Consider the following 276994-nt stretch of genomic DNA (forward strand, 5'->3'; position numbering starts at 1 on the left):
AAGGATACTTGATCTGAATTGCCCATTGGAGAAAGCATATCCTCAAACAAAGCAGAGTGGTGAGTAATGTTTGCCTGTGTGATCCGGTAGTCCTTCACTGGCTAAACTAGTGTAATCATCTTGCTAAAAGAAAAGTTGTATAGCGGTTAATCATGTTGACTAGAAATAGCACTTCACACAACAAAGTTGAAGTGTACATATTTCCTTCTTCCAGTAGATGGTGACATTTTATAGAGTATAGATATATTGTCCAGATGGACCGGCAAGCTAAGTGACTAAAATAGAATTGTCTGTATTTCATTTCTCCTTTATCCACAGCTTGAATTCATTTACAAAAAAGCAGTCATCAAGAAGTTACATTTATATAAAAGGAGACTAAGAATAAAAAATCATTACTAACACAGACAGTACAAATTTTCAACTTCTTCAACGCCTAGTTACATAGTGTTTTTACCAGATATTTTCTCATTTGGCATCAGGTCACATCAGGCTGCCTATATACAAAAATAGAACACCAAGGACAAAATGCTAAAGTGGGCAAATTTGTCTTTAAATAATGTCTGCCTCTGATTTCTCATCTCTTTCTTCCATGCAGGACTCTAATTCCCCTGTTTCCCAAATTTGTTCTTTAGAATTACTTCTCCCTTCCTTTAAGCTCAACACATTACTGTTTGCTTCCCTAGTTTCTAACCTAGAATAGAGCATCTAATTAAAATTCATCCTTAGATGTATGTAATTAGTAGTCTCAACTTAATGTGCTAGCTATACTAGGGGTATTAAATTCACCAGTTCAAACCAAATATAAATTGAACATTTATTATATTTCAAGTTTTCTTGCAGAGCTCAGACTCCATCTAGTAAGGGAAACAAATTCAAACAGTATGTAAGAGGTATTTTAATGCAGGTGTGCACAAGATTCCATGGGAACCTAGAAAATGAATCATTAACTCTGGTGAAGGAGCTTTATATGTCAGCTTCCAATCTGAGTGGGACAGCATAGACTGAGATGTGGGCAAAGGGCATTTCAGGCAGAGGGAACAACTTCAGCTCAGATTAGAAGCATCAAACTATTCAGTATTTTTGCCAAACCCAGAACAGTCTGGCTAGAACACACAACATAAAACACACAGTGTGCCAACAGAGCTGGAATGGAGGGTGGAAGAGGAAGAGGAAGGAAGTAGTAAGAAGTGAGACTGTAGAGGCAGATTGGGGCCAGACTGTGGAACTCCTAGAAGATGTGCCAAGGAGTAAGGAAAGCACTATGAAAAACCTTATGAGGTGTGCTAAGCAGTGTGGACTTGATCTTATGAGCCTCAGACAGCTGTCTTATAAAGGTGTGGAGGCAGTGAAGGATGGAAGCAGAGGGACCAATTAAGAGATGATTGATCACACAAAGCTAGAGAGGAAAAACACAGTATGGATTGATAAAGGGTGACACCTCACAGGGAAAAGAGTTCATGAAGGAGACATATTTAAGAGACATTCACATGGTGGGCTTAGGTGAATGGCTGAGCGTGGTGCCTGAGAAAAGGGGAGGTGTGCACAAAGACGACTGTGAGGTTTCTGATTCTGGCATCTTGGTGTGTAATGATAGCATTATTCAAAACAGGAAATTCATGAGGAATAGCAGATTTGTAGAGGATTGTATTTTGTTTGAGATGAAATAAATTTGAGGTGCCTGGGGGGCATCCGTGTGGAGGCGCTGAGACAGAAGTGGAAATATGAGACTAACTGGAGTTCAAGAGAGAAATCTGGAAACGGTATTTGAGTGAACAATGTAAACTTGCTAGCAGAGGCCACGGTAATTGAGTCTTAGGTGGTTGTGTACAATGGGAAGAGGGGCCCAAGGATGGAGCTTTGGGATTCCCAACATTTTGGGTTAGGTAGAGACTATGAAGGAGATTAAGAAGGAGCAGTTGGGGCCAGCCTAATGGCGCAGCAGTTAAGTGCACACGTTCCGCTTCTCAGCCGCCCGGGCTTCACCGGTTCAGATCCCAGGTGCAGACATGGCACCGCTTGGCAAAAGCCATGCTGTGGTAGGCGTCCTACATATAAAGTAGAGGAAGATGGGCATGGATATTAGCTCAGGATGAGTCTTCCTGAGCAAGAAGAGGAGGATTGGCAGCAGTTAGTTCAGGGCTAATCTTCCTCAAAAATAAAAAAAAGAAGGAGCAGCTTGAGAGGTGGCAAGGGAACCACAGGAAATGGAGTCATGTCTGAAGAGGAAAAATGATTAGAAACCCTCCTCTCATAGTGTAACCTTGATATTTGTGGGAGGTGGAGTGGTATACAGTGATATCCTACCAATCTTTCTAGAATAATTCCTGCTTCACTTTGGCCAGAGCTTGAAAGTCTATCCAGTCCTTACTATGCTAAAACATCAACATCTCAAGGATGTGAAGAAGTGAGAGTATTATGAAAGGTGCCCTGACCTACACCATGTAATTAGTTAATTTTTTCCTTTCAGATGAGAAAAAAAGTTGAAATTAACAAGCTTAACTAAGTTCCATTAAGATGTATGTTTGACTTCTCACAAGATAAATTATACATATTACAACAAGAAAGGAAAATGTGTAAAATTGGAAAAACTCCTGTGAGAAGACACTTTTTGCCCAGAAAATATGTATGTTTGCTGATTTATGTTTCTGTTAGAAAATACAAGGGGATCTGGTGAATTGTAATTGGATTTCAACAGGAAACCATCATTTCTGCCCTTCAGGAGGTAGTAAAGAGGATTGAAATACCTCCTCCTTTCAAGATGTCAGAGAGTATGGTGGATGCTGTCCAGATTCTCCTTCAGGAATAAAGAAAATGTTCCCCAGCTGCTGAGAGTGGTGCCCACAGAAAGCCCTCAGCTGTCAGTGTCATCAGGGATTGCCTTGGCTGAAGAGAGCTGCCTTACCCAAAGTCACATCCTTCTGTGGGTCAGCCTGTGTCTAATAACTGAATGACATGGGGCCCGTCCCCTCAACTTGGGACAACTCTGAATTGCCATTCCATCTTCAAAGGTCATCGTGTGGTACACCAAAAGAGTTGTTGGGCTATTGCAACCCAGCTTCTCCCTCTGCCCAATCCTGCATTCTTCCTTCCCTTCAACGGGTGTTGATCCCAAGGGCCGTCTGTGTGCTAATCTCCATCTCAGAGTTTGCTTCCACAGAGAACTCAACTTATAACAGAGGTTAACTCACAGAGCTTAGAAATGGGTTGCAGGCAAACCCTATGTCCACCTTTTCATCCATTTGAGCTCAGGAGCTCAAGACAGTGACCATTGGAAGAAAGTAGGGCCAGGAATATCAGGATTTTTACATTTTATTTATTAATTAACCTACAGTAAATTTCACTCTTTTTGCTGTACAGTTCTATGAGTTTTGACAAATGCATCAAGTCATGTAACTACCACCATAGTCGAGATACAGAATAGTTATAATTACCTACCCTCCAAAAAAAAATCTCTCATTCTGTCCCTTTATAGTCAGTTCCTATGCTCTATCTTTAACCCCTGGCAACCATTCATCTGTTCTTTGTCAATATACATATGCACATCCCCAGATGTCATATAAATGAAATCATACAGAATGTGGACTTTTGAGCCTGGTTTCTTTCACACAGAATAATGCGTTTGAGATTCATCCACATTGTGTGTACCAATGGTGTATTTCTTTTTATTGCTGAGTAGTATTTCATTGTATAGATCACCACAGTTTGTTTCTCCATACACCCGTTGACTGACATCTAGGTTGTTTCCAATTTTTAGCAATTATAAAAAAGCTGCCACAAACATTCACATATAGGATTTTGTTTGAACATCAGTTTTCATTTCTTTCAGGTAAATATGTAGGCATGGAATTGATGGGTCATGTGGTAAATGTACTTTTAACTTTATAGGAAACTGCCAAACTGTTTTTCCAAAGTGGCTGAACCATTTTTACATTCCCACCAGCAATGTATTAGTGTTCCATTTGTGCTACAACCTTGCCAGCAGTTGGTATTGTCAGGTTTCTTTCTAATTGAGGTCATATTGGCTTTTAACATTGTGTAAATTTCAGGTGTACATTATGATATTTCAGTTTCTGTATAGACTGCGTGTTCACCACCAATAGTCTAGTATTTATCTATCACATACACATGTGACCCTTTACCCCTTTCACCCATTCCCCACTCCCCTTCCCCCTGGTAACCACTAATCTGTTCTCTTTGTCCATGTGCTTGTTTATCTTCCACATATGAGTGAAATCATACAGTGTTTGTCTTTCTCTGTCTGGCTTATTTCGCTTAACATAATACCATCAAGGTCCATCCATGTTGTTGCATATGGGATGATTCTTAGTAGTATTCCATTGTGTATATATATATATATATATATATATATATACCATGTCTTCTTTAGCCATTCATCTATTGATGGGCACTTGAGTTGCTTCCACATCTTGGCTATTGTGAATAATGCTGTGATGAACATAGGGATGCATAAATCTTTTTAAATTATTGATTTTAATTTGACAAGGGAGCCAAGAGCATACAATGGAGAAAGGAGAGTCTCTTCAATAAATGGTGTTGGGAAAACTGGACAGCCACATGCAAAAGAATGAAAGTAGACCATTATCTTACACCGTGCACAAAAATCAACTCAAAATGGATTAAAGACTTGAATATAAAATACTAAACTTCTAGAAGAAAACATAGGCAGCACGCTCTTTGACATCGGTCTTAGCAGCTTATTTTCAAGTCCCATGTCTGACCGGGCAAGGGAAACAAAAGAAAAAATGAACAAATGGGACTGCATCAAACTAAAAAGCTTCTGCACAGCAGAGGAAACCATCAACAAAATGAAAAGACAACCTAACAATTGGGGGAAGATATTTGCAAACCATATATCAGATAAGGGGTTAATATCCAAAATATACAAAGAACTCATACGTCTCAACAACAAAAAAACCAACAACCCAATTAAAAAATGGGCAAAAGATCTGAACAGAGATTTCTCCAAAGAAGATATACAGATGGCCAACAGGCACATGAAAAGATGTTCAACCTCATTAGCTATCAGGGAAATACAAATCAAAACTACAATGAGATATCACCTCACTCCCATCAGAATGGCTATAATTAACAAGACAGGAAATAACAAGTGTTGGAGAGGATGTGGAGAGAAGGGAACTCTCGTATACTACTGGTAGGAGTGCAAACTGGTGCAGCCACTATAGAAAGCAGTATGGAGTATCTTCAGAAAATTAAGAATAGATCTACCATATGATCCAGATATTCCACTGCTGGGTATTTATCCAAAGAACTTGAAAACACAAATGCATAAAGATACATGCACCCCTATGTTCATTGCAGCATTATTCACAATAGCCAAAACTTGGAAGCAACCTAGATGCCCATCAAGGGACAAATGGATAAAGAAGATGTGGCATATATACACAATGGAATACTACTCAGCCATAAGAAATGATGAAATCTGGCCATTTGTGACAACATGGATGGATCTTGAGGGTATTATGCTAAGTGAAATAAGTCAGAGGGAGAAAGTCAAATACCATATGATTTCACTCATAAGTAGAAGATAAAAACGACATACACATACACAACAAACAAACACATAGCAACAGAGATTGGATTGGTGGCTACCATAGGGAATGAGAGGAGAGGGGAGAGCGAAAGGGGTGATTAGGCATGTGTGTGATGATGGATTATAATTAGTTTTTGGGTGGTGAACATGATGTAATCTACACAGAATTTGACATATATTAGGATGTACACCTGAAAGTTATATAATGTTATAATCCAACGTTACTGCAATGAAAAAAATTTTTTAATTGTTGATTTCATATTCTTTGGGTAAATATCCAGTAGCAATAGCTGGATCATATAGTATTTCTATTTTTAGTTTTTTGGGAAATCGCCAAACTGTTTTCCATAGTGGCTGCACCAGTTTGTATTCCCACCAGCAGTGTATGAGGGATCCCTTTTCTCCACATCCTCTCCAATACTTGTTACTTCTTGTCTTGTTAATTATAGCCATTCTGACAGGTACAAAGTGATATCCCATTGTGGTTTTGATTTGCGTTTCCCTAATAATTAGTGATGTTGAACATCTTTTCATGTGCCTGTTGGCCGTCTGTATGTCTTCTTTGGAAAAATGTCTGTTCATATCCTCTGCAGATTTTTTGATTGGGTTGTTCATTCTTTTGTTGTTGGGTTCTTTATATATTTTAGAAATTAACCCCCTGTCAGACATATAATTTGCAAATATTTTCTCCCAGCTGGTGGGTTGTCTTTTCATTTTGTTGATGTCGTCAGGTTTTTTTAAGCCATTTTAATAGGTGTCCAGTGGCATCTCATTGTGGTTTTAATTTGCATTTTACTATTGATATTGATCATCTTTTCTTATAGGGAGTGCAGTGACATATCTTCTTTGGTGCAGTATCTGTTCAAATCTTTTGCCCATTTTCATATTAGGTTGCTTGTTTCCTTATTATTGAGTTTTGAGAGTTTTTGGATATTTTAGATACAAGTCGTTTGTCAGATGTTATTTATATTTTCTCCCAGTACATAGCCTGTATTTTTATCCTCTTAGCAGCATCTTTTGCTAAGCAAAGATTTTTACTCTTCATGAGCTCCAACTTACCATTTTTTTTCTTTTCTAGTCAGTGCTTTTGGTGTCATATCTAAGAATTTTTTGCCTAACCCTAGGGCACAAAGATTTCTTCTGTTTTCCTGTAAAAGTTTTATGTCTTACATTTATGTCTATGATTGATTTTGAGTGAATTTTTCTACAAAGTGTGAGGTATGTGTCGAGGTCCATTTTTTACATATGGGTGTCCAATTGTTTCAGTACCATTTGTCGAGGAGATGATCTTTTCTTCATTAAATTACCTTTGTAACTTTGTCAAAAATCTGTTGATCATATTTGTGTGGGTCAATTTCTGGACTCTATTCTATTACAGTGATCTTTGTGTTTATCCTTTCATCAATATACCACACTGTCTTGACCACTGTAGCATTATAGTAAGTCTCAAAATCAAGTAATGTAAATCTTCCAATTTTGTTCTTTTAAAAAATTGTTTTGAATATTCTAATTATGTTGCCTTTCCAAATAAATTTTAAAATCACCTTGCCGATACCTACAAAGAATCCTGCTGGGACTTGGATTGGAATTAGGCTGCATCTACAGATAAATTTGTGGAGTATTAACATCTTAACAACATTGAGTCTTCCAATCCATGCACACAGTATACCTTTTCATTCATTCAGATCTCTTTGATTTTTTTCATTGTTTTGTAATTTTCAGCACACAGATCCAGTACATATTTGTTAAATTTACACCTAAATATTTAATTTTTTGGTGTTATTATAGATAGTACTTGTGGTAGGCCACTAAAGATATCCGTATCCTGATCCCCGGAACCAGTGAATGTTAGTTTATATGATAAAGTGTTTGCAGGTGTAATTAAGGAGCTTGAGACGAGAAGATTATCCTGGATTATTTGGGTGGGACCTAAATGACATCCTTACAGAAAGAAAGAGGGAGATTAGACGTACACACATACAGGAAGGCAATGTGAAGACAGAGCAGAGAAAGATGCAGCCACAAGACAAGGAAGCTCAACAGCCACGGGAAGCCAGAAGAGACAAACAACAGATTCCCCCTAGATCCTCTCGAGGGAATGTGTCTGGCCTTCTGTAGGCGGTGGATTCACTATCAGTTCAGTTTTCAAAGGCTTTGCCGTGCTTTTTTGGTCTGTTCCATGTGTGTGCAGCTTGGTGGTGAGCCTAGGACTTACGGGGTTTATAAACAGAATTAGGAGATTCCTTTCTCCAGCTCTCTTCTTTTTGGGATTTCTCCCACACTCTCTGGCTCTCATGGGCTCCCCAAAAGATGGAGTTCTCTCAGAGTTTTAGCTTCCTGTATTGTCCAGCAATCCCACATGGTTGGGGTTGCCTTCTCTCTTTGGTGTAAGAAAAGAGAGAGAAAAAAAATGGGGATTCCCTCGGCATCTTCAGATAACAGGGGCACTGGACTCGCGATATGTATGAGGGAAAATCTTCCCTAGACCTAGGCAAGACACAGTGCAAATAGCCACTCTCGGCTATGGTCTTTGGTAAGTAACAATTTTCCCAGGACAACTGCTCTAAGGGCTGAGCATTGGCTTGAGCGTTTACTTTCTAAAAGTAGTAACGTGGGGCCAGTGCTGTGATAATCCTATGCATTAATAGTCCTTTGGACTCTATTGCAGATGGTCATCTGGCAGACTCTGAAATGGCTATTATCCTGCAGGAATTTTATTTTTTTTATTTTTATTTTTTTAAAGATTTTATTTTTTTCCTTTTTCTCCCCAATGCCCCCCGGTACATAGTTGTGTATTCTTCGTTGTGGGTTCTTCTAGTTGTGGCATGTGGGACGCTGCCTCAGCGTGGTCTGATGAGCAGTGCCATGTCCGCGCCCAGGATTTGAACCAACGAAACACTGGGCCGCCTGCAGCGGAGTGCGCGAACTTAACCACTCGGCCACGGGGCCAGCCCCTCCTGCAGGAATTTTATAAAGGAACACTCTTAGGATCCACACCTGTGGAAGGAAAGGGACAGGAAGGAAGCAGGATTGGGCCAAGAGACAGGTGGAGCTATGATGCAGACTCGACAGATGCCTCAGCTGATCCTACTGGGAGCTCTGAAGACGGCATGGCCATTTAGATCCGTCTAAAGCTGGAGTGAGAGGGCTAGGGTCTTATAATCCAGCATTAATCAGTCTTTGGATGTGGGCTACCCTAGCGGAGGCATGACCTTAGGCAAAGCAGGTCTCTTCAGTTTAGGCAATCTCAAAGAGAGCTGATAGCTGAGGGCTGTTTGCCCAAGGAACTCCTAGCAGCTGAAGTAAAAAGTGGCCTGAAGGGAGATCTGAGTGGTTCCTTATTACATCCACCACACTCTTTAAAAAGTGAGTAACTACAGAAATCCCTTTTATAAAGCAAAAATTGCAGGAGGCGCAAGGAGAAATTGATATAAACTCACTAAGGATAGAAAGCTTTTGACATACCACATTCAATACAAGACAGATCAAATGGCCAGAAAGTAAATAAGAATATAGAAAACCTAAATGACAAATTAATAAGGTATATATTATTGATATATCATGCTTTACACCATGATAACTGAGAATACACCTTCTTCTCAATGCACATGAACCAGTCATAAACATTGATCATATGCTAAGTCAGAAAGGGATTATCAGTAAGTTCCATGAAATAGAACTATTATAAACATCATTCTCTGATCACAATGCAACAAAACCAGAAATTCTACCTGGAAATTTAAAAATCTTCTATTAAATAATTCTTGGGAGGAAGGGAAATTTAAAAAATGGACTTTTTAAAAATAATGCTAATGAAAATACTACATATCAGACATTATTAGATATAATTAAAGAAGTGAACAGGGGAAACTCCATACCTTTAAACAATATCAATAAATATCAACAAATACATAATATCAATATCAATAAAAATGTATAAATTAAACTCCCAACTCAAAACACTAAAAAAAGAACAACAAAGTAAACAAAAGCACAGGGAGGAAAGAATAAAGATAAAAGCAGAAATTAATGAGATGAAAACTAGAAAAACAGTACATTTTTTACATCTATTTTACTTCAGTTTAAGATTGGCACCTGCACTAACATCTGTTGCTGATTTTTTTTCCTTCTTCTACTCAAAGGCCCCCGGTACATAGCTGTATATTCTAGTTGTGAGCACCTCTGGTTGTGCTATATGGCACGCTGCCTCAACATGACCTGATGAGCGGTGCCATGTCCCCGCCCAGGATCCGAACCAGCAAACCCCCAGGCCACTGAAGCGGAGTGCACGAACTTAACCACTCGGTCACAGGGCCGGCCCCTACATCTAATTAGTAAATCAAAATCCTATTTTCTAGAAAAAATTAATAAAATAGACAAACCACTAATTGACTAATACCTCCAGTTTAATGTTAAATAGTTGTGGAGATGGATATCCTTACCTTGTTCCCGATCTTAGCAGAAATCCCTCTAATGTTTCAAGAAAGAAAAAGAGTGAGAGACATATACAAAATTAAAAATGACATGAGGGAAATAACCATTGAAATAGAAGAAATTTTTTAAAATCATGAGACCTTTTGTAGGACTCTATGCAAATAAATTCAAAAACATAGATGCAATGGATAATTTCCTAGGAAAACATATTTGCTAAAATTGACCACATTAGATAGACAAAGCTGAAACAAAGCAATGTCATTAAAGTTATAAATGAACTATCCCACAAAAAAGCAGTTGGCCCAGATGGTTTTACAGGAGAATTTTGCCAAACATTCACAGACAAGACTGTCCAAATACTACATAAATTATTTCATAGCACGGAAACTGAAAGAAAACCTTTACTTTCTTTTTATGAAGCAAGTACAGTCTTGATTATTAACCTTATAAAGACAGCACTTTAATACTTGTATTCTTTAATACTTTTGTATTAAAGAATACAAACTAAATCACATGTGAGAATTGGTGCAAAATACTAAATAAAAAATAAGCAAACAGAATCCAACATGCCATCAAGTAAGTAATACTCCAAGTTTAATTGGGATTTACTCCTGAAATGGAAGGTCGGTTCAATATTATGAAATTGATTAATACAATATACCATGTTAATACATCAGGAAAAAAATCATATGATTATCTCCATTGATGCCTTAAAAAGCCTTAAGCAAAATTGAGCTTTCTTCCCTAATTTCAAAAACACTCAAGACAATAGAATTGATAGACACTTCCTTTACATGATGATATATGTGTGGCTACATGTGTGAGTGTATACACCTTAATCCGACACCCAGCATCTTACTTAATGGGAAACACTAGAGGAATTCCTGCTAAGATCAGGAACAAGGTAAGGATACTCACTATCTCCACAACCGTTTAACATTAAACTGAAGATACTGACCAATAGAATTAGACAGGAGAAATTAATCAGAGGCCTAAGAGTTTGAAAATGAGAAGTAAAACTACTTCTTTTGCAGATGACATGATAGTAAACCTAGAGATCCCTACAGAGTCAATAATAAAAACTAACTCAAACAATGCAAGAATTCAGTTAGGATATAAAATTAACATATAGGAATCGACTGCTTCATGTACACGATAACCAGGAAGCAGATGTAACCTTAGAGAAAAATCCATTTACAATAGCAACAAGAAGATAAAATACTTCAGAATGAGTTTCACAAGAAATATGCTAATCTATACAATGAAAATTGTAAAACACTCCTGAAAGACTGAGACGTAGTCTTGACCACATGGAAAGACAATTCCTTTATCTTGGATAGGACGAGTCAATATCATAAAGATAATTCTCCTCCCAAGTTATTTAAAAAATTTACCACACTCTCAATAAAAAGACCAATAAGCTTTTATTCTGGACCTAGATAAGTTAATACTAAAGTTTATATAGAAAAATAAGTTTGCGATAGCTAAATGGTCTCTCTCAGTTTCTTGAACTGGCCGTGTTCTCTTCTGCTACTCCATTCCCACCTCATTTAATTGAGCCCTTCTCCACCTTCAGATCTCGCTCGAGTGTCCCTTCTGGGAAGCCTTTACTATACACACACACACACACACACACACACACACACACACACAGAGTCTAAGGCAGGCCTTTTGGTTTCACAGTCTCACTGAACTGTGTGCCTCTCCTCCACAGCACCTGGCTCAGTTTGGGGTTATTCGCACGCTGGGAGATTTGGTTCAAGCTGGTCTCCTCTCTGAGGCTGGAAAGGTCATGAGAACAGGGACAGGACTGTTTCTTACCATGTGTCTCCTCAGCCTAGCACAACCCAAGGCACCTGATTGCATTTGATAAACATTTTTGAATAAATATCAAAATATGAAAAAAAAAATACAAAGGGCAGTTCTAGTCATTTTTGAGGAAATTTGGTCTCCAGACCCAGGGTTTTGAAAGTACGAGAGATGCGATTTTAGCATCCCTGTTTATAATGTTAGAAACCTCATGAAAAAGAGAAAAGGTGCCAGAAGAAATGAATCAAAAGGAATAATCTTTTTCTTTTTCCCAGCCCAAACTCCTGGTCTCATTTTGTCTTCAGCCAAGCCTGCAGACTTTGCCCTCCCAGCCTCTCTCCATCCCTTCCTTTCCTCCTGCCATCTACTTCACATTCTCCTCTCCTTCTGTCCCAAAAGGTCTTCCTGCCTCCATCTCAATCCACTGGACTCCAGCAAGACTATTTTTAGAAAGTCACTTCTGCTAATATTACTTACGCCCTCAGTAAAAATAGCCAGTCGTTTGCTTTCACAGACTAAATGTAAAAGTACTTCCTGCCAGCAGTCGATCAGACAGCAGATACTTACTGACCATCTACCATGTGCTTGACACCATGATAAGCTCTGGCATTCAAGACCCCTAACAACACAATTTACAAGCCTTAAGGATTTGAGTCTTTATCCAAAAACCAATTGGAAGCCATGACAGATTCCACGCAGAGGAGTGACATGACTGGAATAAATCACTGATTCAAAATCAGAGGAGGGCAGAGTGGAAACAGAGACCAGCTAATCAGTTTTTACAGTGTTCCAGGGGACAGAGAGTGACCTGGGCTAGGGTGGCAGCTGTGGCAACGAGGAGAAGTGAATGGAATAAAGGGATATGATGAGGTAAAACTCACCCAGCTTGGCAATGGATCAGATTGAGGAAGGAGGGCTGAGGAAGAGGGAAGCGCCGAGACCAACTCCTAAATTTCTGATTGCATCATAGAACAGGTGGTTTTCCCATTCACATACTAACACTGAGACGACCTTGAGACAACCAAGAGGGCATGTCAAGTAGGCAACTGGATTTCTAGGTCTGGAGAGGTCTGGGCTGGAAATGTTGATCTGGGACTATTGAAGAGACCATAGAGTGAGAAGGAAGAGGGCCTATGGCTGAGCCTGAAGGAATGCGAACATTCTAACACGGAATGACCAGGCGGAGGAGGATGAGCTTCACACAACAGCAACAATGACTCTAACTCCTAATACTCGAAGCTTACTCCATGTCATGCACTGTTGTTGTATCTATCTATTTATCTATCTATATTATAAAATTTACTTCTTACAATAACCCTGCAGGGAGGTATTTTTAGGATCACTGTTTTACAGAGCCCAGTCTCCCGGACGCTGTGCTTTGAAGGTGCAGCTATGAAATGGGAGGAGAACCGGGCAGGTGTGATGTCACAGAAGTTGAAAGAAGAGAGAGTTCGAAGGTGGGAACTGTCATCAGCGTTAAATGCTATTGAAAGATCAAATAAAGTGAGACATGAAAATGTCCTCTGGATTCAATGACGTGGAAGCCATTGATAAGCTTAGAAAGAGCTGTTTATGTAGCAGCATGGGGGTGGGATCCAGACTGGAGCATGCTGATGAATGAGCAGATGAGAGCTGGGAGAGAACAAGTATGGACAACTCCACCCAGGAGCCGGGCTGAGAGGAACGGGTGGAGAAACCAGTGGCAGCAGGACATGGGTGTGGCGGGGGCGCCTGGCAGAAGGATGCAAGCACAGGCTGGAACCGAGCCAGGCTCCGCATTCCAGCTGTACACTTTGGCCTGGGGCTGTGGCCTGAAGGAAGGAGTACTCTTTTCAATGTAGTCAACCCCCTTTTTGCAACTCATCTGTCTGGAAGCGGGAACCTTCTGATTCCCATAAAGGTGCTGTGTCAGCAGCAGCTGTGCTAGAGGAGGATGTGAATCAATGGGACTTAAAAAAAACAAGAGAGAGAGAGAGATTTAACTATGTTTAATTCTCACATTGGTGAGAATAATCTGGTTGAGAGGGTGTGGTTGAATTAACAGGAGGGAGGAGTGGTGATTGACTGGGGCACTGAGGCCTGCTCTACTGTACCAGAAAGAAAAAAGGGGGTAGCAGTTTCACTAACTTAGATGTGATGGAAATCACCTTACAGAAAACAACTTTATTTCTGGACAAGCTCTCTTTCTGTGGGGGTGACGATTTACCCAGGCAATTCCTAGGGTTCCTCTACTCTCAGGGCTGTACTGTTGATCTGGGGTCTTAGGATCATTGGGTTTTGTCCACATAGTTGCCCCTGAGATGTCACCATCATTGTCTCTGTGACCTTTCTGCTGCCTCCAAGCTGTGCCTGGGGCCCAGGAAGGTTTGGGACAGTGCCTCTGATCATCTCTATAAAGATGAACCATACGGCCACTCCTCCTTGAGTCCTGCTCTTCCCTGACACACTGCCAGGAAGAAGAAATAAGGTGCTCTTTACTGTGGGGCCCATAGACTTTCTCTCTCCCTTCACCCACCCCCAGCCTAGTGGAGGGGCCAATGGAGCACTGTTCCTTTCCCTGCTTCTCCAAGACAGTTCGCCTAAGCCCTCACTCCTTCTCTGTATCAGCTAGCTTTTACTGCATAACAACCCCCCAAACAGATGTTAGCTCAGGGCCAATCTTCCTCACCAAAAAAAAAACCCCAAACAAAAACACCCCAAAACCCCGGTATCTTACAACACACATCTGTTATTTCTCACAATTCTGTGGGTCAGGTAGGTGGTTCTTTGATTTAGGCTGGAGCATGTAGCATCTTTCTATTCAAAAGTGTGGTCCTCAGATCAGCAACACCCAGGAGCTTATTAGAAATGTAGACTCTCTCGCCCCACCCTAGGCCTAACGAATCAGTTTCCGCATTTTGACAAGATCCCCGGGGGTTTATGTATACATGAAAGTTTGAGAAGCACTGGTCTGGGATAGCCTCTCTTACCTGTGTGGCGGTAGGTGGGCTGGTCGGTCTCAGGGGCCTCAGCTGGGCCGGCTTACGCTCTGATCCATGTGGCTAGCCCAGGCTTCTTCACATGACAACCTCAGGCTTCCCAATGGCATCAACATCACAGTCCCCACAGTGGAAAAATTTTTCAAGCCTCTGTGTCATGTTTGCTACTGTCCCATTGACCAGTGCAAGTCACAAGGCCACCCCAGAGTCAGTGTGGGTAGGCAATGCCAAAGGGCGTGGAGAGACAGGGCAAAACTTTGTGGTTATTTTAAAAACCTACCACACTCTCTACTACTGAAGTTTAGGCTTTTGGAAAGAAAAACCAGTGACCTTTTGCATTCTGCCCAGCCATATCCCTCCCCTCAGGTGAGTGCAGAGCCACTCATTTGCTTAAAAGAGGAAAGGAGGGGGGCTGGCCCCGGGCCGAGTGGTTAAGTTCGCGCGCAGGCGGCCCACTGTTTCGTCAGTTCGAATCCTGGGCGCGGACATGGCACTGCTCATCAAACCACACTGAGGTGGCGTCCCACATGCCACAACTAGAAGGACCCAGAACGAAGAATATACAACTATGTACCGGGGGGCTTTGGGGAGAAAAAGGAAAAAAAGAAAATCTTAAAAAAAAAAAAAAAAAGAGGAAAGGAGGGAAAAGTAAAACCAGAGGGAAGGAAAAAGTCATAGATTAATATTGGAAAATAATGTCCTTGCCACAAAGGAGAAGATGGGTACAGAGGTAAGTGGGTATATGGGTCTGGTAGAGGAAAAGCGAAAGACTGGCTAACATAGTTTCATTTTCTCTATGAAGTGGGAGGTAAGGTCATCTGTTGAGAATAGGGGGGATGGAGTGCAAATAGGGGTATCAGAGATCTGAGAGGAGATCCCTCCTCAGAGAAGGTTTGAAATAGTCATAATTGAACTTGAGACTGGAAATTGACATGAAAAGGGTAGGATTTGGGGGACCATTTGAGGCTGAGGATTATGACTTTATCTTGATGCCAATCTGTCCTGTGGGGAAACTTTTGCAACAGTGTTTTGGCACAGAGAAAGCCAAAAGCAGGGTTGGGGGTTTTGCTAAATGAGTAGCGAAAAGACAGAGGGCCAGGGAGTTCAGGTTATTGGCAGAAGTGTTATTCAAATAACGGTCTGAGGTCTCTTAGCTGAATATGAAAAATTGAGAAGAAAGTGGGGGTGGTGGTCAAGGGGCTGGAGAACAGAGGATTTGAACACGTGGCTGAAGGGCAAGGGAGCTGTGGACAGAGAGCAGGACGCTGGAGCTGATGATTGCAGAGGTGGAGTAGTTTCTGTGATGAAAAAGACCAGAGGAGAAGATCTTTGGAGATGTTCTCACTTCTCCATTTTGAACACCTTCCCCTGGTGGAGATGAGTAGATTTGTTTTTATCTTCCATGAACCCTACAACACCTTCCCCAAGGGGGTGAGAGGAAGCTCTCCTTCTCTCGTTCATTACCCTGCTGAAATAGAGCAAAAATTGTCCTTTCGAGTTCTCTTAGATTTCAGGAACTCCAAGTTGAATCTGCCTCTTGGACTTCCTGTCACTTTTTCATCCATCCTTGAGTACATCTCCCTCCTTGTGGGTTCCTCTAAACACTGAGCTCCTGAGAAACTGCACCTTCCCACCACTCTGATTCTGTAAACGTCTTTGGCTTACGTGTCAGAACAGGCAAGGTTATGCTTTGGCAACAAATGACCCCCAAATCTTACAACGCCAGGAGGTACGGAGGCAGTAGACATTATCCGCATTTTACAGATGAGTAAACTGATCTTCAAGGTGTCTGTAAAATGTGCACAGCCATCAGCGGGCGAAGCCCTAAGGAACACAACACTCAAAATTTCACGAAGGCTACACATTAACAGTTAAATGCGCTGCGTGAATGCAGTGAATGCCGCCTCCAATGCCCCTGGACCACCATGCGATGCGCACCCGAGTGTCTTCATCTTAGTGGAGAAGTTCTCCATCCAGAACTCATAACACCCATCCCGAGGCTGATGGGGTTGCTGGATGCAGATGGTGACCAGGGGCCCCGCTCTAAATACTGTGGACGCAAGTCTGCCTACGACAGAGATGGCCAGGCAGGGGACATAAAACAGAAGAGGCAGAGGAGTTCTCCGGGTGGGGTCCACGTCCCGTCACTGGGTACACTCTGTACACACGAGCCCCTCCCTTGCCTGAAGCCAATTCAGGAAGACTTGACTTCATAACGGAGGGGTTGGGGAAAGGTGGGGTCGGGCTCCGGGAGCCCCAGCAGGCGTTCCCACCCCGCGGCAACCCCGCCCAGATCTGGCCGAGCCGTGGGCGAACCCGGGCGGGTAGAGAGGCGGGGAGAAGCTGCGGGGTTGAAGGCGGGGCGGGCGGCTGCCAAGCCCGCCAATAGGCGGCTCTCCAGCGGCTGAGCCGAGAGAGGGCAGGGGCGCCGCCACTAGCACCGCCGCCTCCCAAGTTTCCCCTTGTGGATGCACAGCCCCGGTGGCTCCGCTCCTCCTGGCGCAGCGGGGCCCGAAGAGGCCGGAGGAGCGGACTCGGGACGGGACTTGTGAGGAAGGGGAGAGGACGGGCGCCCCACCCCACCCCAGCTCTGGGGGGTCGGTGAACGATGAAGGGCCGGCGGCGGCGGCGCCGGGAGTACTGCAAGTTCGCGCTGCTGTTGGTGCTGTACACGCTGGTGCTGCTGCTCGTCCCCTCCGTACTGGACGGCGGCCGCGACGGGGACAAGGACGCCGGGCACTGCCGGGGCCTGCAGCGCAGCCTGGGAGTGTGGAGCCTGGAGGCAGCGGCGGCGGGGGAGCGCGAGCAGGGCGCGGAGGCGCGGGCCGCCGCTGAGGGGGGCGCGGGCCAGTCCCCCAGGTCCCCGGGCAACCTCAGCGGCGCCGTCGGGGAGGCGGTGTCTCGCGAGAAGCAGCACATCTATGTGCATGCCACCTGGCGCACTGGCTCGTCGTTCCTGGGCGAGCTCTTTAATCAGCACCCGGACGTTTTCTACTTGTACGAACCCATGTGGCATCTATGGCAGGCGCTGTATCCGGGCGACGCCGAGAGCCTGCAGGGCGCGCTGCGCGACATGCTGCGCTCGCTCTTCCGCTGCGACTTCTCGGTGCTGCGGCTGTACGCGCCGCCGGGGGACCCCGCCGCGCGCGCCTCGGATGCAGCCAATCTCACCACGGCCGCCCTCTTTCGCTGGCGGACCAACAAGGTCATCTGCTCGCCACCGCTGTGCCCTGGCGCGCCCCGTGCCCGCGCCGAGGTAGGCCTCGTCGAGGACGCCGCCTGCGAGCGCAGCTGCCCACCAGTGGCTCTGCGCGCCCTGGAGGCTGAGTGCCGCAAGTACCCGGTGGTGGTCATCAAGGACGTGCGCCTCCTCGACCTGGGCGTGCTGGTGCCCCTGCTGCGTGACCCCGGCCTCAACCTGAAGGTGGTGCAGCTTTTCCGCGACCCGCGGGCTGTGCACAACTCGCGCCTCAAGTCTAGGCAGGGGCTGCTGCGCGAGAGCATCCAGGTGCTGCGCACCCGCCAGAGGGGCGACCGCTTCCACCGGGTGCTGCTGGCGCACGGCGTGGGCGCCCGCCCCGGGGGCCCGTCCCGCGCGCTGCCCGCCGCGCCGCGCGCCGACTTCTTCCTGACCGGTGCGCTCGAGGTGATCTGCGAAGCCTGGCTGCGCGACCTGCTCTTCGCGCGCGGCGCGCCCGCCTGGCTGCGGCGCCGCTACCTGAGGCTGCGCTACGAGGACCTGGTGCGGCAGCCGCGCACCCAGCTGCGCCGCCTGCTGCGTTTCGCCGGGCTGCGCGCGCTCGCCGCGCTCGACGCCTTCGCGCTCAACATGACGCGCGGCGCGGCCTACGGCGCCGACCGGCCCTTCCACTTGTCGGCGCGGGACGCCCGCGAGGCCGTGCACGCCTGGCGCGAGCGCCTGAGCCGAGAGCAGGTGCGCCAGGTGGAAGCCGCCTGTGCGCCAGCCATGCGTCTGCTGTCCTATCCTCGCAGCGGAGAGGAGGGCGACGCCGAGCCGCCAGTGGACGAGGAGACGCCACTGGAGATGGAGGCCGACGGCGCCACGTAGCCCCGACCCGCGCGCGACCCCGGGGCGGATCCGGGTAAGGTGGCTCCGGGCAAAGTGGAGACAGGGAAGGGTCTTCGGGGAGCTTGGACCAGCCTGCAGGGGCATGGGGGGGATGCTGTCCTAGAACTCACCCTGTCCAGAATAGATCTGAGCAGGTGGGAAAGCGCTGCTGGTAGAATTTGGGAGAGTCATCAGGATCTCCAGCTTAGCCACCTGCCTGGTCAGAGGAGGACCTGGAGACGAGAGAGGTTAAGTATGGCTGAGGCGGAACCCAGATCTTCGCGCTCCCAGGCCCCTCTATGGAGTAGGAGGTAGGGTCATCTGTTGAGAACGATGCGGGCGGGAGAGGCAAGAGGGATGTCAGAAGTCTGGGGAGAGTAGAGAAGGTTTGAAAATCATAATGAAACTTGAATTTGGGAATTGACATGAAAGGTATAGGATTTCGGGGACCATTTGAGGTTGATGATGGTGCCTTTATCTTGACTCCAATCTGTTTTGTGGGGAAACTTTCTGCAGCCGTGGTTGCGGGCATGGAGAAAGCCAAAAGCAGGGCTTGGTGGAAAGTTATTGACCCTTATCCTACCTACCTCTAATCTGTTTCGTATTTCTTCTCTGCCTCTCTGACGCGCAGACTCTGGGGCTTTCCTTCTGAGTTACCAAACATACAATGCATAGCCAGGCCTCTCTCGCAACAGTTTTTACACGTCTGTGTCTCAGGCTCTGGTCTAGTGGTGTAGAATGAACTTTGCTTTCCCCTGGCTCACGTGGCGTCTCCCCCCACCCCACAAAAAGGCTGGCGTTTGCAGGATATATGACCATATCCCGTTCACATCAGGTCACAAAAGCTGCCTGGTCAGCTTCCTCTAGTGCCGACAAGACCTTGGGGCTTCCCCCACTCCGCCCCATCCGTTTGAGAGCTGGAACCCTAGATTGGCAGTGGCAACTTTGGCTGTGGTGAAAAGACATCCCCCCCAATTTTTTTTGTTCTTTCTCTGTGAAGCATATATCCTAAGACGCCAAAATGGGGCTTAAATGATCTCAAAATGCATTCAGTGTCTGGGCCCGTGTCTGGCTTGTACGCTGGGCTGAGGGAATTGTTTGTTTTGCATGATACTGACCTTAGGAGTCTAGTTAGTGGCATGGGAATGCATTTCCCCAAACTGTGTGGGTTGGAAGGGCGCAGCCTTCTGCACTGTGCAGTCCAGAGGAGGAGGAAAAGCAGAGCCGGGAGGGCGGAAGTGACTAAAGTTTCTATTCATTATTTTATACTGTAATTCAGTGTTCCCCTGGGCCGAAGCTCTGAGGACAAAGTCGAAGATGTTAATGAAGATGGATTTTGTTGTTGTTAGTAGAGCCAGGGTTTCAGAGTGATTTCGGAAGCTGACTGATTTTTCTCCCAGTGATCAAGTGGTTTTCTTGGTCAGTTTCTGTAATTGCTAGGAAGTCTGTGTTCTTTCCTGCTTTCCAGCGTGAAGGAAGGTAAGGCGCGGGGTGACTTGTCACATCTTAACAAAAACATCCTTTCATCTGCTAATCCTGTATTTACAGATGTAAGTAACATAATGGTCCCTAACCCCCTTCAAAGGCCTGAGGGAACGCCTCTTCGGGACAAATGCTGCAGCATTTTATGACTTGAAGAACTGACAATCTCCCAGAAACTTTTCCCTTTTCCCCCTTCACTTGTACTGGCATCTACTGAGCACTGACTGAGGTGAGGCAAGAAAGAGAATAGAGAGGAGGGTTAGAGGACATGGTCGTCATCCTCCAGGAAGTTAGTCTGTGTGGGTGACCGTGGCTATGGGGCAAGACACCGGTGCTGCTGTTTGGAAGGCAATGGGGCTTCCTTTGCAGGGCTGCAGGGACGTCTGGGAGCAGACTTTAGACTCTTCCATGCTTTGGTGACTGAGCCCTTCCTCCCAAATTTCTGCTGGAATTGTTGGGCACTTACCATGTCACCACCAACCAGCGGGTTTATTAAAGTGCTTGTATTGCTGGTTCCTAGAAAGACACCATTACTGACCCGCTGATGAGTTTCCAAAAGTCTGTCGCACTCTAGGCAGGGGCAAGGGGTGGATCCTCGTGTGTCGTGCATGGCATTAGGCTTTGTACATATATCATTATTTTGACATATTATCAATTTTACAGATGAGGAATCTGAGACTCAGAGAAGTCAAGTAATTTGCCCAAAGTCACACGTGGGCTGGTGAGGGTGGAGCAGCATTGGTGTTAGACCCTGAAGCTCAGAATTTCTCCGTTATAACACGCCCTTACCTGGCCCCCCTTAGCACCCTCTGGCAGTACCTTTGGCACCCCAGCCAGGCTTAGAGGCTAGTCTGGGGTGGGAAACACACTTAGCTTTATTACTAATATGTTCCAACCACTGAACAAATCAATAAGATATCCCTGAGCTGCAGACAGCGCCTACACAGGGAAGCCGAGGACCCTACAGCTGTCCTCCTCACGGCTGTTCTTTGCATGGGGCACCTGAGCACGCTCTTGGCTCAGGGGCTACACGTGAACTAACTTGAGTAACTTCTGGATGGTCCGTACCTGACAGCCAGGATTTGGCGGGAGGGGGTCAGTGCACTTCTTTCAGGGCTAGGTGGGGACTGCAACACCCTGAACCAAGTCAGCAAGGACCCAGGTCTTTTCCATCTTTTTGGCTTTCATTCACCAACTTATCTTCCCACTGTCACAAGAGGGTAGCCTCAGGGACAAGCCTCCTCGAACAACTACACCGGGTTGTCAAAACACACAAAGGAAGGAAGCTGGTTAGTGAGCAAGGGGTGGAGGAGTTTCCACTCATATGTCTGGCCTTCAATCTGGTTATAAAACCTTTCCCAGAACCTCTACCCCAGCCCACCTCCCTCCGTGTCTCATTGGCTAGAACTGGGTCACGTGGCCTGCGCTAGCCCGGTAATTGGCAAAAAGGAATGGGATCGTCATGCTGGGCTTTGACCAGTGATTCCCAGCCCTGGCTGAACATTGCATGCACCTGAGGAGCTTTTTTTTAAATGTCTGTACATGAGTTCCACCCCCAGAGAGTGTGATTTAATTGGTCTGGGGTGGGGTCGCAGCGTTGGGATGTTTGCAAAGCTCCCCAGGTGACTGTATTGTACGGCCAACGTTGAGAACCACCGACTTGGACCAGTCATGATTCATCCCCGGGCCGGCCGTTGCCACTGGAACAAGATCAGGAGGGGGACTAACAGGCTGTTGATGAGCAGCGAACTGTGATTTACGTGAGAGAACTTGGAGCTGTGAAGTTCCAAGCAGATGCAGGGCGTGAATACGGAAAGGGAAAACGTCTTAATGATTCACGGCTCCATTTATCACTCTCTCGCATTCCTTCCAATGCTTTGCTGTCGAAGCTCCTTATCTAATAATCTGTCAATGCACACCGTCCCCCACTGTTCCGACGCGCTGTCTTATCCTTTTCGGCGTGGCTCCCTTTGCCCTCTGCCCTTGGTAGGAGCCAAGATATCATTCCTATAGGCGTTTAAGACACCTTGGTTTTTGTTCTTGACAAGATAGATGGACGCTTTGAATGAAATTAGGAAAGGAGGTAAGCGCACTGTAACCTTAGCCCCAACCATCGGAAAGCTTTCTTTTGAAGAAAATCATCCAAACAGAAAAAGAAATGACCAGCCATCACCAAATCCCCCTAACAAAGCATTTTGAAAGTCCTTCCATTTTAACCAGGATACTGTGCCCCAAATGGCTTATGTATAAATATCACTGAAAGGAGAACCTCTGGCTTAAGCACAGACTGCTAAAGAGGGGGCATTTGTTAAACATTGTTCCTACATAGAGTTTCTCATTCAACAAAATTTGTTTAAACTCCCAATCGTAAGTGAATGTGGGTGCTGTGTTCAGACCAGAGGGCTGGAAGTTGGGATGGTGTATGTGTGTGGGGGGTGTGTGTTTACACATAGATAGGTACCTGAGTGCCAAGGCTGCAGTAAGGTGCAAGCGATTTTTTAAAACGCATCCACACATCCATCTTTATTGCCCCCTTGTGAGGTTAGTGCTGCCTCTGATCCAGACGTTCTTGGAGCTCCCCCTTGGGGCTGCCTTCCCAGGCAAGACCCCCCAGTTGATGGTGGATTTGGCATTTAGGAAAAATCAAGACTCATCAAGTCTGGTGAGTGAGGCAGTGGAGGAGGAGGCCGGTCCTGCAAAGTGAGGTGTGGCCATAAGGTAGTAACAGAATCATTCCTTGGCTAGTATGAAATCAGACTTTTTTTTTTTTTTTTTTGCTGAGGAAGATTCGCCCTAAGCTAACATCTGTTGCCAGTCTCCCTCTTTTTTTCTTTTTATGTGAGCTGCTGCCACAGCATGGCCACTAACAGATAAGTGGTGTAGGTCTGCACCCAGGAACCAAACCTGAGCCGCTGAAGTGGAGCATGCCAAACTTAATCACTAGGCCACCAAGGCTGGCCCTGAAATCAGTTTTCATGTAAGGGCACAGGAACCCAGGCATCGGGGCCTGGCTCCCCTAGTTAGTACAAGCTTGACCTTGGGCAAGTCACTAAACCTTTTTGGCCTTAGTCTTCTTACCAATAAGAAAAGGAGGTTGAATTAAGAGGATTCCCAAGGTTTCTTGGCGAGAAGGGGAGATGGCATTTGTTGGGTGGCTATTTTGTGCACTGTGTTACTTGCTTAATGCATGTTGTCTGAGTTAGTCCTCATCTTAGCTTTATGAGGTACATAATATCCCCCATTTTATGATGGTGAGACAAGCTCAGAGAGGTTGAGTAATTGTCAAGGATAACACAGCCAGAGGACTAAAATCAGATGCTTTCTATTTTGAAACTAGTGTTTTTTAAATTTTTAGAAATAATATAAGCACGTGGTGAAAAGAGTTCAACAGTATAAAAGGATATAAAATACCTGCCAATGTTGCTTCCTAGAAGCAACTAGTACATTTCTCGTGATATATGTCTAGAAATGTGTTATGCAGATTCAAATAGAAATACATAGGCTTTTTTGTGGCTAAATATTTTTTTTAATTTCTTAAAATTTTTTACATTGAGATATAATTGACATAACATTATATTAATTTCAGGCGTACAACATAAAATCCGACGTTTATGTGTATTGCAAAATGATCACCACGGTAAGTCTAGTTAACATCCATTACCACATGTAGTTACAATTTTTTTTTCTTGTGATGAGAACTTTTAGGATCTACTCTCTTAGCAACTTTCAAATATGCACTACAGTATTATTAACCGTAGTCACCATGCTGTACGTTACATCCCCATGACTTATGTATTTTATAACTGGAAGTTGGTACCTTTTGACCCCCTTCACCCATTTTGCCCACCTCCCATCCCCCACCTCTGGCAACCACCAATCCATTCTCTGTATGTCTGAGTTTGGGGTTTTTTGGTTTGTTTGTTTAGATTCCACATATAAGTGAGGTCATACGGTATTTGTCTTTGTTGACTTATTTCACTTAGCATAATGCCCTCAAGGTCCATCCGTATTGTTGCAAATGTCAAGATTCTGTTCCTTTTTATGGCTGAATAATATTCTCTTATATATATACCACATCTCCTTTATCCATTCATCCGTTGATGGACACTTAGGTTGCTTCCATGTCTTGGCTGTTGTAAATAATGCTGCAGTGAACATGGGGGTACAGATAGCTTTTTGAATTAGTGTTTTCATTTCCTTCAGATAAATACCCAGGCATGGAATAGCTGGATCATGTGGTAGTTCTACGTTTCATTTTTGGAGGAACCTCCAAAACTATTTTCCATAGTGGCTGCACCAATTTACATTCCCACCATTCTTGGGCACCAGCAGCGCTTTGCTGTACTGGATTTCTGCTACCAGGAAACCTGATGGCAAAGATGAGATTATCAAAAATGTGCCTTTGAAGATGGTGGAGAGAATTCACAAGTTCCCGATCCTACATGATGAGAGAACCACTATCTTGGACAAACACTTGAAGTTGGGCGATGGCGAGAACATGCCTGTGGAGCATGTCCACCACTTGCAGCCTCCTCTCCACCCATCCTGGCCCACAACTATTTAGTGAGATTTTTAGGGACTATTTTTCAGTATCTCTGTGCCTGTTAATAAAGCGGGGTGCCTTTCAATCCTAAAGCTTGATTTTATAAAATTGGCTTGTTTTTCAAAATTAAAATTGTATATGCTTTTGGTAATTAGAAAGTCTGAGAATATTGGCCGCTGATTGTTACCATCGTGACAAAATATTTTCTGTTTTTTCTATGGAATGTTCCAACAGCCTGCTAGGTCCTAAAGGGCTGCTGACTTCATCCATTTATCCCTTAGCAAAGGAAAATTTAGGGAAAGATTTATGGACTTAAGCAAGACATTTAATAGCACCTCCTAATTGTAACAAAATCCTTTACCCATTAGAACTAAACTGAATGATTATTTAGTTTTTGTTTAGAGAGTTTTCTGGTGGTCTTCTGTGAATCATCTTTTCTAAGTAATTGTCCCCTTCCCTTTTGTTGTCAGTGTTTCAGAAAATAGTGAACTTGATTCCTCTGCTTCCACTAAATCCACTTGTGACAAAATCTAATTTGTGAGGTATGATTTAAAGGTTACAGAAGTAAAACTAATGAAACCTAAAAAAAAAAACAACTTGCCATATCTTCTTCTTTTTAACGGCTGTATAGTATTTCATTGTAGGCATGCATTGTAACATATTTAGCTAGTCCCCACATTTCATCACTACATTTTTAATAGTGTCCTTTGCATACATGTAGGTATATCTGTGAGAAGAATTTCTCTAGTATGGCGACCTTAGGTAGCAAAGGTATATGCTTTCACAGTTTGAGAGGTAAAGTTCTTCAAAGTTGCACCAACTTTCACTCCCACCAGCTGTTGCATGGAGTGTCTGTTTCCTAGACTTTCTACAACGTGGATTTTATCTAATTTTTTCATCTTGGTTAGTCTGATGATCGGGAAAATCCATTCTCCCAGGACCCTGGCTCCCTCTGGCCGTACAGCCATCTCACGCAGTGATGACTGCCTCACGCTTCAGGTGGTGGTAATCAGGATGCTTCTTAGCCCTCCTGCAGCCTACGTGTATTTGGAAAGTGTCGTTTCTGTGATTCGTTTCAAGGACTGGATACGTTTTGAAGTAAAAATTATCATCCCTTTATAAAACCACACTTACACATGCCGTCAGGTTTGACCAAGCATCTTTTTAAGGTGGCCTTCTTCCGGTACTGTGGTAGTGGATCGTATCTGTTGACTTGAACCTCACCTATTTCGGGACGCTAGCACTGGGGAAATGAGGCTGCTTTGAAATAAGGTTTAACCCTTCACACCTTCTCTCTCTGCTCCTGAGAGCCCTCTTTGTAGTCCGGGCAGGCGGAGGGCAGAAGTGCCCATTTGCAGTGGTTGAGGCAGGATTCAGAGGGTTTTCAAAGAGGTTTTTTTAGTCTGGGCAGAGATTTTCTTCCCATGAATACAAATGTAATATAAATAGTTGGGAGTGCTGCTTTTAAAAAACATTTATAAGCAGCTGGCTTAAAATTCCTCAGTATGCTGCTTCTCAGCCTGCGCTCAGCATGAGCAGCATGGAGAAGAATGGCACTAACAAAGCTAAACTGGCCTTGCTTTTTTGTGTCTAACGTTCCAGTTGAAGCAAGGTGACCAAAAATGACCCTCTCTGTCGGGGAGGTCTCCTGGCTCCTCGTCCTCTTGCTTCGTAGCGGAACTGAAGGAGCTTGCTCTATTGAAAGAAATATTTCTGCCTAGGTGCAGTGCAGAATAAGAACAGTAGGGACTAAGAAACAGCTCTGGCCCGAGTTCAAGTACACAAGGAAGTGGAGGACTGTTTGGGAGCCGAACAGGAAGCAGTTTCAATTGGGGAGAAGTTGCAGAGCTCAGTGATGTCTTCATGAGAATTGGAATCCTTCAGCTGTGCTCCCTGCCCCCTCGGCCCACAGGCACCAAGCCAGCGGCAGGGCTGACATTTTCTGCAGCTGGCCCTGTTCACGTTAAAGACCGTCGTGCTGGATGCTGAGAAGAAATTGGAGCATCAGCTGATAGTGAATATTTTTAAATTAGGGGGTCAAGAGGCTGTGAGAGCCCAGCACCAGGTTTGACTTCAATGATGCTCGTGTCCGGAGCGAGCAGATTCCCTTGTCCTGAAATGGACGTGAGCAGCCAGGAGCTTGCAGTGGGGTCCCACTCTGAAAATAGCCCCTGAGGTAGACATGTTCTCATTCATGAATTGGAAGCCCTTTCTGTTGTTACCCTCAGGCAGGAGTGTTAAAAGGAGCCCCAGAAGGCGCCGGGGGAGAGTCGTGAGGATATAGGGCAGTCTCTGAGCCCTGCCAGCAAGAAGCCTCAATCTGGCCTGAAATCCGAATGCCCAGAGGGACGGCTGGGAGAGATGATTCAGATCATTCGGACATGGTAGCCAGCAGGCTGGAAGCAGAGAAACCAGCCTAACTGAAAGTCTGAAGGGGAACATTACAGAAACATTTGTAGGGTATAGGGCGGGGGCAGGGGCTCGAGACTGTGAGTTCCTTTGTCAAGGGAGTGAACTGAGGAAGGTCATGAGCAGCCCCAGCGTGGACCGGGAGGCGGAGAGAAGCAGTCCGTGTGTACATACAGATAGGGTGAACAGCAGGGGCCAATGTCCCAGAGCTTGGAGGTCACTTTCCCCACGTCTGAGACCAGACTTTATCAAAAAGGACTCATTACTGCCTCAGAGAGGTTATGGGAACAGCAAGCAAAAAATACTACAGTCAAAATAATGTTTTAAAAATAGGACTTCCTTTCACACAGCCTGGAGCTGACAATGTTAAATATACACATTTCAGAAGCAATAAAAGCAGATACTGTCTCTTGCTCTAATAAAGGCTATCACCAACACGGAGGTAATAAAGGAAAACAACACATTTTTCAGGTTCTGCAAACAACAAAAACGTTACACTCTGTTGCCTGTCTGTGCACTCCCCGCCTCGCCCACAGCTGGGAATCTAAAAGGAGACTATTTCACAAAAAGGAGATGGTTGGCTGAAAATAAACACACACCCCCCCTCCCAAAGAGTAACAAAACTCCCAGCATCATTGAATGCCTTTTAAATTTAGATTATTTTATTTTTATTTCTTAACGGTCAAAGAGGAAGAGAAATAGTTTTGGCAATCCTGTGGGCCCGGGGCGGGGGTGGGGGGAGAACTGGTACACGTTCCAATGTCCTGTGCCGACAGGAACCTGCTCTCGGCCATGGGGCCGTGTTATTCCCACCGGACTGTGGACAGGCCTAGGATAGGGCGGGCCAGACACAGTGCCTCGCTCTGCAGGGAGAGAATCTTGAAGTGACGGGCTAGTTGGGCTGCTGCGCAGACTCTGTACTGTGAACCCTAGAGCTAATCAGGGGCAGCCCCAGTGCCCCCGCCTTCAGCCACTCCATTGACTGATAGCCCCTGCGGGGGCCAAAGGACAACCTGAATGGCAGGTCCAAGCTCAGGTCACTTCCCAGCCTGGTGCCCTCCCCAACCCCCACAACCCCCACTTGGTGGATGACAAACACCTGCAGGTGGGCGGTCAAATATATATTATAGAACACTGACTCAGTTCCTTTATTTGAGCTGGGAACGACTTTACTGACAAAAGCAATTATGTATGCCAATTAAAATTACATCTCGGAGGAGCTCAATGAGAGGAAAAAACAAAAGTCAACCATGCAAACTCAGCTGTTCCCAAGTTTTATGAATACCGGTTTGGAGCGCGTTCATTTTGTTGTAAAGTGAGCTCAAAACCTGGAGACACTTTTTATTTTTTTATTTTTTTGAAGAAGATTAGCCCTGAGTTAACTACTGCCAGTCCTCCTCTTTTTGCTGAGGAAGCCTGGCCCTGAGCTAACATCGTGCCCATCTTCCTCTACTTTATATGTGGGACGCCTACCACAGCATGGCTTTGCCAAGTGGTGCCATGTCCACACCCGGGATCCAAACCCGCGAACCCCGGGCCGCCCAGAAGCAGAACGTGTGACCCTAACCGTTGCGCCACCGGGCTGGCCCCGGTGGGGACATTTTTAGCTGAGGGGTGGGTATGATCAAACTGGAAATGTGTTATTTTATTCTATTCTATTGGGGAACTATAAGTGCCATTTAACTCTCACACGGGCTGACTCTGGGGCTTGACTAATGACTCACATGGCCTGAGGCGCTGCTCTGAGTTCCAGAGCAGAGAGGTGGGTCCTCTTCCCCGCTGTGGGCAGGGAGCAGGGAGGAGGGCTGCCCGGGTCCAGGCAAGTGGCTCCTCCCCTGGCTTCTCCCGCTCCTCCCCAGGCAAGAATTTTGTTTGTGGTGTTTTTTCTTACTCAGTTGCTGCTTTCACCTGAATCAAGAGTTGTTTCAGGTGTTAAATCAGACTGAAACGATTATTGACTAGTACAAGTATGCTCGCACCCCCTGCCACTGTCACTTCATTTTTCCGATTGAAAGTCTGGAAATGATTTATAACATATATGCTGTTTTAAAGTATATTTCTAGGCTCTTTGGGGGAGGTGCGGTTATATTAGCAAACGAAATGTTTTCTATTACATTGTGCTTTGGAGTCCCAGTGAGGGAGTGCTCGCACGTTGACATTGCTGGTATTTCAAGTATTATGTTAACATTATCTTTAAGCAGCTCCCTTAAAAAAAAAACTTAATGGCTCTGTTGTCCTGTTGTCATAAACACTGTCAGTCATTTCCGTTTTCCTTGGCACTGCATTTCGCTGATTTGAGATGAAAACAGGAAGGTTAAGAAAGCTTAACCCAGGTTAGCAGATCAGCTTAAATGGCAACATCATCCACAGAAGGTGGTGACAGGTCGCATATTGGGAGAAGACCCCACAAGAACACGTCGCCACTGAGCAGGAGGCTGACCCGGTCCTCAGCCCATTTGTTCTGGAGTGGGTCCAGGAGGAAGGCCGTTACAATAGGCTGGAAAGCAATTCACCCGTGCTAACGGGAGCCGCTGAATACCCGGAAATCTCAGCTCCCTCAGCCTGGGTACTGAGTCCCGGCACCAACTTTTAGCATCTGGGGAGCAGCTTTGGGTGGTGAATCCAGGGCACCTCACCTGGCACAAGTGAGTGGGCAGGGACAGGCGCGTCCCTCCGGAGGTGAAAGCAAGAAAAACTTGAAGGAAAGAGAAGGGCAGGGGAAAATCTACAAGTGCAATTCAAGGAGAGAAGCGAGGTGCCCAGGCAAGTTCCCAGATCCACTTGGGGGGCCCAGGCCTCGTACCTGCCTTGAATGGGACAGGAAGGCCACTGAGAGGCAGAGCACGTTCATCTGGTTGAATCTTCTGTTCTCAAATTTTAAAGCCAGCAGGAAGTTGCTTCTTCCTCCTGCCGCATCCTAGCTTCGAAGGTTGAAAAAAGTATGGTTCAAATGCTCAGAGTGTCTTCCTGAGTTGTTCCCTCGCGGCTGAGGAGCCTCAGCCAAGCGGACTGCAGGCTGCACAGTGCAGGCTCCGTAAGTGGAACGGAGCTGCCCTTCGGTGGGGTGAGGCTGTTAGTAGGTCTGCCAGCTGCATCTAGGGCCTGGCTGGTTATTTGAATACCCAGGGGGACTGTGGCAAAGGAGATGAAATACACTCGTTGGACTATGACCTTGAAACTTTCAGTAAACAATTCGTTTTTAAAAAGTGCAAACAAATTTGTGAATTATTTGAGTACTAAGGAATGACTTCCCACTTCAATGCCACATAGTAAAAAACCTTTTATACATGCTTCACAAAACAAGGATATACAAAAATGTCTATAATTCTGGAAATTAATTACACTAAAACAGTTTTTTATTATCTATTTTCTGTTATCATATAGGACAGGTCTTTAAATAGTTTCGACTTAGGAAGGACCAGGAGGGCCTACACTCGTTTCAGGTGGTCTGGGCCGTGGCAAACGTGCTCATTCTCCCCGGACTCTGGGTAAGCGGAAATAGTTTTAACCAAGAAGTTTAGTAGCTTAAAATCAATTCTTCATTGTCAAACATCTAGCAGCTAGAAAAAAATGGCAAAGCTAGCTACTTTGCACTGGAGCTGGCTGATAAACTGAGTGTTCAGTTTTAAATATGCACATGAAGTCGAATACAAAGGAATAGGGCCCCACAGTATTAAGAGTGGGGTCTAGAGTGAATTAAATTCTTAATCCTCTATCTAACATCCTGGGCTTAAGAATTTGGGAGAACATCACACTAAGAATTCATGGACGTGTTTATGTTTTAAACGACCAAAAATAATGAAAAATGATAGGAAATTACCTTATAGTCTGTAAGGGTCTACTTGGGGGCTACAGGCCCCAAGGAGGCCTAAGTCAGAACTGGAAGGTATATGAGCATCCGGGCTCTGGTTCAGCGACATTCAGGAACTAGAGACCATAATGGGAGGATGAGAAGCCATTTCTAGTGCGAAGAAAGAAAGGGCCTGCGAGGTTGCTGCCCGTCACTGCGGGCTGCCCAGCCTGGATGAGCAGGACTTTGGAACGGTTCTTCAGACACCCCAGAGGCAGGAATGGATCTTTCCTGTCTCTCCTCTCCTCCCTCCTTGTACTGCCAGTGATTTGATAAATAATTTGACGTGAATGACAAGCAGCTTTTCAGGTAGATTAAAAAAAAATTTAAAGATTTTTAATAAAAGGATTTAAAGAGTGCTTATGGGTCCAGAGGTTGGGCTTGTAGATCTCCATAAAGATTTGTCGGGACATGGGATGTGACCAGGCATCATGTAGCACTTGGTTAGTCATTGACAGAAAACCACCCTGAGTTACTGCCAGGTTGTTTCTGGATCTTTAGAACAACGCAGATGGAGAGCTGAACACATTGCACAAAGATATAGTGACAGAGGAAAACTTTTTATTTTGAAATAATTATATAGACTCATAAGATGTTGCAAAAACAGTACAGAGAGGACCCTTCATCCAGCTTTTCCCAGTCACATCTTAGATGTAGATCAATATCAACACCAGGAAATTGACATTGGCACAATTTACAGACCTTACGCAGTTTTCAACTTTTTACATGCACTCATTTTGTGTGTTTGTGTGTGTGTATAGATCTGTGTAATTTTATTACATATAGATATGTGTAAAAATCACCACAATCAAGATACAGAACTGTTCCATCAGCACAGAGAGACTCTCTCGTGCTACCCCTCTATAGTCACATACCCCACCCCTTCCCACTCTTTTCCCTGGTGAACACTAACTCCATCTCTATAATTGTTTTATTTTGTGTAACCTTTTGAGATTGTCTGTTTTCATTTATAATTCTCTGGAGATTCATCCAGGTTGTCACGTGTATCAAGAGTTCATTCCTTTTTATTGCTGAGTAGTATTCCATGGTATAGATGTACCACACTTTGTTTAACCATTCACCCATCAAAGGACGTTCGGATTGTTTCCGGTTTTTGACTATTACAAATAAAGCTGCTATGAATATTTGTGTGTAGGTTTTTGTATGGACATAAAATTTCATTTCTCTAGGATGAATGCCCAGGAGTGCAATTGCTGGATTGTGTGGTAAATATATATTTACTTTTATAGGAAACTACCAAACTGTTTTTCAGAGTGGCTGTACCATTTTACATTCCCACCAGCAATGTCTGAGAGATCAAATTTCTGTGCAGCCTCACCAGCATTTGGTATTGTCACTATGTTGTATTCTAGCTGTTCTAATAGGTCTGTATTGGTATGTCATCGTAGTTTTTGTTTGCATTGTCCTAATGGCTAGTGATGTTGAACATCTTTTCATGAGCTTATTTGCCATCCATATCTCCTCTTTGATGAAATGTCAGTTCAGGTGTCTTGCACATTTCCTAAGTGGATTGTTTTTCACTGTTGAATTTTGAGAGTTATTTATTTATTCTAGATAAGAACCCTTTGTCAGATATGTGGTTGCAAATCATTTCTCCCACTCTATAGCTTGTCTTTTCATCCTCTTAACAAGATCTCTGGCAAAAGTTTTAAAATTCTGATGAAGTCCAATTTATCAGTTTTTTCTTTTGTGGACTGTGCATTTGATGTCATGTTTAAGAACTCTGCCTAGCCCTAGGATCCTGAAGATTTTCTCCTATATTTTCTTATAAAGTTTTATATTTTTTTATTTTGCTTTTCCTTATAAATTTTAGGATAAATTTGTCTGTTATCTACATTTAATTCTATGATTCATCCTGAGTTAATTTTTCTATGAAGTGTGAGGTTTGGGTCATGGTTTATTTTTTGGTCTGTTGATGTCTAACTGCCCTAGCACCATTCGCTGAAAATATTATCCTTCCTTCAATGAATTGCTTTTACACTTTTGTCAAAAATCAGTTAGCCATACACATGTGTATCTCTGTTTATTGGCTTTTTCTGCTCCATAGGTCTATAACTCTGTTCCTCCACCAATACCACACTGTTTTGATTAATATAGTTAGATGTAGCTTAATATTTAATGGAATGATTATTTCTACTTTATTCCTTTCCAAAGAAGTTTTAGCTATTCTAGTTTCTTTGCCTTTCCATGTAAATTTTTGAATAAGCTTGTCTATATCTACAAAAGGCATCGATGGAATTTGATAGTAATTTTGTTAAACCTATAGATCCATTTCGGGAAAATTGACATCTTTACTATGTTGAGTCTTCCGATCCGTGAACAAAATTATGTCTGTTGATTTAGATCGTTTGATTTCTTTGATTGGTGTTTTGTAGTTTTTAGCATACAAGTCCTTTACTTGTTTTGTTAGATGTATACCTAAGTATTTAATTTGAGTGATTGTAAATAGTACACGTTTTAAAATTTGGTTTCAAGATGTTCATTTCTAGTGTATGTAAATAAAATTGATTTTTTAATATTGATCTTGTATCCTGCAAACTTGCTGAATTCACTTATCAGTTCTAGGAGTGTTTTTGTACATTCCTTGGGATTTTTTATGTATATAATATCATGTACAAATAGGGACAGTTTTATTTCATCCTTTCCAATTAGTATGGCTTTTATTTCCTTTTCTTGCCTTATTTCATTGGCTAGGACTTCTAGTACTATGTTGACTAAGAATGATGAGTGCAGACAGTTTTGCCTTCTTCCCAATCTTAGGGAGAAAGAATTCAGTCTTTCACCATAAAAAATGCAGTTAGATGTAGGTTTATGTAGATTTTTTAAATCAAGTTAAGAAGGCTTCTATTACTAGTTTGCTGAGAATTTTTATCTTGAATGGGTGTTAAATTTTGACAAACGCCTTTTCTGCATCAACTGATACGATCATGTGGTTTTTTTCTTCCTTAGCTTGTTAATATGGTGGATTACCTGGATTGATTATTGAATATTGAGCCAGCCTTGTATCCTGGAATAAATCTCACTTAGTCGTGATATATAGAAATCTTTTCATATATTGTTGAATTTGATTTTCTAATACTTTGTTGAGGATTTTTTAGAAGTTTGGTTTAATCGCTTATTTTTCATTTTTGTTAGTAATTACTTTGTTTTTTGTTTTGTTTCGTTTTTTTGTTTTTTGCTGGGAAAGATTCACCCTGAGCTAACATCTGTTGCCAATCTTCTCTTTTTTTCCCTCCGCAAAGCCCCAGTACATAGTTGTACATTCTAGTTGTAGGTCCTTCTAGTTCTTCTATGTGAGCTGCTGCCACAGGATGGCTACTGACAGACAAGTAGTATGGTTACACGCCCAGGAACCAAAGCCGAGCTGCCAAAGCGTAGTGTGCCCGACTTTAACCACTAGGTCATCAGGGCTAGCTCGAGGATTTTTGCAGCTAAACTCATGAGAGATATTGATCAGTAGTTTTCTTTTTTTGTACTTTGTCTGGCTTTAGTATCAGAGTAATAGTGGCCTTATAATTTTATGGAAGAGATTGTGTAGAATTGGTGTTAATTCTACTTTAAATGTTTGGGAGAATTCTCCATTGAAAGTAACTGGGCCTGGAGATTTTTTCAGGAGTCTTTGAATGATTAATTCAATTTTTTAGTAGTTGTATGACTTTTTAAATTATCTATTTCAGGGGCCGGCCCTGTGGCTGAGTGGCTAAGTTCGCGCGCTTCGCTGCAGCGGCCCAGGGTTTCGCTGGTTTGGATCCTGGGCACAGACATGGCACCGCTCATTGGGCCACTTTGAGGTGGCATCCTGCATGCCACAGCTAGAAGGACCTGCAACGAAGATATACAACTATGTACCGGGGGAATTTGGGGAGATAAAGCAGGAAAAAAAATTATTTCATATTGGGTAAATTATAGTAGTTTGTGTTTTTTTAGGAATTGGTCCATTTCATCTAAATGGTCAAATTTATGCATATAGAACTGTTCTTAGCATTTTTTTATCCTTTTAATGTCTGTAGGGGTCTGTAGTGAGATCCCCTATTTCATTGCTGATATTACTAATTTGTATCTTCTCTTTTTTATTGTTAGTCTTGATAGAAGTTTATCAAATTTTTAATCTTTTCAAAGAATCAGCTGTTTGTTTCATTGATTTTCTCTGTTGTTTTCCTGTTTCCAATTTTACTGATTTCTGCTCTTAATTATTCCTTTCTGCTTGATTTGTGTTTATTTTGATCTTCCTCTAGTTTCTTGAGGTGGGTGCTTAGATTATTGATTTGAGACTTTTCCTCTTTTCTAATGTAAGCATCTAATACTATAAATTTCTCTCTCAGCACTGCATTAGCTGTGTCTCACAAATTTTGATATGTTGCATTTTCATTTTCATTCAATATATTTTATTAAATTTCCAATAGATTAATTAGAAGTGTGTTTTTTAATTTCTAAGAGTGTGGGGAATTTCCTGCTATCTTTCTATTATTGATTTCTAGTTTGATTCCATCATGGTTAGAGAATACACTCTATATTATTTCAATTCTTTTAAATTTGTTTGGGTTTTTTTTTATGAACTGAGATATGGTCTATGCTGTGAATGTTCCATGTATACTTAAAAAGAATGTGTTTCTATGTTATTAGGTGGAGTGGTCTATAAATCTCAGTTCAGTCTTATTTGGTTGATGCTGCTTTTCAGTTCTTCTATATCATTGTTGATTTTCTGTCTAGTAATTCTATCAGTTGTTGAGAGAAGTATTGAAGTTTCCAACTATAAATGTAGACGTGTATTTCTCCTTTCTATTCTTTCAGTTTTTGCTTCAAGAAATTTAAAGTTCTGTTGCTTGATGCATACATACACATTTAGGATTGCTATGTTTTGTTGGTGGGTTGGACTTTTACCATTATGTAATGTCTTTCTCTGTCCCTGGCAATTTTCTTTGCTCCAAAGTCTATTTTATCTGATATGAATACAACCACTCTTCCTTTTTTGTTTGTATGTACATATAATGTTTGTATGTATGTATCTTTTTTATCCTTTTACTTTCAACCTCTCTATATCATATTTGAAATGAATTTCTTGTAGACAGCATAGAGTTGGGTCATGCTTTTAAATCCATTCTGCTGGTCTCTTTTTGTGCATTTGTGTATTTAGACCATTTATATTTAATGTAATTATTGATATCATAGGGCTTACATTTACTAGTTTTAAAACTCTCTGTTTGTTCCTTCTGCTTTTTGTTCCCCTCTTTGCGTTTTCTTGCCTTCCTATGGGTTACTTGAACATTTTTTAGAATTTCGTTTTGATTTATTGGAGTATTTTTAAGTGTATATCTTTGTATGCTTATTTTAGTGATTTCTTTAGATTATACATATGTAACTAATCACAACCTACTGGTCTCCACATTTTACAACCTTAAGTGCCGTATAGAAACCTTATCTCCATTTAGGTTCCTTTATCCTGTCCCTTTTATAATTTAATTCTCATACAATATTTTCTCATATACATTGAGAACCACATCATACATTGTTATAATTTTTGCCTCAACTATCAAACATAATTTTTCAAACTCAAGAGAATAGTCTATTAAATTTACTCCCATTTTATTCTCTCTGTTCTTTCTTTATTCGTGATGCTTCAAGTTTCCTTCTTTTGTCATTTCCTTTCTGTTGGAAGAACTTCCTTTAGCAGAGTTCTTTTACAGCAGTTCTGCTGGCAACAAATTCCCTTGCTGTTTTGTCTTCCTGAAGTTTGATTATGCTTTATCTGGTGTAGATTTCTTTGGATTTTTGTGTGGGGTTTGCTCAGCTTCTTGAGCCTGTAGGTTTATATCTTTTGCCAAATTTGGGAAATATTCAGCCATAGTTATCCAAGTACTTTTTCAGCCTCAATCCTTTTTCCCTCTCTTTCCAGAACTCTGATGAAATGAACAGTAGACCATTTCTTGTAGTACCACAGGTCCCTGAGGTTTGTTCATCTTTTTTCATTCCATTTTCTCTCTGTTCAGACTGGGTAATTTCTGTAGTTCTGTTTTCAGATTCACTAATTCTCTTTATTTTGTCATCTTTATTCTGCTATTGAGCCCATCCAGTGAGGTTTTTTTTTTAAGATTGGCCCTGAGCTAACATCTATTGCCAATCTTTTTTCTTTTTTCCCTTCTTCTCCCCAGAGCCCCCGAGTACATGTTGTATATTCTAGTTGTAGGTCCTTCTAGTTCTGCTATGTGGGATGCCACTTCAGCATAGCTTGATGAGCAGTGCTGGGTCTGCACCCAGTATCCAAACCAGTGAAACCCTGGGCCACCAAAGCAGAGCATGCAAACTTAACCACTCGGCCACGGGGCTGGCCCCAATCCAGTGAGCTTTTTAAATTTAAATTCCTAAAATTTCCATTTGTTATTTTATATTTCTTTGCCAAGAATTTCTATTTTTCTTTTGTTTCGAGTGTGTTCATAATTGCTAATTGAAGCATTTTTATGACAGCTGCTTGAAATCCTTTTCAGATAATTTCAGTATCTGTGTTGTTTCAGTGTTGGTATCTGTCAGCTTTTTTTTCTCATTCAAGTTGAAATTTCCCTGGTTTTTGGTTTGATAAGTAATTTTCATTGTATCCTGCACATTTGGGATACAGTTGATCATATGTTATGAATCTCTGATTTTTATTGAATCTTCTATCTTAGCAGGCCTCCACTGACACTGCACTAGTGGAGAAAGGGGCGCATCACCTGGTTATCCTGCCAGGTGGGGATGGTAGTCCAGAAGTCCTGGCTTCCCACTAGGCCTCTGCTAATGAGGAAGGAGTTTTTTTTTTTTCTGTGGTGCATTGTTTCTGTCTTTCTAGGCTGACCCTTTACCTGCCCTTTGGCTAGAGATAACAGGCTTTTCTTGGGGCTTTTTGGTCTGTGACCATTGGCACTTCTGGCCTGCTGGCTTCTTCAGTGGCCATTCCAGGATATAGAGGAAGCAAAAAGAAAGCCCAGGGAACTCACAGCTATGTTTTTCCTCAATTCCCAAGATCCCTAGTCAGTCTGCCTTCTTTTCCCCACCCTTTAAGTTTTTGTCTTTGTTTTATATATCACGTTTGGAGATTTTATTTATACTTTTTTGGGGGAATAAGGAGAAGTGCGTAGACTCCATCTTATCTGGAACCAGAGTTAGCCCATGTGGAAATTGGTTTTTATTAAACTATACTGAAATTTGACACAGTGACTCTTTCTTTATGTAAATAACTTCTACTAACAGAATACTGAAGCTTCATAGAAAGGCCTCAAGACATTTATGAAGTTAGCTTTTCCTTAATGCTTAATGTGAATCTTTATTGCAGAGTTTCAGTCATCTAGAAAGTGCTTCTTTCCCAAACTCTGCACCAGTAGCTCTATTAAGCTGATGGGCAGTTTCACCACATTAGAAAATAATGGCAAATTGGCACACATCCAGGATCAGAGGAAGGCTCACAAGAAAGCAAGAAACTGGTGGCAGAACTGGTACAAACATACCCAGAGTCAGCCCATCCTGTGCGTCTCCCATACAGTGATGCGGTGAGTTTTAATGAAAGAAGAAAAAAGTTCAGATGCCACAAAGGTAGGAAGCTGGATTCACTGCTTATATACAGCCTCAGTTTTACAGAACAGCCAATTGTTGTTGGTATGATATATTTTGCACGTTGACCAGTACCCATGTGAAGCATGGATGGTTACATGGTTGATGCCTAAAGGTATAGCCTCAATCCCAGCTCTTCTCCCTGCTTTACCCAGCAGGTCTCCAAAGGTTCTGATCTCCTCAACAGGCGCCCCACAGCAGCAGCTGTAGAAAGCACAGACCTACTGACAGAGGTGCCCCCACCTTTTTCTTGTCTTTATCCTCACCAAACGTCTCTTGGGTCACATTTTCTCCTGGCCTGTCTTCACAAAATAGAAATGATAGACACTGATTCAGTATGGACTTCCAGCATTGGATAATGCAGCTTAGATAAGGCAGATTATGGGTTTCAAATTTAAGAGGCCTTACATCAGCGGGGTCCAACAGGCTTTCTGTCTGTGGATTTCTGTGTTCTGTAGTTCAAACATCCTTTGTTCCTTCCCTTTCAGGTGAGTCAGCATGAACTGGGGCACTCAGCATGTCGCCCCAGCACTGGAGAAGCCACGCTGTGGATGCAGTCTGTCACACTGTCAGAGACTGGGACTTGATTTGGTACCACCTATTGTGCAGTTCTGTGGGACAGGAATATCGTGAGTTGTTAAAGAATGACCAACACATTGGTTGAAATGAAGTCTCCAGTAAGGAAGTGACAGTGCAACGTGGATCATTATGGCCATAAAGTAGGAAGAGCTTTAGTTCCCAGCCTGAACCTGCCTCTGCTGGAGCCATTTCAACAAGGCATCCTCAGAACAGAAACGTGATTTGGTACCATTTCCCATCAGCGGGTGTCTGGACAAAACATCAATGTGAATAAGGGCCAAGTGTGGTCCTGTGTATCTTGATTAAATTACTTAATATTAAATAAAAGGTCTGGGTGGTATTGTTTTAAACCTGACTCATCCAGCTCTTCTTCAAATAGCTCTCTCCCACCCTCCATTCCTGAGCTGATTTTTTTTTGGGGGGTGAGGAAGATTGGCCCTGAGCTAACATCTGTTGCCACTCTTCCTCTCTTTTATACGTGGGACACTGCCATAGCATGGCCTGATGAATGGTGTGTAGGTCTGTGCCCAGGATCCAAACCCACGAACCCTGGGCCTCTGAAGTGGAGTGTGCAAACTTAACCACCACACTGCCAGGCTAGCCCCACTGAACTGAGAAATTGAAAGCAATTTCTCTCCCTGGGGTGGGAGAATCCTAATGAGCTGAAACAAATTTTTGCTTTTAAATTGTTCTATCTGGTGTTTTTGTAATTATACTATTAAATAACACTGGAGTCATGTTAATGACAGGATTTGTGCCAGGAAGCAAATTTTATGATGTAGTTTAACTGTGTGGTTCAGAGAAAAACTAGTCTACATACAAACGAATACAAAGACTATGAAGGAAACTGTATATTGGGTTCAAGGATCTTAGCAATTATCCAACACTCAAAGCCTATTAAAGACTGTTGCAGGCCAGAAGTCACAGGCAAGAGACCAGGTTTAAAGTGTTTCTTTTAACCTTAACAGGCACTTTCTTTTTTGAGGAAGATTAGCCCTGAGCTAACATCTGCTGCCAGTCCTCCTCTTTTTGCTGAGGAAGACTGGCCCTGAGGTCACCTCCGTGCCCATCCTCCTCTACTTTATACGCGGGAATGCTTACCACAGCATGGTGTGCCAAGCAATGCCATGTCCGCACCCGGGATCTGAACTGGCGAACCCCGGGCTGCTGAAGTGGAATGTGTGCACTTAACCGCTGTGCCACCAGGCCGGCCCCAACAGGCACATTTTTAAAATCTCAAAAATCTGTTGCTGTGATTTTTAGACCCTATTTTAAAACTAAATTTCTTCAAGCATCTAAATCAGGGGTCAGCAAAAACCTTTCTGTAAAGAGTCAAACAGTAATAGTTCAGGCTTTACAAGCAAATAGTTGCTTGCTTCTGTTGCAACTCCTCAGCTCTGCATGAAAGCAGTCACGGACAATATGCAAATGAGTGAAGTGTATGCCAATAAGACTTTATTTACAAAAGCAGGCGGTGGGCCGGATTTGGTCAACCCCCGGTCTAAAGGAAGTTGGAGAGGAAGAGCTTCCACCCAGAGAAGAACCTCTCAGTGAGGGGAAGAAACAGACTAAGAGTAGGCTCATACCGCACTCTTCTACAACTGACAATACTTTTAAAATACAAAACAAGATTAGCTCAGCCAGTTAATCTTTTTATTTTGAGTTTTGTAAAAAAAAAAAAAAAAAATCCTTGAGAAAAAATGTGTTAAATATCAGTAAAGAGCAGGAAAACATGTGGCTAGCTTTACACTATCAAGCTAAACATATACACAAAGGCGAACATTAAGTAAAATACTAGGGAAAGGTAGCACGTTGGGGCCTAACTGCAGTTTTCCTTATTGCACATAAAGATTGCTGATAACTCCAAGTCTTCACTTTTTCACAGTTGAACATACTTTACTATTATTTTATCTAACATGATTTATATAACATAACGTTAATTGTATAAAACCACCAGTTTGCTACTGTCGAATGCAAGTAGAAGACAACGTTCTTCCCAATTGCAGTATGTAAGCTCTCTATAAAAAGTTCCCCAGATCACATCATCCCCTGTTAAATTCATCCTATTCTATTTAAAAAATTGCTTTTCAGCTATTAAATGAATCTTGGTGGCCTTCTCACTTAATCATTTTAATGGACATAGTAAAACTTCCTAAGTAAGAAGTACCAGATGTATTTTATGTAAAAAATAAAAAGACAACCTAGGAGGAGGTGAGGCTGCCATGAAGTCACACTTTGAGTGATTTCAGTGATAAATCCCAAATCCACAGACTTAAGACCCACACAACTGAAAAGCATTCCTCTGCTTCTCGAAAGCCCACAACTGGAATAAATAATCACAGCGAGGCTCAGCCCCCAGATGCCCATCAGCTGGATAGCGCCCCAGTAACGCTGGCATCTGAACTTTTTTTAAGTGCTTTAGACAGCAGATGTAGAGTTCTTCACGCTGTTTACAAGTCCTTTTCTGAGTTCCTCCACCATACACAGGCCCAGATAATTTTCCACCGGCCAAGAGTCAAACTGACTGTGACATTGGGCAATTCTGTTAACCCTTTTTAAAAGGTGGCCATCAGAAATGAGAAGTGACCTCAGACCTTTTCAAAAGGTAGAACAAGCAGGCCTGCTTTCTCATCTTCTCCAAGGCATGTGGAGCTGAAAACTGGCGGCCTGTACATTCCATGTGGGCCGTGGTTACAGTATACCCTGCTTACCAAAATAAAACTGATATCGAGAACTTTGGTTTTGCTCTTTAAAGTTTCTGCTAGCACTGGGTGACAAGATGTGTTTGTTAACTAAAAAAAACTACTTATAAAAATTGAAACTGGAAAATAATGGTTTATTTCTAGGTCTTGCTTTGAAAGGATTGTCAAAGAGCCTCCTTGCTTCTCCTATTAGACACTAGCATTGGTTTCTAGAGCATTTCTCTGCACACTGTGGTCATTCGGGTTTAGAAAGCGGGGGGAAGTCTTTTCAGGTGTGAAAGCCGTGAAAGCAGCATTCACATGGGTTTGTTTCTAAACTCTAACTCTTGGCCACCAGATTCCTTCAATCTCCTGTGTCAGCACACAGCAGCTGACGCTGGCAGGCCAGGTTCTCACTTAAAAAACAAGATAAGAGATCAGAATTCAATGATAGCAGCCTTATGCATTTGACAGACTAGCTCCCCCACTAACTCATCTACAGAATCAACAGCAAACAGCAGGCACGAAACTTGTCAAGTTCCCCATTTCTCAAGTGGAAAAAGTCATGCTTATGAAATCAGCAAGCTGACTTTCCAGCAGCCCTCATTCCAGATAGCATTTTACAGCAGATGGTAAAATCAGCTTCTGACACACCTCTTAGAGCTCACAGTGGGTAGGAAGGTGGGTTTCCCCGTGGGTGATTTTCCCCTCTGATGAGTTGCTCAGTGGCCCGCCACTGATCTCCCCTCAGTACATCAGTGGGGTTTCTACATTTAGAAATCACGTTGTTCGTGTTAAATATTTGACGTGATTACATTAACTCCACTGCGGACAAAGAAAGGGAGAGAGACGGGGGGTGGGATGTGAACCAGACCTCTCTTTTGGAAGGAGCTGTTACTTCTTTGCTTTAGACTGAAATGTTCGTGGATAGCTGAGATATCATTTTTCATGTTTTCCAAAGAGATTTCATTTGTCAACGAAACCACAGAGGACATTTTCAAGTCTAGAGAACACAGCCTAAAGAGCTCCCTGCTGTTTGCTTGATGAAACATCTGATGTCACAGTGTGATTCTGGCTTCCAGGCTTCCATGCTCATTTGTCCGGTCACTGAGTAAGAACCCTGGATGGGCAGAGTCCATTTAATCACATCTTCCCTTCCTATACTTGTTTCCCAGGAAGAAATCCAGCCTTATTTAAATTCCAAATTTCCTTTTCTAGGAGAGAAAGTTCACGTCTTCTTGTAGCCCCCAAAAACGGTATTAAAAGGTATGGCAGGAGACTTTATTTTCCCTCTGTCTGTGCAATACCAAAATTTGCATCTCCTGAATGACCCGCTACCGACTTCATCACCACAGGGCCTCTGCTCGGGCAGGAAAGGGCCCCCCCTTATTCTGAGGGGTCCAGCATGGATTCAGGCATGGGGACAAGCAAAGTGTGAAGAGGAAGAAAGGTCACCTGACTGCGAAGAGGATGACTAACTCAACCCCAGGTTAAACTGGAAAGGCAGCTTCTTAGAAACCTTCACATTTGATTACTCAGCAGCTCAGTTAAGACAAAACCCGCTTTTTTCCACAAACGGGGGCAAAGTTGACAGGTTTCTAATCCCCTGCCCCAGAAATACCCTTATGTCTCCCTTTCGCGCTCCGAGGTTTTTAAGCGTGACCTTTGCAGCTGTCCTTACGGAGCACGTTCTCGAGGTCAGCGAAGATGAACATGAAGCGTGTCCCCGGCTGCCCGGCTGTATCGTCGGCCACTGCTCAGTTTGGTCCACGTGACTAACAATTTTTTAAAAACTTAATTTGCTAGGCCATTCTTTAAGGGTCCAAAAATGGTCCACTGGGAGTTCTACACTCAAGGCTCTCAACCCTGGCTGCACATCAGAATCCCTGAGGGTCCAAAACAAAGCCCGGAAGCGAGGCCCCCTCCAAACCTACTGAACCTCAGTCTCCGAGGGGCAGAGCTCTGACACTGGTATTTTTTTAAAAAACTGGCCAGGTAACCCTAATGTGCAGCCTGGGTTGAGAACCTCTGCTCTAGAACATTCGACTGCTGAACTGCCATCCCCCCAACCCAGAACAAATATGCTTGTAAGATGACTTGGGATTACCCTCTCAGAGGAACTCCGTTCAGTTGGATATACCATTACTCAGCAGTTTTGGTGTGATTTATGCCAGACTAGCAGCCAACAGTTGGCCTTGAGTTAGATCATTTCTGGGCTTCGTGGCACCCCACTCTTCTCCACTCAGCACAGGCATAAGCTTCTAGAGGTGGAAGCATTTCAATGAATGGACTCCCTTCCTGGGACCCCTGGTAAGGTGAGGATTATTCTTCACATCTTGCAAACAAAAATCAGGACCATGGGTCAGTGACTTACTCTGATCCACTGAATAAAAAAACCCAATCAAATAACTACAACCCTAGCTAAAGTTTGGTCTGGTCTCGGCAAACCTCCACTTACTCATATTTAAGTAGGTCAGAATAAAATGTTTGCAGCGAAGACTATGAGACCCTTTGGGGGAAAACACAATAATCTACAGATTGACCTAAGACTAGGATGAGAACCTCAGTGGTTATTAGCCCTCCCTATGAGGGTAATTTCTTATAATTTGCTGCAAGCTTCCTGTAAAACCAAAATGACAACAAAGCCTTGAGGTTAATGAAGACAGAGTATGTCCTACTTGGTTGGCTCTTTTCAAGAACCATTGTCAGGCTTTTTCTGTTAGCTTCTTCCCTCCAAAATTAAGTAAATAAGCAACATAAGAGACAAGCAAGGCTTTTTTATAGACCCAACCAGCCTATCTCTCCATCTCTGCAAAAAACACACACAAAAGCCTCGCCTTTTAAGTTTATATGGCATGACTGGCCATGACTGAGATAACGCTACTGAATAAAAACCCCTGTGCTGGTTCGGGGCACGGGCACAGACACATCGCCAGCCCTCTGCCAAGCCTGGCAGCTGCCCTCTGCAGTCTGACCCCACACCATAATGCCCCCCATCCAGGGCTCTCTAAGAAAGCTGCTTCTCTGGTTGTGGGTCATAGGTTTTCTCCAGTCCCTCACTAGCCGAGGTAACCCAGAGTGTCTCAGGGGTTAGGTCCGTTGGTTAGCTTTTTATCAAACTCACAGAGCCCAGGGATAGCCATAAAATCAAAATGGACTTTAGTGTAGAGAGAAAGGAAGGAGGGGAATAAAAATCATTCAATTATATTATATTGAAGCATAAGAAATTGCCATTTCTGTATTTTAAAAATGGTTAAATATCAGCAATTTCATATGACTCAACCTAATAAATTTTTCCTGGTTTGCACAAATCTAACTCAAAAACAAAGTGTGAAGCAATGTCTTATTTAAAACTGTGAGTTAAGAAGATTAAATGGCTGATTTCATTATGGGTGGACTAGACTGGGCCGCTACTTTGTCTGCCATAATTAAGAAAAATGTCTACATTTTATGAAAGCATTTTTTAGAAACTTGGTTTTCAAATATACTAGCACTGAAGCATAGAGACGTGGGGAGAATCTCAAACTTGGTTTCTAAGAATTCTCTCAGTATTTCACCTACTACAGGTGTGGGCAGGTAGAACAGCTCACTCACCAAGAACCCAAACTAAAAACCTAAATTTCAAACTACATTCACACATCAAGCTGGTACAAGCCTCCCTAGGTACCAAGAAGATGACCTTTCTCTACACGGCACTCAGTGTGAAGACATCAGATCATTAATCTTATAGCAGATGGGACCTTCCACTGGGGTGAATAACGCTTAAGCTTCCATTCACTCACTTCTGCTTCCTCACGTGGCCACTGAAACCTCATGCATTTATTAGCTCAATGTTTAGAATTGCACTCAGTCTTTAGAATACTATCTTGTGTTTTCTTTGCAGTTAGTTTTTTCACAGTGAGATTTCTTCCCTCTGAATAATAGCCTATTGCCTCTTAGGCTTCTTGCTGCCTTCTCTTCCCCAGAAAAAAGTATCCCACAAATTTTGGTGTTATCTCCAAACCCACAGTAGATATCTCAGTCCTATTAATCAGTTCCCAGGCAGTCAGCTCATATGGTAGCCCTCAAGAATTGACTGGTTTTTGCAGTGATATCATCATCAGTGTCTAAACAGTTTCTCCTGACCTCAGGTTAATTAAAAAACAACAATATAACACTATTTTGCCTTTGGTTTAAAACATTTCAGTCACTTGTTCTTTATGGAGATTTCCAGAAGGAATTATAATTCTTGCCTCCACGTTGAAATGTTCATGGATATATTTTCCAGTCTTCAGTCTAGAGCAGACACAGGGAGCAACGGAAGTCAGGAATCCTGACCTGAGGCTGCGGTCACGCAGCCCTCGGGCCCGGAGCCTCCACTCAAATTGCTTGTTCGTGTTTTCTGTCCCATGAAAGACCGGCTTCCCATAATCCTTGGAGGGCCAATCTCAATTGCCTTCCTTCACCATCTTTCCTCTAGCCTGTTCTCCCCGAACTTGCCATTTCCACAGCCAGCTAGGCTTGCACTGCTGCGTATGGATAGGAAGCCTCTCCTGGGAGCAGGTCCCAGCGCCTGCCACACCTTGTTCAGATGCTGCAGGCGACTGAAGGGAGAGACCGGTAAAGCATGCTATCGTTGTGGTGTTTAACTCTGAACAGTGCACTACTATGTGGAAAAGTAGGAATAGGTCTGCATTTGTCTTGACTTAGGGACACTTCAGCCCCACCAGCTGCATCTTGGGTTAAGTTTTAAATGTTAAGATATCTTCAGACCTCAATAAAACAGGAGCGTTAGTTCCACTCAGTCAATGCCCCGCCTCACACAACACTGGGGCTAGCAACCCTCCTCACCCCACCTGGGTGGGCCGACCCCTTCGCCTCAGGGTTTGGGGGGCGTCATGCATTATCATCCAGGGGGAACACCAGGCGGGTGCCCCGGCTGGAAACCTTCTGGTCTCCCATTCCCAGGTCTCGTTCCAGCACCTCCTCGGAGCTGCTCTTTGTTCTCCGACCACCCTCGAGGCTTGTGGAGGCTGTGTGGGAGCCTGAGGAGCCATTCGCAGTCACTGTGCTGTCCCCGTAGGTCAAGGTGAGGTCACCCTCAGTCAGGATGAAATCGGAGTCTTCCTCTCTCAGTGGCTCTTGGTTCTGAAAAGTGCAAGGAAGAGAAACAACAAATGGGGGATTGCTATCTTCCAGGGCTGGAGCCAACCCCAACCTCGACTCCTCATCTGAAAACTAAGGATCGTGAGACTTGCCTGCCTTGAGCCTCCAGGGTGGTCACCAGATGTAAACTGCAGAGTGCTATTCAGTGTAAGGCACTGTTGCCTGAACCAGAACTTCGAACGCCAGAAAGCAGTTCTGATTTTAAATGCCTGACAGCTCAGGGTTGGTGACAAAAGGGAAGAAAGGGAGACCAGCCTGGATTTGCAGCTTCCCAACCCACGAAGAAAGGAAGGGGTGAGGTCACTCGGAAAACCTGCAAATAGGTTTTGGGTCCTCTCTTCTCTGGGGAGATCTTCCGGGTGGGCCTCCTGCCCCACACAAACCATCCTAAATCCACCTGCTCTACAGCTGAGCTACAGCAATTGAGGGAAGAGGACAAACCGGAATGGGGATTTCCTTCCTCTCTCCCCAGAAAAACCCTGATGGGAAGCCCTCAGGTAGATGAAGGGAGTGATAGAGAGGGAGGGCGCATTTTCTTGGGCATCTATACATGCCTGTCAGGAACATCACATAAGCTCTCATTTGATCCTCCTCCCCCCGCCCCCACCCCAGCCCCATGCAGGATGCACTCAGGTTAATTAAAGAGAAGATCTGAGCTAAAGAGAGCCTATGAAATTTGCTGGAGGTTGTCCAGCTGGTAGGAATGAGAGTTAGGATTTACGGTGCCTCCAGACTGGTTTTACCCACATAAAGGATGTGAGAAATCACTCTGGCAGGAAGAGGACTGGCATGGCATCGCATGCTAAGCAGCAGGTGTAGCAAAACAGACAAGGCTGAGCAAGGCAGGTGTTAGCCAAGCTGCAGCCACTGGAAACTCCAAGAAGGCAGGCAGGGAGAGGCTCAGGAAGCAGCTGAGGTCAGACACAACCTTTCACCCTCCGGCAGGTTTAACAAGCAAAACAAGGGGCGGTGTGCTCCCCTGCTCCCCACCGCACATCTGTCAAACACTGTGAACTTCTGTCTTGAATGGCAAACACATGGTTTCAAAACACTCCAGGGAAACTGCTCTTTCTCATCTACCCTTCAAAGTGCACCTGAAGCCCGGCGTCCTCTACACAACAGAGTCTCCTCAGTCCAGGACACCGAACCAGCCTCCCTGACAGCCTCGTGGTCCCCGTCCAGCCACGCTGCCCGAGGCCACAGGCGGATTCTCCTGTACCTGTGTCTGGACTCTCCGTCTAGATGAGCAACCACCAAAGGGTAGTGACCTTCTTCTGCTCTTCTTGGCACCCTTCCTTAAGGTGCTTAACTTATAGTAGGTGCTAGATGGAGGCCAGTTAAGTGCACTGACCTACAGAGGACCCGTGGGTTCTGTCTACCTCCCTTCTGTCCCAGCCCATCTCTGTGCATTCACTGGTGACAAGCACATGCTTGTTTTCTGCATTGTTTCTCAGTGACGTTGACTGCTCCACAGTCCACACTGTGACTCCACTTAACCAATGCTCCAGCCTTTCTCCAGGCAAGCACGCAACTCCTCTTGCTTGCTGCCTCAAATCCTCACTGGAATGAGGCAGGGTGCAAGTGTACAATTCAATAAAAATCCTCTACTCAGGCAGAGGGTAATCGTGAAACTCCCAAATTTCCTCCTCTCCATTAGTGTTTAGAAAGTCCTGAAACTCAATCTGCTCTGTGACAGTTTTAACAACAAATGACATCATGTATCCCGTTTTAGCCCGTTCCATTTCTCCCTTCACACATGTGCTAAGAAATGTTTTGTTCCTCTCCATCAAAATACTTCTCCCAGGGCTCTTAGCTCCCAGTTTTCAGGGGGAGACTCTCCTGGCACAGATTTTACTCTTTTAAAGGTTTGGAGCCTCAGAGGGACAGAGAGGAATGTGAAACAAGAGCATGTGAGGGAATTGTGCAAATGTAGCCAAGCGCCCCCCACAGCAGCACAGGGGGACCCAGACACGAGCCCCGGCGTGGCCTGCTCTGACCCCTCGCAGTGGAAAGCAGGGCCAAAATTCCCCGCCAGGAGAAAACAAGAGTGGACGTTGACCCATTCCATTACAAAACACAAGCCCAGACAAATAGCACCCAAGGAAAGCTCATTCCTTTCCAGAAACGAGGACACAGTAAAACGCAGTGCAGAGGGATTTCCAAGTCAGAGCTTAATGAATGCTATACGCAGGCGAGGAAACCGATCCACTCCCTCGAGCTCTAGATGACGGGACCGACAATAGTTCTGTTAAGCTAAAGGTTTCCTTAATTATACAACTAGCTGGCCACTGAAGGCTGCTATGAAAAAGCAGTGAAATCACCTTGCAAACACCTGCAAACAAGTGTGCTGTGGGAACGTGCACATTTGAAATAACCAGGGGTCATTGTCATAAGTGGAAGAATACTGTTTTCTAGGTAGATATCAAACCTCAGTGGTTTAGAGGTAGTGGAAACAGTGAATAATGAACACCTTAGATATCTCCCAAATAAACTTGGTGAAGTACAAAACGCCCTATAGGTGATGGGCGAGGACCACACAACCATGAGTCCAACAGCCACGAGAGCCGCCAGCCTGAGACCCTCAGCCGGCACTAGACTCCGCAGGGACCCCCTCCGCTCCCTCACCTTTGGGGTCCTCAGTTAATTTTTCAGACTCTTTGCTCGCGCTCTCTCAGCAGCAGGCACCCCATGTCTGGAGCTGACCGGGAGCCCGGGCGGGACCTCAGCCCAGAGCAGCAGCGGCAGTATGGAGGGTGATCTTGCCTGTAGCCCGTCACCCCATCTTGGGTTGGCTGTGGGGAGTCCACAGCCAAACGTTACCTCTCGGAGCAAAGCCTGAGCAGTCTCTCGAACTGGTGAGGGAAGTGCTTTCAGTGTCAGTGCCTGGCAGTTTACTGAGTTTATGCTGAGTTCAAACTAGTCCAGATACCCTAATCGATGAGCAGGGCAAGAGTCGGTACGCTTCGGATTAGATAAGGTTTTTATAAAGCGTTGGGAGTGGGCTAGTCATTTTACTATTACATAGACATGAAAAGTGACTCTTATAAAACCCAATTAAGATGGGAGGCTTTAGAAATTGTTTAAAAGAGACTAGAGCTAGAAAGCAAAGAAACACATAAACCTGATGTAATCAGCTGGAGCTTCATTAGTGGGACAAGTGGTGATGCCGGGTCAGCACCCTTTGTCTCCGATGATAAAACACATCCAAATGGCCCACACTGTCACCTTAGACAGAGGTCCCAACTGAGCAAACTACTCAGCATTCAGAAAAAGACAGCTTTTATTAAATAGGCTGTCAACAGGACGGGAAATTATAAAGCTTTTTAATCTATTGGTCTGTGTCCTTCCAACATAAAAGGCACTCAGCATTATTATCCAGGCTCAGAGATGTTACATTAAACACTCACCACAAGCGCTAAAATCACTTTACACACTGGGAGTAGTTCCGGGGAAATGCTGCTCTCACCATCCTACTCATGTTTTGTAATTTAAAGACAGTTTATCAGAGGTGATACAGGAATTTCATTTTTATGTGAGGAGGAGCAGGGAGGCTGGAAGGCTCAACTGTCCCCTTAAAGGGAAGGAGACACTGACGCTGCTCTGTCACGGCTGGCGGAGACTCGAAGCAGAGGCCCTGCAGAAGTGCAGTTCTACGAGGCCCAACGCGCTCTCCCAGGGAGGTCGACGCCGCCCACCAGCTAGGTTTGCAGGTGTAGCTCTGTGCCTGCCCCAGGCCTTTTCAACTGCTGCCTTCCTCCTGAGGGAGCCAAGGAGGAGCCCTGAGGACCACACAGAGCTCACTCTCTGCGCAGCAGCAGCAGGGGCAGGACACAGGGCGACCTGGCAGTTGTAACCTGTTCTTGAAGGAAGAGCCGGCCATTTAAGGAGCTGCACCCTCGGATCCCGGGGGCTCTGATCGGGCTGCCCGTCAGCACTCCAGACTGCCGATCCCTCTCTGCCCCAGCGCCCGCTGCCCAGCTACGGTGTCCAGGTGTCAACATCCGTTTCCCCTCTGTACACCTGAATGCACACAACTGCTCCCAAGCCAGCTGCCCCGCCCCGTTAGAACTTAGCGGGTTAGGGCCCTTCTCTTTCAGATCTGGGCTTTGCGTTCTGCTTTTCATCTAATTACTAATTAGATGTATTACTAATTTACTAATTACTAATTTACTAATCAAGTAAACTGTACGTTACTTACTAATTATTGGAAAGCGGCATTAGGGTCTTAGCTCTGCCAGTTACTAACTGTGGGACCTTGGCACGTCCCTTATCTGTAACTGCAGGACCTGCTTAGTCACTGTACAGCCAGGAGAATAAACTTCGCCTTTGGGAACTGTAAGTCTCTTCACGAATTTGAGGACTTCTTTTCTCCTGGGCTGTAATGGTTGTGCCAGTGACAAGATGATTAGGATGGTGGAGGAGAGATGAGGAAGAAGGAAGGTCTTTCCCTCTCCTCCAGTCCCTCCAGGTGGCAGCTGCTTGCTACCCACCTCTCTCTCCATCTCTGCCCGGCAACCTACGTGAGGAGCTCAAGAGTCAGTCCTAAATCTAAGACGTCCACTGGTGTGGATATCCTTTTCATACTGTGCTGAGTCTCTTTCTAGAATCTGAAAATGGAAAGGACCTGCCCATGTCAACATAAATAAACAACTTATAAAAAGAATCCTTACATTTGTGAAATGCTTTGTAGTTCACAGCGAACCTTATCCTTTAATTCTCACAGCACGCCTGTGCTACTAGGCCCGTTTTACACATAAGAAAACTGAGGCACAGAGCACTTAAATGGCCTCAGGGCTTGGATTTGAATCCAGTTGTTCCGATTCCAAGTCCAGTGTTCTTTCAACTATGCCACAGCTGCTGATGTTGTGGAGCCCCACAACCCTGGTAAGAAGTTTCTCTGTTACTGTGCAAAATATATAAACATACGTAAGTTGGCCGTTTCTAATCATCTTATTAGAGAAGCAAGATCTGAATTTGGAGGCTTGAGTGCAATAGGTTCCCTCTTCCTGGGTAAGAGACCATGCCAGCATGGTTAGCAGGAACGCAGCCCCAACGCGCGGCACTTACGTCGTACACCTGGGGACTGGTCAGACATCGAGCGAGCAAGCCACACCAGGCCGGGAGAGTGGTCGTTAACGGGGGGCCACTGTGTGTGAGGATGGGCTTCAAGTAACTTTAAAAAGAGAATTAAGGAAAAACGTCTGCAAAGAAATCACACACCTAACAAAAATGTGTTTACAAATCCCAAAGAGTAAATCATCCGACATTCTACCCACAAAAAGCCTCTTTCCTCCATTTTACCAGTACAATACAGAAAACACTTGTAGTCTGCAACAGTCTGAATCAAAGATTAAACTATGCCCCATCAGCCTTCAGTGTTAACTGTTAACTCTTAGGTTGGTGCTTCCCAATTTTCAGTTTAAAAGAATATTTGATTAACTAGAACACTTTGCTATGTTGAGTGAGAATTCTGGTTTCAATCAGCATTCCAGCTTTTGACACACAACCAGCTCATGTCTTGGAGACAGGAGGTAATGGACCTGGAGCGGAGATGTTGCGGCCACTGGGTGTCTGTAAGTATTCTTGTTAAACCACTCTACCCAGAGGGCACGTGGTGGCAATGTTTGAGGGGGACAGAGGCTTAGAGGTAACCTAGGGCTATGACAAAGGAGGAAATTGAGACCTGGCGAGGTGAAGTGACTCCACCAAAGTCACTCAGGCCGCAGATCTCCCCGCCTCCCGTACAGGGCTGTTCTTCACTCTGCCTGCTGCCTCTCTCCCAGACTCTCCGACACGGCATTTCTCAACCTGGTTACTACTGACATTTTGGGCCAGATCATTCTTTGTTGTGGGGGGCTGTCCTGCATTGTAGGGTGTCTAGCAGCATCTCTGGTCTCCACCCACTAGATGCCAGTAGTACCCCCAACCCCTCCCCTTGGTGTGACAACAGAAATGTCTCCAGACATTGCCAAATGTCCCCTGAGAAGCAAACTCGCCCTCGGTTAAGACCACTGGTCTAACACGAAGGTCAGCTGTTACATGGAGAGCTCAGGGTTTGTCATCCTGTGGATATCTGTGCTGCCAAATGGACAGCCCTGTGTTGGACGCACCATGAAGCACGTGTCACATTATGATAGAGTCGGACCATTTCTGATACCCATAGCCTAACCTGCAATGGAAAAGGGGGAGACTCACATGGGTACCCCAAATGCAGGAATGGCCAAGAGACTTTAAAAGAAGGTCACACGGTGTCGCAGCCATCTGTACTCAAGAGGATGGCTGCTCTCTCCAAGCCCCACCACTTCCTGTCTTCACTTACAGCAGCACGAGAAAGAAGCCTCTCTACAGGAGGAGGAGGAGATGGCACGGGGAGACCGGGCAGACTTCTAGTTGGGAATTACCCAACAAAGGAGGGTGTGCGGACTCTGCTGGAGCTCTTTACCAACAGAATGAGCCTCCTTTGACCGCTGTCCTCTAACGGCCTTCCTGGGAACAGCCCCTACAGGCCTATCAGCTATGTTGTGTCTTTAGCTCACAAGCTGACAGGGGCTGGATGTGTGGAATGATTAATACAAAAAAGTCACCAGGGGACCAGAGGCTACCTTTCAGTTCCCTGCCTCAGGCAGTTCAAAGAAAGCTCCCTCTTCCCCAAATACAGAAGGCCCTCTAACAACTTCTCTAAAAGAGAAAAAAAATATATATGCATACACATAGATTTTAAAATATTCAAATTGTCGGAAAGGCAAAAATGAAATATCAAGTCTCTCTTCTCCACCCAGTTTTGCAGGTAACTACCATTATAACTTTATACAACATTTTCTTCTTCCATTTCTTCATTGATAAACTTTAGTCAAAGGCTTCTAACTCCCTCCTATGAAGGATGGTAAATTTAATTCCCTTATGCTCCTGCCTCCTCTTTCCAATCTTTTTCCTTTCCAATTTTTATTATAATTTATTTTACACTGTAGATATATAACATTTGCATTCTATTTTATAATAAACCTTCTATACTTCTAGACTATAGATTGAGTCTGTTAAAAAGCAATAAGCAGCATTTGTAATAATGTTATTATACGAATATTATTCACCGTAACCAAGCAGTGGTTGGAACACTATTAAAAAGACATGTAATACAATGTCATTTAAACTCTGTTAGTCAGAAGAGAGCACGTGAGTGTCTTGCTAAATAAAGGATCTTTTTAAATTTTTTTTTAATCTTGTTCACTTCTGGGTTATAACAAATCACTGCTTCTTCAACGTTGTCCCCTTAGTTGGATTTTGTTTTGTTTGATCCTTACGGTTTTTACTCCTTCTCATAGAGTCTGCACGGTGCCAAACTTTCTGAATTCTTGCATATCTAAAAGCCACCCTCCTTTTTTTCGCTCATTTTTGATGAAAAGTTCAGGTGTAGAATTCTAGGCTCAGACTTTTCCTTTTCATCCTGGAACTCAGATAGTGCTCGACAGTACTCTAACATTCAATTTTGGTGATTTCACGTCTGATTCTTGCCCCTTTGGAGGCTGCCAGTTTTTCTCTTTGGAACCTTGAAGAGTCCTGTTTTACCTCCTATACTTGTGGAATGCTATAACGAGTACATCCATCCTAGTCACGCTAGGTGGGCCCTTGCACTCTGGAGACAAGTCACTTCCCTTAGCTAAGGGATTCTTTCTTCCATCACTTCTTTGGTATTACTTTTTTTTTTTAAAGATTGGCACCTGGGCTAACAACTGTTGCCAATCTTTTTTTTTTTTTCCTGCATTAATTTCTCAAACCCGCCCCCGCCCCCCACGGTGCATAGTTGTATATCTTAGTTGCAGGTCCCTCTAGTTGTGGGATGTGGGACGCCACCTCAACGTGGCCTGACGAGCGGTGCCATGTCCGCACCCAGGATCCGAACCCTAGGCTGCCGCAGCGCAGCGCACAAACTTAACCACTCGGCCCTGGTACTTCTTTTCCTCCACAGTCTCTATCCTCTCCTTTCAGGTCCTGTTAAATGACTGTGGACCATCTGGGTCTAACCTCCACATCTTGAACTCTTACATAGCTCTGATTTTTTGCTTGAATTCTTAGAGATTTTTTCCTCAACTTTATCTTTCAGATCCACAATTTGGTCTTCACCATGTAATGAAACTATCCATTCCATTTTTGGGTTAATTTCAAAAACTTTAATTTCCAAGAGTTTCTTCTTATTTGATTGCTCCTTTTTCTTTAATTTTTTTTATTAAGGTAACACTGGTTTATAACATTGTGTAAATTTCAGGTGTACATCACTATATTTTGACTTCTGTATAGATTACATCATGTTCACCACCAAAAGTCTAGTTGCCATCTGGATTGCTCCTTTTTCTAATAACCTGTTCTTACATCACGACCGGAAAAATCTCTCAACTCTAAGGATTTTATTAGAAAAATTTAAAAATACATATTTGGAACTGTTTAATTACTTCGGCTCCCTCCACCCTCATGTCTTTACTCAGTTTCTCAGTTCATCAGACAGGTGGGGACTCCTACCACACTAAAGTGGAGGGGGGTAACTCTGGGGAGAAAAATCTTTGGTGGCCTCAAGATCTGCTTCTCTACCAAACCCTCCCCAGGCGGTGTCTCTACTTTCTTTAGAGAACTATGGCCTGAAGAGAAAATTAACAGCTGCTAGTTGACCTGTTGACACAGGAGATACTTGTTGCAGCTGCTCTTAACAACATTCTTTAATAAATCACCTGGCTGAAGACTCACTTTTGTCTTGGGCTACAGTTTTCTCTGCTACAATTCCCTCTACCTTTGGTCCTCCAAGTAGTCAAAAATCTCTCTCCTGTGATTACAGTGAGCCCTGGAAAGAGAAGGGAGGTATATGTGTGCGTTGAGCCTCTCATCTTAAGGTGGAATCCCATCCATGCCATTTTCAGTCTTGTTCAAAGAAGGAGGTACCACACTCCATTCTTGCTGGCCTGTGGGAGTCATTCATACCCAGCTGAACTCTCCTCTGATGCAGCCAAAGCCCACTTTGTCTTGCCTGATTATCTATGGAGCTATAGAATGAATCACGGGCACCTTCCTCATCTAATTCTCCAGACACTTGTGTCTGCTGATGATCTTAGCTTCTCTCCTCCAAACCAAAAAAGTGGAAATCTCAAAGTCACTAAAATTTACATTCAGGTGAGACTTTAGAGATTACTCCTGTTATTCATTAAAGAATCAACCTCTTCTCCCCCCAGCTTTATTGAAGTATGATTGACAAATAAAAATTGTATATATTTAAGGTATACAATGAGATGTTCTCATATACATACACATTGTGAGATGATTACCACATTCAAGCTAATTAACATATCCATCACCTCACATAGTTACCATTTTTTGTGTATGTGGTGAGAACACTTAAAATCTACTCTCTCACTTATGCACTGCTATGTTCATCGCAGCATTATTCATGATAGCCAAGATGTGGAAGCAACCCAAGAATCCAAGTGCCCTGCTACAGACGGATGGATAAAGAAAATGTGGTATGTGTGTGTGTATACATACAAACACACACACACACACAATGGAATACTACACAGCCATAAAAAAGACACAATTGTCTCATTTACAACAGCATAGATGGAATTTGAGGGTATTATGTTAAGCAAGATAAGCCAGACAGAGAAAGACAAACACCATATGATTTCACTCATATGTGGAAGATAAACAAATACATGGACAAAGAGATCAGACTAGTGGTTACCGAGGGGAAGAGGGTTGGGGGGTGGGCATGAGGGGTAAAGGGTCACATATATATGGTGATGGACAAATAACAATGTACAACTGAAATTTCACAATGTTATAAACTATTATGACCTCAATAAAACAAATCTACTCTCCTAGAAAATTTCCAGTATACAATACAGTATTATTAACTATAGTCACCATGTTGTACATTAGGTCTCTAGAACTTACTTATCTAATAACTAAAAGTTTGTACCCTCTGACCAACAACTCTCCATTTCCCTCACCCTCCAGTCCTTGGCAACCACCATTCTACTCTCTGTTACCAAGAGTTCAACTTTTATAGATTCTAAATATAAGTGAGATCATGCAGTATTTGTCTTTCTGTGCTTGGCTTATCTCACAGCATAATGTCCTCCAGGTTCATCCATGTTGTCTCAAACGGCAGAATTTTCTTTGCTTTTAAGACTGAATAATATTCCATTGTATACATACCCATTTTCTTTATCCATTCATGCATTGACTGACACTTAGCTTTTTTCCATGTCTTGACTACTGTGAATAATGCTGCTATAAACATGGGAGTGCAAATATCTCATCGAGATACTGATACTATTTCCTCTGGATATATACCCAGAAGTGGAACTGCTGGATCATATGGTAATTCTATTTTTAATTTTCTGAGGAACTCTCCATACCGCTTTCCACAGTGGTTGTACCAGATTACATTCCCACCAACAGTGCACAGCGTTCCCTTTTTTCTACATCCTCCCAAGACTTGTAACCTTTTGGCTTTTTGACAACAGCCATCCTAATAGGTGTGAGGTGATATCTTATTGTGGTTTTGACTTGCATTTCCCTGATGATTAGTGATGTTGAGCATCTTTCCATACCTGTTGGCCACGTGCATGTCTTCTTTGGAAAAAATGTCTATTCAGGTCTTTTGCTCATTTTTAATGAGGTTATTTGGATTTTTGCTATTAAATTCTGAGTTCTTTATATATTTTGGATATTAGCCCCTTATCAGAGATGCGGTTTCCAAATATTTTCTCCCATTCCACAGGCTGCCTTTTCATTTTGTTGATGGTTTCCTCTGCTGTGCAGAAATTTTTTAGTTTGATGTAGTTCCACTTGTTTACTTTTGCTTTTGTTGCCTGTGCATTTGGTGTCAAGTCCAAAAAATCACTGCCAAGACCAATGTCAAGGACCTTTCCCCTATGTTTTCTTCTAGGGGTTTTATGGTTTCAGGTCTTACATTTTAGGCTTTAATCCATTTTGAGTTGATTTCTGTGAGTGATGTAAGGTAGGTGTCTGGTTTCATTCTTTTGTGTGCGGATATCTAGTTTTCTCAACACTATTTATTAAAGAGACTGTCTGTTACCCATTGTATATTCTTAGCACTTTGGTCGAAGATTAGCTGACCCTATATGTGAGGGTTTATTTCTGGGCTCCTTATCCTGTTGCATTGGTCTGTGTGTCTGTTTTTATGCCAATACCATACCATTTGTATGGAATACAATATACCTTTGTAATATAATTTGAAATCAGGAAATGTGATGTCTCCAGCTTTGTTCTTTTTCCTCAAGATTGCTTTAGCTATTCAGGATCTTTGGTGGTTCCATATGAATTTTAAGATTGTTTTTTCTTTTCATGTGAAAAATGTAATTAGAATTTTTATGGAGATTGCATTGAATCTGTAGATTGCTTTGGGTGGTATGGACATTTTAACCATATTAATTCTTTCAATCCATGAACCAGATATCTTTCCATTTATTTCAATTCTTTCATCAATGTTTTTTAGTTTTCAGTGTACAGATATTTGTTGTACAGATATCTATTCCTAAGTATTTTTATTGTTTTTGATACTATCGTAATGGGATTGTTTTCTTAATTTCTTTTTTGGATAGTTCATTGTTAATGTATAGAAATGTAACTAATTTTCATATGTTGATTTTATATCCTGCAACTTTACTGAATTCATTTACTAGTTTTAAACAGTTTTTTTGGTGACGTCTTTAAGGTTTTCTATATGTAAGATCATATCATCTGAAGAGACAATTTTAACTTCTTCCTTTCTGATTTGGATGCCTTTTACTTTTTCTTGCCTAACTGCTCTGGCTAGGACTTCCAGTATTGTGTTAAATAGAAGTGGCAAGAGTGGGCATCCTTACCTTGTTCTAGATCTGAGAGGAAAAGCTTTCAGCTTTTCACCACTGAGTATGATGTTAGCTTTGGGCTTGTCATATATGGCCTTTACTATGTTGAGGTACATTCCATCTATACCTAATTTGTTGAGAGTTTTTATCATGAAAGGATGTTGAATTTTGTCAAATGCTTCTTCTGCATCTATTGAGATGATCATATGATTTTTATTTTTCATTTTGTTAATGTGGTGAATCACATTTATTGATTTGCTTATGTTGGACCATCCTTGCATCCCAGGGATAAATCCCACTTGATAATGGTGTACAATTCTTTTAATGTGCTGTTGAATTCACTTTGTTAGTATTTTGTTGAGGATTTTGACAGCTATGTTCATTAGGGATACTGGCCTGTAATTTTCTTGTAGTGTCCTTTTGGGCTTTGATATCAGAGCAATACTGGCCTTGTAAAATTAGTTTGGGAGTGTTTCCTCCTCTACAATTTTTGGAAGAGTTTGAGGACGTATTAATTCTTCTTTAAATGTTTGGTAGAATTCACCAGTGAAGCCGTCTGGTCCCAGGCTTTTCTTTGTTGGGAGGTTTTTGATTATTGATTCAATCTCCTTACTTGTTACTGGTCTGTTCAGATTTTCTGTGTCTTCATGATTCAGTCTTCGTAAGTTGTATGTTTCTAGGATTTATCCATTTCTTCTAGGTTATCCAATTTTTGGTTTATAATTCTTCATAGCAGTCTCTTATGACCGCTTGTATTTCCACAGTATCAGTTGTAATGTCTCCTCTTTTATTTCTGATTTTGAGTCTTTTCTCTTTTTTCTTAGTCCAACTTAAGGTTTGTCAATTTTGTTTATCTTTTCAAAACACCAACTCTTAGTTTTTTTGGTCTTTTCTATTGTTTTTCTAGTTTCTATTTTATTTATTTCTGCTCTGACCTTTGTTATTTCCCTTCTTCTGCTAACTTTGGGCTTAGTTTTTTCTTCTTTTTCTAGTTTCTTGAGGTGTAAAGTTAGGTTGTATATTTGAGATCTTTCTTTTTTCTTAACGTAGGCATTTATCACTATAAACTTCCCTCTTAGAACTGCTTTTGCTATATCCCAGAAGTTTTGTTATGTTGTGTTTCCATTTTCCTTTTTCTCAAGATATTTTTTGATTTCCCTTCTCATTTCTTCGTTGACCCACTGGTTGTTCAGGAGTGTGTTGTTTAAGGTACACATATTTGTGACCTTTCCAGTTTTCCTCCTGTTATTGATTTCTAGTTTCACACCACTGTGGTCAGAAAAGATACTTGATATGATTTCAATCTTCTTAAATTTGCTAACACTTGTTTTGTGACCTAACATATGACCTATCCCAGAGAATGTTCCATCCGCACTTGAGAAGAATGTATATTCTGCTGCTGTTGGATGGAATGTTCTGTATATGTCTGTTGAGTCCATTTGGTCTAAAATGTAGGTCAAGTCCAATGTTTCCTCATTGATTTTCTGTCTAGATGATCTATCCATTGTTGAAAGTGGAGTGCTGAATGCTGATAAGAATCCATTTCTTATTGCTTTAGCATTTTGTCACTCTCCTGTGAACTCTGTCCAATTTTCTCTGCATCCTTTCCAAGCCCAATGAGTCACCTGCATTTTGAATTACAATGCAGACAAAGTTCTTATGGCTTAAAAAAATCCCTGGGGGTTCTATTTCAGTTAATAGCAAATAAGGTAATTTGAACCATCCTTTCCACTGAGAAGAATTAGAAGAACTGGGCAAAATAAAACAAGATAAAACACAACAGAATCTTCTGCTTAATAGCATCAGAAAGCTACCATAGCAGTGAAGAGGGCCAGAATCTGGAGGAGGAAACCCAAGAGGTGAGCCTGGCGCTTGGTGAAACCATGTTTTCCCTAAAGGCACCTGAGAAGCTGAGCAGAGCAACTAGCAGACTCACAAAGATAGAGTGAATGTGACAAAATCTGGAGCCAAGGGACTTCTGAGGAAGACTATGCAAACACCCTAGGCTCTAGGTTGGAATTCTAGAAAAAAGGGCAGATAGAAAACAGACTAACCCTCAAAGGAACTGAAGCCCAGCTTCAAATCACCTTTATTCCTGATTGGATTTAAGTGACCTGGAATTGCTAATGCCCCTAGCATATCAACTGACCAGATGTAAGGTAAATCAACTTTGAAGGATCGTAACCTCATCTAGAACATTTCAAATTATCTCTTTTTCATTGTCCATGTCTGTCACTCAGTAAAAAAAAAAAAAAAAGATGCACAGAAAATAAACAATAAAGCTTCTAGAAGATAACATAGGAAATTGCCTTCATGACTTTGGGGTAGACAAAGATTTCCATAACAGGACACAAAAAATACTAACGAGAACAGAAAAGATCAATATATTGCATTAAGTCCTTTTGTTCATCAAAAGATTCTATTTAAAAGTGAAAAAGCATGTCACAATAGAGAAGATATTTTTATCACATATAACTAGCAAAATATTCATATCTAGATTACATAAGGAATGCTTATAAACTGGTAAGAAAAGGCAGACAACCCAATAGAAATATAAGCAAGAGACTTGAACAGGCGCATCATAAAGGAACATACCAAACGGCCAGTAAATACATGGAAAAAGAGTTCAATCTTACTAGTCAGATAAATTCAAATGAAAACCACAATGAAATGCCACTACCAACCCACTAAAATTGCTAAAATTACCAAGACTGACAACACCAACAGTCAGTGAGGATGTGGAGCAACTGGAACTCTCATACACTAGAGATGAGTGTGTAAAGTGGTACTACCATTTTGTAAAGGTGTTTGGCACTATCTCTAAAGTTGAACCTACGCATGTCCTATGACCCAGCAATTTCACTCCTGGGTATATTCCCAAGAAAAAAATATATAAACATGCACCAAAAGATATGTACAAGAATGTTCATTAGCAGTATCTTTCATAGTAGCTCCAAATTAGAAACAATCTATGTGTTCATAAACAACAGAATGATAAATAAATTATGGTATATTCATACAATGAAACACTACACAGCAATGAAAATAGATGAACTAGAGCTACATGTGACAACACGGATGACTCACACAAATGATGTCAAGCCAGATAAACCAGACACTGAAATATATATACTCTACAATCCCATTTATACAAAGTTCAAAAACAGGTAAAACTATTAAGTGTTGCTAGAAGTCAGGAGAACGGTTACATTTGGGGAGGAGAAAGGAGTAGTAATTGGGTTGTGGCACAAGGGGAACTGGTAATTTTGTGTTTCTTGATCTGTTTGGTGTTATATAAGTGTATTTATTTTGTGGTAATTCACTGAGCACTTACCATTTGTGTATTTTTCTATACATACCTTATACTTCAATAGAAAATTTTAAAAACATTTTCAAAGTCTCCAAAGACCCTATATAAGCTACCTGCCCACTTCATCACTATGTCCACTTAAGAAACCATGAAAATTTAACTTTTTGGTTTTTAATTTTCACCTGGAACCAAATGAATCTACTAGAACAGAGTCCACGCTGCATGTGGCCTGGTTAAGGCCTGGATGAGACTTGGCTAGATTTGGTTCAGCCACTAGGAATTATCTTCCCCACATGAGTTAACTGCCCAAGCCCCACTTTCCTTCCTGACCACAGCATGGTTCATCGTGTAATTTTAACTAATTCACCTACACAGGCATATTTCCCTTGGATACAAAGCTCTGAAGAGCCACATGAGTCTACCAGGCTGTGGGCTGGCTACCATAATGATGTGCAAACACTCATCTTAGCCAGAGAGATGCTCACCAGGACTACCTGTGTGTGAATGATCATTGCATGTGTCCCAAGAGACGACTGAATACATCTGTAGCAAGCACACATCTTTCCTTACTCATTAGAAGTCATTCACTGACAGCTCAACATCATCATCAATGTTTCACGAACACAGGGAAGCCACTTTAAAAGGATACTTGTGGTCAAAGCTGTACCACAGCCTGAACAGCCACGCACTCTCCTGCTTTGTCCGGTTTCCTGTGGCAGAATCTGGACCATCCTAGGAACAAACAAGAGGAGAGATGCTTAGTTGCAGAAAAGGGATTGAAATAAGGGGGGCGGGACTTTTTTAACCATAACTTTTGGAAATTTTGCTCAGAGACAAACATCCTGTACCACTAGTTTCAAAGACATATTCGGAGGTAATATTTTAAAAGAAATTGAAGAAATCCAAAAGGTAGACAAATCAATCCTCAAAGTAAAAAGGCTTGGTCATGTCTGTGGGTAGATCAACTCAATATAGCACAAAATTTCCTTTGGCACTCTTATTTCCTCAAAGTGCCTTTCAGCAGATTAATTACTCTAAAGTAGTTTAGATTCCAACAGGCAAAAATTGATTTATAGAGAATAGTAAAGAAAGTTTCTGTAAAACCAACTTTCCAGGCCCCCCAAAGCTGGCCTGGGGAAATCCTGCTTGGTTGAGCTTCCTGACAAACCAGCCGAGGGCTCTTGGTGGTCTTTACCCAGGCACCCGCACTGTGCTCTAGGCAGGGCAGTAACTTGTTGTCGTACCAGCTTCAGGAAGGTGGGGGCGGTAGGCAGGGGAAATACAGCCAGAACTAGCATTTCTGTTATTTTATCTACCCTTGAGTAGTAAATTCCTTTACTACTTCTCTAATGCCTTTCCAACGCAAACATCTCCATCATTTAAGTTTCAAAATAACTTGCAAAATCAAATGTTCATTTGAGGTTTAGGAAATCTGTTCTGTGCAAGCATTATAAGCAGCATAGTTAATGTTAAAAAGTGGGCTGACTGCTGCAATTTGGGGGCACTACTGGGGCTCTATGCTGCTGGATGACAAGCCCTGAAAATACAGACTGCATGTGAAGCACAGCCATTTTCTCACCACCCTCCTGAATGTGATAAAGAAAGAGAGAAGAACAAGGGCAGAGCTGACATGACGGTTACCATGACCACCTCAAGGCCTAGCTATGGGCAGAAATAAAAAAGTACATTTTAACCTTGACTGTCACGAGATGGCCAGAGAACAACACAGTAGTCTTCCCCTGCAGTTAGGACATTTAGAAAGCCCTGGGCCCAAGAGAAAGTGTGGCTGGAAGGGGCGACCAATCAGAACTGGACTCAGCCTTAACCTTGCAAACTCTGCACCTTCTGCCTTTAAAAGACCGGCCACCCCAAGACCGGAGGGGGTGGTCACCTATCAACTTGTGGGTTAGGGTGTAATTCCCAGGGTTTGCAACCCTTTTTAATAAGGCCTCTTTTGTCTTTAAAATCCCATTTTTGCCTTGTAAAGCTGTTCATTTCGGTTAACATCTCTGGTTGACGAGGATGGGACGTGAAGCAGCTGTCTGATCTCCTCCTGGGGGACAAGTGGACACTGCATGCCGGCACAACCCAGAGCCCCTTGACTGCTCCTCTGCATCTCCAATGGCCTCAGAGGGACGATCAAGGTAGGCCCTTTCGCATCCTCGACCTCCCATGCTTTGGTAGAGGGCTAGAGACTCCTTAAGGAGGGGAAGCCCTCACAAGGTTCAGCTGCAGCTGCTTTACAGGGACGTTTCTCCAATACAGGGGGTTTCTACCTTCAGGATGGGTGCCTTTTATTCTAAAGATTGTTCTAAGGAAGCAGCGAATGGCCAGCTGCCTGCCACCACTCCTGTGGCTTTTATGTACAAAAATTATGGACCAAATACTTGCACGTTCCTTATTATCTGGGTCCAATCAGTAGAGATGATCTAAGATTACATTGGCCACAATGGGGCTCCTTTGATATTTCCAAATTGGTTTATTCGTGAGCTCAATTGGAAAAAAGAGGATATCGCTCCTCTCAAAAGCAATGGGAAGCCTTTTTTAATTGGTACCTACAAGCTTCCAAAAGGGGAAATGGATCTGTTATTGCTTCCCTAAAAGAAAAGCATTCTAAAGTAGAAGAAAGACTTAAATCTAGTAGAAGCTTCAAATTCCAGCGACTGGACAGAATCAGAGAATCTAAAAGCCCTCCCATTTCTTCTCCTCCCCCCACTTCTTCTCCTACCTCTTCTCCCACCACCACCTCTTGCCCCCCACCACTTTACCCTGTCAGAACTTCCTTTTTTCTCCTCCCCCGAAATTCTGCCGCCGTTCTCCCTGACTAAGCCTTCCACGCTTTCTGCACCCGCTTCTCTGATAACTCCCTTCAGAGTAGAAATTCATGGACTGGCTCCTGAAAACTGGGTTCTAAACTTTAACCCCTGGTCAAAAATGGAACTTTTGAGTTCATGTAAGGAGTTCCCAAACCCGAAGGAAAACTCCCAAGAATTTCAGAGGCACCTTACTCCGACCGTTGGTGTCTACAGCCCTGACTCCAAACCCTTACCACTTGATCCGCATGCTGGTAGGACCCATTCAGGCCCAGGAATGGACAACGAAGGCCACTGGGAGGATCCTCCACAGAGCCTGGGCTTCCTTATAATGAGGCTTTTGAAAAGGCAAATAAAATTGCTGCCTATTTAATAACAACTGTGGCCTCCTCAGACAAATTGGAAACCAATTCAAAGATACACACAGAAAAGGGATGAATCAGTCCTTAAATTTTATGATCACTTTGAGAAAATCTTCTCTCAGAAGTCAGGCATACAAAAATTGTGTGCAGAAATTAGTAAATTACTTAATTCCATGTTTTTGGATGGACTAGCCAATCCAGTTTCAAGCCTAGTCAAACGGCATGACCCTGATTGGGCAGCCAGGAACTCCAATACCCTGGCAGCCACGGCAAATCGTCCAGCCAAAACTTTAGAGAAGGACAAAGAACATCGAGCCACCAGGCTCTTGGCATGCCAGGAAAAAGTGGCCAAATTGATGGCCTTGCAATCGTCTCAGCTGAACCAGGTCTCTAGGCCCCCCTTCAGATAAGACTTGGTACTTTTGTAAGAAGCCAGGACACTTCAAAAAGGGTTGTTTTGAATACAAAAAAATGGCTTCAGAATATATCTATAAAAATGGCTTCAGAATAATCCACAGTCCCAAAGGCCACCCACCCAAAAGACCCATTGTCTCCACCTAGAGTAGTGCTGCTCTGGGAAACAACAAGGGGTCGATCCCCTCCTAAGAGCAGGACAGCCATTTGACTATAGAAGGACAGCCATTGATGGCTCTAATTGAGACTGGAGCCACTTACTCTGTCCTCAACCCCAACCAGTTTTCTAGGCCCCTTCCCCAGAGTACAGACATTTAACATGGGTGGGGTATCAAATCAGGTGCTCACAGTGCCTATGTCTCAACCCCTCTGTTTCCAGTTAGGCCCTCTTCAAGGGTGCCACCCTTTCTTGTCAGTCCCTTCTTCCCCGGCTCAGCTCCTAGGGTGTGACTTCCTTCAGGCCACTCAAGCCCATATCTCTTTTAAGTGTAAATGGGAACTACTCTTGGACATCCCATCCTCCCCACTCTCAGACAAACCTTCTATGTCCTCGCGGCTCATCCCTGTTTGTTCCCTGACTGCACCTTCTACCAATAGTCTCACTGATTTGTCCAGCCTTCCCAGTCAACTTTGGGCTTCCTCTTCCACTGATGTAGGCCGTATAATCTCTGCTGCTCCTATAACCATAAGCGCAGATCCCTCCAAGCCTCTCCCAAACATCAAGCAATATTCCTTTAAGTCCCGCTGCCAGCTGAGGAATGAGGCCTATTGTTCAGGATTTCACAGAAAGAGGGCTCATTGTACCCACTGCTAGTCCCTGTAATGCACCAATCCTACCTGTTAAAAAACCAAATGGTAGAGGATGGTGTTTTGCCCAAGACCTATGTGCTATTAACAACACTGTAACACCACGTCCAGTAGCCCCTGATCCCCACACCTTGCCCCCTCCTATTTCCTCTGATACCCTGTTCTTTTAGGCTATTGATCTCGGCAGTGCATTTTTCAGCATTCCAGTAGCTAAAGAAAGCCAATATCTGTTTGCCTTTACATGGGACAAGTGCTAATATACCTGGACTGTCCTTCCTCAGGGGTATACAAAGAGCCCCACTTATTTTTCTCAGGTCTTACATTTGGGTCTCCAATCCCTGTCTTCGCCGGAAGCTCTACTGTCCTTCAATATATAGATGATCTTGTACTTTGCTTTAACTCAATCCTCTTTGTTTCTGACACCCTATACCTCTTACATCAGCTGGCAGAAAAGGGACATAAAGTCTCCAAAGACAAGCTACAACTTTGTTCCCCCACGGTCAAACTCTTGAGGCACAAGCTAACCCCAGATGGACTTCAGATAGACCCAGCCCGTATCCAAGGGATATCTCATTTTCCCGTCCCCACCACCAAACGCCAGCTATGCAGCTTCTTAGGTCTAATAGGCTATTGCAGGACTTGGATCCCTAATTTCTCATTGATCACTCAACCCCTTTACTCACTCTTAACAAAGGAAACTGCTGAACCTTTGCCTTGGACCCCAGAGGCACAGCACGCCTCTGACAGTCTCAAACAACAGGTGATCTCACCCTCAACTCTTGGTCATCCCAATTATCATCTTCCCTTTTTCTTTTTTGTCCATGAGACACAAGGAAATGCCTTGGGGGTGCTAGTCTAACAACATGGAGGACAGAAATGATCTATCAGTTATTACAGCTCTCAGCTTGACTCAGTTGCAAGAGGTCTACTGTCCTGTCTTCGAGCACTAGCTGCCTCTTCAGCCTTTCTCTCTGCAACTGAAAAAGCGTTCTTGACTCCTCCTTAACAGTCTTCATCCCACGTGTGGTCAAAACACTTCTGGATTCTCATCACACCCACCATCTCTCTGCTAGCCAGCCAGCCACCTTTGAACGGGGAGGTCCTTTCTTCCTGTCACATTTCATTAGCTCGAGGTGGCCCTCTGAATCCGGCCACTCTTATGCCCCTTCCAGAGGGGGAAACAGAAAACCATGACCACATTGTTGTCACTGCCTTACTCCTAACTGCCTGACCAGACTTACAGGAGACCCCTCTCAAAAACCCTGACTACCTCTGGTTCATGGACAGCTCTTACCTCTGAGGACCAGACAGGACACTCCACAGAGGCTATGCTGTGGTCTTCCTGGAGGAAATTATCAAGTCCGGACCGTTACCCCAGGTCCACTCGGCTCAACAGGCAGAACTGCATGGCCTCACTCAGGCTTGCATCCCAGCCTTGGGTAAAACCCTAACTGTGTATACAGATAGCAGGTATGCCTGTGGGGTAGCCCACGACTTTGGTATGCTTTGGAAACAACGTGGTTTCCTAACCTCTATTTGGCCAACCCACCAAAAACAAGCATATATATTCTTGACCTTATTGACTCTACCCTCTTGCCTAAGGCTTTAGCAATTGTTAAAACCCCAACCTACCAAACCACCTCTACCTTAGAAGGCAAAGTCAATTACCTTGCCGACATGGCAGCCAAACTGGTGGCATCCTCACAGTCCTCCCCAGTTCTTTATGCTCACCTAACAGAAAAAGGAGAACTTACTTCTTTGGACGCTATACGTGAAGCACAACGGGCCATGTCATCTAAAGAAAGGGGGAAATGGATCAGGCAAGGCTACCAGATGGACCCTAGGGGTAAATCTATTTTGGTGGGCCCTAATTCTAAACCAGTGCTCCTGCAAAGCATGCAGAGACCACTCTGCACTATATGCACAGTCTAACACATCAGAATACTGGCAAAATGGTCTCTTGGGCCAGACATTATTTTTGGAAACCTCCCCTACAACAGACCATAAGATACATCAGAAGTGCACTGTATGTCCGCAGTATAATCCAGGAAAATGCCTACACACAGCAACAGGCCATTTTCCCTTACCTTAACGCTCTTTTGAAATCTGGCAACTGGACTTCGTCTAACTCCTCCCTTTTATGGGGTACAAACATATACTCGCTATGATTTGCATGTTCTCACATTGGACCGAGGCATTTCCTTGCTGTCAGGCAACAGCAGAGGTGGGAGCAAAAATTTTATTGGAAAAAATTATTCCCAGGCGGGGGCTCCTCAAAGAATTACATAGTGATCGGGGAACCTATTTCACGGGACTCATTGTTAAAGAAATATGTACGATCTGGCCCATCTACCAACATTTCCATTGTGCCGATCATCCCCAGTCTTCCGGGTTAGTTGAAAGGACCAACAGCATCATCAAAGCCCAAATGGCTAAACTCATGACCACCTTTGGTCTCGCCTGGCCTCAGGCCTCGCCTCTGGTTCTTCTTAACCTCAGATTACTCCCAAAGGAAAATATCATTTGTCCCCTTTTGAAATTATCACAGGAGGACCTATGAGACTGATTGAGAGCCTGTATTCACCCTCCCTCCTGAAAGGGGAGATACAACATTATTGCAAGAACCTAATACAAAATATTACTGAAAGAGCTAGATTAGTCAAAGATTCTCTTTATGGTGAGCTCCCAGGAGATGAAGATCTAGAAAACCCAAATGAACCAGGAGACTTGATCTACTGGAAAAGACATCAGCTTAAGGACTCATTACAGCCCCAATGGAAGGGGCCCTACCAGGTACTGCTGACTAATCCATGTGCTCCCAAATTAGAAGGTAGTGACCCATGGATCCACGTTTCTCATTTTAAAAAGGTGCCAGGACCCCCACTCCAGTGAGAATCAACCCCCTTATCCGACACCTGGCTCTGACTCTCCCATGCCAAGACCCCTGCCACAGACCTGCCATTGGAGCAGAAGCAGACGACATCTGAAGGAGACAGCTTACCCAAGATTCTGGACCAGGCCTATAACCCCCAATCCTCATGACCCCATACAAAAAAACAGCTTCATCTGTTCATACCGCTCTTCCTATTGCTTTTCATTCCAGCTGTTGTTCTCATCTTCTTGTGCCCTCCTGGTACTACCTTTCTTCACTGTTTTCCAAGGTCGGCTTGATGATGCTATTTGTCTTACTGTTGCTCTTAGTCATTCAAGATTACTTTAGAAACAATCCTGATACTGTAGACAGGCTACAGCAGGATCTGTCTTTACTAGAACAAGAGCTCCCCAAGATCGTTCAGGACCTCTGGTATCTTCCTTGGTTCGAATTCCTTAATGATGGCCTCCCTTAAAGTGGCATTCTTGATTACCCTTTTCACCTGCATTTGCTCTAGACTTCTGACTCCCTCTCTAACCCCCATCTCTCCCCCACCACACTTGTCTTTCATCCATCCTTACCTTCCTACTATATAGAACATTGCTTTCAAGATTAATCTCTCCTCCTGCTGGATCTGTATACATCGAAATCATTCCCTAGAAGACCCCAAAATGGTACCCTTGTTGCTCTCCACCTTGCTTAAGGTCTCTGGCAAATATACTGGGTTTGATTATGCAGCTTATACAATCACACATGACAGTGGTTAGGGACCAAGGCCACGAATGGAAGACAGATATGCCAATTGGAATCTGGCTGACCCTGCTGCTTCCCACCCTGAGGTTTTAGGCCAAGAACATACTTTACCTTATAAAGCTTCATTATGCCTTTGCAATGTATATGGCTGTGGGCTACTCCTGGGTTTTCTCAACCATACCTTGCTTTGTAATAACACCATTGAACACAACGCCACAGAACGTATCTTTATTCCTGTAAACAATCAGACCAACTATGAAGTCACTGAATTGGATTCAATTGTTACCCTTCTTTGGAGAAACGTTAATGAATGCTCCTGGATGCCTGAGCTATTAACCTTTACAGCTGCAAATAATAATGGAAGCTGGGGACTATACCAACACTCAGGAATCCCCTGGCTGATGGTCAATTCAACCAAAGTCTCCTATATATTACAACTCCACCACCATGTTACATTCCCCAAACCTTCTCACCCTTCTATATATGCCCACCTAAAAACCTTTCTGGATAATTGACCCATGGCAACCTTAGGACCCCACTATTCTTCTTGCTTCTGTCCAAATTAATACTACTCACACAAAGGTTTGGGCCCAAGGATTGACCACAGCCATATCTCTACGGGGATCAGGTTCGTTCTTTCTATGTGGCACTAACATTTACACAGTTCTTCCAAAGAGATGGAGGGGGAACTGTCATCTCACTGCTCCCCAAAGCATACAACTTCACCTCCCTTGGACCCTCAGCCTGCATCCCTAATTTGGGATCTTTTCTCTCCACGGCCCTAACTAAATAGCGACGTAACAAGAGAAAGAAAGACCTTAAATTTGGAAATCTTGTCCACATCTAACCCAATCATAGATAGAAGCAGCCTAGGATACACCCTCTGCAAGGTACTCTTTTGGTTCAAAGGCATCCCAGAATGGGAAAAATCAACAAGAAATATTTCTATTTTGGTTCAGCAATCTTGGAAGGCCACCAGCTCTGCTATAGCCCATCGACAAGCAATGACGGACTCTCTAGCTGAGGCAGCCCTCCAGAACCGCAGAGCCCTTGACACACGCATAGCTGAAGCAGGTAGGATTTGTGCCCTGTTAGGAGAAGACTGCTGTCACTTTTACGTAAAAGCCTCAGGCCAAGTTACCCAGGATCTAGAAACACTTAGAAGGAACATTAAAATACTGGAAACAGCTGAACCAGACCCCTGGAACGGATGGGAATGTTAGGAGATCTTTACAGTTGGCTTCCCGAGGGAATAGGCTTGTCTTACGATCAGGCCTCCAAGTTGTTATGATTCTTATGATCCTAGGACTCAGCATTTGGCTCCTCTTTAAATTTATTTTTGCTCGTTTTAAGCAGTGTCTGGATGCTACCCTGCCTCTGGCAACTCCCATGATGCTGGCTGGGGTCGCCACCTGCGTTCAGCCCATGGAACCCAAGCAGCCGAGGGGGCACTTGGGTATCGAGGGACCTGAATACTCCCCGAATTGATCAAACGTGTCACCCTGGCAAACCTATGATCAAGAGGAGGAAAATGACAAAGAGATAAAAACAAGGCCAGAGCTGACATGACGGTTACCATGACCACCTCAAGGCCTAGCTATGGGCAGAAATAAAAAAGTACATTTTAACCTTGACTGTCACGAGATGGCCAGAGAACAACACAGTAGTCTTCCCCTGCAGTTAGGACATTTAGAAAGCCCTGGGCCCAAGAGAAAGTGTGGCTGGAAGGGGCGACCAATCAGAATTGGACTCAGCCTTACCCTTGCAAACTCTGCACCTTCTGCCTTTAAAAAACCAGCCACCCCAAGACCCAAGTGGGGGGTCACCTATCAACTTGTGGGTCAGGGTGTACTTCCTCAGTTTGCAACCCTTTTAATAAAGCCTCTTTTGTTTTTAAAATTTCATTTTTGCCTCGTAAAGCTCTTCATTTCAGTTAACAAACGTTATATAGAGAGACAACTCTACAAGTGAGAGACAATCAACGATAAGCAAATAAAAGTTGAGCCACAATTACAAGTAGTTCTAAATTGCAGTGCGTGTCAATTCCCCCTGTAATAGACACACCAAGGATTAGTCAGAGATCTCTCAGAAGGTAAGCACACAGACAAGGAGAGGGAGAGAAATTAGCAAGCACGATTTAAATTCCTAACATTTCCAATGGCAAAGACTATTTTTAAAAACGGAGTCCCCATGGTACTGGAGGAATGTTTAGTGACAGATATGGAAATGGCTTAGTTAAATGGGCTCTTCTGTGGATGAGAAAATAAAAACGAGAGATCCCAGAGAGCAACTTTATTTCACATTTTTATAAATCATGTGGAAGAAGAGGGCACAGAAATGTCTCCATTTGCAGCTAACAATCATTCCTTCAGGTAATTAATTGCTAGCCTGATGACAACTCTAGGGAGATTTCAAAATGCCACATGACGGAGTGGAAAAGTGGTAGATGACTGTTCTGAGAGGCAAATATCTTTACGGAAAAATTAAATGATTCTTTATAAAGTGATCGGCTCTAAGCTCTCAATGCTAAGTGGCTGTGGAATCCTATTACAGAAAAAACCAACAAGATGATAAACATCACCAGGAAGGATACTATGAACCATCAAGCACAAGACAAGTCCCCCCATGTAAATTTCATCCGCTCCACCCCTAAAACAACAATAAAAATCACAGCACCCTACTCTGTCATCCTAACCTCTGCAAACCCACGATGCATCATCATCAGCCGGAACACCTAAGCTCTGGCCATCTCATCTCAAGGAAGCTACTAAAGGGACAACTAAAATGAGTGAAGCAAGGGAAAGACTTCTTTTAGAAGGCAAACTAACAAAACATCTTCTCAGGCTGCAAAGACATATACCTGTAGTCCACAAGTAAGATAAAGTGACCTCAGAAATGTAAGAAACAACCCTGAAAGGTTATAAGGGGTAAATTCAGAACCCAAAAAAGTGCAACTTTGTAACAGGGGAGTTAAAAACCTTCTTGTTCCAAGTAATGGTGCCAGGAACACGATTAGGTACAGGAAGAATTTAGATAAATCCACATACAGTGGCTTTGGGGAAATTAGGGTGGGTGTGTGGAACAGGACTAGTTTTTTCAGCTGACCCGGAGGACAACCAAGCACTACTCCACGACATGATCTGGGCTGCTATCCCAGACAAGCCCGTGGAGCCCTTCCTGTGGGCTCCGAGCAGAACAGGGCAGAGTGGGGCTCAGTGCGGGCGCAGGCTGATCCAATAACAGGCAGGTTCCTGCCCGGGCTGCGCGGACAGACCCGTGGTCTTCCATTCAAGTGCTGCCCACAGAAAAAGTGGGAGGACTTGCTCTCTCACCATGCCCCTCCTCAAAACCTGCATTCCCAGCAGGAGGGCTCACACCCTCTCTTGTCTTTAGCTCAGGCTGCTTCGAGAACCTGGAACACCCTTTCATACCCTCACCTTCTCCCACCCACAACACCCACCCGGCCAATCCCTATTCATTAGCTAACACCTCGAACAAGTCACACAATTATCATTGCTTCTTTGTGGTGAGAACAATTAAGATCTAGTGTCTAAGCAACTTTGTAGTTTATAATACAGTATTGTTGACTATATTCACTATGCTGTGCATTAGATCTCCAGGACTTACTCATCTACTAGTTGAAAATTGGTACCTTTAAACAACATCTCCCCAATTCTCTCACCACACCCCCCCGCCCCTGGTAACCACCATTCTACTCTCTGTTCTTATGAGTTACATGAGGGATTTCAAAACCTTTTACTAACCTTACTAACAGAGAAACCCCTTCAAGAAAATAAATACTACCAACTCTGCTTATCACCATTTTTTGAGCATATAACAATGAGTGGCTATTTCTTCTGGATTTATTAAATACCTACTGTGTGCCAGGCACCAGGCTGGGTGCTGGAAATACAAAGAATGAGATTCAGCACCTGCCCTCTGAGAAGCACATTTCCAGAGGAGGAGACAGACAGACTGACACATATATGGTGACACGTGTGATGAAGAAAAGGAAATCAGATTAAAGAACTGAGTAGCAAAATGTCCTATTTTTGAAATAATTGTTCTAGAAGTAATGAATAAGGATTTCTGGGTAGAGATGTATTTCATTCCATTCTTACTGTTAAAAGACATATTTTTTTTCAGTTAAGGTCATTACAATCATGAGAACAGCTTATTTTTTGTTCAGATGGAACCTGGCCTCCCAAAGCTTTCTATGTCTTACTCCCTGGAGCCTGGGAGTATGTGACGTTACACAGCAAAGGGGCTTTGTCGATGGACCGAAGGGTTTCCAGGTGGGCCCGACGTCATCACACGGGCCCTTAAACGTGGATGAGGAGGGCAAAAGAGCCAGAGATGTGGTGGAAGAAGAGGCAGGAGAGATTCAAAGCATGACAGGGACTGCTGTCATTGGCTTTGAAGATGGAGGGGGCTACGAGACAGGAAATGCGGGTGCTCCCAGGAGCTGAGCTTGGCCCCGGGCCAAGGGCCAGCAAGGAAACAGGACCTCAGTCCCACGACCACATGGAACTGAATTCTACCAACAACCTGAATGAGCCTGGAAGTGACTTCTCCCCCAGAGCCCAACCCTGCCAACACACTGATTTCAGACTTGAGAGACCTGAAACAGAGAAACCAGCGGAGCCCACCAGACTTCTGACCTACAGGACTGTAAGACTGTGTTGTTTTAAGCTGCTAAGTTTGTGGACCTGTCACCAACTAATTGCCCCAAGGAAAATAAGTGTGGGTTTGGAAGCATTTAACTGTTTTTCCAAATTGTTTTTTTTCGTTATGTTAAGGAGATGCAGTCACCAACCTCCCTGAACCAGACCAAGCCTCGTCAGGGAGCTCCGCCTGTGACCTTTGCCATAGCCTGCAGTGTATGTGGAAGCTTGTTTTCCATCTGAGCCTGCGCAAGCCAATACCCTCTCCTCCCTTTTGAATATTCATCCCCATCCGAAAAACGTCCCTGCTTCCTGTTGTTCGGGGACGCCATGACTCTGGAAATGATTCTGCGTGGTCTCCTATTTGCCGCAAATGTACTTTCCTTTGTGAGACAACTGCTTCTGGTGGAAAGTCTGATGTAACTCACCAGGAGGGAACCCACTTTGGTTTTGGTAACAGTGATTTGTTACAGCAGCCATAGAAAACTAATGCAGAGCAAAAGAGTAAATAGATGATGCAGCCCAATTTGGGCCTTTTTCATGTCCCTGGGATAATGGGACCAAGATTTCTCAGAAGAGGGTAATAACAGGGTTTAAAAACAAGGAATCAAGAGCTCCACATTGCCTACTCCAGGGCTTCTCAAATTGTAAAGGCCACACAACCCTCCTGGGAATGCTGTGAAAATGAAGGTTCTGATTCAGTGGGTCTAGATGGGGGCTGAGAGTCCGCAACTCTAACAAGCTCTCCAGTGATGCCCGGGCTGCTGGTCCACAAGGACACTCAGAGCAGCAGGGACAGGTGCACGGTCCCTAACGGAAAAGCAAACAAGGCCCTCCACGATCTCACCTCAGCCACCCTCCATCCTTCCCTCCATCTCACTGTCACCAAGCCCTGAAGGACGGAGATTCATCTGCCTCGTTTGCAGATGTGTTCCCAGAGTCTGAAAGAATATCTGAAATGTAACAGGTGCTCTAAATATTTGTCGAATGAATAAGTTAATGTTAATTTTGAACTTCTAAGGAAAAAAAGAATCGCAGAAGGGGAAATCAGGGGCCAAGGGAGGCAATGAGAAGAACAAAAAAAAAGTGTGGCGGGGAGGGGGGTCAGAGAGCAGTAATTCGAGGAAAGGCACTTCAGCAACTGTTTGAAGTTAAAAATTGAAGTGACTGGGTATCAGATTTCAGCCTGGAGGAAAACTGGGGGCGGCCCCAGAAACAAATCCAACTTGCCCAGAAAGGTATATGTCAGCGCAACTATAAACAGCTGATTTTCTGCACTTTGCACGTGCGTGCACATGCAAGCACAGTGGTTTCCTTTCCTCCACATTCCACTAATATCCTGCTTGTGACCTTGTCCTGCTGAGACGATAAAGCCAGGATAAATTCAGATTTGTGCTACTCCAAAGCAGCCTCATCAATGAGTGCTCTTCCGTAAACTTGGGGCAGGAAGTGAATGATGTGTCTGCCTGTCGGGCCAACATAAATCTCAGCTGTGTCTGGCATGAAACGTCTCCCCTTGAATGGGGTGGGAGGCCACCCCCAGGCCTGGGCGGCTTGCCTCCAGCTGGGCTTGTTTTTGTTTTGGTTGCAAAGTCACCAAGACCTCGGGAGAAACAAAGCAACTGAGGTTTTTGTTTTGTTCTAAAGAGTCAAATTTGCCAGGGACATGAAGCTGAAGTCTGCCCACAATATTCTTATGCTTCCCTCACATACAGCCAAAAGTCCTAGCCAACAGCTCCTCTCCTTCGCTCACATGAGCTAATATTCTGTAGCTCTGTAGCCATGACTCTGTTTATAACCTTGGACTTCTAAAACCAGTGAAGAAAATCATGCTTGTTCTCAGAAATGCTTTTCCATCAAATACCACTTTTTTGTTTGTTTTTAGGAAGATAATTTAGAAAATGAGGTAAAGAGAACTGCCCTTTCTTTTCTAATGGGGAACAAACATCTGGACTTTCCCCACCTCTGATTTCAGTTTCATGACAACATTGAGCGTGTGACCTGGATCCATTTCAGGGGAAACTGCAAGAACACAGGGTTTCACCCAAAAATGAGAAGCCCATTTATTTCTCTGTTTTACTGTTTCTCGTGACCACTGAGTGCTCCCAGTCCTGCTGTTAGTGGCTCACTGGACCGAGAAGGTCAGGCCAGGAGGATTTAGAAAAATAAGGCCCTTTCTGCACGAGGGCATGAGTCATTTTTAAGAAGGTGTCCTGGGGAACCAAGCCTTAAGTTTGTTTTTTTTTTTCCAGTCTGACAGCAATCTTGAAAGACTTTCAAAGTGCCAAGAGAACTGACTTTGAGGGCCCTCTGCATGACTGCGAGGCCTGGAAGGAGGGAGGTTAAAAGGAAGCTGTGACACAGCTCCTGGCCAGGGCCAGCCAACTGAGTGCCATTGGGAGTGCAAGGGAAGTCACTGCAATCTGCTAGTCACAATTGGCTCAAAGGGCCCCCCCAGGGAGCTGTCAGGAACACTGGGTTGACCCCTCCAGGCCCATACAGCTAGGTTTCCGAGGCTCACTCCGCCTGGGGCAGGGGGCTCTCTTTTAGCTGTCACTGCCTAGGTTAAACGCACTGCCAGAACCCTTAGCACTTAGGACCCACTGCTTCCTCAAACATTTCCATGGAAAAGTGACAGCAGGTTCGTTACTTAGTTACAAGCCCAGTGTCTCCAATGTGCAGGTCTTCTAACATGTATGGTAAGTTCAGCTACATGAAACCAACCAAACCATTTCACATATTTCCTTTCACAGATGCTTGAGTCCAGAGGCAGGAGCAATGGAAAACAGCAGAAGGGCTGGGAGTGTTTTGGCCGGTCTGGAACTGTCAAGATAAAATCTCTCTAAACCCCGACTATCCAACTGGTAGTAGCTTGTTTTTCTTACAAAATTAGTCTTGCCTGGCAGCAGGTCAGTGGAGGATACTCTGGAATAGGGCAGTCAGACCCTACTAGTCATTATTTTCCTTTCAGTGAAATCAAGACATCCATCATGCTTTTCACCCAGGTTTTTCTCAGGGTGAGTTTCAAGATCTCCCAAACTATTATACTCTAAGTTAGCTTCCAGGTGTACAACTCCTGAACCCCTGTTTTCTAAGGTCCTTAATCAAAGCTAGAGTCAAATAGCAACTTTTCAAAAAGAACTCATTGAAACCACAAGTTCCCAACTGGCCCAATGGCCAATGCTAATGTAGTCTAAAGGTCTTCTGGAGCACCATTGAAGTGGGCAGCAAATCCCCAATGAAGCTCATTGAAAGCTCTGCCCAAAATCTCCAGGACTTTCAGAGGTCATGACTTTGTGTCCTTTAAGGGGCATCAACACCAAGAAGGCCTGATAAGGCTGCGGCCACCTTCAAAGAGAGAGAAATGAGAATAAGCCGTCGCAGCACCACATTTTGTGAGACTTGATAAATCTGATTCGGTAGATGGAATTATTTAGAAGATCCTATGGAATCTGAAATATGTAGACTGGATTTAGGATTAAGTGCAATGCTGAGTGCAATTCAAAGCTGACTGGAAGGAAAACTAATACCTGACAGTTTCATGGACACACACGCAGGTGGTCGGTAAAGCTTCCTATCTCACTGTTGCATCTCTCACTCCCCCACCTACCCATCAAATGCCTATCGAGCCCCCGTGGGCCAGGCACTGTGCTCAGCACTGGGTACTCAATGCTCAACAAAATAGTTCTTGACTCCCAAGGCCAGATAATCACATTCTGGAAACAAATTTCTGCTTCTTTCATAACTATCCTGCCCAGAAAATGTCAGCCTGGGGAAGGAGAAAAGCCTAGAGACAAAATCATCCCATCAACCCCAGAACAGCTTTAAAACATGTCTGCCATCTTGTCAAAACATGTTGACACTCTTCTCACCCAGAGCTTATGGTCTCTATCCCCTCCTGTTGAATCTGGGCTGGCCCAAGCAACTCACTGCAACCAATAGAAAGCCAGAGAAGTGATGCTGTGAGACTTCCAAGGTTAGGTCAGAAAGGCGACGTAGCTTCCACCTTGCTTGCTGGGACACTGGCTTTTGGAACCGTGAGCCATCACGTAAGAAGTCCAGCACCCCGAGGCCATGTGGAGAAGCCCTGTGTAGGCATTCCAGCCGTAAGTTCTAGTCTTTGAGCCCTCCCAGCCCAGGTGCCAGACCCATGAGCGAACGAGCCTTTGGATGATTTCAGCCCCCAACCTCCAGTTACCCCCAGCCTTCTTCATGGAGCACAGGCAAGCCATCCCTACTATGCCCTTTCCAAATTCCTGACCTAGAGAACCCATGAGTACAAGAAATCGTTGCTTACTTTCCCATGTTTGGGGAGCTTGTTATCCAGCATAGTAACTGGAGCAGGTGGCAAAACCAAAGGCCAGCACATTCCTCTCCCCAACACAGTCTCCATCAGGATTCTCTGCAGCAGCAGGAACTTTTCACTGCTGTCACACTAGATGCTGCCATAGGGATCTTCCACTTGCTGCCTCTAACAGCGTCCCTCCCCGGCACTCTGCTCCAGGAGGTCACTGTCCACACCACCCTGCCTGAGCCTTAACTGTCAGCCTTGCTGTGATCTTCAGCCCCTCACTGGCTGAGGGCTGCTGCTCTGCCATTGCTGGGCTAGAGGGGAACTCAGAGAGCTGTAGAGGGTCCCAGGCCCTGGGGGAACAGGAAGGCCTGCAATCACCCCATGTCCCTCCTCTCTTCCTCAGATTCCCTGGGTTAGAGAGTTGGCTCACATCCCTCTCTTTCTGCTGCCTGGACACCACAGAGAGACTCAGAACCAGTTACAATGAGCCAATCACCAATGTACCCAATATATCCACTCCTGGAAGGTAGGGAGCCAGGGACCTAGCTTAAATACTCTTTCTGGCTGGCCCACCCCCTTAACATGTCGTTTAAGAACAGAGACTCTGAGGTCAAATCCTGGCTCCACCACTTTCTAATTCTCGGACCTTAGATGACTAACTTAAACTCTCACTCCAGCTTCCAGTCTGTAAAATGGGGATAACAGTACCTACCTCATAAGGTTGTTGTCAAGATCACAATGAGGGAATCCATGTAAAGTGCCTGGCATGTAGTAATTGCTCGATAAATTTCAGCTATTTTTGACAATGTCTTCCCTAGGAAGAAGCATCTCTTGTGACTTACCCCTTGTAAGACTTGAAAGCTGTCGTTGTTGGGTGGTGGATCTTGATCTGGGTCAACACCAACTCTATAAGTCACCAGGAGAAAGACAAGGAGAAAAATGGAGAGTATTAGCTTGGACCATGGCAGCCATGCTGACTGAAAGGAGCCAAGAGGCTGACCGTCTTCCCGAGGTGGAAGGAGTAGTTAGCTAAAAGAAGAGGAAGGCTGTCATGCAAAAGTCGTGAGAAAGAGGTCGCGTACCACATCAGACCCCAGGGGGCAGGAAGGGCAATAAATCCTGCGTGCTGACACCCTAAGCAAGGCCTCTTGGAAATGGTACCGCCTGGCAACTGTCCATCTGCCTTCCTGCACCAGACAGTCCGAGCTCTCAAAAGGCGGGTCCCACTGCACCAGGCCTTTTCCTCTCTGTGGCTCCCTCACTTCCGCCCCGACCTGCTTTTACTTCCTGAACTTTTTGTTATGAAATTTTTCATATATCCCGGGAAATGATGAGAGAATTTATAGTGAACACCTATATACCCACCACCTAGATTCTACCATTAACATTTTGCTGTATTTTCTTTATTACATATCTATCCATCTCTCTATCATCCATCTTAATTTTTGGATGAATTCAAATAAAGCTGCAGACATCAGTATACTTTCCCTAAACACTCCAGCGTGCATATCATTAACTTTTGATCCTGGTGTCCCACATCCTCCCGCAGCAGAGATGACCTGAGAACTCACACATTTAAGATCAACAACAGAAGGCAGAAAGAAAAAGCAAAGTAGCAAAATCCACTTATACAAAATTCCATAAAAGTACTAGGGTAGTTGTCCTGGCTTAGTAACATAACAACTGTTGCTCTATGCATCTGTTCATTCTTTATCCATGTACCTTCCTCATTCCAAGGCAGAGAGCTGGGACATCAATGACGTGGATAACATGGGGCAATGGGGGAAAAACAAAGATGATAGGAAAATTCTCTATCTTCCCTCACTCCCTCCAGTGTTGTAAAGAATGGATGGTATCATAAAGGGGAAACTGAGGGGCCAGCCTGGTGGCGTAGTGGTTAAGTGTGTGCAGTCCACTTCGGTGACCCATGGTTCACGGGTTTAGATCCTGGGCACAGACCTACACACCGCTCATCAAGCCATGCTGTGGCAGTGTCCCACATACAAGATAGAGGAAGACTGGCACAGATGTTAGCTCAGTGACAATCTTCCTCAAGCAAAAAGAGGAAGATTGGCAACAGATGTTAGCTCAGGGCTGATCTTCCTCACCAAAAAAAAAAAGAAGAAGAAGAAGGTAAACTAAGAACACAGCTTTCAGCAGCTCTGAATTGAGCTTGAAAAGAGGTGCTGAATGGTCTTGACCATGGGTGTGATTTTCAGTGTGGTACCAGGGTGCTGACTCCAAGGAATAGACAGTGGACACAGAAAGTCCCCTGTGTGTATGGCTTCCTTTCCTCTTCTCCTTCCCTCTTTCCCCCCGTGATGCCCAGGATATTTCTTGAGAAAAGAGACTAATGGACAAGGGAAATAGAAGACAACAGAGATGTACCCCCTCTCTTAAAGCCAACTTCTACTCTGTCTTATTCCAGGCTTGCTGAGCACTAACCAGAGGAGCGCGCCCTAGAAAGGGGGGATACAGAAGGAAAGGGAACAGTTTCCCCATATTTTGTAGAAGCCAAAGTTTAAAACCACAAGATGAATTCATGTATTCAGCAAATATTTATTGAGTGCCTACTATGCCAAGCACTGTGCTGAGCACTTAGTTAAAACCTATAGTGTACCTGGCGCCCAGTTTCCTCCCCACGGGCCTGAGGTCTGATGGGATCTTTGTAGGGAATTCGATGGACTTTGCTATGTGCCTAGAGGCTGCTTCCAGGCAGGGGTTTCTGAGAGCTGGAGGCCTGTCCTCACAACTGGACATTACTGGGGACCTCCAAGCAACAAATCTCAAAGGGATTTGTTGACATGAAATCCATCCAATTCAGGGGTCTCAGGGCTGCCCACAAAGTCACACCAGAGCCTCAGTGCACGCAACGTGTCTAACGTACCAAAGTGTCGAGGACAGGTCACATGGGGAATTCTAGCTGTTGATCTTGAACCCTCAGCTGTTTTGAGAGTCTCTTAGTGTATATTACATAGAGAAAAGTCCTCTGTATGTGGTTTTGTCAGCGTTTGTAAGATCGACAGCTAGGAATACAATATTAGGCCTGGTTCTGTAGACTCTATAGCAGCACAAACCACCTCATGCCAGACCCATTTACTTAGATGGGCTCCCCAGTGCAGACACAGAGGGGCAGAGCACCTGTTACCCCAGCGTTTCCCAGACAGCCTACCAGAATGCCAGGTGACATGCAGCCCTCAGCCCCAACCACACAAAAGCTATTGTGGAAGCGGCAGCAGCAAGATTATATGATCTGAAGGGCATGAAGTGCAGCGTGACAAGAACGTGGCAGTTCAGATCCGCCACTAATCATCCCTCCTTTCTGGACTGTGAATTCTGAAATGGGTATATTAGCCTTTGCAAGTGGCTTCCATGTCAGTAAAGATAAAACAAATTAACTTCATCAGTCTAATGAAACAGGAAGCCTATGGGTAGGAGAAAAGGCTTAAGTGTGCCCTGTAGTACAACGAAGAAAATAAATTCAAATATAATAAAAGCCATCAAATGAAATTTAGCCCCCTCTATCCTTTTAACTAATCTCTACCAGGAGAAAAAGAATTATCAAACAAGAATTAAAATAAATTCTGATTAACAAGAACTGCTTAGAAACACTAGGTTTGGACTATTTTCATTCAAGCCCTGGCAATGTCAGTGGAACTCATCTATTTACCCCAGGCCCACATGGCCGGGCCAGAATTCAAACCAATAAAGCACAAAACATTGCAACAACTTGATAAACTCATGAAATTTGGGCCACTCTAACCTCATTCCAAACTCGTGATGTTTGACATTTTGTTTGGGGGAACTTGCGAGTCATTCTAGATCCACACTGTCCCACAGAACTTTCTGCAATGATGGCAGCGTCCTAGATCTGTGCTGTCCAACGTGGTAGCCACAAGCCACATGTGGCCACTGAGCACTTGAAATGCGGCTAGGACGACCGAGGAACTGCATTTTAAATTTTATTTCATTTTAATGCATTAAAATTTAAATTTAAATAGCCACACCTGACTAGTGGCTATTGAATTGGACAGCGAAGATTCTAGAAAGTACTAATTCCAGCCATGTCTCTCTAGCATCACTTTTTTCTCAACTAAAAAAGTAACAACTGTCTGCTACCTCTTGCCTTCTCAATGATAACACCCAACACTCCTGCTGGGGTCCTGAGAGATGCAACCCCAAGTTCCGTAAATATTAGGTAAAATTTTGCTTGAACTGACTACTTAGACAATGGAGAGATTCCTCACTTCATCAGTATATAAAATAAGTTATAAAACCCTCTCAAAGCTCCTTACAGATAAATGTCATCTTTTAAACGTGAAAGGAATGACAGAATTAGAAAATCACCATTTTCCACTCCCAGTGTAACAACTGCTTCAAGCAAGGGCCATCAGTGGATTATTTTACTAGTGGGTAAAAGGTTGTTGGGAATCTGACTATTCATATGATGTCATAGGATCACTCTACAAATTAGTTTTTAGTTACAAAGGGAAAATGATACCTTTACAGTGGAGAGACCTGGGGTCTACAGTGACCAAATTTAACATCACTAATAAAGGGACTGTTAGTTGTCATACTGTGGTGGCTGCTTGTTGCTGAAAGCTATGTCACCAGTATTTCAAATACTAGCAGGGTCACCCGTGGTGGACAGGTTTCAGTGGAGCGTCCAGACTAAGACAGACTAGGACGAAGGACCTGACCACCCACTTCTGAAAAAACTGGCCATGAAAACTCTATGAACAGCAGCAAAACACTGCCTGATAGAGCGCGGGAAGGTGAGAGGATGGCGCAAAAGGCCAAGCAGGGTTCCACTCTGCTGGACACAAGGTCGCTAGGAGTTAGAATCGACTTGCCAGCACTAACAACAAAAAAGGGACAGCCTGACAATATGCACCACCTGATAAAAAATGTATACTGTCACTTTTACAGTATTTTTGGCAAAAATGATTCTCTCTCTCTAGTCATGAGGAAAACAACTCAGAAAAACCCAGACTGTGGGACAGTCTGCAACCTAACTATCCTGAATACCTAAAGAAAAAAAACCTCAATGTAATAAAAGACAAAAAGTACAGGAGGAGGATTGTTCTAGATTAAAAGAGACTAAAGAGACATGAAAACCAAAGTAAACTCTGATTAGATCCTGGATCCAGTGTGTGTATGTGTGTATATCTGTATGTGTGTGTGTGTGTGTAAAAGTCATGTCCCTTTTCTCAGGTGTGATAAAGGTACTGTGATCGTGTAGGAGACTAGACTCCTGGGAGATACATGCTGAAGTATTTATGGATAGAAAGTCACGATGTCTGCAATGTACTCTGAAGTACTCTGAAATGGTTGAGAGAGAGAGAGAGTAAAAAGGAGTAAAAACAAAACCATGATAAAATGTTAACAATTGGTGTATCCAGGTTAGAACTTGGCTATTCATTGCTCCATTCTTTCAATTTTTTTGCAGATTTAAAAATTTTCACAATTTAAAAAGAATAATTCTATCCTTGATGAAAATGTTTTGAAAACACATCAGTATATTTTACTGTCTCTAATTTAACCTAATCTACTGATATTGATGATTCAGGATCTTGTATTATTTCAGGGTCTGAAAACCACAAATTGTAAAGAGTCGTGAACATAGCGTGCTCTAATAGGTAAATATAGGTAACAGGTAAATGGAGAGAGACAGATTCTAGTAATTACGTGGTTTTCTTTTCCAGATAAATTCTGGAATATTTTGTTCACATTCTCCTTCTCCTAAAAGTGAAGGGCAAAGAGAAAAACACTAGTTAATTGAAACATGTGGTTAATCAAATTCCAACCAACGCAGCCATCTTCAGATCTGGCTGTGCACGTGCCCTGGAAGTCTGCGGTTCTGACGACAGTCCTACCCAGCTCCTCCTTCCCTTGCTTTGACCCCCCTCTGCCATGGAAGTTCTGATCCTTGCTGTAACTACTTGCTATCAACCACCTGCCCAAGAGGCAGCCCAAACTCCTGACAGTACCGAACCTGAAAGGATCCCCTGGGCCCTCCCACAGACAGAGGACCGTGGGAGGACCCCTTGGGGTGTCTTGGAGGTCCCTGCTACTGGTCGAAGTGCTGAACGGGAGATTCCTGAGAAAGGAGAAATAAACCAAGACGAGCTTCCCAGATTGCTACTGCTTTCTAAATGCCAAAAGAAAACAGACCAGGGGCCGCGAGACTCAGATGGTGTTCCTATGCGATTTCTTTCTCCGTTCAAGGCTGTCTACTTTAGGACGAGTTAATAATTACTTTTCTGGCAGGGTTGAGGGCCCCTTGGACCACTCCCCAAGGATGACACTGGACCCCTACAAAGCGCCTCACCCTTGGGGCAGAGCCCAGAACCAACCTGGTCTCTGGGGAGAGGAGGCTGAACAATGGGCCAGGGGGTTTGGTGGCATGCTGGGCAGCGAGACCAGGTACTGTGATGCCTCAGAAGATTTGGGGGACTTTCTGAAGTTCCTAGTTTTAGGCAACTGTCCATAATATCTATTTCTCTCCTGACCTGCTGTAATGCTTTTGATCGAGGATACTTTATAAATCTGGAACTTTTTGTGCTGTTTTATGTTATCATATTTTAGCATTCCCCTGATACATCAGGGTGGAGCTCATCAGAGCGCATATAACAGTCGTTTCTTCCAGAATGAACTGAATTATTTCATTAAGAATGAAAGAAACGTGGAAATCTTAGACCAAATGAGAAAATAAAGCAATCAAGGTGATGTGCTCATTCTGGAATGAATAAATACAGAAAATGAATAATTTTCTTTCTGGTATAACATATACATTCTGATTATCTGCCATATAAAATGCCATGAAACCTCAGAAATTTTAGAAGTGTTCTACTTTAGTCAATAGGTTTTTTTTAATTTGAAGGGCTAAGGTCCTAAATAATTTGAGGAATCTGAGACACACACCTTTCTATCAAACCTTGAACACCAGGTCATAATCTGAATTCTCTCGTGTCCCAAGTGTAATAACTTGCACTTTGCCTGACGGACCTTCCCTCCGGAAGGTGGGATATTTCGAAGGAAAGGGTTTCCTCTGTGACTTAACTTATATTTAAAGTCCGGTCTTCAAAAACGAACTTGTGTGTGTGCATGTGTGTGTGTGAGTATTTAAAACAGCAGAAAAAAGTGTAAACTCAGGGAACTTAATGCTTCAATTAGTTGTATGCATGGCATTACACTACGCACCTGGGGCCCCATGACACCCCAAGATCTATGCCCAGTGACAGGTAACGCTGCCTTCACCACTGCCCTCAGAGAGTGAAACACTCTCACGATGCCAAGAACAGAATTCAAGCCTATTTTTCATTTGATTTATCTACCAGCACTGAGAATCAGATCAGGAAGAAAGCATGCTGATCAAAGATACAGAAAGGAAAGAAGAAACGTTAAAGTCTTTACTCGGATTGCCCAATATCACCACTCTTAGGCATAATCAAATCATAAACCTGGATGGACACTGAGAAATAAATCGCATTAGAAGAGTCTTTAATTATCTTCTGGTTAAAAAAAATCTAGTTTTGTCTCTTCTGATTCACTATGATAAGGTACAAGTACACAAAAAATACTTAAAAAACTAAAACAGCATTGGTGCTTAATTAAGACGGTATAAGCCATACTCCACTCACGGCTGAAATATAAAATTCTAGTTCTCTTTATAAGTAAAAAAAGCCTTGTTTATGAGATCATTTGTGGCTCTGAAAATGGGCTGCTCTCAACACAAGTTCAGTTGTACAAGGAGACACTCGTCAACTCCAGCTTTGGTGTTGACGCCCACTGTCCAAAACACAGGGAAAAGGGACAGAATCTCAGGAACACCGACACATCAGTCAACCCAGAGAAAGGGTGGAAAGATGATTAGACTTGACCTGACCTTTTGCCCCTTTCTTAAAAGGGGCAGAGGGTTGGCACACGCAGGAAGGAGGAAAGAGACAAACAGCATAAAGAGGAACATCTCAGGTTAGAAAAAGAAGAAAAGCTAGGCCCGGTTAATTTGTTTCTGAGGATGCCCTTGTGTCACCTGAAGTACTGCCAGCGGTGTTCGTTCTGGTCCTCTTCGGTGGGCTCCTCGACGCCAACTCTGGGCAGCAGAAGAAGGGAACGTGAGTGTGACGGGGACAACAGGGGAGCCAGGAGCTCTGGGCACATGTCCTGGACCACGTCCAGCAAAGAATTAGCTGTCTCACTTTGAATATAAATCTGTACTCTCTCTTAAACTGGCCCCATTCTCTAAAACCCAGAGAGGCAGGAAGGCTGCTAAATTCACATTTAAAGCAACAAATCGGATCTGTTAGGAGCCAGATCAAATAAGGATTGATTAGGAATGAAGATAAGCCTCTCAAAATACAAGGTAATGAAATCAGAGGACTAAATGCAACTCACAGAAAATGACTTTATACAATTTTTCAGGAATTCATCTGTTTCATAAAGCAAGACACATCCATACAAAAAACAGAAAACAGAAAGTTTTTACTAAACACATATTTGAAGTGTTTACACATATTTTTACACATATATGACAGAAAGAGCAAAGAACATTATATTATTGAAAACAGCAACAATACTTAAGAAAACAAAGATGGCCTTTTTTTCTAGACAAGTAAACCATATTGTCCACAGGTTCAACCTGAAGGTCAGGAACCCAACTTCTGCTGTTGGCTTTACCTTGTGACCTTAGAGTTGACATGGTCCATTTTCACCTTCCTTAATAACTGCGGGTTATTCAGAGTGTGTTTGAACTTCACCATCATACTAAGAGCAGGGTTTCACAACCTTGGCACTACTGACATTTTGGGCCCTGGCCTCTACCTACAAGATACCAGTAGCAGCCCCACTTCCAGTTGAGGGAACCAAAAATGTCTCCAGACATTGCCAAATGTCCCCTGGCGGGGGTGGGGTGGGGGGCAAAACTGCCCTTGGCTGAGAACTGCTGCACTAAATCATGTTTTCTCAATGGGGGGTGACACTGCCCCCAGGGGTGTGAAAATTGGTTCTTACAGGACAAAATTTTATAGATATTACAATGCTTTGTAGTCCTCTAAAGCACTATAGTACCTAAACAGATATATAATAGATCTGTGGTATTAAAATTTCAAGGGGAGAGGTCATTGGAAAAAACATTTTTAAAGGCTCCTTAGGGGGACAATAATGAAAAGAAGGTGGAGAGACACATTGCTAGACAATGCCCGAATTCTTATGCTGCTAACATCCCCTGAAATATGCAAGTGAGAACATGATGCTTCCTAAGGTGGTACTTTTAATTAGTCACATGTTCAGGATGTGACTCAAACCAGACTCGAGACATTACTCTAGTATTAAAAAATTATAACAAATTCCAGAAAAGCAAGCTGGATTCCATTACTGTAAGATTCACTAGTAATAATAATAGTAACAGTAGCAGTACTAATGCTATAATTAGTAATGATAACATAATAGCCAAAATATACTAAATGCTTACCATGTGCCAGATCGTACATTTAATGAGAGAATTCTTCATCATATTTATTTATTATTGCATTTTATCCTCACACTATTGTCACCTCCATTTAATTGGTGATGAAACTGAGAGTTAGGTTAAATAAGTTGCCCAAGGTCACAAAGGTAGAAAATGGTGGAACCAAGATTGCAACGGAGGCCGTTAGACCCAGAGCCCCAGCTCTTCACAAGGTAGCATCTCTAAACTCTTTTAAAATACCCACTTACAAATACTATTACATAAAGAGCTCAGGGTTTCTCCCTGCCTTTATTCCTTAAGTTATCTTACAAAGAGCTTTATCGTGAATTCTTAGTCTAACAGGATTATACTGAGCAGAATGTCCTTATTTGTCCTTGAGTGATTGTATTGCTGTACTCTGCAGTATGAAGGCTACCTGTTCATTTGGCTGCCTCGGTGTGTGCCATTCCAATCCCCACCATCACCATCACTTCATATGTATGTCACTTGAAGCTGGAGGCTCCAAGAGGACAGCCACCGGTGCCACCAAAATGGGCTCAGGGTCCATACAAGGCTCACCTGCTGATCCTGCGATCATTTTTTTAAGTTGCCAAAATTATGTCCTTTGTGAATAACAACACTTGCTCAAGAGACTAAGAAAAATATTATGTAGTTTGTTTCAGAAAACAATTTAAACATTTTGCCATTATGTTTTAAAAGATCAATCACAAAATACCAATTTAAAAAGAAAAGTTGGACTTTGGAAGGCAGTGACCTGGCTTTGGATTTGTGGTTATATTCATTCTTATTTTATACACAGACTAGAAATTAGCCATGGTTAGAAATCACAGCTAACTCCTAATTATTCATGGTGGAACGCCAAGTCCCACCCTGGGCTTCTGCCTTCTGAGCAGCCACTTAACAGCTCATCAGAGCCTCCTGTCAGCAGCCTGGAGAAGCTAGGTATTGATCTTACTGAGGTCACAGGGCTCAAAACACCACACAGAACTTCAGGGGGTTTCTGAATCAATTTTGAATAAGAACCTGGTTCGCATAAATGATTCGTGGCTGTTAAATACCACCACAAGCCACAACCCAGAAAAACCAATCAGTCTCATTACCTTATTTCTGAGGGAATTTCTTTTGCTGTAATCTCTGTAAACGTCAGTTTCTACACTTACATAATCACTATTTATACACATCTGAAAAAATGTGATGAACTAACACCGTAAGTATTTTTCACCAATGGCACACTTCACTTCATTATGCTGTCTGGGTAGAGTTGAACAGAAAGAAGGAAATAATAAAGATAGGAGCAGAAATCAGTGAAATTGAAAACAGAAAAACAATATAGAAAATCAAAGAAATAAAAAGGTAGTTCCTTGAAAAGATCAATAAAATTGACAAACCTCTAGCAAGACGGAAAGAAAAAAAAAGGGAGAAAATACAAATTACCGATATCAGGAATGAAACAGGGGATATCACTGTAGATCTCACAGACAGCAAAAGAATAATAAGGCAATGCTACAAACAACATAAATGTGACAACTTAGATGAAATGGACCAATTTCACAAACTATCATAACTCACCCAATACGAAATAGATAATCTTAATAGCCCTATAACTATTAAAGAAATTGGCTTCATAATTTAAAAATTCCTGAGAAAGTCTCCAGAACCAGATGGTTTCACTGGAGAATTCCATAAAATTTGATCAGACATTACCCTGATACCAAATCAGACAAAGTCAGTATGAAAAAAGAAAACATAGACACAAAAATCCTTAACAAAATATGAGCTAATAGAACTCAGCAATACGTAAAAAATTTATACACCACAACTAAGTGGGGTTTATTTTAGAGAAGCAAGGCTGGTTCGACATTTGAAAATTAATCAATGTAGTCCACCATCTTAGTAGGCTAAATAAGAAGAATCATATGATCATATCAATTGATACAGAAAAAGCATTTGATAAAATTCAACATCTGTTGATGATAAAAACTCTCAGAAAACTAGCAATAGATAGGAACTTCCTCCACTTGATGAGGAATATCTACAAAAACCCTCCAGCTAACATCATACTTACTGGTGAAAGACTGAATGCTTTCCCCTTAAGATCGAGAACAAGGCAAGGATGTCCACTCATATCACTCTTAATCAACATAGTACTGAAAGTCCTAGCCAGAGCAACAAGTCAAAAAAAGGAAATACAAGTCACACTGGTTGGAAAGGAAAAAGTAAATCTGTCTCTACTTGCAAATGATATGATGGTCTATGTAGAAAATCCCAAAGAGTCTACAAAAAACAAAACCAAACCCTCCTAGAACTAATAAGTGAGTTCAGCAAGGTCGCAGTATACAAGATCAACATACAAAATCTGATTGTACTTCTATATCCTAGCAATGAACACACGGAAACTGAGATTGAAGACGGAATAACATTTAAAATTGCTCAAAAAAGAAGAAATACTTAGATGTAAATCTAACAAAACATGTAGAGACGTATGCTGAAAACTATAAAATACTAATAAAAGAAATCAAAGAAGATCTAAATAAATGGAGAAATACGCCATGTCTATGAATTTGAAGACTCAACAGAGTAAAGATGCCAATTCTCCCCAAATTGACATACAGGTGTAACACAATTCCTATGAAAATCCCAGGAGGATTTTTTTTTAAGATATGGACAAGCTTATTCTAAAATGTATATGGAAAGGACTAGAACAGCTACGACAATTTTGAAAAAGAAGAATAAAGTGGGAGGACCGCTCTACCTCATGCTAAGGCTTTCTATATGACTCTAGTTATCAGGACACTGTGGTACTGGTGGAGGGATAGACACATAAATTAATTGAGCAGAACAAAAACAGAACCACATGCGTACAGCTAACTGATTTTTGGCAAAGGAGCAAAGTAATTCAACAGAGTAAGGACAGTCTTTTTAACAAATTGTGCTGGAACAACTGGATAGCCATAGGCAAATAAAATGAAACCTTGACCTAAACCTCACATCTTATATAAAAATTAACTCAAAATGGATCACAGACATAAATGTAAAGTGTAAAACTAAAAAACTTTTAGAAGATAACACAGAAAAAATCTTTGGCTTGATGAAGAGTCCTTAGACATGACATCAAAGTACAATCCATAAAAGAAAAAACGACAAATTGTACTTCATCAAAATTAAAACTTCTGCTCTATGACACTCTGTTAAAAGGATTGGCTACAGAAGAGAAGCAAATATTTGCGAACCATATATCTGACAAAAGACTAGTATCTAGAATAAAGAACTCTCAAAACGCAATAAAAAATCCAATTAGAAAATGGACAAAAGATAAGAACAGATATTCACTGAAGAAGATAGACCAATGGCAAATAAGCAAATGAAGAGATGTTCAACATCATTAGCCATGAGAGAAACGCAAATTAAGACCACAGTGAGCTATCCCACACACTAATTAGAAGAGCTGAAATGAAAATAGTGACCCCACCAAATGCTGGCAAGGACGTAGAGAAACTGGATCTTTTATATACACAATCATCTTACTAGCTGCTATGTTCGAAGTGCTATCTAGGCATTACATTAATACTTTCACAACAATCCCATTATTATATTTGTACATATACGGCTTGTTCACCTCGGAGAGAGCTGCCCACGCTCTCGGCTCAGGGTAGGACTGCTTTAATAACGGCCTACTTGAGGAAAAAAGTTATGAGAAGGGCAAAATGTCACAAGTCAACTTTCTACTCTCAGTGGAAAATTATTTGGTCTTGTATATGTTGGGGGGTGTTACAGAAAAGGATTTATAAAATAAGATGAAAGACAAACATGATTTAACCAGGCTCTGAGCATCCAGGGCACCTACTGGGTGACCCGACAAACAGGAGCAGGCAGTAAGCTCAGAGGTCACCGAAGGCAAAGACTCTCACCTCTGCTCAGGGCAAACCTCCTTTCTTGCTCTTATTCTGTTACACAGAACAAAGATGGTACCATCTTATGCCTTGAGTTTAAAGCCAAAAATCTGTAATTTTTCTTCTTCAGGATTCTATTCCCACAGAGGAATTATTTTCCTTACTACAACTCTTGAGATTCATGCCAGGAAACCGAAATTCTAATCATCCCAAACTTTACAACATAAAAACAGTCCCTAATACAGCAAGCCTTACAGGTGGTACAGCACAGTACAGAGTGTAGACTCTGTGGCAAGACTGCTTGGGTTCAAATCCCAGTTCGTTCACTTAAAGCTTTGTGACCTTGGGCAAGTTATTGCTCTGTGCCTCAGTTTCTCCAGCTCCAAAACAAAGATGAATAGTAGTAGCTGCTCTATAGGAATGTTAGGAGGATTATCTTAACATACGCATGGCATCTCGAACAACGCCTGCAGCACAAGTGTTAGCTATTATATGACTGTCACTGACAAGCCCCACCTAGGTTCTGCAGACACCCCCGGATCTAAGGCTGAGACACACTAGCCCAGAAATGGTGCAGCTGGCAGTGGCCAAGCCCAGGAATCCCTGCCTGCCACCAGTCTAAGAAGTCCCTGATGGAGGAGACCATTCTCAAATTCCAGTCTTCTCCCTGACTCCAAGGATGACTGTGAGATCCTTGTTCCTCTTCTCTCCTCCAAGATAGGCATGCTCTGCACTGTCAGTCCCATGCATTCGATCTTCTAGAGAAGGGAATAAACTAAAAGCCAGCAAAAAAAAACATTGCCACCTTGTGGCTTTTCAGAGAATTCTTCTTCACATCTATGCACTACCCAAGCGTCTTCTTGTTCTCGGTCAACATTCACCCTCTGCAGATCTGAAACTGAGGCAGGCGGCGAGAGCACTTCGCACCAATGATGCAGAGCGCACACTTCGAGCTGAAGGGACCTAGAGGAAATCTGACAGTGTCCTTTCATTTAACACTGAGGGAAACCGAGGCCCAAAGACATGAGTGGCTTGCTTTAAACCAGAGCCAGAGTTGGCCTGTGGGTCTCTTGACCCCTGTCCCAGTGTCCTCTTTACTGTAAGGTACTAGAGCTCACAAGCACAGTTTGGAATTCAAATGTTCTTAAAAACTCAAACTCAGGTCACTGCCCCTGCATCCTGACACAGCTACAAAACCACAGGCAGGGGACGCCCACGAGGCTGCAACAAATGAGGGTTATGCAGGAAATGTCGCCTCTTTTGTGCACTCAAGCAACAAGAGACACAGCATACAGTTTCCTCTTAAAACAAAACTCTAATTGCCTCTTTTTATTTCTGGTTAATGAGATTATTTTTAAGGCCTTAGGTTTGATTTCGAAGGAATATGAACTATCAGACATCGCCAGCAGCTGTGTCTACTCTCCCTCCTGCAGCTTTAAGACTTTCTGAAATCTTGCCCTAATGTCGCTGCTCTAGCAAGGTCCAGGTGTTTCTAATTCCTTGTTTTTATACAAAAATTTTAATGACAACATTTTTTTCTCCTGGAAAATTCAATACTCTGAATTTTTACTTATCGTTTTTTATTTTTAATCTCTGCCCAAAGCAAAATGAAAACCTTCCATGCACTAAGCTGTATCACACCCTGCATGGGCATCGTGACATAGTTAGACACAAAACTGGCCTTGGTTTCAAACCAACCTTATATTAAGCCATGACAACATGGGCGTTGTGCCTCCACCAATGATCCAGACGGTGAAGAAGACAATGAGGAGAGTGGTCGTGAACATCATCTGGCGAGCGTAGGATGCCGTGTCTCGGATGGCCAGAGCAAATGCCATCGCTCCCCTGAGGCCTACAGGGACCAAAGAGCAAGATCTCCTGGTTATAAGGACAACGACAGTGTGTCCTCAAATCCACTGCTGCCACCCGAGCTAAGAAACTGTATCCACTTGTGCTTTGGGAGTCAAGTTGAATTTTATTCAGAAAGAAGAACCTCAAAGGAATATGATTTTCTCCTATTTGAAGTTTTCTTTTCCAAAATGCCCAAATGCAATGAGAAAAACTGCACTACTTTGTACAGCACACTTTAGAATAACAACACTCTTTTATTACTGAAATAATTCTCCTGCTAGTCACATGAAGTACAAAGATAAATAAGAAATAATAATCTAAGCTCTCTAAGTCTGTGATCCAAGCACCACCCAAGCATGGCTTAGTCATTATTAACTTCAGAAACAAGCTAGGGATCAGTATGTCAAATGCAGATCTGTGGCCGCGTACCATGAACCACAAAACAGTTCATCATTTCCTTAGCAAAGCCACGCAGAGAAGTAACGTTATAACCTGATCTATGTCAGTGGTTGACAATTTTTTCGGTAAAGGCCCAGATATTAAATATTTTAGGCTTTGTGGGCCAAGAGGAAGAATCAAGGATATTATGTAGGTACTTATATAAAAGAGAGAAAACAAATTTCCACAAAATCGTATTAACAAAAACCGAGAATATAATAATAACTGGGTATAATTTGTTGTAATACAGGTCTACCAAAGAAAAGAATGGAATTCTTTTGGGGGGCATATTTCACTTAACTGGGTTTCAAAGTTAGTGTCCATGATCGTGAAACGGATTGTAAATATTCATCTGTAAAAGCCATTCTTAACCCTCGAGGTACATGAAAACAGGCAGCAGCCAGATTTGGCCCCGGGGCCATGGTTTGCTGACCCTGATCTACATTAATGGGTATTAAGATTAAGTACCATCATTTGAATGTTTTAGAGTTTATCGTTCTAAGTCCTTTTGTTCCTCCCTCATACTCATAATTTATTCTATAGTAAAGACTGAATCCATGGTCTTTAATAGATATCTAGCATAAATTCCTATTCATCAAGGACATGACTGTATGTATATTATATGAGAGAATGAAGTTATACCCACTATATCTGTTTGCACATTTTCTCACCACTCTCAATAATTTCAAAATCTCATTAATCTGAGAATTTTACTATAATTCACTAAAGAGTGACTCAATAAGTTATACAAAAAGCAAAGTTAATATTTCCTATTAACTTGTCCTAGTGAAATATTTATATATATCTAGATCACCCTACAGCTAACTATGTCATCGACCAATATTTAAACCTTTAAAGGGATGTTGTCTCAAAGAAGAAAACTTGGGGGTCAGAGAGAGACAACGTGTGCTACATTTTTCTTTATTAGGTAAACATTGCAAGCAATATGAGAGCGAAACCTCTGGTATTTCATAGCCTTGAAGTGTGAGTTCCTTTTCATAGCTGGATTTCTCCCAGCAAGAAATAATTTTTCTAGAAGACATCTTTAAACAGCACTGTGTGCTTTTCAGTCTTTTAGTACAGAAGATAACAAACATATTTTAAGTTTATCTAGGTGACCGAGTTATCTCCAATTCATCTTTCTCTTTTCCACCAGCATTTTCCTAATATTAAGGGGGATCTTGACACTGCCCTCCCTCAGAAACCTCCAATGTTCCCCAGCTGCTCCTGAGTAAAGCCCAAACTCTTTGGCACAGCACTGGAGCTTCTCCATGGCCTAGACTCCAGCGGTGGTTCTCAAACCAGCAGCAGCAGAGAACACATTAGAAGCGTAAATTCACAGGGCCCACCCCATACCCTCAGAATCACACTCTGGCCATGGGGCCCAGCAACCTGCTTTGACCAGCCCAACAGGTGATTCCTATGCAACCTAAAGGTTCACACCAGTTTGCATGTGATCTTCCTTTCCAGGCACACCCTCTTTTTGCATTCCTCCATGTTCCTTACATTTGAACTAGACTCTACCCTTTCCTAACAAGCCACACATGGCAATGCTTCCTTAGCTTTCCAACCTGCTGCCTCCTAAACTCCATTTCTTCCAAGCCCAGTTCGAAGGTTACCCGCTTTGTGAAGATGGCCCTGGGCCCTCCTCTTCTCCACATTTATTCCATACTCTTTTGTGCAATTCACCACTCTCTCTTTGGAAAAAGTTAGCTCTTTGTACACCTGTCTCCCTCCAGTGGACTGTGAGCTCCTTGAAGGAAGCTGGGCTCTGTATCCTGCACAACCTAGAACTGTGGCTTCTAACAAGAGGATGCTCAACAAACGCTTGTCAGAGTGAAAGCAGATCATTATGGCAGGCTGTATATTTACGTGCAGATGCGAGTGGGTACTAGACCAAGTGACTGCTCTGCTGAGCCGTGCCTGTTGGTGTGATTTCAGTGTGACTCTCTGAGGCCCCCAAGAATGACTGCATGACAGTCAAGAGCTGCTCCTCTGCCTCTTGTACAGTCCCTCCTCCCCCACACAGGACAGAGGGAACTTTAAGGGTCCCAGTGGCCTTTTGTCTCAACATATCCTCCTCTGCTCTGCAGAGAGGCTGGAACTTGGGTCTCATCTGACGCTTACCACTCTCACTGCACCATCTACTCATGCCAATTGCTTTTTCGTTTCTTTACCTCCACATATTTATTTGTTGTCCTTTGTCCCCTCAGTGGCTTCTCCACACTTCTCAGCTTTATAGTGGAGAAGGGGGCATCTGGGAGACAGTGTAAATCAAGAAAACGATCACAGCTGTAGTCTTCTCGTGGGCGGTTTATTCTGCTTATATGAGTATATTTATTTCTTTTGCTCCATCAAAGTTAGAGCTAGGAGGGACCTCAACTAATTAGCTCAATTTCATTATTTTACAAGAGAGGACACTGCAGCTAAGAGGTGTTGAGTGACTTGGCCCATATTTTTTCTCATTAAAGACCTATTTTTCCTTCTAATTTTAGGCCTGGAGCCCTTCTGAAAGATTAACAGTTATGAACATCTACTAGGAAACAATCAAGCACTTTAAATACGTATATATCTCCAGGTCCCTTGGCTGGTAGAGAGAAAATAAAGATGCAAATACTTTAGGGGAGAATGTTCACATTTGGTAGCATGGTTTGCAAAATCAATACTAACCCGATTTAACATGTACATCTGTCTATTCAGCACTGCAGGGGATACAAAAGAACCAGAAACTTGAATTTGTCTTTTTATGAGCCTTACTGATTATATTTTAATCATACTAACACTGCCTGGTGAATAAAGCCAGCCCTGGTGGTCCAGTGGTTAAGATTCAGCACTCTCACCACCGCAGCCCAGGTTCATTTCCCGGTCAGGGAACCTCACCACCCATGTGTCGGCTGTCATACTGTGGTGGCTGCGTGTTGCTGCGACGCTGAAAGCTGTGCCACCAGTATTTCAAATGCCAGCAGGGTCACCTGTGGTGGACAGGTTTCAGTGGAGCTTCCAGACTAAGACAGACTAGGAAGAAGGGCCTGGCCACGCACTTCTGAAAAACTGGCCATGAAAACCCTATGAACAGCAGCGGACCATTGTCTGATGATAGAGCACTAAAAGGTGAGAGGATGGCACAAAAAGGCCTGGCATCTGGTGTACGCAGGGTCACTAGGAATCAGAATCAACTCAAAGGCACTAAAAACAACTGCTGAATAAAACTGTTTTCTTTACATTAATTTTTTTTTACCTGAAAACATCATCATGTGTTGAAAATTCCAGCCAATCTTATGCCTTCTGCCCAAGTTGAGGAAGAAGGAGAGCGGGTAGATATGTGCAGCTCTGCCCAGGAAGATGGCAACCTGACCACCAGGTGGAGGTTAAGGGCCGAACAGTTTCCAGAATGGCACTTTCACACAACCTCTGATTGAGCAGAGGATTTCAGGAATGCCGTAACGCCTCGTTATGATTAGGAGAGTTGCGCAAAGAAGCCAGGCTGTCTAGTTCCCTTCTGAACAAGTCTCAACAACAAGTGGGATTCAACTGGCCAACTTTCCCAACCTTCTGGCTCATAGAGATACTTTCTTGCCTGTTAAACACCCTCTTGTAACTTCTTGACTTAATTAAACTGGTATGGACCAAGTCTCCGATCTATCTAAAAACGAGTCCAGAAACAAGTGAAGGGCAGGGGTGGGGAGTTGAGAGAAGCAAACAGTGTGTTGGGCTCTATTGGGAGAAAAATCACAAGCAGAAAAAATTACTAACCCCTGAGTCAAACTATAAAGAGAAAGTTTGCCGGGTAAGAGCTCGCACACAAGCTTCAGGGTGAAGTAAACATGAGGGGCTCCAATGACCAGAAGATCCTACAAATAAGATGTGGGGAAACTGAAAGTATTCCTAACACATTCATAGTCCTTGCAAGAATTGACCTGGGGCGATTTCTCTACCTAAGTGGCTGGAGTGTCTTTTGGAGATGTAAGAAATGGAAAAGGAGGAGTGTGGAAGAGGAACTCCACTGTGGAAACCAAAGAATTCAGGGAAGCCGGTCATTCATCATTTGCTGAGTTTAGAACAGAGCCCAGCAGAGAGATGCACACTGCACTGGTCACAGAAGGAAACCACTGTGCAAGCCAGAGGAACAGGGAGTTTCCGTTTCGGCAAAGCACCAGCTGCCAGAGCTGCAGCTGTTTCAGACAGAAGCGAGGGCGGAACTATCTTCTGCCTTATCCGGGGTTAAGAACTGACTCTCCTTCTTCTTTTATCTTTTTCTTTGGTTTGATTTTGCTTTGTTTTTAACAGAAGGAAACAGGTAGTGCTTATAAAGCACATTCTATCCCAGAAGCCATGCAAAAGTCCTCAAGTGGTCACCGGCCTTCAGGATTCAGAGGACCCAGCCCGCCCTCCATGAGGCCTCAACTGTAAACAAGGTCTGCGCTTTCACTCTCTCTCACAGGATGCTGTGCTGGGAATACAAATCGAACGACGTGCAAGGTCTTTCTTAATCAAGAACAAAAACACTGACTCCTCTGATTTTTAGCTGTCCGTCCATTGAGCATGCAAATCCAAGAAATGAGCCCCAGCTGAAGCACATAACACCCTGAGTGGAAGGCTTCTGGCATGGCATTAGGCCACTATTGCTATATAGCTGCTTAGTGAGTATCAGTTATTCCTGCACAATAAATGAAAAGCCCAGAAGACAAAAACGCTCCTTTTTTGCCAGCATCCCAAGATCTAAGGATACCCATGAGGCCTTAGAAAAGGCAAAAGTGAATGCCCAGCCATAGGGGAGGCCTGCTCAATATTCTGAAATCCAGGCTGAGCTGGACTGCTACTGTTCCAAGCCCCAGAAAAGTTCACTTTAAACAAAAACAATAGGATCTGAGGCCAAGCGAGCAAAACCCTCAGCTGTTGATCCATGGCTGGGCATTCATAACCCTCCTCACCTGACAGACGCCAACCCCCAAAACTCTCTTTCCCAAACTCTGTGCTCACAACAGGACTACATCAAAGAACCAAGTACTTTTCCATTTTATCTTTTCTTCCTCTCTCTCTTTTTTTTTTTTTTTTTTTTGGAAAAACAAGAGTCTCTTCCACGGTGATCTGTAACAGCAGGAGAGCTCGGGCCAGGCGCGCTCATGGCCTGCAGGCTCCCCTGGGCAGCAGAAGGAAGGGCTGCCTGCACCGGGTGTGCAGTCACAAGCAGGAGGAACAGAATCTTCAGGTCTTCCAGACGGGGAACCTCCTGGATTGCAATTCACACGGCAATGAAATAAAAATAATCTGGGGGACTGACACGGTTGCTGACTTTTAGATCTGCTAAGAAGGGCGCTTTACAAAACAAACTACCACCTGCCAAGCACCAGCACAACGGAAAGGCCACCTTGCAGAGAAAATGCAGAAAGGACAATCTCAGAATCACCATCTTTAAATCAAATACATTTCGCTTTATGAACCACTTAATCCTTCTTTTTCTCATCATAAAAATACCATGAACTAGCGCTGGCTCAGTCACCCTCCCAGACAGAAATTATTATAGCTTCCCCAGCAGTGGTCGCCTCTCCACGTAGAAAATGGTGGAACCAAAAAAGGATACAAAAGCTCCAATGATGAAAACGGGGCTGAAAACGTGCTTCTGGAAGGTAAACAGCGCCAGGCCCATGTAGGAGAAGATGAAGTTCTCTGCCAGGAAGTGTAACACCTCAAAGAGCTGCACAGAAAGGGAAAAGGAAGCCTCTGTAAACCCTGCGGGTCCCCTCCCTTGCGTTCGCAGGTAACTCCTGAGGACCCAGGGCTCACTCTCACCTGCTTTGTTCGACTTCTTGATTCCACCGACAGATTGTTGTACGTGTAATGAGCTTGTGTGATTCCACAGAAAAGCACAGCTACAACGCCTGGTGAGAGAGTTAAAAAAAAAAAATCAATGGAAAAAAAGAAGTAGGAAAAATCCTTGCTGAAACAAAAAGTTAAGGTAGGCAAGCCCGGCATATGTAACTTCCTGAATATTTCTGAAAGTTTCCTATTACAGCAATCCCCCCTTTATCCGCCGGGGATGCGTTCCAAGAGCCCAGTGGATGCCTGAAACCATGGATAGTACCAAACCCTGTAGATACTATGCTTTTTCCTATATAGCACAGCATGGATATGCTGGACAAAGGGATGATTCACGTCCCGGGCGGGATGGAACAGACGGTGTGAGATTTCATCACGCTACTCAGAATGGCGTGCAATTTAAAACTTGTGAATTATTCCTGGAATTTTCCATTTAATATTTTCAGACCATATTTCACTTGACTGCAGGTAACTGAAGCCGTGGAAAGTAAAACCACAAATAAGGGGGGACTACTGTATTGAAAGCTCCCCCTGCCCTCACCACTCATATCAACCTTTCTTTCTCCCAATCCTGCCTTCCTTCAGAGCCAAGGCCCCTGACTTTCGCCGTGCTCCAGCTTTAAGGGCATTCTCTCCCTTCCTCTAAATTCCTACTGAATTTATCATGTATTTGGCATTTAGCATTCATTCCCTCAAAGAGACCGTGAGCGCCTATCAGACACTTTTGTCATATTCCTCTCCGATCTTAGAATGAATGAATTTAACTGCAGACCAATGCTTTGTATTTTTGCATGGTCTAGGGCTTCAGACAAAATGGATCAGAGTACTATATCATTTATGCAAGCCCTGATGATCCAGACTTCTGGTTGATGGTAACCATTTTGTTGTGCAAAACAATTGACACACCTGGGACTCTGCCTACACATTTACAGATAATTGCCAAGTTTTAAGGAAGTGAGACATTTTATAACGATGCATATAAAGATGTTGCAGTATTTTGAAAACATGATAAAAAGACTTCCTAGCTACCTGGATTTATGTATAGCAATTGTACTTGAGTTTTCTAATGGAAAAATTCAGTGATTTTTTTTTCTAATCAGAGAATGTGAGGAACTAAAACCACATGATCACTCACATTAATATATAAAACTGGCACCATAAAAACAAAGTATTGAAAAACAATGATTAAACAGACCAGAGACAAAACAAGGAAAAACTGTGTTCACACTCATCTGAGTAGATGCAAAATTATCCTTAAAAGGACACACATTTTGCTTGTTATTGCTACTATTTGTAAAATTACAAAGCAATCTAGAGAAGCCTACAAATAATGTTAATATATTCAGTAAGCTTTGCAGCTAAACATCTACTTCTAGTTAGAATAAGTACTCAAAGACATAACTGAGTTTGAAACAATAAATTTTATCCTTTAAAAATACGTAGCTTTGGGAGATTAAATTATCCATAAGGCAGAACACCAGCCTTGCTCAGCAATCCTCCATATGGACACTCAGTGAGCAGTTAATCAACTCCATGCAGCTGCTATTTAAGAATTCTTCCCTCCCCTCCAGCTCCCACAGACCCCGCTACTGTGGGGAGAAGGGAGGCCCAAGGGTAGAGAAAACCCACCTGTAAACCCACAGGCCTCTGCCAAAAGGAACGTGCTCCAGGACATCAAGAAGAAGAGTGCCGTCTCCAGCAGGGGGAAGCAATGCAGCTTGGTAAACTTGGTCACGTCGGCCCCTGTCAAGGAACTCGTCTCCAGGAGCAAGTAGCAGGGTCACCAAGAACCACACTCTACTGGCCCAGGACCCCCTCCCTAGGGGCTAGCCTCTCCCTTCAACTCTTCTTCTGGGGCCCCAAAGCTTCTGCTTGGATTTAAAGTAACAAAAATTAAGCTTTCTAGTAGAACAGAGGTTACCAAGGGCTGGGAGAAGGAGGAAAGAGGCGATATTGTTTAATGGGTACACAGTTTCTGTTTAGGATGATGAAAAAGTTCTGGAAACAGATAGTGGGGATGGTTAGACAACACTGTGGTTGTACTTAATGCCACTGAATTGTATACTTAAAAATGGCTAAAACGGCAAATTTCATGTTATATATATTTTACCGCAATTTAAAAAAATTAGTAATGTAATACACCAAAAACCACTGAATCGTACACTTCAAATGGGTGAATTGTCTAGTACGTGAGTTTTATTTCAATAAAGCTGTTTAAAAAAATTTAAGTTTTCTAAAGAAACTGGAAATGGGTTTTCTGTGCTCCTTACAATGTCCACAGTTCTGAGGGGCACAGTGTTGGCCTGAGGTGTGACTGGCAGGGTAATTTTGGAAGCGCCGGGAGTGCCTCAGGCAGGCCTGGGAAGACAAGGTGGTGACACTCGGACATCTATGGGTCATTAGAGCCTGAGTCCACAGCAGGTGCCTAATGAATGCATGAGAAAGAAAGAAAGAAATGCACAACTCTTGGGGCAACTACCAGGTGCTGGTGTCACCTTTTGGGACCAGAGATTCCCCTCCTAACACTGCCATTCCATGGTGGGCCAGCCTGGAACCATCTCAGGAGTGGTTTCACTGAGCAATATGAGTCCCCAGGGCATCAAAAGGGCTTCTGTGAAGAAAGCCATCTAAATCTGCGCTGTCCAGTATGATAGCCACCAGTCACGGGTGGCTACTGAACACTTAAAGTGTGGATAGTCTGAATTGAGATGTACTCTAAGAGCAAAATACACATGATATCTCAAAGATTTAGTACACAAATTGAACGCACAAAATCTCAGTAATAATTTGTATAAGTTTTGTTAACAATTTGTGTACTGACTGCAGGCTGAAATGATGTGACTCACATTTGTGGCTCCCACTACATTTGTATTGGACAGGAGTGATCCAAATGCCCACGAAGAGAGGATGAACGGCTCAGCACACCTGTGGAGGGGTTGCCTGCTCATTCCACACTTCGCTTTTATGTTTGTTGGTTGCTTGGTTGGTTTTTGACTAAATATTGTGCGCAGTCCTTTGCTTAAGGAAGACCACCTTACAGTATTCCCACTGACAGCCCCCGGCTAGGTAGGGCCACGTTAGCCCAGTAGACAGTAGCCGCGAGGTTGAGGCTAAAGTACTTCTCAGCCTGCTTCCTCCCGGCCTCCCGTGAGGTGGTCCCTGATTCCCAGCCTCCTCCTGGCTTTTCAGCTCTTTTCACTCCCCTAAAACTGATGCTTTCCCAGAGCTCCTGTCTCCAACTGGTTCATAGGAGGAGAAAACACAAAGGTGAGACAGGGCTAAGCCTAGAGTTACACTCCCAAACATTTTCTCAGACCCTTAGCTAGGTACTCGACTGCCATCTTTCACCAAAGGGACACACTTCAGGAGCCCCCAGACCCCAGTGGAACAACCTCTTCAAGATTCTGACCTGAAAGGAAGAACTGAGAACTTTCTCTTTATAAGTGTCATGCCACATAATTATACCCAGGCAGGGGCAGAAACTGCAAAAAGGATATTAGAGCAGTTACAACACCAGTCACAGCTCCCATGGTAAAAGAGCCACTAAATATACCTAGAAAGATGCCAACGGACTTGAAAAAGGCCGCAGCATCAAAGGCGTGAGTGTTCAGCCCCGCTGGCTGGTAGGCAACAATAGACCTGGAGTTTAAAAAGAAGAGAGAGTTAAAAAGGACTGTGCTGTTTTACACCATGGTACCTAAAAATATCGACAACCACAGGTATCTACAGTCTGCCGAGCACTCTCCATGGTGTATTCATGCAATTTACTCTGAATCTGATATCAGCATTCAGATTGCCGCCAACTGGACAAAGCAGCATAACTTTACCAACAAAGTTGATAAACATCATTTAGAAAAACACCCGATTCAATACTTAACACTTTTAAGACAGGCCTCTGAATCTAGCCCAGAGCATTCAGGAAGCCAGAGTCTCTCTTCCCGGGGAGAAATATTGTTACTTACGAGGAGAGGACAATGGCAACAGCATCATTCAGGACGCTTTCTCCAAACAGAAGTGCATAAAGGTCCACATCTGCATGCAATTCATTAAATATCGCCAGTACAGTCACTAAAAAGTGGGCCAAAAACATATCAAATTAGTTTCAGTTTCTAACTTTAAGCCACTGATGACAAATTTATAGAGGCCAATCCTATCTTTGGCGGGATAGGGTGGTTTGGGAGACAGTAAGGGAGTCAAAGACGGGTTGTCTGTGTACGGCAGAAAGGAAAGTGGCAATCTTCCCAATGGGAATGAGGTGTGATATGATGCTTGATCCAATAACGCTGCCCCGAAACACTGCGCTTCCCACTGTAATCCCAACACACTTTGAAAATATCTCTACTACAGAACTTAAAAAAATAACCACATTCATGTGATTTGGCTCCATCGGTGAGTTGAAATCTCTTTGAAGGCAGACACCCTATTTTGTTGACCAGTGTGCTCCCAGAACCCAGCATAGGGTCTAGGCACAGAGAAGGCTTTAATAAAGGCTTGAGCAAAAAGGAAGGTCTTCGTTTATGACAGACTACATAATTATACTTCTTGTAGTCTTCACATTTCCTAGGCATTCGAAAATCAGCCATTCTCTAGATCAGCAGTTCTTAAACTTTTGGTCTCAGGACTCCTCTACACTCTTAAAAATTACTGAGGCCCCCAAAGAACTTTAGTTTTGTGGGCTATAGCTATCAATATTTACTGTATTAAATAAAACAGAAAAAAATTAAATATTTATTCATTTATAATTACTAATATACCCATTATACATTAACATATTTTTCATGAAAAATGACTACATTTTCCAGAACAAAAAAAATTAGTGAGAGGAGAGCCATTGGTTTCACATTTTTTCAAATCTTTTTAACATCTGGATTACTGGAAGACAGATGGTTCTCATATTTGTTTCTGCATTCAATCAACAGTCAATATCACAGGTTATGCAGCCTCTGGAAAACTCCACTCCACTGTACACTTGTGAAAGAATGAAAGTGAAAGAGACAAATAATGTATTACTATCATTATTAAATCAGTTTTGACCTTATGGACCCACTGAAAGGGTTTTGGAGTTTCTCAATTTCAGTTCTACTGACATTTTGGGCCAGATCATTCTTTATTGTGGTGGGCTGTCCTGCACACTTTAGGGCTATAGCAGCATCCCTGGCCTCTACCCACAAGATACCAGTAGCACTGCACACTGGCCCCCAAGACAAGAAAAATGTCTACAGACGTTGCCAAATGTCTCCTGGGGGGCAAAATCACACCTAGTTAAGAACTGCTGCTCTCGATACACACATGCAGGCAGGGTTCTCTCTCAACACTCACACCGAATCGCCTTCTACTCTGTTAATTTCCACCATAAGGACTTTAAAAACTAAAAACCCACTTCCCCAGCTTCCCTTGCAGTGAGTGCCAGCTCTTCTTGCTTGGAAGAGGCGGAGAGGCTGGACACAGTGCAGTCATCTTGCCTCCATGGGGCAACTAACGCGCGTCTGAAACCCCAGGGTTGTGCACTAGAAAAACCGAGTGCCTGGACACCTGCTCAGGACCATTAGTCAAGATAAACAGCTATTTGGTTAACCTAGTATTAGGCATTACTAACTGATACAAATAGAAAACCAAACCAAACAAATACTTAGCTTAGTGAGTTATTATAAGCCAACCACTCTTGTAACCATCATCCAGTTCAAGAAATGGAACTTTGCCAGCCCCCCTGGAAGTCCCTTCATATGTTCCATCCCAATCTTAAACCCCTTCCTTCACTCAAAAGTAACCACTAACGTCATTTTATAGTAATCATTTCTTTGCAGTTCCTTATAGTTTGATCATCCAATGCATATTCTCTGACACTATCATTTGGTTTTGCCCATTTTTAAAATTTATTTTAAAAAATATTTTATACCTCTCTTACTCCATGGGTTCCCCCTCCATTCCTTTCTGTTGGCTCTCTTCTCATAATGCCTATTGTTTGGTCCTCTCATTTCTGAATTTTCCAATCCTGATTATACAGTTCTTTCATAACTTCTATCATTTTCTTAATTTCCTTTAGCTTCTGCTGGAACAGTAATAAAGTTTCATTGGGACCCTATTTTTCTGATATGACTTTACTATTTGTAACTTTACTATTCATAGGGGTTACCCTCATTTTTCCTTACAATATGTTTGCATGAAGCTCAACTTCAATCCATTTCTGCTGCTCACATTAAGTGAGGTGGGTAGTGGGGAGAAGGCCCAGAACAGCTATCCCAGTTTCGTGGGTCTAGGGCTCCCCCTTCTGGTTTTACATTGAAGTATTAAAAATACGGCCTCTGGGTATAGCCACCTCCCCAATACTCTCTGAGATCCACTTCCTTTGGTCTCCTCCTCCATGTGTATCTGAGTTATCTTTCTCCTTTAATGCCCCATCACTCAGGGTCTGTGGTCCTAGCAGTTCATTTTTAGAGAGCGGCTCTGTCCTTCTAGAGAGATCTTTGCTGAGTATTTTCTGAGAGCCCTGAGGGCCCCGCTCACTCCAGCAGCCTCACACCCCCTCCAGTCTCCTGGCCCTCACCCATAAATTGAAGCCCATAAAGCCCCCGCTCCCAAGTTTTAACTGTTGTTATCTGAGGTGCCAACAAAGTTCTTTACTGCCAGTGGGGACCCCTCCTTTTGAGTGTGAACACTTGTGGGAAGTTTCTGGGCTCCCTGACAGTCAAAGTGATGAGCAGCCGCCTCTTCCCCGCTCCGCTTCCTCCCGCCCGGCTGCTGTTCCTCTCCAAAGTCGCAGTGCTGCCGGTTCGACTCCGCCAGTCGATATGTGGGCATTCACGGGGCTGCTCTATCGGCTAGTTGTGTCTCTGTGTCTTTTTCTTTTGCTGTCCTGCTTTCTCTGTTTCTGTTAGCGATTAAGGGAGATTGCAAAACTACACTGCTCTCATTATGCCTTCCTTTTCAAAAAGTTTAATTCATTTATTGAGAATAAGCAAAGAATAATTTGGATTTGAAAAATGTCAACTATATCATGAGGCTGCTCCAGATAATCACAAATTTAGGCCCTAAAATTACTACTCTGTGCATTCAGACACTAACCAGACATCAACGGGGGCAGTGCCAGCAGCTATGGTTCCTAAAGGACATGTCATCTTCATGACACAAAATCAACCGCTTTCCTCCACCCTTAAATACAGTTCATCAGGTCACACAACAGGAAAAATCTTCAGGATTAGGTTAAAAAAAAGTTCTTATTTTCTGGATTATTACATGAACAAGATTTGGGGCTCCTTAAAAGAACCTGTGATGTTTTTATGTGTCAACTTCACTGGGCCATGGGGTGCCCAGATATTTCATTAGACATTATTCTGGACGTAACTGTGAGGTTCTGGATGAGATTAGCACTTGAATCAGACTGAGTAAAGCAGACTGCTCTCCCTAACGTGGGTGGGTTCATCCAACCCACTGGAGGCCTGACCAGAACAAAAGGGCAGAGGAAGGCAGAATTCCCTCTCGGCCTGCCTGTCTTCGAGCTGGCAGTCAGTCTCCTCCCGCCTTTCGACCTGAACTGGAGCTACGCCACTGGCTTTCCTGGTTCTCAAGCCTTTGGACTACAGAGTTGGGGACTGCTCAGTGCTATGATCTCAGGCGCCAATTCCTTATAATCAATCAATCAATCTCTCTCTCTCTCTCCACACACACACACACACACCCCTCCTATTTGTTCTGTTTCTCTGAAGAACCCTAAATAATACATAACCTTTACTCTAGTAGTTTATCATTATATGACAAAAGAATTGTCTTGTTTTTAACCCAATGTTGAAGAAAAACTAACAACAATAATAAAAACAACAATAATTATAAGGACTCAACATGAAGCAGGCATTGCTAATCATTTTACAATCTCATTTAGTCCTCATAAAACTCTAGATGGGTAGCACTGTCATTCCCCCAATTTAGAGATGAGAAAACAGGCCCTGTATGATGGGCTGCTTTCTGCTGCAGTATCAAAATTCCTAAAATCTCAGAAGTTGAACCCAAGAGAAGTTTTATCTGTTACTCATGCAACACGTCCACTGCGGGTTGGCACAGGAGGCCTCTGTTCACTTCAGTCACTCAGGGACTCAAGACTAGTGGGGGCTAATCTCAACGAACAGAGCACAGGGCTGGCAGCCCAGGAGACCTGGGCACCAGGACTTTATCAGTCAGGGTCCTGGCAGGAAACAGATGGCACCCTCAAATTGAGCAATCTGAGGAGTGTTTAATAAAGGGTTATTTATAGAAGTGTGGGCAGAGCACAGGAAAACCACAAAGGAGAGGGCAGTACTTGCACTGGAAACAGGGAGCTTTTATACCATGCCAAGGCTCAGAGGGCCCACGGAAGGCGTGACAACCAGAACCAGGAGCTGTGTGCAGAGGGTTGCCTAACAGGAGCCGCGACCTTCAATCAAGGGACACAGTCAGCCCACAGGGACCCTCCATCTCCACCCTCCTTACAGTCTCCCGCTGGTGCTCCCCTGTGGACAAATCCAATGGGAAACCAGAGGCAATGGAATCTTTGAAATCTTCCATACAAGTCAGCCTCCTGGCACTGAGAGGAGGGTAGAGAAGAGTGACGAGTAAATCTGGAGGGACAAACAGAAGCCATCCAACTGGCTATGAGAACTTGGCACACAGCAAAGTCCGAAGATTTAGCGAAGTGAAGGTTTGAGCCACATGATTTTTGAAAGCCCTTCTGACTTTTAAACACTGTTTTCCTAAAATACTACAGCTATATAGTAAAAAAATAATGTACTGTTAATTCATTTATCCATGACAATAAAAGCTAGCTTGCATAATTAATATTAATAACAATTAACACAGCCTGAATTTGGCTGCTCTGAATTTCAGTTTCTCATTCTCCCTGCCTATCACCTTATAAAGCAGGGCAGGAACCCTGCCATGCCCCTCCTGAGCAGGCTTGTGCCTGACCAAGATGAGGAATACTGGTCCTGACAACCGGAAGATGATGAGGGGCTGGTGACAGGCTGGGTGAGTGGCTTCTAAAGGTGGGGAGTAAATAGACTGCTCCTTCCACAGCAGGACCCTTGAAATCAGAGAGCAGGGTCACAACAGCTGTTTCCGAATGGACATGAACTGAGAAATGACAATGAACTGACTGAAGACCACTGGCACAGGTATCTAAAAGTGGCAGGAAAAATAAAAGAATAGCAGATATAGGAAGAAGGAAAAGTCAAGAACCTGAATTTGCTCATTCAACTAACTATTCTCGAACACTGCATCTGTGTACTAAAGAGCACTTAGCCCTTGCAAACACTCAATACAAAGCGGCCAGTATTAGTATGTATGAATAGACTTGACTCGAGAGCTGTGGGAGCAAGTAGCTGAAGGAGTAAGGAAAGAATAACTAGGCAGGTGGCTGATTTGAACTGAGTTTCAAAGGGTAAGCAAAAGACTGACCAGCCTGGGTGACGCAACTAGAGAATTACTGTCTGACAACACACGTCACAGATTTTGAAACCTGTGAGTAGGTCTGATTGACTCAAGGGGTACAAAAGTGACAGAATTAACACGAGAAGAATCACTTCATGATGGTTCACAGGAAGGAACAGCACTCATTTTCTCCTGTAGCTGCCTAACAGCGCACCACAGGCTGCAAACTTACATGTTCTTCCCTGCTCCATCTAAAGTAACAGTCCACAAAGATGGCATATGGCACCCATGACACATAACCACAGAATGGAGAGGGCTCCTGGTCACAGAGCAGCCTACCCCACCTCCCACATATGGTGTCCCCTTCAACGGGAAGACCAAAGACTGGTGTCTTGAGCTAAGCATAGTATCATCAGGGACAAGGACACTTATTCTTCCCTATCAGTCAGCACCACTACATATCCCAATACCAGAACTCCTGTTTGATGCACCAGGCACAAGAAGTCTACTTGGTCTTACTCTGCACTTAAGTTTTTATCACTTTTATGGTCCAAGTTTTCAAACAGATTTTTAGGAAGTTGGTAAAACACTTTTAATTTACAAAGACATTCTACACTTCAGAAAGATTTCCATTAAAAAGCAGTGAAAGTTAATGTCCTGATATTTAATAAGTCTAAACTTTCAATTTTCTAGAACTTTCATTTATATAAAACCTTTACTGTGCCAATATTCACAGTTCAAATAAAAACGGTATACCATGGTAATGCCTTCCATTATTTTCTGCCACAGCACAGACACATTAAAGTGAAGTAAACAATTACGAAGATAATCTGGAAAAATAAGCCTTTCTATCCAACTAAATGATATAGCACTAACAGCTCAGAAAACAATATCAGTAATCTTTCTGTTACACTAACCTCCCCTAATGCTTGTTGGTGGTACTAGTAAGAAATTAGTAATAAAGTTATAGGCAAGTATAGTTACTAATATATTTTTGGAGAGACTAAACACCTTTCTTAGACTTATGAAGGATCTATTTCTCAAACAGACACACATTTGGAGACAGTCACAGACATCATAGTATTAAAACAATAAAGTTACTTTTCTGAGTGTTCTTTAGAAACATGCTTGAGTTAAGTGATGACTTGGTATTTATTTTTTAAAAACATGGGGAAAACAGAGAACTCTCTGCCTGAGTCAGATGTGCATAGAGACCAACATAACTAGCAGATGCTATGCTCAATGCTTAACATGCCTTATTTCATTTAATCTTCACAATAGCCCTAGGAAATAGGTACCATTGTTCCTGCTTCATAAATGAGGAAACTGACGAGGAGGAGACAAAGTGTGCCCAGGCCGCCTGGTCAGTGACTAACAAAGCTAGAACTCAAACCTCTGTCTGCAACTCCACATCCCACATTCTTTTCCCAAACCAGGCTCCTTCAAACAGTCAAGTCTTCAATATCAATTTACTTAGTGTTTGTAATAAAATATGGGGGTAAGAGAGGTCAATCATTTTTGGGACATCGAGATTTTTCAGAACCGCACAACTGTCTAGAGCTGTGCTACCCAATGTAGTAGCCACTAGCCACAGGTGGCTATTTAAATTTAAATAACTTAACATAAAATAAAATTTAAAATTCAGTTCCTCGGTCGCACTACCCCACATTTCAAGTGCTCAACAGCTATATGTGGCTAGTGGCTACCATGATGGACTGGGGAGATTATAGAACATTTCTATCATCACAGAAAGGTCTATGGGATAGCTCTGATCTAGAGGACCCCCAAGAGTCATGGTGAAGTTGGGGGGAATCTTAGTATCTTTAAGATCATTACTGCCCAGAATGTTGGAGGGCATCAGAGACCTTGAGAAGACCTTTCCATCTCCGCTATTAGGACGGGATCAGCTCTTTCCCCATGAATTCTTTCCCTAAGATGTACTCTTAATAGTTGACATTAGAGGAAGGAACAGCTGTAACTAGTTTATGTGAATTGATTTAATTATAGGTCTCAACTTGGAGAGAAGAGCTTTTTTGTTTGTTTTTGAGCTGCAGGGGAGGAGGGGCATATAATAATTCCACTTTTAAGAACTGGTTCAACTAACACTTGAAAAATACAAGGTAAGAGATTCATGAATAGGAACCATGTCACAGTGCGCAGTTATACAGGAACATTGCACAAAAGGAGATTACAAATTAAATTACATTCACTACAGGTACCAGTGTGCATTTCCACTAAGAAAAGGTATTATTTTAAACCAAATGATATGTTTCCTACAAGAAGTCAAAAGAACAACACTGAGTAAGAAGACAGTCTAAGTATAAAAATTATAACCAAATTAGACATTCCAAAATGAAAGACAAAGGGAAATACAAGTGGAAGCAACCCAAGTATCCACAGGTAGATGGATGGAGAAACAAAATGTGGCATATTCATAGAATGGAATACTATTCAGACTTAAAAATGAAGGAAATTCTGACACATGCTACAACATGGATGGACCTTGAGGACATTAGGCTACGTGAAATAAGTCAGTCACAAAAAGACAAATACTGTATGATTCCACTTATGAGGTATCCACGGTAGTGAAATTCAAGAAACAGAAAGTAGAATGGTGGTTTCCAGAGACCGAGGGGAGGGAAAAATGGGGAGTTACTGTCTAATGGGTATAGAGTTTCAGCTTTGAGCGATGAAAAAGTTCTGAAGGTCGGTTGCACAACAATGTGAATGTACTTAACACTGCTGAAGTGTACACTTAAAAATGGTTAAGATGGTAAATTTTATGTTATGCGTTTTTACCACAATAAACAATAATAATTGTAAAAGGGAAACGTATGCCCTTTTGAGAAAGGTTCTCTAAGTTTGTTAGGCCACTTACTGGTCTCTTCCTCCACGATCCCATCTTAACACTACAGTCTCCCTATCGCAACAAAAGTTAGTGATGGCTCTGAACTTTGTAAGACTTGAATAATGGAATGTCATGATGGTAAAGTCAGATATGCAAATACCTGGGTCAGTAGCAGAGATAATTGCTCCAAAAAAGAGACAATCTGTGTAGTAAAATTTATCTGAGAGCTGCCCCACAATCTTCATGAGCTTCACCACACCATACATGAGATTTCTGCAAGAAGGCAAGGCAAACTATGTGAGAAGGAGGAAGGAAAAGAACCCTCTTAATCAAGCAACAGAGCACACGTGCAGGCAGAGCGGTACTGGAACACTGTAGTGCAGGGGAGTTTTGTGCAAACACCAGGCAGCTGCTGTGGGTAGACACTTACCAGGAACATGTGCAAATACGTCTTTGGCACCAAGTGATAGTTTGCAGTTAATGTCATCTTGTTGAAACATCTAAGCATTCCATTTTTAAAAGTTCTGCTTACTTACAACTATTAAGTATGGTCTTCAATTGGCAACAATTAGTTAAGGCATCTTAAATGACTGGGTAATAGAGAAGAAAAGAAGAGAAAGAACCCTGCATCACGTGTCATAAATTGTGACAAAAGTCACAGGATTCTAAGATAGTACTTTAAAGTCATGGAAATGAGCGGACTGGATGAAGCTGAAGAGAAAAAAAAATGAGTTGGTCACAAAGATCCGAGGGATCGACCTTCTCTGCCAAGAATTATTTCAAAGAAGGTAAAAGAGGCAAAACTCTCTACACATCCTATTATAATATCAGTGTACCCGTCACCGTATCTTGCCTCACACGCTGCATGGGTCAGGCAGGCCATCATAGCCCTCTTTCTGCTGTGCAGAATGTGACATGGCCCAAGAGGGACCACCAAGCTAAATATTTCAACTGGGCCAGGGCACATTTCCTACAGGACAGCTTACATATTGGGTGAGGAGTGTTAAAAGGCCTAGTACCTGTTACTAAGGGGGTGTGTGTGTGTGTGTGAGTGTGAGAGTGTGTGTGTGTGTGTGTGTGTGTGTGTGGTGGCGGCAGCAGCTGTAGGCGTTAGAGGAGCAAAAATAACCACAGAATAGAGAAATTAAGAAAACAATCCCATTTACAATTGCATCAAAAGAATAAAATACTTAGGAATAAATTTAACAAAAAAATAATAATCACAGAATAAACTCACTGTACGCTACAACCAAGACTCTAATAATATAATAATAAGATTCTTGATGGTAAGGACCATGTCACTGTTCACCTTTGTATCCTGGGCGCCTAGAACAGTAGATTGACTATGTTAGTAACTCAAGAACTATGTGCAGAATTGAACCCTTTCGAGAATAAAGAGCTATAACTTAATGCTTGCCTACTGTGCACCAGGCACTGTTCCAGACTCTTCAACAGTTCTATTTCAATTCACAGTAGCACTATGCTACCAATTTGATTTGCCCTTTGCTGCTTATCAAAGGCTTCTTTCATCTTTGATATATTTCCTGAAACGAGACCTTCCTCTCCACTTCCTTCTACCACAAGCTGAGACCCGGGCAGTCGACTTCTCCCTGGCAGCCTTTTCCCCAGCTTGCCTCCCATCGTCACCAGTGCCAGTTATCTAACTTGTCACTCTTCAATGGCTTGTCTCTTAAAGGACAAAGTCTAAGCTCCTCCTTTTTTGGTGGCATAAAAGGCCCCTGCCTTTATCTCTAGCTTTCCAGCTAATTTTTTTAACTGAAGTCCATACTTCACTCAGATTTCCTTAATTTTTTATCTAATGCCCGTTTTCCTGTTCCAGGGTCTCATCCAGGGTAAAATTACATTTAGCTGTCATGTCTCTTTAGTCTCCTCTTGGCTATGACAGTTTCTCAGACTGCTTGTTTTTGATGTCCTTGGCAGTTTTGAGGAGTACTGGTCAGGTATTTTGTGGAATGTCCCTCAACTGGAACTTGCCTGATTTTTTTCTCATGATTAACCTGAGGCAACATGTTTTTGGGAGGAAGACATAAAGGTAAAGTGCCATTCGCATCACAAATATCACAGGTTCGGAGTATCAACACGATTTACCACTAGTGGTGTTAATCTGGATCACGTGGCTGAGGCAGCGTTTGTCAGGTTTCTCCACTGTAAGGCTACTCTGTTTTCCCCCTGTGCACGCCGTACTCTTTGGAAGGAAGTCACTATGCACAGCCCACAATCAAAGTGCTAAGCTCCATCTCCTTGAGGGGGAGTATATCTATACAAATTATTTGGAAATCTGCACAGGAGATGTGTCACTTTTCTCCCCATTTATTTATGCATACAATCAATTTAAATAGCCACCTAGCTAATAGCTACCATACTGGACAATGTAGCTCTAGATTTTAACTGCCATCATCACAAATATCAAAATACTGGACTCTGGTGGCTGCCAGGAGTTGGGGGGTGGGGGAAAGGGGAAGATAGTGCTCAAAGGGCGCAAACTTCCAGTTGTAAGATGAACAAGTTCTAGAGATCTAAGGTACAGCACAGTGATTCTAGCCAATGATACTGGATCATATACTTGACTGTTGCCTAGAGAGAAGACCCTAAATGTTCTCACCACAACAAACACGTGGTCATTATGTGACGGGATGGAGGCGGCAGCTGATACTATGGTGGTGATCATTTTGCAATTTATAAATGTATCAAATCAACACATTGTGCACCCTAAACTTACACAATGGTATATGTCAATTATCTCTAAATAAAGCTGAGGAAAAAATACTGGACCCTGTGAACCCATGTGGATCTCATTTCTTTGGAAAGTGTGTTAATTTGGTTATATGACAAAGAGTCACTTACCCGATAATGAAGCAAGAAACAGCAGTCCCCAAGAAGGCATAGGCCAGAATAGACCCAAGATTTCTGAAAAAGTGTCTCTGAATAAAACAAAAAAGCAGGAATCACATTGTGATCTTTGCCAGTGAGCATTAGAAACACGTTAAAATTCTCTACAAAGTGAGACTTACTGCTCCCATTACGTCAAGTAATAGCTGAAATTCCTCCTGAATAATACTATTTAGCCTTGAACATCATGGTTTTAAAATTCCTTAGTCCCGCCAATCACTGAGCGAGCAAGCAGGGGCTTAGCAAATTTCAGAGAAAACTACTCCAGCTGATTATATTAAATTACGTTAAGAGTGTGTGTGTGTGCACACACATGGGCAAGTAGACCAATCATTTTCATAGATTTATTTATTTCACTCTAGTGATTCAGCTAGTCACTTCCAGATCTGGTGGTGCTTGAGAAGATCACTAAAGATATAAGTTTGCAACTAATAAAGTATGAAAGTGTTATCTAAGGAGCTTTCCGCTTAATTCAGTATCAGAAAACAGAGTGTCCTAAGTATCTGCTCATGGGATCTGACGTGTCTCCTGACATTCACCTCGATTAATCTTTGGAGCCTGGGAGGGACAATAGAGATAGATGTGGGGAAACAAGAAACAGGTGGTTCTACTTAAGATGGGCACGTTTATAAGTTTATATGTATGTTTATAAGTTTATGTATATGTATATAAGTTGATACATTTATACCAATATAAGAGCTAACAACTATTCAGAAAGAGGTGGCAAAACCGCAGCCCTCTCACTGTTTCTGTATATTCACTGGTTACCTTAAAAAACACACACACACAAGGATTTACCTCTCCTAAGTCGTTAGGTCTGTGGGTATTCTGATGGGGAAAATTCCTATTCTTGGGACCCTGAGCCATGGTTCTTATACTCCTCAAGGCATAAACTGTTCTCATTGGACAATCAGAACTACTTAACAAAAATAGACAAGTAAAATCCCCAAAACACCCTAATTAAACAGGGGCCAGAAACATCTTATCTAAAAAATTAAAAAGGCAGGAGAGCCCAGTGTGCCAGCTGAGCAACATCAGGGAAAGACAGGGCACAGGAAAAAGAACTCTGCCCGGATCAAGCAGCCATCATGAAGTGTAACCAGACAAAGGGCTGCGGGCGTCCTCTGGCCTGCATTCCAGACAGAGGATCAGAGGCCTAGGCTTCGGCCTTCCCCAGTGCTTGCCCCTCTCTGAGGCTGTGAAGAAGGTGTCAAGGAATGCCTAGTGACCCAAAGCCACGTGCTCAGAAGAGAATCTTTCAAGGGCTTGTCACACCGTCAGTCACCAAATCCGGGTGCTGCTACCTGTACACACTACGGACACATTATGTTTACCTCTTAAATCAGTCATTGTTCTCAGCCTTTTTTTAAAGCTAATGCATTTATACACCAATGTTTTGAAAAAATAGATTAAAAAAAATCAACAACTGTGGGCCTACCTGCCTTTAAAAGCTCCATCAAGGGCTTAAAACCTGGAGGGCTAGGAGTGCATCAAGGACGAGACATGAGCCCAGTGAACCTCATGGGAAGTAGCCAGGAACAAATTTTAATCCCAGATGAGCTTTCCCTTTCTGCTCAGCTTTCTTTTGGGTGACCATCCCTCTGGTTAGTTTGAATACATTGAATATGAAGTAAATTCACATTCATGACATTAGCCAAAGCAAAAGAATTGGAATGTAAATCTTCCACTAAAAGCACACTCACAATATATTCTAAAATGACACAGACACACACACACACAATTACCCATCCCCATTCATATCTGCTGATATGAACTGCAATTTTACAGCACCTTGAAAAGGTATAACATGCCACTTATTTGTGTATTACACTTCATATACTTAACCGTATATTTCGTAGTTTACAAAGTATTTTCACATATATTAGCCCATCCAATTCTCACAACAACCCCATCATGAAGGTGTTATTTGGACCACTTCACACGAGAGAGATCTAAAGCTCAAAGGTGTGATGCGAGCTGCCCAAAATCACATGCCCACCAAAGCGCAGCTCCAGAGCTGGAAAGCAGGTCTTCTGACCCCAGGGCATTGCCCTCCCACTGCACAAGCTGCCCTTCTTGACTCCCATCACATTCTTTTAGGGAAGAAAGTACAGGACCCTCTAGTCCTAGTACTAGATTCTGGTGGAATTCTATATCTTTTGTCCTCTTCCTACTCGGCCATGACGGTTCACAGTCATGTTTGGTTCACGTGGCCATGTCTGGTTCAGAGTCTCCCTTACTTTTCCCTCTCTATTACAGAATGGCAAAAAGAGACAAAAGAAGATGACGTGCCCTGGTAAAAGCTTCAAGAATATAATCCTAAAACAGATTAGGATGAGAAGGTTCGCTTTGAATGAAAATCCACCCGACATTCCAATTCCTAGCTGGACCACTTTAAGTCTGACATTCCCACTCCTTCTCCCATTCCCCACTGACAAATGTTAACATGTTAGAGTGCGTATGTGTGGTGTCTGTGTGTGTTTGGTGGAGGAAGTTCACCAAAAATGAAGGTTTCTGTAAGTCAATTCTTCCCCTATTAACGCCCTGTAAGCAAACTGTGAGTGGCAGCACAAAATCAAAGCTAATTCCAATATTTTTTCCAAGTTAGAAAAAACAGGCCCATGTATGCATGACAACTATATGTGCACAGGTCAAAGGGTCTGAATATACATATATCTATATCTGTTTACATACCTGCAATTAAATGGGGAAACATTTAGTACACATTTAATTGACAACAGATTTAATCAATGACGACAACCATTTAACAACCAACTACTTAAGTGCCTTTATAAGGACTAATTAAATAGGAGAGAGACTAAATTAATAGCTGATAACCTGAAAGACTAGCATTTCTAAAACAACTTAAATTGGTAACTGGTAAAGCCAGTTATTTGTTTTTCTTCTGACAAAATGAGGCTGAAAAGAGAAGTCTCTACAAAAACTAAAGTGTTTTTCAGCCATTAGAGTGGCTTTCACAACCAATAATTTGGTTCATTTTAAAACAACTATGACCTTGATTATATATTAAAATTTGTTATTTAAAAAATCAAACTATTCATCACTCATTTGATCTGAAGAGGAGTTCCCAAGTCCTCCATTTAGGTAAAGAATAACATTACATACCCATAAAACCATCTCCTGTTTTGTGTCAACTAACATACAGATTCAGGTGACTTTGGCAACCCCACACATTAGTCAGAAGAAGGATACATTTTTGTATGGAAAACCAAAATCCAGAGGGAGCGTAGCACAGAGGACACTCTGCACGTCTGTGAGTGCGTAAATGCGTGTGCAGAAACACAGCCTCCTGCTTTCAAGCATCCATCCTGAAGAGGGAACCTATGTTCCACCCCTCTTCCCCCAACGGTGAGGCAGTAAGGAGGGGTCATTTGATCTCTGAAGGGGGAGATTGGCTTGACGCTGACTTGTAGTCTTAACTCTCCTGTGCAATGTGGGGGATTACTCTTGCTCCTCTAGCTTCAAGGCTGTGAGCAAAAGAGGCAGCCTTTGGCAGGCCCAGCAATTTCTAGGATCTCTCCCTTTCAGCCTCCCTACTGTGGCTGTGAGCGACCTGGTAGCTAAAGGGCATCTGTCTTCAATTCATGAGGCAGGTAGTAAGGAGTCTCACTGCTAAAGGCTAAGCTACATCATCCAACATGCATTACCATGGCCTTCGCGTGATAAATCACTCACTCAATTGCCAGTTAGCTCTGTGTATGTTTATCAGTGAGTTGGAACTCTGGGGGAGAAGGGATTTGAGCTAATCTCCTTCCACTCTCGCATTCTTACATTATTTCTAATCATCACAGAAACTGTATGTAAAAACAGAAATAAAGAATTGGAAGGGCCAGCCCCATGGCTGAGTGGTTAGGTTCACACGCTCTGCTTCAGCAGCCCAGGGTTTCCCCAGTTCAGATCCTGGGTGCAGACATGGCACTGCTCATCAAGCCATGCTGAGGTGGCGTCCCACATGCCACAACTAGAAGGACCCAGAACTAAAACACACAACTATGTACTGGGGAGCTTTGGGGAGAAGAAGGAAAAATTTAAAAATAAATAAATAAATAAATAATTTTTTAAAAAAAGAATTGGGGCTGGCTCAGTGGTGTAGTGGTTAAGTTCATACACTCTACTTCAGCAGCCGAGGATTTGCAGGTTCGGATCCCGGGTGCAGACCTATGCGCTGCTTGTCAAGCCATGCTGTGGCGACATCCCACATACAAAAATTAGAGCAAGATGGGCACAGATGTTAGCTCAGGGTTAATCTTCCTCACCAAGAAAAAAAAAGAATATATGTGAAGTTCCTAATACATATCAGATGCTCCATAAACTATATTTAGGTTAGCTGGAAACAGTTTAAGAACCATCTGAAAACTGCAGAGTTGCTTTGACAGAAGAACCAGTCTGATGAGCAGGCATGCCTCTCATAAAATGAGTTTGGAAGTGTTCCCTCCTCTGTGTTCTCAAAGAGTTTGTGTAGGACTTGTATTATTTCTTAAATGCTAGATAGAATTCACTAGTGAAGCAATATGGGCTTGTGGGGTTTTTAATTATGAACTAAATTTCTTTAATTAATATAGGGCTGTTCAAGTTTTCTACCTCTTCTCAGGTCAGTTTTTGTAATTTGTATCTTTCAAGGAATTTGTCCATTTTTCCTGAGTTGTCAAATTTATTGACACAAAGTTGTTCATAATATCCCCTTCTTGTCCTTTTAATGTCTGAAGGGTCAATAGTCATGTCCCCTCTTTCGTTCCTGATACAGGTAATTTATTTCCTTCCTCTTTTTTTTCTTGATTGATCTATCTAGAGGTCTATCAGTTTGGAAACGTCCTCTAGTTCCTAAGAATGTTGTTGAGTTTTATTGGCAGCCAAGATCTCTCTTCTCTAGGCTCAATGAAAAGGTCTCTTCTAGGCCCCGTTCAGAAAGAGAGCTGAAACAAGCTCCTTGGCTGTTAGCTAAGGGAAGCCTTTTTGGAGGCTAAATTTCCACAGAATATTCCTACAGTGGGAAAGGGAGGGAGCTACTTGCACTGTTTGTAAAAGTATTTGGAATTTTAAATAAACTAGGGGCTTGGGCCCACCCTGGCTGCCAAGCATAATGACTCTCAATAATAAGAATAGATTTTTTTAAACTTTTTATTTTAGAGTAATTATAGATTCACAGAAGTTGCAAACATAGTACAGAGAGGTCTTTTGTATCTTCATTCATTTTCCTCCACTGGTTACATCTTATGTAACTGTAGCATAATATCAAAACCAGGAAACTGACATTGGCACAAAGTGTTTGTGTAGTTCTATGTCATTTTACATGTGTAGTTTCATGTAACCACAACCACCACCACCATCATCAAAATACAGAATCGTTCCATCGCCACGAAGACTTCCCTCATGCTATCCCTTTATAGTCACACTCACTTCCCTCCCACTCACCATCCCTAACCCCTGGCAACCACTAATCTGTTCTCCATCTCTATAATTTTGTCATTTCTAGAATGCTATATAAATGAAATCACACAGTTGGTGACCTTTTGAGATTGGGTTTTTTCACTCAGCATAATGTCTTTGAGATCCATCCAGGTCGCTGTGTGTATCAATAGTTTGTCCCATTTTATTGCTGAGTAGTATTCCACGGTATGGACGTTTGTTTAACCATTCACCTACCGTAGGGCATTTTGGTTGTTTCCAATTTGGGGCTATTACAAATAAAGTTGCTATGAACGATCACGTACAGGTTTTTACGGGAACATAAGTTTTGATTTCTCTGGAATAAATCTTCAGGAATATAACTGCTGGGTCATATGGTAATTGCAACTTTAGTTTTATAAGAAACTGCAAAACTGTTCTCCAGAGTGGCTGTACCATTTTACATTCCCACTAGCAATGTATGAGAGCTGCAGATTTTAAAACAGAAATGAATCACTGATGATGAGTCAACTATAATCTCTGAGTGGGTGAAGATCACAGTAATAAGCAATCTGCCAAAAGGAAAAAACTAGAAAATTATGTACGTAAATTAACATAGAGATTCCCATGCTTTAAGAAATACCAGCAAAAACCTCTTACCTTCTTTAAACTGTATCCAGCATGGAAAATAATTGGAGGCAGCAGAATGTTGAAAAAGACCTCTGGATCAAATGTTACCTAAAAGTTTAAAAAGAAAAAAGCCAATTATTATTTTAATACCAATTGTGCCATAGTATTTGCTTAATATCTTAAGCCATTGTCTAAAGTTTGAATATTTAAAGCAAGTAACATAAATGTGAAAAATCATGGACTCAACACAGGAGAGAAACCGCAGTTCCCCAGTGGACTGGCATCTTCTCCACACAGCACTTCTGACTTCTGCTCTTGGTACGTTCTTTAATTCATATGAAGACCACAGAAATCTTCTGGTCAATGTTTTTAAACAAGAAATAAAAACATCCTGATTTTTATCAAACCTTTATAAAGGCTTAACTGCAATAAAAGATGCAGTCATGATTCTTTATTAATTTTCTGGGTCCTCCCACAGAATCATTTATAGACATAATTCTATCGAATTCAAGTCTCTTTTGAGGGACCAGCCTTATATGGCCCGTGATGCAGCCTAGATCAAAGTCTGCATGCAGCTAGCGGCTTCCTGAACATCAGCTTAAATTCATCAGCTCAAGAGGACTGAAATTACCTGTAGGTTTTACAGAGAAATCACTCTGAAACTATCAGACAGCAAAGTCTTATCACATCCAGAAAAGAATTAAGCATTCTATAAACCTCCTAAACTTTGTAAAGGATCTGTTCACGATGATAGACTAATTGCCTTTTATTTCAAATTAATTATTTTCAATCTTCATCCTAATTATTAAAAGTAAAGTTAGCATTTCTCTTTAGAAACTGTAAATGTTAATCGGTCTAATTAAAAGTAGAATGGTTCTCTCAAATTATGTTTTATTCTATCTTCTTGCTGAAGATAAGAGTAGTCTGAAAAGCAGGGAATGTCAGAATGAGAAGGGGCCTTGGGCAATATCTACCCAGTATGAGGACACTGGGGTCAAAGAAGGTGGGACCTGCTGGAAGTCACCAAACCCAGTAATGTAGGAACCAGCACAAGAGTTTCCTGACACCCATTCCAATACTCTTTGCATCAACCAAGCTGCCTCAACATGCCTCTTCTCCCCTCAGCTAACAATAATCATCTCAACCTTGTTTGTTCTCCCACCTTTGCTTTGTGTGGCAAAAGCTTAAACAGAGGGGATTTGAATAAACATTTTTCCAAAGATAACAGAGCAAAAGTCAGCTTTATCTTCTATTATGATCTAAAAGATGGAAATGGGTTGGAATTTTTTCCCTTTTTCCTCTATCCTATCTAGTATGAAGGACTCAAGCTGCCATTTCAAAACAGCCATTAGTGTGGTATTTACATTGGGCATCTTTCTCAGTTACATTTAATTTCACACAAGTTTATGGAAATCTCATGCATTGTTATGAAGGGTTGAGAGCAAAGAGCTCACTAGGACTGCCACTAGGGACACAGAGAAGATGGGCATGTTTAAGGCTCTGGGTGGAGAATAGTTTTCTTTAAGGATTAGGGTAGATCCTAAGAACAATTATAATTTGATTTTTGGAGCACAGGCTACATTCTGCCTTTGACTGTAAGCCTTCACACACATTAGCCTTAGTCTATGTTAAAGAGAGCTCCCCGCAACCTGGATCCCCCTGACCTTAGACAGACGGCTTCCTGCTGATAAGCTGAGTCTTTAAGATAACAGAACGTATGAGGATAATTGCAGATCTCTTGCTTATCCTGGAAATCGCCTTAGTGAGGAGATTACATAATCTCTTTTCCTGTGGAACATTTTACAATCCCCAACATCAAATAAAAAACAATGTTTGGACTCAAATTCTAAGACAACAAGACATTCTTCCTCCAAAGATTCATTAAGCCTTTGGCGTCAATCACCAGTGAGAGTGGGCACTCAATAAGTATTTGTAGAATATGGCAAAAGAACCATGAAGAACTAAGAATTATACTTTTGAACACTGAATAAATAAACTAAAAGGGAAACCAATCTTAAGAAAGAAACAACCTCATTGCTAAACCCTAGCAAGAGACATAGTAAAGAAGAGATGGGTGCTGGAGACACGAGCTGAGCGAGGATGTACAACCCACTGCACAATCAATGGCCCACGTCAGCTACTGATCCTAACAAAGCTAAAAGGCTCAAGTCCAAATCCGGTTCCTCCTTCTCCTCATCATAGCCCAAAAGCTTCCTAGCAATAGAGAGCCAGGAATGCTACCGATGCTCCAGGAGTTTGAAAGGATTTCTCTCCACAAGGTCAAGATGAAGTCAGAAAACCAAACACTGTGTCAGGACAACAATGGCTGAGCGTCCCCAGCTCACCTTCCTCAGCATGTCATTCTGCTCTACACTGTTGATCTTGCCAGGGCTGATTTCTCCTTTCAGGGTGTATTCGAAGAACTTCCCACTGACATTCACTAATAAGGTGCTGAAGGCCCTGTCTTCCTGAGTGCAGCTGAGTGACTTGTCATGGCCGCTGGTGGCAGGGGTGCCGTACCTCAGGATCACCCCGACGATGAGCCCTGAAACAAAGTAGAAGAAAACATCAGTCCTGCGGAATGACAGAGAGAGCATGGAAAATAATGGCACGGTCGATTTGCAACAACTAAGAAACTCAGAAGTCATCTTAGAGACCAGGAATAGGGTGGAGCACCTGCACAGTCCTTCAGAAGGGTCAAGCATCTGTCTATTCAGCCATCGGTAGGACACTACCTTTCGTGGTTATTCCAGTACTCTGACTACTTCTAACAACTCATCGTGTCTCATTCCTCAGGCTTTTGGTGGAGGAAGATGAGGTGGTAGACAGCAAAGTTTTTTCTGCCAAGGACAGCACAGCACAAAGCAGAACCACTGAACTCTGATTTGCACCAGCAGTAGCCTTCAGGCCACTTCTGCTGCCACCTGCCAGCAAGGACCAGGCCACAGGAATTTCTAGTTGCTACAAATACAACTTGATTTGCCACACATCAGAGGAGGGGGGCGGGAGAAATGCTTTTACTTAGGTCATTTCAAGTACTTGGTATCATGGAGAAAATAATTACACCCCTTGGGGAGCTAACACCACAGTGCAAAATGATTCAGGGACTATAGGCTGGCTTCTCGGGGCTGTGGCTATGACACAGCTAAGATAATTAGCAGCAAGTCGTTAAGTCTCATTCCATTCTTAGTAGGGTTTTCCTATTAGGAAAAAACCCAGCAAAATCGTGTATAAGCATTGAACAAGACGTGTTGCTCCCCTGGACCTGACCATGAGTCACACATGCCCAAGTAAAAGCGAGGGAAGTGTGGAAAAAAACACCATAACTACCAGACACTTTCTACAAAGCTCTCATAGGAGGAAAACTTCAGACTTTTCTCTATATTCAGTTCTTTGCTGGCAATATTAAAACAGAGAATGGTAAAATGCTCCTCCATCTTATTTTGCCATTAATGGAGAAAGTTACGTGAGAAAAACAATGTTTACTATATTCTATGTACAATGTTCTTCAAAGTCTCTTATCATTAAGACATATGAGAACTCACAAGATATTGCTGAACAAATAATATATAAAATCTAGAAAACATAGTTAAGTCAAACTCTGTGTCTATTGCTTTATTATTATTATTAAAGACTTGTATTAACAGAACCTTGCAGTTCATTAACTTTTGTGAAAAAAATCAAGTTACAAATTTTACTAAAAATTAAAAATGAGGTTCTTAATAATCTCAAATTGATCAGATATGAAACAACTTTAAAACTTTTAGAGGTATATGATAAAAAACAGACATTTTAAAAGAAAAACATGGGGGCCGGCCCGGTGGTGCAGTGGTTAAGTTCGCATGTTCCGCTTCGGCTGCCCAGGGTTCGCCAGTTCGGATCCCGGGTGCAGACATGGTACTGCTTGGCAAACCATGCTGTGGTAGGCGTCCCACATAGAAAGTAGAGGAAGATGGGCAAGGATGTTAGCTCAGGGCCAGTCTTCCTCAGCAAAAAGAGGAGGATTGGCAGCAGTTAGCTCAGGACTAATCTTCCTCAAAAATAAATGAATGAATGAATGAATGAAAACCATGTTGGTCATTACCAAAAGAAGATGATGTCTGTAGGGAAAAATAATAAAAATCCCATAACGCAGATAGTTCTAGTTATCTGGGCAATGGGCAAAAAGCAAACACTTAAGGTCTTTAGCACCAATCCTCTGTTCAGGTCTGACTTCTGAAATTTCATGCTCATTTCTTCTTGGTGGGTGACTAACCTGGATGATGGTAGAGATGGTAAGCCAGCACTTAGCCTCTCTCTGCTCAGCCTTGGAGCAGACTTCCCAGCTGTGGTCTCTCTACCATGTTAGGGTTGTGTCACCAACTAACTGCCCCAAGGAACTCAAGGGTGGGTTCGGAAGTATTTAACTATTTAAGAGATGCAATCACCAAACACTCTGAACCAGACCAAGCCCCACCACAAGAGCAAAGCCTATGACCTTTGCCTCATTTTTAATGCTATCATCTCCTCTCTGGGAGGAGCTGAGGCCTTATTAGCATAACCTACAGTGTAAGTGGAAGCATGTTTTTCAACTGAGCCTGAGTAAATACCCTCCTCTCTCTTTCGAATATTCATTCCCAGTCCAAAATAAAAGGCCCCTGCTTTCTCATGTTTGGGGACAGCTACAACTTTGGAAATGATTCCGTGTGGCCTCCTGTCCACTACAAATTAGTTCTACTTTGTGTGACAACTACTTCTGGTCAAGAGTCTGATTTTAACTCTGCCAGGAGGTGAACCCACTTGGTTCGGTAACAGTTGAGGGTTTTCTGGATGTGTTGGTAAGTAAAGTTGTAGGGGTACCCACATTGAGGTGGATGCTGACCTTGGGTCTCTTCTCCTTGACTTTCCTGCTCCTCTTCATTGCCACCCTAGGTGAGGAGGGGGCCTAGAGAATTGTGGTCTATAATCCCAAGAGATAATCTGTCTCCCTGGTCTACCTTGTTTTCCTTCACCCTGGTTGTCAGCACTCGCATGACTTGTCGCTGCACATGAAGGTCACTCACAGGGTCTCCTCATGGAGTAAGGTGTGCGCTGTTGGGCCGGTGGGCTGTCGGGCCTGGAGTTTGGGGGCACTCTATGAACCCTCCTTCTTTTTCCCATTCTCATTCTTCTGGTAATATTGCTGGTGAGCACATGGAGGACATCCATAACGTCTATGATGGTTTCACTCTGCTGCACAGTTACTGCCTGGCACTGGAAATCCACCAGGGCTTGCAACATTTGCTGCCTTCGTACCCTCTTCTCCTTCAACCACATCGAACTCCACAGTTTCTCTACTCCCAGTACTGCAAAGGTGGTTCCTGGGGGTCATTCTTCTTTACGGCAGTCTAGCGTACAAATATATATTGCTTGATGTCATTCCTTTGGATGAAACCATATCTGTTTCTTACATAGAACCATTTTACTAACCCCCAAACTTGCGTTGCTCTGACCTTCTCCCTGCTGGTGGGCTACTACTGAGGAGGGGTGGCAGGAGGCTGCCGGCTCTCAGCCCTGATGCTCATGGTTGCAGCAATGGGCATGGTGACTGGGGCCAGCTGGTCCGAGTGATGGAAATGAGGCCGCTGGAGGCAGGGGCCTGCTCAGGGTTCTCTGGGGCTGCTGTCTGCTCCAGATGGAACTCAGTATTTTTTTTAATTCTTCTTTCACTCCCTGGTTAGGCAGTTATTTTCTGATGAAGTTTTACATGACATAGATGATTCTGTGGTCCCTCAATACTCATCCTAATACAGGATAATCTGTAGTCTGGTGGAAGCTACCTGTCATGATTTAACTTAAATGTCCTCATCAGGAAACCAAAATAAGTCATTTACAGAAAACTATCCTTCTCCCCAGTCGATAGCTGCTTCACACAACTCAATGTCTCTTTACAGTTCTCACCTCATTATCAGCAGAGCTACCTACAAAATTAAACCATACTAGCACAGGGTCCTCACAATGAATACTACTTTAACAAAAGAGGGTGTGATATTGTGATTTATAATAAGAAATATATTTGGTCTTCGTCCCAGTTCCCTGGCTCCTAAAACCCTTGGCGTCTTCAAAGTACTAAGTGTCTTTTTGTATGCTAATGAGAAGAGTGGCGGCTGGGGGCTCCTGGATTAGCCTCAGGATGGGGGCTGGTTGCCAGGGGAACCAACCTTGTGATTAGAGAGTTGCAACTTTCAACTCCATCCCACCCCCAGCCTCCAGGGAGGGGTGAGGGGTTAGAGATTGAGTTAATCACTAATGGCCAATGACTCAATGAACCATTCCTATGTAATGGAGCCTCCATAAAAAACCCCGAAGTATGGGGGTGCAGAGAGCTTCTGGGTGGTAAACACTGGAGGTACGGGGAGGGTGGCACACCCAGAGAGGGCATCGAACCTCCACATCCCCTCCTACATACCTTGCCCTATGCATCTCTTCCATCTGGCTGTTCCTGAGTTATATCCTTTTATAAGAAACCAGTAATATAATAAGTAAACTGTTTTCCTGAGCTCTTTGAGCCATTCTAGCAAATGATTGAACCCCAGGAGAGAGCCATGAGAACCTCTGATGTATGTTCAGTCAGAAGCACAGGTGACAACCTGGGCCTTGTGATTGGCATTTGAAGTGGGGTGGTAGCATTCTTGTGGGACTGAGCCCTTAACCTGTGGGATCTGAGGCTATCTCCAGGTAGAGACCATCAGAATTGAGTTGAACTGTAGGACACCCAGGCAGTATCCACCAGAGAGCTGGAGAATTGTTTGGTGTGGGAAAAACTCCCACATACCTGGTCACAGAGGTGTTCAGTATGAATATTGAGTAAAGGGGAAACAGAGGAATTTTTTCCTTACAGGAGGTTTATATTGCAAATATAAATTCTTCAATTACAAGAAATGCCCTTACACTCTCTCCCAGTAATCATCATCAAATTTGAAGTGTTATTAGATGATCAACATTGTTTTTATATACTTCTAAAACTTTTCCCTCCCTCCCTGGGCCCCATGAACCCATATTCCAGATGGAAGGGAGACAGTGAAGGTGATAATGCTGCCCCCTCGTGGAAAACGTGGCAACATCAAACACCACAGCAGAAATCCAAGGTCAACACAGTCCTGATAGTTTTGATGAAAAATATACCAAGCAACAGGATACACTGCTAACGCAAGGTAAAGTTTGAGCAACTCCTCAAACATTTCAGATTCATACTTACTCCCACTGCAGTCCACAGTGCAAAAGGACAGAGTCATTGCTATGATATTAAGTTCACATTTAACATCTTTCACTTCAAGAAAGAATAAGATATTAGGACTACCGAGGGGTATTCTGGTGAGAAAATGATAAAGACTTGGAAAAAATTGAATGGCCTATTTTCATCTACCAGATCTGAAAGACATTCTTTGACAAGAAACTGTAAAGAGGTCATAACTACAAGGAATTAAAACACAACATTAGATTTTTTTTGAAAGTTCAGTATTCACAAAAAAACAATGGAGAGCGACAGAGGCATTGAAGATTTTACTGTATCAACATCATAGTGTTCCAGATTACAAAGAGAAACAATCTACAACGTATGTGGGCCAGAAAAAATAGCACATAAGATGTCAGCTGATGAAGAAAGAATCACTGATTTCATAGGTAGATAACTAATATCAGGAAAAAATTTAGTTCTGAACTTTTACAGAAAGCTAATATGGATGAAATTACTTTGACATTTTATGTGGCTTAAAACAAGGTGGTGAACTCCAAAAGCGCAAAAATTCAAGACTTTTTCAATTTAAAAAATTCAAGACTATTTCAACTTGTGGGTATGAAAAAAAACCTCGCTTCATGACTGTATTTACATATTGTGCTCATGGTATACAACTGCCAACTGTTCTAATTTTTAAAAGAAAGACATAACCCCCCAAAATCCTATAGACAGTTTATGTATGTGCCCATCCAAAAATTGGTCATATGAAGAAGGAATTTATTTATGGACAAAGTGTGGTTCAACAATCTCATGAGGTCATTAAAGAAACCCGCCTCTATTGGTCTAGTGCCAGTCCCCACTTTTGTGACTGAGGATGTTGGGAGGATAGTTGAACAAGTGGGCACAGTTAGCTGTAATTCTATACAGCCATCCACCAGCTGCAACATTTAGATATCTCTGTTACTGAGCCTTTGTTAAGGAGTTGCGGAACAGGTGCGTGGATGCACGGTTCTCCTCTAATGAGACCTCACCTGCCCTTATATGAGTAATGATCACCAGTTCGGTTTGACCACCACTGTGGGGTTGTTTACAGCACTGTAGGGGTTGATCTAAGTTCTAAAGCTCACCTGAAATCCTGAGAAAAGAAAGCATTCCATTGCACACCTATTTACAGTGTCTGAAGATAGTGAAAACTAGTTCCAATTCAGAGAATAAAGAGAATGAATGGATCCCAGCAGCGACGATGACTTTTCAGGTCTGGGGGTCATATAAGTGACTCCGGTTGAGAATGACTGTTACAGTCTTTTCCAATAGCTTTTTCTACTTGTTCTGCTACTTACTATGCATCTGTGTTATTCATCTGATACTTTAGTTTCAAGGAGAATTCATTCAAAACACTTTTGTTAGCTGTTTTGAACACGTAGTGAAATACTTTTTTAAAAAAGTTTTATTGAAGTACAATTTACATACCAGAAAATTCACCTGTTTAAAGTGTACAGTTGAATGACTTTTAGTATATTCACAGGGTTGTGCAACCATCAGCCCAATCTAATTTGGGAACATTTCCATTTGCAGTCACTCTCTGTTTCCCATTCCCAGCCCCAGGCAACTACTGATCTACTTTCTGTCTCCATAGATTTACCTTTTCTGGACACTTCATATAAATGGACTCGTACAATATGTAGTCTTTTGTGTCTGGCATCTTTCACTCAGCATAATGTTTACAAGGTTCATCAAGGTGGAAGGAAGGTATCAGTACTTCACTACTTTTTATTGCCAGATAGTATTCCATTGTATGGATATACTATATTTTGTTTATCCATTCACCAGTTGATGAGCATTTGGTTTGTTTCCACTTTTTTGCTATTATGAATAATGCTGCTATGAACATTCTCATACAAGTCTGTGTGGACATATGTTTTCATTTCTCTAGGGTAGATACCTAGGAGTGGAACTGCTGTGTCATATGGTAAATCTATGTCTACTCTTTTAAGAAACTGCTGAACTGTTTTCCATCTGGGAAACTGTGTACCACTTTATATCCCCACCCTCAATGCATGAGAGTTATATTTGTTTACATGCTCAACAACACTTGTTATTGTCTTCTGATTGCATCTATTTTAGAGAACATTAAGTGGTCTCATTGTGGTTTTACTTTTCACTTCCCTAATGCCTAATGATATCGAGTATCTTTTTACGTGCTTATTGGCCCTTCATATATCTTCTTTGGTGAAATGTCCATTAATTCCAATCTTTTACCATGTTTAAATCAGGTTGTCATTGAATTGGAAGAGATATTTACATATTCTGACACAAGTTTCTTATTGAATATATGATTTGAAAATATTTTCTCCCAGTTTGTGGCTTGTTTTCTCTTTTCTTTCTTTTTTAAACTTTCTTGATCCTGTCTTTTCTTAAATTTTTAAAATTGTCTTAATAATAAAATTGATTTTTTTTCCTCTTGGTGAACAGTTCTAAGAACTTTAACTACGCATCAATTCTGTGAGCACCACCACGATGAGGATACCAAACAGTTCTATCACTCCCAAGAAAACTCCCTTCTCCTGTCCCTTGCCAGTTACACCCTCACCCTAGATAACCTCACCAACCACTGATTTGTTTCCCATTACTAGAGTTTTGTCTTTTCAAGGTTAACTAAAGGGAAGGATATAGTATGTGACCTTTTGAGACTGGCTTCTCTCACTCAGCACACTGCCTTTGATATTCACCCAAGCAGTGTGTGAAATAACACTTTATTCCTTTTTACTGGTGAGTAGTACTCCATTGTATGAATATACCAGAGTTGGTATACCCATTCACCTGTTGAGGGACATTTGGCTGGTTTTCCACTTTTGGCTATCACAAATAAAGATGCTACAAACATCCATGAACAGGGTTTCATGTGAACGTGTTTTCATTTCTCTAGGGTAAACACCCAGAGTGGGCCTGCTCAGCCATAAGGCAATGTGTGCTTAATTTTATAAGAATCTGCCAAACATTTCACAGAGTTACTATACCATTTTGCAACAATCCCCCCTTCTCCCCCCAGCAATGTAGGAGAGTTCTAATTGTTCTGATTCTGACAACTCTTGACAATACCACAGGAAACTTGTGACTCCAAACGACCAGCCTGGGAGTAATGCTGCTCTGATAGAGGTTGACTTTAAAGAAACAAAGTGAGTCTTTAGCTCTTCAAGACAAAAGTTCTGTCTTACTTCCATTAGCATATGAGACAGTAAAATAGTAAAAATCAAGCCCGTCAGCTTAGAGTTCAACCTCCAATCCAACGCCCCTCTTCTTCAATACCTGAAATTTCAAAGATTTTATTAAAACCAAGAGGGAATAAGTTTATGTGATTCAAAAACACTATCAACTCTAAGTAGTTTCCTCAAATATGGAATGTAATATTTAGGAACAAGAGGGAAAAATTATTTTAGGTCTTAGATATCTACTTTGGAAAACTAGACATGGACAAATCATTACTGTCCATGAAGCTCTTGGGTGAGACACCGGAAAAACTTCCCATCATTGCTGGGCAGCACAGCATTTCTCTATGGGTGACCACATACCACATACCTTCTGACAGTCTTTACAAAATGAAGATGCCCACTCTAGTGTAGAATGGAAGAGCAGAAGAGTCTTTCATTGAAAACTAGGGCCAAGGAGGCAGACTTGGGCTCAATGACTCCACTTTTACCTAGAAGAGTCCAAGATGGTACCCAAGTGTAGGTTGACTGCACTTGCCTCATTCTAGGTGGGGTCTATGCTGGCTCAACACCTCCAGGGCCTGGAGGGATTATTTCTGCCTAACTCTGGGCTAGTCTCAGGAAGCCCACTGTTGCCACCTGCCTAAACCCCATTCTCTAAGCTCTGCTGCTAATAAACGAGACATTTTTATTTCTATCCACCTGGCTCCGTTATCTCCCAATTGGTTCCAAATTTTGATAGGGAACAAAGTATCACTAATTTAATCTCCTGAACCCAAACAATATAGACGACCAATCATATTCTTAAATACATTTTCTTTAAAATACTTTAAAATAAAATTCACAGATATGTTTGAGCAGAAGATAATGGGAGGCCAGCAGATTACTGGATTAGGTCTAAGGACTTTTCAAATTATAGCATTAGTTTTCTTTTAGATCAGATATGTGGATATTTCTTTGTTTCTGCCTCATACTCTGATATTTCCCAAAATCAAGGACAGTGTACCTGTGGCTGAGTCATCATTCAACATATTTTAATTGCTGTTTTGTGTATTTCCCATTTAGTTAAGCACATTAATCAAATTCAAGTCAACTGCCAAAGGACTGGACTACAATGGTTACTACAGCAGATTATGACTCACTTTCCTGACCTGTTTGCCACTCCTTAAAGCCCCAGGCCAAGACTTTCAGCTAAACACCAGCTACCCTTTGAAATAAAGTAGTCTTTCCTCTGAGCCTCTACCTGGAACCCTCTTCCCACTCTCTCCTTCCTAACCATCTTCACTGGGCTAACTAACTCCTACTCATCCTTCAAGTCACAGTATAGATATCACTTCTTCCAGGCAGTGGAAGGGCTTCCAGGAAGCCCTTCCTGATAATACCTCACGACTGGATTGGATTCCTCACAATCAGGGCTGCCGTCAGAGGATTCAACATGAAAGATGCTCCCTGGAATTGTTTAGGGCACAACCTACGCAACCTTATGTGGCAGCTCTGCTCATGGTGCACCTCTGGAACAGTCTCTGATAGTGATTGCACTGCACTGTGACTGCCGTTTAATTGCCCGCCCCTCACCCCCAGAGCTGATTTTCCTGCTGGCAATGCTCAATGAGTACTGGCCAGCTATCCCTGCATCTGAGCCACCTTAGCCACTCAATAAATGACAGCAGACCATGGGGACGTTAGCCAGTAGCCATCTGTTAACAAAGAATTACCTCTTATGAGTTATAGGAAAAGAGCCTTAGTTCTGACCCCTAAGGAAGCAACTACATATTTTCAACCTCTTATCTGCCATAAAAATCCCAGGATACTCACATTTATCAGCCTTTGGAATTTAGCCCAAATTAATGAATACAATTCAAGTACTCTCACAGGTTAAAAACTTTCCAATGGTTTTAGGAGGCATATTACAGAATCTACTTTCCTAGAAACTCTGAGGTTATGTAACATTGCAAAGAAACAAAAACACATCACCATTATCTCAGAGAGCGTGAAACTGGAACACACAACAGCAACGACACGCAATGCTCTTGTCGCTCAAATCACTAAGGGATGGCTGAGTCTTAAACTGAAATAAATGCAAATATAGAGTACACACAAGTGAAAAGGGAGGGTTTTGAGAACACATGGTAAAATAAATGAAGAAAACAGCTTGTACTTACCCCAATTTTAATTTATGATGGTATATTTTTAAATATTAAAGAAAACAAAACCTATTCAAGAATTCACCTGAATTCAAAGACTGTCAACCAAAATAACTTATCTGCTATGGAGTGAATTATGTCCTCTCAAACTTCGTAAGTTAAAGCCCTAACCCTCAATGTGACTGTATTTGGAGATAGGGCTTTTAGGAGGTAATTAGGGTTAAATGAGGTCATAAGGGTGGGGTCTAATCCAAGAGAATCAGTGGCCTTATAAGAAAAGGACTTACACACAGAGGAAAGGCAGTGTGAGGACACCGTGAGAAGGTGGCCATCTGCAAGCCAGGAAGAGAGGCCTCCTCAGAACCTGGCCACACTGGCTCCTTGATCTCAGACTTCCAGCCTCCAGAAGTATAAGAAAATACATTTCTGTTATTTAAGCCACACAGTCTGCGGTATTTTGTTATGGGAGCCCTAGCTGACTACTACACTAGCTTTCTGAGAAATTGCCGCTGACTTCTCTAGACCATTGACAATATCCCTCCAGCTAACTCACACTCTCCCTCCCAACTAGGAAACGTTTCTTTTACAGATGAACAGCTAAGGTCCCACTGCTCTAATACACGGCCCCTAGCCCCTACTCCAGAGATGTTTTTTGTTTGTTTTTCCTTTTCCCATACCACCATCACAATGAGTTTTCTTAATCCTCCAAAGGAGACTTTTGTCATATTGACCTCCTGGCATGAACTCCTACTTTTGTAGAAAGCATTATCCTACGGCACTAACCAAGAAACCACCGCACCTCTGTTCTCTCTGATCAAAACTGATGGGGCCAGATGAAAGAGTAATTTTCATTAATGCTTTTAAAACATCACATACTTGGGAAAATGTTGAAAATGCGTTGCGTTCAGAAATTTAGTCAGATGCACACAGTACATAATTTCTACTTAGATGACAAATACAATAATTCTAAAAAAGGGGGACAAAAATTTAAATTCAAATTGATTATTACATATACTATAGGACTATAAGATAACCATAAGAAGGCTATAGAGCATCCCTTTTAAAAACTTTATTATGAAATACATCAGAAACATAATAGCAGAGATATAGCACATACAAGAATAAAGAATAATATAATTGGGAAGGATATACAGGGGATTCAAAGGTACTGGTAATTTCCTGTTTCTTAAGCAGGACAGCGAATGCAGAGGCGTTTATTCCATTATTTTATCTGTATATAAGTTATATATAGTATTTTATATATTTAACATATTGCACAAGAATTTATCAGGATCAGAATGGTCTACCAGACCTCTATGTGGCTATCATGCAGCTTAATCAACAGTGCATTATCAAGAGAGCTAAGCACCCTTTGCGCCCTTCCCAATCAAGATCCCCACTTCCCTTCACCTCATCCCAGAAACTACTAGAATGAATTTGGTGTTAATTATGCCCCTAGAGTTTTATCGCAGATATATGTTGTTTAATTTAGCATGTCTTTGAATTATGTATAGTGTGAATTATTCTGTAATTTGCTTTTTTCCACCCCTAAATATGCTTGTGAGCATCGTCCACATTGACACGTAGCTCTGCTTCATGCGGGTTCACTGCTGTGTAGCATTTCAGTACGGGCATCTATTTCCCTTCTGCCTCTCTGTGCCACTTCCTGGATAACTGCTTCTGATCCATCACCTTGGTTCGACAATTCTCTCTTTACCTCTTTACCCTAGCCACTGAGTTTGCAACTTCAATGACTATCGTTCACTTCTTGAAATTCTATTTGGTTCTTTTCCAAATCTGCCTGACCTTTTGTTTGTTAACAGAATATGAACTGAGTGTTGAATATATTTACAACCCTCAGCTCTGCACTCTGTGGCTACTGCTCACTTATTCCAATCTACTTCATGGAATGGATAACAATACATTATTATAAAAGGCCTAAATGTCTCCTCCAAAGGGTACTGGCTAAATAAATAGTGATCCCTCACATAACAGAGTCTACAGGCATTATATTAAAAAGAATGCAGCAGCACTACATCCAATGCATTAAGTGAAAAAAGGCAAGGTGCAGAACAAGTTGAACAGCATGCTTCCTTTTGCATGAGAGATAAAAAGAAAATCTATCTCAGGTTTGTAAATGCAGCAAAACTCTCTGCAAGGGTATACACAAGAAAGTGTAACAGTGGCTTTCCCTAGGAAGGGGACTTGGGCGGCTGGAGGTCAGAGGAAAGATAGAACTTAATTTTCATTGTTGAGCCATTTGAATTTTATACCGTGTGCAATATATATTTCCTATTAAAAATGAAAATGATAGCTACATATTGAAGCAAATCAGCCCATTTCCTACCTCTCTGCTCTTGGCACATGCTGTCCACGCTGTCAGGTCTGCCTCCCAGGCCCTCCGTGCACTCCCCTGTCTACCTGGTCAGTTCTGTTCACCTGCAGGACTCAGCTGAAACAGCACTGCCTTTGTCACAAAGTGAACCACTCCTTCCTCTGTGCTGTCGGTGCCCACACAACTGTTCCTGAATGTCTGTCCTCCCCCACGAGACTGCAAGCGCCACCGAACCCAGCACAGTATCTGGAATGTGGTCATCACTCAATAAATGTTTGCTGAAAGAATGAAATAATGAAAACAAAAAACTGTAATTCGACTACAATTATTAACAGATTATACACATATGGAAGCATCAGTTCCCGAAATTATGAACATAATGCCTTTTCTCCCCTTGCAATTTATGTCTGGGTTTTGGCAGGCAACAAAACAGTATCTGGCAAGATCCAAGTTTTGTCTTTTTGTTGCAATTTCTTAAGCCATGAAATTGGTGTCTGGGAAGTATCCAAAGTCAACAACTAGAGTCAACATTAATGACACAATAAGAAACACTTCACACCACATACCCAGCAAAATACTTTATGCGTTTATGAGGGCAGAATATAATACAATTACTCTCTGGTTTTAGTTCAGCCCAGCTCAAAACGGTATCATACTTAACAGTCTATTTGATAAATTATGTTAAAACAAAATATACAGTAGAGAAGCTACAATAGAAAATCTGTTGTTTGTCCTTCTGGGAGTTGGTACCAAACACGTATACCCTGCATTCCAGGGGGAGGAGGCTCTGGGCTGGGGGCTGAGGAGACGTGGAGCTTGCCGGGACAGAGCACGTGCCCTCCTGAGCCCCTCACCAGCACCACACACACACACACACTTGCCCGCCTAGGAACACATAACTAATGATAAAACCAGTCAAGCTGTGACAAGCACCACAAAACAGAGGCATAAAAAGGCAGCACAGTGGGGAACAGAATGAATAATTCTTTCAGGTGAAAAAGTAGTTGAGGAAAATCTTACAGAAAAGGTGACTTCCCAGTTGGGCCTTTCAAGATGAGTCAGACTTATGGATGAAAGAAGAGCGGACGTGAACTATATTTCAGAGAAAGCCCTCAGCATGAGGTGGGAAAGTGAACGTTAACTAGAGCAGCATGGCTGGAGTGTAGCCCATGCTGAGAGAAAGGGGAAGGGTAGAGACCAGTGTCAAGGAGTGAGATTGGCACAAGGAAGATGGCGAGCCCTCTCTTTAAGCCAAGTTCACAAGAGGAGACTCTATCCCATAGGAAACGGAGGCCTCAGAGACTTCTGGGATAAGAAGGGGCATAATCAGGCCTAAAGATACCACAGCAGCAGTAGAGAGAATTAACTGCAGGAAAGAGAGACTACAAGTCCAAGAACTTTATCAAGTTTTCCTAAAAGCATCATGCCTCTAAGGGGGAAAAAATCAGAATCATTCCTCCAATTAAGAGCATCCCTACATTATTCCACATTTCTCCACCTCTTTCTTTTGTTCAAGTGCTAGATATATCTCAGGTTCACACAAATAGGATCCAGAATGCTCTGAAAAGTTACCCACCCAAATCTATAAAATAAGACAGATTTATGAGACATAGAGTCATATGGACCAAATGCAGTTGTAGGGACCTTATTTGCATCTTAAATAAAAGTGAAAAAAAAGAGTCAATTGGGGAAATGTGAACTTACTGGATATTTGACAAATATTATTAAATTATTGTTACTTTTGAGGGGTGATGATGTATTGTGGCTATATTTTCTAAAGATTTCTCATCTTTTGAAGATAAATACTGAAATATTTACAAATAAAATTTTAGATTTTGTGTCAATGGCATGGGGAGCAGTAGCTGTGGGGGGTACAGATGAAACAAGATTGACCATGAGCTTATAACAAAGCTGGGTAATGGGTACATGGCATTTGGTTTATTACTTCTGTGTGTGTGTGTGTGTGGTTTCACACCACCAAGTGATTCTCCGACACCAGCTGGGTGTCCTATTCAACTCAATTCTGACACTATCTACCCGGAGATAGGATCAGATACCACAGGTTAAGGGTTCAGTCCTACTAGACTGTCCCCACTCCTCCATTTCAGAAGCCAATCACAAGTGCAGGTTGTCAACTGTGCTTCTGATCAACTGAGTATAGACTGGAGGTTCCTACAACCCCCTCCTTGGGTTCTATTAATTTGCTAGAGTGACTCACAGAACTCAGAGAAACATTTCACTTACTAGATTACTGGTTTATTATAAAAGGATATGACTCAGGAACAGCCAGATGAAAGAGATGCACTGGGCAAGGTGTGGAGAAAGGGCGCTGAGCTTCCATGCTCTCTGAGCGGACCACTCTCCCAAATCTCCACGTGGTCACCAACCTGGAAGTTCTCCGAACCCCGTCCTTTTGGGTTTGATGGAGGCTTCATCACATGGGCATGATGGATGAAATCATCGCCCATTGGAAACTGAATTCAATCTCTAGTCCCTCTCCCTTCCCGGATTGTTGGGGGAACTGAAAGTTCCAACCCTCTAATTACATAGGTGGTTCCCCTAGCAACCAGCCCCCATCCTTAGGTGCTTTCCAAAAGTCACGTGTGGTTGAAAGGTGTTTGTTATGAATATCGAGATACCTTTATCGCTCTTAACACTTAGAAAATTCCAAGGCTTTTAGGAGCTCTATGCCAGAAACCAAGACGAAATATATATTTCTGATTATAAATCACAATAAAAAAATAAGTCATCCCCCCAACATGAAGCTTTAAAGCAGTGATTCTAGTAACTGCAGGTCCAGCACAGTCTCCTCCCCATGCTCCGAAATGCTGCATCCAAATTTCCACTCGACAGCTCCCTAACACCTCTAACTTAACAGGCCTAAGAGGTAACTCTCACTCCTCCCCATAAACATTGTTTCTCTTCCCCATTCCTTGTCCCTTTGAGCTCCAGACACCTATGAGTCATCCTCAGCTCATCTGCCCCCCAAGGCAGCCATCTAGTTCTGCACAGTGGCAACCATTCTCCTCACAGGAACTTTTTTAACAGCCTCCTAGCTTCCCTGAATCCATCTCATGCTCCTAAGCAGTCTACCTCAAAACCGCCGCAAGGATAGTAATTCTAAAATAAACATCTCTGCCTGGCTTAAAGTCTTCCAATGGCTCCCTGCCATCTATAGGACAAAACCTCCACTCCTTAATAAAGCACAATCTGTTGATCTCTTTGCATTTATAAGGTCCTGAGGTTTTCCTGATACCATCTTAGTAAATCCAGTTCTCACAAAGGACACAAAACCCGTTTCAGAGCTAATGATCTGAGCCGTGAGTGGCACAGCCAGCTCACATCTGACGTCTGCAGTCCCAGTAGGGGATCTCCTGGGGAGGGGTGGCGAGGCAGCCCTTGCTGGTAAGCCAGGGTCCAGTCAGCCAGCATCCTTTCAGTTCTGTATTCATGCCAGGTCCTACCTGACTGCTCCCACAGGAGATGGGACCCAAGGCTTATATATTCACAGTGGCTGGCTGACTGGATGGGCAAAATGTAGCCACAAAAATAGAATTTTCCTCCTTAATATCAGGGTGACAGCACCTAAGGAAAGGAATCCAAAGAGGTATTAGCCATAAAAGGAGGAGAAATTAAGCCACGAAAAAGGACATACTCTGTGGTAAGAATAACAAATAGGGACATGAATCATCTTTATTAAAGGTACTCAAAATAGGTTGGCAAAATACAAGTAGGGAGTATTTGGACAATATGCCAGCCATGGGAGAGTGGAGCCCAACATGTCTTTTTCCAGCACCATCGACTATATTGTTTATTTCTTCCTTCCACATGCCTCTCGGTCACTCAGCCCCAAACGATAGCTCTTGTTTGCAGAGAGATGAAAAATGTCTCCCTGGCCTCAAAGCATTGATATTAAGTAACAGTGAACAGAATGAAGGGAGATCTAGGATTGGTGATAGTACTCAATTTAATGACAACACACACAATTGGTACCTCACCAGGCTAGACATTCAACAAATATTTATTGCACAGCTTACCGCACGTCAGGCACTGGGAACAGAGCAGTCAACAAGAGTGACAAAAAGCCTGCCCTCGTAGGGCTTACATTCTAGCATGGGAAAGAACGTTTTAAAAACAAGAAAAACAAGTTAAATAGTACGTTATAAGTACTGAAGAGGAAAATAAAGGTGGGATGGAGCACAGTAGTGTTGTGGGAGGCCTGGGGTGGGACAGTGGTGCAATATTAGAGCAAGGAAAGAGAAGGTTTCAATGAAAAGAAAAGCAGGTCATCTGCTCATCTTCTCGCCGTTATATTCTCTGCCAGTTATTTATGTCCATGTTTTTTAAATCAAAATGCCCACACCTTAATTACTTAAACTAACAAAAAACAGTGTTCATCTCACCAGTTGACAAATATATATTGAGAACCCACTCTATGTGTAAGACCGTGTAAAGCACTAAAGGGGATACATAAGAAATAGTGCACAATGATTCCCGTCCTCTGAGAGCCCATAATCCAATTGAAGGAGAACTGTAGAAAAGAGAGAAAGCACTGGCTAGAGAACACATCGACCATCCTCCTAGTTCTATTACAGCAGTGGGATGCTCACAGTTCCCAGGGGACTCGCCAGGCAGTCGAAAGCTGTGTGGGCAGGGAGGTCACCTCACCATCTAGCAGGGTGCTGATGGCAGTCTAGTGTAACAGAAAGGAAAAGTCTGCTGCAAAATATATCGTGAAGAATAAGTCAGTGGAAGATGGTGATTAAGAAGACATGAATGGGCAAAAGGACAAAGAGAAGTAAAAGAAAACACCAAGGCTTTGAGCTTAGGGGGCTGGTATGATGTGGATACCATTTACAGAAGTGAGAATGTCCAGTAGGGAAGCTGGTTTTAAAAATGGAAGGTGCTAACTATGTCTTCACATACACTGGAATAGGGGAACAGAAGCGAGGGTTCCCATAGATTCAAAGAGAAGAGAGCGAAGGTTTTCCTCAGATAGCCAGCAAAATTGCCATACGTTGGAAGTGACTGGCAAATTCTGGGAGTGAACCAAGAAACTAGCTGTTCGTGTGCCCTGAAGAGCTTGGGAATCCCTAAACCACAAGATGACCCACCTGGAATGTACCTGAGATCCATGTGGGCAAAATTTAGTCCATTGTGTGGTATCCAGTTTGGAAACATACTGTAAAAAAGAGGAAGAAAAGCAAACCTCTAAGAGTCAGCTGGTGAAACCATCCGTGCGACCACTGGCTGGAGGAAAGCATACAGTGCCTGACCAGGACCAGCAGGGCGAGGGGAAAAGGCTAGCCCTACCAAGGAGAAGGACGCATCAGGCTTTTCCAGTCTCTATATAAGCATATCATAACCAACTGCCTCTGTTCTTCTTCTGTCCTCTCTAAGGAACCTTATGACAACAACCTGGAGTCTCCTGTTGCTTGTCTACACAGAGAAAACACTCTGCTCTGCCTGAACATACATTCTGCTATGCTGAACACTCAACTCTGTTATTATACGTTAATAAATTGGGACTCTGCTTTAGCTTCGGGCTCTCTCAGCCTGATTAACACGAGCCTGGCCCTGAGAGACAGTCACTCAGGCTGCTGACAATTTCAGCTTTGGAGTGGGCAATGTCATTGTCTAGAGTCTGGACCAAGGTACATGCTACCTGTGTGCCTCTTGCAACCTGCCAGCCTGCTCCTGGTAACATCTGTGCCACAGGCCTTAACAGCAAACTGCAAAAGCTCCTGTTTTCCCAGGGTTTTTTGTTGTTGTTGTTGAGGAAGATTAGCCCTGAGCTAATTGCTGCCAATCCTCCTCTTTTCGCTGAGCATGACTGGCCCTGAGCTAACATCCGTGCCCATCTTCCTCCACTTTATATGTGGAACGCCTACCACAGCATGGCTTTTGCCAAGTGGTGCCATGTCTGCACCCGGGATCCGAACCGGCGAACCCCAGGCCACCGAAGCAGAACGTGCGAACTTAACCACTGCGCCACCAGGCCAGCCCGTTTTCCCAGTTCTATTTCACAGCTCACTCCTATAATGACAACTATGGCTGTGTCCTCCCTGTCTGTTTTAAGGGTAACCAGATAATACCAATTTTTTCTGTTAATCCAGTTACTTCATACAGGGGTAAAAGTCACCATTAAAAGCCATCAAAAACCAGTTGGCATAAAGCAATCACAAAAATACCAAACATACAGACTCTTCGTCATTCATTGCTGAATTAACCGTCCTACTCTGACACAGCTGACGGAGCACCCCACACAGAAGAGAGAACCTCTTATGGCTTAGTTCCAGAGAGGAAGTATTCTTCCCCTCCCTAGTCCCATTCCCTCCCTTCTGCCTCCGAGGCAAGCATCACTCATTTTAGTCTACATCCAGTCCAAGGTTTACCAAATATACATAGCCACAAATACAGAATAGTCTTTTACTTCTTTCTACTTACATAAATAGTATCATATAGATTTAGGAAACAGGTTCGGCTGCTGGAACAAAGACCAAAATAATAGTGGCTTAAATGAGACAGCAGTTTATTTTTCTCTCACGTAAGAGTCAGAGCATAAATACTCCTGGGGTGAAATGGTGGCTCCCCTGTCTTACTGCTCTACCATCCCTGGGGCGTTGCCCTCGTCATCAGGCCCACATTTCAGGGAGAGAGAATTGAGTACAGGACAAGGAAAGGCTCTACCTTTCCCTATGGGGACAGCCTCTAAACTGTGCACACTATTCCCACTCACACCCCACTGGCCAGGACCTGGTCACATGGGTGAATCTGGCTGCAAGAGATGCTAGAAAAGAAAGTCTTCTTTCTGGGAAGCCATTTCTCCTTCTAAAAGTCCATTACTATGGAAGAAATGGAAAGCAGATAGTGAGGACAAGTAGCATTCTCTGCTACATTTACTGGATGTATTCTGCCACATCTCCCTTTTTTCCCCACTCAACATTACCTTTTTGAGAGTTACTCATGTTTGAAACACGTAAGTTCATGCACTTCATTGCTGTTCAGTTGTATGCTGTGCATCTTCTAAGGGCTCATGTGACAGAGAAGCGCACGAATACACATTTATTAAACCATTCCCCTATTGCTAGACACCTGGGTCTTTTAAACACACCATATTTACAAAGTGTCTGGATCACATCAGGCAAAATATTAAATTAGTTAAATGCTAGTTAACTATATGGATCAGTCTCAGGTACAATCTGGTTGTTTTGTAAAGCCTTTAAGGTACCCTACAGCAAGCCAATTAAAATGGAAACTGATAATACTAAAGTGTATAGAAGGAGGAATTAAATTAATGGTCCTCCTTGACTTTCTGTTATTGTAACAAAGCATTACATGGTGCTCTGGGTTTCTCCACTACCGAAACAAAAAGGAAACATTGTATACCATTTGATTCACACTATCTGATAAAAGGAAATAAATCAGTTGAGAGAGATAAATGTTTGGAGGAATGACATCACCAAGATGGCGACATAGGTTGCTGCTGACTTCGCTCCCCTTCACAAGAAGAACAATTAACTACTATTCAAGAACAAGACACCACTGAGAGAATCCTAGAACATGGGGGTGAGGTTGAAGCACCCCTCTGCGCCACAGAGGCCAGGACAGACTGCAGCAGGAAGGTCAGAGAAGTGTCTACATATTGATCTCGTTGGCCCTCCCCCAGGCCAGCAGAGCACCATGTGCAGGAGTCTCTCCTGAGCCTCCAGTTCCTCCAGTGGGAAAAGAGAACCCGGGGGCACAACCAGCCCCTCCTCAGCACTGTAGGTCACTTTGCAGGAGCCCCTACTCTGGTCTCACCCCAGAAGGACTGCAGGGGAATCTGAAGGACTCAACCACTGGGAATCTGACTGTGACAGAGAAGTGGGGAGGGACTTGTAAAAACCAGCACACAGATCTTGGCAGACCAAGTTCATACCTGCAGTGCCCAAGAAGTAATTCCAACCAGCAGCTTTGCACATCTGCTAAACCAAATCAGGAGTACAATCTGACCAGGGAACTTGCCAGGGCGTAGATCCGCCTGATTTGGATCCTCAAATGAGGAGTCTTGCCAGCCCCAGAGCCCAGTATGCCCACACTCAGGCAAGGAACTGAATCACAGCCCCACTCACTGTGCAGAATGTCTTCCGGCCCCATCTGACCATAAAGGTTGGCAGACCAGCAGCACTCAAGCTCAGAGGCAGAGCCAATAGTTTGTAGAAAAAAGCCAGTGGCCCTGTTCGGTCAGGGAACTTGGGCTTGAGTTAAGCCAACAAACAAAGAGTTTTACCAGCTTTAGAGCTGCTTTTCTCACTACACCCAGGCAGGGAATCTAATTCATAGCCCCACTGAATACAGCCTTCAGCCTGTCAAACCAGGGAACCCAACCAGAGCACATGGGAAGCTGCATAGCCCATTCAACAGCCCTATGCACAGTGGCACTTGAACACAGAGGACAGCCCATGGCTTTGCCTGTCTGCAGAGCAAAACTGGTGGCCTCATCTGATCATGGAATTTAATGCACAGTCTGTCCTGATTTGGGTCCCCAAACAATGAGCTATACAGGCCCTGGGTCCTGTCCTGCTGCCCGGCCAGGGCAGGGAAGCTAATTCATAATCCCATCTTCTACTGAATATAGTACCCAGTCCCAGTCATCTAGTAAGGCTGACCAGAGAATCCAGGCAACCATGAAGCACATCCTACAGCCTCACTTGGGTAGAGAACCAAGCCAGTAGTCCTATCCAACTGTTCTCAGCCAGTGGCACATGCCCACATCCCCATCCTCAGAGTTCAAACAGCCGCCTCACCAAAAAGCAGACCACAATAGCAGGACCCACCTGCCCAAGGACATTACCAGCAGACACCCCCAGAAACCCGAGCTGAGCGAAGAACTGTCTCTACCAAAGCAAACCTGGAGAGTCTAGAAGAGAAGCCTCATTACTCAAATGTGCAGACACCAGCACAAGGAATCAAGGACCACAAAAAATCAGGTAAACATCACACCACCAAAGGAAACTAACAAAGCCACAATGACTGACCCTAAAGAAATGGAGATCTAGGAACTGTCAGACAAAGAATTCAGAATAATCCTCTTAAGGAAGTTTAGTGAATGACAAGAAAACACAAATAACTAAACAAAATTAGGAAAATAATGCAGGAACAAAATTAAAAGTTCAACAAGGAAATAGCAACCAACAACAACAAAAAAACAAACGGAAATCCTAGAGTTAAAAGATACAATAACTTAACTAAAGAATTCAATAGAGAGCTTCAAAAGTAGACGCAACCACGCAAAAGAAAGGATCAGTTACCTAGAGGATAAGACATTGGAAATTACCCAGTCAGAGGAGCAAAAAGAAAAAAGAATAAAAAAAGAGTGATGAAAGCCTATGGGAATTATGGAATGCAATGAAAAAAACCAATATTTGCATTTTGGGAATTCCAGAAAGAGAAGAGAAAGAGAAAGGGACAGAAAGTATATTTAAAGCAATAATGGCTGAAAACTTCCTGAACCTGGGGAGAGAAATGGACATTCAGATCCATGAGGCCCAAAGGACCTCAAATAGGTTGGACCCAAATAGGGCTATACCAAAACACATTATAATCAAATTGTCAAAATCAAAGACAAAGAAAGAGTTTTAAGAGCATCAAGAGAAAAGAGAGAAGTTACATACAAAAGAACTCCCATAAGACTATAAGCAGATTTCTCAACAGAAACTTTTCAGGCCAGGAGAAAACAGGATGATGTATTCAAAATATTGAAATAAAATAACTGTTAACCAAAAATTCTATACCCGGCAAAGCTGTCCTTCAGAAATAAAGGAGGGATAAAGACTTTCCCGAACAGACAAAAGCTGAGAAAGCTCATTACCACCAGACCTGCCTTACAAGAAATGCTAATGGGAGTTCTTTCAGTGGAAGTAAAAGAACACTAATTAACATCATAAAAACAAAGACAGGTAGTATAAATATCAGTGATAATGGTAAATATATAGTCATAGTTAGAGTCTGCAATATGCTAACTGTGGTGCATAATTCATTTATAACTCTAGTTTGAAAATTATTTAAAAAATAGTAAAAATAACCATAACTATAATCATCTGTTATTAGTTACACAATATCAAAAGCATGTAAATTGTAACAGCAATAACCTAAAATGTCAGAGGGAGAAGTAAAAGTGTAAAGTTTATGAACTCTGTTATCAGTTTAAAACAGGGTGTTATAAGTTTAAGATATTTTATGTAAGCCTCATGGTAACTACATGGGAAAATCCTGTAATATTTACATAAAAGAAGGCAATAAAGAAGTCAAAGCATATCGATACCAAGAGACAACAAAGCACACAAAAAAAGACAGCAGGATAAGAAACAAGGAACAATGAATCTACAAAACAACCAGAAAACAATTAAAAAAATGGCAATAGTAAATCCTTACCTATCAATAATTACTTTAAACGTAAATGGGTTAAATTCTCCAATTAAAAGACACAGAATGGCTGAATGGATTAAAAAAACAAGATTCAACAATATGCTGCCTACAGGAGACTCACTTTAGCCTTAAAGATGCACAGAGACACATAGACTAAGGATGAAGGTATGGAAAAAGACAGTTCAAGCAAACAGTAACAAAAAAAACAGGGGTAGCTATACACATATTAGACAAAAGAGACTTTAAAAATGGTAAAAAAAAAAAAAAGGGACAAAGGAGGTCATTATATAATGTGAAGGGGTCAATATATCAAGAAGATATAACAATTGTAAATATTTGTATGCCCAACATTGGAGCACCTAAATATATAAAGCAAAAACTAACAGAGCTAAAAGGAGAAATAAACAGTTATACAATAATAGTTGGGGACTTTAACACCCAACTCTCAACAATGAGTAAGTCATCCAGACAGAGAATCAATAAGGAAACAGCAAATTTGAACACCACTATAGACCAAATGGACCTAAAAGACATATATAGAACATCCTGTCCAACAACAATAGAATAGACCTTCTTCTCAAGTGCACATGGAACATTTTCTAGGATAGACCATATGTTAGGCCACAAAACAAGTCTTAGAGAATTTAAGATTGAAATCATACTGAGCATCTTCTCTGACCACAATGGTGTAGAAATCAGTAACAAGAGGAAAACTGGAAAATTCATGAACAGATAGAAACTAAACAAGACTCTCCTGAACAACCAATGGCTCAAAAGAGAAATTAGCAGAAATAAAAAAGTTTCCTGAGATGAAAATGGAAACATAATATACCGTAACTTGTAGGATGCAGAGAAAGCAGTTCTAAGAGGGAAGTTCATAATAATAAATGCCTACATTAAGAAGCAGGAAAGATCCCAAATAAACAACCTAATTTTACACCTTAAGGAACTAGAAAAAAGAAGAACAAACTGAGCCCAAAGTTAGCAGAAGAAAGGAAATAATAAAGATTAGAGCAGAAATAAATGAAATAAAGAACAGAAAAACAATAGACAAGAATAACCAAATTAAGAGTTGGCTCTTAGGAAAGATAAAACAAAACTGACAAACCCTTGGCTATACTAACCAAGGAAAAAGGAGAAAGGACCCAAATCAATAAAATTATAAATGAAAAACAAGACATTACAACTGATACCACAGAAACTCAAAGGATTATAAGAGGCTACCATGAAAACTATACACCAACAAACTGGACAACCTAAAAGAAATGGAAAAATTCTTAGAAACACACAACTTACCAAGACAGAATAAGGAAGAAATAGAAAATGTGAATAGACCAATTACTAGTAAGGAGATTGAATTCGGTAATCAAAAACCTCCCAACAAACAAAAGCCCAGGACCAGATGGCTTCACTGGTGAATTTTATCAAACATTTAAAGAAGAATTAACACCAATCCTTCTCAAGCTCTTCCAAAAAATTGAAGAGTAGGGAATACACCCAAACTCATTTTACAAAGCCAGAATTTTCTGGACACCAAAACCAGAAAAGGACACTACTAGAAAAGAATACTAGAAGCCAATATCCCTGATGAATATAGATGAAAAATTCTCAATAAAATACCAGCAAACTGAATTCAGCAGCACATTAAAAGAATCATACACCACGATCAAGTGGGATTTATCCCTGGGATGCAAAGATGGTTCAACATATGCAAATCAATCAATGCGATACATCAAATTAACAGAATGAAAGAAAAGAATCATCTCAATAGGTGCAGAAAAAGCATTTGATAAAATTCAACATTCATTCATGATAAAAACTCTTAATAAATTAGGCATAGAAGGGACATATCTCAACATAATAAAGATTATATATGACAAGCCCACAGCTAACGTCATCCTCAATGGTGAAAGGTTGAAAGCTTTTCCTCTAAGATCAGGATCAAGACAAGGGTGCCCACTCTCACCACTCTTATTCAACATATTACTAGAAGCCCTAGCTAGAGCAATCAGGCAAGAAAAAGAAATAAAAGGTATTAGAATCCAAAAGTAAGAAGTATAATTGTTTCTATTTGCAGATGATATGATTTTATATATAGAAAGTCCTAAAGACTCAACCAAAAAACATTAGGTCTAATCAATGAATTCAGTAAAGTTGCAGGATACAAAATTAACATACAAAAATCAGTAGGGTTTCTGTACACTAACAAATTTTCTGAAAAAGAAATAAGAAATTGATCACATTTACAATAGCATCAAAAACAATACCATACTTAGGAATAAATTTAACTAAGGATGTGAAATATCTCTACTTTGAAAACTACAAGACACGGATGAAAGAAATCAAAGAAGATAGAAATAAATGGAAATAACCTTGTGTTCATGGATTGGAAGAATTAATATTGTTAAAATGTCAGTACTACCAAAAGCCACCTATAGATTCAATGCAATTCCTATCAAGATTCCAATGGTATTTTTTTACAGAAGTAGAGAAAACACTGTTTATTCTCATGTAAAAGAATGAAACTGGACCCATATCTTACACCAGTCACAAAAATTAACTCAAAATGGATTAAAGCCTTAAATGTAAGATTTGAAACCATGAAACTCCTAGAAGAAGACATAGGAATAAAGCTCCTTGACATGGGACTTCTCGAGGATTTTTTTGATATCAGACCTAAAGCACAAGCAACAAAATAAAAAGTAAACAAGTGATTCTACATCAAACTAAAAGCTTCTGCATAGCAAAAGAAACCGTCAACAAAGTGAAAACACTACCTATGGAATGGGAAAAAATATTTGCAAACTATATATCTAATAATGTGTTAATATTCAAAATAAATAAAGAACTCATACAACTCAATAGCAAAAACCCAAGTAACCCAATTAAAAAATTGTCAAAGGACTTGGATACACATTTCTCCAAAGATATATGAAAGGCCAACAGGTACATATGCTACACATCACTAGTCATTATGCAAATCAAAACTGCAATGAGATATATCACCTCATGCCTGTCAGAACAACCATCATCAAAAAGACAAGAGATGGGTGTGGGGTGGGCACAAAGGATGAAGTGGTGCACCTATAATATGACTGACAAATAATAATGTACAACTGAAATTTCACAAGGTTGTAAACTATCATAACCTCAATAAAAAATAAAATAGAAAAAAAAGAGATAAGAAGTACAGGTGTGGATGTGGAGAAAAGGGAACCCTTGTGTACTATTGGTGGGACTGTAAATTGGTATGCCACTATGGAAAACGGTATGGGGGTTCCTCAAAAAATTAAAAATAGAACTACCATATGATCCAGTAATTTCACTTCTGGGAATATATCCAAAGGAAATGAAAACACTAACTTGAGAGGATATCTGAATCCTCACATAGTAGTTCATAGTAGCATTATTTACAATAGCTAAGACATGGAAACAACCTAGGTGTCCATCGATGGGAGAACGGATAAAAAAGTTGTGGTATATATATACAATGAAATATTATTCAGCCATAAAAAGTGAGGAAATCCTAGCATTTGCTACAACATGGATGGACCTTGAAGGCATTATGCTAAGTGAAATAAGTCAGAGAAAGACCAATACTGTATGATCTCACTTATATGTGGAACCTAAAAAAAAAAAATAGAAAAAGAGATCAGACTTGTGATTCCCAGAGGCAAAGGGCAGGGGGAAGAGGAATTGGAAGAAGATGGTCAAAAGATGCAAACTTCCAGTTATAAGATAAATAAGTACCAGGGATGTAATGTACAACATGATGACTATAACTAACATTGCTGTATGATATATAAGAAAGTTGTTGAGAGTAAATCCTTCGAGTTCTCATCTCAAGGAGAAAATATTTTTCCTTTTTTCTTTCTTTTTATTGTATCTATATGTAAAAATGGATGTTAGCTGAACCTATTGGTTATATATTGTGGTAATCACTTCACAATATATACAAATCAAACCATCATGCTGTACACCTTAAACTTATACAGTGGTGTATGCCAATTACTTCTTAATAAAACTGGAAAAATATTTCAAAAAAATCCAGAACACTGACAACAACAAATGCTGGTGAGGATGTGGAACAACAGGAACTCTCATACATTGCTGGTGGGAATGCAAAATGGTACAACCACTTTGGAAGACAGTTTGGCAATTTCTTACAAAACTAAATAGACTTACCATACAATCTAGCAAAAATGCTCCTTGGTATTTACGCAAAGGAGTTGAAAACTTATGTCCACACAAAGACCTGTATATGGATGTTTATAGCAGCTTTATTCATAATTGCCAAACCTGGAAGAAACCAACATGTCCTTCTGGAGGTAAATGGATAAATAAATTGTGATACATCCAGACAATGGACTATTAATCAATGACAAAGGATTTACTATTAAGCCATAAAAAGACACAGAGGAACCTTAAATACATAGTACTAAGTGAAAAAAGCCAGTCTGAAAAGGCTACATACTGTATGATTCCAACCATGTGATATTGTGGAAAAAATAAAACTATGGAGATAGTAAAAAGATCAGTGGTTGCCAGGAAGAAGGGGAGAGGAGATGAACAGGTGAAGCACAGAGGATTTTTAGGGCAGTAAAAATATTCTGTGTGATACTATAATGACGGATACATGTTATTATACATTTTTTTCAAAACCCATAGAACGTACACCACCAACAGTAAACTCTAATGTAAACCATGGACTTTGGGTCATCAACTGTAACAAATGCTCAGCTCTAGTGGAGAGTGTTGATAATAGGGGAGGCTATACATGTGTAGGGGCATATGGGAAATCTCTGTATCTTCCTCTCAATTTTATTGTGAACTGAATACTGATCTAAAAAATTAAAGTCCCAAAAGAAGAGACAAATGTTTGTTTAATCCTAATTCTAAACAAATCTGTCACATGAGCCCTTATAGAAGGCTTAATTAGCAAGAAACTTTAATGTCTTTAACAATCAGTTTTATAGAAAATGCACAAGGCTGCACCAAGAGAATGTTCTCCTTGGTTGACCTTTAAAAAGAAGAGGACTTACATTAAAACTTTTTTTTCCAGAGAGTCAGGTTGGTGCCCCAGTATCATGTCAACGTGGGATTCCTGCCAGGAAAGGCACATCCATGAGGACCTGATGGGTCAGGAAAGGCCAATTCTCCCCGAGAGCCTGGTGGCTTCCCTGTGGTTTGGTACTTTTGGAGACCATACTATTAGTGACTCTGGTATTGTTAGGGGATTTTCCTCTCTCCTCTAATTAACTCAAGGTTTCAAACCATTTTGGAGAAGTGAAAATATACTGGTTATTTCTGTGAGTTTTTTTCAAGACTGCAAAACATCAAAATACAGTATCTCCTTTTCATTTTTACTCATATTCAGTAGCTATTTTTTCTAAACCACAGTTACAATACACTACCCTAATGATGTTTGCTTCTTCCCATTACTCTGAGTAATTTTCCCCAAAGAGAAAAAGTATATTTTAGTATGTTAAGAGTTAGTTTCAAATTAATCAGTGCAGGATAAGAAATACTTATTGAATACCCACTTTGCACTATGGGTTTTACTTACAACATTATGTCTTTAATTTTCACCATAACTTTATGAGGTAGCGATTATTAACACTAGTTTACAGTTAAGACAAAACTAGGTCTTCAAGAGTAAATAACTTGCCTAAGGTCACTTAGCTGGTCCTGGTCAAAAAAACTGTAGAACCATGATTCAAACTCATATACTTCAATTCCAAAGCCAGAGTTCTTTCTAGTATTTCCTGATACCTCCTAGATGACAAGTAATTACTACATAAAATTTTTGCTCAGCTCTATAAATAATGTATGTGCTTACTGTATTGAACTAAATCTCCCCTCAACACAGGCTACTCTCTATAATCTGTCCATAATGAACACCTCCCCATCTTATTTCCTATTATGCTCTACAAGGACTCTCCCCTCAATCTGATATGACAGGTTTCATTATTGCCTCCACACTTCCATAAGTGTGCCTCCACACATTTATTCCACAAATTTTTTTTGAGCTCCTACTTTGTTTGCCCCAGGCACTGTTCTAGTCTTTGGGGATATACATCAGTGAACAAAACAAACAGAAATTCCTGCTTTCATGAAACTTCTTTACATTCTAGTAGAGGGAGAAACACAAAAAATAAAATAAGTGAATTACATAAGTAAAAACCATGGTAAGTGCTAGGCAAAAAATATAGCAGAGAAAGGGTTAAGGAGAGTAGTGTAGGGTAGAAGGTTGCAATTTTAGAAAGAAGCAATAGAAACTCTAGACCAGAAAAACATGATCTTAGAATTTTATTCCACTTTCAAGTTCAACAGCAGACTAGACACAATGAAAGAGAGAAGTGACAAACTGGAAGACAAATTTGTCGAAAGAGATTCATTCATCAAGCAAATTAATATTTGTTGAGCATTTACTACATATCAGACATTGTACTAGATGCAGTTACTCCACCTTTGTACCTTCACAAATTTTCTTTTCACTTGGATTACATTCCCAGGTTTAACCTCAACTCTCTAAAACCTAACAAAGTTCCTTGTTCACATTGATATCTTACTTCTCTAAACAACTACCCTACATACCATTTTAAAACAATAAATATGTATTTGTATCACAGATTAGCTCAGTTCTTAAATTATTCCATATCCCTAACTAGACTGTAAACTCCTTGAGGACTGGGTCTATAGATAAGATTTCTTTTATATCTCCCACATGGAACAGCACAGTACCAGGCATAGAGTGGGCATCAAACAAACACTTGACTGTCTCAATCATTACTGATTAGCTAGTTAACCTTGGGCAAATTGCTTGAACCCTCCTGGACCTCAATTTTCCTTCCTGGCAGCCAAGGTTAAGTGAACTCTATTTGCAAAGCCAAAATTGGCAGTCAGTTCTGCTTAAGTGAGGTTACATAAGTGAATTCTGGCCTCAACCTGCCTGAGTTCAAATCTCTGCTTCTCAACTACCAGTTTGATGGCTATGGGTGAATAACTTAACTTTTCATACCTCAGTTTCCTCATTTGAAAAGCAGGTATGTTAATAAGAGTACCTGCCTCAAAATGTTGAGTTAGTATTTGTAACCAAGGGCACTGCCTATGACTGAAAATGTAACAGTCATGCCCAGAATACACTCACATCAAGGAAACAAACACCAGAAGAAGTTCTGAGCTAAGTGTAGACAATAAAGAACAAATGGGATGAAGTGTCTGAAAGTATTGAGCATGTGTAAAATGTTCTATCAGAACAGATAACTACAAATGCCTCCCACTATCTACTTTCTTCTCATCTTCTAATCAAACCTACCTGTCATCAAAAAGGCAATTAAGATAAAATTCCTTAACATTATCTTTTAATTACTGTCATTACAACAGTCTAATTTTCTAAAATTAAATTGTATATTATACCAGGTACATCATGGACTAAATTTGGAGAATGGTTGGGGCTTAACCACAGTATATATTATTTCTAGGTTCTCATTTATGTCAAAATATGAATTTCAAAGTGTTAAAAACAAGATTCTCAAAAAAATAAATAGTGAGCAAATGTCAATGATATTTAACTGCTTAATTAGGGAACAAGCAGAATGGTAAAAGTGGTTCCAAGGACCAGGATATATAGTCAATGGAAGAAAGAACACTGAAAAAAGATTGTTAAGATAGTTTTTAAAATAGTGATTGCTATGGACTGATTGTCTGTGTCCCACCCTCCCCCAAATTCATATGTTGAAATCAGAACCCCAAAGGTGACAGTATAGGAGATGGGGGCTTTGGGAGGTGCTTGTGTCATGAGGGTGGATGAACTGGTTAAGTGCTTTACAAAAGAGGCTCCAGACAGCTGCTCGCCCTTCCACCATGTGAGATACAAGAAGTCTGCAACCCAGAAGAGAACCCTCATCTGACCCTGCTGGCATCCTGATCTGACTTCCAGCCTCTAGAACCGTAAGAAATAAACTTCTATTGTTTATAAGCAAGAAAAATAAAATAAAACAAAACCACTTGACTGGTTTGGTATATTTATAACTGAAGAGCTTTTTCTCTATAATGGCTCAAGAACAGTTAGCTCTTAGAAATGGTCATACAACACTGTTAATACCTATATTATGATCCACTGATCTCAAATTAAAATATGAGTCCAGTGATATAAAGTTCTAGATCTAATCAAATTTTTGTGAAGGTGTCATCATCCTTGGTTATGTAAGAATGACAAATGTCACGTATAGGGTATTTTTCAGTCTTTAGAAGTCTTTATACACACAACACTTAATTTTGCTCCTGGCAAAAGCCCTCTAAGGTAGGCAGTACACATATTGGTCTTATTTTGTAAATCAAGATACTGAAATCTAGAGATAGTAAGCGGTCTGCTCAAGCGCAGATGGGTACTGAAGAGTGAAGCAGTGACTCAGACCCAAGACTTCTAACTCCTAAGCCAGTGCTCATAAGCACAGAACTAAATGCACAACACATCTTCAAGTGGCTAGCCGGGAAAGTGCACATTCGCAGGGCCTCAGAGGGCTCTGCCTTCTAGTAAAATCTGGTAAAGATACACTGAATTTTAGAGTACCCAGGCTTATAACAAATGAAAATCAACCAGGAAAGGACTCCCTGTTGCCTGCCTTACTCAGCCACTAAATGCTAAGGGCCCTGAGATGACTAAGGTAGGATCCTACTCAGAATGACAAGAAGCTCTAGCACAGAGCAGGAGTGCTGCAGCAGAGGCAAGTGCGACAGAAGCACAGAGGAGGGGAAGTAATTACATTGCCCACATCTGCTCTCAAACTCCCCACCGACTCACCTTGAAAAACACTTGAAATATAGAACTGTGAGGAATCTAAGCCTATCGTGAAGGTATTAACTGTTCTGGTTCAAAACATCCATCAGCAGCAGCAGCAAATTGGAGGTCTCGCTGATTTACACCCAAACAGGAAGGGATGGCTCCGATATTAATGGGCAAATAATTTCCAAGCGACTTTAAAACCCTATTTGAAGCTATTTTGACCATAATTTAGTTTTTCTTAATTTATTTTTCTGTTTTTCTGTTTCTCATTCCAGTTCCTTCCTGTTTTGGGAACGGGGGAACCACCCTGTCCTGAAGTCAGTTGGCTTCTGGATAAAGCCAGAAGTCTCACCGAAAGGATAAGGGCTGCCCAGGACAAAAACAAAACAAAAACCCTAGGCCTGGTTCTCAATCTTGGAAATCTGGTCACATGAGTTACACCAAAACGCAATCACCAGAAGAATCCAATTGCTCTTCCCAAAGAAATAATGAAATAATTGGGATGGGGATGTCACATTCTTGAACACTGCAGACAGGAGCTGTGTCATAAAAAGTGAAGTTGCAACTACAGTCTACACTCCTGGAAAATACTCAAAAGGTGCTCCAAGTCTTATAAAATGGACATATATATTATAGACATTAATTATACAAGGGGTCAAGTGAGTAGAAATGCCACTTAGTACCACAAAAACCATCCTAATATTTCTTTTGTTGACGTATATTATGTTTGGGTACTAAGGTGTTATTTTAAAGTCATTAAGAAAAAAATACTGTCCAAGGAAGTCTAAGCAGTCCTTTCCTTAAATATCCTAATAAATAGGATAGGGTCATCTAAAATCTTCATTCTCCTTAGAAACATACTTTAAATATTTATCCAACCAATTAACATGAGTAAAAGTAAAAGCGCAAATCCAGTTAAAACATCAATGAACAAAATAAGAAAAAGGACAAAAGAAAAGTCATAATCAAAAAAAAAAGTTTATGAGGAAAACCATAGAAAATAAGCTTAAAACTCTGTGCTTTTTGCCAAGAATAAAATGGAAAACAAGAATAAACACGAGCTTCCTATTCTAGCCTAAGGGCTGACAGATTAAAAAAAACCATTTAGTTGGTCCTGTGCTCTAAGAAGAATCTGTCTCAGGGTTTTTGTGGAAATTGGGGGAGGGGACACTAAGATCAACAATAGCCTTAATAACATTTTTCTCCAAAATGCAAAGGCATTCCACATATAAGTAGCGCTCAGAGAAAACTAAAGACATAATGTTACTTTGGTTCTGTAAGGGCAATTCTGGGGGTGGAATATTGCAGGACAAGATAATATGGTCCAATTTGTCATTTCCTGATGTTTTTGGCTAAAATTATTTTTCTAAGAATTAATAAGTTATATATTCCTTAAGAACATTCCTTTCTCAAATACCAAAATTTTCAGCCAGGCTTCTGACATGAGAAGGACGAATGACAAACATGACTATGGTCATTATTGAGGACCTCAATAGCTGGTAATTTAAAAGGTCTATAAGCTACAGTTTCAAGGTGTGTTGGTTATAAAGATACTTGTTATAAAAAAAATCAAAGATCTTGATTTGTATATTCTTGCCTGCTGAAGAGAGGTTCTAAAATCACAAACAAGATTTTTCTCAGAAAGCAACTCTGGTTCAAGCACTTGAGTGATTACTTGATTCAAGAAAAAAACATGGTACCACTGAGCAGCACTCCATCACTCCCACACCCTGTCCTTTCCCAGTCCTGCCAACCCTACTTCTCCAGCATTCTGCCTGCTTGGCCCCAGTTCAACTTCCTACCATTACTCTGCTTCAAGTCTCCAGCCTGGACTTGACACAATAATTTCTCAAGTATCCTCCCTGCTTCTCACCTGGTTCCCTAATTATCCATTCTCCAACGACCCCCAGACTAATTTCTCTGAATCACAAATATGGCTAGTCATGCCACAGCCCTGCTTAAAATTCTTTAGTGACTTCATCTCCCATTGAAAAAGAAATCTAAGCTCCCTAACATGGCATTCAAGGCCCACAAAGACCTGGCATCCGCCGCCTCTCCAATTCCACTTCCTACCACCACCTGCCCATCGCACACAAACACTCGTCATATTCAACACCTCAGAGTTGCCTGCACACATCTTGCTATCATCCTGGCAATACTGTCCTCCAAGACCTGTCTCATAGCATCAGCAGAGAAGAGAAAAGAAAAAAAGAAGAAAAGACAAGAAAAAGGAAAAGGAGGAGACCTCAGCCAATGGGGCCTATCATCCAAATAAACCCTGGGGATCTCTGAGATGACATATCAAAGCAAAACCACCGGCACATTTAGACTGCCAAGACTACCTCCTGAATTCCCAGAGCAAAATCTCTCAAAAAAGTGATAAAGCTTCACCTAAGTGGATGTTAAAGTTGAGGTCTCCCAGTACAAGGAAATCCAAACTTAAGAACACATGGACTGAACAAAGGACTTCAAATCAGCATTCCCGTAAGATGATCACCTCTGGTCCAAATACATACAATGATATTTTTTATTGAGGTATAATTGACACATAACATGATATTAATTTCAGGTGTAGAACATAAGTATTCAATACGTGTATCTACTGTGAAATGATCACCAAAATAAGTCTAGTTAACGCCCATCACCATACATAGTTCCCCAAAAGAAAAGCGTGATGAAGACTTTTAAGATCCTCTCCCTTAGCAACTTTCAAATATGCAGTACAGTATTGTTAACTATAGTCACCACGCTGTACATTACATCCCCATGACTTATTTAGTTCACAACTGGAAGTCTGTACCTCTTGACTCCCTTCACCCACTTTGCCCACCCCTCACTTCCCGCCTCTGGCAACCACTAATCTGTTCTCTGTATCTATGAGGTTGGGGTTTTTTTTTTCAGATTCCACATAAAAGTGAGATCATACAGTATTTGTCTTTCTCTGACTTATTTCACTTAACATAATGCCTTCAAGGTTCATTCAGGTTGTCACAAATGGCAAGACTTCATTCTTTTTTATGGTTGAATAATATTCCATTGTGTGTGTCTGCGTGTAATATACATAAACACACACACATATGTATATACACACCACATTTTCTTTATCCATTCATACACTGATGGACACTTAGGTTGATTCCATATCTTGGTTATTTCAAATAATGCTGCAATGAACATGGGGCTATATATATCTTTTTGAATTAGTGTTTTCGTTTTCTTTGGATAAATACTCAGAAGTGGAATAGCTGGATCATATGGTATTTCTATTTTGAATTTTTTGGGGAACCTCCACACTGTTTTCCATAGTGACTGCACCAATTTACATTCCTACCAACAGCGCACAAGGTTTTCTTGTGTTTCTTATGTTTTCTCCACTCTTGCCAACACTTGTTTTTTCTTGTCTTTTTGATGATAGCCATTCTAACAAATGTGAGGTGATATCTCATTGTGGTTTTGATTTGCATTTCCCTGATGATTAGTGATGTCAATGATATTAATAATAGTTTAAAAATATTTTTTCTGACTGTGTTATCTTTGTGATCCTATTTGAAGAAATAATTTGATTTAACTTTGAGTTGATCTTACAAAATTCCAGGAAATAATTATTTTTAACAGAGTTTAATAAAATAGTCTACTTAGATTCAAGTGCTCCAATACATAAGGCTCTTTCCACTTTTAAAATTATCATTTAATGAGAATTGCCAGAGACTTTATTAATAATTCTCTAGAATGGTAGAGAGCACACAAGATGTGTTTCCACATTACTACTCTAATCAGCCAGAAGAGTGGAATTTTCAAAGATGCAAACAAGTCCCCTGGGTCATGTTACCCTGGATAGAAATCAGAGCTGCAGGAGGATAGGAGACTGAGGGAAAAGGGCACACCCCCTCAGCCTCTGGTTTCTCTTGCTTCCAAAGCTAGAAGCAAATGATTCTCTTTTTTTAATTCATCCATTAAGCTTCCAAGAAATAAGTAAGTTTGCTTCGAAATTCAATCTCCCGGAGAGTCATCATCTTCAGATGCTGCAGTTTTAAATTATTATAATTATCACAACACAGCTTGGCTTCCGAAGCGAAGGCCCAGGAGTGAGAAAAGATTCTCCCCTCCATGCATCACCACCAAAACACCAAAGACTAGAGACTCTCAGGCAAGCAATACTTGAGCAATCATGAGTAAGGCAGTCAAGGGCCTTGCCTTTATGGACCTTACGGTCTAAGGCAGGTAGTGAGGAGCAGGCAATAAATAAGTAAACGAAAAGAGATGAGCACGTACGGCGCTAAGTGCAGTTAGTGAAGGCAGTTGGTGACATTCACCAGCAAGAGGCATTTTTTCCCATCTTGTTTCCTACATCCTCAATCAACATATAACTACATGGTTTGAACTATTAATTGCACAAACACTAGAATAAACATAGGTTTCCTATTCTAGTCTGAGGGTTGACAAACCAAAAACCTACTTTGATGATCCTGTGGCTCTAATTAAAATCTGCCTCTGGTTTTTTGTGGAGGCAGGTACCGGGGTCAACAATAGCCTCGACAGCACTTTGCCCCAAAATGTAAAGGTGTTCCACATACAAGGAGCCTATGAATATAGGTTACAAAACACACATAAAGCCTTAGAGCATCCTTATGTTTCAGAATCATCACTGCTCTGATGATTAAACATCTGTTTAAGTCTTCCTGTTAGGGGAGAAAGGCCTGTTTATGGCTTTTGTAAATATAAATGCAGTGATTTATGGTTTTAAGAAAAAGACACTTTGTTTCCGTGACAATGTTTGTTAATCTAGTTAAGAGAGTTATTTGCAGAAAAATGGAGCATGATAGAGAGTAACGGAGAGCTTTTCATGTACAAGTAAGAGCTGCTTCCTCCCCAAACCCGTTACTTGAGTTATTCTTCTACTTGGAAAAACTAAAATTCAGTGAGGCAAGAAAAGAGTTTTATCAACCCCCTTTATAATGTTTAATTTAAGCATTACACATAAAGAATTGGAATATTAAAGAAAGTAACCAAATGAGAGGTGGACGCTGATCACAGTCTTTTCACAGGCACGTTACCAATAAAAGCATTAAAAATAATATTAAATAGGTGATTTGAGAGCTCCAAAACTTTACATGACAAAGTTATTCCTTCTTTGTGCCTGTGGGTCCTTGTAACAATGAGACTGCAATTTACTAGATGCCATACACGAGTCCTGTTGTGGGCTCAAAGCAGAAGTGTGGGGGGAACCTCCTGAAGATTCTTCCTTAGTAAGCAGGTAACCTTCTGCCATTTTAAGCCACCACACAGAAATAACTGTCACTCTCAGCTTCCGTCACAGAGTGGAATGTGTCATGCTTCATTCGGTACAAAATACAACAATGAAAATACCAGCAACTTGATCAACATCCTTCAGCAGCCTCTGCTCAGCCAGCGGCGTGAGGAAGCTGGAGCGCTGTGGAAAATATGAGGCTGCTTACAAGGTTGACCTAGAAACCAAATCACTGCTTTGTAGCAAAGAATAAAAATCATGATGAAAAAGCCCCGTTTGATCCACCCACCTAGTCAAAAAAAGATGAATAAAATACATAAATCACCACCACACGTAAGTGGTGGACTTAATATAAGAGGTAATATAAAAATTCATGCAATATAAGGCTATCTTGGAAAAGGAACAATTTGATTTCTCTGCTATGACTAAAGGGCCTGGATGGGGCAGCCCATGGATTAATGAGATTTCTTCAAAGAAAAGGCGAAAAACTACAACCAAGCAGTGTCTGAAGCACTGAGTGAGCCCCAAGTGCACACTGATTACTCAAACCTTGCCTGGATTTCCTGCCAAAGCAAACTCACTCACTCCCCTATGAAGAGGCAAAGCAGGAGCCTGCAGGGTCATCAAGGCTGCAAGCCCTGCAAAGGATGCCGAGAGGAGGGAAATATACCTTCTGATCCCAAGAAGCTTGAGGAACAGGCTGTCGCAAGAGAAAAGCGGTCTGCGGATGTGAATTGAGGCCCTACAACCGTAGTACAGGACTTCCCTGGTGGTAGGATGGATACAAGCCAAAGGGTAGGTGCCATCCTCACCTGTGCACCATGTAAGGAATCCATGCTCCCCAGAAACTGCCCAATGACATAACCCTGTGCAGCTGTCACCTGAATGAATGTTCCAACTCAGTAGTCAACAATGACGTTAAAAACAAAAGACGATTCCACTCATTTCCTATGAGGAAGAATGTGGAAGAGAAGCTAGAGCAAGTGCAAGGGTTCCGAGCAGGGATTTGGAGCCAGCCTGCCTGGGTTCAAATCTCAGCTTCACCACTTACTAAGCTCCTTCTTTGTGCCTCAATTTTCTCACCAGTAAACCGTAAACGGTATTGAGTTGTTACGAGGAGTTAAATGACTTAATATTTATAAAGTGCCCAGAACGGTACTTGGCACATATCAAGCACTTTGTTAAATTTTTAAAACTTAAAATAAAATAAAAATGTGTACACAACTACGAAGAGCCTCGGCCCCGTTCAGACCTCTCACCAGAGCTGCGGTTGGAGTTCTGGTCTCCCTTCTGCCCCAGACCATCCGCAGGAACTGCTCACAGGAGTCTCAGCGCTTGTCATGCGTGCAGATGTTCACGATCCGCACCTTCTCATTGCTATAACCCTGGCTCGGGTCCCCCTCATCCCCGACACAAGTGCTCTCACGGCGTCTCCCCAGTTCCTCCTGCTAACTTTTCAATCCAAGGGCTCAGTGCAGCAGCGCAGCTGCAGTGACGGGTTCAAGCTGGCAACCAGACTCCCAAGACCCAAGCACGTTTTCAGTTAATACATTGACTTAGCTCTAGAGAAGGATAGAGGGCAGAAAATACATCGGGGACAGCAGCTCCATCTCCACAGGAGGCCCAGTAGCCACCCAAGTACACAGCTGCTTCTGTCTCCTCACCCACACGGGTGGTGTGTGACTGCCCCGGTGAGAGCCAAGATGTTTGTGGGTCTTGCTGATACAGAGAAACCACAGCCCCTTTCCCACTAGTCTTTTATACCACCCTCATGCAGGCCAAAGGTCCACATGCCAATTCACAGCTCCCCAAGCCAGGTGCAGCCCCATACAAGCTCCAAGGCAGACACAATATCCTCCAATTATCTTAACTCTACTGTTTTCAAGGACACAGAGTATGGGAGACCAACGTCATTCTCAGGCAAGCCTAATCAACCCAAGCCTTCACTCACAAACGCCAACCCATTTTCTAATAGGACAGAGCCTCAGAGCCCCACAAGGGCAACTGAGGCCCACAATTTGTTCCTTGAATATGTTTCCTGTATTATGTCCTACAATTGATCCCCATATGCCCTAACCTCAGCCACACACCGTGACCTGGCTTTTGGTAGACCGTAGATGGTTGTGCTGATTATTGACTGAGAGAGCTGTTAATTTTTCCATAAAAAACAGTTAACTTCTTAAGGATGTATTAAGATGGACACAAAAAATACAAACCATCAAGGAAAAAACTGATAAACTGGATTTTATCAAAATCTAAAACTTTTACTCTTCAAAAGATACTATTAAGAAAAAGAAAAGACAAGCCACAGACAGGGAGAAAATATTGCAAACCACTTATCTGATAGATTTGTACCCATAAAATCTAAAAAAACAAAACTGACTAAAAAAAAATTTTAAATGGGCCAAAAATATGAAAAGAGTACCAAAGAAGGTATATGGATGCAAATAAGCACAAGAAAAGATGTTCCACACCATTCGTCATTAGGGAAACGCAAACTAAAAAAAACAGATATTACTTCACACTAGAACGTCTAAAACTAAAAATTTCTAAATAACAAAAGCTGGTAAGGATTTGGAGCAACTGGAAATCTTCTACACTGCTGCTGGGAAAGCAAAATGTTCAGGCCCTTTGAAAAAGGTTGCCAGGTTTTTGTAAAGTTAAACATACACTTACCACGCAACCCAGAAATCTCACTCTTGGGTATTTATTCAACAGAAATGAAAACACATGCCCACACAAAGACATGTAGGCAAATGCTCATAGTAGCTTTATTTATAATACCCCAAACTGAAAACAACTCAAATGTTCAACGAATGGTGACTGTGTAAGTAAACTGTGATACACCCATGCAATGGAGTACCACTCAGCAATAAAAAAGGAACAAACCGTTGATACGCTCAACAACATGGACGAATCACTAAAGTATTATGCTAAGTGACAGACGCTGGACACAAAAGGTTACCTAATATGTGATTTTACATGAAGCTCTAGAAAAGGCAAACTATAGGGACAGAAAACAGATCAGCAGTTGCCAAGGGCTGGGGTAGGAGGAGGGCATGGTCTGCAAACATGCATGAGGACTTTTCAGGGAGACAGAAACATTCTGCATCTTGATTTTGGTGGTGGTTACACAAGTGTATACATATGTCAAAACTCATTGAACTGTATACTTAAAAGGAATGAGTTTTATTCTATGTAAATTATACCTCAATAAACCTGGCTTTTAAAAAGGAATATGTTAAGAAATAATAGGTAAACAGTGAATATTTGTTGAATGAATTAATTAATGAACAGTGCAATCACTAAATAACTTAAGGAAAAACAATATATATGGTTAAGTCAACAAATATCTAAAACTTTAAGTAACAATACAAGATAATAGATATTAAGATTCTAAAGTAATTCTACAAAGAGTAGAATTATTTGGTGCATTAGCATTCATAACATTACAAAACACACTTTTAGAGTTGCACTTAATTCCTAGTTATCTCTTCGGTGTCACACACAGGACCTAATGAACACCCATGCAGTCTAGCGGCTGACAGTGCTAAGAAATCACACTCCGCAATGTCAAACTTTAAAAATATGACTACTGACACTTTTAATAAAATTGCAATAATAATGTATTCCTGAATAAAATTTCAGATTTCTTTAACTCGGAGATTCATTCTAAGTTGGTGATATTTTGGTTTGGTCTTGGCCAAATACTGATTTTTAACACTTGCCACTCAACAATTAGCCAAAATAGTTATTTTGTGTATCCCTAATACAAGCGACCAGTCTGTTAACTTTCAGGACTTCAAGCTCTGGTTCATCTTCAGCCAGCCTCCACAAAACCGAGGTCAAAATACACTCCGGGTTCACCCTTCTCTGCCTTCAAGCACTTATGGTAAATCCACCACTACCAACTTTTACACTAGAAACCCTAATCCATTTTCAGTACTTTCATTTTTTTACATTAATTTTCATGAGGCTTCATTACAAAGCAGAAATACAGTAAAAAGCATTTTACAATTTTCAGGAAATATCCTGGGCTATTAAAGTGAGAGTAAAGAAAATGAAAAATAACATGGCTAAGCAAATTTAAAAGAAAGGAAATCCAGAACAACGATATGGTTTAAAGATATAATGGACAAGAAGACCCCATTTATAATAGTAACAAAAATATACATAAATATCTAGGGAAAAGGTTAACAAGAAATGTGCAAAACTTCAGAGGAAAACTCAAAAACACTTCTTTGTGTGTGTGTGAGGAAGATTGGCCCTGAGCTAACATCTGTGCCAATCTTCCTCCATTTTATGTGGGATATCGCCACAGCATGGCTTGACAAGTGGTGCTAGGTCCACAGCCGGGATCTGAACTCGCGAACCCTTAGGCCGCTGAAGTGGAGCATGCGAACTTCCTCACTACACCACCAGGCTGGCCCCTCAAACTCACTTCTGAAGAACACAAAAGTCTTGAAAAATGGAAAGGCATAGGAGGTCCTTGAACAGGAAGGATCAACATTGTAAAAATGATTCTTTCCACATTGATTCATAAAGTCAATGCTATCTCAATAAAAATACCAATAGGTATCTGGACACAAACAAGACAAGTTGATTCTAGAGGCATATGCACAACTAAACAGCTAAGAAGAACCAGGAAAACTCAGGGGGGAAAAATGGGCAATGAGGGGGCATTATCCATACTAGATTTTAAAATACCCTAAGGGCCTCAACCATTGGTACTAATTAATATTGGTACAATATTAATATTGGAAGCATTAATTCATGAATAGAGACATACGAATGGACCAGAATATAAAGTCCAGAAATACACAGAGGTCTTCAGCAATGACAGAGAAGTCATCTCCAATTAGCAGGGTCAACATGGACTTTTTAGGAACTGGTGGTGGGACAACGGGGTACATTTGGGGAGCACTTTTCTAAAGATGGAGTCCAGACATCTTAAAAGAAAAAACTGAAAACTTCAACTACTTGATAGGAACAACAACAAACTTGTAACAGGGGAAAAACACAATCAAAAGTAAAAAAAAAAAGACAAACTGAAAAAAATATTTGCAACTTATCAGAGATAAAGGGTTAGTCTCCCTAATGTATAAAAAGCTCCTAGAATCAAGAAAAAGTCTGTAGAAAAAAAAATTGGCAAAGGATATAAACAGGCAATTCACAGGAAAAAAAAATACAAATTGCTCTTAAGTTTTTGAAAAGATACTCGTTACTTGTAAGAGAAATGCAAATTAAAGCCACACTGGGACACCATTCTTATATCTCAGATTGACAAAAATCCCAAAGTTTGACGACATGCCCTGTTGGTAAGACTGTAGGAATATCATGATTTCACCTTCATTTTTAAGGAAAAAACTTTGTTATAATTTAGATTCCATAAAATTCACCCAATTTAAGTGTACAATTCAACATTTTTTAGTAAATTTACCAAATTATGCAACGATCACCACCATCGCCCCAATAAGATCCCTTGTACCCACTTACAGTTAATCCCTGTTTCGACTCCCATGCCCAGTGACCATTTATCTACTTTCTGTTTTTATATGTCTGCCTTTTCTAAATATTTCATATAAATGGAATCACACAGTAGATGGTCTTTTGTGCATGACTTCTTTGATATGATTTTGAGGTTCATCAACGTTTTAGCACGAATCAGTACTTCATCTTTTTAATTGCTGAATAGGATAGACAGTCCTGTATGGTAATGGGAACTGCAAAAATGACTGTGCACGCCGAAAGCATGAAAAGTAATCCCAATAGTCTTAATGGGGAAAATATAATTGTTCCATGATCTTTAAAAAATTTGGTCAAAACATTAAAGATTCTTACTCTTGGCTATAAATATAAAGGGAAATGAAAAGATAGTAAAACTTACTATTCATTTAGTACACTAATTTAAAATATTAGAAATATTGAGAATTAAAGTTTCTGAATTTCTTCGTAAAAAGCTTATTAAGAGTAGTTTGAACAGTACTTGCTTTCCTTTTCTCACAACATAGAGTGAGCATCCTCTCTACGCCTTGGCAAACTGTCCCTCTCCTTTCTAGGTTAGGATCTCCAATGTCTTGAAATATCTCCAAGCATTCCTTCAATCTGAAGGGTTTTTGCTGGTATGACTTCCTCCGGGATATCGTCATCCTTTTCATCACAGCCACCTTGCCCATTTACATCATAAGTTCCCTTCACTAAGTTCTTCTGGCTGTATATCTAGAGTTTCTCAAATGGCGGCAGTGCCGACATTCTGCTGTCAGCTATTTCTTCTATAACTCCATTTATGTTCACTACAAATTTCTCTTCCAGCTATCACTTTTCATTTTTTTTGCTGCACTTTCATCTTTGTTAGCCAATTCCCTTTTTCGCTCATCCATTTTTGTAAAATTTATCACTGGGGGACAAGGAGGAACACAACTATATGCTCTGCTGTGTGTGAACTGAATAACAGTGAGCAATGGACAGCGAGAAATCACAGACGATGAATGACGTGACATGATTGGTCACTGATCTTGATGTGCATTTATTATTTACCAAGTGATTTCTAGAACAAAGTTACCAATAAATTTTGTACTTTGTGCAATTACTCACAGTTAATATACCATGGTACTAGAAATTTGAACCATGTTCTTAGGAAACTGGTGTTATTTAACTAAACCATGGTACCTGAAATCTGTACGTATTAGACTGATGTAAAGTGAGGACTACCTGTATTTTGGGTGGGTGGGACTTCTAACATGCTTCTAACAAAAGAATATGGCAAAGGTGATGAAATAGCATTTCCGTAACTGTGCTACATTATATGGCAAAGGTGAAATGATTTTGCAGACATCAAGTCTCTGATCTTCCTTGTTATGAAGTCTACTTCATTTGAAATTAATACAGCTATTCCAGCTTTCTTTTGTTTAGTGTTAGCATATCTTTATCCTTCCTTTTACTTTGAATCTATGTCTTTATATCTAAAGTGGTTTTCTTGTAAACAGCACACAGTTGTGTATTCCTTTTTTATCCAATCTGACAATCAGTCTTTTAGACCTTTTCATACTTAAAGTGATTACTAATATGGTGGGATTAAAATCTACTACCTTCCTAGCTGCTTTTTGTTTGTTCTTTGTGTCTTTTTTCCGCTCTTTCTGCTTTCTCTAGGTTTTCCTGAGCATTTTTCATGATTTCATTTTATCACTTCTATTGCTATCTTTACTTCACGTTTGTTAGCTTGGTAGTGGGGAGGTGGGAGATGGGGGCACCCTCTTATGCTCCAGTTAATCCTCAGTATCAGGCAGGCACTGTGACTCCGGGTCTTAGGCTTGCAGCCTTCATAAGCACTCCTGATCCTCCGCCAAACACACTTCTGGGCCAGCAGGTGCTCCTTTCCTCCCCCAGAGCAGAGCTGCTTTCTTTTTCCTGCTCTCCTTGCCCAGCTGCAGTGCGTTCCCACACTGCCCTCAGTTTTTGGTACCCTTCTTCCCCCAGATTAAGACTTTTGCCTTAGGGAGATGGGGAGACATGTCTGGGCAGATGCTGGCAGTGGCTGTTGTTCCCCTATCCCAGCCAGCACATGGGAGAAACTTTCTCAAGACACTCCCTGATCTTCCCTGTGAGCACCTGGTGGGGATCCTGAAGAAAAAGTCTGCAAGAGGGTGAGAACCTCCTATACCTGTGGCCCCCAACCTTTAGCAATTCATTAAAAATTTCTAGTTTACGGGCCGGCCCGGTGGCATAGTGATTAAGTTCGTGCGCTCCACTTCAGCGGCCTGGGGTTCGCAGATTCGGATCCCGGGCACAGACCTAGCATGGTTCATCAAGCTACACTGTGGCAGCATCCCACATAAAATGGAGGAGGATCGGCACAGATGTTAACTCAGGGCAACTGTTCCTCAAGCAAAAAGGAAGACTGGCAACAGATGTTAGCTCAGGGTCAATCTTCCTCACACACACAAAAAATTTCTAGTTTAATTTTACCAGCTTATGACATTCAACAGTGTCTGTCCCAGTTAAGCAAATGCTCAGGTCCTGTTTCTCCTTGCAGTAGGACCTGTATCTCTCCTGATTTGGGGTTAGCTGTGTGCCCTGAAACATCAGTTTTCTGTTGGGTTCAAAAGTCACTAATTTGCAAGCTGTCCAGCTTTTTTCTTGTTGTAAGGATGGACGCTCTACAGTTGACATTTCTGAGCTGAAACCAGAAGGCTGTTAATTAGTTTTTCAAGTGTACTTATATCTTATATGCAGCCTTTTTCCACAAACACTAGATATTGGAAACACTGAAAGACTGTGTCAAGCAAATTACAATGTACTAAATAACAATTTGCTGAACATTGTGTAAATCAAACATAGAAAGATTGGAAATTCCTACAGTATTAATATCTAATCAAGGATTCTGATCAGCTTGAAATAACTGGTATTCTTACTTGAGTTGCTATAATAGCAATTATGAGAAAGAATTTGTTTTCATTAACTTATACGTCCTTGTAACACATAATGCTTGATGTCCATTTGGCGTTTTGAAACTACTCAAACTTGCATCATACCTTTGACCTTGTGTCACTCGCCCAACTAGGCCCTCCACACCAGTGGGGGAGACTGAGAACACAGCAAGTGCTTAACTGACCTAATCCCCTGGAGATGCCCTCTTTAAGAAAACCAACTCTAATCAGGAATTTTCCATACACTGCCTGAATTGTAGAAATTGAAGAAACATCACTGTAAAACTAAATAACATGGATTCAGAGAGATTAGTGTCCACAGGCACAGTTTCCCTGGCTGAACTCATCAAAAAAGGGCTTAGAGATGCTGGCTATCACTGTTAAGGTGGCCCTATGAAAAGAAGACATTGTTACAGAAATATCTACCACTTTGCTTACAAAGATTGTTGTGTACATTAAATTATGTTAGTTATACTATAAAAAGGGTCCTTCCTTCTCTCCTCAGATACACCACCACTTCCTTTTCCCTAAATAATATATGATAATTCAATAAAACAGCATTGATAGATAGACTTACAAAATGGTTTATGTGGAGTTTTTTAATGCATATACTTAACATTTCAACGTGAACAACTGTTTTCATTTTTCTAAATTTTTTTTTTAATTTTTATTTTTTTCGGATGTACATATTTCAAATTCTGTATACATTACATCATGTTCACCACCCGAACACTAATTATAGTGCATCCGCTCACATGTGACCCTAACCACCCCTTTTGCCCTCCCCCCTCCCCCCTTCCCCAATGGTAACCACCAGTCCAATCTCCAATGCTATGTGGTGTGTGTTTTTTTTGTCATTTTTATCTTCTACTTATGAGTGAGATCGTATGGTATTTGACTTTCTCCCTCTGACTTATTTCACTCAGCATAATACCCTCAAGGTCCATCCATGTTGTCACAAATGGCCGGATTTCATCATTTCTTATGGCCGAGTAGTAGTCCATCGTGTATAAATACCACATCTTCTTTATCCATTCATCCCTTGATGGGCACCTAGGTTGCTTCCAAGTCTTGGCTATTGTGTATAATGCTGCAATGAACAGAGGGGTGCAAGTATCTTTATGCCTTTGTGTTTTCAAGTTCTTTGGATAAATACCCAGCAGTGGAATAGCTGGATCACATGGTAGATCTATCCTTAATTTTCTGAGGATACTCCAAACTGCTTTCCATAGTGGCTGCACCAGTCTGCACTGCCACCAGCAGTGAACGAACAACTGTTTATCATAATTACCTCGTCCCACCCTTTGGGCACATATTATCACAGCAAATCCAGCTTGTGTCTCAACACCTAGCTTCCTTTCCCCCAGAGCCTACTGATAGGGATATTGGGTGTTTTGGCCCTGATCATGCAGTTTTTCTCCTCCCTTCTGGAATTTATCTAGGTGTTTGATATATTACACACTAGAATAGGCATTCAATTTGAGGAAGGACATCATGCCAGTCCTGGGATTATGTGCCCTCAGATCCATTTTCTGCCCTTTCTTGCTCTGTTACATGTTTTGGGGGGCAGGGACGGAAGAGGTGAGGGGTGACCCCTGTAATCTATACTTCCAGGCCCCCTTGCAAGTGGCTTCCAGTTAGATTCATCCAATGGGCAGAACAGGTAAGAGACTAGAGGGTGAGAGAAAAGAAGAAGCCAGAGCATCTTTACCTCTCAGCTGTGCGTACACACACTCATGCTCCTTCCCTCTCTCCTGTCCCTCATTCTCTCTCAGGTAATGGCTATGTGATCTTCATGGCTGAAGTTCCCACCAGACAGCCCTCGCTCCAGATCCTATGTCTCACTAGGCAGCTCCAACAGCGGTTCCACTTCCTGCTAGTCAGCCTCATTCCTGGGCTCTGGTAATACTACATTCTCCCTATGTCAGCCCTAGAGGCGACAGTGGCTTCCCGCTATTGCTCATCTCTAGGTTGCTTCAATGCACTGTTTGGCTTCTCAGCTCTTTCAATGCCTTGGTTCACAGTTGCCTCCTACTGAACTACTTGCCTCTTTTTTCCTGAGTGGACTGGGGAGGACTTCATCTGCCACATCAGAGCTCCACCCTTTACCAGATTTCCCCATGATGAGTAAAAATCACTACAGTATCACCGTCTTGTCTGCGTCTCTCTTCAGTGCCATCATAAACACTCTGCACAACACCGCTATTGAAAACAGACAATTCTCTCATTCATACCACTGAAGAGAATCACTCTGGCTCACTCGGAGCCTACTCTGTTAATGAATGTAATAGTTTCTTTCCCCAGTTCTCTCAGCAGCAAAAATGTCCAGTAGCCAACAGATTCCTAGACTAGAATCAGATAGTCCACAGTAGGCTTCTTTTAAATGTGTGTCTGTGTGTATATAAACATGTGTAACTGAACAAACACACAGACTCTCACATGAAACCCACAGTTCAAGAAAAATAAATACCAAGAAACAGCGTGTGTGTGTGTGTGGGGGGGGGGGGTTACAATGACCCAAAAAAACCCAAAACTCATTGATGGAATTAAGGCTTCCACTTCCAGACAAGACAGAAAAACAGGGACTGGATTTATCTTCATGCCTAAAACAAACAAAAAAAAATACACGAGATAATGGTTTTCAAGACACTAGACATCAGGCAATGAAGAACAGTGATCCCTGAGAGATGGGCAAAAATGAGGTGAGCCCTATGACTGCTCCAGTTTACTGCCTTAAGAGGGTTTCCAAGCCAGAAAACAAAGAGAAACTGAGGCAAAATCTAGCTGACTTCCTAAATTGACAAACCTGAGAGTCTGGATACAAAGGCAGCTAAAGTTCATAGGACAGAGTACCAGAAAGGAAACCTGAACAGAGAGAGAAACCTGGAGATTCACAGAGGGTCTCTACATCAGGTATTCAGGAGAGATCTCCATAGGTATATGAGGGGCAAGAATAATCTTAAAGGATTAGGGAGAACAACATCTGGCTACTGGGATAGCACTTGTCTCCACCAGCCAGACTAGAAAAACTCACAATTCACAGGGCATTGGGTAGAATAGTCAGGATGGCCCTGCCTCAGTAGTGGGAATAATTAGCCCTAAGATGAGCACCACTCCAGACCTACCTAAGAAATCATAAAAGCAAGACTCCAAAAGATCAAACTGTTTCCAAGTAAATTAACTGCATCTAGAAACAAAGCCCAAGATGATTTATAGGAATATAAAAACGTCTAGCACCTAACAAGGTAAAATTCACAATGTCTGACATCCAACTGAAAATTAGCAGGCATACAAAGAGGCAGGAAAATGCAGCCCCTAAGAAGGAGGATAATCAATCAATCAAGTGAAATTGACCCAAATTTTAGAAGTAACAGAGAAGGGCATTAAAACAATTATTATAACATATTCCATATGTTCAAAAAGTTAAACAGAGATGTGGAAAATATACAAAAGGCCCAAATAGAACCTCTGAGCATAAAAACTACAACGTCTGAGATGAAAAATAAACTAGATGTGATTAATGGCAGATTAGATATTGCACGAAAAAAGATGAGTTAACTTAAGAGTATAGAAAGCAAAAGAAACCATCCAAAATAGACACATGGAGAAAAAATAATCTAAAAATATGAAAAGGCACCAGTGAGCTGTGAAACAACTTGAAGTGGTCTAATATCCAGGTAACTGGAGTCCCTGAAGGAGAAAAGGAAAGGAGAGAAAGACTACCTGAAGAAATAATGGCCAAAATTTTTCCAAACTTAATGAAAACTATAAAACCACAGACCCAAGAAACCAAACCACAAGCACAAGAAACAGAAGAAAACTACACCAAGGTAAATTATAATCAAACTGCTCAAAACTGGTGATAAACAGAAAAATCTTAAAAGTAGCCCGAGGAGAAAGATATGTTACACACAGAGGAACAAAGACAAGGATGACATCAGATTTCTCACCAGAAACAACATAAACAAAAAGACGATGGAGAAAGGGGGAAAAAATCAACCTATAATTCTATACCCAGCAAAAATATCTTTCAGAATGAAGGTGAAGTGAAGACATTCACACGTACAAAAGCTGAAAGAACTCGTCACCCACACTACAAGAAATGTTAAAGCATATCCTTCTGGCAGAAGAAACATGGCAACAGATGGAAATAAGAAGCACTGGAATGAAGAGCACTGGAAATGGCATATACATATATGTAAATATTACTCATATATGTAAATATATGAGTTTTCTCTTATTATTTAAATGTTTTAAAGGTCATTGTTTAAACAAAAGTAATAACAATGGATTGTGGGGTTTACAACATGTGAAAGTAAAATGCATAGGAAAAATAACATAAAGGCTTTGAGGGAAGAAACAGAAGTATAGTACTGTAAAATCCTTATACTAAATGTGAAGTGGTATAATATCACTTCAAGGTAGACTGTGATAAGTTAAAGGTGTATACTATAAATCTTGAAACAATAACTAAAATAAAAAAATGAGTTACAGTTAATAAGCTGCAAGGAAGTAAAGTACATTTTAAAAAATATTTGAGTAATCAAAAAGGCGGCAGGAAAAGGGAACAAAGAACAAAAGGGACAAAATGAAAACAAATAGCAAGATCACAAATGCAAAATAACTATCAATAATCACAACAAATGTAAAAGAACAAAACATCCCAATGAAAGGCAGAGATTATCAGATTAGATGATTTTTTAAAAAAGCAAGACCCAATTACATGCTGTCTACAAGAAAATCACTTTAAATAGAAAGACATAAATGAATCAAAAGTAAAAGAATGCCCAGCAATTGAACTCATAGATATACGCCTAAGAGAAATGAAAATATATGTCCAAAGAAAAAGAAAACATACATCCACACAAAAACTTGTACACAAATGTTTGCAGAAATATTATGCATAATAGCCAAAAGTGAAAATAACCCAAATTTCCATCAATTTAAGGGATATAGTATATTCATATAGTGGAACAGTATTCAGCTATAAAATAAAATGAAGTAGTGATACATGCTACAACATGAATGAATCTTGAAAACATTAAGCTAGGTGAAAGAAGCCAGTCACAAAGGACCACATAGTGTATAATTCCATTCATATGAAATGTCCAAAATAGGCAAATCTATAGAGACAGAAAGTAGACGGGTAGTTGTCTAGGGTTGGAGGGGTTGGGGGAAAATGGGGTTTGACTGCTAATGGGTACAGGGTTTCTTCTTGGGGTGATGAAAATATTCTAAAATTGACTGTGATAAATAATTGATAGAACTACATAGAAAATCAGTAAGAATATAGATTTGAACTAGAACAGCTAAAACAACTTTGAAAAAGAATAAGGTTGGATGACTCATACTACCCAATTTTAAGACTCACTATAAAGCTGTAGTAAGCAAGACAGTGTGATATTGGCAAAAAGCTAGATACAGAGATCAGTGAAACACAACAGAAAGTCCAGAAATATATCCACACAAATATGAGTTACTATTTTGGACAAAGCTGCAAAAGTAATTCCATGAAGAAAAGAACATCTTTTCAACAAAAATGTTGGAACAATTAAACATCCATATGTAAAAAAAGAAAAAAAAAGAACCTCAACCTACACCTCATACCTTATACAAAAACTAACTCAAAATAGGGGCCGGCCCCATGGCCGAGTGGTTAAAGTTCCACACGCTCCACTTTGGCGGGCCAGGGTCACAGGTTTGGATCCCAGGTGCAGATCTATTCCACTCATCAGCCATGCTGTGGAGGCATCCCACATACAAAGTGGAAGAAGATTGGCACAGATGTTAGCTCAGGGCTAATCTTCCTTAAGCAAAAAAAAGAGGAGGATTGGCAACGGATGTTAGCTTAGGGTGAATCTTCCTCACAAAAACAGAACAAACAAAAACGACAACAAAAACTTAACTCAAAATAAATCACAGATCTAAATAGAAAATGCAAAACCATAAACTTTTAGGAGAAAAACTCCTTGACCTGAGGTAAGCAAAATTTTTAAATATGACACCAAAAGCACAATCAATAAAAAGGAAAAGTTGATAAATTGTATTGCATCAAAATTTAAAAGTTTTCCTCTGCAAAAGACACTGTTAAGATAATGAAGAAACAAGCTACAAACTGGGAAAGAATATTTGCAAATTACATATCTACCAAAGGACTTGCATCCAGAATATATAAAGGACTCTCAACTTCAAAGTAAGAAAACAAACAACGCAATTAGAAAATGGGCAGAAGACCTGAACAGTCACTTCAGCAAAAAGGATATATGCATGGCAAATAAGCACATGAAAAGACGTTCAACATTAGGGCAAATGCAAATTAAAATCACAAGGAGATACCACTACACTGCTATTAGAATGGTTAAGATAAAAATACAATACTAAGTGCTGAAGAGAATGTGGAGCAACTAGAACTCTTACACATGCTAGCTGGAGTGTACAGCCACTGGAGAAAAGAGTCTGGCGGTTTCCCTATAATGTTAAGCAAACGCTTACCCAATGACCCAGCAATCCCATTCCTGGGTATTTTCCATAGAAAAATGAAAACTTACCTTCACACAAAAACCTGTACACTAATATTTATAGCAGCTTTATTCATAATCACAAAAAACTGCAAACAACCCAAACGTCCTTCAACTGGCAAACAAATAAACAAACTGTGGTATATCCATAAAATGGAATCTGACTTAGCAATAAAAACAAGCTAACTATAGATGCATGCAACAACATGGCATCCTGAGTGAAAAAGCTAATCTCAAAAGGCGACATACTGAATGATTTCATTTAGACATATTTGAAAACACAAAACTAGAGTGATGGAGAACAGATGAGTGGTTGTCAGAGTGGGGTGGTCGCATGAGAGAGTTTTTTAGGGTGATGGAACTAGTGTTCATCTTGATGGTGGTTGTGGTTGTACATATCTGTATATATGTTTAAAATTTATAAAACTGTACATCAAAAGTCAATTTTACTTGTGATAATTTAAAAAGTAAAATAAGTCTAAAAAAGTAATAATTTTAAAAATAAGAGTATGGATGAAGAAGCCTCAGGAACACAAAAAGCTAACAGTTGACACCACATGTTACTTTGCAGGAAACAGTTAACATAATAGGCCCAATGTCACTCATCTAGGAGGGCATGCTTGCATAAGTGATCCTTGAAACAGCTCCTGGGAACTTGGCCTGTAAAATACTCCCTATGCTACTAACTGATAAGGTTGTTTTGTGTGCTTAGTACACTGAATTCTGCCATATCGTGCTGGCTAGATTGTTTTTGCAAATGTGATGTATGGTCAACACCTGCTTTCCTTCTGGGAGTCAGAAATTTCACTAAGAGTGCCTGATCAGCTCCCAATAAAAAAGTCTGAGTCTTAGGCAAGCTTCCCCAGGCAGAAACACTGTGCATGTGTTGCTGTATTTAATTGCCAGAGGAAGAAGCTTGTTCTGTGAAACCCCACCCCTGGTCCCCTAAGGTAGAACTCTGGAAGGCCACATCTAGACTCTTCCAGACTCTACTCATTACATCTTTTTCCCTTGCTGATCCTGCTGTATATCCTTTCACTATAATAAATCATAGCTGTGACTACAAATGTCTCTGAATTCCATGAGTCTTTTTAGCAAATCACCAAATGTGTGGGTTGGTCACCCGATGCCCCAAACAGTTACCAAATATAAGTAGTACTTTAAATCTTAACCTTCTCCTCAAACCCTTTCTCTGGACCTGTACTGCCTACTGTTCATTCAGCCTCCCCTAGAATCTCAAGCAGTACCATATCCACTGTAGTCATGAACATCTGCATCAAGTCCTCGAAACAGTCCCATATGTTACATCCAAGTTCCAAGTGGGGCTCAGAGCCTGGTGTGAAAGTTACAGGTAGGTTCTGCAGTAAATAACAAAGGCCCATTTTTCCTTCACTTATAAGGAGTCCAGCAGTCTGCAGTTCAAGCCTGGCATGGCAGCTGCATCTATCAGAGCCCCTAGCTCCATCTATCTTATTGTATTGCCAGAAGTGCCTTCTATTCCCAAAGTTACCTCTTGATCCAATACGGCTGTTGGAGCTCTAGACATAACACCCACGTTCAAGAAGACAGGAGGTATGGTAAAAGGGCATGTTCCCTTCCTTTTAACAATACCTTGCACAAATGCCACACAACATTTCTTCTACTCTTTAACCAGAACTTGGTCATATGAGCACACCTAAGTGCAAGAGAGGCCAGGAAACGCAGTGTTTTCATTGCACAGAAATATTCTGAGCTAAAAATCAGGGTTCTATTAGAAGGATGAAAGGGAGATTGGATACTGAGGTAACTGGAGTCTCTGCTACACCTAGTTAGTTCTACACTCAACACACAGTAATCTGTGAATCAACTTTTTTAATAACACAAGACAATTTGAGGTTAATGTGTTTTTACCTAAAATGTGTTTTAGAGGTAGATATGGGAGGGGGGTAAGAATAGATTTGTTGAGTATAAATTTAAACTCTAAATATGATCACTTACACCCTAATTAGAATTTTCTCACTTTCCAGCTTCTCAGCAAAAACATGTGATAGGAGCCCACATTAAAATTTAAAAGACTACCCCCAGGACTTTTACTACCTTAGTAACATGGTAAACAAGTTTAACAGAACACAAGGCTTAATGCTGTCTTTCCCCAGAGATTGTAGTGTGTCTGAAAATACACAGAATTTTAATTTTTAGAAACACAATGTGGTGAGGAACATCAGCAAAATGATGGAGTAGGCAGCTTCAAACTCCCATCCTGCCACAGAAGCATCAAAAAATAAGCAGAAACTGTCAGAACCAATTTTGTCAGAACTCTGGAAAAAAGTCCAAGGTTTACGGCAAACAAGCAAACATTACTCCCTGAAGAGGCTGAGATACTGGACATATTAGACAAAACTTTAAGCCAACTATCTTAAATATGCTTAAAGAGCTAAAAGAAGCCATAGACAAAGAAATAAAGGAAGCCAGGAAAATAATGTATGACCAAATGAGAATATCAATAAAGACATTCAAATTATAAAAAGGAAGCACTAGAATTCTGGAGCTGAAAAGTTCAATAACTGAAATATAAAATTGACTAGAGGGACTCAACAGCATATTTGAGCAGGCAGAAGAAAGAATTAGCAAATGTGAGACTAGGGTGATTAAATTGATCAAATCTGAAGAGCAGGAAAAAAAATAATGAAGAAAAGTGAACAGAGGCTAAGGACCTGTGAAACACCATCAAGAGGACCAACGTACACATGATGGAAGGGCCAGAAGAAGAGAGAAAGTGTTAGGAAGAATATTTGAAAAAATAATGGCTGAAAACTTCCCAAATTTGATGAAATACATAATCTACACACCCAAAACGTTCAACAATCTCCAAGCATGATAAACTCAAAGAGATCCACACTGAGACACATTATAATCAAACTGTTGAAAGACAAAGAGAGAATCTTGAAGCAGCAAAGAGAAGTGACTTGTCACAACAAGGAATCCTCAATAAGATTAAATCTGATTTCTCAGCAGAAACCTTGGAGGCCAGAAAGAAAGTGGAATATATTTGAAGTGCTGAAAGGAAAAACTGTCAAAACCCCAGAAAAAGGACTAAATGAAACAGAAATAAGTGACCTACTCGACAAAGAGTTCAAACAAAATCTCATAAGGATGCTCACAGATATTGGGAGAAGACTGGATGAACACAGTGAGCTCATCAGCAAAGAACTGGAAAATATAAAAAAGAACCAATCAGAAATGAAGAATACAATACTGGAAATGAAAAATTCACTAGAGGGACTCAAAAGCAGAGTAGAGGATGCAGAAGAACGGATCAGCAAGCTAGATGAAAGACTAGAGGAAATCACCCAAGCTGAACAGAAAAAAGAAAAAAGAATTAGACAGAATGAGAACAGTCTAAGGGAACTCTGGGACAATATCAAACACGCTAATATTCGGATTATAGGAGTCCCAGAAGGAGAAGAGAGAGACAAAGGGGCAGAAAATTCATTTGAAGAAGTAAGAGGGGCCTGCCCGGTGGCACAGCAGTTAAGTTCGCATGTTCCACTTTGGCGGCCCTGGGTTCACCGGTTCGGATCCTGGGTGTGGACATGGCACTGCTCAGCAAACCATGCTGTGGTAGGCGTCCCACATATAAAGTAGAGGAAGATAGGCATGGATGTTAGCTCAGGGCCAGTCTTCCTCAGCAAAAAAAGAGGAGGATGGGCAGCAGATGTTAGCTCAGGGCTAATCTTGCTCAAAAAAAAAATGCAGAAAGTTAATGGACATTGAGGTGGGTGATGGGTATTTGAGGGTTCACTGTTCTATTTCACGTGTGTTTGAAAATGTCCATAAGTTAATATGACAAGTAGAATAATAAAAAAAGGAGAAATAATAGATGAAAATTTTCCTAACCTAAGGAAGGAAACAGACATCCAAGTACAGGAAGCACAGAGAGCTCCAAACAAGATAAGCCCAAAGAGGCCCACACAAAGACATATTATAATTAAAATGTCCAAAATTAAAGATAAAGAGAGAATCCTAAAAGCAGCAAGAGAAAGGCCACAAGTGACATACAAAGGAAAGCCCATATCAGCAGACTTCTCAGCCGGGACCCCACAGGCAAGAAGAGAATAGCACAACGTATTTAAAGTGCTAAAAGGAGAAAACCTACAGCCAAGAATACTCTATCCATCAAGGTTGTCATTCAGAAAGGAAGGAGAGATAAAGAGCTTCCCAGACAAGCAAAAATTAAAGGAGCTTATCACCAAGAAACCAGTTCTACAAGAAATGCTGAAGGGACTTATTTAAGTGGGAAAGCGATGACCACAAATAGAGATTAAAAAAATGATTTAAAAAAAACAGGCAATAAAATCACTTGTAAAGGTGAAAATATAGTAAAGATAGCAGGTCAACTACGTGTGAAGATAATCTGAAGGTTAAAAGACAAATGTACTAAAATCACCTATTTCAATGATAAGACGGTAATGGATAGACACACTAAACAAGATACCATATATGATTTCAAAAACATAAAATGTAGGAGGAGGGGAGTGAAAAAGTAGAGTCTTTAGAAAGAGGTCAAGCTAAAGAGTCTATCAACTCAATATAGACTGTTATATACATAGAATATTAAATAGGATCCTCATGGTAATCACAAATCAGAAACCTATAATAAGTAAGGAAAAACTAAGACAAAAGAAATCATATTACTAAAGAAAGCCATCAAACCACAAAGGAAGACAGCAAGAGAAAAAGAAAGCAAGAGAGAAGAACTACTAAAACACCCAGAAGAAAAAAGTAACAAAATGGCAATAAATACACATTTATCAATAGCTACTTTAAACATCAATGGACTAAATGCTCCAATCAAATGCCATAGGGTGGCCAACTGGATAAGAAAACCAGACCCATGTATATGCTGCATAAAAGACACACTTCAGACCTAAAGACACTCACAAACTGAAAGTGAGGGATGGAAAAAGATATTCCATGCAAATGGCAAAGAAAAGAAAGCTGGGGTAGCAATACTTATATCAGACAAAATAGACTTTAAAACAAAAACTTTAAGAAGAGACAGAGATGGACACTACATAATGATAAAGGGAACAATCCGACAAGAAAATATAGCACTTGTAAATATCTATGCACCTAACATAGGAGCACCTAAATATATAAAGCAATTATTAACAGACATAAAAGGAGAAATAGACAGTAACACAATAATAGTAGGGGACTTTAACACTCCACTTACACCAATGGATAGATCAGCCAAACAGAAGATCAATAAGGAAACACTGGCCTTAAAGGACACATTAGACCAGATGCACTTAGTAGATATATACAGAACATTCCATCCAAAAATCACAGAATACACATTCTTCTCAAATGCATGTGGAACATTCTCCAGGACTGATCACATATTAGGCCACCAAACAAGTCTCAATAAATTTAAGAAGATTGAAATAATACCATGCATCTTTTCTGACCACAAAGGTATGAAACTAGAAATCAATTACAGGAAGAAAACCACAAAAGCCACAAAACTGTGGCAATTAAAGAAAATGCTACTGAACAATGAAGAAATCAAACGAGAAATCAAAAAATTCCTGGAGACAAATGAAAATGAAAACACGACATGCCAAAATCTGTGGGATACAGCAAAAGCAGTTCTAAGAGGGAAGTTTATAGTAATTCAGGCCTACCTCAACAAACAAGAAAAATCCCAAATAGACAATCTAAAAGTACATCTAAAGGAACTGGAAAAAGAACAACAAAAAAAGCCTAAAATCAGCAGAAGGAAGGAAATAATAAAAATCAGAGCAGAAATAAACAAAACAGAGACTTAAAAAACAATAGAAAAAATTAATGAAACCAAGAGCTGGTTCTTTGAAAAGATAAACAAAATTGACAAACCCTTAGCTACACTCACCAAGAAAAAAAAGAGAGAAGGCTCAAATAAATAAAATCAGAAATGAAAGAGGAGAGATTACAATGGACACCTCAGAAATACAAAAGATAATAAGAGAATACTATGAAAAGCTATACGCCAACAAATTGGATAATCTAGAAGAAATGGATAAATTCTTAGAAACATACAACCTTCCAAAACTGGACCAAGAAGTAGAAAATCTGAATAGAACAATCACCAGTAAGGAGATCGAAACAGCAATCAAAAACCTCCCAAAAAATAAAAGTCCAGGACCAGATGGCTTCCTGGTGAATTCCACCAAACATTCAAAGAAGACTTAACACCTATCCTTCTCCAAATGTTCCAGAAAATTGAAGAGGAGGGGAGGCATCCTACCTCATTCTAGGAAGCCAACATTATCCTGATATGAAAACCAGACAAGGACAACAGAAAAAAAAAGAAAATTACAGGCCAAAATCACTGATGAACATCAATGCAAAAATCCTCAACAAAATACTAGCAAATCGAATACAACAATACATTAAAAAGATCATACATCATGATCAAGTGGGTTTCATTCCAGGGATGCAGGGATGGTTCAACATCTGCAAATCTATCAACATGATACACCACATTAACAAAATGAAGAATAGAAATCACAGGATTATCTCAATAGATGCAGAGAAATCATTTGACAAGATACAGCATCCATTTATGATAAGAACTCTATTAAAAAAATGGGTATAGAAGGAAAATACCTCAACATAATAAAGGCCATATATGACAAACCCACAGCTAATATCATACTCAACGGAGAAAAACTGAAAGCTATCCCTCTATGAACAGGAACCAGACAAGGATGCCCACTGTCACCACTCATATTTAACATAGTATTGGAAGTCCTAGCCAGAGCAATCAGGCAAGAAAAAGAAATAAATGGATCCATATTGGAAAAGAAGTGACACTGTCACTCTTTGCAGACGACATGATTTTATATATAGAAAACCATAAGAATCCACTAAAAAACTTTTAGAAACAATAAAGGAATATAGTCAAGTCACAGGATACAAAATCAACATACAAAAATCGGTTGCATTTGTATACACTAATAACAAAGTAGCAGAAAGACAAATTAAGAATACAATCCCATTTAAAATTGCAACAAAAAGAATAAAATACCTAGGAATAAACTTAACCAAGTAGGTGAAAGATCTGTACACTGAAAACTATAAAACATTGTTGGAAGAAAACACAAAGAAATGGAAAGATATTCCGTGCTCTTGGATTGGAAGAATGAATATCGTTAAAATGCTCATACTTTCCAAAGCAATCTATAGATTCAGTGCAATCCCTATCAAAGTTCCAACAACATTTTTCACAAAAATAGAACAAATAATCCTAAAATTTATACAAACAACAAAAGACCCTGAATAGCCAAAGGATACCTGAGAAAAAAAGAACAAAGCTGGAGGGATCACACTCCCTGATTCCAAAATATACTACAAAGCCATAGTAACCAAAACAGGATAGTACTGGCACAAAAACAGACAGACAGGTCAATGGAACAGAATCGAGAGCCCAGAAATAAAACCGCACATCTATGGACAGCTAATATTCGACAAAGGAGCTGAGGGCATACAATGGAGAAAAGAAAGTCTTTTCAACAAATGGTGCTGGGAAAACTGGAAAGCCACATGTAAAAGAATGAAAATTGACCCTTCTTTTTCACCATTCACCAAAATAAACTCAAAATGGATCAAAGACCTAAAGCTGAGACCTGAAACCAGAAGGCTTCTAGAATAAAATGTAGGCAGTACACTCTTTGACATCAGTATTAAAAGGATCTTTTCAGACACCATATCTTCTCAGACAAGGGAAACAACAGAAAGAATAAACAAATGGGACTTCATCAGACTAAAGAGCTTCTTCAAGGCAAGGGAAAACAGGATTGAAACAAAAAAACAGCCCACTAATTGGGAAAAAATATTTACAAGTTACTTATCCGACAAAGGGTTAATCTCCATAATACATAAAGAACTCACACAACTCAACAACAAAAAATCAAACAACCCAATCAAAAAATGGGCAGGACACATGAACAGACATTTCTCCAAAGAAGATTACGGATGGCCAATAGGCACATGAAAAGATGTTCATCATCGCTGTGCATCAGGGAAATGCAAATCAAAACTACACTAAGATATCACCTTACATCCATTAGAATGACAAAAATAACTAAAACAAATAGCAATAAATGTTGGAGAGGTTGTGGAGAAATAGGAACCCTCATACACTGCTGGTGGGAATGCAAACTGGTGCAGTCACTATGGAAAACAATATGGAGATTCCTCAAAAAGTCAAAAATAGAACTACCATACGATCCAGCTACCCCACTACTGGGTATCTATCCAAAGAGCTTGAAGTCAGCAATTCCAAAAGTCCCATGCGCCCCAATGTTCATTGCAGCATTATTTACAACAGCCAAGACATGGATGCAACCTAAGTGCCCATCAACAGATGATTGGATAAAGAAGATATGGTATATATATACAAAGGAATACTACTCAGCCATAAAAAAGAACAAAATCGTCCCATTTGCAACAACATGGATAGACCTTGAGGGAATTATGTTAAGTGAAATAAGCCAGATAGAGAAGGACAATCTCTGTATGACTCCACTCATATGAGGAATTTAAACATGTGGACAAAGAGAACAGATTAGTGGCTACCAGGGGAAAGGTGGGGTGGGGACTGGGCACAAAGGGTGAAGTGGTGCACCTACAACACGACTGACAGACAATAATGTACAACTGAAATTTCACAAGATTGTAACCTATCATTAACTCACTAAAAAATAATAAAAATAAAAAATAACCTATTATCAATAATGTATAAAACCACCAGACAGAAGATCAATAAAGAATTGGAGGACTTGAACAACACTATACACCAAATAGACCTAATAGACACATACAGAACACTCCACCCAACAATAGCAGAATATTCTTCTGCTATTCTTCTCAAGTACATATGGAACAATCTCCAGGACAGACCATAAGTTAGGTCAAAAAATACGTCTTAATAAATTTTAAAAGACTGAAAATTATACAAAGTATCTTTTCCAACCACAATAGAATGAACTAGAAATCAATAACAGATGGAAAATTCACAAATATGTGGAAATTAAACAACACACTCTTAAACAACCAAGGGTCAAAGAAGAAATCACAAGGAAAATTAGAAAATACTTTGGGACAAATGAAAATAAAACCAACATACCAAAATTTATGAGAATCAGCTAAAGCAGTACTCAGAGAGGAATTCATAGCTGTAAATGCCTACATTAAAAAAAAAAAGATCTCAAATCAGTAACTTAACTGCACATCTTAAGAAAATAGGAAAAGAAGAGCAAACCAAACCCAAAGCCAGGAGAAGGAAGTAAATATAAAGATTAGAGAGGAGATAAATGAAATAAAAAATAGAAGGAAAAAATTAACAAAACCAAAAGTTGGTTCTTTGAAAAGACCAACAAATTGACAAACTGTAGCTAGGATAACTAAAAAAGAAAGAGACAAGGCTCAAATTACTAAAATCAGAAATTAAAAAGGAGACATTACTATCAACTTTATAGAAGTAAAAAGGATTATAAGAGAATACTATGAACAACTGTACACCAACCAATTAGGTAACCTAGATGAAATGGACACAATCCTAAAAACACACAAACTATCAAAACTGACTCAAGAAGAAACAGAAAATCTGAATAGATCTATAAGAAGTAAGGAGATTGAATCAGTAATCAAAAATCTCCCAACAAAGAAAAGCCCAGGATCACATGGCTTCACTAGTAGATTCTACTAAACATTTAAAGAATAATTAACACATCTATGGTCTACTGATTTGTGACAAGGGTGCCAAGACCATTCAATGAGGAAAAGAGTTTCTTCTGTAAATGGTGCTGGAATAAGTGGATATCGACATACAAAAGAATGAATTTGGACCCTTACCTTACACCATATACAAAAGTTAACTCAAAACAGATCAAAGATCTAAATTTAAGAGCTAAAACTATAAAACTCTTCAAAGAAAACATAGGGGGAAAGCTTCACGGCACTGGATTTGGCAATGACTTTTTGGATATGATACCAAAAGCACAGGCAACAAAAGAAAAAATAAGTAAATTGAACTTCATCAAAATCAAAAGCTTTTGTGCATAAAAGGACACTATCATAGAGTGAAAAGGAAACCCATGGAATAGGAGAAAATATTTGCAAGTCATATATCTGATAAGAGATTAATATCCAAAGTATATAAAGAACTCCTACAACAACGACAAAAAAAATAAACAACCCAATTTAAAAATGAGTAGAGGACTTGAATGAACATTTCTCCAAAGAAGATGTACAAATGGCCAATAAGCACATGAAAAGATGATCAACATCATTAGTCATTAGGGAAATGCAAATCAAAACCATAATGAGCTACCATTTCACAATGACTAGGGTGGCTATTAAAAGAAAACAGAAAATAACAAGTATTGGAGAGGATGTGGAGAAACTGGAACCCTTGTGCATTGTGGTGGGAATGTAAAATGCTGCAGCTGCTGTGGAAAACAGGATGGCAGCTCCTCAAACAGCTAAACACGGAATTACCACATGACTCAGCAATTCCATTTCTAGGTATATACTCAAAAGAATTGAAAACAGGGACGCAAACAGATACTTGTATGTGAATGTTCACAGCAACATTATTCACAATAGACAAAAGGTGGAAACAACCCAAATGTCTGTGAAGCGATGAAAGGATAGTGTATATACATAAGAGAGTCCTATCCAGCCACAGAAAGGAGTGAAGTTCACATACATGCTACAACATGGATGAACCCTGAACCTTATGCTAAGTGAAATAAGTCAGATACACGTAAGCCAGGGCAAATATTGTATGAATACATATATATGAAATACCTAGAATAGGCAAATTCATAGAGACAGAAAGTAGATTAGAGGTTATCAGGGGCTGAGGGGAGGGAAGAACAGGGCATTATTGCTTAATGAGTACAGAGTTCTTGTTTGGGGTGATGAAAAAATTTTGGAAATAGTGGTGCTGGTCACACAAGTTTATGAATGTTATTAATGCTAGTGAATTGTAAAGTTAAAAAATGATTAAAATAGCAAATTTTACGTTATATATATTTTAACAATAAAAAAAAGAAAAAACCCCACTATGTGGCTTATCAGCCAAATACACAATTTTCTGCAAACACATACTCACCTATCCCTTCCTTCTTCCTTAAGCAGTTTGCTGCGATTCAGACAGATGTTTTCACACACAAAGGCTTCCTTCTCAGAACCTTCACCGTCAGTGTGAATCTGAGGCACGAGAACCTGAAGGAAGGACCTTTAATGCTAAGCAGTGTTACAGCATCTTATTTTTTGTTAGACAAAACAGAATGCACTAAAAAAGTATCTCCATAGCACCTACTCTCTGTCAGGCACTGTTCCAGGCACAGAGGAGACAGCAGCAAACAAAAGACTGACATTCCTGCCTACACAGGGCTTATATTCTAAAGTATTCTGGAAAAGCTCTCCAGGAGACTATGATGTGCCGGTGACAACTAGGACATAAGAGTGGAGAGACCCGACAGCCCAACAGACCCAGCTCTATCCGCTTCCCAACCTCAGCGATAGTGATGTCTAGAGATGAGAAAGCTTTTAAGCAACTGCTCCCACCTGAGAAGGCCTGGGGCGGCCACTCTGAGCATCCCTGACAGCTTTTCCTCTACAACAACTGGTAGCCTTCTGTCATGCTGTCTCAGTCAGCTCAGGCTGCTATAACAAAGTACCACAGACTGGGGGGCTTATAAACCACACACATTTTATTTTTCTCACAGTTCTGGAGACTGGAAGTCCAGGATCAGGGTACTAGCATGGTCAGGTTCTGGTGAGAGTCCTTTTCTGGGTTGCAGACTGCCAACTGCTTGCTGTATCCTCAAGGGGGTGGAGAGAGTTCTCTGGGGTCTCTTATAAGGGCACGAATCCCATTCATGAGGGCTCCACCTTCATGACTTAACTACCTCCCAAAGGCCATACCTCCCAATATCATCACATTGGGGATTATTAGGATTTCAACACGTGAATTTTCAGGGGACACAAATATTTAGTCCTTAATGCATATCTATGAAGTAACACCTGGAGTGTGGCCTTTGGGGTGGGAATGAGCAGGCATTTTTGGCTCCACTTAGATTCAAGGGCCTCAGGCCCATCTAGCATAGGAAAATCGAGTCTTCCAAATTGGCCAGCCTCACCCCTTGCAGTGGTACGCGGGAGTTCGGGGCCAAAGCCCCAGCTAATAATAAAGGGTCACTTTCCTTTGCTTTATCCTCCGGGCGTACATGTCCCTCGGAGACGCCCTGGAACCAGGTAATCAGGGCAGGATTCAGGTTCTGCTCTATCCTGGCCAAACACATCCTCAACCATATTGATCTCATCCTTTAATAGAGCCCCACGTACCAATCTCAAACATGTGACCCCTAAACAAATGAGGTACTGGGCCTAACTTTCAATTTCTTCAACTGGCAAAATGGGACCAATAATACAGTTGTCATACATTTGATGTGAAGGGTAAATGGCTTAAAGTATGCAAAATACTTAACAGGGGCCTAGCCACTATAGCAGGTGCTCAATAAACGGTTCCTATTTTTCTACAATTACTTAATTACAAGCAACATAGTGAATGTATTTAAAGGGTGAAAACATTCTCTAGCAGTGTGTTTCAACTTACAAACAAACCCCTAATAATGTATTGAAACACAGATTTCTGGGCCCCACTCTGAGACCCTCTGAGTCAGTCTGGGGCCAAACCTGCTAGCTCTAACAGGCTCCCAGGTGATGCTGATAGGTCTACTGAAACAACTTCATAAACTCAAGATGAATGGCCTCTTCAAACTAGATTACTTACAATAAAAAATGTAGTTTGTCAACAACAACAACAACAACAAAAGCCCACACGCAAATCCTACCGCTTCTCTTTTCTGGATTATGTAAGACGAAGTACTCATCAAATACTGCATCAGAGAATGGCTAGCTGCTTTCCAGACTTGTCCCTCTTCCTCCATCTAGACTACATTCCTGCCTCCCTTCCAGTCAAATGTGGCCTCGTGACCAAGTTCTGCCCAAGAGAAGTGGGCAAAGCGACGTGCAACACTTTGGGGCTTAGCACGTATGTCTTCCCCACATGATCCTCTTTTCTCTCTTCCTTCATTGGCTGAAGGGGGAGGATTCCAAGGCCCCCTTGGGATGGGGTAGCCACAAGATGGAAGGCACCTGGTCCCTGAATCGCCACATGGAGAGCCACCTGCCAGATCCTTGCACTGGCCCAACATAAGTAAAAACTGAACTTTTCTTACTTTAGGCCACTGAAATTTGGGGTTGGCCTGTTGTAACAGCTCTTATTACCCTAATACAAACATCGCACATTAACTCAAAGCCAGATAGCACTCTCTAACCAAAAGAGAAAAGCCTCCTAACATACATTGTCTTGTAAGTGGAACACTGGCAATTTTTCAAAAGATGTGTGAACTTAAAAATCAAACAATGAAATGAAATTAGAAGTTATTGATTCTCATATAAGCCTAACATCACCTCATGTACACTAATATCAAACAGCATTAGTCAGTGTCAGAAAGAGTTCAATGAGAGTAACAGATGGGTTGTATACAGCCTCACCTGTGTAACCTTTCAGACAGGAAGGTTAACAGGTTACCAGCTAATAGGTTAACGAGGAAGTTAACATCTTCCCCAATCTTCTATTTTAATAAAAATTTCAAAACATACAAAAAAGTTGAAAGAAGAGTAGAAAGCACACCATTTTACCCACCACCCAGATTTAACAATTGCTAGTATTTTGCCATAGTTGTTGTCTCTATATATGTGGTGCATGTATTTCTTAATGAACTTTTGAAAGTAAGTTGCAAACATCAGGGCTCATACGCTTCACTTCCAAATACTTCATCCTCCACCTCCAAAGAATAAGTACATTCTCCTATATAACCTCAATTATCACACCTGAGAAAAATAACAGGAGTTCTCTAATATCTTCTAATATCAAGTCTACACTCAAATATCCCTAATTGTCCCCAAAACATTTTTACAGCTCATTTTCATGAACCAGGAGTCAATCAAGTTTCCTGGGGAGCATTTAGTTATGTCTCATTGGTCTCCATTAACTTAGAACACTGTCTGTGTCAGCTCAGGCTTCTAGAACAAAAGACCACAGACTGGGCAGCTTAAACAACAAACATTTACTTCTCACAGTTCTGGAGGCTGGGATGTCCAAGATCAAGGTGCCGGCAGATTCGGTGTCTGGTGAGGGCCCTCTTCCTGGCTTGGAGACAGCGGCCTTCTTTCTGTATCCTCACACGGCAGAGAGAGGGAGCTCTGGTCTCTTCCTCTTCTTATAAGGGCACTAATCTCATCATGGAGGTGCCACCCTCACGCCCTCATCCAACCCTAATTACCTCCCAAAGGCCCCACCTCCAAACACCATCACACTGGGGGTCAGCCTTCAATGTATAAATTGGAGGGGACACAATTCAGTCCATAACAAATACTTATCCTGCCTTCTTGTTTCCCTTGAAGGACTTTCTGAAGAAACCAGGACAATTGTCTTGTAGACTGTCCCATATTTTGGCTATGTCTAATTGTTTTCACAAGGCATTTTCTATCTTGTTTCTCTAACCCGTATGTTTCCTGTAAACTGGAAGACGTGCCTAAAACCTTGCATTAGATTCAGATGAAACATCTGGAATACTACACAGGTAAAGCTGTACACTTCCTATTGCATCATATCAGGAGGCACACAATACCACATAGTGCCACAGGGAGCAAGGATAAATTTGATGACTTGGTTATAAGACGGTGACGGCCAGAACTCCCCACTGTCAAGGTACCTTCTTTCCTTTGCAATAAGTAAGCAATCTGTGGGGTAATACTCAGCACGAAGCAAGGACCATGTTCCCCAACCACCTCTCAACTATGGCTCTGGAATCCATTGAAAATCCTTGTCCAAATCAATTATCACTGGAGGTTGTGAAACGGTGATTTTCTAATTACATCATTCCAAAAAAGTTAACTTCCAAAACTTCTAAGAAACGTTTTCAGGAAAAGTCATTTTTCTAATTTTATGACACATTTTACTTCCATTTATAACTTTTAAATAACTGATGCCACCTAACCACATAATTATAATCTCCTATTTCTAAAGCATTTTTTGCTACCTAAAAGTCGCTTGCTTTATTTTTAAACAATGTTTCAACTGCAAAAGTAATGTGTCACTGTCACAGAAATGTCAGGCCATTCAGAAGAGTACGTCTCTCCTCTCTCTCCCCCAACAACTGGTCCCACTCCCAAAGGATAACCACTGCTAAGTTTCTATATCCTTCCAGAAAGCACACACGTCATACATAAATGTATATACATCATGTTTATATACATACAGTATATAATTTTTTAAAGAATAAATGAGATAATACTATACATACTTCCCTGTGCCTTGTTTTTTCCCATAACACTGAGTGGATAGCTGCCTTAAAGGACAACTCAAAACTTCTCTTTTTACCAGCTGCATAGTACTCCTTAGCGGGAATGTGCTGTAATTTAACCAGTCCCTTTTTGATGAGTATTGCAACTTGTTTCTGCTGCAAGAAATATTGCTATCTATATAATGTAGCATGCTAGTGCAAGTACTTCTGAAGGAGAAAGTCCAAGAATTGAGACTGCTGGATAAAAGAGTAGGATAGATACATTGTATGTTTTTCTAGGTATTAACAAATGGCCCACCAAAAAAATTACAATTCTCCTCATCCCCACTAACTGTATCCTAATGCATCTTAAAGTTACAGACGCCTCTACTGAACGAGCCGCAAGCAGCAAAGCTGGCCAAAGAACCACAAAGTCTAAAGTGAGAATGAGAACCAATATTTACCAAGTGTTGAAGTACCAGACACTGCACTTGACCTTTATAACACCTCAGTAATACAGTAAGCCTGTGAGGTGAGTGACATTGCCTCCATTTTTGAAAAGAGGAAACTAAGGCTCAGAGAGCTTACCCAACCTTATACAGCTATAGAAGCAACAAAGGCCAGCATTTGAACCCAGGGGATCTGATACCAAAATGAGACCATATGGGGCTGCCCCAAACTGGAGCCAAAGTGAAGGGCTCTTAAAAAAATGAGGGCTCGTGATTAATCAGGAAGAGGGTAGTTCTGAAATGTTTGCAAACAGGCTCAAATGTTAATTTCATGCTACTACAAAAAGTCATCTTTTCCCCTTACAGACTCGGCCGATGAACCCACTCTCAGGCTGTGCTTAGCAATCCAGCTCCAAGCAACACTGCGCTCCCAGTGCACAGAACCTGGAGGGGCTGACCAACACGCACTTGGAAAGTTGATAGGCTGGGAGGAGGGTGGAGCAAGAAGCAGGTGGTAGGCTAGCCTGGCCAAGTTAGATATTTTGGACTCATATCAGTTGTCACAAAAATATTATGGGGGAAGCGGAACTACTGTACACATGAGAGAACCACAACTAACTGACACAGTCTGTTTATACCACCTTTCCCTGCCTCAAATGCTTGCTATTTCTGCTGCACAGACATGCTAGGTCCAGTAACTTCAGGACAGCACTTAATCACGTACAGAGGCAGACAGCAGGGAGCTCCCTGCCCTGACAAAACAGGTTAGGCTGGTGCCAGACAAGCGCCTTGCCTGCTGTGGTGCAGCTCCCATCGCAGGGTCTAGGGGCTGCTTTCAACTGCCCTGGACACTCAGGTCTGTGGTCACCTTCCCTTGTAGCTGCCTGGGCTTGCTGGCAGGGAGGAATGCTTGTAAGTGTCCTTTAGTGGGAGGGGAAGTTCCTTCCAACTTAAATGTTAAGCATTCACAGTGTCTCTTATTGTCGCTAGGTCCTTTGCACCCAAGCAAGTGCTTATTATGGGATCTATTTGTGCACATTACTCCTGATGTAACATCAACCTTTCTTTGGGGATAACAGAATAAAAAGGAGGAGAGAGGGAGAGGAAGGAAAATCTCTTCCCCTTTGCCCATTTTCTCTCCATTCCAGGCACAGGGCTCCAGAAGTTCCATGGGTATAGTCAACAACTGAAAGGTCACAGAAAATTGATAACACTATGCGATTTAAATAGGGAGAAGTGGGCGTCGAACTGGATGATTTGAGGAGCATCTTAAAATGCCATCACCAATACCAGAGAATGGAGGCACGGACACACTATTGGGTGATTCCACCTCTGTAGTTCAAAAATTGAAACGCACAAGAGGGTAGACAGTGATGTCTCCCTCCCACTCCCATGTCACAGCCACCTAGCTCTCCTCCCTCAAGGAAAGCAAGGTTACCAGTCTATTGCATGTCCTTCCAGAGATATTTTATGACTATACCAGCAAATATATACAATAACATTTTAATATATTACTATTTACATTAATATATACATCACAACTTATTTTAAATATTAAAGACTTCCCTCTCAGATTAAAGTGCCACTTACATTTCTAAAAAGTGGCAGAAGTTACATCTTTTTTAATTTTAAAGAGTTCTGAAATTCACAGTTGAACTCTTTCACTCATAAAAATTTGCCAACATTTGAAAAGTTCAATTGTTTACCTCCAGAAATTAAGCTGGGCACCCAGCACACAGCAGATACTTAACAAATGTTTCCCTGGGTCTTTTTGTCCTTCATTACTCAGAGGCAACAGGGCAATTACTCACTTCCTCTATTTGATATCGAGAAATGAAATCTCGTTTCTTACCATGAAAAAAGAGAAGTCTTGAAAATCTGTACTTCACCCACTTAAGTGTTCAAAGATTTTCACACTGAATTTATCAGAATCCCTATCCCGATAGTCTTCAGAAAACAATGAATGATTACCTAATCGAGTGACATTAGAATTCAGATTTGGGGGGGATTGAAACAGAAGAGAAATATCCCTCAGCGAAAGAAAGGTTTTCTCACAATTACAGGCAATCAACATTAAAATATTAATATTTGGCATAACCTAGGACATCACATATTGACGAACTAAATTTCTTAATACATTTCAAAGTAACACTAAAACCCAAAGACATAGAACGAAATTACATGGAAAGCTACGAGATGATGTTGCCTTTTTGAACAACCATCAATTAAAGCAGATTTCAGTAACAGTACACTGTATCATGGCCCCATGACTAAAAGATTGAGATGAGTTTTAAAAGTATATATCAGCGTAGGAAAATTCCACTGTTGTTTTTAAACCTTAAGATAAAGGTGACTAAGCTCCTAAGAACATGGAGTACCCCCAGAAAATATATTTTTAAATCCCCATTTATTTTCCATGCACTAGAGCATGTATTTATGAGCCTGTCAAATTTACCTTCTAAAAGTATTTTACATTGTAAGGGGCTATAAAATAAAAATATTTTCACGGCCATCTATATACACATAAAGGCAATCTTCATTTACGTTACGGCTCAGAGTCAAATGTCTGAAATGACCACGTACTTCAACTCCCCACTCTGCTATCTGCTTAGGAAATCTCCTAGCTTACCTGCAGCCCTGGTATCAGTCATTTGTCACGGACTGACACATGCCACAGAGCTCAAGAATGACTGGGTATTGAGGCCAAAGTCTGTGTTCACACCTGTAATTTGCAACAACCAAACTCAGTTTCAGACCTGGTCCTGTTTCAATTCAAGATCTGTTTAGGTCACTACATCTTTAAAACTAGAAGGCTCTTGAGCATTTCCTAACCTTGGTGGCCATGAGCCCAGGCTGTCAACAATCCATCAAGAGCCATGAGAAGTAAGGCCCAGAGCCAAAGGTAATTTTCACATTAAAGATTAAGGTATCTGCTTTCCATTCTCTATCAGGGAACCCTGAACGGAAACTGAGTGGAGAGATCTCTCCAGCATCAGTGATGAGGTAAAATGTTCCCTTTTGGGAACAGTCATGAAGTGGGCTCACTTATTTCACATTTGGATGTCAACCTGGGCCCTAACTCCACTGAATTAAATTCAGAAACAAAGTACTCGGCTCCAGTTTGGAGTCATGGTGGGAAGCAGGGGTCAAAGAGCCTTGGTGGGGGAGGGGAGAGTGTTGATTCAGATTATGGCTAACTGACATCCATGTAATCACAAGATTTGTGCTGACCACGGTGCATGTAACACATGTGTATCATTAAATCCAGAAAAGGATGGTGGCATCAGCCCATCCTTCACAACGAAAGAAGGCTGACTCTAGAATTAAAACCACTACGTTTCCTCTTCATGCACTCATAAATCTATCTCCAAAGTCGCGTCCATGTTATGATCTGAGGAATACAAAAGCTCCTCTTCGCTCAGAGATGGAAGTAACTGGGTGAACCTTCCCACCTGGACCCAAGGGTGGGAGGCGTGCCCTTCTCCACGACTAGGCCCGACTCGGCAGCGCTCCACTACGGGCCCTGGACCATGCTCACCTTTCACAGCGCTTCAGGCTCCGACTTTATTAACAAAGAGACCTGAGAACACAGATCTCAGAAGTGGGTACCCACGGAGGTTGACCATGGATGTGACATCCACCAGGCCCCGCCAGCCCATCCCCAAGCGAAGAAACCCTCAGCCCTCGCCCCCAACCTCGCTGTGGCCTGCCTTCTGGGGTGGCGCAGTCCCCTAGGAAGTCACCCACCTCCCGCCACGGTGCACACACTCTGTTGAGCTGAACAGGGGCGGGGAAGCCGGGGGCGCGATGGGGGGCGAAACGGAGACAGAAGCGGGCCACCTCCGTGCCTTTCATTTTCCCGGTTCCCCAATAAAGAAACATCGAAATGGGGTGGAATTCTTTTTAACGGTAATAGAAAGGCAGAAAATGCAGACAGTTGACCTTGGGAACCAACAGCGTCGCAGCGGGAAACGGAAAAGAAACACGTTGGCAATCGAAGGAGGAGCAGGGCGCAGCGCAGGGGCAGCGCAGCGGCCGGGCCGCCCGAGGGGAGCGGGGCGGGGCGGGGGCGCGGGCGGGAGGCGCTCACCGTAGATCATGGCCAGCCCGGTCTCGTGCAGGAAGCGCACCCGGCGGTGCTTGAAGAGCCAGATGGTGAGGATGGTGAGCGTGAGCAGCAGGATGAAGGTGAGCAGGCTCACGCTGTCTTGCCGGTGGCTCTCCTCCGCCTCCTTCTCGGTGGCGAGCTCCTCCATGGCGCTGCTGTCCTCGGCCGCCGCCCCAGAGGAGGAGGCCGCGGCCGCCGTTCGCAGCCCCCGACCCAGCAGCAGCGGCAGCAGCGGCAGCAGCAGCAGCCGCGGTGGCAGCGCGCGGGCCGCGCGCCCCGGGCCGAGGCGCGCCGCGTCACCAGGCTCCATGGCCCCAGGGCCGCCCGCGCCTCCGCAGCGCGGGGACCAGTCGCCCGCGCCGTCGGCGGGTTCCCGCGGCGCCGCCAACCTGCCCAAGTGGCCGCGGCCGCCGCAGCTCCTCCCCCGCTCGCGCCGGGGCGGGGGCTGCGCGGGCCTCGGGGGCGGGGCGCGTGCCGTGCGCAGGATCCCCAAGCACCGCCCCCCGCCCGCGCACCTGTTCGCCCCGGCGCCCGAGCGTGCGCCGCAGCCGCCCGCGACTCGCCCGCTCCTGGCCTACCTGGCCAGGCCGTCTGGGGTCCCGGGGCCGGTTGCTGGGCAGCCGCCGCCTGGCTTGCTGAACGGGACGCCAGAGGTCGCCCGCGCCTGGCAGGAGCATCAGCTTGGATTGGCGCGCGGTGCCGTCTGAAGTCCTGTCTCTGGGGCCACCGGGAAGTGTTTGATCTCAGACCAGTGTGTAGCGGCCCTAGGCCCAGGGAAATGGGGGCTCTGGGGGAAGCGAGGAGCCGCGAAGCCACCTTACTCCCTACACCTCTCTTTCCACATCCCTCACAGCATCTTCCAGCTCTCAGGGCTTCCCAGAATCTGCCAGGCTTCATTCAAACCTCTGCTCTAGTCTGACCCAAAAAGAGGACCGATAAGGGGTTGGAATGAGGGGAGAAGGTTAAAATAGCTCCTTTACCGCTTGGAGAATGGACTGACTTCTTATTCTGGGCTGTGTGACTAACCTTGGGGAAGAACCAGAAGGAACTGAAGACTTGCCATTCCAGGTAGATGAGCACCAGGTGGTCCTGGGGATGGGTAACCCTGGTGGCCCTTTTATGTTGACCTTCTGGTAGCCCAGGGAATCAAGAATCTTTGAAGGATTCTTAGGACCAGGCCCAGCTCTGGAAAAAAAAATTATAAAGTGGACTCTGGAGGATAAAGCCCCTTGAAACAAATCCTCAGGGACTAGAATTTTCAACTAACCTTGTTCTTCTGGTCAAGGAAGAAAAGAGAGATCAAATTATTAATCGCTGACTTCCCAGTGCCTAGCATTGTGCTCATAAGTGTTTATTGAGCCACTCCGAAATCCGTACCAACTGTCTGTGTTTTCTCTCCCAGAAGAGTTTGCCTTTTTAAGAGGATCCATTGAAGGAAGCAATGCTTCTCTAAAAGGAGTGATAGTAGGGTATAGATGGCATTAGGTAGGAAAGATATTCGGAGCACTGCAGCCTTCCTTGTTCCCGTCTGGGTGAACACTCGGCCAAGCCTGCTTAGTACTTCTTTACAGGCGAATGTCTTCATCTGGATTTTAACTACCGTCTTTCCCTATTTCTCTAGACTGTTGTCTCTCAGCCCCTGCAAAAATACCTTGACGTTCCAGGCAGGTTCCTAATGAAATTGCAAACACCAAAAACTTGATTAACCACAGAGAAAGTTATACAACAACGGGAAGACTTGATCTACTTTCTGGGGACGCACTAAAATCCATGTTTGCTGGAAACTGGCCATATTGACCACTATATTTAATATTATACCCTCTTGGGTTCCCAAAAGTCAAAGACAGAACTTCCGTCTATAGCTCACACTGAGGACAACTCAGGAGCTACCTTAAAAGGACAGACTTCTTAGTACGTGTGGCAGATTTCCAAAAATGCCCACAACCATATTTCCAACTCCACATGCTCTTCTAGACCTTACCACATCCCTATCAAGAGGTAGCATCTATGTTCCCTCCCCCTTGAACCTTCGTGGACCCTTGTGACTGCCTCAAAGAGTAGAATGTGGCAATGGAGATTGCGCGACTTTTGAAGCTAGGTCATAAAGGCAATCTAGTTCCTGCCTGGCTCTTTCTCTTGCTCTTGCTCTCCACTCACTTTGGAGCCCTGAACTTCCGTGTAAGAAATCTAGACCACATGAGATACTACGTCACACCAGTTTGAATGGCCATATCAAAAAGACAAGAGAGAACAAACGCTGGCAAGGATGTGGAGAAAAGGGAACCCTTGTGCACTGTTGGTGGGAATGTAAATTGGTACAACCACTATGGAAAACAGTATGGAGGTTCCTCAAAAAACTAAAATTAGAACTACCCTATGATCCAGCAGTTCCACTTCTGGATATATATTCAAAGGAAATGAAAATAGGATATTAAGAGATATCTGCACTCCTGTGTTTATTGCAGCCTTATTCACAATAACCAAGATATGGAAACAATTTAAGTGCCTGTCAACGGATGAATGGAAAAAGAAGATGTGACTTTAGATACACACACACACACACACACACACACACACACACAGAGGAATATTTTTAAACCATGAGAAAGAAAGAAATCCTGCCATTTGCAACAACATGGATGGACCTTGAGGGCATTAAGCTAAGTGAAATAAGTCAGACAGAAAAAGACAGGTACTGCATGATCTCACTAATACGTGGGATCTAAAAAAGCTCAACTTGTAGAAACAGACTAGAATGGTGGTTACCAGGGGCTTGGGGGTGAGGAAATGGGAATATGTTGGTCAAAGAGTACAAACTTCCAGTTATTAGATAAATAAGTTCTGGGGACCTAATGCACAGCATTGTGATTATAGACAAAAATATTGTACTATACACTTGAAAGTTGCTGAGACAGTAAGTCTTAAGTGTTCTCACTACAAAAAAAGAAATGGTAATTATGTGACATGATGGAGATGTTAGCTAACACTACAATGGTCATCATATTGCAATATATAAGTGTATCAAATTGATGCATTGTACACCTTAAAGTTACACAATGTTATAATGTGTCAAGTATATCTCAAAAAAGCTAGAAAAATTTTTAAAAAGAAATCTAGCTACCTTGAAGCTGCCATGCTAGAGAAACCACGTAGAGACCACGTAGCAATAGAGACAGAAACCACAGGAGCCCCAGCATTTTCAATGTTCCCAACTCAAATGCCTTACACATGAATGAGCGGGCCTTCAAATTATTTCATTCACAGCCACCATCTTACTGTAAACATATGAGGGACCCCCAAGGAAGAACCACCTAGCTGAGACTAATCAATGCCTGAAACTGTGAGATAATAATAAAATGATTGATTTTTTAAGCTACTAAGTTTGAGGGTGATTTCTCCCATACCAATAGATAACCAGAAGAGTATTTATAGTATAAAGTAGTTGCCTCAGGTAGAGTATGAAAATACTAGTCCCAACTATTCACAAATATACACCAAAGAAAACACTCCGTTATCTATGTATCTTTATATATGGAAACTAACCTATACAATACAGGGGTTCTGATTCCAGTTAATGCAGAATAATCACACTCAACTCATTCTTTCCCACTGAATGCAACTATAAAACCTGAACAGAATGCATGGATCAACTATTGAGGACTCTAAAAAATAAATTGTACCAAGTAAAGAGGAAGAGCACCAGAATTTGAAGTAAAAATGGACTGGCAGTGAATTTACCATTTTTTCCCTCCAGTATCCACTGGACTGGACTCAAGGCAACCCAAAACCCAGAAGAGGGCATGGACGTGGACAGAGAGAGCACCAAGAGGAGCAAGAAATAGATCTCCTAGTGTTCAGAGGAAGTAGGGAAGTACGCCATTTTTCTTTTCTGCATTCCCTCACACAGTAGCCAATAGACAATCCCCCTGTGACAGCTGAGTCAACAGTGACAATGGAGGGAGCAGTGTTCTCAAGTGCCTAAAATGTTGAGACAGGGGGAAACTTTCCTCTCTGGTTGGAACAGCTATGATCCCAAGATAGTGGAGGCAAACACCCACTGATATATTTTTGTCTCTCTCTGTCCGCCTGCTGCTTGGCCTCAGTTATGTGCAAATTTGCAGGAAGTACATGGCAGAGAGGAGTAAATAAAGACTCATATTTCTTGCTAAAAGATTGAAAAGGGGGAAGTCCAAGGAGCTGCAAAGTACCAAGGTGGTTGTGGAGAGAGAGGAGCTCAGGAAAATAACCCTATAAAGTTATTTATGAATTCCTAGGTTCACCATGACCAGTGTGTGGATCTGATCCTGAACAGTATACCAAAGACTGTGATAACTGAACTAAGAAACAGATCACCACCCAGATCTCAAGCTAACCGCTGGATAAAACACATGTGGGACAGCTCTGAATAGCACTTCAAAAGTTCTTAAAACTGGATTGACTTTGGAGCCATGATCCACAAAAGACAGGTCAGAACTTGTAATCTGAACCCAACCATGGTGACTACAAGCTAAGACAAAAATATAAATATCCCTCCATAGAGTTAAAACAAGATCCCATAATATGATATTTAAAATGTCCAGAGCCAGCCCTGATGACCTAGTGGTTAAAGTTTGGCATGCTCTGCTTCGGTGGCCTGGTTCAGTTCCCGGGTGCAGAACCACACTACTCTTCTGTCAGTAGCCATGCTGTGGTGGCAGCTCACACAGAAGAACTAGAAGGACTTGCAACTAAAATATACAACTATGTACTGGGGGCTTTGGGGAGAAAAAAAAGAGGAAGATTGACAACAGATGTTAGCTCAGGGCAAATCTTTCCCAACCAGAAATAAGTAAATAAATAAATAAAAAGTCCAGTTAATGGAGTAACTATCAGGATCATTTACTTTTTAAAAAATGTCCAAGATGCAACCAAAATTACTCAGCTTATGAAGAACCATGAAAATCTCAAGTGGGAAAAGGCGATCAATAGACAACAATACTGAGATGACACATAACACAGATGTTGGAATTATTTTTAAAAAGACTTTAGAGCAGGTATTATTAAAATGCTTCAACAAATAAGAGCATGAAAGATAGTCTCAGCAAAGGAGCAAAAGATAACGAAGAACCAAATTGAAATTTTATAAATGAAAAATACAATAACTGAAATTTTAGAAGTGACCGAATAGGCTCAATAGCAGAATGAAGATGAAAGAGTCAGTAAATTTGAAGATAGAGCAACAGAAGTTATCTAATCTGAACAGTAGAGAGTAAAAATTGAGCAATAAATGACCATTGCCACAAGACCTGTAGGATAATAACAAAAGGTCTAAGATTCATGTATGTGGAGTCCCAGGACAGGAGAAAGAGTGTGATGCAGAAAAAATATATGAAGCTATAATAACTGAAAACATTCCAAGCTTAGCAAAAGACATAAACCTGCACATTCAAGAAACTCAGCAAACTCCAAACAGGATAAACTCGAAAGAATCAATGCCCAGACATGTTATATTCAAACTGTTGAAAAAAAAGAAAGAAAATACATTTAAAGCAGAAAGAAAAATGACATATTATATATAGGCTCATAACAATTCAAATGGCTATGGATTTCTTATCAGAAACCAAGGAGGTCATAAAGAAGCACACAACATTTTTAAAGTGCTGAAAGAACTGTCAACCTAAGATAACATATCCAGCAAAAATAGGTTTCAGGGATGACAGAGAAATAAAGACATTCTCCAGGGGCCAGCCCAGGAGTGCAGCAGTTGAGTTCACACATTCCATTTCAGCAGCCCAGGTTCACCAGTTTGGATCCTGGGTGCGGACCTGTGCGCTGTTTATCAAGCCATGCTGTGGCAGGTGTCCCACATATAAAATAGAGGAAAATGGGCACGGATGTTAGCTCAGGGCTAATCTTCCTCAAAAAAAAAATTCTCCAAAGAAGGAAACCAGAGAATCCATTGCCAACAGACCTACTATAAAAAGATGGCTGAGAAGTTATTCTCTTCACCAGTTCTTTAATATATGCTCTTTGGCTGAAAACAAAAATGACAGCATGGTCTAATGGGATTTTCAATGTATGTACAGTAGTCTCTCCTTATCCGAGGTTTCACTTTTCATGGTTTCAGTTACCCATACTTTCAGTTACCCATGGTCAACCACAGTTGGAAAATATTACATAGAAAATTCCAGAAATAAACATTCATAAGTTTTAAATTGGGCACCATTCTGAGTAGTGTGATGCAATCTTGCTCCATCCCCCTTCATCCCACCCGGAACATGAATCATCCCTTTGTCTAGCATATCCAGGCTGTGTGCAGTACCCACCCATTTGTCACTTAATAGCCATCTTGGTTATCAGATCAATTGTCATGGTATTGCAGTGCTTGTGTTCCAGGAACCCTTGTTTTACTTAATAATGGCTCCAAAGCATACGAGTAGTGATGCTAGTGATTTGGATATGCCAAAGAGAAGTTATCGCTGTTAATCTCTTCCTGTGCCTAATTTGTAAGTTAAACTTTATCATAGGTATGTATGTATAGGAAAAAGCATAGTATATGTAGGGTTTGGTACTATCTGCGGTTTCAGCTATTCCCTGGGGGCCTTGGAATGTATGCCCCGTGGATAAGGGAGGACTACTATAGATGTAATTCACAAACAGCCACAACATAAAGAGAGGAGGATAAAGGGGCCTATGTGTTAGTATGGTTTGTATATTCCACTTGAACTGGCAAAATATTGATTCTAGGTAGATAATAAAAACTTAAACATATATATTGTATTAACTAGAATATACAAAAAGACAAAGTAAAAAACGCAATAGATAAATGAAACGGAATACTAAAAATTGTTCAAAGAAACCCAAAAAGAAGCAGGAAAGGGGAAACAGAGGATCAAAAAACAAAGGGAACAAACAGAAAACAAGTAATAAGATGGTAGATCTAAATCCAAACATATCAATAACTGCATTAAGTGTAAATGGTCTAAACAAATCAGCTAAAAGAGAGATTGTTATAATGGTTTAAAGACAGGACCCCAAAATGAGTGCCTACAAGAAACTCACTTCAAATATCTTGACATAGGTAAGTTTCAAGTAAAAGAATGGAAATATATATATCATGTGAACAGTAATAATAGAGACCTGGGGTGGCTTTATTAATATCAGACAGGTTAGACTTTCCAGCAAAGAATAAATGAATGAAGAGGGACATTACATAATAATAACTGATCTAACCACCAAGAAGGCATTGCAATCTGTATTGGTTTTCTATTGCTGCATGACAAATTACCACAAACTCAGGGACTTAACACACATTTATTATCTCACAGTTTCTGTAGGTCAGAAGTGAGGGCACAGCTTAATTGGGTTCTCTTCTTCAGGGTGTGTGCAATCCAGGTGTCTGCTAAGGCTGCAGTCTCATCATAAGCTTGACTGAGGAGAGATCCACTTCCAAACTCATTTGGGTTTTTGGCAGAATTCATTTCTTTGCAGCGGTATGACTAAGGGCCCTGAATTCTCGCTGGCTGTCCACTGGAGGCCACCCTCAGGTATAAGAGGCCATCTGAAGTCCCTAGAGGCTGCCTTTAGTTCCTTGCCACATGGGTTTCCTTAACATGGCTGCTTACTTCCTCAGTATAACAAAGAAATCTCTCACTCCAGTCTTCTGGGACAAGTCTTACATAAAACTACATAATTACGGGAGTGACATCTCATCACCTTTGCCGTATAATATAACTTAATCAAGAGAGTGACATCCCATCACTTTTGCCATATTCTATTGGTTTGAAGCAAGTCTTAGGTCCTGACCTCACTTAATGGGAGGGGATTACACAAAGGCACGAACATCAAGAGGTGAGTTCACTGGGACACACTTTCTTAGGGACTGCCTACCACACAATCCTAGATATGTATGCATCTAATGACAGAGCTTTAAAATACATGAAGCAAAAGCTGACAGAACTGAAAGGAGAAATAGACATGTCCACAATTAGAGTTGGAGACTTCAATACTCCTCTCTCAGTAAGAGACAGAACTAATAGACAGAAAATCAACAAGGACGTAGACGATCTTAACAACACCATCAACCAACTGGATCTAAATGACATTTATAAAGCACTCCACCAAACAACAGTAGAATACACTTGTCTTTAAGTGCACGTGGAACAAAAGCCTGAAATCAGTTCCACTGGGCTAAAGTTAAGGTGTCGGTAGGGCTGGTTCCCTTTGGAGGCTCTAGAGGAGAATCATCTCCAGCTTATGGAGCTGCATTGCTTGCCTCATGGGCCTTCCTCCATCTTCAAAGCTAGCAGTGTAGCATCTTGCTTCTATTGTCACATCTCCTACTTCCTCTTTTGACCTTCTTGCCTCCTTCTTTTAAGGACTCTTGTGATTACATTTAGGGCTCACTCAGACAATCCAAGTAATCTCCCCATCTCAAGATTCTTAACTTAATCATATTTGCAAGGTCCCTTTTGCCAGTAAGGTAATATACTCACAAGTTCTGGAAATTAAGACATAGTTTCTTTTGGGAGGCCATAATTCAGCATAACATATATACTTATTGAAGAAATTGAACTTGTAGTAAAAACATTCCACAAAAGAACTCACCGGTCCCATGTGGTTTCACTGGTGAATTCCATCAAAGATTTTAAGAAGCAATGACACCAATACTACACGATCCTTTCCAGAAAATATAAGAGGAATGAACATTTCTCATTTTATGAGGCCAACGTTACCATGATACCAAAACCAGACAGACAGTTTGGGAAAATAAAACTACAGACCAATATCTCAGGAAGTTAGACATTAAAATCTTCAACAAAGTATTAGAAAATTGAATCTAACAATGTATTAAAAGAAGTATATACCATAACCAAGTGGTGTTTGTCCTGGAATTTCAGGGCTGGTTCAACATGAGATATTCAATCAATGCAATCTACCATGTTAACTGTTTAAAGAAAAAACCCCACATGATCATGTGGATGCAGAGAAAGGATCTGACAAAATTCAGCATCCATTCATGGTAACAACTTTCAGCAAAATAAGAGTAAGAGGGAACTTCCTTGACCTGATAAAGAGCATGTACAAGATAACCCACTACAGCTAACATCACTCTTAAGGTTAAAGACTGAATTCCTTTCCCCTAAGATGAGGAAAAAGGCAGAAATGTCCGCTATCACCACTACTATTCAACATTGCACAACTCCTAGTCAGTGCAATAAGGCAGAAAAAAGAAATAAAAGTCATACAGATATGACAAAATCACAATATATAAATTTAAACAAAATACTGAGAAAACAGACTAACAAAAAACCCAGAAGGAACAAAAAGAAAAGCAAAGAAAAAAGAGGAATTCTCAAAGGGTATTAGAAAATTTCTCCTATTCACAGACGACATTATTGTCTACTTAGAAAATGCCGAGGAATCTACAAAATCCTAGAACCAAATAAGAGAGTTAAGCAAGGTCTCAGGATACCAGGTCAGCACACAAAAATCAATCATGTTTCTATACACTAGCAATGTACAATTTGAGAGGAAAATTTTTTAAATATATCATTCATAGTAGTAGAAAAGAAACGGAAATACTTAGATGTAAGTTTAACAAAATATATTCAGGACCTATATGCTGAAACCTACAAAACGCTGATGAAGAGATCAAAGAAGACCTAAATAAATGGAGAGACATACTGTGTTCACGGATTGGATGACTAAACCTAGCAAAGATGTTAATTCTCTCCAAACTGGTATACAGATTTAATGTAATTCCTATCAAAATCTCAGCAAGATTTTTGGAAATCTAGACAAGATAAATCTAAAATTAATAGGAAAGTCAAAGTAACTAGAATAGCCGAAACAATTTTTAAAAAGAAGAATAAAATTGGAGACCTCATATTACTCAGTTTAAGACTTACTATAAAGCTACCACATGAAGTAAAGTAGAAAGCAATCAAAGAAGGGTGATATTGGTGAAGGAATAGATATATAGATCAATGTAACAGAATAGAGTCCAGAAATAGATCTACACATAAATATGGTCAACTGATTTTTCAAATTGCAAAAGGAATTCAATGGGGAGAGTACGTTCCTTTCAACAAATGGTTTGGAATAATTGGACATCCATATGCAAAAAAATCAACTCAATTGAAAAATGGGCAAAAGACTTCAACAGACACTTCACAGGAGAGGATATGTGGATGAGAAATGATGTGAAAATATTTTAACATCATTAGCCATTAGGGAAATGAAGATTGATGCTGTGGTTACCACCTATTAGAATGGCCTAAATAAAAAGTACTGATAATACCATGTGAAGGTAAGAATACAGACTGGTACAGCCACTTGGGAAAACAGTTTGGCGGTTCCTCATAAACTTAACATGCATTTACCAATAAGAGTAAGCGATCCAACTCCTAGGTATATATCCAAGAGAAATGAAAACATGTTCATACAAAAACCTGCATACGAATGTTAATAGCAGCTTCATTTACTATAGCCCCAAACTGGAAAAAACCCAAATGTCCTTCAGTGGGTGGAAGGATAAACAACCTCTAGTACATCCATACAATGGAATACTACTCAACATTAAAAAGGAGTTAACTACAACTCAACAACAAAAAAACAAACAACCTAATTTAAAAATAGGCAGAGGATCTGAACAAACATTTTTTGAAAGAAGAGATACAGGTGGCCAACAGGCACATGAGGGAAATGCAAATCAAAACCACAATAAGATATCACCTAATGCCCATCAGAATGGCTACTACTAAAAAGACAAGAAGTATCAAGTGTTGGAGAGGATGTGGAGAAAAGGGAGCCCATAGGAATATATGATCCAGCAATCCCACTTCTGGGCATATATCCAAAGGAAATGAAAACAGGATCTCGAAGAGCTATCCACACACCCATGATCATTGCAGCATTACTCACAACAACCAAGATATGGAAACAACCTAAGTACCCATCCATGGATGAATGGATAAAGAAGATGTGGTATATATATACAATGGAATACTACTCAGCCATTAAAAAAGATGAAATCTTGCCATTTTCAACAATATGGATGGATCTTGAGGGTATTATGCTAAGCGAAATAAGTCAGACAGAGAAAGCCAAATACTGTATGATTTCACTCATATGTGGAAGATAAAAATAACAACGACAACAAACAAACACATAGATACAAAGAATAGACTGGTGGTTACCAGAGGGGAAGGGGTGGGAAGGTGAAAGGGGTGACTGGGCACACGTGTACGGTGACGGATGGCAACTAGACTTTGAGTAGTGAACACGATGTAGTCTACACAGAAATCGAAATATAATGATGCTTCTATGTTATAAACCAATGTTATCTCAATAAAAAATTAATTAAAAAACAATAAAAAATAAAAAGGAATGAACAACTGATATACCTAATAACGTGAAAGAGTCTCAAAGGCATTATGCTGAGTGGAAGTCAGTCTCAAAAGTTGTATACCGTATGATTCCTTTTCTATGACATTCTTGAAAAGACAAAACTACACTTATGGAGAACAGATCAGTAGTCGCCAGGGGTTGGTAGGAGAGGGAAGGTGTGACTATAAAGGGACCGCACAAGGGAGGTTTTTGAGGCGATGGAACTGTTCTGTATCCTGATTATGGTGGTGGTCCCAGGAATCTGTTCATGTGTTAAATTTATACAACCATGCATTAAAAAATACATTTTACTGGACATTAATTTGAATAGTTCCTACCTGTCGTGTGTTAACAAACCCTTTGGTTAGCCTTAGACATTCTCCAATTTTAGTTTGTTTGGTTTAGTTTGTTTGTCCAATTCGTTAGTTTAAGGAGGTGGTTAAGGCCTCAAGAAGTCCCCTAGAGCTACGTCCTGACTTCAGTTACCCTGAAATGTGGCAGGATGTGGCAGGAAAGGAAAACTGAAACCTTGAGTTCAGGCACAGCCGCAGGGTACTATGAAGTCTACAGGCATAAATCTTAGCATCACGGTTAGGGGGCTGTTTTTCTAGAATTGGAAATCAAGTGTCCAAAATTAGCTCTGTGATCAGTTTTCACAAATAAAGTGGAGAGTTACTAATTTACTCAGGCTTTAATAAGAAAAACAAAAACCACTTTGAGTACTTACAACAGAGGAAATTTATTGCAGATAATTGGTGATACAGGTGATAGGAGAGCTGGGACACCATCTAGGGAACATGATGGACTCCAAGAGAATAGCAAGTGGAAGACCCTAGACTGGGGAGACAAAGAAAGGAGGGAGTTTGATCGACGACCAGGGGTCAGGGGCACATGAGAGAAGCTGGAACCATGGCAGGCTGTGCTGTTAGGTCCTGCCAACGGGAGGTCCTCAGGGGAGAATGGAAGTCATCAAGAGGGGTGGAGGGCTTCCTTCCTGCTTCCTGCTGTTCCTGACTGCTTTGCCCCAGCAGCAGTAATTTGCTCCAGACTCCAGCTTCCTTCAGAGCTTCCAGAACCAGCCTCAGCAGCAGCAACCAGGCCTCCTAGGAGGCCCGAATGTTAATTCCGTAGGGCCTCTCCTCTGAACCCCAGGTTCTGGGAACCCTACCCCTTTCCTGTTGCACTCCCCACCCTGGGGATAGTGGCTGCTTCTTGCACTGATTCTCTCTGGGGTATCCCACAGTTGTCTTTTTGCTCTCTCAATTCTCCAATACCTATGTAGCTGATTCCCTTCATTATACTTCCTCTGTTGAAACAGCTACTGCTTCTGTTTTCCTGACTGGACTCTGACTCAAGTATCTGGAGACTCACAGTATAAAGTCAGAGGGCAACCAATGGTACGGGTGACCCTGAATTCTTTGTGTTTGTTTTGCCTCTGCTTGGAATTGTGCCTGCACTTGAGGATAAAATCAAAATTCCTAAGCGTGGTGCATAAGGTCTACGGTAGACTTTGCTGCTGGTCCCCAATATATCTGATCTCCTTCTCCTTCTGAACACAGGGAGGGTTGCAGTTTTCCCCTCCTTGTAGTTTGTGGCGGCTTTATGACTCACTTTGGCCAATGAAATGAGACCAGAAACGATGAGCGTCTCTTCCGGGAAGAGCACTAAGGAGCAGGTGCAGGATTCTCTGTGCGCTCCTCCCCTGCAGTGGTGAATCCCCAAGCCTCAGGTTGAGATGGGGGCATTACAAGGTGGAAAAGCCCATGTATGACATGTAGTCTGGGTGCAGAGTTTATTTATTTTTTTACTTTGGGGTTGTTACCACAGTAAAACCTAGCCTGTCCTAATAGATTTGTGACTTGCCCCCCGCCTACCTCTCTAGATTCATCTCTAGCCACAGCCCCTACTCTCTCACTCTTTCCTAAGAGTGTCAACACATCTTACACCTCTGGGCTGTTGCACATGGTCCTGTTTTTACTTTATCAATCATTTTGACCTGGCACCTGCTGCTAGTTGTTGAAAGCCCAGTTCGGATGCCTCCTACTCCAGGAAGCCTCCTTAATCTGGGTTAGGTATGTTTCCTATATTTGCTACTAATGCCTGTGTTTACTTGTAACATGACCCTTCCCACATTGTATCACATTATCTGATTATTTGTTGACATCCCTACTTTACATTAAACTCTCTGGAGGCACAGATTGAATTTTGTTGTTGTCGTATTTTTTTATTGTTGCTTTTTGTTTATTTGTTTAGCTCTAGCTAAACAATGCATTGAGCACAATGCCTGGTACACAGTAAATGTTCAAGAAATATTTGTTGCATAAATAATTAAGCATATATAAATAAAGCAGAGAATGTGTTTTTAAAATATTTAGCTATGTACGCATAATGCAATTTAATTGGAAGTCATTTTGTGAATTCTGTATTTTTCCAAGGTACCTCATATGAATTCTTGATCATCTACTTCATTTAGAGTTCCTATCTTCTAAGTTATCATTTGCTTTTGTCTAATATATTTTCTGTCCCTTTCTTACTTTTGTTGCTGTATTTCTATGGAATATTAGCTGGCAACATTCACTTACTTGATCTGTGTTGGTAAATATGTATAGTTAAAATTCAGTGGAGTCCTGGGAAGCTAAAAGATTCTCAATTTCTTTTGTATATTTAATGTTATAATAACCCTATAACATGTTTCAAATTAAATAAAAGTTACTTTTAAATATTAAAAAAAAGGTTTAGGGTTTTTTTTCAGTATTTTATCATCCCCAAATCAGAGCACTTCATTCTTTATTCTATTTCTAAAGACCTAAAATCTGTCCCAGTTCAATTTCAAAATACAATCTCAATTCAGATTCTCTAGAAAAAAAGCAAAGTCATTTCTAGGCACTTATAGTTTTGTTTTATGCTTCTCATTATAGACATTGAGATTCCTCTAAATGTGAGTCATTTAAGCAAAGCCTTGGGAAACCTCCAGATTCCTTTTTGGTTATCTTAAAGTAATCTGAAAATATTTATGCAAATGCTTGAGAGAATGCCCTTATTAGCAAGATGTTTTAAAATAAAGAAGAGCTTATTACGAGCTCAAGATTCTCCTTAAAGCTTTTATTAACAGTTCAGGTTTGTCCCTTCCATCTGCCTGCTCCTGTCTCACAGCAGTAAGCGAAATGCAGGTATTGCATTTTTTTAAGCTCCTTTTAGCATCCTCCAAATTTGGGCTTCCGTCCAGGGCTCCCACTGCAGTGCACCATTCTGTGAGTCGATGACAGCTAAGGTCGAACAGCCCCTGGGGAACCTTCGTGGATGTGTTGACTACCACAGGTATAACTAGATGATCCTTTTCTTAATGCAAGATGGGCAAAAAGACACGGGGAAGACCTAGATGCTGTTGCCTTCATGCCTGCACAAAATCACGGGGTCTCTGTGTTTGTGACTCAGTAGCCATGTTACGAAAGTGCTGTGTCAGCCTCCAGTCAGAGGTTAGCCACACTATACCTTAGGAGTCCCCTCCACAGACATCATCCTTCTGCCCAGGGCAGCTGTAAACTTCTGCCTGACATGTACGGGAAAACTGATCACTTAGAAGGAACTCAACAGGTTTATTAGAAATACTTTTGCTATAAGTGGCAGAAAACCTGTCTCCCAATGGCTGAAGCAAACAGGAGTTTATCTTGCTCATATAACAGGCATTCTCTCCATAGGAAGCTGCTAGCGTGGGTTCAGCGCCTCAAGCATGTAAGGAGTGCGTGTGCACATAGCTGGGCCCTTAGGAGGGAGAGACAAGTACAGTACTGCAGCTCCAACCATCAGGTCTAGGTTCAGAGCAGGAAGATAGAGGAAGGGCCCCTGCAGCTTCTCTCCTTTTATCAAGAAGGCAGAAGTTTTTCCAGACCTCTCTCCCTGGGGCCCAGCACACTTCTGCTTGGATCGCATTGCCTAGAGCTTAAGTGGCCACCTCTGGCTGCAAAAGACGCTGGGAAAACAAGGAACAGGTTTGGCATGATTGGCTTAGTGCAATTGTGAGCCTGCCGCTTCATAGAAAATCGAGGGTGCATTAGCTACAAAGAGGGTACTTATACCAAGGTCTTGGTACTTAGACTAATGTCTGCCTCGGCAAGACTGTTCAGGAACATTATACCCCATTATAAGGCAACTGATTTTTTCTGGGGCCTTTGTTTAGAATGTGGCATGGAGGAGGGTACTACACCTGCTGTGAGGATTCTCCTCCTGTATTCAGCCATAAAAACAAGGTATTGACACATGCTGCCATGTGGATGAACTCTGAAAACATTTTGCTAAGTGAAGGAAGCCAGACACAAAAAGTCACATCGTATGATTCCATTCATATAGAATATCCAGAATAGGTAAATCCATAGAGACAGAAGGCAGAATGGTGGTGACCAGGGGCTGGGGGAAATGGGGAATGAGGGGGGGCAACTTTTTAATGGGCTTGGGGTTTCCATTTGGGGTGATGAAAATGTTTGGGAATTAGATAGAGGTGATGGTTGCACAGCATTGTGAATGTACTATATGCCACTGAATTGTTCACTTTGAAATCGTTAATTTTATGTTATATGAATTTCACTCAACCAAAAAGGGTATTCTCTTGCCTTCTGCTGAAAAATTAAGACCAGCTTTATGCAGAGAATCTTTGTAGAGCATTTATTCTTCAGCTCCTACAAACCCACCTTGGCGGTAATAGTTTTAATAAGAGCCACTTATTTGCAACAGAGGCAGAGATAACTAGTCAGCCTTCAATACCCCCTTCTTTTATCCTTTTCTTCCTTAGTAACTGAAATCTAGTCAATGTTTCCAGCTAAAAAGCGAAAACAAAAAAACTACATTTCCTGGCCTCCCTGGCAGCGAGGTATGACCCTGGGACTAAGTTCTGTTTAGTGAAATGTGAATGGAAGCGTTGGGTGGGTCTTCCAGGTAGGATCACTTAACAAAGTATGACCTTTTGTCTTTCCTCTTTTTTTGCCTTTCTTCCAGCCTGCAAAACAGGCTTAATGGCTGGCGCCTCATCTACCAACTTGGATCGTGAGGTGACCTTGAAGATGGAAGCCATGAGCTGACTATAGTAGGGCAAAAAGAGGAGAGACTGAGTCCCTAATGACAACCAGAAGATACTCTACCATTTGTGGACAGACTACCTTCAGATTTCCTTTACCTGAGAGAAATAGAAGAGAAAATTCTCTCTTTCTATTTGCTAGGGGGAGGCGCTTATTGTTTGTAGCCAAACTTAATTGTAATTGATACAGCAGTATAACCTCCTTCAGACAATTCTTCGTTCTTTAACGTATTTAAGATAGTACAGCCCAGAGCATGAGTAACATATTCCACTCCGAGGTAAGAACAGACCTACCTACAGGGTTATAACCTGTTCCAGAACAGGTGCTGCTGCCACTTACCTGGTCTGCCTGATAGGTGCAATAGTGCACATTTCTATCAATATACCACAGAGGTCCCAGTTTGGCCAAACCCATTCCATACGCATGTTTTGTTTGGCCATCACATTTGTTTATTTTATTATTAATACTATTGTCATTATTTTTTATTATTTCTTTATTGTACTTGAAAATGGTTAGGGGGAATGCACTCTCCAGTTTCCCATGATCCCCCCACTCTGTATTTTCTCACACTAAGAGCTTCACGTGTGTACAGAACCTACTGGGCTCCTAAAGGCATTAATGAGAACTACCCCTGGAAATGATTCTTTCAACTTGGGACTTTACAAATAAAGTGAGTGGAGAGAATTAGCCAAGAATCTCAGCTTGCACTATGAAATGATTTACTAGCAATGACCCAAAGTATGCATATATTCATAACAGACGATACATAATACACCCTGTGGCTCAGATGTTAATTTCCAATTTCTCTCCATTAAGAGAAAGCCTTAGGATGTGATGAGGGAAGTGTTTCTGTCTTAGTGCTGTTGGATTTCCATTCCAACAGTGTCAGAGTCAGTGTTTTCTTGTATCTGAACTTCGAAGATTTTCAGTCTGTCTTTGTCAACTGTAAACAGCTCGCATATCAACTACATGTTCAGACTCCTAACTATTGTTATTTCCCAGTTGCTGTTGGATAGATCGTTCATCTCTAGGGTATAAATCGGTCCCACTTGAATGTAAGCTCTTTGAGGCTGGAAATCATATCTGCTTTCCTCGCTGCAGGCTCACCAGTACCTAGCACACAAGGCCTGGCACAGAGTGGTTCCCCGGGTTTCATGTATGGTTGTGCAGGTTGTTTTCAAGAGTGCACGCCAAGGGGACAGTAGGTTAGCCAGAACTAAAATCCAGGCCCTCCTGCTCCCCAAGCCTGCACCGTGGTGGAAGCTGCTTCCGTTTGGGAAAGGGGGCCTTTTTCTAATTGGCACAAAGTTCCTCTGAGCTCCCCAAGCTGAATGAGAAGAGTTACACTTCCCCAGAGGGTGACCATTTTTGTAATTCACACAGAGTTCCTTATAGAGTGGCAGCAGCTCTGCGGGCTGTCAAAGATCATCGTGAAACAAATAAACGCCCTCCCTCTGTGAGTGCTCTGTAACTCCAGCTGCAGCCCCAGGCGGCCCCAGGGAGGACAGCATCGTGTCCTCTCAGCATCGTGTTTCTGCTCATTCCTATGTATTCTGCTTAGCAGTGGGGCAATTTTTGACTACATTATGTGGATCTGCAGTTGATAAATTTATGAAATAAAAAAACTACTGAAAAGCTATGTCCCAAGGAAACTTTCTGGGGTGATAATAATGTTCTATATCACGAGGCAAGTTTGGGTTACACAGGTGTATGCATTTGTCAAAATTTGTGGAGCAGTCCACTTAAGATCTGTGCATTTCACTGATGTAGATGTTACCTCAAAGGAAAAAGATAATCATAAACAATATTAAACTTCAGTTAACTTTATGCATGCTTACGTATTTAAGAGGAAATGCACTGATGTGTGCAAGTTATGTTGAAACACATCAAAAATAAAATTAATTGATGAATGGATAAAGAGAGAGATGGATAATGTGATAAATCAATTGTAGTTAAATATCAATTATAGAATCTAGGTGGAGAGTATAGGGGTGTTCACTGTAAAATTCTTTCAAATTTTCTGTGTTTGAAATTTTTCATAATAAAACTTTGGGGAGAAAAAGCTATATATACCCCATTGTAGCAGATTGGATTATTGTCCCCACTCTTTACTCCCTTCCCTTATTTTTTTTTTAAAGATTGGCTCCTGAGCTAACAATTGTTGCCAATCTTTTTTTTTTTTTTCTGCTTTTTCTCCACAAATGCCCCCCCATACATAGTTGCATATTTTTAGTTGTGGGTCCTTCTAGTTGTGGAATGCAGGACACCACCTCAGCATGGCCTGATGAGCGGTGCCATGTCCGCGCCCAGGATCCGAACTGGTGAAACCCTGGGCCGCTGAAGCAGAGCATGAGAACTTAACCACTTGGCCACGGGGCCACGGGGCCGGCCCCTCCCTTCCCTTATTGAAATTCTCTCTCTACAACTTTTGCTATATGATTTTGCAGGAACCTCCAGTAAAGTAGGTAGAGTAGACTTCCTTGCCCCGTGGGCTTTGGCCTTGGTCATGACTTGCTTTGCTCGGTGGGACAACAGTGGACAGACATGACATGAGCAGAGGTTTTAAATGTGCTTGCTTGGTTTAGCTTGATATCTTGTGCCTCTGCCATCGCCGTGAAAAGATGACTTGTGTAGCTGCTGTTATCAGGATTAAAGAGCAGATCTGAACTTGACCTGCAGCCTGAGGCAGAACTGCCCAAACAAACCCTGAGGCCTGTGAGTGAGAAATAAACGTTTGTGCAAGCTATTGAACTTTGGGATTGTTTGTTACACAGCATTACCACAGCGGAAACCTAATTACCCTTCATATTAACTCTGTCATAGAGGTTAAATATTTTGATTGAAGAAATGGTTGTCCTTATCAAAATTTAGTGCCCTAATTCAGTATCTGAGAGACCTCTGGCTATACTATCATGGTGAGAGGCTGTGGTGGGAGAGGATTAAGGCTGACCTTGAAGGGTTCTGGCCAGAACTGAGGCTACGGCAGGTGCTTCCAACTGAGGCAAGGGGCACACTTGCAACAGGAGGGTAAACCAGAACAAATTCCCTCAGAATATGCTATTTTGTCTTGTTAGTTACATTTTTGAGACAAACTTACCCTTTCAGTAAAACAAGAGTAACCACTCTCTGAAACTGTGGATTGAGCTCGTTTGAGCTAGAAGAGACCTTAGGGAAGACCAGTATTTACCTAATTTTACAGATAAGAAAACTGAGGGATAAAAGTAATTTACTTATGTTTGCACAGGTAATTAGTGGAAAAGTCAGAATTAGGACCCAGGTTTCACTACCTGATCCAGGTCCCAGACTGTCCAGGGAAAGCATTCAGCTAAACAATAGAGACTACTTAAGAAAACATTAGGTTCTTGCTGATAACTCAATTGCTGTTTCTTTGCTCACCATTTAAGCTTAATTTGATATCTTGATCTTTTTATTGGAGGGGGCAAGAGCTTCCTTGCTAACAACCCTTATTACTTATTACACACGCACTCACAATGGCAGCAAGGACGGGATCCTGAGTGACTATGCTTGGTGTGGGGCACGCCAGTCAGAAAGACACAGCTGACCAGCTCGAGGTTTGAATCCTCTTACACCCTTGCTGTTCAAAGTGTGGTCCGAGGACCAGCAGCATTGGCATCCTCCTTCTGTGGAATCTGGGGCTCTGTCCCAGACCTGAATCAGAATGTGCATTTCAACAGGAACCCCAGGGCATTCAAATACATGTTAAAGTTGGAGAACCACTGCTCTGTAACAGTCTACAATGTTTTTAAAACATGGCCACAAATTACTTTGACTTTCCTCCCATTGAGAGTTGGGAAGTGCTATGGTCTGAATGTTTGTGTGCCCCCAAAGTTCATATGTTAAAATCCTAATCTCTAAAAACTATGGTATTAGGAGATGGGACCTTTGGGAGGTGCTTACGTCATGAGGGTAAAGCCCTCATGGATGGGATTAATGCCATCTAAAAGAGATCCCTCGCCCCTTCTACCATGTGAGGATGCAAGGAGAAGGCACTAGCTATGAACCAGGAAGTGGGCCCTTTCCAGAATTTGACTATGCTGGCACCTTGATCGTGGACTTCCAGCTTCCAGAACTGTGAGAAATAAATCTCTATTTTTATAAGCTACCCAGTCTGTGATACTTTGTTATAGCAGCCTGAATGGACTAAGACAGGAGTTGTCTATGTCCTTCCCCTTGAAGCTGGGTGAGCTGATGACTGTTTTGACCAATAGAGTATGGCACAAGTGACGCTGTGCAGTTTCCAAGGCTAGGTCATATTCTACCTTATTCACTGGAATTTTCTCTCTTAGAGACCTGAGCTGCCATGGAAGAAGTCCAACAATCTTGAGGCCCCAATGCTGGAGAGCCCACATGTAGATGCTCTAGTCAATAGTCTCGGCTGTGCCCAGCCTCTGAAGAATCATTTCCATCAGGGTACCAGGCATATGGGTGGGTCCATCTGAGACCCTTCAGACCAGCCCATCTGCTCTCTGAACATCACAGCGTGATTGCTGTCAGCACCATGGAAGAGAAGAATCACCACAGTAAACCATAAGAAAACGGGGGTTGTTTTAAGGCACAAAGTCTTGGAGTACTTTGTAATGCAGCAACAGGTAACCACAACACAGCTCTCAAACTTAGCTGTGTTCTACCCGCCCACTCCCCCTTGAGAATGAATTAATTGGTCAGGGGTGCAGCCTGGGCACTGGGATTTTTAAAACCTCCCCAGGGAATTCCACTTTGAAACCGCGGTTGAGAACTCCTACTCCTTAAGGTCGTATCTGTATGATCTTAAACATACCACTTCATTTTTCTGCACTTAACTCTCTTGGATTTCATAAACTGAAAATGGGCATAATCACTTTTATACTGGGATCACCTGAGTCACTTCCGGTGCCAGGCAGATGCCTAATCAGGTTTTTCTTTAAGCATGAATTTAGTTTCTCAGTAACGGATGAAAGTCTAATAAGTTTTGGTGTTGAGACGTTGTAGATTAGCCGAGCCAACCTCTGTTTTCTCTTTGCCTACCTCTACTATAAAGGCTGTAAAAACTAGAGTCTATTTCCCAATCTCCGCTACAGCAAAGAGTAGTCACGTGAAATATACAGACAATTTCTAGTTGTCTCTTCTTCCTTTTCCTCCTTTTTCCTGCTGGAATGCAGATACGATGGTTGGAGGTGCAGCAGTCATTTATAGCCACAAAGCAAGGAGCATGAGAATGGAGGCTTGCATGCTAAGGCTACCAGGGCAGAAATGTTGGAACGATTGCATCTTGATCATATAACCAGATAGCTTTATCAGTCCTGAGCTGGCTCCTAGTTATATGATATAGTAGCCATATGTGGCTATTTAAATTTTAATGTTAATTAATTAAAAGTAAATAAAATTAAATTCTCAGTCCTCGATTGCACCAGCCAAATTTCAAGTCCTCAGTAGCCACATGTAGCTAGTGGCTAAAGTATTGAACAGCCAGAATTTTAGAACATTTCCATTTTCGAGAAAGCTCTACTTGACAGCGCTGGTCTAAAGCATCCCTAACTGATACGGTGTGTTTTGAAAAGAGCTCAGAAAAGAAAGGAGTGGTTTTTAAATCATCTTCCAAAGGCAAAATTGTATGCATTTCCTGACAAAAGCTAGGTTTGTTTCTGACTAAAATTGAAGCTAGAGGGTTTTATTCTATGCCTCTTTTTTGCCAAAAGCAAACAATGGGACTAAAACCATGCTGCATTCTCCCAAACCAACCTTCTTCCATGATCTCTCAAAGCCAAGAAAGAAAAATGCTTCTGCAATTGTTTGAAGCAATAGCCAGCCCTGGAAACAGAGGGGAGTGCTGCACAGGTGCAAGTGACAAACAGAAACTAATGAGCCAGAACAAAGCAGAGATGCTCTCTAGTCTATTTTCTAATAACTATCATTGAGTGGCATATAATGGGCTTTCGGACCCACCTGATTTCATGTGGAACCAGATAACTGGAGGATTTTTATAGCTTAGATGCCTCACAGAGTTTTCTGCATAATAGGCATAGGCCAACACAATTAACTGCTGTAGCTTTGCATTTTTATGAGCATCATCTGAATGTTTTTTTCTTTTCTTTTTTTTTTTAAAGGTATGCTTTTTAGTGAGGAAGATTGGCCCTGAGCTAACATCTGTGCCCATCTTCCTCTATTTTGTACGTGGGACACCTGCCACAGCATGGCTTGATGAGCGGTGTATAGGTCCAAGCCCAGGATCTGAACCAGCGAACCCCAGGGCAGCGGAGCAGAGCATGCGAATTTAACCACTATGCCACCAGGCCAGCCCCCTGAATCATTTTTTTCTCTTACTACAGTATTGTAAAAATAAAAATGAGAACAAACCAGGAAATCTCATATCCAAGTTCTTATTTGAGTCTTTTCTTCAGTTTTGTTTAAATTGACCGAGATAAACTTCCTCTTTTACCATCTGTGCATTAAAATCAGTGTATATTCTCTAAGAAGCATAAATCCATGCTTACAATCAAATGCATGCACACGAGTTTATATACAACATTACTTCTTCATGTGTAGCCTTCTATTTGCTTCTGCGTGAAGAAACAAAAGATCAGCCTTGGAAAAGGCGTGTCTTCTGCCCAACTTTCTTCCTTCCTCATATTCAGCCACACAGATCATGGAATAACTGTTATCAAAGTACTTCTCTCCACCCTCCATTTCATCAAATAGTGAAATATCTGGGGTCAATCCTATATATGTGCTATAATTTATAGTAGGCGTTATAGTTTAATGGAATCAACTTCAGTAATTAAAGTCTCTTCTCTAAATATGGAATGTGTTGAAAGTAAGTGTCCATATATGAAGGAAAACTGATAGTGACTAAAAACACCAAAAGCTAACAAATGGAAAAGAAAGCTTTAAACAATTGGTTTCCCTATGTATAATAATCACTAATTATTTTTTCATTGACCCATGAAATATTTAATGAATTTCTCCTGTGTACAGAGCTTTGTGACTGAGTTAGTGACTTCACGAAGTCAGAGCTCCACCCTCAGAGACCTTACCATTCTTTACAAATCAGAGCTCTTCTGCTCTAGCCACAGACGTCAGCTTTTCGTAGAGCCATTGGGAAGGCTGGAATGTCACACTCAGAAAATGGAAAGGCACTGAGAGAAGCAAGGCAGCCAGAAGAACAAGCCAAACTGTGCCCACAAACCATTCTGCTGCTTCCTGTGATTCCTGGAGGCTGCAGTTTAGACTGTGACCATGGGGTCCTGGCAGCACATTGGCACTGCTGCCCTGGACACTGGATGATGCTGCCACCATCACCAGACAGGTTCCCCAGTGTTAATTCTTTACCTCTCCAGCTTTCAATATGAAGTACCAGGCAGATGTGTTTCATTGGTTCAGCCTAAGTCATGTGCCAGCCCCCTGGTTGCAAGGAAAGCAGGCAAGGTAAGCACCAACTTTTCAGATTTTGCAGTGGAAGGTGGGATCTGTCAAAAATTTACAGGATGAGCAACAGAGGTAAGGGGTTCAGATATTGGGCAATGTGACAACCAAAAACCTAAGTGAGCTACATATAAAGCACAACGGGCATTCGAAGGAAGGGAAGATTATGTCTAGCTGGTGCAATCAGAGAACATTTTCTCTAAAAGATAATTTTTAGGGCGAATCTTATAGGATGGTATGATTTGGATTTGGGAAGATGTGGAGAAGAGCATTACAAGTGAGGGGACAGCATGAGCAAATAAATACACAGAGCTGGGAAGATGTGGAAGCAGGAAATGACAGGATTTTATTCCAACAAGCATTTATTAAACATATGCTGCATGCCAGGCACTCTCTTCAGCACTGGGGACTAAGACATAAAAGGCACACTCTTCAGCCTTAGAGGTTCAGAGTCTAGTGGGCTGAGACCGTATCAAACTCCAAAGCTTCTGCACAGAAAAGAAACCATCAACAAAGTGAAAAGGCAACCTACAGAATGGGAGGAAATATTCTCAAACTGTCTGTCTAATAAGGGGTCGATATCCAAAATACACAAGGAACTCCTTCAACTCAATAGCAAAGAAACAAATAACTCAATTAAAAAATGGGCAAAGGACTTAATGAACATTTCTCCAAAGAAAACATACAAATGGCCAACAGGTATATGAAAAGATGCTCAACATCACTAATTATCAGGGAAATGCAAATCAAAACCACAATGAGATATCACCTCACAACTCTTAGGGTGGCCATTAGCAACAACAACAAAAGTTAACGAGTATTGGTGAGGATGTGGGGAAATTGGAACCCTTGTACCCTGTTGATGGGAATACAAAATGGCACAGACACTATGAAAAACAGTAAGGAGGTTCCTAAAATAATTAAAAATAGAAGCAGCATATGATCCAGCAATCCTACTTCTGGGTATTTTTCCAAAAGAATTTAAATCAGGATCTTGAAGAGATGTCTGCACTCCCATGTTCATTGCAGCATTATTCACAATAGCCAAGATGTGGAAACAACCCAAATGTCCATTTACAGATGAATGGATAAAGAAAATGTGGCTTATACACACAATGGAATATTATTCAGCTTTAAAGAGAATTAAATCCTGTCATATTTGACAATACGGGTGAACCTGTAGAACATTAGGCTAAGTGCAAAAAGCCAGTCACAGAAGGACAATACTGCATGATATCACCTACGTGAAGTTCTAAAACAGTCAAACACATAGAAGCAGAGAGTAGAACGGTGATTGCCAGGGGCTGGGGGGAGGGGAAAATGAGGAGGTGCCCTTCAATGGATATAAAATTCCAGTTATGTAAGATGATTAAGTTCTACAAGTCTGCAGTGCAGCATAGTGCCTATAGTTAAAATTCCTGTATTGTAAAGTTAAAAATTTGTTAAATGGGTAGATTTCATGTTAAGTGTTCTTACCACACGCACAAAAATTGTAATACACCCAAATAAGAGGTCTAATACAGGGGAGGAATCACAGACCAGGGTCACTTAACCAGCCTGAAGGAAATTAGGGCAGTCTTCCCTCGGGGTGGTGGGCTCATTGTGAAGGACAAGTCAGAATTAGCCAGGTGATAGAGTAGCAGGTGTCGGTGTACTGAGACTGGGAGGAACTTCCCGAGAGAAGGAATAGCATTGTATTAGTTTTCTAGGGCTGCCGTAACAAAATATCACAGACTGGGTGGCTTAAACATCAGACATTTATTATCCCACAGTACTGGAGGCTGGAAGTACAGGATCAAAGTGTCAGAGGGTTGGTTTCTCCTGAGGCCTCTCTTCTTGGCTTACAGATGGACACCTTCTCACTGCGTCCTCACATGGTCGGCCCTCTGTCTGTGTGTCTGTGTCCTAACCTCCTCTTCTTATAGGAACACCATTCATATTGGATTAGGGCCCACCCATATGACCTCATTTTACCTTAATTACCTCTTTAAAGGCTCCATCTTCAAATACAGTCATATTCTGAGGGACTGGGGGTTAGGACTTCAACACATGAATTTGGGGGGAAGGGGACACGATTCGGTCCATAACAACCATTCACAAAAGCCTGAAGGTGAAAGGCTATATTGTGTACTTGGGCAATTGCAGGAAATTGGTACAGCCTATGGCTGAGTGGCAAAAAATGAGACATGACCGAGAAGTGTGGGTTTCACACAAAGGCAATGGGAAAATGTTGGGGAGCATCGTGATTAGGTCATGTTTTAGAAAGGCCACTGATTGTGGTGGGGCCAACAACAGAAGTCAGGAAATCAGTTTTATCAGTTAGCTTTTTGCTGTGGAAGGAACATATGCATTTATCTCATAATTTTGTAGTTTGGCAATTTGGGCTGGGCTCAGATGGGCAATTCTGCTGATCTGGGCCAAGCTTGCCTGAACATGGCTGGGCTCATGCATTTGCTGTCAGAGGCTGGGTCAGCTGGGGACTGGCTGGTCTAGGAAAGCTCAGATGGGATGGTTCACCTCTGTTCCATACATTCCTTCATCCTCTAGCATGCTAGTCCGGGTTTGCCCACATGGCAGTGGTGGTAGGGGTTCCCAGAGCAAGAGTGGAAGCACACGAAGTCCCTTGAGCCTCACACTTGAAATTCACACAATCTTGCTTTGACTGCAAAGCAAGTCTCCAGGCCGGCCCAGAGTCAAGGACTGAAGAAAGAGATTCCATCTCTTGAGGGAAGGAGCTGCAATTATTTGCGGCCGTTTCTGCAACCCACCACACCAGCTAAGAGGTAACTTTTTGTAATTCAGAAGGAAATAAATGATAAGAGCCAAACCAAATTAATGACAATGGGGATGGATGAAAGACTGACTTGGGAGGTGATCAGGCTTGGTGATTGAATGTGTTCTCGGCTCCGACTTGGGCAATGAAGAGATTGGTGGCATCATTTGGAAGATGAGTGTGAGGAGTAGTGCTGATGATCCATTTGACCGGATCATGTCATGAAATGTATTTAGATTAATCTCTGCTGCAGTTCTAAACTCTTGCTGTTCATGCACAGTCTTTATAGTTTGCTGTAATCATGAAACACTGCTATCTGCTCATGAATGAAATAAAACAACAGAAATAGTGGAAAAGATACCTCTGGGTAGCAGTTTTCAGTTACTCTAGCAAGAGATAACTTTTACTTTGTTTTTAAGTTGCACAGAAATATAGTAGAGGTAATGTCTTCCCTCTTTCAGGGCTTGCACGTGGGACTTTGCACATGCTGCTCCCTTTCCTTGAAATGCCTTACCAGTTGTCTCTTCACCTGCCCCTTGTGTCTGGCTAATTCTTGTCCTCCAAGTTTCAGGTTACATGTCATCCCCACAAAGAGCCCTTTCCTGGCCACCCAGTCTAAATTCACCTCCTCCTGCCAGCTACTTGCTATTACAGTGCCCTGTTTAATGCTTTCTCAGCAGTTTAACAATCTATTGCTATCTTGGTTTGGCTTGTTTGTGTGTTTTTGTCTCTCTCATGACGCTAAAATACAAGCTTTGAGATCAGGAACGTTGTCTGTCTTGTTCACCCCACGCAGAGCCTGACGCATTCTAGATGCTCAATACATACTTGTTGGATGAAAACAGACTGTTATCTCCATGGCCTCAGGTAAAACACAAATGATATTCTTCCTTAGGTGCTCTTCTTTTTTAATCCACTTTAATATGAGTTTAGAAACACATATTGAAAAGTATAGGGAAGCTTTTGATACTGAAGATGTGATTAAACACTGGAGTGATTTACTCATACAGTAAATATTTACTGAGTGTTTACTGTGTCCTTTGTTTGTGTTAGCTCACTTAGTTTTATTATAAGCTATGAGGTCGTGAGGTAGGTGCTATCATCATTCCCACTTTACAGATGAGGAGAGTGAGATACAAGGAAAGTCCAGACAGTTCATGATAGAGTGCAGACTTAAACCCAGGCCTGTGCTCCTAACCATTATGCCATAGCTTCTTTAAAATAATTCTACTAGTTCCTTTAAAAGGCCTGCTATCACACTTGAAAGGTAGAAGCAACACAAGTGTCCATTGACAGATTAATGGATAACCAAAATATGGTATACATATACAATGGGATACTAATCAGTCTAAAAAAGGGAGGAAATTTTGCTACATACTACAACATGGATGATTCATGCAGGTGTTATCCTAAGTGAAATAAGCCAGTCATGACAAGCCATACACATAATTCCACACATGAGTTATTCAGAGTGGCCAGATTCATAGATATGAAAGTGGAAGGGTGGTTGTCAGGAGCTGGGAGTTGGAACAAATAGGGAGTTAATGTTTAATGGGTACGCAGTTTCAGTTGGGCAAGATGAAAATGTTCTTTGTTGATTTTAGTCATGGTTGAACAATAACGTGAATGTATTTGGTGTCTTTGAACTCTACACTTAAAAATGGATAAAATGGTATATTTTAAGGTATGTGCATTTACTACAATAAAAATTCAAAAATAGTATTTTTTTTTTTAAGAAAAAGGTCTGCTACCTGTTTGTCTAGCATGAGTCTGCTTGGAGACAGGAGCTAAATAAATATTCTATCAAGTTCCCTTCCAGCCCTATCAATTAGTAAATATGTGGTCATCTGAAATGAATTTTAGCATAGCATCTGTTTCTTTATATGGATAGCCTACTCACACCAAGCAGTGAAAATCAAAGCTCCAAGAATTTGGCTCCACCACCAAACAAAATGTTTGAGCCAGTTAAAGTGGTGTTTTCGAAATATGCTACATTGGATATGATACCAATGCACAGGCAACAACAACAACAAAAAAAAAATAGGAGTACATCACACTAAAAAGCTCCTGCCCAGCAAGAGAATTAATAAATGAAAAGGCAACCTACAAATGGGAGAAAACATTTGCAAACCATTTATCTGAAAACAGGTTAACATTGAAAATATATAAAGAACTCATACAACTCAATAGCAAAAACCAAACAATTCAATTAAAAACAGGCAAAGGACCTGAATAGACAGTTTTCCAAAGAAGACATACAAATGGCCAACACATACATGAGAAGATGCTCACCATCACTAATGATCATGGAAATGCACATCAAAACCACAGTTAGAGGGGGAGTCAGGGGAGGACGCAAAGGGTGAAGTGGTGTACCTACAACATGACTAACAATAACGTACAACTGAAATTTCACAAGGTTGTAAACTATCATAATCATAATTAAAAAACCCACAATTAGATATCACCTCACACCTGTTAGAATGGCTATCATCAAAAGACAAGAGATAAGTGTTGGGAAGATGTGGAGAAAAGGGAACCTTTGTGCACTGCTGGTGGGAATGTAAATTGGTGCACCCACTATGGAAAACAGTGTAGAACTTCCTCAAAATATTAAATATTTCTGCAAGTGGCAGAAAATTCAGCTCAAATTAGGTTAGCATAGCAATAACAATAAGGATAATGTTTACAAAGTGTGCTAGAAGGAAAGTACCTCAACATAATAAAGGCCATATAAGAAAACCCCACAGCTAATATCATACTCAATGGAGAAAAACTGAAAATTATCCTTCTAAGAACAGGGACCAGACAAGGATGTCCACTTTCTCCACTCCTATTTAACACAGTATTGGAAGTCCTAGTCAGAGCAATCAAGCAAGAAAAAGAAATAAAAGGGATCCAAATTGGAAAGGAAGAAGTGAAACTGTGACTATTTGCAGATGACATGATTTTATATATAGAAAATCCTAAAGAAGCCACCAAAAAAACTTTTAGAAATAATAAATGAATGCAGCAAAGTTGTAGGATACAAAATCAACATACAAAAATCAGTTGCATTTCTGTACACTAATGATAATGTAGCAGAAATTAAGAATACAATCCTATTTACAATTGCAACAAAAAGAAAAAAATACTTAGGAATAAATTTAACCAAAGAAGTGAAAGATCTGTACACTGAAAACCATAAAACATTGTTGAAAGAAATTGAAGAAGACATAAAGATATGGAAAGATATTCCATGCTCTTGGATTGGAAGAATTAACATAGTTAAAACGTCCATACTTCCTTAAGCAATCTACAGATTCAATGAAATCCCTATCAAAGTTTCAATGACATTTTTCACAGAAATAGAACAAAGAATCCTAAAATTTGTATGGAACAACAGAAGACGCCGAATAGCCAGAGGAATCCTGAGAAAAAAGAACAAAGCTGGAAGTATCACACTCCCGGAATTCAAAATATACTACAAAGTTATAATAGTCACAACAAAATGGTACTGGCACAAAAACAGACATGCAGATCAATGGAACAGAATTAGGAGCCCAGAAATAAACCCACACATCTGTGGACAGCTAATTTTCAACAAGGGAGCCAAGAACATGCAATGGAGAAAGGAATGTGCCTTCAATAAGTGGTGTTGGGAGAACTGGACAGCCACATGCAAAAGAACGAAAGCAGATCATCATCTTACACCATATACAAAAATTAACTCAAAATGGATTAAAGACTTTAATGTAAGACATGAAATCATGGAACTTCTAGAAGAAAACATAGGCAGTATGCTCTTTGACATGGGTCTTAGCAGCATATTTTCAAGTACGATGTCTGACCAGGCAAGGGAAACAAGAGAAAAAATAAACAAATGGGACTATATTAAACTAAAAAGCTTCTGCACAGGAGTGACGTCAGCAACATGGCAGAGTGAGCTCACCTGGGACTCTCTCCCCTCTAAATTACAACCAAAAAGAGCAAAGGCTTTCCAACCAAAAAAAAAAATCCTAATAACAGAAATCGTCAGAGACCCACAGCAGCCAAACGACAGAGGGCGGAGAGGCTGGAGCCGGCCTCAGAGGAGTGGGAACAGGGTAAGAGAGAATTCGCTCCCTCCCCTAGAGACTGAGGAAGGAGCGGGGAAGGGGCCACCCGTCCACAGGATGGTCCAGGACTCCCACCGCCCATGCAGTGGAAACCCTCTAACAGGAGAAATCTTTCACGTGGGGGAACCCCATCAAGCCAGGGCCCAGGGAAACCAGAGAGTGAGAGAAAATCGGAATCAAGGTCTGCACAAGAGAGAAAGTGCCCCTCCTCCCCCAACCCACGCTGTGGGCCACCATCACAACTGAAGGCAGTGGGCTCAGAATGCACGGCTCTCAACCCCCATCTAGTGGCGACAGGCTGTAACTGCAACCGAATGATAGCATCATGTGCAAAAACCGCTCCTCTACCATCCAGCAATTTATAAAAGCTCCAGTCCAAAAAGAAAACAATAAAAACACAAAAGTATGTCCTGAGGACTTGGAAATAGGTAAACTAAGTGAAAATGAGTTCAGAATAGCTATAATCAAAAAACTCAATGAGGTAAAGGGAAATATATAGAAACAAGTCAGTGAGTTCTGGAGTAACTTCAAAAAAGAGATTGAAACTATAAAGAAGAATCAATCAGAAATACTAGAGATGAAAAGTACAACAGATCAGATAAAACAGAATACAGATTTCCTGAATGCCCATGTAGACTCCATAGAGGAGCAAATTAGCATAATCGAAGAGAGACAGGCTGAATGGCTCCAGACAGAGGAAGAAAGAGAACTAAGAATTAAAAAAACTGAAGAAAATCTCAGAGAAATAGTAGACTCAATGAGAAAATGCAACTTAAGAATTATCAGAATCCCTGAGGATGTGGAAAAGGAAAATGGAGCAGAAAGTGTGCTCAATGAAATAATAGAAGAGAAATTCCCAAATTTGGGGATTGAGAGAGAAATGTGTGTGGAGGAAGCTTTCAGATCTCCTAGATTTGTCAATGTAAAAAGACCTACTGCAAGGCATATAGTAGTAAAAATGGCAAAAATGAATAACAAAGAAAGAATGCTCAGGGCAGCAAGGCAGAAGAAAATAACCTAAAAAGGAACCCCTATCAGACTTTCAGTGGATTTCTCTACAGAAACCTTACAAGCTAAGAGAGCTTGGAATGACATATTCAAAACTTTAAAGGATAAAAATCATCAGCCATGAATACTCTATCCAGCAAAAATATCCTTCAGATATGAGGGAGAAATTAAATCTTTCCCACACAAACAAAAGCTAAGGTACTTCGTAGCCACAAGACCTCCACTACAAGAAATCCTCAAGAAGGCTCTCATACCTGAAAAAAGAAAAAAAGGGAGAAAGGAGTCACAAAACACAGAGTAGGGAGACAAATACATAGAATCAGAATAAGATAGCAAATATTCAACTATAGCATTAGGATAAAGGGAAGGAAATCAACAAAGCAAAGACAATCTTATCACTCTAACCACATACTCACAACACAAGTTGCAATAAGAGATGAAAATAATAATTTAGGAGGGGAGGAGGAAAGGTACTGAATCAGTCTAGGCTAAGGAAGTAAGAGACCACCAGAAAATGGACTATGTTATACACGAGATTCTGAATACAAACTTCAGGGTAGCCACTAAACTAAAAAACAGAACAGAGACACAAAACATAAATAAGGAAAAATCTAAGAAACCCAGCATAAGAAACTGCAGAAGTCAATGGGGAGGCTAAAACACACAGGACGAGAAACAAAGGAAACACAGGAAAACAGGAAAACGAGCAACAGAATGACATCATTAAGCCCCTATGCATCAATACTCACCCTCAATGTAAACAGATTGAACTCTTCAATAAAAACACACGGAGTGGCAAAATGGATTAAAGAACAAGATCCAACAATTTGCTGCCTCCAGGAAACACACCTAGCTCCAAGGACAAACACAGGCTCAGAGTGAAGGGGTGGAAGACAATACTCCAAGCTAATAGCAAACAAAAGAAAGCCGGAGTTGCAATACTTATATCAGAAAAAACAGACTTCAAGATAAGGCAGATAAAGAGAGACACAGAGGGACAATATATAATGATCAAAGGGACACTTCATCAAGAAGAAATAACGCTTATAAATATCTATGCAACCAACACAGGAGCACCAAAGTTCATAAAGCAACTATTAACAAACCTAAAAGAAGATATCAAAAATAGCCCAATAATACTAGGGGACCTCAACACCCCACTCACATCAATGGACAGATCATCCAGACAGAAAATCAACAAGGAAACAGTGGAGCTCAATGAAAAGCTAAAACAGTTGGACTTAATAGACATATATAGAACACTCCATCCAAAAACAGCAGAATACACGTTCTTCTCAAGCACACATGAAACATTCTCAAGGAGAGACCATATGTTGGGAAACAAGGCAAGCTTCTACAAATTTAAAAAAATTTAAATAATACCAGGCATCTTCTCCAATCATAATGCTATAAAGCTAGAAATTAATTACAAGAAAAAAGCTGAAAAAGGCGCAAGGATGTGGAGACTAAACAATACACTATTGAACAAGCAATGGATCATTGAAGAAATTAAAGAAGAAATCAAAAAATACCTGGAGACAAATGAAAATGATAACACGCCATACCAACTCATATGGGATACAGCAAAAGCTGTATCAAGAGGAAAATTCATCGCAATACAGACACATCTTAACAAACAAGAAAAATCCCAAATCAGCAATCTTAAACTACACCTAATTGAATTAGAGACAGAAGAACAAACAAAGCCCAAAGTCAGCAGAAGGAGAGAAATAATAAAAATCAGAGCAGAAATAAATGCTATCGAAACAAAAAAGGCGGTAGAAAGGATCAATGAAACAAAGAGATGTTTCTTTGAGAAGATAAATAAAATTGACAAACCCCTAGCCAAACTTACAGAGAAAAAAAGAGAGAAAGCTCAAATAAACAAAATCAGACAGGAAAGAGGAGAAATAACAACAGACTCTGCAGAAATACAACAGATTATAAGAGCATCTACGAAAAACTATATGCCAACAAAATGGATAACCTAGAGGAAATGGATAAATTCTTGGACTCCTACAATCTCCCAAAGCTTAGTCAAGAAGAAGCAGACAATTTCAACAGACCAATCACAAGGAAAGAGATTGAAACAGCAATCAAAAGCATCCCAAAGAATAAAACCCCAGGACCAGATGACTTTCCTGGGGAATTCTACCAACTTTCAGAGAGGATTTAATATCTATCCTTTTCAAGCTATTCCAAAAAATTAGGGAGTGTGGAACACTTCCTAACACATTCTGTGAGGCCAACATCACACTGATACCAAAGCCTGACAAGGACAGCATGAAAAAGGAGAACTACAGGCTAATATCACTGATGAACATAGATGCAAACATTCTCAACAACAGTTTGGCAACCTGAATGCAGTAATTCATCAAAAGGATCATACATCATGATCAAGTGGGATTCATACCAGGGACACAGGGATGGTTCAACATCCGCAAATCAATAAACGTGATACACTACATCGACAAACTGAGGAATAAAAACCACATGATCATCTCAATAGATGCAGAGAAAGCATTTGGCAAGATCCAACAGCCATTTATGATAAAAACTCTGAACAAAATGGGGATAGAAGGGAACTACCTCAACATAATAAAAGCCATATATGACAAACCGACAGCCAACATCATACTCAATGGGCGAAAACTGAGCACCATCCCCCTGAAAACAGGAACAAGGCAAGGATGCCCTCTATCACCACTCTTATTTAACATAGTTCTGGAGGTCCTGGCCAGAGCAATCAGGCAAGAAAAAGAATAAAAGGAATCCAAATAGGGAGGGAAGAAGTGAAACTCTCGCTGTTTGCAGATGACATGATCTGATATATAGAAAACCCCAAAGAATCCACTGGAAAACTTTTAGAAGTAATCAACAACTACAGCAAAATTGCAGGGTATAATATCAATTTACATAAATCAGTAGCATTTCTATACTTAATAACGAACTAACAGAAAAAGAACTCAAGAACACAATACCATTCACAATCTCAACAAAAAGAATAAAATATCTCTGGGTGAATTTAACTAAGGAAGTGAAAGACCCGTACAACGAAAATTACAAGGCTTTTCTGAAAGAAATGGATGATGACATAAAGAGATGGAAAGACATTCCATGCACATGGATTGGAAGAATAAACGTAGTTAAAATGTCCATTCTACCTAAAGCAATCAACAGATTCAATGCCATCCCAATCAGAATCCCATTGACACTCTTTACAGAAATAGAACAAAGAATCTTGACATTCATATGGGGCAACAAAAGACCCTGAATTGCTAAAGCAATACTGAGAAAAAAAGAACAAAGCTAGAGCCATCACAATCCCTGACTTCAAAACATACTACAAAGCTACAGTAATCAAAACAGCATGGTACTGGTACAAAAACAGGTGCACAGATCAATGGAACAGAATTGAAAGCCCAGAAATAAAACCACACATCTATGGACAGCTAATCTTCAACAAAGGAGCTGAGGGCATACAATGCAGAAAAGAAAGTCTTTTCAATAAATGGTGCTGGGAAAACTGGACAGCCACATGTAAAAGAATGAAAATTGACCATTCTTTTTCACCATTCACCAAAATAAACTCAAAATGGATCAAAGACCTAAAGGTGAGACCTGAAACCCTAAGGCTTCTAGAATAAAATGTAGGCAGTACACTCTTTGACATCAGTATTAATAGGATCTTTTAGGATACCATGTCTTCTCAGACAAGGGAAACAATAGAAAGAATAAATAAATAGGACTTCATCAGACTAAAGAGCTTCTTCAAGTCAAAGGAAAACAGGGTTGAAAGAAAAAAAAACCCACTAAGTGGGAAAAAATATTTGCAAGTAATACATCTGACAAAGGCTTAATATCCATAATATATAAAGAACTCACACAACTCAACAACAAAAATTCAAACAACCCAATCAAAAAATGGGCAGGAGACATGAACAGACATTTCTTCAAAGAAGATATATGGATGGCCAATAGGCACATGAAAAGATGTTCATCATCACTGATCATCAGGGAAATGCAAATCAAAACTACACTAAGATATCACCTTACACCCATTAGAATGACAAAAATAACCAAAACAAATAGTAACAAATGTTGGAGAGGTTGTGGAGAAAATGCAAACTTGTGCAGCCACTATGGAAAACAGTATGGAGATTCCTCAAAAAATTAAAAATACAACTACCATATGATCCAGCTATCCCACTACTGGGTATCTATCCAAAGAGCTTGAAGTCAGCAATTCCAAAAGTCCCATGCACCCCTATGTTCATTGCAGCATTATTTACAATAGCCAAGACATGGAAGCAACCTAAGTGCCCGTCAACAGATGATTGGGTAAAGAAGATGTGGTATATATATACAATGGAATACTACTCAGCCATAAAAAAGAACAAAATCGTCCCATTTGCAACAACATGGATGGACCTTGAGGGAATTATGTTAAGTGAAATAAGCCAGATAGAGAAGGACAATATCTGTATGATTCCACTCATATGAGGAATTTTAAAATGTAGACAAAGAGAACACATTAGTGGCTACCAGGGGAAAGGGGGGTGGGGGCTGGGCACAAAGGGTGAAGGGGTGCACCTACAACATGACTGACACACAATAATGTACAACTGAAATTTCACAAGATTGTAACCTATCATTAACTCAATAAAAAACAAAAGCTTCTGCACAGCAAAGGAAAGAATCAATAAAATGAAAAGACAACCTAACAACTGAGAGAAGATATTTGCAAACCGTATATCTGATAAGGGGTTAATATCCAAAATATATAAAGAACTCATATATCTCAACAACAAAAACTAACAGTCCAGTTGAAAAATGGGCAAAAGATCTCAACAGACATTTTTCCAAAGAAGATATACAGATGGCCAACAAGCACATGAAAAGATGTTAAACATCACTAACTATCAGGGAAATGCAAATCAAAACTACAATGAGATATCACCTCACTCCTGTTGGAACGGCTATAACTAACAAGACAGGAAACAACAAAAGTTGGAGAGGATGTGAAGAAAAGGGAACTCTCATACACTGCTGGTGGGAGTGCAAACTGGTGCAGCCACTATGGAAAATAATACGGAGAGTTCCCAAAAAATTAAGAATAGAACTACCATATGATCCAGCTATTCCACTGCTGGGTATTTATCCAAAGAACGTGAAAACACGGATGCATAAAGATATATGCACCCCTATGTTCATCGCAGCATTATACACAATAGCCAAGACTTGAAAGCAACCTAGGTGCCCATCAAGTGGTGAATGGATAAAGAAGATGTGGTATATATACACAATGGAATACTACTCAGCCGTAAAAAACGATGAAATCTGGCCATTTGTGACAACATGGATGGACCTTGAGAGGATTATGCTAAGTGAAAAAGTCAGAAGGAGAAAGTCAAATACCATATGATCTCACTCATAAATAGAAGATAAAAGAACAACAAACAGGGGCCGGCCCGGGGGCACAGCAGTTAAGTTCACATATTCTGCTTCAGCAGCCCAGGGTTCGCCAGTTCAGATCCCAGGTGCAGACATGGCACCACTTGGCTGAGCCATGCATCCCACATATAAGGTAGAGGAAGATGGGCACGGATGTTAGCTCAGGGCCAGTCTTCCTCAGCAAAAAGAGGAGGATTGGTGGCAGATGTTCGCTCAGGACTAATCTTCCTCAAAAAAAAATCACCAACAATAAACAAGCACATAGAGACAGAGATTGGATGGGTGGTTACCAGAGGGGAAGGGGGGAGGGAAGAGGGAGAAAGGGGTAATTAGGCACATGTGTGTGCCTAATTGTAATTAGTCTTTGGGTGGTGAACATGATGTAATCTACACAGAAATCTAATGATAATGATGTACGCTTGAAATTTATATAATGTAAACCAATGTTACCCCAGTTAAAGAAAAAAAAAGTGTGCTAGACACGGAGATGAGCCGCCTTGCCCCCAGGAGCCCTTGAAAGGGCTCACTGCTCAGCTGCAGGAAGTGCAGTCACCAGGCAGCCTCCAGTTGTCATCTCCTTCTGGGGCTGCCTGGGCTCCAAAGAGCCACCTCCCTGGAGGCCACACCCAATGACAGAGCGAGGCAGAGGTATGAAAGCTCACCTCAAGACTTGAATTCTGACGGTGAATGCTTGTTCCAGAGGTCGCTGCTGGATCAGCCCAGGCTTTGTCAGATCTGTCTCACTGTTGCTCTACCCAATCCTGCCTCCGCCTCATTTCACAGGTGTTGATCCCTTTAAACATCTCACAACTCGAACTGTAGCCCACTGTCTGCTTCTGGAGACCCCAGCCAGCAAGAGTCACTTAACTGAGCAGTAGTAGATTTAGCTGTACGCATGGCCACACATGGGAACACAGAGTCTCAGAGATACAACTAAGCCCTGTTTTCTATCTCTCAGTACAGCTCTGCTCATGTCCCTGTGTTGACCCATTCATAAAAGACAACCTCATGGCTGGAAGGTGGCCGCCAGGAACTCCTGGGATGATAGCCTTCCAATTTCACAGCCACCAAAAAGGAGCAAGCTGGTTTATTTACCTCAGCATTCCCAGAAGTCCTGAAGTTCACACTAACTAGGTCTAGCTGGGCCATGTGCCCTACTCTGAACCAATTCCTGTGGCTGGGAGGTGACGCTGATTGGTTTAGGCCCAGGTCACACTGAAGGAGCTCAGGGAAAGGAATAATTTGCCAAGCGAAAGCCAGGAGATATGGGCAGAGATTGGGTGAAAGGATGCTCAGAGACGTCCCCCACAATCACTCCTTGAGTCACTCTCAACTTTATTTGGATTAAAACTTGGCAAAAGCTAAACTTCGGTAAAGATAAAGGATACAGGTAAAACAGAGTCTGCATTGAGACTGGGAATACCTCAGGTGACTGCTACTAACCAAAAGCATTTCTGGAGTGCCTGCTACGTGTGGAGCACAATACAAGGTTAGAAGATAGTCCCCACCCTCAAGATACTTAAAATCTGATTGAACGTATACTCATTCAATGAGACACATGCAGAATAGTATCAACATCTTCAAGGAAAGAGTAGACTTTCTGGGAATCTCACACACGTGGAATGGAGCAGGAAGGCCAAGAGATCTGCTGATGGCTGGAATAGCCATCTCAAATCACGCATATCTGACTCTGGCGGTGTGAGCTGCCTGCTTTCCTGAAGAGCCAGTCCACTGTTACCTTTACCTACAATTCTAGTAATCATGGGAAACTTGTTGCACAGGTCATAATTTAGAAGTCATGGATTCAGGTGGCGGTGCGACCCTAGAGGCAGTGAGAAGAGATGACTAACAGGCTAAGAGAGAGAGGGGACAGAACCATTTGTGGAAGCTGTAGGAGATCGCAACTAAGTTGAATAAATAAGCTATATTAGAAAAATACCTCAAAGAAGTTTAAGAAAAAAAGACTGGAAGGAAATACACCTAAATGTTTCTAGATCTAGAAGAGTAATTTTCTTTCTACTTTTTTCTATTTTTCAAATTTTCTCTAATAAAGAAGTAATACTTTTACATAAGGGAAAAAGTAAATGTTACTTTAAAACCTCAGCTGGTACAACTACACAAGCACACCAGGGTGGGCCAGGGGGCGAACAGACCTGCACATCTCGGTAGCCATGGAACCACAGGACACCGAGGCAAAGTTAAGTTATATTTAACATACACTTTTAAAGAAGACAGATATCTCTACGATCCATTTTAAGAAATTTTCTTAAAATTTAAAAGTGTTAATTTTTTTTAAGATTTTTTTTTCCTTTTTCTCCCCAACGCCCCCCGGTACATAGTTGTATATTCTTCGTTGTGGGTCCTTCTAGTTGTGGCATGCGGGACACTGCCCCAGCATGGCCCGATGAGCAGTGCCATGTCTGCGCCCAGGATTCGAACCAATGAAACACTGGGCTGCCTGCAGCGGAGCGCGCGAACCCAACCACTTGGCCAAGGGGCCAGCCCCTAAAAGTGTTAAATTTTAAAGAAAAAATGAAAGGCACTGAAAGGGGTAAGTTGAATTCTATGGAAAATTTCCTTATGCAGAACAGCTCCCTCCCCCGGAAGCTCATTTCTTGGGTAAAGGAGACATTACTAGGGCACACGGGAGGACATGGTGAAGGCACATCCCTCGTTAGACGTCTCCCATCCTTGGCCTTGAGAGTGGGCATCAGCCTGGGGGTGGAGCATGCAGACGACTCTAGGAAGGACTGGAGCACCGTGGCGCGGTGCTGGGGCAGAGTTGGAGATGCCTGCATGCAACAGCTGCAGCCAAACTCGAGACAAGCAGACCTTCGTTTCTGAGCCATTTCCCTGCACCCCCAAGGCACGTACACTTTCACGTTCTCAAAGCCAGGAAGGACACAGGTCTGAGGGAGAAGGGTGAGCCCAGGCCTAGCCTGAAAGAGTTGACTGAAGTGTCTGAATGAATAGTCTAATCAGTGATCTAAAGATGGTGGTTGAGGTAATGTTCAGCAAGCTTGCTGATTACATTAAAATGTTTGCATTTTTAACACCTTAGGAGGAGGGAGGGGACCAGGAGCATATGCAAATTTCCTTCCATTTAAGGAAATATTTGGTGAGGCACAATAAGGCCTTTGTTCCATAATGGAGTCCTATCTTTATAACAAGTGGAAATGTATTGTTAACAGAAATGTTATGTGAAAGAGCCTATATTTCCTACATTTGGCTTTGGTCAGGCCCCTTGATCTAATGGTACCCAAATTCTTTTTTTGAAGATGAATGTAAATTGTCTAATCTTAGCAGGTAGCATTGTTAAGCATTGATTATGTGTCGAGCACTATGCTTTACAGGTATTATCTCATTTTCCAATATGTTTCACTGTAAAATATACCAAAAAATACAAGTTATAGGCCCATTTTACTAAATGGTCAAAAGCTAACTTCTGTATCCACACAAAATCCTTCACACATGCATAATTGCTAAAACTTGGAAGCAACCGAGATGTCCTTCAGTAGGCGAATTGATAAATAAACTGGTCCATCCAGACAATGGAATAATATTGAGGGCTAAAAAGAAATGAGCTGTCAAGCCTGAAAAGACGTGGAGGAACCTTAAATGCCTATTGCTAAGTGAAAGGAACAAGTCTGAAAAGGCTGCATACTGTGTGATTCCAATTATATGACATTCTGGAAAAGACAAAACTATGGAGACAATAAAAAAAAAGATCAGTGGTTGCCAAGGGGTAGAGAAGAGGGAGGGAGAAATAGGTGGAGTACAGAGGGTTTTTAGCACAGCAAAACGCTTTTGTATGATACTGTAATCGTGGATGTATGTCTAAACCTGTAGAATATACAAGACCCAGAGTGACCCCCAATATGACCTATGGACTTTGGGTGATTATGATGTGTCAATGCAGGTTCGTTGATTGTAACAGATGTACAGTCTGATGGAGGATTTGATAGTGGGGGAGGCTGTGCATGTGAAGAGTTAGGGGATATATGAGAACTCTCTGTACCTCCACTCAATTTTGCTGTAAACCTAAAACTGCTCTAAAAAATAGTCTATTAAAAATTTGAAAAAGAGTCAATGTGTAACCACAACTCAGGTCAGGAAACAGGACATTACAGTCACTCTTCAAAAGCGACCCCTGCCATGTACCCCTTCTCTCTTCCCTTCCATCCCCCCAGAGGTAAGCACTACCCTGACTTTTATGCTGACCACTTCTTGCTTTCCTTCATAGTTTTACCTCCTAAGAATACGTCCCTAAAAATATAGTGTGCTTTTTACTGTTTTTAAAAAATCTTTGTATAAATACAATCATGTTGTATGTGTTATTCTGTGGTTTGCTTTTTTAATGCTCAACAAGATGTGAGAGTCATGCATGTTGTGATGTATAGAAACAGTTTTTCCATTTTCATTGCTATATAGTATTCCATTGTATGACTATGCCACAATTTTGACACATTTTACTGTTAATGAGCATTAGTGCTGCCATGAACACTTTTGTACATATATCATAGCATACATTCACATGCTTTTCTGTTAGAAATACACCTAGGTGTAGAACTGCTGTGTTAGCATGCATGTGTTGCTTCAATTTCACTGAATAATGCCAGCTGCTGGTTCTAGGTAAGATGGAGCAAGCACATTCTGCCTGTCTCTCCCACAAATGCAGCTATAAAACCTGGAGAACTCACTTCAGGACTCTGAAAAGTAAATGGGAATAGGCACACTAGGGAAAACCCAGAACTCAAAGTATCACTGAACCAGTGGTGAGTTTACCTTTTTTCCCCTCCCTCTAGCTTCCCTGACCTAAATTCTCAATGTAGCCCAAAACCCATGAGTCGGCTTTAGCACTGACAAAGAGCTCCAAAAGGAGTCCTCTAGGTCAGGCTCGAAGAGTGGGAAAGGAGCCTTCTAAAACTCAGACCAAGTGCAGAAATCCTCACTTCTGTTTTTCTTTTATTTTCTTGGTTCTCCTGAACCTAGCCTGAAAGCAATCCCATGGTGGCAGTGGTAAGGTTTCTGCATTCCACTTAAAAGAAAAAAATATATATTGATTCTAACTAGTGAGGGGAGAGTGGGCATTTTTCTTACCTTGTTCCTTGTCTTAGGGGAAAGCATCAGATTTTCACCATTAGGTGTGACATTAGCTACAGGATATCGTGTGTGTGTGCGTGTATGTGTGTGTGTGTATGTGTGTCCTTTATCAGATTGTGGAAGTTTCTTGTATTCCTGGTTTGCCGAGAGGTTTTCCTTTTTCATGAATGGATGCTGAATTTTCTCAGATGCTTTTCTGCATAAATTGATATGACCATGTGGTTTTTCATCTTTTACTTGATGGAATTCACTGATTGATTTTGAATATTGAATCACCCCTGCATTCCCAGATAAATACCATATGCTCATGGTATATCATTCATCATGTTATCTACAAATAGGGACAGTACTGGGAGGCTTAGCCAAAGCAAGAGGCAAGACAAATGTATAAAAAGATACAGATAGGAAAGAAAGAAAGAAAACACTTATTTATAGACAACATGATAGTTGTCTGCATAGAAAATCCCAAAGAATCCACAAAATGACTTATAACTAATAAGTGAGTTTAGCAAGATCACTGAACACAAGGCCAACACACAAAGATCAATTCTATTTTTATACGCTAGCAATAGACAATTGCAAATAGAAATTAAAACCAGTACCATTCATCATTCACCATGATCAAGTGGGATTTGCCCCTGGGATGCAAGGATGGTTCAACATAAGCAAATAAATAATGTAATGTGTTATATTAATAGAATGAAAGATAAAAATCATATGATCATCTCAATAAGCGCAGAAAAAGCATTTGACAAAGTACAACATCCTTTCACGAAAAAAATGCTCAAGAAATTGTGCATAGAAGGAATAAATCTCAACACAATAAAGGCCACATATGACAAACCCACAGACAACATCATACTCAATGATGGAAGTTTGAAAACTTTTCCTCTAAGATCGGAAACAAGATAAGTGTGACCACTCTTGCCACTCCCATTCAATATAGTACTGGAAGCCCTGGACAGAGCAATCGAGCAAGAAAAAGAGAGAAAAGGCATCCAAATCGGAAATGAAGAAGTAAAATTGCCTTTGTTTGCAGATGATATAATGTCATATATAGAAAATCCTTCAGACTTCACCAAAAACTTCTGGAACTAACAAACAAATTCAGTAAAGTTTCAGAATACAAAATCAACATACAGAAAACAGTTGTGATTCTATACACTAACAACACATCTGAAAAAGAAATGAGGAAAACTATCCCATTCACAATAGCATCAAAAACAATAAAATACTTAGGAATAAATTTAACCAAGGAGGTGAAAGCTCTGTACGATGAAAACTGCATGACTTTGATGAAAGAAATTGAAGAAGACGCAAACAAATGGAAAGGTATCCTGTGTTCATGGATCAGAAGAATTAATATTGTTAAAATTTCCATACTACCCAAACCCACCTATACATTCAGTGCAATCCCTATCAAAATTCCAATGACATTTTCCACAGAAATAGAAAAAAATCCTAAAATTTGTATGGAACCACAAAAGATCCCGAATAGCCAAAGCAATCCTGAGAAAGAACAAAGCAGAAGGTATCTCACCTCCGGACTTCAAACTATACTACAAAGCTATAATAAAGAAAACAGTAAGGTACTGACATAAAAATAGACACATAGACCAATGGAACAGAATAGAAAGCCCAGAAAGAAACCCCTGGCATATCTGGTCAACTACCATTTGACAAGGCAGTAAGAATACTCAATGAGGAAAGGAGAGTCTCTTCAAGAAATAGGGTGGGGAAAACTGGATAAACACATGCAAAAGAATGAAATTGAGCCCCTATCTTACCCCACTGACAAAAATAAACTCAAGAGGGTTAAAGACTTAAATGGAAGACCTGAAACCATAAAACTCATAGAAGAAAACTAAGGGAAAAGCTCTTTGACATTGGTCTCAGCAGCAATTTCCTGGAGATGACAGCAAAAGCACAAGCAACAAAAGCCAAAATAAACAAGTGGGACTACATCACACTAAAAACCTGCACAAAGCCAAAAAACAAGAAATGTTGGAGAGGTTGTGGTCAAAAGGGAACCCTCATGCACTGCTGGTGGGAATGCAAACTGGTGCAGCAACTATGGAATGGATATTTCTCAAAAAATTAAAAATAGAAATACCATACGACCCAGCTTGAAATCAACAATTCAAAAAGACTTATGCACCTCTATGTTCATTGCAGCACTATTCACAATAGCCAAGACGTGGAAGCAACCCAAGTGCCCATTGACTGATGAATGAATAAAGACATGGGATATATATACAATGGAATACTACTCAGCCATAAAAAAGAAAAATCATCCCATTTGCAACAACTTGGATGGACCTTGAGGGTATTATGTTAAGCGAAATAAGCCGGGGAAAGACAAACACTGTATGATTTCACCCATATGTGGAAGATAAACAAAAACATGGACAAAGAGAACAGATTAGCGGTTGCCAGAGGGGAAAGGCGTGGGGAGTGGGCACAAGGGGTAAAGGGGCACACATATATGATGGTGGACAGATAACAATGTACAAGTGAAATTTCACAATGTTATAAACTATTATGACCTCAATAAAATAAAAATAAATTTTAAAAAATCTGCAAAGCAAAAGAAACAATCCACAAAATGAAAGGCAACCTACTGAAAGGGAGACAATGTTTGTAAACCATGTGTCTAATAAGGGGTTAATATCCAAAATATATGAAGAACTCATGCAACTCAACAGCAAAAAAGCTAACAACGATTTTAATTAAATTAAAAAATAGGCAGAGGAACTAAGTAGACAGTTTTCTAAAGAAGATATCCAAGTGGCCAACAGGTACTTGAGAAGATGCGCAATGTCACTAATCATCAGGGAAATGCAAATCAAAACCACAATGAGATCACCTCACATTAGTTAGAATGGCTGTTATCAAAAAGACAAGAGATGACAAGTGTTGGAGAGGATGTGGAGAAAAGGGAACGCTAGTACACTGTTAGTAGGAGTGTGAATTAGTGCAGCCACTATGGAAAACAGTATGGAGGTATCTCAAAAAGTTAAAAACAGAACCATACGATTCAGTAGTCCTACTTCTGGGTATATAGCCAAAGGAATTGAAATCAGAATCTCGAAGAGATATCTGCCCTCCCACATTCATTGCAGCGTTCTTCACAATAGCCAAGACATGGAAACCACTTGTATATGTATAAAGCAGATGTGATATTTCAACCATGAGAAAGAAGGAAATCCTGCCATTTGCAACAACATAGGTGGACTTGAGGGCATTATAATAAGTGAAATAAATCAGATAGAGAAAGACAAATACTGCATGATCTCATTTACATGTGGAATCTAAAAAAGTCAATCTCAGAGAAACAGAGAGTAGAGTACTTGTTACCAGGGGTTAGGGGTGGAGGAAATGGGGAGATATTGGTCAACGTGTACAAAGTTCCAGTTATAATATGAACAAGTTCTGGGGGTCCAAGGTACAGCATGGTGACTATAGCTGATACTGTATCATATACTTGAATGTTGCTAAAAGAGTAGATCTTAAATGTTCTCACCACAAAAAAGAAATGGTAACTATGTGACGGGATGGAGGTCATAGCTGATGCTATGGTGATCATCATTTTGCAATTTATAAATGTATCAAATCAACACAATGTACACCTTAAACTTACACAAGGTTACGTATCAATTATGTCTCAATAAAGCTGGGAGAAAAAACAGTACCATTCAACAATATCTCCTAAAACGAAATACTTAGGTGTAAATCTGACAAAACACATACAAGATGTGTATGCTCGATGACTCTATTGAAAAGCGGAAGTGGAAAGGACAGCAATGGAGCTGGAGCGCGAGCAAAGCACAGCCGCTGCTGAACCGTCTGCTCTACTCGAGAGAAGCACCTTCCACCTTGTATACCTCATGAATACTACTCTGACACTTATCTCTGCTTTTGCTTACCTAGTCTTCACTTCTGTACACTCCTTCAGAACGTGTTCAGTCTTGACTGATGTCTAAGTTATCTGTTTCCACAACATTGCTGCATAACAAATTACCCCAAAACTCAGTGGCTTAAAAAACAACAAGCACGTATTTTGCTCACAGATATATGGCTCAGCAGTTCAGATTGGATTCAGATTAGGGGGTAGGGGGGCTCCTCTGGTCTTCACTGGGATCACTCTACTGTCTGTGGATAGGCTAGCTATCAGCTTATCTCAGATAGCCTTGGCTGGTACTGGGGTGACTTGACTCTGCTTCACGTGTATTTCATCCTCCAGTAGGCTAACCTGGGCGTGTTCTCATGGTGAAGGCAGAGAAGCAAGAACAGAAGCGGAAATATGCAAGTGCTTTTTAATGCTTCTGCGTGCATTACATCTGCTAACATGCCATTGGCCAAAGCAAGTCACATAGCTAAACTCAGAAACGAAGGGGTACAGAAATATACTCGAGCTGCCTCAAAGCTACATGTCAAAAGGTATGCATACAGGGAAGAGTAATTAATTGGGGCCAATAATGCAATCAATCTACTAAACCATGGTGTCAGACTCTTTGGCACCTGCCCGGGCCTCAATCCATTTGTGACCTCTGCCATCATTCTTGGACATCATTTTTATATTATCATTACTCTCCCTAACACATTCCTTCAGGATTGGCCCTAGAGCTGGTCTAACACACCCAGAGATGTCTGGGCCACTGACTTTCATTCCATTCTCACAAGCTCTGAAAAACACTTGGCCCAGGCTGTGTTGGTCTAGTTGAGATGAGAGTGGGAAATAAGGGCTGTGTATAGCTGTGTATAAGCCTGAGTGTTCTTTTTTTTTTTCTTGAGGAAGATTAGCCCTGAGCTAACTGCTGCCAATCCTCCTCTTTTTGCTGGGGAAGACTGGCCCTGAGCTAACATCCGTGCCCATATTCCTCTACTTTATATGTGGGACACCTACCACAGCATGGCTTGCCAAGTGGTGCCGTGTCCGCACCCAGGATCCGAACTGGCGAACCCCGGGCCACTGAAGTGGAAGGTGCACACTTAACCACTGCACCACTGGGCCGGCCCCTGCCTGAGTGTTCTGATCTGAAATGTATTCTGGCACCACATTGCTGAGCTTCCAGAAGCTCAAATGTGAGCTTAACTTCTCTCAGACTTAACAATTTACAGCTGTGTGTCCTCTGGCATGGTCCTTTTGGGGATCTGGAACCAAACACCTCCCTCTGTCATTGGAAAATGCTACTGATTTCTAGCTGTGTATCTGAACATGCTAACTTCTTTTTATGTTCCTTAGATAAGTCAACAACTGTGTGTTCTGTTTCCATCTGAAACAAATTGTTGACTTTCCTCAGTGTTATGGCTACGTGATTCCTAAAGTAGTCTGAAACACTATGGTTGTTTTTTCCCAAATTTACCCTAAACTATTGACCCTGCCTTCAGTAAGTATTTAATGTTGGTGAGTACTGTGTTCAAGCTGAGCACCCAAAGTCTATCCAAAAGCCATGTTAGGAGTTGGATGGTGGGACGGGACTCCAAGCTCAATCCATGAAATAAAAGCCAAGTAAAGGTTAAATCTGGGTCAAACCTTGGGTTAACATGGAGAGATACCATGACTAAGCAGGGAATGCATGAGAGGCCCAGATTTGGGGCCCGGTCACGGGCAAAGTCGTTGGGAGGTAACATGGAAGTAGGGCTCAGGAGTCCAGATAATGCTGCATGTCGAGTTCCCTAAGAAGCAGACTCTGAGACAGAGCTTAGCGTGCAAGATATTTATTAAAGAATGTCCTTGCAAACAACACGTGAGCCAGAAAGGGAAGGAAGAAGAACTGGGAGAGAGAGAAGTTGAGCTGCAAAATAGGATCAACCACCTCGACCAAGTCCGTGGGGAGTGATGGAGATAAAATGGCCCTTCAGAGTTGTCTTGCACTGGCGCAAAGTGGCCAGGCCAGATACTTCTGCATTCATTGGTCATTGCCTGTGAGCCACCAGGAGGGATGTGACCTTGGGCAAGACAGCTCTACAACTGAAGCAATCTCTGAGAGGGCTGCCAGCTGAAAGTTGCCTACCCACAGCACATCTAGCAACTGGCCCAACAAGCTCTTCCCTGGGGGAGAACCGGGAGGTGCATGACAGTGTCTGGCACAGACGGGATTCACAGACCCCACGTTCCTTTAAGAGGCGTAAGTCCCTGCTCCTGAAGTTTTGCCCAAGTCAATCTTAAAGACAGGGCCCCCAAGCCCGGTATCTGACGGCAATTCTACTGTGTTCCTTTCATTCATCTCTGAGATTAAGGTTCTTTCTTTTTCATCATTTTCGTGCACTCTGATGTATTGCTTCAAAATCATGATATAATTCTTCAGAGATAGACACACAGAGCTTAACACATTGTGGTGATTTAAAAACATGTTGTATTAGTCAAAGTTCTCTAGAGAAACAGAACCAATAGGAGATAGATGTATAGATATAGATTTGGATATATGAAGAGATTTATTATAAGGGATTGACTCACGCAATTCTGGAGGCTGAGAAGTCCCACAATCTGCTGTCTGCAAGCTGGAGACCCAGGAAAGCCAGCGGCATAATTCAGTCCAACTCCAAAGGCCTTATGACCAGGAGCACTGAGAGTTGAAAAAGCCGACGGCCCAGCTCAAGCAATCAGGCAGGAAGGGCTGAATTCTTCCTTCCTGCACCCTTTTGTTCATTCAGGCCCTCAAAGGATTGGATGATGCCCATCCACAGCGGAGAGGGCAAGCCACTTTACTGAGTTCATCAATTCAAATCCTAATTTCATATGGAAATATCCTCACAGACACACCCAGAAATAATGTTTAGCCAAATATCTGGGCACCCCATGATCCAATCAAATTGACCCATAAAATTAACCATCACACATATCCACGAATTCTTTGATTCCCCTTCCATGGAGAAGTATGGCCTATGTACCCTTTCTTTGAACTGGAGTAGGCTCTTGATTGACTTGTAACCGATAGAACGAGGCGAAAGTGATGCTGCCTGCTTCTGAAACTAGGTCAGAATAGGCAACACAGCTTCTGCCTTGCTCCCTGAGACACTAAATTTAAGGCACTGGCTCGCCATGTAAAAGATCCAACTATCCGAAGGCCACCATTCTGTGAGGCCATATGGAAGGTTGCATGATGAAGTTCTGGTCAACACTCTCAGCTGAGGTCCCAGACAACAGCCAGAATCAACAAGCAGCCACGTGAATGGAGATGCCTCCCTATGATTCCAGCCCCCAGCCTTGGAGTCACCCCACCATTGTGTTTTCCCAGGTGAGGCCCCGGACATGGTGGAGCAGAGACAAATGATTCCTTCTGTGCTCTGGCTGAACTCCTGACCCACAAAATCAGTGAGCATAATAAATGGTTATTGTAAGCCACTAAGTTTGGGGGCAATTTGTTACTGAGCAAAAATAACCAGAATGCAAAGCTTCTTGTGATAAATTCTCAAGACTGTCTGTGCACTCTTACAGAATAAGCTCTCATGTATGTTTTGGCTTTGCAGGAACCTGGAAATGACCTAGAGAAAGTCTCCTTTTGGAGAATTAAAAAGGAGAATTTTGGGATTAAGAGCATAAATTTTAGGAGTGCACTATGGGCTTTGCTTCAAGAGACAAGTATATGACAAATGAATCCAGGTCATCCTAAAAAGCCTGAGAGTGAAGATGCCTCAGAGAAAGGGGGACATCAGTTGTCAACCACACAGGTTTAGTTCCTGATCCTAAAATGCCATGTGAATGTTTTGCAGTTTAATCTGGTTGGCGTTGGGTTTTTGTTTATTTTTGTTTCAACTAATCATAAAATACAGGTTGGTCCAGTCATGTTAGTCATAAAATATATCTAGTGATCTTAGTTAAATAGTTTTAAAGCTAAGAATTTTCTCTGTGTATAAGATAACCTCCTTTAGTTAATGTTTCCAGATACCCTCAAATAGCAGTGCATATCCGTGTTTGAGAAATCCAAATGAAGGAAATTCTTTTATTTTCATAGCAGCTAAGATAATTTGTATTGTCAACAAGCAGAAGTGAGGAATTCCACTTGGAGTTTTAATTAGCCTGTAAGGACTCATTGAATGGAAGGAACTGAAAACCACCATCTCCAACAAGTCATAATGGACCCAATGTGACAAGCAATGTCTCTTGATATTTCAGAGCCAAATTTTCCTGGTGTTCAATATGGCTGAAATTCTATGGGCTGGACTAATGGAAATATCTACCTTATTACTCAGAACGTCAGCCCAGCTATTGTAATCAGATACTTTAGGGAAATGGTTGGAGATAATTTGCCAGAAACATCTCTCAAGGTTTCGACCTCACCTCTGAAAAGCTTTGTGGAGCAGCCAACTCCACACTCAGGTCGACTGTTTTCTTCTAAACCCTTGATGTTATGCAGTTTTACTAAACATGAAACCTGTGTATTGCAGATAGTTTCTCTTCCTATTTGCTGACGTTGGGGATGTTCTCAAGAATACTGTGGCAAGACAAGTTGAAGGAAGAAAAACCTCAAAGGGGTATTCCCTATCACTTCAGTCAGTTGGCAGCACTTGTTTCTGAGGTCACAGGGCTGACAAAATGAAAAGAGAAAATATGTATTGAAGGTTTAGGAGTGACCAGTACTATTACTATCAGAGAAAAAACTAAAGACAAGAAAGATAAATAACCTGCCCAAGATGACGTAATCAGGAAGGGCCTGGGCCAAACTTTGAACACAGGCACCTTTAATGATGAAGCAGTACTACTTCTCAGAACAGAGCTTATGAAAACCGGGACCTTGAAACAGTAGAAAACATTTGACTACACAAGACTATGGTTACCATCAATCACACCCAAGGAAAAATAGAGGAATCGAGTAGATTATGAGCTGGTGGCTTTGCCTCTTTCTCTTCCACTTCTCCTACCTGTTTCTGCCCACCAATTCTAGCACTTGTCCCTCTACTCCTTGTTAACCCCTTCACTCCCTGCTATTCTACTCACCCTTCATGTAGCCTACCCACTTGCTTTTAACACAGAGACCCACCCCATTCCACACTAGTTGCTGGGAGGACTTGACAAGGCAAGGTATGTTCACACTAGAACTGTGTCAATTGCAAAGTGCAATTTAAATGTGAGGTATTATTATTTTTTATACTAATTTGATGTCACATCCTGTCCTACCACTCTGCCTGGAACGGCCTACGACTCCTTAAGGATCAGACGAGATGGAAACTTATTTACCATCTTAACCATTTTTAAGTGTACAGTTCAGCAGTGTTAAGTATGTTCACAGTGTTGGGCAACCAACCTCCAGAACTTTTTCATCTTGAAAAACCAAAATACTACACCTATTAGACAACAACACCCCATTCCACTCTTCCCTCAGCCCCTGGCAACCACCATTCTGCTTTCTGTCTCCAGGAATTTGACTACTGTGGATACCTCATATAAATGGAGTCATACAGTATTTTTCTTTTTGTGACTGGCTTATTTCACTTAGCATAACGTCCTTAACGTTCATCCATGTTGTAACATGTGTCAGAATTTCCATCCTTTTTAAGGCTGAATAATACTCCATTCTGTGGATATACTGCATTTTGTTTACCCATTCATCTGTTGATGGACATTTGGGTTGCTTCCACTTGTTCTTAGAGCTTCTTAAAATCAGTGCCACCACCAGCTCATGCGAAAAGAAATGACCCCCACCCTCTCTGAGCCGCTTCTTACTCTGCTCGTCGTCTGTGTGTCGGAGGCTGGCCCTCCTCCTGCTCTTTCCCCTATGCCCTCACTCCTGTGCCTCGCTTCTCCTCTTAGTCTTGCAAATGACCCTGCTCTCTCTCAACCAACCACAGCTCTGGGCCCTTCATTTTATGTATTTTTTATTTTTTTATTTTTATGGAGATATAATTGACATATAGCGTTGTATTAGGTTTCAGGTGTACAACGTGTTGATTTAATACATTTATATATAGAAATATGATTACCCTCGTAGCATTAGTTAACACCTCTATCATGTCACATAATTATCATTTCTTTTTGTGGTGGAAACAATTACGATCTAGTCTCTTAGCAACTTTGAAGTTCATAATACAGCATTGTTGACTATAATCACCATGCTGTGTGGGCCCTCCATTTTAGACAGCAGACTCTAATACTGGTCTTCTGGAAGACTCTGTCACCATTTCTTGTTCTGCAGGAAGACATATCACACCCTCTACCAACTCCCAGCAGATGCTGGTTCCTAGGCCCAGTGGTCCAGCTGGGGCCTTTCCAGGGCAGTGAGTTCTCCTGACGTGGCCCCCTGCTGCCATCTGCTGGCTGTAGTCATCAATGCTTCTATGAGCCTATTTCCTATTCAACGGGTTAGCCCTTCCCATCCCACCATCCATCGTGGGATAAGATTTTCAACTACTTACATTTTTTCCTTTCAGTATTTTCACCCTGTCCTGTTTTTAAAAGAAAGGCCCTTTAACAAATTCGTGTGCAGGTTACACATAGTCTCATCAGCCTTGCCCAAGTATAGAGAAAAATTTCCTCTCTGTATTCGGGCGCTTCATGTTGCAAAGGGAAAAAAAGAGTCCCCGAAGGTCTATCGGTTCTCCCTATCTCCCTGGAAGCAGTTATATTATATTCAAATAAGGTGAATTATGGATAATATATAAAATACCAAGCACTAAGTTTTCTCTGAATCTCGTACAATGTCTCAAATCTTTTGAAAATGTTTCAAAATAATACAAGATTGTTTATTGTTAAGATAGACATAGAAACAAAATCTATAGAAATACAGCAAGACTTACTTTACAGAGTATTGGGCCATTGTGAGATAAGGTGAGCCAAGAATGGAGAGCATATTTTGTGTTTATGGAGGAAACTAATTTATGAATGGGCAAAATTGAAAACACATAAAGATCCAAGCCCAGGTGTTGGGGGGTAAGAGATTAAAATTCTGTTGCTGACTATATCTTTATACATTATTAAATGCTTCTTTCACCTCCCCCCTGGCTTCCTGCTTTGCCTTCCCACTTCGTACTGGACTCGTCTCCAGCACACACACATGACAGGCATCCATCCTGTTATGACATCTTGTCATACTGAAAATAATATTTTTGAAGGGCAGCGTAAGAGTTGGGGAAAAAAAATGGATGTCAAAGTTGTTGGTAGAGTCTGAGTAATGTTCTGGGAATTCAGCCTTGGGAGAGATAGTGGCTTTCTTTGGTTAGGGAGAAGGAATTCGATTATAGTGTAATCTAAGGAGTACAGAAGGAAGGAGCCAGGTTTCAGTTAGTGATGGCTTCAGAATTTGCTTTGATAGGAAGAGTCTGCAGTGGCAATCTGGGGTGAAGGAAAGTCTTTTAGAGATCCGTCTTGGAGCTGCATTTGTCTAACAATTTACATAAAACTGAGAAAATGTTGATCATCACTCAAAAAAATGGGAGGAGCTGATGAAGTTTATAGCGGGGCTTTGATTCCTCCATTGGTCACTGCGTTCTGCTGCATTCTGCTCTGGTCGGAGGTAGAGGTGAGAAATTGGACTCAGTTCCAGGCAGGAGTTGGTGAAATATCCCTGGGTATGTGACGACCTCTCTTTTAGCTAGGTTGAGCTAAAGAAAGAAATGAAAATTACATAAAACTCGTGGTGTCTGAAGCCTTAGCGATCGGCTGGGACTCTGGAGCCACATCAAGATTGTGAGTGGGGAGTCAACCCACAGACATTGCCCTGAAAGGTGAGAAACGGAGCAGGTCTTTAGCAAATGCTATCGTGAAAATGCCATCATAGATTCGATTCTTTCAGGAGAAGGAGCCAGGTGGATCAGCCTATGCAGTGTCAGGTGAGCTCGTTCTTGCCATAGGAGTCTGGTGATGGGAATGTTCCATTGTTTGCGTGTGTCAATGCTACCAGGGTAAAACAGGTGCTAGCAGACTGAATGTGTGAAACATCTCAAGAAACTCTGTAAAATCCTAATACAACAAGGGCAACTATTAATCAATATCACAAAAATTCCAATCCTTGGTCAATGACGTAATACTGATTTTGAGCACTTATGTACTCTGCTTTAGCATACATTGTTTCACTTAATCCTCACAACAATCCTATGAAATCTGTAACTTACCATACTATCATCATCGTCGTCGTCACCATCATTTTACATACGAGGAAAGTGAGGCTCAGGAGCAGGAACTTGCTTGTAGTCACAAGGTTCCTGGGATTCAAACTCCAGCAGTCTGACTTCAGAACTCAAGCTCTTGAACACGGTGCTATTCTGCCTTTTGAGCCCCCTATGTTGACTTATAAAACTGTACAGGCGCTTTAAAATTTCGTGACAACAAGATGTCTACATGTGCACCTCACTTTGGAATAAGCACATATGGTGACACTATTGGTTACCTACCCTGCCTCCATCCTTTATCTTGCTTCTTGAAGGAGCCCAATTTAAGTATCTGCTTCTTCCTGTTCAGCCCGTCTAATTTGGGTGAAGGTGACTCAACTTGAAGGGTGGGTCCTGAGAAAACTAGGCCAGTTGTGCTAATCCCTTTGTCCTTGCCAGGGATGCAAAATCTCAGGCTTAAACTAATCAATCCAGTGTTTCCCCTGGAAACGGAAGATGTTATTGCTCCAGAGGTGGGCTCGTGACCCAAACTGGCTCAAAAGGGGTCAGGTAGAAAACAGTTATTCCTCAGTTTGATTAAAAATATTCTCTCTCGGGGGCCGGCCCCGTGGCCGAGTGGTGAAGTTTGCAGGCTCCGCTGCAAGCGGCCCAGTGTTTCATTGGTTCGAATCCTGGGCGCGGACATGGCACCGCTCATCGAGCCAGGCTGAGGCGGCATCCCATGTGCCACAGCTGGAAGGACCCACAACTAGAATACACAACTATATACCGGGAGGCTTTGGGGAGAAAACGGAAAAAAAAATTCTCTCTCTCTCTCTCTCAGCCCCCACCTCTCTGTCTCACTCTCTCTGTCTTGTACACACACACACACACACACACACAGAGCTGTCAAAATGAGATTGCACATTGCATCAACCATCCCAAGAAACAGCTGGAAAATCTGACCTACCCCAACCGTTCCAACTGAAAATTTTGCAACAGTTACAGATAAAGAGAATTGCAACGTGAGACAAGACCAAAGTCATGTACCCTTCTCGTCTCTTCTCCTTGCCCTAGGACAATTCCAACCCTGCTTTGGCTCAGACAGTTACCTAATTTTGAGGTGCTCCCCGGTGCACATCAGCTGAATAAAGCCTTTACCCTCTATTTGAGTCATTTCATTTATTTTCCTTGGCACTATCCAGTTGTCTCAACATGGTGCATTAAAGATTGCATTCAGCAGTATTCCAAAGAAGGGGCAGGTGGGAGCAGTGCACAGAGCCCTGGGAGTCAGAGAAGAATCTTATCATTTTATCACTAACATTGTTTACAATGACTGATGCCTGACAATGATAAAAAGCAGACGGATTTAGGCAATCTTCTTGTTGTTTTAATTTTTTTTTTTTTTTTTTTTTGAGGAAGACTAGCCCTGAGCTAACTGCTGCCAATCCTCTTTTTGCTGAGGAAGACTGGCCCTGAGCTAACATCCATGCCCATCTTCCTCTGCTTTATATGTGGGATGCCTACCACACCATGGCTTGCCAAGCCGTGTCATGTCCACACCCAGGATCCGAACAGGCAAACCCCGGGCCACCGAAGAGGAACATACGCACTTAACCGCTGTGCCACTAGGCCGGCCCCTTATTGTTGTTTTAAATTCTCTTTAGCAAAGAACCCCTTATTGCCTGAAGTGAACCATTCCCACTGTCCTACCTTCCCCCTTGGTATGCCACTGAGTCCATCTTTTTTTCTACTGGTTCAGGATATCATTTTTATTATATATCCATTTCCATTTTTGGATTTCCTCTTCAAGTCCACTAGTCAGTCTATTCACATGCTGGTTCCACTCTTGAGGCTTTATAATATGTTTTAACATCTGATCATTCTGGTCCCTATCATAGCTCCTCTTTTTCTCACATTTTTTCTGCCTACGTTTTTCCATATGAATTTCAAGATCAATTTTAGTTCCAATCCTCAACTTCTTTATTTACAGTCTTTTTTCTCAAGGTTTTCTCTTTTCTTTTTTTTTTCTGCTTTATCTCCCCAACGCCCCCCCCCCAGCCCCCCCGTACACAGTTGTATATCTTAGTTGCAGGTCCTTCTAGTTGTGGGACGTGGGACGCCGCCTCAATGTGGCCTGACGAGCAGTGCCACATCTGCGCCCAGGATCCGAACCCTGGGCGGCCACAGCAGAGCGCACGAACTTAACCACTCGGCCACAGAGCCGGCCCCCTCAAGGTTTTCTCTTTAGCTTATAACTGAGACTTGTGGCTTCTGGTTTCAACTGCGATTTTAATCAAAATTAAATTAGAATATTTGAAGCTTATAGTCCTTAATTTGACATTACAAAGTCTTTTATCTGCCAAAGTTGGGGGAAATTTCTCAATCATTCTATTCATTATGATTTAAAATTTTCTAAGTTTAGCTGTTCTTTGAATAGGTGATAAACTCTCTTGATACAAAATTCAAAAGGCACAAAACGGTTTATAGCAAAAAGGCCCCTTCCCACCTCTGGCTCCAAGACACCCAGTTCTCCTCCCACGAGGCAACCTATGCTGCCAGCTTTTTTCAGAGATAGTGTATGCATATACGAGCAAATACATGGATACGTTTTTCTTTATTTTCTTTTTATATAAATGGTAGCACACTTTATGCCCTGTTCTGTACCATACCTTTTCCACCTAACAATATTTCTAGGCAATCGTTCCAAATTAGTACATTAAAAGCCTACTCCCCCACCCCCATGGCTGCATAGTATTTCATTGAATAAACGTGCCACAAAGCACCACTATTGCCGTTCATTTAGATTGTCTACAGATCTATTGCTATTACGTACTGTATGATTCCATTTGTAGGAACTTCTAAATATTGCGAGCTAATCTGTAGTGACAGAAAGCAGATCGGTGGTTGCTTGGGGATTGGAGATGAAAATAAGGGCATATAGCGTCTGTCAAAATTTATTGAATTGTACACTTTAGATGAGTGCAGTTTATTGTATCTAAATTACACCCCAATAAAGTTGTTTTTAACAAATCTGTTGCTATTACAAGCAATGCTGTAATAAATAACCTTTACATATGTGTCTATTCCTTCCATCGCCACTTATTTCTCAATTACTTATTACGATTTCACAGTATTTAATTTTGTTTCCTTTTGAAAAGAATGATTTTGGTACAAAATCCAAAAATATGCTCACTTGTTTATTTAGTTATTCATTCGTTTTTTGTCTGTCTTCCCCCGCCTCACTCCCTGCCCCAGGAGAGAACAGGACCCTTGTCTGTTTCATTCACCACCTTATCCTCAGAGCACAGAATGGGCCCCGGCACAGAGTAAGTGTTTAATAAAATATTTGTTGATAGAAAGAGCATTAAAATGCATATTTTCAGACTCCACTCCTAGATATTCTGATTCCTTATGTCTGTGATAGGTTCTGGGAACCTGTGTTTTTAATGAGCTCCCCCAGGTAATTTTGGTCATCAGCTAGCTTTAGAACAGTGCTTTGATTCAGGCCATTCAGCTTCCCACCCAGGTAACTGCAGCATCCTTCTTCCTCCTTCCTGCATGCCGAACCCCTTCTTAAAACACCGCAGTGTTGTGGTAGATTGTTTCCAAAGATTGCCCACAGCAATCACTTCCACCCTGCATGCCTTTTTCAGTGTGATTTTTCAGCTCCTCCTATCAAGAGGAAAAACCTATTTCTCGCCCCTTAACTCTTGTCTGGCTTTGTAACTTGCTTTGACCAACAAAATGTTTTGGAAATGATGCTGTGCCAGTTCAAGGCCTAGGCCTTAAGAGGTCTTGCAGCCTCCATTTTTGCTCTTTTGGAAGCTATGTGGAGGAGAACTGAGGCACTCAACCAAAAGCTTCCACCAGGGTCCCAGACATAGGAGTGAGGCCATCTAGGATCCTTCAGCCCTCACGGAGCCATCCCAGCTAACTCCACACAGAGGAGTCCAGCTGCCCCTGCTAAGCCCTGCCCAAATTCCTAACTAATAGAACGTGAGCAATTAAATAGTACTTGTTTTAAGTCCCTAAATTTTGGAGTGGATTGTTATAGTTATAGATAAGTAAAACAAATGTTATTACATTGTTTTCAAGATAAAGTCCTAAAGCTTAAAAGGCTTGAAAGGCTTGTGATGATCTGGCCCCTGGTCATCTGTCTAACCCCACCTCTTGCTAACACTTCTCAGTCCAGCTAGCCTTACCTAAGCCTCTAGGCTTCAGACACTGTTTCATTGTGCTCCTGACTTTGGAGTAAGATGGCTTGGGGTTTGTCCAAATTTTTTGACCTTGGTTAAGTCACCAATACTCTCTTACTCAACAACAAAATAACAAACAACCTGATCAAAAAATGGGCAGAGGATCTGAACATTTTTCCAAAGAAGATATACGGATAGCCAACAGGCACATGAAAAGATGTTCAACAGCACTAATTGTTAGGGAAATGCAAATCAAAACCACAATGGGATATCACCTCACACCCGTCAGAATGGCTATTATTAAAAACAAAAGCAAAAACTAGTGTTGGAGAGGATGTGGAGAAAAGGGAACCCTCCTACACTGCTGGTGGGAATGTAAACTGGTGCAACCATTACGGAAAACGGTATGGAGATTCCTCAAAAAATTAAAAATAAAACTAGCATATGATCCAGCTATTCCACTTCTGGGTATTTATCCAAAGAACATGAAAACACTAATTCGAAAAGATATGTGCACCCCTATGTTCATTGCAGCATTATTCACGATAGTCAAGATTTGGAAGCAACCTAAGTGCTCATCAACAGTTGAATGGATAAAGAAGATGTGGCATATACATATACAATGGAATACTACTCAGCCATAAAAAAGGTGAAGTCTTGCCATTTGCAAAACATGGGGAGTCCTTAAGGGTATTATGTTAATAAGCAAAATAAGTCATATGGAGGAAGACCATTACTATATGATTTCACTCATATGTGGAAGATAAACAAACACATAGATATGGAGAACAGATTGGTGGTTCCCAGAGGGGAAGGAGTAAGGGGAGGGCAAAAGGAGTAAAGGGACACATATGTATGGTGACAGATGGCAACTAGACTTTTGGTAGTGAACACAATGTAGTCCATTCAGAAGTCAAAATATAATGATGTACACCTGAAATGTTATAAACCAATGTTACCTCAATAAAACTTAATAAACAGAACAAATTTTTTTTAAAGTCTCTTGGTTTTATTTTTCTCATCTTTTATATAGAAATACTAACAGCTTACAAGGCACAAAACTGTTATGTGAATTCACCAAGAGAATGCATAGTGAGCATTTAGGATAGTATCTAGCACAGAGACAGCACACAATAAATGTTAGTGATAATAGTAATAATTACTACATTGTCTTGTAATTGTTTATGTGTTTTCCCCTTTAGACTGTAAGCTCTTTGAGGACAGCAGAGACCACACTTTGTCCATTCTTGTATCCCCAGTGTCGAAAAATACTTGTTGAATATATGAATGAATCAGCAAGAGAGCAAATAAACAAACTTATTTGTGATGTGATACAAATGAACAGAACTGCTAAACATACGTGGATTAGTGTTGACCTCTTATTCCTTAAGAACAGAGCTTCAGGTGTTAGCTAACCTACAGTGGTAATCACTTTGCAACATATAAGTGTATCAAATCAACACGTTGTATATCTTAAACTTACACAGTGTTATATATCAACTATATCTCAGTAAAGCTGGAAAGAAGAAAAGAAAGAATAGAGTTTCAGGCATTTGTTAGCTCAACTTATTATAAAAATGTGGTGAGGATGTCTCAGGATCCTGATTAGATAGGCTCATAGAAAGTGTAGAACCTGGGGCCGGCCCCGTGGCGCAGTGGTTAAGTTCGCATGTTCCGCTTTGGTGGCCCAGGGTTCGCCAGTTCGTGATCCCAGGTGCGGACATGGCACCGCTTGGCAAAAGCCATGCTGTGGTAGGTGTCCCACATATAAAGTAGAGGAAGATGGGCACGGGTGTTAGCTCAGGGCCAGTCTTCCTCAGCAAAAAGAGGAGGATTGGCAGCCGTTAGCTCAGGGCTAATCTTCCTCAAAAAAAAAAAAAAAAGAAAGTGTTGAACCTGATTCTTATGGGGTTTTTTGTTTCAACTTTTTTCTTCCAACATATATACTATAGTTGAGATCTCTGTTAATTGTTCCTCTGAAAAGACCACATAAATCTCTTAATTTTGTTATTTATAAGGGCTTTGTTTTTAACATGTATCACTTATCTGTTTATAACAAATTGTGTTGCTGTGGTCGAAGGAAAGGCATTTTAATGGGGTTTTTTGGGGTTTGTTTTGCAGAGGAAAGGCCATTTTTGGGTTTAGCATTTCCTCTTTAAGCTTCTGCAAGGCTCTTCTTTTTGTTTTGACAACAAGCATGAAGAACTGCTGGTAGTCAAGGAGATAAGATCACTACCGCAGTCTGAGACCCGGGAACGCTCAGATGCGCCACATTATTAATTAATCTGCCGCATTATTTTTCCATCTTCCCTTCATCTCCAGTCCCTTGCTCCCCTGGTTATGAACAAGTAGTATAATTTATCCCTCAGAGACCCTCACAGTGACATAATCGTATGTTTAAAAACACAACTGCAAAACAAGGCAGGAAAATATCATGTATTTTGTAACAGCAGAGACTACTTATAAGGTTAAATAATCAGGTGTTTTATGACAATTTAATGGTGACTTACAACTTATTATGTAACATGAAAAAAACCCTATGAGATGGAAATTACTGGGTTTGTTTGGGTTTTTTACAAAAAGAGTCTTAACTTTTTCCACACCATAGGCATTGTTCCTACTTCCTCTCGCTCCAGTCTCTCCTGAACACACTCCAGTCAGGTTTTTGTCCCTACTTCTATACCAAAACTGCTCTTGTCTAAGTCCCTAACCAAATCCCGTGGTCGCTTTGTTCTACGTGAAAGACTTTCTTTCTTTGGCCTCTGGACTCTTCTCCTACCTCGCTGGCTATTCCTTATTAGTTTTTTTTTAAAATACATAATTTAGGATTCACAAGAAGTTGCAAAAATACTACAGAGAGGTCCCACGTACCCTTCACCCAGCTTTCCCCAAAGATAGCACCTGACATAACCATAGTATGCAATCAAAACCAGGAAACTGACGTTGGTACAACAAAACTACATACCTTATTCGGATTCACCAGTTTTACATGCACTTATTTTGAGGGAGGAGTATATAGTATAGATTCATGTAATCACTGCCACAATCAGGACACAGAACTGTTTCATCACCACAAAGAAACCCCCCCTTTTATAGTCATACCCCATCCCCGCCCCTTGCAGCCACTAACCTGTTCTCATCACTAAAATTTTGTCATTTCAAGAGTGTTATACAAATAATGGAATCTTTTGAGATTGGCTTTTTTTTTTTCACTCAGTACAATTCATTTGTAACATGAAGGGGAAAAAACAAGTCAAGTTGTTATGTGTATCAAGGGTACATTCCTTCTTCTGGCTGAGTAGCGTTCCATTGAATTGATGTACCACAGTTTGTTTATCTATTTGCCCAGTAAAGGACATTTGGCTTGTTTAGAGTTTTTGGCAATTACAAATAAAGCTGCAACAAACATTACCTATAAGCAATGCATCATTTCTCTCTTGCTGCTTTCAAGATTTTTTTCTTTGTCTTTAGTTTTCAGAAATTGATTATGATGTATCCGACTGTGGATTTCTTTGGGTTTATCCTGTCAGGATTTACTTGGCTTCTTGAATTTTTAGGTTGATGTCTTCTATTAAATTTTGTTGTTGTTCTACAATACAACATTGTTCTGTCCCTGAGGCTCTGTTCATTATTTTTCTATCTATTTTCTTTCTCCCGTTCATAGTCAATAATTTCTTTTGATCTACCTTTAAGTTCACTGGTTCATTCCTTGGTCATTGCCAACCTCCTACTGAGCTCATCAAGTGAGTTTTTTATTTGTTACTGTATTCTACAATTTTAAACTTTCCATTTGGTTCATTTTTATCTTTTATTTCTTTGCTGAGACTTTCCATTTTTTCATTTGCTTCAACAATGTTCCTGATTGCTTGTTAGAGCACTTTTATGATAGCTGCTTTAAAATTGTTGTCCAATAATTCCAACATCTGTATTACCTCAATGTTGACAACTGTTGATTGTGTTTTCTCACTCAATTTGAGGTTTTCATGGTTCTTGGTATGATGAATAATTTTTATTGTAGCCTAGACATTTTGAGCATTATTTTATGAGAGTCTAGTTCCTATTCAAATCTTCTAGTGTAGCAAGCAGTAAACTTGTTTAGATTAAAAACACACATTGTGGCCCGCTTTTGTGGGCTGTGGCCCAAATACCCATTTAGTTTCAAAGCCTTGGCAGTACTGTTTTGATCTGCTCATTTGTATACTACCCAGAGGTCAGTCTGGAACCTGAGTGGTATTCCAGACCTGTGTTTCATTCTGAAACCTGTTGCTGTGTTTCTGGTCAGTTTCATGCATGAGCTTCTCAGGGGTCTGCCCAGGATTGTATAATTTTAAAAATCATTTTCCTTAGCTCCCTTCTCTCAGTAATCCTCCTTCCACTTTCTAGTTGGGAGGAGAATGGATGCGGCTTTATTCATGGTGTTCATGTGAAATCGAGCAGGTATAATAAAAATGTTTCTGTCCTTCTGAGCCACTTTTTTCCTGATCCTTTGGCTAGAGAGAGTGGGTTTTCTTTGGGGCATTTTTGTCTGCGCCCATTGACATTTCTGGATTGTAGGCCTCTTCAGTGCACAGGCCATGATACATAGGAGACAAAAACCAAAAAACCGCATGGAACTCACCCCTGGGATTTCCTTAAGTCCTGAGGTCCCCAATCAGTCCACCTTCTTTTCTCCCCTTTCAATGTCTTCTAACTGTTGCCTTCTCAATTTTGTCCAGGTTGTTCTTTAATGAATGGATCAAATAGAGTGAAAGGTGCTTATTTCATCTTGTCTAGAGTGGAAAGCCCATTATCAGTTTTTGTTGCTGGTTCTTCCTCAGATTCCCCAAGGTTCCCTCTTCAGACTTCATTTCCTCTCTAGCTACATTCATCCTTGACTGATCTCATCAAGTACTGTGACTTTAAACGCCATCATAACTAGCTCTCAAATATCTTCAGCCTTGAGTGCTTTCCTGAACCCCAGACTCACATATTCAACCATCAGAGATGTGAAACAGACACTTCAGACTAAACACTACCAGAACCAAATTAATGATTTTTCTTTCCAAACTTGCTCCTTCCTCATTCTTCCCCATCTCAGTAAATAGCAACCTTATTCTGCCCTGTGATTAGATTATCTTTGACTACTCTCTTTTTCTCTACCACAATCCAATCCATCACTATGTCTTGTTGGCTCTATCTTAAAAAAAAAATCCAACTCATCATTTCCACAGCTACCTTCCTGGTCCAATCCAATATGACCTCTCACCTGGATTATTGGAATAGCTTTCTAACTGATTGCCCTGATTTCATTCTTGCCTGTCCTACATTCTGTTCTCTACTCCAAAGTAACTCTTTTTACATGTAAATCAGGTCATGTCAAACTCAGGGTCCTTATCATGTCCCTACCTGATCTGGTGCCACCTCCCTTCTTGCCTAGATTTCCTGCCAGTCTGTCTTCTTGCTGACTGTGCTCTACCACACTGGCCCTTGTGCTGTTCTTAGAACATGCCAAACATTTCCTGCCTTTCAGTGCCAGTGTTTGCTGTTTCCTCTGCCTGGAATGCACTTGTTCCAGATAGCCAAATGGTTTGGTCCCTCACTGCCCTCAGGTTTCTGCTCAAATGCCTCCTCATCAAAGAGGCCTTCCCTGACCACTCTGTCTAAAATAGTACCCCTGCCTCTCTGTCTCTTTGCCATGATTCATTTTTCTCCTGAGCGTTTGTCCCAGTTATCTATTATTGTGTAAAAAATCACCCCAAAACTTAGTGGCTTAAAACAGCAACCATTTTATTTTATTTACTCACAATTTTGTGGGATGGAAACTCAGGCATTCTGGAGCCTCAGCTGGGATGGATTTAATGGCTGGGAGCTGGCCTCATATGTATAGGGCCTCACTTCTTGTTATTAGCTGGGTTACTCAGTTCTCTATGATGGACTCCACACGTGGCTAGCTTGGGATTCCTCACAGCAAGGTGGTCTCAGGGTGGTTGACTCTCTTATATGGTGGCTGGCTTTTACCTCAGATGAAGTGGAAATTGCCAAGCTTTTAAAAAGCTAGACCCAGAACTAATACAGCAACCTTTCTGCAATATGCTCTTGGTCAAGAAAAGAAGCAAGGTCAGCTCAGATGGAAGGTGAGAGGAAATAGACTCCACCACTTGGTGGGAAGAACGGCATGGATGTACAGAAAAGGAAGAATTGATGATGGCCATGACCATCTTTGAAGATCACTTGCCAGAGCACTTACCACCAACTGACATTATTCATAATTGCTTACATCACTAGAATGTAAGCTTCAGGAGAGCAAGAGGTTGTCTATTTAATTCACTATCGTATTCCCAGTGCCCAGAACAATACTTGGCATATAGTAGATACTCAATAATTATTTTGTTAATAAATTTTGTTCAAGAGCTAAGGTTGGGTAACCCCTTACTCAAAAAAACTGAATTACTTTCCCTATAATTGTTAAGCTCCACTGATACCTGGTCCAACACTTTACTAGATATCTTTAACGACAAACTCACAACACAAAGGGAAGTTCACAGATCTTACCTATAGAGAAAATGTATCCCCTAGAAGAACAGAGGTGGAGTCCTCAGAAGTCCATGGACCTGGAAAGATGCAGTCTGCTGGCTATGCCAACACTTTAGGATATTACGTAGTTGTTAGGTAAGCCTCCTCTTCAGCAAAGTCACATCCAGAGTCAATGGGAACTTTTCCTAGCCTAGCAGATGAGCCAGTGACAGTCTCTACTCATCTTAACCTTTCAAGACGTCCTAAAATTTCTAAGACAATTAAAACCAAGGAAAGAAGATATATAAGATATTTGGGTGACAGCAGGGAATCAGTAAGTGAGTCAGCCAGTTAATTGAATGCCAGGAGGCATAAAACTTTGTGTCCACATGCCAAGTGTCCTGTGGGTCCCACCCACAGCTCCCACTCAAGGGGAAGCCTTTGGACACGCACCATTTGGCCTCTGATGTCCTGCTGGCCACATACGTTAAGATTGAAGTTCAGATGCTCGTCTGCCCGAAAAGCAACAAATCCATAGACAGGCCAACAATCTAGGATTTCGTCTGCCAAGAAAAGATTCGCTGGGTCATATTCCACTCTGAGGAAATTAACTAAGAAATACCAAAATAATTGGACAATTGGTGGCTATGATGGACCATGTGTAAGGAGAAATTATGAGAGAACAGCAAATGTGAATAAAAGAAGTTATGAGGTACTGAAAAGATATAGAGTGAGAAGGCCAACTGGTAGTCAAATAGAAATAAGCAGACACACAGAGAGTAGCTTAAGCGGAGCAGAACACTAGGATGAGGGCCACAAACTCCTGCTGCCCCTCCTGTCATCTTAGATTCCTCTCACCCTGAGCCCCAAGAGAAGCCCAACGCAAAGCTTCAATTCTGCGCTTGCAAGGAGATTTTCCTATGTTCATAAACAATGGATGAAGGAACTTTTTTTGTTAGAACTGTAAGATTTAATCCAGTGATCTTTTCTGTTGATTTTCTAACCCTACTAAGAACCAGAAAAGGAGAGAAAAAACTCATCCTCTTGGCACAGTTCCCAGGAAAAAGGAAAGGAAGTGCGTGTAAGATTGGATCCCCTAGACTTCAAACCAACAAAGAGAAATATGGGAGGAAAATTAAGTTTAGATTATTTCAATTATAGACAATTGTATTTATTTTGCTCAGTTCTCCCCTTTTACTGACTCTTAAGGTGACAATACCCACACAAAGCTATGAAAGGAAAAAATGCACTCCTTTCCTAGATTTTATGAGAGGAGTTTTCCTGGTCACCCCAAGCAAGAACTGTGGCTACCATCATAACTGCATTCCCGACTGCCTGGGGGCCAAGCAGAGACACCTTTGTAGGTGGAATACTGATTCACAGAAGAGCTGGCTCTGGGCTGGGATATGCTGGCTCAGCTCCTCTTCCCTCAAACCTTCCTCCTTTTTTTTGTTTTTGCTGAAGAAGATTTGCCCTGAGCTAACATTCCTGCCAATCTTCCTCTATCTCTTTAGTATGTGGGCCGCCAGCACAACATGGCCGCTAACAGAGTGATGTAGGTCCTTGCCCAGGAACCAAATCGGTGCCACCAAAGCAGAGCATGCTGAACTTAACCACTAAGCCACCAGAACTGGCCCCAAACCTTCCTCTTTTTGCAAGCACCTCAGAGAGGTCGGGACAGGTGTGGCTATTACTCAATCATGAATCCTGGGGCTGGTCCACCTAAGTCTTCTGGGTCTTGCCACTCTGAATAACAACACATACTGCCTTTTGTCAATGTTAAAAATAAATCCAAGATTCAACAGTTCAACATCATTTTCAGATCTCAGCTTAGGGAACTGAGCAGGACAAAATTCTCCATTGTATATCTACTAGAGAATGCTGCAATAGTATGAAATTGAAATAGTTAATTGATCAATACACACCAGAAATTTAGGATTCTCTAAACTTAAAATGGCAGAGGTGGAGGTAAGACAGTACTTTTGATAAGTATAGACTCACACAAACGCACACACACACCCATAAAACCACTGTGAAAGAAAGGCACCTGTGGGCTGACTCAAGTTGAGGCAGTTGTCACAGGCCTCCTATTGCCTCTTCCCTCTTCTGAGACCCAGGACGGGAAAGCAGGAAGCTGGGGAAAAGGAAGCTTCTGAGGCAACATGGGCATGGGCTACCCAGCTCCAGTGCCATCTGCCTACTTCTACCCACATTGCCCCTCAGGAGTGCATGCCATCTGCTTGTGGCATCATCATCCATCCTTTTCCCTCGGACATTAGTCTGCTAGGGCTGCCATAACAGAATACCTCAGATGGGCGGCTTAAACAACAGAAGTTTATTTCCTCACAGTTCTGGGTGCTGGAAGTCCAAGATCAAGGTGTCGCATTGCTTCTGAGGCCTCTCTCCTTGGCTTACAGATGGCCGCTTTCTCACTGTGCGCCTTCTCACATGGTCTTTCCTCTGTGTGGGAGCGTGTCTGTGTCTTAATCTCCTCTTCTTATAAGGACATCAGTCATAACGGATTAGGGCCCACCCATATGACCTCTTTTTACCTTAATTACCTCTTTAAAGGCCTCATCTCTAAATACAGTCCCATTCTGAGGTACTGGGGACTAGGACTTCAACATATAGGACTTCAATTTGGGAGGACACAATTCAGCCCATAATACCTTTTAAGAGTATTTATTCTGTATAAGAGGATGTTAGAAGCTTCCTGTTACCCACTTCTTGCCTCGAGACCAGCAGCCTCCTAACATTACGCCAATGTTGGGAAAGTTATAGCAGCTGCCCATTATCCTGAGGCAAGGGTGTGAGGGACCTTTTTGTGGCTTGTCAAAGTTAGAACCCTCTTAAGACTCCTTGGTGTGCAGATCAAGTTCAGCTTTGACTCACTGAGATGGATGTTTAGAGAACCTTGTTGCTCTGAACCTGGGTGACTCTAATTAAGAATTGCTTGTGGGGAAGAACACCAATGATCCCAAGAAGGAACTCACTGGGAAGAAAGAAAGAATTGGGATGAAACTCGAGCCTAGCACTATGGGGTAAGGGTTGGTGAGGCTGGCGCTCACTGGCATGGTGTTCCATTGGAGAGAGTTGCTCACGTGTGGCTGTGAACCACAGAGCCATAACCTTCGAGCCTGTCGGATGGACATCACCAAGGCCTTTTGGGGACCCATCCAAACATGAGCATCCTTGCAGACAGCATGAATGTCCATGTGACTGGGCAGGACCAGACTTCAAATGCCACTCTATAGGACTTTGGAAACAAAAGCAGTAGGGAACTCACCCCACTTTCCAGTTCTTGCTGGATGTATCCTATATAGTGGTTTAGAGGAAGCTCAGAGCCATTCTGTCAGGTTCAAAGCCCACCTTAGCCACGTACCATGTAAGCTTAGGCAGGTTGTTCTCTGTGCTTCAATTTCCTCATGTGGAAAGTGGAGATAATAAGAGTCCCTCTTCACACGGTCTTTAAGAGGATTAAATGATTTAATAACTTAGAACTGTGTTTGTCACATTAAAAGTCCAATAAATAGGGTCCCGCATGGTGGTGCAGCGGTTAAGTTCGCACATTCCACTTCGGCGACCCGGGGTTCACGGGTTCGGATCCCAGGTGTGGGCATGACACCGCTTGGCAAGCCATGCTGTGGTAGGCGTCCCACATAGAAAGTAGAGGAAGATGGGCATGGATGTTAGCTCAGGGCCAGTCTTCCTCAGCAACAAGAGGAGGATTGGCAGCAGATGTTAGCTCAGAGCTAATCTTCCTCAAAAAAAAAAAAAAAAAAAAATAAATAAATAAATAAATAAATAAATAAAGGGTCCAGTGAATAATAGTTCTATACCTAATTTCAAAATTGTTATTATTTATTTCTACCTGGGCTTTTGCACACAGGACTGATGCCCTTTGACCTGAATAAACATCAGGGTTCTTGAAAGGGTGGGAGCTGGAGTGGGGAGGCCTATGGAAGAAGATACTGGATTGCCTGCTTATAATGACAGCTCAAGAGAATAACTGCAAAAATTTTAAAGATGTGAATTGTTACTTAGCCTGATGAAGCAGGTTATACCTATGATACATACTTATTTTGCTTCGGAAAATACAAACGATAAAATAATAACCACTACATTCGCACCATTCACAGACAACCAATTAATATTTTAACACAGTTCCTTGCACATTTTTCAGTGTCCATATAAATTTTACATTGGTTTTTACAACTATATGCAATTTGTGTTGTTTTTCACCATATCACATGTAAGTATTTTCACACATTTTTTAAAAATTTTGTCAACATAATTTTAAATGCCTGCATAATATTCCATCAAATGGCTATGTCTTAATTTCCCAGTGATCTCAAGTTAATGAATATTTGGTGTATCCATTTTCAATTATTATTAAAAAATCACAATAAAAATCTTTGTTTATAAATCTTTATTCCCGTTTTTGCTTATTTCCTCAAGTCAGAACCCTATAAATGAAGTTAATGGATCCAAGGGAGTAGACATTTTTAAAGCTCTTTTTACATATTGCCAATTTGCTTTCCGGAAAGTTGGTACCTACTTGCCCCACTCCATACTCTTTTCAGCACTTTGCTAATTTAATGTTGTTTTCATATTCTTATTTTCACTACTAGTGAGATAAGACTATTTTAAATATTTACTAGTTCTTTCCATAATGGTGAATTGTTTATTCATGCCCTTTGCCCATTTACTTGCTGCTCATTTTAATCAAATACCACCTATATGAAAATGTTAAAGGAATGTGAGTAGGGGGAGGTATTGGGAAAGAAAATGACGGTGTTGCGATCCTGGAAGTTGGAAAACACAATCTGATTTGCCCCAGGTAAACTTTTTCCACATCCTCTCTTCCCCCAAGACCTTGGCCTTTGTATCTGGCTGGATAGCAGGTGAAATACATGTCAAACACAAGGCAAAGCCAGATCTGACAGATTCTACTGGTAAAGAAATAAGAAGCCCTTTCTAGATCCAGCCAGTTTATTACTCACAAAGACAGTGAAAGGAAGAAGGGTGGCCAAAGGTGCCAGCTCCCCATGGCCTTCGAGCAGGGCAGCACTGAAACAAAAGGGACCAAATGACACTCTGTTGCTGAGGAGCCCATTCTAGACTGTGGCTAAGTGGTTATATAGCTGCACCTTAAGAGGACAAGGCAGAAAGCATGTCACCATCAGAACCTAGGGTGTGATAAGAAACTATCGTATGTCGTCACAGTGGCAGGATGTCCTCCTTCCTCAGGGCTGAATAATATTCCATTTATATGTCCACCACATCTTCTTTATCCATTCTTTCTTATCCATCTGTTGATGGACACTTGGGTTGTTTCCACAAAATGGATGGACCTTGAGCACGTTATGCTAAGTGAGATAAGTCAGACAGAGAAAGACAAATACTATACAATCTCACTTATATGTGGAATCCAAAAAAACCAAACTCGTAAAAACAGAGGGTAAAGTGGTGGTCACCAGGCGATGGGAGGTGGGGAGATAGAAGGCATGTTGTTAAAAGGTGCAAACTTGCAACAAGGAGCAAATAAGTCCTAGGGATCTAATGCACAGTATAGTGAAAATAGACAATGATATTGTATTATAATCATCAAACCTGTGAAGAGATTAGAACTTAATTATTCCAATCACTAAAAAGAAATGACAATTACGTAACGTGATAGAGGTGCTAATTATAGCTACAATGGCAATCATATTACAATATATAAATCTATCAAATTAACATGTCATACACCTTAATTTTACACCATGTTATGTGTCAAATATATTTCCATAAAAAAAGAAACTATGGTATGACAGCCTCCCAGGCTGATGTCTCCCAGAGGAGACAGGGAGGTGAGTGGTAAAATGGCTTTGAAGCAGCTTCCCACAAGCCTCCCATGCTCTCATGTTCCAGAAGGATCAGAGGCATTCTGCTGAGACTTGGATCCAACCGTAGTACAAGCCTTGTCATGTAACCTATGTAGATGCATGCAAGGTTACCGGGGGACCATGGTGGGCCCCTCCTCTACAATGTGCAAGTGAGGAGTCTTGGAATTCTCTCTGGATCTCTTTTCAATTTACGGAGTTTTGAGAAAACTTCGTTAGTTTCAAACAGGCCACTGTCTTTACTACATACAAGAAGATCAATGAAAAACTTGCACTTATGGCAATTATTCTGTTGCGGGAGAGATCCTAACTGTTGTGGATCAGCACCTGCTGAACCTGGTTAACACTCTACCCTCCTCAGATCCTTCTGTGGCTTTGAGTCATAATATGACCTAGAGAGCAGGTTCCTGGAGCCACAATAAGATTACCATAGCATATGCCTTGGCCTGACAAAGGCCTCTGACATCCCCAGTAATGTTCCTGGGTCTTAGTGCGCATCGAGGATGTTAGGACTTATCTTCAAGGAGGATGGCACATATAGACCAGTGTGGCTAATGTGCTAACTGAAACATTTTTTAATATAAATGGAGTGAAACAGGACTTCAGAACTTGAAGTACAATCCTTCTTAGGTGTGTTTTTTGCAGCCCTGTTTCTTCAGAGCTAAAAGCCAGTGTTAAAATATGGTGTTTTTTTTTTTTTTTTTTTGAGGAAGATTAGCCCTCAGCTAACATCCGCTGCCAATTCTCCTTTTTTTGCTGAGGAAGACTGGCCCTGAGCTAACATCTATGCCCATCTTCCTCTATTTTATATGTGGGATGCCCGCCACAGCATGGCTTCACAAGCGGTGCATAGGTCCACACCCAGGATTCCAACTTGTGAACCCCGGGCCGCTGAAGTGGAGCAGGCGAATTTAACCCTGCCCTGCCAGGCTGGCCCCAAAATACATTTCTTGTCCTGTGGGAAACTCTTTAAGCCCAGCAGGCCAGTCTAAAAAGTCCCATGACCCTTTCATTGATAGCTGTGTACTAAACCTCTCACACAGGAAGTCATTGCCTTCTGATCATAAACCTTAACCAAACCAAATCATCATTCCATGTGACCACAGAAGGGAACTCCCACAATCAGCCTGTGGTAGTCAGCCAGGGCTGCCGTAACAAAATACCACAGACTAGGGGCTTGAACAACAGAAATTCACTGTCTCACAGTTCTGAAGGGTAGAAGCTTCAGATCAAGGTGTCGGCAGTGTTGGTTCCCTCTGAGGGATGTGACGGAAGGGTCTGTCCAGCCCTCTCTCCTTGGCTTGGAGATGGTTGTCTTTTTCCTGTGTCTCTTCACATTGTCCTCCCTCCATGCATGTCTGTGTCCAAATTTCCCCTTCTTATAAGGATGCTAGTCATATGGGATGAGGGCCCACCCCAATGACCTCGCTTTAACCCGATTAACTCTGTAAAGACTCTGTCTCCAAATAAGGTCACATTCTCAGGTACCGGCGATTAGGACGCCAACACATGATTTTTGTGGGGACACAATTAACCCATAACACAGCCTAAGATTTTCCTGCTTGTCCTGCCACCAGTGGCTCAGTCTGGCAAATTTGGCAATACACTCTTAGACCCAGAGGTCTGAAGAACAAATCATGAAGGAGCACATTTTTTGCAACTCTGAAATCCCAAGAAGAGAAGCAACAATGCTTCAAACTCCAGGCCAAAATTCTTGAGGGACACACTAATGCCAAACTTCAGATCTTGTGATATAGCTGTCGATTACTGCAAAATAGCAGCAATCACATTGTCCAGGAGTAACGTTAAGAAAAGTTAGACGAAATGTGGAAATCAGCAAGATGGTTGCATGGCCTTTTAATGGTGTTCCGAAACACTGTCCAATGAGCCCAACTAAGGTTCAGCTGACTCTGTAAGGCAATCTAACTTGTTTGACATACATTTTACAATGGATGAGGACTCAGCTATTTTATAAGTCTGTAAAGTTAGAGGTTAACTTCTAGAAAACTAGGAAAGTGCAATGATTTTCTTTTCTGCCCAGTAGAAAAGATCCCAAAGTTTATGGTTTTATTGCTCTTTAGGACATTAACCAGTTTTGTATCTATGGTAGCAATCTAATTTCAACATTCCTTTTTCTTCATTGACTATATAAAGCCCCACTTCTCATATCCTCTTTGAACCAGCTTGTTGACCTTTTGGCTTCCTCATTAATGAATTAAACCAACATTTGACACTGGTTCATTGTCAATTTGTATAAGAGTTTTAAAAAATATTTTGAAAATTATATTTTTGGTAACACCTTTTTCAAGCCAAGGTTATCAACTAGGAGGCAATAGGGTAAGTAACTACAAAAAAGAATCTTATTGTTAAAATAAAAAGCTGGACAAGAAATGTAGGAACTGAGACTATTTCTGCTAGTAAGGAAGAACAATACGAGAGGTTTGATAAGAACTCAAATTTTCTCAACAGGAAGTGCAAGCATCAGTTTTATAAATAGTTTGGGAAAAATAAAATTTCCATGTCATACTAATTTAGAATTAAAATACTGGGTCTGCATATAAATTTCAGGATCCCAACTTAGCTTTCTCATTGGAAAGTTTTTAAGACTTTGACCAAATTTGTGCCTCTGGTCCTCTGAATGTCTGGTTATGTAGTTGTCTCTGCAGATTGTTAACAGGTCAGTAAATTTGCATTAGGAATTTTGTTCTTCGCATATCTGACTCCAGCAGCAGATTTTTGAACAGCTTTCATTAGCCTATACCTATGGGTTTCTCTGTTCCCATTGAGGTTTTTTGTAAGTTGTGGCAGATTTGCAACATTGCAAGGAAAATTTGGTCTTCTTAGTCCTTTGTCTGTAGAATGTGCTGTCATGACGCACCCTGAAGCCAATTAGTATATGAAAACATGTAGTATGTGTGAATTTAGATCCTGACTCCCCAAGAAATAATATCCCTAACGCCTTTCGACAAGCGGCTTATAGTATAGCTAACGAAACGTGAACTTTAGGGCCTTTCATTTCCATAGGTCCTGTACATACCTCAGGAGGGGCCATAACAATTTTGTATTCATCACTTTGTATTATTTTTCTTAAAAACGACCCAACCCAATGTAAATTGGTGCAGCCACTATGGAAAACAGTATGGAGGTTCCTCAAAAAATTAAAAATAGAAATACCATATGACCCAGCCATTCCACTTCCAGGTATTCATCCAAAGAACATGAAAAAACTAACTCAAAAACATATTTGCACCCCCATGTTCACTGCAGCATCATTTGCAATAGCAAAGATATGGAAACAACCTAAGTATCCACTGATGAATGAATGGATAAAGAAAACGTGGTACATATGTATACAATGGGATATTATTCAGCCATAAAAAAGAATGAAATCTTAGATCAACAATTCAAAGAGATTTATGCACCCTCATGTTCATTGCAACATTATTCACAATAGCCAAGACGTGGAAGTAACCCAAGTGCCCATCAACAGATGAATAGATAAAGAAAGTGTGGTGCGTATACACACACACACACACACACACACACACACACAATGGAATACTACTCAGCCATAAAAAGACAAAATTGTCCCATTTACAACAACATGCATGGACTTCAAGGGTATGATGTTAAGCAAAATAAGCCAGACAGAGAAAGACAAACACTGCATGATTTCACTAATATGTGGAAGATAAACATATGGACAAAGAGAACAGATTAGTGGTTACCAGAGGGGAAGGGAGAAGAAGGCAAAGGGGGTAAAGGAGCACATATGTATGACATATGACACATGTATGACAGGTGACAGATAAAAATCAGATTCTTGGTGGTAAGCACGATACAGTCTACACAGAAACTGATAAATAATAACGTACACCTGAAATTACACAATGTTATAAACCATTATGACCTCAATAAAATAACTTTAAAAAGAAGACTTGATCACCTAGAATGTGCTGGAATATTGTAGTAGATGCTTTACTAACAGTATTGCCAAACTTCAAAACTATTATGTGAGATAGGTACTATTATTATCATACCCATTTTAATGATAAGGAAACTGAGGCTCAGAGAAATGAAATCATTTTCCAAGGACAGACAGTAGGAAACAAAGCTGAGGTTGATTCTAAGTAGTTTAATAACAAACCCTGTGTTATCACCACTAAGTTCAGTTACAAAGACAGGTTCATTGGTGTGGACACCAGATCGATACAGAAATTTTACAATGTATTCCTTAGAATAGTTGTGTACAGTTCTGTGTGGAGCGCTTCATAAAAAAAAAGAATGAAATTTTGCCATTTGCAAAATGAATGGACATTTGCAGGGCATTATGCTAAGGGAAATAAGTCGGACAGAGAAAGACAAATACCATATGATTTCACTTATATGCGGAATATCAAAAAAAAAAAAAACAGCTAAGCTCATAGATACAGAGAACAGATTGGTGGTTGCCAGAGGTGGGTGGTGAGGAGTGGGCAAAATGGGTGAAGGGAGCTAAAGGTACAAATTTCCATTTATAAAATAAATAAGTCACAGGGATGTATTGTACAGCACGGCGGGATTTAAAAGTCCCAGGGACTGTCAGTATTATAGTTAATAATACTATACTGCATATTTGAAAGTTGCTAAGAGAGTAGATCTTAAAAGTCCTCATCACAAGAATAAAAAAAAATTCTGTAACTATGTATGGTGATGGATGTTAACTAGACGTATTGTGATGATCATTTCACGATATATACAAATATTGAATCATTATGTGGTACACCTGAAGCTGTATGTCAATTATACCTCAATAAAAAAAGGACCCAACCCAAATTGTATACACTCCAAACCCTACTAATCTCGGATTTCTCCCTGTCTTAGAGTGAATTGTTGTTTATTAGATGCCACTCTTAGCACCATGAGAATTAGTGAATACATGAAAGAAGTGCTAAAGACATGTCTTCCTCCTTGATTAATTTTCTTTTGCTTTTTCAAAATTTTAAACTTTATTGTCATTGTTTTGTTTTTGATGCTGATCCTCTTCTCTTACTTTCAGATATTCTGGTGGGCCCAGCATCTGTATTTCTTAAAGCTCTGCAAGCACATGGATTGTAATGAGCATCCTGGGTTGAGAGTCACTATGTGTTCCTCCATAGAAACTCTGAGCGTGCAGAAGTGGGATATTTCCCACCACCTACCTGCTAAGACAGTGGAGACGATGCCCTGGCTGACTCCTGGAGGATGGCTAGAAATTCATGAGATGGAAAATGGGTTTGACCCATTCCAGGCAGAAGAATAGCCTGTCCAGACACAGGAAACACAGGCATATCTCATTTGGGGAGCCTGGGGAGTGGCAAACCATACTATGTGTTGAAAACATGGTGTACTCACAGGGAAGTGGACCAGACAAGACTGAAGGGCCACCCGCGGCCAGATGAACAAGGATCCTGCATTCCTACCCTGAGGTGTTTGAAATTTATCCTGGGGATGATGGGAGTGGTTGGAGAGATTGGAGAAATGGAAGAATGTTGCAAGGTCCATGTTTACCAGGCTTTGTCTAGTGACTGAGTAGGACATTCCCTGGATGCCTGATTCACTTTCTTATTCTGGTCTTGGAATGTACCGTGCAGCTGGGTGTTTGTGGTTGGGAGATGAGGAGGTGGAAATCGTCCAAAACCTAGCGAGGGGAGTGGGGGTTCTAAGAGAAGATTTTGTCTAGAATGAGCCCTTACTTTTGTTTGCTTTTGGTAGGAACTGGGGGCCGGGGAGAAGGGTGAGTAGGAAAGAAATAGCCCCAGGCACTCCCAGCCCTGCGTAAGTGTTGCTCATCTACATGATATCAACCAGTTTCTTGTGTAAGATTTAGGACATGTTATTAAATATAATTTTACTAAAACTTTTGCCTTGTGGCATCAGTTATCTTGCCCAAATCTTTCCTTTTCACTATTTTGAAATTTTATACTGTACCAATGTTGACAACTAGCAATTATGTGGGTTGGGATCTTCTAGATGTCAGATGGAGAGCTTATTTTCGGTCTATATGTGTAGGGAAAACTAGGAAATGTAATCTCTCATTTAGCTTGAGCAAAATGGGAAGTAGCTCTCTTTTATTAATAAAATCCTAAGGATAAAAACAAATTTTATGAACAAACACACTGATTAGCTCCGCGGTTTTAGTTTAATCACAGCTTGTCCTTTCCTGAAGAGTATTGAAATGCTTATTTGGAAGATGGAAATTCCACTTGAAAAAGATTTTTTTTCAGTCCAGAAACTATTTTTTTAAATAGTTTCCATTGGAACTACTTTGCTGTAAAAAGTTACTGGAATTATTTTTATTTTATGCTGTTAAAACCATTCACTTCTGAGAAGCCTTTCTTGACTCTTCAACCCTCCCCACCCCATCAGAGCGACAAGTCTGTTCCTCCTGCTATTCTTCTTCTGTACTAACTTCCAAATATTTTTTTATGTGGCTTACATTAGGAATTTTACCAACAGTGAATGAGATACGCTATGCTAGGAGCAGTCGGAGAAATATACAGTCCTTACAACCTGACTACACATAAGTTTTGATGCTTTTAAAAATAATTAGAACGGGTCAATAAGATGGTGAAAGGAAATTGGTAAGAACTACCTAAAAGCTAAAGTATAAGAAGAGATTTTAGTTCAAAAATCTTTTAGAAGAAAAAAAGTTACCTGCCGGTACAATTTTTTTAACCTTCCAATCCTCTCCTTCAGTACATATGTAATACCATCGACAGAATTGACGCCTGCTGTAGGAGCCAGCCTCTAAGATGACGCCCCAAAGATCTGCCCCTTTTAGTATTCATTCCCTTGTTTAGTCCTCTCTCTCAGCGAATCAGGGCCAGCCCTGCATGACCAATAGAATCCAATGGAAGTGATGTTGCAGGTCTTCTGAGACTAGCTCATGAGAGGCCCTCCAGCTTCCGCCTTGGTCTCTTGGAACGCTCACTCTTGGAGCCCTCAGCACGATATAGGAAGTCCCACCACCCCAAGGCCCCCTGGCGGGAGAGATCACATGGGGAGGCCCTGAGATTTCTATAGAAGGATTCCTGGCCAATCCCCCAGCCATTCGAGCCATCCCAGCTGAGGCTCTGGATGTAGCATGGAACAGACAAGTTGTCCCCACTGAGCTCTGCGTAAATTGCAGATTCAAAATAATAAATTGCGATAACGATAAATTGCAGAATAAATAACCATTGTTTTAAGCCATTAAGCTCCACATGGTTTGTTAGGCAGCAACAAATAATGAAAAGACTCCTCCTTTCCTTCTCCTTCGCTTGCTGTCAAGTGTTTCCTTAGGAGTGCAGAGTGAGCAAGCACGTGTCAGGTCAACTCAAAAATAGGGACTTTTCCAGCCGTTGTTGCTGAAGCAACTTACGTATTCATGCTGTGGAGATATACCCCATCAGGACTGTCTTCTGAGCGGCAACTGTGTCACTTCCATGGTCAAGACGCACAAGCGACCCAGACCATCTCTGGAACCTGTGGCCAGGAGCAAACTCACAACCCAGCTTTTTAATATAGATGAATATATCCATTCAGCGGAACACGGAGGGCTGCTTTCTACAGAAAAGAAGTCACAAGCGTATAAGCAGCAGGAGGGGTACAGGAGAAAGAGCAACCAACTTTTGCCTGGACTCTGTGGAGTCAGAGATGCCAGCACGCGTTCCCTTTCGGGCCCTGCTCCCCACCCGTGTTTGTAATATGGCGCCCACCCCTGCAGCTGCGGCGATTAGACCGGTGGGTACACTTGACTGACGGGCAACCGTTCTACTATTGATTGGCCAGCAATTTATCTGGTTCTCTCGCTTCGAGAATCTGAACTGATATAAAGAGACCGTGGCAGGCCCTTGGATGGAAAGGCTATGAGGAATCAGGGTGGGATGGCTGTTCTTCAGCCATGTGTATGCTGACGAGCATGTAAGTAAAGAGAGCTGGTTTGCAGGGGCGGGCGGGGACAGTAGTGATGAGAGTCACGGGGGGGGGGGGGCGGGGGGCGAGGGGCCGGGGGATGAGTAAGAGTGAGAGAAAGAAAGAGCATGAGAAAGCTCTAGCACTGGCTCTGTTCATTGGCTTTCTAGTCCCTAGTTTGCGAAATTAAATTAAAATTTCCTTTCTTTTATCTTTGGTCGAGAGTGACGGTGGGATAGGATTTAATAGAAAGGGGACTTTGTCTTCACTTTTATTTAAGGATCCCTGAAAAGATCCCTGTTGGACATAGATTTTGTTTTAGGTCTGACTTTTTCGTGAATGAATACTCCAAAACTCTGAGAGTTTTCGGATTGTTTCTTAAAATTAGTTATGCTGTTTGTTCATTCAGAGGCACAGCATCGCTGTGGGACGGAGCTCCCATAGGCATCAGAAGGCCTGAGGAGATACGTCTTTATTTCAGATGAATCAGAGAGGAACAAACTGAGGGCAGGAGGGAGCACTGGCCAACACAGGCTCTGAGTTTTTCTAGTCCCTGTTCGGCCACTCTCTTTGTGACCACAGATTAGTCCCATCACCTCTATGGACCTCTGTTCCCCTCACTGTACTACGTGGTGGTCACAATTTTAACATTCCATGACTATAAAATATCCAGGATCCTTAACGAAAACGTCCTCACATAGACCTTTCATCTCACTCTGAAAAAGAAAAAGTGTGTGCTGAGGAAAGGCTCTATTGCCTAAGATCTGGAACTTAAATTTGCAGTAATTTCTAATACTTGAGCACATGCACTTTTCTTCCTGATTCTGCAATAAAGGACAGGAAGTAAAAAAGGGAACATTCTTAATGCTCAAGTTAAGTCAGAGACTCATTTAGGATATACACTAGATGTGATCAAGTGTGAGAAAGTAAAAAGATAACCACATTTTTTTTTCTTTTTGAGGAAGATTAGCCCTGAGCTAACTGCTGCCAATCCTCCTCTTTTTGCTGAGGAAGGCTGGCCCTGAGCTACTATCCGTGCCCATCTTCCTCCACTTTCTATGTGGCACGCCTACCACAGCGTGGCTGGCCAAGCGGTGCCATGTCCGCACCCGGGATCCGAAATGGGTCCGCACCCGCGATCCGAACTGGCGAACCCGGCCGCGGAAGCGGAATGTGCGCACTTAATCGCTGCGCCACCCGGCGGCCCCAAGATAGCCATATTTGAACCTGAACCAATCAGCGTGTGATGTCCTACCAAGATGTCAAAGTATTTTGCTCAGAGAATTAAACCAACAACTTACCTTTTCTATTACATAAGCAATACATTTGTATTGTAGTAAATTCAGCCCAAGTATAACAAATGTTCATATTTAGTGTATATATTTTTAATATCTTCAGGTAAATCCTGAAACCATTTGCTTAGAACTTACCTGATTGTTTATATGGCAATGCTTAGGTCCTTGACTAAGCTATAAACTTCGTGAGGCAAATCCATTTACCATAACTCCACCCCTCTCCTCCGCACACACACACACATAGACAGTTTAGTCACTTTCTTTGAAAATATGGAAAAGGTTATAAATGCTAGTGTGTAGGTATTCATTCATGCATTCATTTGACAAACGTTTTATTGAGTACCTAGTGTGGAGTTGGGCCAGGCCTTTAAGACAGGGCATGTACATTTTTGGTCTCAAGAAATTCACAGTTCCCATAGGGAGAGGATACGCAAATAATTGTTTTACTAAGTACAAGTGCAACTTTACAATGACACGTGGAAGTATTAAGAAAGTACACAAGAGAGGGCAAAGAGGGTTGGGGAGGCTGTTGGGGGAAGTTTCCTGAGCGGGCAACACTGGCCAGACGATGTGGGTGCGGAGGACGGGCGATGAGGGGAGAAGGGGAGTGAGGAACGCAAATTTCAGGGCCCCTTCCTGTATCAGCAGCAATTCCTTTTCCCTCACCACTTGCATCATAAATCTGAAGTCTAACGTTGCATCACGGATCCCTCCCGCGCCT

The 276994-nt window shown here is 41.6% G+C and overlaps 2 protein-coding genes and 1 long non-coding RNA gene across 5 annotated transcripts; 2 read left to right on the top strand and 1 right to left on the bottom strand.

Moving 5' to 3' along the window:
• Positions 1-17204: 17204 nt before the first annotated feature.
• On the top strand, positions 17205-39651 carry CHST7 (carbohydrate sulfotransferase 7). Its single transcript, XM_023634176.2, has 2 exons — positions 17205-18896; positions 39234-39651. The coding sequence occupies exon 1, from the start codon at positions 17402-17404 to the stop codon at positions 18860-18862; it is 1461 nt and encodes a 486-aa protein (XP_023489944.1). The 5' UTR covers positions 17205-17401; the 3' UTR covers positions 18863-18896; positions 39234-39651.
• Positions 39652-40757: 1106 nt separating this feature from the next.
• Positions 40758-196620, bottom strand: SLC9A7 (solute carrier family 9 member A7). 2 transcript variants are annotated; one of them, XM_023634157.2, is made up of 17 exons: positions 196151-196589; positions 124298-124497; positions 121983-122060; positions 115872-115948; positions 113167-113279; positions 104725-104830; positions 104260-104401; positions 102392-102497; positions 100736-100824; positions 100527-100640; positions 98184-98295; positions 94355-94508; positions 87333-87392; positions 80140-80203; positions 62968-63050; positions 52218-52323; positions 40758-47132 (listed from the first exon to the last, which is right to left on the bottom strand). In XM_023634157.2, the coding sequence occupies exons 1-17, from the start codon at positions 196476-196478 to the stop codon at positions 46881-46883; spliced, it is 2184 nt and encodes a 727-aa protein (XP_023489925.1). In that variant the 5' UTR covers positions 196479-196589; the 3' UTR covers positions 40758-46880. The 2 variants fall into 2 exon arrangements, with proteins under 2 accessions (XP_023489925.1, XP_023489926.1); XM_023634158.2 differs by lacking the exon at positions 87333-87392 and having other exon boundaries at positions 196151-196620.
• Positions 52525-80784, top strand: LOC111771615 (uncharacterized). Of its 2 annotated transcripts, XR_011435080.1 has the most exons (4): positions 52525-52723; positions 64306-64462; positions 71299-71413; positions 77757-80784. It is a non-coding gene; the product is annotated as an uncharacterized lncRNA (long non-coding RNA). The 2 variants fall into 2 exon arrangements; XR_002805526.2 differs by lacking the exon at positions 52525-52723 and having other exon boundaries at positions 64034-64462.
• Positions 196621-276994: the final 80374 nt, after the last annotated feature.

Source organism: Equus caballus, chromosome X, assembly GCF_041296265.1.
Source record: "Equus caballus isolate H_3958 breed thoroughbred chromosome X, TB-T2T, whole genome shotgun sequence".
NCBI classification, from domain to species: Eukaryota; Metazoa; Chordata; class Mammalia; order Perissodactyla; family Equidae; genus Equus; species Equus caballus.

Excerpts from the sequence above, each read along its gene's own strand:
- SLC9A7 (XM_023634157.2), bottom strand. The coding sequence starts at position 196,478 with ATGGAGCCTGGTGACGCGGCGCGCCTCGGCCCGGGGCGCGCGGCCCGC. Across the intron at positions 124,498-196,150 it reads CGGGCTGGCCATGATCTACG|GGCTCATCGTCGGGGTGATC; the intron begins GTGAGCGCCTCC and ends ACTTTGTTTCAG. Across the intron at positions 87,393-94,354 it reads TTGTCATGGCTTAATATAAG|AGTTGGCGTCGAGGAGCCCA; the intron begins GTTGGTTTGAAA and ends TCTGCTGCCCAG.
- CHST7 (XM_023634176.2), top strand. The coding sequence starts at position 17,402 with ATGAAGGGCCGGCGGCGGCGGCGCCGGGAGTACTGCAAGTTCGCGCTG.